The following is a 243,793-nucleotide window of genomic DNA, read 5'->3' on the forward strand; positions in this document are numbered from 1 at the left end:
ATGAGGTGGGACCTCTTTGGAGGTGTTACAACTTGAGTGAATGTGCCTAGTCATCCCTGTGCAATACCCAGTGTACAGTCTAGACTAATCAGTAGCTCTGTCAGCAGCATGTGTGGTGTTGACACAGAGGAACATTCTGTCACAATCCCACACTGTTCTTAGTTCCTGGAGGGCTGTGGTCAGTCTCCCCCATAGAACTACATACAATCCCTGGCCCGCAGTGACACATAAGCTTAATACAGTAAGATCTGCCAAAGATATTGCAGGAAAGTGCCATGTCTGCCACAGGGAGAAAGAGACATGCCATGCAAGACTCTCCAGACAACATCAGATCCAGCTCCAGTATCAGGGCCAGGGAATTGACCCTGGGCATTTAGCAGAGTTAGATTGGTCTAGGGAGTCGCTGACTCAAGAGGGATTCAGCTCATACACCTCCCCAGCTGGTAAGTTTGAGAGCACAGAACATTATAAGACTGGGCAAGTTTACTGTAGGAGTCAGGGAGGGAGTGGGCAGAGAAGGAAATTAAAGCAACCTAGTGGCATCCTAATGTCATTAGACGGCTGATTACGTTTGGATATTGCCTTTCAGCTCCCCATTCTTAAGTTAATGCCTTTAAATCAGCTCAGTTCAATTGCTGCCATCCACTTCCAGACTGGTGCTCTGCAGAGGGCATTCCAGCCAAGGGCTTTTATTTCCTAAGTCTGGCTCATGGAAATCTGGGTGTATTAGGTCTCTACATGTGCATCCCCTTCATTCTACACTGCCAAGAGTCCCTGTGCTTGCTGTTCTGGCAGTAAATTTTAGTCCAGGATTCTCCCCTTCACCCCAGACTTTCACTGATCCAAACCCTCCCTACGTACAGGCATGTGGCAGTCAAAAATAGAGCTGGCCAGGAAATGGTTTTCCAACCTCATGAGAATTTGAGATTTTGAACATTTTTCTCATCTCTAATCAGAACAAAGAGTCAAAATCTCAAAAAATTTTTGCAAACTAAAAATCCAAAAAACACAATTTGGATTGGGTCAGTTGAACCATTTAATTTCCATCATGTTTAGTTTAGATTTCAACTTTTTTATATTAACATAAAATTTCAAAACAATGTTATTTCAATCCAGAAAAAAAATGAACTTTTCATTTCAAAAATGGAACAATTTTAAAACTGGTTTTCCAAAATTTTTTCAAAACAGAAATTGGTTGAAACTGACCCTTTCCCGTGAAAAGGGTTAGTTTTGTTAAATCAACATTTTCTGACCAAAGAACATTTTGTCAAAACCTTCCTGATCAGCTCTCAAAAACCCAATTTTCTGCCTATAAATGGTTTCAACCGTTCTTGTCTACTAGCCATTGACTCAAGCCTTTGCTCTGCTTGCAAGCCCCTCCATGCTGTTTCCTACACCACCCCCAAAACATGGGGCAAACTCCCCATCAAAACTCTTGAAACTGCCACCTTATCTTCTTTAAACCCTTGCTTAAACCTACCTTTGCTGCAATGTCTATGAATCACTCCCATCTCTCATTGGTCAGGCAAGTGATGAGCTGCAACTTCTGCTTTTCCACTAAACTCTGTTCATTTAGTTGTAATCCAATCCTTCCAACCCACTCCTGCCCTTATTTGCGTGTCTGACATTTTGGTCGTAAGCTCTCTAGGACAGGGTCTGCCAACTTTGTTATGTGTCTGTACACCACCTCGCACCATGGAGCCCTGATCCTTCATTGCACTTCCTATGTGCAGCAATCTTAACAATAACAGATAGCCATCCAAAAATAAAGTCATTTTGTGCAACTGAATTTATTTTCCTTCAAGAAAAAGAGTGCCCAAAAAAAAAGCCCCAACAAAAAAAACCATAAATCAAATATATAGTCTGTGATGTTTGGGAAAGAAGCTCTTGAAGGAAATTGACTTTGACATTCTAATAAATGTCAATTTCAGACAGGGGCTAAGTTTGAAGATGAATCCTCAAACTTTAATTGGAGACATGATGCTCCCATTACCCAGGACAGAAATCCTGCCTCCCTGCTTCACATATTGCTATTGATAAAATTATTCTTTTATGCCTCTAATTGATTAGAATGTCGCCATGCCTGGTAGAATTTGTTCAAGGAGATTGAGATGAGGCTTCCGAGTTAACCTGAGACAACGACACAGTCAGGGGAACGTGCTGTGACTGAGGTTTGCTTGTGGAGGGGCACAGCTCTTGCAAAACTGAGGGCAGGCCGAGAAGAGTAGGGACTACAGATGGGGAGGCAGGGGAGAGATGGGGTGTGTAGAGGCTTAATTTCAAACCTCAATTTCTGCTGGCTAAGAGCTCCTGAGGTGGGCTAGCACAGATGATGTGTGAGAAAACCAGAAGTGTGGGTGTGTGTATTTGGGTGTGAGAGCATGTTGGGGGAGTGTGCATGGGAAGTGGGGTATGTTGTCCCACATTTACCAAGAGGCTCCAAGAAGCCCCACACCAATGTCTTTTCCCTCTGCCTCCCCTCTAACACAAGATATGCAAGCACCTCCACATCCACTCAGCTGACCCACCCTCACAAATATGGAGCCCCTGGCCTCCTCCAGGCTCCCCCTTTCCTAGCACCTCCCCATGCATATCTAACTTCCAATGGCACAACATATACTTACAGAACTCAAGGCCTGCATGTCCTCCATCCACTGTCCCTCAGGCAGCTGGGGCGGGGGGGGGGGGAGGTGCTGCACATTGGAGCCCGGGAGATGGGTCTGCGAGGCGGGACCACCAGCGCACCTCAAGAACCCTTTGAGCATCACAGCCAAACACCAGGCAGCCAGGGCTACTTGACAAGCACTAGCAGCTACTTTGGGGGGTTCTCTTACTCTCAGCCATTGAAATTTTAATTAGAGCCGTCTGTTTTCTTGGCCAGGGAGGCTGAGACTGCCAGGAAGATGCAGTGATGAGCAGGGGGAGGGAAAGGGGCATCACAAAATTAGCTGATAGGCATCTCCCTACCTGCTTTTAAATATCCCACTGGATTTAGCAGACAGATTTCAGAGCCTCTCACCGAGAGCTGACAAGACCTTGACAACACTGGCAAGCAGAGATTAGCTCCGCTAGGCTGGGGAAGGGGGCACTTTCTGGAGGTGCCTCCCCTGCATTTCAAGGTGCCCTCACAGTGGCCCTTTAGCATGCCTGCCATCTACCGTGCAACATAGCACAGTTTCCAGTTCCCCCCGGGTGCAATGGGTGGGGAGTTTCTATTTCCTTGGCTCAGCCCAGCCCCGGGATATCATAGGGGCTCCCTTCCTGCCTGCTCTGTTCCCCCAGGCCCAGCTCAGCCCTGCACCAGCTCTGCTTCCCCATCAGTGTAGCTCACCCTTGTTCTGCACCATGATGGGGGCTCTCCACTCCCCCAGCTCAGCCGTGCAGGGTTAATTCCCTCCTGATACACAGGGTGGGGAGCATGGACTTGCCCATCAGAGCTGCTTGGACAGCAGAATGCAGCCTCTGGGAGCTGAGTGGAGAGTGATCACTTGTCTGCTCTGATGGACTGTTTTAAGGTGTATGTTTACACCAAGAAACCTGCCCAGGTCCCTTGGGAGCCCTGAGGCCCTTTGAACTCATAACCTCAAACTCCAAGGTTATTTCCACATGGCCTCACTTCCTAAAGCATCTTGCTGATTTCAGGAAAGGGTTCCTATGGGGCTAACGAGCAGCATGACAGCTCTGGGTCCACACCAGCTCAGTCTCTAGAAGTGTCCAGATAGATTATTTCACTGGTGTTTTTATTCATGAACAAGCTGGTCTACAGAGCATCCGCTGGAAGGGGACTTGCCTCTCCACTCAGTGCTAGGACTCCCCTCTGCTTAGCATTACATCAGACATATGTACATCAGGCCAGCTCACAGAAGAACTCCAGCAGCAGCAGTTTACTGGAACGTATCACTTGCATTATCGTAACACCTTCAGACCCCAAATGAGATCAGGTCTCCACCATGCCAGGCGCAGTACAGACACACAATGAGAGATGGTCCCTGCCCCAGGAGCTCAGTCTTAGGCCCCAATTCTGCAAAAAAAAAAAAAAAAAAAAAAAACACATGCACCTGCTTCCTGTGAAGTCAAGGGGACCACTCATACAGTGCATAAGTCTTTGCCAGATCAGGGCATAAATAGACACGGATCAATTAATTGGCGATTAGAGGCTTGTTTACACACAAAAATATTATGGCTGTGACTAGACCAGGCTAGTTATACCAGTACATGGCCTGGAGAGCAGATGCAGTCATATTGTTAGAAGGGGGCCTTATACTGGTAGAGCTATTCCTGTACAGGAAGAGGAATAAGCCATACTGATGTAAGGCACCTTTACACTAGTAGAAGTAGGACTATACTGGGCTTATCCCAATAAAATATTACTAATTAAAAAAAAATCTCACTTCTCACCAAAATAGTTAGACCAAGATAAAAGCTTTTTGTGGCTCAGGCCTAAGATTAAGAGACTTGCCCAAGGCCACATAGGGAACATGTGGCAGAGCCAGGAACTGAATCCAGAGCACCCAAGTTCCAGTTCAGGGCCTTTGCCATGAGACAATCTCTGCCCCTTTGCCACAGGGCACTGAACACTTACTGCACTGCCCATCCGGCTAATCTCTAGGCATTTCTAGGACACCCTTGGGGATAACTGACATAGGTGGAGCTGTCCCAGCTTTGCTGCTACAGGTAAAATACCCAGGGCATTATGTGGCTGATCCACTGTAGTGCTGAGCTCCCACTAATCCCACAAGCGAGGGTGCTTGGCACCTTGCAGATTCAAGTGATAACTAGACAAAGGAGCAGAGAAGGGCTAAAAGTGCCAGCAGTTTATGTCTTACGTTAGGTTAGCCAGCCAGCAGGAAGTGCTGGTGCAGCCAATGCCCCTTCCCCTCCCTCACCGGCAGTGTCCTGACAACAAATAAGAACATGGGAATTGGTGCCAACTTTCATCCAGAGGGTCCTGGGTCCCAGTGCCCAGCACTACCATCGGGGAATCTCAGAACAAAAGGTTTTAACAAATACAATCCCTTTCTTCTTCTCCCGCTTTCCGAAAACAGGAAAGAAGAAACCCCAGCCAGACACAAGTCGGAGAGGCCACCCATCTTGCTAGTTGTGCTAGGCATTAGGAGGGGAAAATGGGCATTATTACTGCTGGCTAATGGTCCATATTTTGTTTACACTTCCCACTTTCTCCTCTAATAGCTGCTCCTGGGCTCCCTGTCATTTTTCTCCTTTCATTGCTATTGCTGGCAATTACTCCAGAGTATTTGCATTTAATGATAAAGCCAGGGCACTGCTTGCTGGGCGTTTTGAATAGATGTCACAAGACTGGAGCACTAATAGAAATGCTGCTCCCTGTATCGGGCAGAGAGAGTGAGGGAAGAGACAAGGGAAAAAAGGAGGGAGGGAGAGAAGACAATGCCACGGAACAGAGAGAGACAGAATCCCCTGCACCCTAGTTCACCCTTTGCAGCTGCTAATTTGCCCTGATCGGTTTTCTGGCTGCTTGGATGATCCCTCTCCTTCACTCCACTGCGTTCTGCCCCTCTAATTGTGCCTGTTGAGCAACTTCTTCCCTTCCCCTGCGAGAGGATGCTAAGTGAGTGTGGGGGGAACAGAGCAGCAGGGTGAGAAACCAGCCCTGAGAATCAGCTGTGCTGAGGATCAAGCCAGTCAAGTAACGGAAGGAGCGTTTGGACAAGCACGGCTGGCATTAGTTATGAGCGGGTCAGAGTGATCCCCAAAGATCCTGCGACACTGGGACCCTTGGTTTCCCCTCCTCTGACCCTTCCCAGAGTACCCAGGGCTGTGAGGCACCTCGCCACCACCTGCCCTTATTGGGAAGGCTCCTTGTCTGTGCCTGCTGGGGGTCAGCTCCCTAACCCCACCAGCTACTGGAAACACAAGTGCTCCCCTCTCAGCCCAACTAGGCTCTGCTGTCCCTCTGCAGGTCAGCAACAGGCACACTCCAACCATTGAGCCCCACCACGCATCCCCAGGAGTGTTCAGCCCCTGCTCTGCTGGACTCTCACAGCATTCACAGAATGCGGCTCCCCACAGCCTAGAGCACACCAGCTCACCACAGAGTAGAGCACACCAGCTCACCAGTTTCACCTCAGGATCACTGCTCCGCTTCACACAGTGCTCAAATGAGTCAGGTTATTTAACCAAGAACAGAGATCCGAGAAGGAGCAAGGAGAATTAATGGATATGAATAGTTACAGTGACAACAAAACACCACATTTTCTAGTGCCTAAACTTACTTAAGTTACAGTCATGTCACACAGAGAAAAGCTCACCCAAATTCCTTCCTTACAGACAGGCTCTTGGCTCACCCAAATTTCTTCCAGGGTATCACAGCCAGGATCAGCTATGATCTTCCATTCATGAGCCAAATCATGCGGTCCTTCTGCCTCCTATACGGAAGGATACCCCATGTCTCTCTGCAACCCCACATATATCAGCTCAGTCTGATCTTTATTCATAAATGCCTCTTCCCCCGTCTGATTGTTCATCCCTGGGGCCTCTCTCTTTTGTTGAGCCTGCAATCTTTTGTATTAGCATCTGGCTCTACATACAGATTGGCTTACCTGGTGTGAGACACCATGCACAATACACACTTGACCAGGCAAAGGAGATAACTGTCTCCTATCCCCTGTCTCAGACTGTCCAAGGCTAGTCAGCTCCCAGTGAGCTGCTTTGAACTTCTAGGCTTTAAGACGATCATTGACAGTATAAATACAATATTACCCGTACATACATTTCACAAGTGCCGAGTTGACCAGGGTGCAACAGTCTGTTGATAGAGACATTACATGGCACTCTGTCACACTATTGTGGACATCAGACCCAGTGGTCCCTGTAAATTCCTACTCACCCCCTTCAGCCCTCTACCAGTTGGCATTAAGGCGGCCCTGGGTCAAACCCAGCCCCCCTTACAACACACACTCGATTGCTCCCTTCCAGCAGCTTGGCCCTTTGCAGAGCACACGGCTGATTCCCTGTGTGGCTCAGATAGGGATACCCCAGCCAAACTGGACTCCCTCTTCCAATCCAACAGACTCTGGATTGAGGCTGATTTCTGGAGCTCTCTTCAGCCTCTTTGCCTGCTGCTATGGAATCGCTTTCCAGCTGCAGGGTGATAACATCTGCTGCCAATCCCACCCAGGATTGGCCCTATCAGGCATGGCCTGGAGGCTGTTTGCTGCAGGGTCACCCCTCTCAAGGAGAGCACAGCTTCTGGGGACAAAAGTGTGCTTGCATAACCTGCCCCTTGCCCAGTTTGGAGAGGATGCGTGGTTCAGTGAACAGGCCTTTCCCAGGACGCTTGGGTTCCATCCTCAGCTCTGCCACCATCTTGTTGAGTGCCTCAGTTCAACTCCCCCATGCCTCAGTTTCCCCCTCTGTAAAAGAGGGCTAATGATACATCCTCCCTTTGGGAATCTAAAGATAAACAATTCCTATGTAAGTGCTAGGTATCCTTAGCCTCTGTAGTTTGTCTTGCCAGAGAAAGGGCCCTGTGCCCTCTATGACAACTAGGAGACACTCTCCCCTGAAGGACTGCACAGCACTTTGTGCAAACAGCACCAAAAACAAGCAAAGCGAGATTTTGCTGCAAAGCGACGCACCAGAGAAGCAAAGATCCATCCATCTGCAACTGGAACCAGGTCCTCTGCTGTGTGGGGAGAGCCACCCCTCTTGCTTAACAGATGGTCGGCGCTTTTGAGTGCTGCCTTGATCTCCACTAGCTCACCTGGCTCTTTATCCGCAGCCGGCTCATTGCCTCCATGTGGGGAACTCAGGTGAAACTTCATTAACAAGTGCAGAAGGAAGGAGGCGGCCTGTCTCAGATCCCTCTGCCTACTCTGGGCCCAGAGGCTCAGACAAGACAGCGTGTGCAATTAGCCAGAGGCGGCTGACAGTGGGGCCCTTCACTCAGGGCTGCTGTGACCCCACATGGGCCCTCTGCATCCAGAAACCAGGCTCATTCAGACCATGAGATACATGTGCAGCGGGAGATGCATGGCCGGGCACCCGAACACAGACACACGTCACACATTTGCCATTCTCAGCCGCACTGTCTCCCTCTGTTCCAGTTCAGCTCCCAGAGCACTCAAGGCAAATAGACTCACTGGCCTGCTAGGCCATTCAGTTAATCTCCTGGGGGCCAACGCCAGCTTGTTCGGTCTCATCTAATCTGTCGCTCCAAAGCACCTGTCAGCACAGAGCATCTCGGTACCGCACTGCTATTGTTAGCAGTCCTACAGTAGCAAGTAGGGCCACAGCCAGGCTCAGGGCCCCTTTGTGCTCCAGGAATAGCCAGTGACAGTTCCTGCCCCCAAAGAGTTTACGCTCTAAATAGACAATGGAAGGATTATTTTGCCCTGTTTTACAGAAGGGGAACTGAGGCACAAGAGATTAAGTGACTTGCCCAAGGTCACACGGAGTCTGGGGTAGAGCCAGGAATTAAAACCAGGTCTCCTGAAAGCCAGCCCAGCACTTTAGGCACTACACCATCCTGCCTCCTCTTTTCTAGTCTGCATTTTCTAGCGTTTTGCCAAGTCTGTTTCGTCGTCAAGTGTCCTAAGTATAGAGGGCTCCCACTGCTTCCCTGGGGAGATGATTCACCGTCAGCTGCCCAGCAAACAAATGTTGGTTTGCTGAGCCATGTTCCGAGTTGCAACCATTCTCAAAGATACAAATCCAGTTCCCGGGGGCAAATCCTAATGCCAGTGTGGTCAGGGCAGAACTACCTGTAACCGCATTGCAGTCGGAATTCCCCCCATGCAAGTAACTGATAATTCACTACACGAAGGGATAGTGCAGTCCCCACCCATGCCTCTTCTCCTTACCAAGAGTGGGGACAGACAGATTAGGGAACTGGCAGCCAGGAGCTGCCTCATACCAGTCCTGTCACTGCTCATTGTGCTGCTTCAGGTACGTCACCTAAACACCCTGTGCCAGACCCCCAGCTGCAGTAAATGCAATGACACTGATGTCACACCAGAGAAGTAGGCTTTGTTGGGCTACTGGGTCATTGCCATTGGCAACTGTGGGAATAGGTCCACCTTTGGTGATGAAACACCATTGGATCACCTTGGCTCAGTGCCCCCAAAGCCACCTTTTCTTGGGCACAAAATCATGTGCCCTTACCCTGGTCAACTACTTTGGAGGGTCATGCCCAGAAGGCCTAGCAGCGATGGGGCCCCAGCTTCCTCTGCACTAGGACAGAGCCAAGCAGGAGACTCGCCAATAAGGTGAATGACTATTGGTGACATTTTCTGAAAGGAGAAGTGAAACTCCTGGGCAATGGAAAGGCAGAAGCTCGGGGAGTTGATCAGTAACTGATTTTTAGTGGGTGCTCACAGGCTTGAAAGCCAAAAGAGAGACTGGACTCTACTCACCCCAACTCAGGCAATTCACTGGAACAGCATCTGGAATTCACCCACTCAGCTCTGCCCCAGTCCTTGGAGACCACCACCTTTGTGTGCTACTGAAAACACACAAAGAGGCAGCAAATCCCACCACGTATGCTCAGATTATCTGGTACCTTGGGGGCTTGGGTGAGGTGTCCAAATTCAGGGGAGACGTACTGTCAATTTCATCTCCAGCATATCCAGCTCTTAATGCTGCTCTGCAAGCAGTTGCTCCAGGTGAGGAACCCAGGGCTCCCAGATGTCTTTCCAGCAGGGCAGTGCTCATTATTAATTATTTGTTATTAATTAATTAGTGTATGAGGTGCTCTGGCTTCATTGGCACCAGCTTGCCTGGGGAAAATGAGCACATTGCTCTAAACTGAAATAATCTAATACTTAGGTAGTGTTTGAAATAATTACATAGCAACTAGGTGAGCTCAGATTTCCTAAAGCTCTTTTGTTCACCCAAGTGCATAATCCCGAATGTACCAAGTAACAGATATGGCAAACGCGCACACACAGTCTCCTTGTCATCCAGATACATGCACAGACACGGCACTCAAATGCCCTCCAGAAAACACATACAAATGCCCTCACAGCAGCATACCCCCCCTACACGAACACCCTCGTGCATGTACACACCCCCAAGCGTAGGGAGATACTTCACATACGGATATAGGCTTGCTCATACTGCACCACAGACATTTTCACACACAGGTGAATACCCGCATGTGCGCACACCTGTGAATACTCACTTGCACACATATGTACACCCTTCCACACTCTGGCACATATGCACCGTGTCATGCAGATACCTCAGACACCTGCACAAACCTCCTTCCGCAGACACCGACACGTGCATGTGCACTCATCCACGTACACACAGACCACGCAAACACACCCTACCGCTTTTACACAACTCCTCACGCATACGCACAAATACACACAAACCCTTCACGCGTACACACCCCTCCTCACACACAAGCCTGTCAACATACATGTCCCCACATGCACACACAAATTCTTGTGCACACAAACACACCCCCTTCCATACCTGCCAGGAGAGCTCTGACCACCAGCCAAGCCATCTGTCTGTTAGTAAGTGAAGCCGTGCTCTCCTCACCTTCCCTTCCTGCTTCTTCTCCTCATGCTCCTTTTTCAGGCTCAGTTTCCCTTTCCCTCCCTTTAAAGGGCTAGGAGCCAGGCCCTTGCTGCCGGATACGCTGAGTGATGCGCCCTGACACCCTGTCCAGCGGTGACCTTGTCAAGGAGCTGGGCCTTATGTGAGCAAGCATTCCGCATGGTGCCCATAGTGTACACACTCGCGGTTGTTTGCAGGGAAGGAGGTGTTGGGGCGGGGGTGCACGCTCAACTGCTCTGGCTGCCTTTGGTTTCTGTCTCTCTTTCTGTCCCTCTTCTCTGCTCGCTCTGGAAACCCAGGTAGATCGGCTTCAAATCCCGAGGGCCCAAGAGTCAGCCAAGCTCCCCCCGCCCCCTACTCTTTAAGGGGAGAAAACCTCAGGGCAATGCTCAAGACACTCGCTTTGCATCACCCCTCACAGATGCAGAGACAGCCTGAACCAGGAGGCCAGCTTGGGGCAGGGAGAGGCTGACTTTCATCTGGAGACTGAAAAGACCTTGGGACCTTTGCCCTTGACATTCATGCAGTAGGAACATTCCCAGCCCAGCCTGTCAGGCTTTCGGCTAATGCATTAGCCTGGGATTTGGGAGCCCCGGAGTCAAGTCCCATGTTCTGCAACCTGTGTGAACTTGGGCAAGTTGCTTAGAAATCAGCGTAAGTTAGGAGCCTAAATGCCTTTGAGGGTCTATCCTCAGTTCCCACTGCCCTCCCTCTCTGGGGTATTGTGAGGAGAGATGCATTAAAAAGATTGTGAGGTGCCAAGATGCTATGGCAATGTGGGGCGGTGTGGGGGGGGCTATACCTATCACAGATGGGTTCCCTGACGCTCTTCCTCATGCAAAGTGGGGTTTCAGTGCTGACACTGGGGGAGATCAACGGCAGAGGGCCAGATCCTCAGCTGGTGTAAATCAGCATCGCTCCACTGTTGTTATATGGAAGTTTGCACTAGCTTAGCATCTAGCTCTAACTCCTTATCAGGGATCATTAGTTACACAGAGCTGCAGCTGTACACGAAGCTTGGCAGCAGATACATCAGGCAAAATCCTTGCCCTGAAGAGCTCAGGGTAAAGGCATCAGCAGGCACAATACAGGTTACCAAAAGTGACAGCTGGGCATCTGCGCTGCTGGGCCTTGGAGAAGGAAGGGTGGCGGAGGTCTCTGGAATATTCTGTGTTTCATACTTTGAACCTCTGAGCTACCCCCTTCAAAGGAAGGTGGGGGAAAGGAAAGGGAATTCTGTTCTGTCTCCACAGAGGCAGAAGTTTCTGAAAAGGGCCAGAATTAATTTCTGGCACCACCACCCTAGAGATGTTTTATTTCTATTCCAATATGAATCCAGCCAGTAGACTTGTCACATGGCCTTACACTAACCAAAGAGGAAGCATGGTCTAGTGGTTAGACAAGGGCTCTGGGAATCAGCACACTGGAGTTCTATATCCTGCTGTGGAAAGGTTTAAGGGTTAGAGCAGAGGGCTGGATGCCTGGATCCTACTCCCTTCTCAGGAAGGGACTATGAGCTAATGGTTAGAGGAGGAGACTGGGGGTCAGGATGCTTGGGGTGTATTCCCATTTAACTCACTGCTTGACTTCATGCAAGTTACTCCCTCAGTCAGTGCCTCAACTGCCCCAGCTAGAATCTGGGGCTAGTGATCCTCACCTCCCATTCATTCATGTTTATAAAGTGCTTTGAGATCCTGGGATGAAGAGGGCTAAACAAAAAACCAAGGATGATCGGTATTCATGTTTGGATCTTTCTGTGGTACTCATCAGCATCAAGGACTAAGAAGTCTAATGGGAGTACCACAATGTGACAAGCAATTCACCTGCTGGAATCTGGTGTGTGTGACATTGTCCTGGGATGGGATACCCTCTCCAACACGACTCCACCCCTTCCCTCCCACAGGTACCGCCTCTGCCCCAGCTTCCCAGTCAGAGGCCAGATCTCAGCCACCACCTGCTCCCACATGTAACTAGTTTTTCTCACAGCACCCTTGGAATCTTGAAGGCAGCTAGTGGCATGCTTGGTATTCCGAGAGCGGCGCTCACACAGAAGAAAAATTGATCCTGCTGGATCAGGGAGGGTGAAGTTCTCCACAGCCGCTGCCTTCTTAGGAAGAGATGGGAAATAATTCAGAAATCACTGGCTAGCCACTTACGCGCCCTTGAAGAGTCATCCCCAGCAGCTGTGGCATGGGAATCACACTGACCGGCTAGGATGCTGGGAGGAGGATTAACAAATCCCTGTCCGTTAAGGTTGATAACGCTGAGCTTGTTACTTGGAGGTAAAGAGCCCTTGCCAGGGGCACTGGAACAATGGGTACAGTGGGGGTGCTGAGACTGACCCAAACTGTAAACGCTGTATATGATGGGAACCACTTCAAGCCTGGGGGTACGGTAGCACCCCCAGCACTCCTAGTTCCAGCACCTATGGCCCTTGCTAGGCCCCAGCTCCAGAGAACCTCCGATACCTGAGCTGGGGAGAGCATGGCTGTGGGGGGCATCCGGAGAAGAAGGGAGGTGGGGAAAGACATGCCCAGCAAATAGAAATGCAGCTGGTTAGAGTCTAGGGAAACTAGACGGAACCACTGACTGATCAGCTGAGTTCTCTGGCTAGGTTAGTGAGCAGAACTTTTCTGCCTGCTTTTCAGGCCATGCACTGAGTAGGAAATAGCATCCTTGCAGCAAGCAGGCTTCGCTGCACTGGCATGGCCCATGGTTTGTTGCAATCTACCCTTACATTAACCCCTGCTCAGTATGTTAAGCTAAACCAACGGGGCTGTTTCCAAGTGCAGACCAGGCTCAGGGACAGAGAGCAGGGAGCTGGAAGGTGAGGGTTAGGTAAGTTCCCAGGGTGGAAATACTTCCCAGAGCTTTGTATAACTGTGAAGCATTAACGTGCTTTTGCCTCAGGCATCCTGGGCAACGTAGCCAAGGTCATCAACAGGTATGAGTTTGCTAGGGCTCAGTCCACTCCTTTACAAACTAGCTGGGATTTTCAAAGGAGCCTGAAAGTTCAATGCCCAGATCCCAGTGAACTTCAGTGTGATGTGAGCACCCGTGACGGGGTTGGGACTCACCACTGCAGCACCTTCCTCTGGCACATCTGGAAATTGCAGGGCACCCTCCATCGGTGGCATCCCATCTATCTCTCACCCTGCTGGCATCTGAACCCGCATTGCTCCTCGCTCAGCAGCATCCTCTTCAGGACACTGCCCTCCCGCAGTGCCCCCAAGTCCACACTCACCCCCTTCCGGTGGGGGGGGGTTAAGAGCAGTCTTTCCATTTCGCTCCTGCCACAGCGGCCAACCACAACCCCCAACCACAACCCCTCAAGTCTAGCCCCTCTGTTCAAGGGCCGGTTGCAGTCTGTCACGTCCACCCTTCCACAGCCAGGTGCTGTACAAGGAGGAAGTGGGGGTCCCAACCCAGGGACCCTCTAGTGGCAGCCTCCCTGCCCTCCTTCTCTCCCCTCATCTAACTGTCCCTGGGCCACTTCTCCTCCGGCCCTTCGCGCCCTCTAGGCCCTTTCTATCAGGGCCCACAGTCTGGCAGGTATTGAGCCAGAGCCCTTCTATGCTTCCCCCAAGCCTGCCCAGCACAACTCCATCCAACACCTGGGACAGACTGCCTCCTCCCTTCCTGGACAGCCTTTATATAGGGCCTAGCCTAGCCGTGATTGGCTGGCTGTAATACCAGCCCTGACTGGCTCTCTAACAGGCCCTCCCTGATTGGCTGCTGCCTTGCGCAGCCCCTCTGGCCTGCTGTAGCCCAATCTGGCATGGGGGTGGGGCAGTGCCCCACCACAGCACCTAAGTGCCTTTGAACATCCCAGTCTTTGGGCTCTGTCAGTTCCCGTTGCTAGTCAAGTTGTGTCATGGGGACCCAGGGCCGGAGTCGCAGGGGTTGCTGCAGGGCAGGACTGAGGTGCATCAGCACAGCTTGGGGTGGGGAGCCACTGCAGGAGTAGCAGAGGGTTCTGCAAGCCAGGATTGAGGTGCATGGGCAGAGCCGCAGCTGGGGGGTCCAGAAGTGAAATAGCCTTGGCAGCTGCAGGACAGCTTGGGGTGCTGCAGGCCACAATCGAGGTGCATCAGCAGAGACAGCTAGGGAACTCCAGGATTGGAATAGCAGGACAAGACCGGGGTGCATGGACAGAGCTTCTGGGAATAGCTTGCGCAGCGCTTGCCCGGGATGTGCCCAACTCTGATCAGCAGTATCCAATATTCATGAACACTAACACGAGGCAATTCCCATACATGAAAAACTTCGTTAGGTTGATTACACCTAACAGTAACTTAAGGGTAAAAATCCTTCTGAGAACACTGCTGTTAGGAGAATAATACCCACTATAAGGGGAGGAAATTCGGAGTTAAACTCACAATAAACTCAAACATTTGGAAGAAAGAAACAGCCTCTAGCTAAATCCAAGACTCCTCATTTTAATTGTCTGCCACTTTCCATTCTCTGGCTAGTGTCTGGCAAAAAGAATGTTAGACACATTTTCTAACTGATGAGCAATGCTTGTTTTAATTCACAAATAGCTTCTCTGACTAATTGCAACATAGATGGAAAATTTCTCCTTTCCCCATTGGCAAGACATGTAGAGAGTGCGGTCACATTGTGACCTCTATTTTTGCAAGGAAAAAGGCTAGAGATATAAGGCCAGATTTACAAAGGAATTTAGGTACCTAAGGATGCAGATAGCTGCTTAGTGGGATTGACGAAAGCACCTAAACTGGTTACATACCTAATTCCCGTTGAAGCCAACAAGAGTTAGACACCTAATTTGCTTAAACCTGTTTGTAAATGCCACTAAGTCCTTTCCACGGTCTTTAGCTTCCTAAATACATCAGGCACTAAACTGTAAGTAGGTCCTGGGTCCAGCCAGCTGAACAACTGCACCAACATGACCCTAGTGTGGACAGCAGAACTGGTCAAAAACTAGTTGATGAAAAATGGCTCTTTGACCAAAATGAAAATTGTTATGGAAAACTGTTCATTTTGGTTGAAATGTTTTAGCTTTCAGCAAAAACCCAAGAAACCAAAAATTGATTTTATTTGGGGGTGGGGGGAGGGATTAGGGTTTTCTGTACAAAAGTTTGGGGTTTGGTTTTCAAAACATGGTTACTTTTTTAACTGAACACCAAAAGTTTTTACCAAAGATCATTTGTAAACATTTTTTTAAAAAATTGGTATGGTTTGGTTTTGAATTGTTCTTGCTATTGTTGAAAAAAAAAAAGTCAAGGGAAAGCAAAATAAAATTAATTCCCCACCAAAAATTAGCTGGCATTTTTCGACTGGCTTTAGCGGACAGTCAAACCTGCTATAAGCCATAATTTGCTCTGGTTCAAGTTCCCTTGGCTTCAATCAGTGCAGCCTTAACTGTGGAGTTGCTACCATCACTCCATAGGGTCTGTTAATGCTTCCTGGAGTTTGGGAGGTGTATCTATGTACCTGCGATTGCTTTGAGTTTTGTTCACAATATATGAGGCGGATCTACTGCAGTTTGATGGCATATTATGCCTTCCATCAACAGTCCCCTTGAGCCAAAGAAGCTCTGCTTTCATTTTAGATGCTCCAATAGGTGACCCACTTTTCAAAAGAGCTCAGGACAATGGGTGGCTGTTGGGTTTCTGCTGAGCAGTTTGGAAAATTTGGCCCTGATTGTGAGTGCTGAGCCTTTGAAAATCTGGCCCTGGGCTCCTTTGGTATAGTCGGCCCATGAAGGAGAATGAGCACTTCCATGGTCTTTAATGGACTGGACAGAAGACTATTGTCACGACTAGCTAGCTCAGCACTAAAATAATCAGGCGAATCAGCCAAGCATCTATCCCACCTTCTTCAGATCCCACCATCCTGGGGCCAGCCAGCTCTGTAGTCATCAAATGCAGCACGACCTTGCGCTTGGCAAGCTGAAAGGAGATGTGAGTTCCTTCCAGGCCCAGCCCCCTCGCGGCACCCCCAAACAAAGGTCCCCATTTAGCAAGCTCGGACTGGAATGATAGGCACTGGGCTCATAGCAGCAGGACATGGACACTGAGCTTGGGGTGACACCCAGTGACGTGTTCAGAAGGAAAAGGTTAACCTCGGAGCTCCTTCTCAGAGCACTGACAACTCCAGCTGTCCAGAGAAATCAGGGCTGGCTCCTGGAAGACCTACATCAGATCTGAGCAGATCTTTTTGCTGGAGGACACGTTCATGCAGGAGTAACAAGAATCCCCATGCAAACGCCTGGGCATGGCGGACAAGGACCTTAAGGCAGCTTTTGACTTTGTAACTGGAAACACGGACTCCCTCCTCTCCAGGGGATGGGTGTCCCAAGCTGTCTCTTTAGATTGATTCGGGCTGTTCTTTCACCAGCACAACACAAGGGCCGGGTGAGCGCGAGGGTGAGTGAGTGTGTGGAGGTGGCGTATGTAGAGGAATGAGGGTGAAAGTACATTTGCATAAATCTGTGTGTTTCACTGAATATATGCACATGTTCATACATCAGTGGGTGTGCCCGTGAGTCTGGGTGTCTACGTTAGCATGTGTGTGTGTATGTATGTTAGAGTCAGTGTGGGCTGGGGGAATCCAGGAGTGCATGCATGTATGCAAACATGGGGGGTGTCTGGGTGTGCCAGGGGGAGTGCTGAGTGTGGGCATAGACAGGAGTGAGTGTGTACGGGAAAGCAAGCGAGGGGTGTAATGTTTGTGTGTAGGTGGGGGGACATGTGTGAAACTGAGTGCTAGGGGGTTCGTGTGTGAGTGTGTAAAAGCGTGACTGAGGGGCATGGCTTTGTGTGGGGCGTTGTGTGAGCGTGTGGACACGCATGGAGGCTTATGTCTGATGGGGGGGGTTGTGAGTGTGGGGAGACAGCTTGTGTGACGCTGGGGATACACACGCACACACCTGCGAGCTGAATTTGAATGAACAGGCTAAGCACTTTCCCAAACACACTGGTGGGGCAGGGGGAAAGAGAGCTGAAGACAGATAGGCTCCGTCAGAGAATGATGACTTGCAAACTCCAGCCCAGCTCCTTTAACTGACTAATACCAGCAGGACCCCAACAGGACCAGCTGATACGCAGAAGCAGAACTCCACTTATTTATATGTATTCAACGACGGAATCCAAAGGCAAGCGTGATGGCTGGGGGTGGCTGGCAGCAGGCAGGAGACCCCTTACCAGCTGTCGGAGCAAAGAGCCCTCTTGCGCATTACAAACAGTTACAGCTTGTCTGTACAACCACTGGCCCCGAGTTTGCCTCCCCAGCCCAACGCCTATGCCTCCTCGCCCCGCACCCACCACCGAGAGATGGGAACAGGCACTGCCATGGCACTGAGGGTAGAAGGCGGCGGCGGGGCTGAGGAGACACCTGCACCCTGGACATACTCCAGGCTGTAATAATCTTTCCATGTGACTCAGAGCAGCTGAGAGCAGGCAAGGCACATCGGGCAATCAGGCACCACATCGCACCAAGCCAGAGGGTCAGGGCAGGGCTGAGCTGAACAACACGGCGATGGAGAAATAATAAATCACATCAGGGAAAGGGAGAAAGGAGATGCTTGCTGAGCAGCAGTGGAGAACCAGTGAGGTGGAGGCTGCAGAGGAGAAGGCTCATGCCCCAACCAATTAGCAGCAACAGTGTCCTTGGGTTAAAACAGACTCTTCGCCCACACAGGGTCACTGGAGGCAGGGGAAGAGCCAGCACAATCTCAGGAAGCATTTTAACAGCTCAGAAGTGTTTTATTGCAATTGCCCTCAGATCAGCCAATATGTGTATCCTTGCATACATATACATGGGGGCTAGGTCATCAGTGGATGTCCATCGGTGTAGCTCCATTGACTTCAGTTCATACCAGCTGAGGATCTGGCCCATATAGCAAATTTGTGCATTTTACTAAACATGTTTCAGTGGTGGAAATCAGTGGCCTCTCGACTGCAAAAGTTTCCCAGGGTCACATCAGTTCGAATTAGAAGAGGAAGCTGGGCACAGGAAAAGAAGGAGGGTCCCTGTAGTTCAGGTATGGGGCTAGGATGCAGAAGAACTGGGGTCAGTTTCCAGCTCTGTCACTGACCCTTCATGTAATGTGGATACGTCTCTGTGCCTCAGTTTTCCTCTGTAAAATGAGGATAATAATCCTGCTTTTCTCCCACATTTTTGTCTCATCTATGTAGACTGTAAAATCTTCTGGGCAGGGACTGTCTCTTCCTATGTATGTACAACACCTCCTAACGCAACAGGGCCCCGATCTCAGCTGTGGCCTATAGGTGCTTGCAAAAAATAGTAGAGCCCCAAAAGTGTTCCCTCATTCCCCATCTAGTCTCCATGTCACCCCCTCTGCCATCCCTCTCTCTCATAAGAACGGCCACACTGGGCCAAACCAAAGGTCCATCCAGCCCAGTATCCTGTCTGCCAACAGTGGCCAATGCCAGGTGCCCCAGAGAGAGTGAACTGAACAGGTCATCATCAAGTGATCTCTCTCCTGCCATCCATCTCCACCCTCTGACAAACAGAGGCTCCTCCTGGCATGCAATTCTCCTCTCGCATTTGCCTGAACCACCCGCTCCCCTTGTCTCCCATCTTTAGGGTAGTTTTTGCAGGATCTGTCGGTTCCGCCTTAGCCCTGAGTTACACGAACCCCTTCCCAGTAATCCTGCAGCTGATTAAGGTTCATTCCTATGCCAGGCAGTTACCAAAAGCCCCGTGTTGCCCTCTGATCCCTTCTCTTCCACGTTTAGAAGAAAGAGCTGGGGCAACAGGTGGGTCGGGGTGTTACTTCTGCTCAGCTTTGGTAAAGGCCTGAGATTTGCACAAAGACTCTCAGAGTCAAGATCTCCCGTTTCCTCCTGGAAGGGAGCAACAGCACCACCAGTTGGTCACCTCTGGGGCCTTCCGGCCACGGCTCTCCGAGCCCGCCACTGAACTGAGCCCCGCCCCGAGAGCTGGGTGACAGTTTTCACGTGAAATGGGTTGTTTTTTTTTTCCTTCAGTGAAAAAATGCAGATTCAGCAACACTGAAATGTTTTGTGAATTCATGCCAGTGTCAGCAAACTGGGTCAGCCACAAAAGTAAAACAAAAAATTAACACACTTGGGGCAGCAGGGAAACGAAACATTGCCACTTCTTAGCTTGAAACAACTTTTTGTGTCAAAATTGCCTTTCACTGTATCAAAAATGTTCAGAATCTAAATGAAATGTTTCATTTTGCCCCAAATGAATTCTTTTTCCAACTGTTTGATTCACCAGAGATTTCAAATAATTTTGTTTTCATTTCAACCTGAAACAGGAAATGGGACTGAGGTTCTAGGTTACTGTCCTAATCTGGACGATCCTTCGTCTCTTTCTCCAGTCTACTGACCTATCCACTAAACCATCCTTTCTAATCCCCTTGGTAGCTAATCAACCTACCTGTCTATCATCTCTCCAGCTACTTATTTGCCAACTTACCCATTGGCCTACCTATTTCTAACACGCCTTTCGCCATAGCGACAGAATGCCAAGGAAATGCAAAGCAAAGGGAGAGTCAGCGCTCCTTGTGGCCGACACCATGTCCCTAGGGAAGGGAAGAGGAGATGAAGGAAGGTGGAGAGGAGTGAACAGGGAAGGAGAACTTTAAAAGTTCCTCAATAACCAGAGACAGAATGAGGCAAGAAAGCAAAAGGAGAGGACATGTTCAAGGGCAAACACATCCCAGCATCTGGAACAGATACTCTCAGAAACACAAATGCAGCAACAGTACATAAAAAGAGGGGGTGTGTGCCCATACACCTCTCTTTCTTTCATGTGGGTTGAAAGATATGCTTTGAGGGCAGGCAGCAGCTCCCAGGCGAAGTGGAAAGCCTGATGCTTCTCCTTGCAGCTCTGCCATTTGGCCACAAAGTGGGATGAAGGGACCTGAGTTCAGAGAGGCTGTGGAAGCCAGGCGGCACAGAAAGGCTGACTCCTTTCGCTCTCTCTCTCTCTGTCTCACATGCCGTCATGGAAAAGGCCTATAGAATGTCACAGAAAATGGTCTCCCTGCCATATGGGTTTGCAGGCATCCTATAGAACTTAATGAACCATCCTTTCCCTGCTTATCAAATTCTACAAGATGGTCCAAGCAATCTGTAGACAGGGGCTCACCTCTCGACTGAAATACATCTGGCCTGATTCTCAGAGATACTCAGGTCACTTTACACCACTCCAGCTGTGTAAAAAGGCCTTAAAATGAGCATAAAGTACATCAACAGTCACCTTCAGTCCCCCTTTACGCTGCCAGTGTGGGGTGAAGTGGCCTTAGCATCCATGAGACTATGCCCATAGGATTTCTAATGCACCCTCTTGGTTTCATCCCTGTTACATTTTACGGGGATTTCCCATATGGGGCTTGCTCTCTATTTCAGAAAGGCAGGGACTAGACAGAGTTAAAAGAGTTGTCAATGGCTAAGGCCAGAAGGAACTGGTGCCACCGTCTAGAAACACCTCCTGCATAGGGCAGGTTCTGGCATGCCATCCGCTTTGTGTGGGTAACTTAGGGAGCTGTAATTGCAGTTGGATCTACCACAGAGTCTGAAGGGATGTTCCTCAGGGGGACTAGCTCATTCTCCCCTTGGCAAGGACAACAACTGAGCCACAGAACAGGAAACGTGCACTCTCTGTTTAAAGCCAGAGGGGCTGGCAGGCTCAGGAAGTCGCTGGAAGAGGCAGTAGCAGAGTGGCCTGCCCCTTTAAGGGCCAGAGGCAGCGACAGAGGCCCAGGTGTTCCCTATAAAGAGTCAGGCTGTGATTAAGGAGAGGGAATCAGGAGCAGCAGGGATGTCCCTGAGAGGGGAGGTAGTTGGAGGTGCTGGACAGCTTGCAGAGGTGGGCCCAACATTTGTCCTTTTTTGCCATGCATCACCCAGCCTCCCTCCCCATTGTGGCCCCGTCCACGGTACTGAACGATGAAGCTGGGCCAAGTCCTGTTCCAGACCCAGGCTTTATTTCATGCAACTCTCTCCAGCCATAGGTTCTATTCCCATCTGTTTTCAAGACACCCAACAGTGCTGGGTCACCCAGTCCACGTCAGATATTCCACGGTTGTAACAATACACGGATTCAAGCCCCCACCTCTACCTGGGAGACTTGGGAGATCTTGGAAGAGCTGTTTTCCCCAGAACCATGCACTGTTAAGGCCACAGTTCTGATGGCTCAGCAGATGAAGAGCCCTTCTCCGCCAACACACTGGGGAACTAGCAGAGAGACCTGCTGCTGCAAATAAAATAGCATCCAAGCTCAGAATCAGGAGAGGAGGGGAGGGTGTAGTGATGCACAGGTGGACGGGTATGGCCGTGTGTACACTTGGGGAGGGGAGCTGAGGGAGACACATGGGTGGACAGGATAGGGGCAGGGGTATAGAGAGAGAGAGAGCAGGAGTGGAAGGCATGGCAGCCATCTATCTTCCCACGTTTAGCATGCACTAAGTTTCAGAGGGAAGAACAGCTCATGTTGGTGACAGGTTTATGCAAGATGAGTTATATAAGCCGCGCAGACAGCAGCAATGAGAGGCTTGTGAAATCTTGCACTGATCTGTGTCAGTGCCCTAATCACAGACGACACCTGGGCTCTGCGGCTGGTTTGAGATGATAATATTAATGTGAGCAAGCATCAAGCAGAGGACGTGCCTTTCAAAGGGGGGATTACACTCCTCCTGGCAAAAAGGAAACAGCTCTAATCTTTGCTTTGCCACTTTGTGGAGGATCCTGGGGGCTGTGCAGGGAAAGCCCTGCAGAAGTGGCTTCAGGTGGCTTGTTGTTTGTGCAGCAGTGGCCTGGAAGTAGTCAGCACCGTACATGCACCAGTGTGTGCATGAACAAGGCTATACACATACGTACCCAAGCAGGAACACATTTCCATACATCTGCACACGTGAGCCCATTTGTACATGCATGCACACATAAACAGACTTCTGTACCCACACACACACACACACGAATATGCATCTCCATATACACATGCACATACACTGATGAACACAAGCATACATTTACACACCCTCATACACATGTGCACACAGGCTCATGAACACATCCATATACGTACACGTGACTATATATTCTCACAGGCATGCATGAACACATCTATTCCCATACACAGCCTCTGACTCACATAGATGTTGATACACACACGTATGAATACATCTATATGGATACACAGCCACCCAGAAAGGCCCCTCCACACTCACTCAATCACATCTGTATGTACGCACCCATCCATGCACTTAGACACTCGTGGACATGAACCCATAAACCCCCACCTCAAACTACCCCTATACATTGATTCACAGCTACATCACATGGTGGTGAAGGCTGAGTGATAGATGCAAGCACAAACACACCCCTACACTCTCAGGCACACACACACACACACACACACACACACACACAAAAGCTGCTCTAAATTCCAGTCAAGCACCAATGGGGGTAGAGGGGGAAATCTGTCCTCAGAATAATTAAAGCAAACAGCTGACTTTGAGGGTCCCATTGCCTGCTGCTCTTTTATCCCGGTCCCTGATTTCTTTCATTTCACCTCCCCTAACCCACCCTCATTCTACTTCTCAGGCAATGCCCAAGAAAACCACAGTCCCCAGCACACTGGCCTTGGAACAGTGATGCAAAGCTGGCTCCCTCTGGGGTCAGACAGGTCAGGGCCTGGTGGAGACTTGGGCTGCAAAGAAAGACTGTGGGATTGAAACTTCCTTTATAATTCAGGCAGCTTGCTCCTTTCTCTGGGAGCATCTGCCAACCCAGAGTTTATTCGCGTGCAATCTGTTCTCACCTGGGACGCTGGGGAAGGGGGAAGCCAGCAGATACAAACAAACAAGCGTAAGGGCTGGGATGCTGCAGATCAGGAGGCAGGTTTGCATCGGCAGGAGGGGAGGGAGATAGCAGGGGCTGAGAGAGAGAAAAGAAAACACCACTTACTCGGATAAAAAACAGCTCTTTGAGGTCACATTTTTCTTATTTATTCCTCCCCGCATGGCTCACAGCCAATGCTCAACCACTGGCGCTTCTGGCCCAGGTGGATTCCATAGGAAAGTCACCCCCACCGCCGTGACAATTCTGGCCTTGACATGCTGCCCCACTCAAAAAAAGGAGGAAAAATCAGAGGAGAACCAGTTATTATTAACACATACATTCCAGTAGTGTCGAGAGGCCTTGGTCAGGCCAGGATCTCCTTGTGCTAGGCGCTTGTCACTGGGTGACTGGCCCTTTAAGGGGATGTATCAGCTGAGACTGATCAGCTAGGTATCATGTGATTCTAACAGCCAGCAAGTAGACCAGATAGGGAGAAAGATGCAGGGAATAGGAAGATGCGGGGGGCACTCCATGGGTAAATCTACACTGCAAGACCTACGGCATGGCCGGGGTTGGCCTGCGTCAGCTGACTCAGACTCGTGGGACTCAGGCTGTGGGGCTAAAAAATGGTAGGGTAGATGTTCGGGCTGGGGCTGGAGCCCCTGCCCAGACCCTGTAACCCCGCAAGGAGGGAGGGTTTCAGAGCCCAGTCTCCAGCCCAAGCCTGAATATTTACACCACAATTAAATAGCCCCTTAGTCCGAGCCCCTCAAGCTCCAGCCGCGGGCACCTAATTGCAGCCTAGGCATACCCTTTGAGCCTTGGGGAAGTTACTGGGGGTCTCCGGGTCAAGTCAGAGGGAGAAGATTTGCAGCCCTTCCTGGGCTGAGGTGACAGTGCTGTGCAAACATGTAGTAAATGACTGATCCTGCCCCCAAAAGCTCAGTCTATCTCCCCTTGTTCCAATCTATGCACTGCCCACTGCTCTTCAATTAACTGATTTCCCCTGGCTGGCACTTTGAGTCCCCATTCACACCTGTGAAGAGTGGCTGTGAAATGCTGCCATTCTGATCTGGCAGGGCTTGATGCACAAGTGCAAGTGAAAAGCAGGAGAGAAGCCGGTCCTTCCACTGCTTGGGCCAGCCAACAAAATGTGGGCATTGCTACAATACTCCAAGGCACCCTGCACCAACATGACACTGAACAGCTCAGCAGGGCCCACAGGAGCACTTCCAAATGTGCCTTTGTTAGCAAGCACATGTGCTGTTGAGTTACAACGTCCCCTGGAGAAACAGACACAGAGTGGTATCTGCCATGCACATCACACACCCCCGCCACTTCAGAGCAGTCTGCAGCCCGTAGGTTTCAGCCTTGCCCTCAGGAGGCATGAGATGCGGTCCCCGGGTGTTGGCATTTCTGTAAGCCATAGCGATGAAAGGCCCATGGAAGAAAAATCACATGGAGAGGTTCCTTGGCCACAAGTAGGGAGGATCTGCTGTGCAGAGGCCAGAGAGAGCACTGCAGACAGAAGAGGTTAGAAGAGACTAAGGAAAGTGCTTCCCTGCAGGGTGGGCATGCGGGCGTGTTTGGGATCAATAACCCAGGAGGTAGAGAGTGCATTGACTATGAAATTTGCTGATGACAATAAGCTGGGGGAAGCATTGAGGGAGCAGCCAGCACAAAGGAGAAAGGGTCATAAAATTCAGGCAGAGCCAGCACAGGAGATGGGTAAGAGGCAGTGGATAATGGGACTTTGGGGGACAGAAAATAGACGATGGCTGCAGTAATGCTCAGTAGGCTACAGCATGCTCTGAAGGGCTTGAGGGGAGAGCTGGGAGAAAGGCACTTAGTGGCTAGGACAGGCAATCAAATCCTTGGTAATGGATATGAAAATAGAGAGAAGGGACGCCAGCCCTTTATAAGAGGCCAGAGAATGCGACCCCGCTGGGGATGCTAGCCAGGGATCAGACGCACTACTGGTTTTCTGGGAAAGAGAAGTCACAGAGGGAGCTTATCATGGAAATGAGCATGTCCTTCTATAGCCCTTATATCCTGTAGGATCCCAAGGGGCTGTATGGATCAAGGGCCAATTCAAAGCTGGCCTAAGCCCACTGAATCCTACTGGTTGTATCTCTACAGGGATCACAGCACAAATCCCACAGTGAAAATAGCTGCCTCTGGGACTGGAGATGGCAACTGTTTAACAGCTGTCCCATATTTGGTTGAAACTGCAGGAGCAAGGGGGGTTAAGGAAGCAGAAAGTGTTGCCCAGTAGCAAATTCAGAGGGGACTAAAGAGGAGAATTATTTGAAATGTCAATCGAACACGACAGAAGGGTTAGGTTCTTAAGCCATAGAAGGCCTGTGTGTCTGTATGGGGATGGGATGGTATTCAGACAGTAGTATACAGCCAGCCGTGGACACTGACTCTATTTTCAAAGAGAGACATCAGATCAGATCTGATTCAAAACAGAACTGAGACCCATCAAAAACCCAGTGCCATAACAGACTCTAATCCTAAAGATTCAGAAAGGGACTGGATAGTTATGTGGGTATCAGGGGTATCCAGTTATCATAACTAGTGACACTGAACATGTTGGAAGGGATATTAAACCTTGGGCTTCAAGGCCAAGCTGATCTCCGACTATTAGAGATCAGGAGAATTATGTGGGGGCAGATTGTGCCTCATCGACTATTGCAGGGTTCTTACACCTTCCTCTGATACATCTGGTGCTGACAGAGACAAGATCCTAGGATAGGTGGTCACTGGGTCTCACCCAGTCTGGCAAGTCCTATGTTGCTAACTGCCCTCTCTTGTTGGCGATCAGAGACCCAGGACTGAATGGAGACCGACTGCCTCTCTCGCCCCTGTAGGTGTTCTCTCTAGGTCAGGGTGGGAGCAGCGTGTGTGGGGGAAGCTTGCCCTGGTGCTGCCTGGATAGAGGTCTGCAATCTGCAGGGCTGTCAAATACAGCCCTGCTCTCAGGCATAAAGTTCACACACACCAGCAGCAGCCTTTGTCAACAGCACAGTCTCCCCCAGGGGTAATCAGGAACCAGAGACAGGTGTGCAGCCCTTGAGTGGGTTTGGTGCCTCCCCCACGCTGCTAGAATCACAGCCATCCCGCTGATTAGGGGCATCATGCACTCGGAAGCCTCCTAATCTCCTGCACTGCATTCAAGCTCATTCTCCCGATCTGCGACGCGCGCTCAGGTTTATGCTAATCCCGCCCGCCAGCCGCTCTGTTGGTGTGTACAGAGGGATTGTGTGTCAGACGCACCGAGGATCATTCAAGCGACGGCAAGGAGAGCAGCCACCAGGTGTGAGCAACAGGCTTAGTGCCATCCGGCTCCGCTGATCCCCTGCGGAGGAGAAGGAGCACGCAGGAAACTCACCTCTGCTCTCACGGCACATGGCGAGATCTACAAACGTGGGTGGAGACCAAGGCTAGCACGAACCCCTCAGGGCCCAAACTCGCGGCAGCTGTGATGTTTCCGGAGAAAAACAAATGCAGCCAGAATCCCCCACCCCTCCAATGAGGCCACCCCCTGCCCAGGGCTGAGGGACTCAGCAAAAGATGGGCCGTGTTTCTGATGTCTCACAGGGTCCCTCTAGGGAAGCATCATTCTCTATTACCCAGAATCCCCTAGGCCTTGCCCAGCCCCAGCATTGCATTCTCTGTTAGCCAGAAGTCCTCAAGGTCCTACCCAGCCCAGAGCCACGTTCTCAGTTTGTACAGCACCTAGTACAGTAGGGTCCTGGTCAGTGACTAGAGCTCCTGGGTGCTATGGTAATACAAATAAATAATAATAATAAATAACAGCACCTAGAATCCAACTGGGCCCTTTTGGCACCAGCACCAGACTCTGTTACCCAGAATCCCCTTGGCCCTCACCCAGCTCCAGCCCTGTACCCTCTGTTACACACAAGAACTATTTGATGTCTCCTAGGCCCCGCTATATCCAGAGGGAGGAGATGGGATGCTGAAAGCAGAGAGAGCAAGAACTGCATTTATATCACCCCTGGCCTGCCCTGCAGGCTGCTGTATCTGCCGTGGTCCCCCGGGCACTTGGGATCTCCACCCGCAGCTCGGCCTCAGGAAACGCTGTGTAAATCCAGAAAGCAGCTTACAAACGACAGTGCCAGGACTCCAGATTCATCTCCCTGGGGTCAATGGCCGGGGGGAGGGAGACTGAGCAAAAGTCACTTGAACGATAATTGCACTTAGTGTTGGCAGAGGAGAGTTTGAAGTGGTCCCTGAATCTCGCCAGCAATCATTTAGCAAAAGCAACCCAGTTGGACACGATCCGGCAGGGCACAAGACAATGGTGTGTATGTGAGGGGTGGAAACATCATGTGGCGGGAGGGGAGGGAACTGCAGACCACGAGCCACTGCTGGTGTAAATTAGCCTTGCTCCACTGAAATCTCTGGGCCCTATCTGAGAGGAAAGGTGGGGCAGAGTCAGACGGGGCCTTAGGAAGGAGAGTTTCCATTTCCTATGTCAGGAACAGAAGGACCAAGGGAGGGATGTAGAGGGGACAGGGATGTGGTTTGAGCTATAGGCAGTTGCATTTTGAATGGACAGGAGGGAAGCAGGATGGAAGGTGTCAGGGCAGCAAGAACAGACGGTCCCCAGGGATGCTCCAGCTACAATGTTGCACACAGCACAGGCAGAAGGGGCCCCTGAGGGCTACAAGCGGTCAGAAGCCATCGATAGGTTAGTACTTAACCATGCTTAGATGCAACCCTAGAGCCCAAAAGGTCAAGCCAGCCCTGCTCCACTCCATAAATCCAGCAGAGTGCTTGCTAAGAGGACAGTTTTGCTTCACCTCCATTATTACTTCCTTACGCATAAATACACTGTATTGATAAAGCCATGAATCAAACTTCCCAACTGGGTCAGCAGGAAAAAGGAACTGCTGTCAGCTCTCACTCTGAGCAGGGGCCCAGGCATTAGCGCTCTGGCATGAGCTCTTAAAGGGACAGGCTGATGCCGCCCCACTCTGATTACAAGGGACTTTTTGTCCCTCTCTCAACCCATTCTCCCTCCCCCTCTTGCCTCAGGAGCCAATCCCCTTTCCATATCCCCAATTCCATCCCCCTCCTACTCCTTTTCCCTTCACCCCTTATTCCCGCTCTCCCTTTTCTCCATCTCAATCCTCTCACCCCACTCCATCTCCCCCTCCCCTTCCCACCCCATTACCGTCTCCCCCACATGTCCCTTCTTGCCTCATTTCCCCTCCTCGCCCTCCTTTCACCCATTGTCAGAGCAGTTCTCAGTGTCCGTCACCCTCCCCAGTGCAGAGACCTTCCCCTACCATCTCAGGCCTTCATCATTCAGGGGCTCATTCAAATGCGCGATCCTCTCCGGTCAGATTCCTGTGGGAGACAGCACATGGGTTAAAAAGGTCACTAGGGCTGCCACAGACTCAGCCTCCCCTCCCACCCGCAGCTCACTGTCCATTGCCTCCCGAATTAGCTTGGTACACTGACATTCTCCCTCTTTCAGTGCACTGCCCAGTGAACTAAAGGTAAAAAAATCACCGCACTGACACAGCGGGGGGAAACTCCAATGCACCGGGGGGGCGAGTTCTGGGAGTAGGGGGGAAAATGGAGGTGACATGAGTGATTACTCCATTAAACCTGGGAAAGGGGAGGGATTCTCAGCCAGTGGAGCCAGGCTCTGATTGGAATCTCCATGTTTTGCACATTCCCCTGCAGCCCTCAGGCTGCTCTGCAGGGAAGGATTTCACGCCTACATTGAATTTTCTGATTCCCTGCTTGCCCTGCTCTCTCCATCCCTCCCAATGCTCCCTGCCCAAGATGGTATCATCCTGCTCGGAAAGCCGTGTCTGGCACATGTCCCCTCCCTGACCTCTTGGATTCAATGGGTTTTATTAGCAGAAAAAGCAAATTATTGCCTGGTGAAACCAAGGGAATTTGAAACCTTCAGCCACAGCACTGAGGCAATGGATAAGCTCCCCCAGCACCGCTCCCATGGCACACCAGAGCAGAGCCTGGTCGGGATTCCAGGCCTGAAATAGCAGGAGTGGAGATTCAAAAGCTGTGCCAGAGGATCCCAGCACTGAGTACAACAGTTTGAAATTCAGGTGAATTGGTAGAGCTGGGGGTCCCAGGACTGGAATAGCAGGGATGGGGGGAATTGAGGGGGTGAGAACAGAGTTGTGCAAAGGGGAGCCCAGAACTGGAATAGCAGGGAGGGCTGCAGGCTGAGACGGAAGGACTTTTGCAGAGTTGTTTGAGCGGAGTCTCAGGGGCCCCGCAGGGTGAGACTGAGATGCGCTGCTAGAGCGAGTTGGGGGACCCAGGAGCAAAGGAGCAAGAGCGTTGCAGGTGAGGCTTCAGAGGCGCTGGCAAAGGCAGGGTACAAGCACTGAAGTAGCAGGCAGAGCGCTAGACCAGGACTGAAATGCATTAGTAGTATCAGGGGTCGGGGAAGCTTAAACAGTGCTTGCATAAAGTACTAAATTCACTGACAAATGTGTAGAGAAAGGAATATATTGATTGTTCCCTGTCTGCTGGGAAAGAAACAGGCATTTGGCCACCCCCCATAAGGCCAGGTAGAAACATATGAGCTAGCCCTTCCACTGCAGAGGCTGACCAGCACCATGTCACCAGGTGACCAGCTCTGTCCATCGGTTAGTCCACATGAACTCTCACTCACCTAATGTGATTCCAGCTTGACTGGGTTGTGAGAACTGGTCGCTGGAGGGACGTCTACACTGCATTAAAAGGCCAGCAGCACGGGCGCAGCTGGCCTGGGTCAGCTGACTCAGGCTCACGAGGCTCCTGCTGCAGGGCTATAAAACCGCAGCGTAAATATTTGGGCTGGGGCTAGAGCCTGGGCTCTGAGACCCCATGAGGGGGGTGGGTCTCAGAGCCTGGACTCCAGCCTGAGCCCGCACATCTACACTGCAGCTCTATAGCCCTTCAACCCGGCCCTGGGAGCCCAAGTCAGCTGACCCAAGCTCTGAGACTCAGTGCCACAGGTTTTTTATTGCAGTGTAGACATACCCTAGGGAGTCAGGAGACCTGGCTTCTAACCCATGACTCTGCCACTGATGCACCGCATAACCTTGGGCAACCCCCTTCCCAGGCTGCAGTTTCCCCATTTGTGCAAGGATTTGATACCGCCCCACTTTGTTAAAAGGTTTTTGGGATACTTGGTTGATAGTGGAATGTGCCAAGTGATACTAGCCCTGGACTCCCCACCACACCTGCTTCCCAGGGGATGTTGTTGAGTCCTGGGCTCCTGTCACTCTGCGTTCCACTGCTGTTTGGATGCCCCTTGCCTCCCTTCAGCTGCTGTTGATTAGGAATCAGGATGTGTTCACACTTTCTGCCAGCTGCTACCTCTACAGTATGGTGCATTACTTGCTCTGATTGATTATTCTTTGGCCTTTTTTTCCTCCCCCTTTTTTTGCCTCCATGATGGAGTGGCCAATTTCCCCCAGAACTCCACGCTGCACTCTATGGCTCCTGTTCTCCTTGGCGGGTCATGACCATTAATACTGAGGGATTCTCAGGCTGGAAACGATAGCGAGGGAGAGAGATGAGCAGCTAATGATGAGTGCAAATTCAAAACACAAACCAAGCGGCACTTCTACCCTCCCCCGCTTGACAATGACACGCTGTGTGTATGTCCAAAACCAGACAGCATGCAGACAGAGCAGAGCAGTGCTGGATTTATCTATTCCTGGAGCATTGTGGCTGCTGGGGCTGAGGGAAGTTATGAATTGTACTGTGGAGACAAGTTTCATTACAATTATTTGGATTACAGTAGCGCCCGGGGAACTCATCCAAGATCAGGGCCCCATTCTTCTAGGCACTGCACAGATATAGAGCAAAAGATGGTCCCTGCCCCAAAGAGCTTCTAAAGAGACAAAGGAAGGGAAATTGAGGCACGGAGCAGGACAGTGACTTGCCAAATTAATGAAAGACTGTTTGGATTGCTGTAACAATATCTATATATATGGATCTGTAATTGGATTGCCCATCAAACGAGATTGGAGCCTTGGAACTGTAACTGAAAAAGCATGCTAACTTCAAAAGCAGGGGTCATTGTGTTCAACAATGGGAAATCCACAGACCCAGTCTGCGTTTAGTCAACAGAGGAAAAACCCATGCTGTGATGGAGACACTAGCCAGGTTGGTTTCTGGGGAAGACAAGAAGCTACAAGAGTGGACCCAGGAAGCGATCCTGTATCTCTGAACTGTTTTGGATTCTACCAGGGTGGAATACTGAATAAATGGACAGAGATCCCCAGAATTACACTAGGTAACCTTGAGGAACTTTTGGAAATAAAGCAGATTACTACACCTCTCAACACTTTGCATTTACAAACTTGGACTTATTTGGAAATGTATTTTATCTGCTTTAACCTCTCAATAACTCTCATTTCTTTTTCTTAGCTAATAAATCTTTAGTTAGTTTACTAGAGAAATTGGCTTTGGCGTTCTCTTTGGTGAGGTCCAGAATATCAATTTGACCTGGGGTAAGTGACCAATCCTTTGGGACTAGAAGTAACCCAATGCAAGATGATTTTTTTGGCTTAATAACCTTTCATCACAAAATCCAGTTTGTCTGGGTGGCAAGATTGGCTGGAGAGCCTAAGGGGACTGTTTGTAAAACTAACAATGATCCAGGGGTGCACATGTGTTACTGGCATGGTGAGATCTAATTATAGAACATACCACCAGTTTGGGGTGCCTGCCCTATTTTCTGACAGTCTGCCCTGAGATTGGCCCTCTCAGTTGTGAGCTATTCTAGACAGTGCAACACACCCGAATTAGAAAACTCTTTTGCTGCTCTTCCTAAAATCTATTTACGTGCTTATCTGGCCCCCAACACTGTATTATCCGAGCACCTCACACTCTGTGAGGTATTTATCTCCCCCACACCCCGTGACGCCAGGCAGGGGTATTCTCCCCATTTTACATATGGAGAACTGAGGCCCAGATCCACAAAAGCACAGAGGCTCCTAACTTCCGTTGACTTACCTCAGTAACTCACCCAGGGTGGCAGAGCAGGGAATCGAACCAGGTTTGCTGTGTCCCAGGCAAGCACCAAACCACTGGGCCATCCTTCCTCACCTTGGCAGCTGAACCCCTAAGATCACCACAAGGGAGCCCAGGGACCTGGGAGAACACACACCTCTGCCCATAGCAGGTGCCTTTACACCTTACACACCACCTCACTCCAGAAGCAAGGCCCAAACCTGCCCCATAACTGGCTCCCTGACCTGCCATCTCCTACCAGCTTAGTCCATGGGTCTCCTCCCTTCTCCTGACCCTAGGAAATTGAGTGATGGTGGAAGATGCAGAAAGTGCCATCTATACAGGACCTCAGTGAACAAATGGTTAAAGAATTCCTCCCGAGGACAATGTAGCCCTGGGTAAGGACCGTTATGAAGCCAGACTGTGGACAGCCCCCTTATTGCTCTACCCCAAACCCACACCGCTCTCCCGGCTCTGAGCCATCCCCTCAATCATCTCTGAGGTTCACCTTCGTGAGGAGAGGAAGCGGGGAATTTATGGCAGGAGAGCCAGCTGCTGGGGGAAAGGGCTCCCCCACTGCAATCTTTTAAACAGTGGTAACCGCTTCTGCTATCTTTTAATGCACCACTATTTCTTCGAGATTACGCTCAGTTGCTGCTCACCCCATTATCACTCAAATGTACATTTTATGGGACTGCAACAAAGACAGGTCATTCCCATTACAGTGCGGTGGCAGCATGGGCCCTGCCCACAGCCCCTGGAATCCAGGGTCTGTCAAGGAGGTGTGAAGTCATGGGAGAGGAAGCAAGGGGACCAGGCAACAGAACAGCCTTTCAGCAAATATCCGCGAAGGGAAATCATGAGTTCTAGGGGGAGCCAAGCAATTCTGGGTCATTGCTGACCCAAAGCCTTCTGCTTTCCCCCACCCCCAACATCTGTTTAGGTTTGTCTGTGAGACCACCACCATGGTCTGCCTCCAACTTCTCTTTTTCCTCTCACATTCATTCCTCTTCTCTCTTTTTCCGGTCTTGTTCTTTCATCGTCACCTCTCTGCCTCTCCCTCATCTCCAGTGCCCCGTTCTCTCTCTTCTCATTCTGCCCTCGCAGTCGGAAGTTCTGCCTTTCCTTCTCTCACTCCTTCCTTCCCAACCCTCCTCTCTCTTTCTCTCTCATTCATGCTCCGTCTCTTCTCTTTCAGTTCCCCACTCTCTCTGACCCTTCTTCCCTCACTCTTTCATCCCCTCTCCCTCTCTCTGCCATTGGCCCTCTTGAGCACTTGCATAACTCCACCCAGGCGCCACCGGAGGGGACAGCAGGAGGCCCTATGCATGCTGGCCAGTGCCATCTTGTCTCTCTTCCCTTGTGACATGGGCTATGGTCCTCACAGCCAGCCACCTGCGCAGCTCCTTTCACTAGTGACGCAGTGGGGCCCGGTGCAAGCTTTCTCCGCTGACATGTTCCACCCCACTTCCCACCGCAGGCTGGAAGCAGACATGCTCTTGGTTGTTTCCATCCTTGCGGATGCTTGTCCCCGTCTTCGAAAGACAGAAGCAGACAGAGAAAAGCAGGGGGTGCTATGGGTCAAAACTAAGATGGGGGGCAGCCAGGACAGGACTGCAGGGAGTTAGGACAGAGGCGTGTTTGGCAGAGTCGTGCATCTGAGGGGCTGCAACTGGAATAACAAGGGGCGTGATATGGCAGGATGGAGGTGCATGTGGGAACCAAGGGGTGGAGCTACAGAGGGGGCATTTGCAGAGTTGCTTCCAAGGGGCCAGGACTGGAATAACAGGCTGGAACTGAGGGGCATGAGGAGAAGGGGTGTGGGAAGACGAAGACTGGGATAGCAGGGGGTGCCCCAGAGCAGGATTGCGGGGCACAAGCAGAGAAGTCAAGGGGAAGTTTGCACAGCACCAGCCTGGCTCTAGCCCACACTATCCATCCTTATATTCAGCTGGAAAGATAGGAGGGGCCCTGACAAGACAAAAATCACATCTGCCACTTACCTCTGTGACTTGGGCACGTTGATTCACCTGGCCCCTGCCCAGCTGGAGGGGAAGGAAAGAGGTGGATGGAAGGGGAGAATGGGTTATGATCATGGCCTGTGTCCCCTCCTGTGGATCATGGCAGAAGGGTTTGCTGGGGAAGAGGCCTGTGACAGGGGATTCCATTATCTCTGGAGACAGCTCCCCGTCCCTCTCTCCAGCCAGCATGATGGAGCTACAAGAAACACACCAGGGAAACAAAAGATAAAAAGCAGCCACAGCAGTAAGGGCTAAATAAAGACACGTGGCTCTGCAGATTTACCAGGCTGCTCGGGGAGCAATCGGCAGTCAGAAGTGCCTGGCTCAACGATGACAAAGGGAGAGGACTGCAGACAGGTACTGGCTGGGCGCTCATCTGCCTGTCACATAGGGAAGGAGTTGAGTCTATTAGTGCCGGGGTGCTTTGCACTGTGTCTCTGGCCACGTCAGCACGTGTGCGATGGCGGGGAGGGGAAGGAGAGCGTTGGGCGAGTTTATTCCCCACCGAGCATCAATCGAGCGCTTGTCTGAGGCATCTCCCAGCGCCAAAACAAGACAAGTGCCTTTGATCTGAAATCAATGGAGGGTGGCATGTCTGAGGTGACGGATCATCACTCAGGGACTCGCCTCGTCATGGGTCACAGGAGAGAAGCATCCTTCTCTCCCCTGCCCTGACAGTCGGCACTGGCAAATGGCTTCCCAGCCCCATCCCGGGGGAAAGCGACAGGGTTACAGAATCTGGTGCTTATCCGAGAGGGGCAGAGGTGGCTTTGAAAAGGGAATGCAGTGCCAGTGAGAAGTGCCCTGGAGAGGGAAGCCTTTGTTCAGTGAAGGGCAGCACCAGGGCCTGTTCTCCCTTCCCTGCTCCACCAACATGCCTCGCTCACCCTGGGGACCCCTGAGACCTGGGTTTCTGGTCCCTGCTCTGCCACAGCCTCCTGGCAGGACCTTTGTCAGCCCTGTACCTTACTCCTCATCCGGGGAAAACAACGGTGAGGGGCTCAGATACATGGGCTGAGAGAGAGGAGTTAGTTGAGTGCCCACGGCCCAGCCAGTCCGCAGTCTGCTGATGCTGCTGGCAACGTAGGCCAGTTAGTGCCAATTATGCTGGGGGGTTTGTGGCACGGGCTCTTGTCTGCGGGGAGCTAGACTGAGGCCTGCTTAACAGGATTAAAAACAAAGGACTGGGCAGTTATATGGATAACAAGAACAGCCAGGGTTACAGCAGTAAGGGTTTAAAAAACCTGCGAGACAGAACCTTCAGGGAGGCAGCTGGCCGATATTGGTGGAGTTGTGCTGAATTACTCCAGCTGAAGACCTGACTCTCAGTCTTGTGGGTGGGGTATAACCCTCATGCTTCAGGATAGGTGCCAGCCACTAAGGGGAGCTAGGAAGAAACTTCCCCAATGGGCAGGTTATCCCACCACTGCTTCTGCACCTTCCTCTGAAGCAGCTGGCACTGGCCCTGCTGGAGACATGACAAGAGGGACATCTACTCGGACCCAGTGTGGCAATCCCCTTGCCCAGCATTAGTGTCCATCAGACCAGGCCCCATTGTGCTGGGTGGCATACAGACAACCAACAAGGATATGGCTGAATAGCTTACAATCCACACACACAAGGCAGGCAGCAATCGGCAGACAAGGGTCCATCGGTCCACCCCGCACAGGCCAAGCAGTTACAGGATGGTGGATGGATCCCCTTGCAGGTTGCTCTCCTACCAGCACAGATCACAGCTGACATGGCTGCATCCTCATACAGATCCCCACCTTCCACAGATCTCAGCCGCCCACCAAGCAGGACTACAGGTGCTTTACTGCTCCGGCCAGCAGGCCAAGACCTTGCACAGCCCTGATAGCGACTACTCCTGCCCAGTACCAACCTGGATTGGATTCATGCAAGCAACCTAGAAGCTAGGGGTCCTACATTTCAATTGCACTCCCTGACACCCTCCCCCCCCCGAAGCTATCCCCTGCCCCCATGCTTTGAGCATTTATCAAGGAGAAGCCCCATCTCTTCAGACCTCGCTCACCCACTTGAGGCAAAACATGACATTTTTTGCACAGAAAATAGACAGTCATGGTCACAGATTTTAATTAAAAATTAACCGTTGCCAGCGACTCCTGGACAAAATTAAGTCACCAGGTATCAGCTCTGCTGACAGGGACTGTAATTAAGAGCTGGATATTCCTCCTCCTGCAGCCCCCACCTGGACCCTGGCAGAAAGCAAAAGTTCTCCGTGGAATGTTAATGCCCCCACCGGAGCAGCTGGGACCCACAGCCTGAGGGAATCAAATACTGGGCACAGGTTCACGTGCTAAACCCAAGTAGTTACCTGTGGAAGTTTACAAGATCCCAGCATCTCTCTGGGACACACACTGGGCAGCTGTTGCAGGAATACAGTACCTGGAGGATCTTTATGCTGTAAAGATAAAGTATCTTCACCTACTTCAGTCTTGCATTCGTGGTCATTTCAACTCAAGGGCATCACTAAGGGGGTTTGAATAGCTCAGATGAACATTCTCCCCCTATTCAGGCACCTTGAGGACTTATCAAACCAAGGGCATTCAAACCCATGTCACAGAGAAGGCAAGGGACTTGCCCAACAGCACAGCAGGAGATATCACTTATCACAGAATATCAGGGTTGGAAGGGACCTCAGGAGGTTATCTAGTCCCACCCCCTGCTCAAAGCAGGACCAATCCCCAACTAAATCATCCCAGCCAGGGCTTTGTCAAGCCTGACCTTAAAAACCTCAAAGGAAGGAGATTCCACCACCTCCCTAGGTAATCCATTCCAGTGTTTCACCACGCTCCTAGTGAAAAAGTTTTTCCTAATATCCAACCTAAACCTCCGCACTACAACTTGAGACCATTACTCCTCGTTCTGTCATCTGCCACCACGGAGAACAGTCTAGAGCCATCCTCTTTGGAACCCCCTTCCAGGTAGGTAAAGACAGCTATCAAATCCCCCCCCCCTTCATTCTTCTCTTATCAGACTAAATAATCCCAGTTCTCTCAGCCTCTTCTCATAAGTCATGTGCCCCAGCCTCCTGAATCACTTTTGTTGCCCTCCGCTGGACTCTTTTCAATTTTTCCACATCCTTCAAGGAGACTTAGGTCTCCTGACTCCTAATCCAATGCCTGAGCTCCTGGACCACACGGCAACCCACCTGCACTGTCTCACCCATGGCCAGAGCTGTGTTGGAGGGGCTCAGGAAATGGGGAGCCGAGGGCTAGAATGGCAGGGACAGCAGGTCAGGAGTTAGCACAGATGGCTTGTGGGGAGGGGGTTGTCCAGGACTGGAATAGTGGTCAAGGGCATGTTTGAAGACACCAGCAGCTTGAGAGGATTGTTTGAACCACACCTCCCACAGTAGAGTAGCCCTACGGGAGCTGGGATCGCAATTATGCCAGCCATCCCACCAACCACCTAATCCCAAGTCCTAGGGATTCACTAACTCAGCTGGGCCTGGAGGCCAGCTCTTCCCACTTGGCATGGTTTGGGGCAGCAGTGGATCATTGCTGCTGGACAGAGGACAGCCCATGTCCCCAATCCTATCCTATCGCCCACAGTACCACGAGTCAGCCTGGAAAGGTGCGGGCTTTGCTTCTTGGGGGAAGTTCCCCTCAGCCTGGAAATGTCGGAGCGCACAATCCCATGACTTACTGCCAGAGCCTGCCTCTCCGTATCTTCACCCTCATGCACGTGGGGCCCTGACACAGGGCTCAGTTAGCAACAGTTCCCTTCATTACACCAGCTAGAATGTCAAAGACCAACCAAGCCGCCTAAAGGGCAGCGCCTGCTGCTGCAACCCTGGCTTTTTGCTTCTCTGAAACCCCAGCACAACTGAGAGCTTGGACAACAGGAATCGCGGGTGAAATGAAGCTGAGGCTAAAAAGAGTTTGATGCATCTGCGCCGGGCCACTATCCCCGGGGAAAAGGTTAAATAGAGAGAGAAGGGGCAGATGGCATCCATGAGTGTTTAGCAGGGCCAGTGAGGGAGGGAGCAATGGCAAGTCTGTGAGAGACTCCGGAGCCTCGGCAGTGGCCACTTTATAGAAAAGCCTTACAGAATATAATAGAGACCCAGTCCCTCTCTAGAGGTCTTTGGATCATCCTAGACACCTGAATAAAGAATCCTACCACTGCTCTAGATTTCTATAGGCTGCTCCAACAGAACCCCTATGGACAGGATCTCATTCTCGTCTGAGTTCTCCAGGATTTGCGAGTTATTTCTGTAGCTTTTGACACAGGAGCTGCGTCTTCCCACATAGTTGTGCAATGCCTAGCAGAACGGGGCCCCAGCTGCCACCACAACACAGCCTAATAAATCTAGAACCCTATCACGTTTATGTAGGACTCCGTTGGTTCCCATCTTACTACACTCCCTGAGACATTCCCATAAGGGTCTAGCCTTGATGTACAAATAGCTCTTACACCTATGCTGGGAAACCTCATCATGAAACCACAATGCCCAGTGTCAGCTGAAACCCCTTATTAAGTAGCATGCCCCCACTACAGTAATTACTCCTATTTATAGCCAAGTATTTGCAGCTCACCCTCAATAAAACTACAGCCTACTCCACCTCCCTGTTACAGTCACTGAACGGAGAACAGCTGCTCGTTATACCCCCACAAAGATTCACTGGCCCTGATTTGAGCCACGTGGTTTAAACAGGCTCAAGAATTTCCTCTCCCCCTCCCCAGACTTTCCCCGACTTCATCGTAGGCTAAAACATGCGGCATTCTTGTGATGATGCTGCCAGGCCACGCAGCGTTGTGATCACAACCACTCCACATGCGAGGGGTTCGAAAGCAGGTCTTGGGGCCGGCCTGTGAAAGAGGCTGCCTTGTCTTGGGATTAAAGAACGAGGGAGCCTGGGTTCAGTTCCCAGCTCTGCCACTGACTCCCTGGGTGACCTTGGGCAAGTCACTTTGAGTGGGGATTTCGGAAAAGCTCAGGCGAAGCATAACTCCACTCCCAGGGGAAACCTCGAAAATTCCACCCTTAATCTCTGAGCTCCCATCTCTAAAACGGGGATAATGCGGCCTCCTCTATCTAGGCTGTAAATGTGAGTGCCGGGGACCGTCCCTTGTCACGTGTTCTTATAGCACCCAGGGGGGATGTCTGTGCCCAGATCTGAATTCCCCCAAAGCAGCCCATCCCTGCAAGCGTGAGAGTCAGCGACCGACATTACAAACAGTAGCAGTCTGGTATCTGCAATGACTCAGTGCATCAAGAAGGATGCTCTGTGGGTAGCTGGACCCATCACTCAAAGACATGGATACAGTTTTCAGCCTACACACCAGCCATTTGGGAAGCAATGGCAGTATTTCAAAGAGGAAGCAGCTTCTGACCATATTAACACCCATCCACGTCATTTGAATTGTTAAGGAAACAGAGAGGCACTTTGGGCTCCTGGCTTTTCCATAACTATGCATGCCAAAGTGCTTGCAAATGGCTCAGGCCCACACAACCCCCCTGGCCGCAGCCAGAGCAAGGAGGAAAATCCCTTGCATTCTCTTTGCACAATCAGCCCAGTCCTGAAATAAAAAGTAACAAAGACGGAATGATCTTGTTCCTGCTCATACACAACTTCACTGGGGAATAACAATGCCCTGGAGTCACCGGGAGCCTTGCCTGAGCGGTGACTGGCTGAGGAGCTCAAGCTTTTACCCTTAGGCTATAAACTTCTTGGATCAAGAAGATCTTCCTTTCTTATTTGTCTGTGAATTATGGTGCACCGCAACGGCGCCCTGCACATAATCCTGGAGCTTCAGTTAGTGGCATGTCCTTCATAGGAAGGGTGTCTTCAAAATACTGACAGACTTAATGTGTGGAAAGATTGAAAAAGGCAAAGGAATTGCCGAGAGCGAGAGAGAGGTTCATAGCTATCAGCACCGCCACCTCACTGACCTCTTCCAATTCCCTCCCTAAAACTCCTTTGCTGGGATGCCTGCAAGAACCCTGACAATGGTTACGCAGCTGGTGTGCTGGGACCATTGCCCATTATGCTGACCTGTACTGTGTCATTCTATCTAAAGGAACCTCACGGTAGTATCTGAGCCCCTCACCGGCTTTAAAGCATGTATCCTCACAACACCCCTGTGCGGTAAGGCTGTGCTACTGTCCCCTTTCAACAGGCACAGACAGACGAAATGACTTTCCCAAGCTCACACCGGAGGCCTCTAGTAAAGCCCAGCATTGAACCCAGGTTGCCCGAGTCCCATACAGCATCTGAACACTGGACCGCCCTTCCTTTGCATCATTTCCTTCCTGCTCCCCCATCTGTCTGTAGCCTTCTGTTGCTTCTTGGTCTTTGATCACCCGCTCTGTAGGGACCATCGGTTGTTCTCTTTGTACAGCTCTTAGGACAATGGGGGCCTGGTCCATGCTGCAGGCTCCGAGGCCCTACTGCAATACAAATAACAAACAACAACTGCAGATGCCAGAGCTTAGATCTGGATTTCAAAACCACCACCCCACCCCGCCCCCCCAGGAGACAGGGATGTTTGGATCAGGCTCATCTCTCATTCTCAGATGAGATTTGGAAAAAGTTTGAGGTGGAAGAGTGGGTTGGTTCAGTCAGCTGGAACAGTAGAGAAGGCTCTTGCACCAGCCATGGGAAGATCACATATGTGTAGCTGGCATGTGCAAAGGCAGCAAGTGGGTGGAACAAAGGGACAGCAGCCACCCCAGGAATAGCATTCATTGGAAGGGCAGGGACTATTCGTCTAGCTCTTTTGCACAAGCTCACGGAAGGCATAAACAAGATGCTCACAGATTGTGCAATCATGGGCTAATCAGGAGAGCCCCCACTCCACTAATCAGTCTCTGTGATTGCCCTTTCGCCTTGCCAGGAAGCGTGATGGGGAGAGACAGTTGCTGCTGCCACTCTACCTCCCTGCAGTTCTCACGCAGCCAGCCACCTGTGTGCAGCGGCAGTCAGATGCTGGTTTCTCCGTGGGATTTGAACCCAGGGCCGGGAAGAAGGAATCAAGCTGTTTAAGCAATTGCTGGTTCAAGGTCAGAGAGGTGATGCTGATTGTGAAAGCCCGCAAACTTCCCTCCACCCCAGACAGGCTCGAATCTCATTCCACCGCTCAGCTTGGGAACTGTGCACATTGCTGGGGATATTTATAGCTGGACGGGACACAGCAGTAGAATGTGTGCCTTGGGAGGCAGCCCTACATTGGCCCCAGAGAAAGGGACTGGATGTTCTTCTGGGTCCTTTCTATCTCATACGCCTCCAATTCTTAGAGGCACCCACATTCCAACACAGAGATCCACCCTAGCACAGACAGCCACAGAAAACAGAACGTCCTCCTACACAGCGGTCATCTGCTCCCTAAATTATGGGACAACTCAGGCCATGTGTGGGTCACAACATGGCTGAGCCATCAGGAACCAGGCAGAGACCAGACTCGCGTTGCCAGTCGCCCTACCAGGACTGGAAGAACCCAGAGGTGAGCAAATGTCCGGAGCAGTCACCATTTGCTATCCCAGTCCCATGCCCTCCCGGCTGCAGCTTGGATGCCTCCGCTGATGGGAGTCAATGCACTTTACCTGATTTCAGCAACTCTGACCTGCCTATCTCCCCAATCACTTGTTGATGCATGAGAAGAACATTAGTGCAAGTGCTTTTCTTTTTTAATATAAATATGTGATCATTGCCTATTATGCCAAGCGAGCTGAAAACCCTGCACAATAATTACAACTAATTGCTCCTCCTCTCTGGAAAGTGTCTCTCTCCCGTCTGATGGCTGGAGACAGTTTCTCTGATGATACCCAATTGCCAATCTATTCAGACTGACATTTTGACAGTGCCCGCAACATCAAAAATAGACAAGATAAAGACCAGAGACCTGCTCTCCCCTCCCCTCCCCTCCCCTCCCCTCCCCTCCCACTGAGATACATACTCCACATCTGATACTGCAGCGGCCATAGCCACTTCGGAGACATTCAAGAGGTTGCCGTTGGTGCTCCTGTACCTGCTGGTGCCGAGAGTCCCTGCCTCAGGCACACAGCCCACACCTCAGGATGGGGTCATCAGAGGTGAAGCCTTAGGGCAGGGACTCTCTCATTGTGCACAGTAGGGCCCCAGTGTCAGCAGGGGGGTCTAGATTCTACCATTGCTTCTTTTCCCCTGTTCCGTCCATACAGGGTGGAGACAGAGCGGCCAATAGCAAGACACAAGACTCCCCTGAGACCGCCCCCACACACTCCAGTCTGAGCTACAGGAGAGACTGGCAATAAGCTGAAGGCACGTGCTGGGCAGTGTTGTCCAGGAGGCAGCATCACCTAATCGTCTGAGAACAATGCAGGGCATCAGGGACTCCTGAGTTCTAGTCCTGCTGCTTAACACTGATGCCAAGTGGCTTTGCCTCAGTTTCCCTATCTAGAGTATGGAAATGATCTTTACCTACCTCATAGGGAGAATTAAATGGCTGAAATGCTAAGTGGCTACTGAAATGGGACTGGGATTCTGAAGGCCTGGTTTTTATTCCAGGCTCTGCCATATAACCTTGGGCAAGTCAATGCTCTGCGCCTCAGTTTCCCATCTGTAAAAGATAGGGAGTGTTGCCCACTAACCTCACTGTGGGAGGAGAGGAGTTGTGTGGTGAGACTGGAGTAATTAGTGTTTGTAAAACTCTGAGAACCCCAGTTAAAGGCACCACCGAAGTAGTAATGATTTAGGCAATAGCCATCATTTCCAAGAGCAGCTCCCACCTGGGTAGGTGAAGAGAAGCACATGCTTCTGAGCCCAAGGGGAGGTGCTCCTGTTAGCCCCCCAACAAGAAGCAAACCCCTTTATGAGAGCATCTCCTCAAAGAGGCACTTTGGGATACTCATGAAGCATCAGTTCTCGAACCTCCCCCAGCCCCAGTCGCTCCCTTGCTAAAAGCTAATAGGAAAAGGGAGATTAAAGATTTCTCATCATTTTTCCTGGAAGAAAAAACCCAAACACTTCAGAGAATTGCAGCATTTCCTGACCGTACCTAAAGCATTCTCCTGAGCCAGCTGGCTGGTAGCCTGCTTCTAGCTCAGAGCTTTCCCTCGGTGCACACAGAACCCTTTCCAGCGGGCACAGAAATCCAGTTCTGGTTCTTTTCTTTCCAGGATCCACACCCAAAGGCCTTGCCTTCGGGGTATGGAATTCAGTTCCAGTCCTTCTGCCCGGTCCTAAATTCAGGGCAGAAATCCACTGATGAAATGGCTGACCTGTTGCAGTTAAAATGCACACCCTTTTGCACACTCACGCACGTTCCCTTGCCCACTGATCACCAAGGCTTTCTTTTCCCTTGTATGTACTACTGACCAAGAAGAGGCAAATGCAGTGCACGTGCACCAGGGATGAAGTCTTTGGAGTAACACCTGTGACCAAACTGATGCTACGAGTTGCATGTCACTCCCAGCTCTGAGCCATCCCTTCATACTAGCTGCAGACCCCAGCACTTCCCCAAATTCTCCCTCCCCACCTCCAGCACACGGGTTCACTTAGCCAGTTTGCCTAGACTTCCTCCAAACCCTGGTCACATCCCCTCCGATGCTGACTGAAGCAACAAAAAAACAACCCTCAGTCTGATTTACTGGGTTATCCAAGTGGGATTAATGAAAGGTGGTGGCTGGTCCTATTTCCCTATCAAGAATCTTCCATGGCCTTTATCCATGTAATATCTGAGCACCCCACAATCTTTCTAGTGTACTTCTCTATTATCCCCATTGTACACATAGAGAACTGAGGCACAGAGAGGCTAAGGGATTTACCCAAGTTCACACAGGGAGTCAGTGACAGAGAGACAATACTCAAGCCCTGGTTTCCTGAGTCCCAGTCCACTTACTAGACCACCCCTTCAATCTGGAAGTAGGGGTTGGAGTGCGGGGGACACAGAGGGATGGATGAAAGGTAACAAAGACAAAGACACCTGCGTCTTGTAGCAATTCCTCTAGCACATGACAGTGGATTCCCACCTCCTTCAGGAGCAAGAAATGGTGGGTCTCTGTCAGGTACACAATACGGTGTCTTGTCTTTGTAAATAATACTTGGGAATCTCTCTAGTGACTTCTATCCAAGCATCTCAGAGAGATGTGTATGGTTAAGGCGCAAGACTGAGTCTGAAGGCCTGGATTCTATTCCCACAGTCCTGCCATGTGTCCTGGGAAAGCCCTTAAGGACCAGATTTTCCAAAGAGCTCCACACCCAGGACCTCGCAAACTGAAGCCAATGGGGTTTCATGGGGCATAAATAAATGCAGAATTGGCCCTGAGCCTCTCTGTGTCTCTACTTCCTCACCCGTACAACGGAGCCACTGAATTTAGTTATAAGCTAGGGACGCATCAACTAGAAGTAACGGAGGAGGAAAAGGACCTTGGAGTATTGGTTGATCATAGGTTGACTATGAGCTGCCAATGTGATATGGCTGTGAAAAAAGCTAATGTCGTCTTGGGATGCATCAGGAGAGGTATTTCCAGTAGGGATAAGGAGGTTTTAGTACTGTTATATAAGGCACTGGTGAGACCTCACCTGGAATACTGTGTGCAGTTCTGGTCTCCCATGTTTAAGAAGGATGAATTCAAACTGGAACAGGTACAGAGAAGGGCTACTAGGATGATCCGAGGAATGGAAAACTTGTCTTATGAAAGGAGACTCAGGGAGCTTGGCTTGTTTAGCCTAACTAAAAGAAGGTTGAGGGGAGATATGATTGCTCTCTATAAATATATCAGAGGGATAAATACCAGAGAGGGAGAGGAATTATTTAAACTCAATACCAATACGGACACAAGAACAAATGGATATAAACTGGCCACTAGGAAATTTAGATTAGAAATTAGACGAAGGTTTCTAACCATCAGAGGAGTGAAGTTTTGGAATAGCCTTCCGAGGGAAGTAGTGGGGGCAAAAGATCTATCTTGCTTTAAGATTAAACTCGATAAGTTTATGGAGGAGATGGTATGATGGGATAACATGGTTTTGGTAATTAAATATTCATGGTAAATAGGCCCAATGGCCTGTGATGGGTTTTTAGATGGGGTAAGATCCAAGTTACCCGGGAAAGAATTTTCTGTAGTATCTGGCTGATGAATCTTGCCCATATGCTCAGGGTTTAGCTGATCGCCATATTTGGGGTCGGGAAGGAATTTTCCTCCAGGGCAGATTGGAAGGCCCTGGAGGTTTTTCGCCTTCCTCTGTAGCATGGGGCACGGGTCACTTGCTGGAGGATTCTCTGCTCCTTGAGGTCTTCAAACTACAATTTGAGGACTTCAATAGCACAGATATAGGTGTGAGGTCTTTTTTAGGAGTGGTGGGTGAAATTCTGTGGCCTGCATTGTGCAGGAGGTCAGACTAGATGATCATAATGGTCCCTTCTGACCTAAATATCTATGAATCTATGAATCTATGAATTCAGCAGGACGTTCATGAAGCTCGATTCACTATTTGCAAAGTGCTTTGAGATCCTCAGATGGAAGGGGCTGGAGAAGAGCTGACCATCAGCACTTAGATTCTTGAGTGATGGGCCCTCTGGAAAAAACTTAAGATCAATAACGGGACTGGTTCAACCTCACAATACGCCTGTGACTTAAGTGTCCCTGTGGGGAAACTGAGGCACAAAGCACAGCAGTGCCTTGCCTCCAAGGTCCCACAGCAAGTCAGTGGCAGAGGCAGAACTGACCTCAGGAGTCACGCTGTGCTAACCACTAGAACCCACGGCTCACACTGCTACACCAGGGCCCATTCCCATCACTGCTGGGAGGTCCCTTGCTGCCATGGAAAAGACCCAGGTCTGATTTCTCACTCGCTGCCTGAGAGATCTGAGAGCACGTCTAAGGGGGGATTTACTAGGGGGAGGGATAGCTCAGTGGTTTGAGCATTGGCCTGCTAAACCCAGGGTTGTGAGTTCAATCCTTGAGGGAGCCATTTAGGGATCTGGGGCAAAAATTAGGGATTGGTCCTGCTTTGAGCAGGGGGTTGGACTAGATGACCTCCTGAGGTCCCTTCCAACCCTGATATTCTATGGCACAACCTTTCCCCTGGAAGATGGGGGAGCCATGCATTGCTCTACAGTGACCCCTGCCATCAGGATCCCCACACACTGCTGTTCAACAGGAGTCCATCCCAGCCCTGGGGATGTTGCCGGGGGAACTCATAGTGATCCCATAAAGCCAGCAAGAAACCCAGCCCGCTGCCTCCCTTGCCCTTAGCAAATTGCACCAGGAGAGGAACAGATTCTTACCAGGCAAGTTTGAGCAGCCCTTTGGCATAGCAGGGCCCTTCTACCACTCACCCGTCTCACTGCATCTCCGCTCCCCTCTTCCTCCTGTCCCTGCCCTCCAGTCCCCTGCAAGAGCTCCCTGATTAGGCTGCAGCGTGATGCATTAATCATTCCCATTGCATGTTGAGCCATCTGGCTGATATTGGCCCTCCTGCCACACCACAGAGGATTGTTAACACAAAGCATATGCTTTGTTAGAAATTAATAATAATTTTAGGCTCTCACCAGCTGCTGGTAATTGGCTCCCCTTTCACACAGATAACTGAGAGCAGCAGGGTGGAAACTCAGCCTCTTCCTGGCTCCCTTTCTAATGAGATGAGTGTGCAGCCCTGGGAAGGAGGCAGTTCTATAGAGGGAAGTATGATAGAGGCAGGGTAATAGGTTTTTAATAACTGTATACATGCATCCAGTGCGCCGACGGGCGAGAGGAGCAGGGTGACGGGAGAAGCTTGCAGGCCGGCAGTGTGCAGGGGAATTTTAATACTGAATTAATATATCTGCTTCCACCACCCCTAGCCCATGTTTATCTGCTCAGCTGCCACCTTTAGAGAGAGGAGAGTCCAGGGGAGCAGCAGCAGAAGGGATGGGGAAGATAAATGGCATGGACGCAGGTTTAAAATCCCCAATTATTTTTGAAAGGATACAGGGCAGATTTTGTGTCTGCTAGTTGTCAGGGACAACTTTCTCCCCACCTTTCTCCCAAACCTCTACGTGCAAAGCATTACTACCAGCAGCATTGCACAGGGGGCTATACACAGGGGCAGCTGGTGGTTCAGGAGACACGTGCATTGCTCTGCAACCTCTCTAGGAGTTCAGTGAAAGCCTGAATCGTGGCTGAGATCTCCCCCTCCGCACGTGGCAAACCCTGACATGAGCCTGTGCTTGCTGAATAGCCAGGTTTGGTCCTATTTGTGCTGGCTCAGAGGCTCCATTTCGCAAAGGGTGACCTGCAAAGTGCAAAGGTTACCTTTATTCCCATTGCGTGTGCAAGATCCGCCTTTGCTTAGCCCTGCCAGCACTCGTAAACGCAATTCCCCTTTTGTATGCACGGTTGTCTGTTTCACATGTGCGAAAAGGCCCACTCACCAGTACAAACACAGCCTTTCCAGGCACCATTCTGGCAGCATCTGAGAGCACTGATCCATCACAGTACGGTTAAAAACTGAATACAGGAAAAAATCAGCTCCTCCTTTTACTCCCTGCCCCTGTCAAGTCCTGAGCCCATGGATCCATGTTGCTACTGCAAGAATCAAAAAGCCTGATTCTCCCCTCACACCAGCGTAAATCTGGAGTAGCCCCATTGAAGAGAATAACAGTGGTGTAGAACCAGCGAGAAGAGGAGAATCACACAACAACCCCAGTGCCAACCTGCCACATCCCGCTCAGCTAAAGGGACAGCTCCCTTAGTTGTAATTGACTTTAAAGGGAAAGGCTTTAAGGAGTGAGGATTTTGCCACTCCTCTCACAATAAGGCACTCAAAGTCTCATTCGTACTGATTTGGAAATCACCCTGGTACCAACTGCCATTGCTTGACAGTCCTGCTGACATCACAGTGACGGATGCATTCGAAATAACTAGCTAGATAGCTAGACCCACACACAGCTGGGGCACACCCATCATTTCACTCCATTGCTTTGGTTACTTGCATTATCATTAAAGGAAACACAGAACCGTGATTGGGGTCGGAAATGGACCCGTTTTAGAAGACTCATTTACGATGTAATTACTGCTGTCAGCAGCAGATGAACACTGAGGATATATTTTTACTTTTTCTGGCTTACACATCATGGTCTAGGCAGGTGGGTGTAAATGGAGGCTGTTAGAGATATTTATATTCCATTGCTGACAAGTTCTGAACATGGGGGAACTATACGCTGTATTATTTTTGTAAAAACAGTGCACATTAAGCAAATGGAAACATACCCAGCGTATCTGCCGCAACAGAGCCACCCACGAGCCAGGTTTTCAAAAGAGCTCAGGTTGCCTTTTAGGCACCTCAAGGAGGGCCAGTTTTCCCAGTGGGTTCAGCACCCACCATTATGTCACAGCAGTGCTCTACCCCGGTATAGCTGTAAACAGTTACTGGGTAACAGTGCCAATAGATGGTGCTCAAAAATAGATAGCTTCGTTTCTGTGGTCTGCAGGACCAACCAAAAGCAGGTTGTAAATGGCTCTCTCTGGAGGCTCTTTACCTCAATTCTTAACTATGCGCAGAAGCCTTTTGAAAAGCTGGCCAGATGTTTCTGAGTGGCACGGAGAGATGCCTACATTTAGAAGGTTGGGGATTACCTCTTCAGGACACTGGGATTTTGCACAATAATCGCACTCGTTTAGCTCCTTGCTTCCACGACACTCTAGTGTACAAAATTTTCACAGCACCCTACGGAACCCCTTACGCTCCCATTTCACAGATGGAGAAACTGAGACACAGAGGAGCTGACTTGACCAAGGATCATGAACAGAACCCAGGGACCCTGACTCCTGAACTTCATCTCTAACAGATATGACACTGTTTCCCCGAGCCTGCTTAGCAGAGATTACAGAATAAGCCTCCCATGCCATGCAAGCAAGATAGCTCTGAGGGCAGCCTCTTTTAAAGTTGTACCACAAGGATCCATCCTGCACTGGCAGGGGTGGTGGGCTAGTGGGCCTCTTCCCTCTCTGACTTGTGTGTGTCTAGAGCCATCTGTGCTAGGCTGGGGTGCTGAGCTTACTGAAGAACCGTTCCGTCAAAGGAGCCTCCGGCGAAGGGTATCTTTGGTGGCACCAGCACCAGCTGAGAGAGTTTTGCTGCAGTTCACGCTCCCGGGGATAAGTCAACGTCAGCGGCTTGTGCTGGCTCTTCCTTTAGCATTGCACTCTGAGTTTGTCACTCAGCCGCCAACACTCACGCACACTGGGTGAAAACTTGATAGCGTTTCATCCTGGGAGCGGAACAGGAAGCAAAACCCCATCTGGGAGGACAGTGACCTTCAGAGACAGCCCAGGAGTAGGGGGCTCTGGGACCCCAGCGTCTTACCCACAGAGGCCACGAAGCCAATGGGAATCAGTGACGTCCATGGGAGACAAGGGGGCTAATGTCCTGGATAAGGATTTCAGGACTGGGCCTAGTGTTTCTTTGTCGCTTGCTCCAGGAGAAGCATGACATTGCCTTTGGCATCGCTAGTTTGCAAAGACATGGGTGAAGCCACAAGCAATGCCTGGACTTTTCCGTGTCTCCCAAGCCAACAGCATGAACAGGGTTGGGCGGGAGGCAGGACAGCTTCAGATGGTATAAAAATATCTTGGCCAAAACTGGGATCTTCTGCAAAGTAAGAGAATCACAGAAATCAAGAGAATGGAGAAGATCTTGGAGGGATCTAACCAATGCAGGATTGGTCTTCACAGTGTGTTCCCTACGGGTTCGTCCAGTCCAGAGTTGAACAGACCTCACAGCAAATCTTTCCTGTTATTCAAGCCTACATTTTCCTCCACTTAATTCCATCCCATTATGGTGGGTTATACCCAGGAGGCCAACCCTGTACAATCCCCTCCTTGTTGGTGTATACACCACTCTAAATGCTTGTAGGCAGTTATTGTATTTCCCCCCTTTGTCATCATTAGGGTCAGGCTTATACCTTTAATGGTATTTCCATAATGAAAGTGTAGGAGGTTTGTGCAATATCCAGAGAGCTGAAATACTCTCCCGGGCTCCTCCAGTGCTGCTTTAATACAGCTTATTGTTATTTGATCCTTCGTCAAATATTCAGCCCGAGAACAACAACTCAAAAGAAATTCCAGACTAACAGAGCGGTGAAATATGGAAACAATTAGCTGAGAACTCCCATTATCCCCAAATGATGTTAAATCAGGGCAAGACCACCGACACTGCAGTCAATAGCCATTCCTGCGCCATCTTATGCTTAAGATGTACTGGACCAGAACCGGGAAGAACGTGGTTTCTTGGAACGGGTGTAACATACTGCAGACCAAAATTCTGCTTTCCTTCCTCGGGCATGTATTCCCACTGACTGCAGTGAGAGTAAGGCAAGCAAGGTGCGCCTCTCATTCTGAGCATTTCGTTGAGGTCCCCCTACAGATTCTTGCATTCCTAGGGCAGACTGCGCTCTCGGTTATGCCTGGAGGAACCCCACTGAAGTCAGTAGAGCTATCTCAGATCTACAATAGTGCAACAGAGATCAGAATCTGGCCCCTGCCTTGCAGTGATGCTGTGCACTGTCAGGGAGCTGGGGTTCTGATCTCTTACATGGCTGCAAGTCAGGAATAGCTTTGGCAAAGCCCGGGGAGCCACAGCAGTGTAAGACAGGGTGTGCGTGAAGGCAGAAGCAAGCTCACAGTGTGTTCCACCCTCCAAGGTGGCTGCAATTCAGCAGTGAGTAAAGCAATCCCTTTATCTATTGCAGACTGTAAGCCTTGAAGAGTTTCGGTCTGTTCAGGTATGCTATTGCTTTTCATTATCCCCATTTCAGGCTTCTGAAGAAGAGGCGCTGAAGACACAAGCTCAGATTCTGCTTTTACACTGGCGCCAGCCTGGAGCGACTCCACTAGAAACATACGATAACAAATGACGGGTTCCCCCACTGGGTCACACTGGGAACATTTAGCAGATTCCCTGGGAAAAAAGAATAGCTGATTCCTAATATTTTTCCTTCCTTTCTCGTCTTGTTGAAAAATACAAATGTGTTTTTTCAGCTTGAGCTGCTCTGCCACTCCAAGCCAATAGAGAAAGCATGGGGGGAAACTTGCAGTAGACAGGGTCAGAGTCCAAATGGACAACAGTCTCTGCCCACAGGGCTGGAGGGTCTTTTCCTTGAAACAAACCTCAGGAAGAGGAGCAAAAGGACAGGCGTAAAGCAGCAGCTGCCGGTAGGACACCAGAGGATGGTTTGAAAATGGAAGAGTATGAAATCACTCAGGGATATTCACGAGCACACCAGCAGCCAGGGAAGCAGAGGCCTGTATCAGGCAGGGTTGCCAATTCTTGCAATTTTATCTCACCATACTTGGTACTTTTCTTAAAGTCACGTGATTGCATGAGACTATCCACCCCCAAAAGGAGGTTTATAGCCCTTTACGATCATGGGAGCAATATGTCTCCATGGCATCAGGGAGCGAGCCTCCCACCCCAGGTCCACAGACTCGTGCTAGCCGGCCTGCGAAAAATAGCTATGGAGACACGGTGGCTCAGGCTGGAGCTCAGGGGCTCAAGCCGAGACGGGGCATACGCTGGAGCGCGCAGCTCCATCCAGAGCCGCACCTTCTACACAGGTTTCAGAGTAGCAGCCGTGTTAGTCTGTATCCGCAAAAAGAACAGGAGGACTTGGGGCACCTTAGAGACTAACCCATTTATTTGAGCATAAGCTTTCGTGATGAAGTGAGCTGTAGCTCACAAAAGCTTATGCTCAAATAAATGGGTTAGTCTCTAAGTCCTCCTGTTCTTTTTACCTTCAACACAGCTATTTTTAGCAAGCTAGCGCAAGCCTTACCAGCACATGTCTGTCACTAAAACCCAGAAGCCCTCACAGATGTTTATTATTTTTAACGCATCCATTTTGAACACCCGAGGTTGGCGCTGCTACTGGCTGCCTGGCTGAAACACATGCAGTCTTCCTTGCCCTGGGGAAGAGAGAGAGGATTCTGAATCTGTGCTGGGATCTCCATGCCTCCCACCCCCACCCTGCTTAATTCCAGCTGAGCAGGTTATTTTGCAGCAGGAGAAGGCTTGGTTCCTAGGGGGATGATCTGCCAGGGATACTGTAGCAGTGGGCACAGCAGAAGTAGATGCGAAGGGATAGTTCTCATAGGTGAAGGGAGGAAAAGGCCAGTAGGTTACAGGGTTAGGCCAAACAAGGCAAAGAACTCCTATAGTTTGTGTTTCCCCCCTACCCCACCCAGACCCTGGTGACAGAGACCTACTTTATACCCAGAGCCCTAGAGACACTGACTTCCTTTCTAGGCACAGTTGTCACACAAGATGCATATGCAGGCTGAGATTTTCAAGGATGACTAGTGATTTTGCCTGCCCAATCTGAGCCACATTCTGGGGCCTGGTTTTCAGAGGGCAGGTGCTCAGCACTTACTGAATATCAAACCCCTTTACGGCGTCACCATTGGAGCAAATGCCCCAAGACACCCAAAATCATGAGTCCTTCTTGAAAATCTTGGCCTTAGCTCTGATAACTTGGGGGTTCAGGATGCAGCTAGTCATTCAGTCCTTGCAGGTTTTTGGGAGCTGAAGATTAGGCCACAGAGTCATCAGGAAGGTAATTTCCCCATCGACCGCAATGAATACTTTACACTTCTTGAGCGCCCTCCAAGGATCTCAGAGCAATTTGCAGGCTTTAACTAATTACATTTCACACATTCCCTGGGAGGATGGGAAGGGACCACATCGCCCACTGCTGAGGTGGAGCACAGCAGCTGTTTAACAGAGCACAGCAACACTGCAGGGGAAGAAGCAAAGAAGAATCCCATATCCCATTAAAACTGCAGGGGGAAAATTTGAGTCGCAGTATAACCCTCCTCAGTGGAACCTGGCCAGGACAAGAGCACTAATGCCACCTCTGGTTTATGTCTCTCATGAAACGGGAACAATTCCACCCCCCCAGAACACCATGCTGGGGAAACTAATTCGATACTGGCCCAGAGAACAGATCTTAAATAGGTTCCTAGTCACATCCTTGTTAAGTTCTAACCCTGCTTAGCTAATAGGAGCTGCTAGGACTCACAGCACATCTTCAGGGATCAGACACATCTGAACTAGATTGTAAGGGCTGAGCAGTATCATCCTTTGCACCCAGCCCAGCACCCGACAAGTAAGCTACAAATGAAAAACAAAACTTCCCTGCACATTTTTCGACTTATACATCAAAGCATGGGGGGTGGGGGAGGGACTGTAGTCTTCACACAGCGTGATTGGCCTGTGGGACTTGCTAACCACAAGATATCATTGAGGCTAAGAGCTTGGTAGGACTGAAGAAAGGATTAAATGCTTGTAAGGATAATAAGATCACCTGCAACTACATCATTGGTGATACACATTTATAAAGGACATAAACCTTCCTGCTTCAGGGCAAGAGGCAGCCACTGACTGGCAGAGGTCAGAAAGAAATTGCCCCTCTGGCCAGGTTATTCCAGAACTGTCTATTAGGTGAGGTTTCTTCATGATTCGTCTGAAGCAGCTGGGGCTGGCCACTCTCAGAGACAGGATTCTGGATTAGATGGAGTCCTGCTCTGATCCAGTCTGGTAGCTCCTATGTCTGGGTGCTTGTGTACCTCTAACCAGGGCTTGGGAGAGGAGCTCATTCCTGCATTTGGGTGCAACTCCTTGCTTTAGCTGACCTGCTTGTAGCAAGCGTGGAGGGATTTCCTAACTTCTTCCAGAATAAATGCATATGGCAAAAGGCATCTTAGTAACAGCAACCAGACTTGTTTCTTTAACCCCAATACCACTGGATGTCTCACACCACTAATTCCCTTTGCTTGTGCCCTTCATACAGAGGAATGTGGCACCGGATCCTCTGGTTATCCCCCGCCCTGCTGCAGCCTCGCTGATTAACAACCGTTCTATTTCCAGTGCTGACCTCACTCCCCTTAATTGATTCCCAAAGAGCTGATTGCATGGATTACCAGCTATCCACATATCAATCAGAGCACTACTTAATGTTCTCTCATCAGTCCTGGGTCCCGATCTTATCCGACTTCAGCTCCACTGATTGGTAACCGTGGGGCTCCGGCAATCAGGAGGTATAGATCTTCAGGAAAGGAGAGCTCCTTTCACATTGTCAGAGGAATGTCTGTCTCCCTTTCCAGGGGAGAGCAGGAGCTTATGAATTGGGGAGAGCATTCTAAGGGGTGCTGTAAAGCTTCCTTTACCCTTGCCAATCACTACGGTACAGTCTGCCTACATGGCTCAGAAACACCTGGTGGAAGGGAAGAAAGACGGGAGGGAAAGCGACACCAGGAAGAATCAATCTGGCCATCTAGCAGAGTCTGCCAAGGCCACCTGTCTCAGGAAGCCATCGCAAGTCATCCTGCTGGCAAGTTGCTGGGAAGAGGATGGGATTCTCAGGAGCCCACATGCTTCTTAAAGGGATACAGCCAGCCCAAGCTGGGACCTTCCCTTGTCTCCTGCTGTGAAAATACAGTGACCCAGAGGCAGGGCCCACCATCCCTATCTGAGCTGCAGCAGGGCTGGGGATAACTCCAGAGTGACCAGGACCATTCCTTTTAAATTACAGGTGGAAAGACAGCTGTTAGCTCCCATCTAATCTAGCCCAGGCCCCATCTCCTGGAGGGCCAGCGCAGGATTGTTAGCTCAGACCAGTTTCAAATGATCTAAAGGATGAGTCTTCCACCTCATTTCTTGTACAGTAACATCTAGCTACCCCAACCAAGGTCAGGATCCTGCTGTGATACATAGCAAGAGATGGTCCTGCCCCAAAGAGCTCACAGTGTAACTAGACAAGACAAAGGATTATTAGCCCCACTCTACAGATGGGAAACTGAGGAACAGAGATGAGAAGAGTCTTGCTTAAGGTCAAACAGGGAATAGCATTCAGGTCTGCTAAGTCCTTCCCCCGTGTCTTATCCACTCAGTTTTACCCTCTAGGAATGTCTGTAATGCAAACTATGCTACTCCTTGGAGAAACAATGCAGGTGAATTTCCAAGCCCAGCCAGCTCCTCACCTCAGGCCCCCATCTAAAGAGCGAGCAAAGACCCCTAATGAGCTATGGCAGCAGATGAGAGAGAGTGAAGAACTCTCCATCCGCAGGCTGAATAGCGGATACTGGGGAAGGTGCCTACATTACCCTACGTCCCCGAGTCTTTACAGCAGCTGCCCCCAGATCAATAGGTGTTTGTCAGGGACGGAATAATCACACCTCCCAGAGGCTGCTAAGTGACCGGAGGAGGCTGAGGGATCAATGAGGGATGAAGGAAATATGGCTGAGGACGCAGCCTCCTTTCCAAGGAAACACTTGTCCGTTTTTTTTATGGACCTTTGGTAATTGCCAATTAATTTAACCGAAGCTGCTGTAAAGCAGGGACAGGAAATCAGGAAGCACCTGCGCAGGAGGCTGAGCCCTGGATTAGCATGTTGTGGAAGCTTAGACTGGGCACTGCCAGTCTGGTTGGCAGAAGACTGGCTCTGCCCGGGAAGGAGAATTCACCCCATACAGAGGGACAGCATGAGGACCGTGCTCCATATCCTACCCCCAAGAGCTTCAGAGGGACATACAAGGTGCATGGGCCTGGTGCGAGGAGCATCTCACCAGGAGAGAGCTCTGCAGCCCCCTGGAACGTGGGGAAATGCCTGGTGGGCACGTCCAAAGTTTTGCTTTTGTGGTTAGTCTCAGAACTGGTGCCATCATTAACTCTCACCCCAAGCAGCACCTCGCTCCCACTCCAGTGGGAGAGGGAAACCCCTCAGAGAAAGAGTCGTAGGCCACACAAAGACGTCAGGTATACTGTTATTTAGACAGACTCCAGTCTGCCTCATCCCAGCACATCTTCCTCCATCCCATCACACCTCCTCCTTCCATTCCATCACCCCTCAGACCACCACATCAGTCCATCTCCACGCCGTCCTTTTCCTGTCTTCCCATCCTCTCCCATCCATCCTGTCACTTCTCCATATTTTACTGGGCTCAGAAGTGGCCTCCCTCAGGAGGCAGTCCTCTAGCAAACAGCACTTGGTGGCCCAGGGAGATACAGGGAGGTCAAGGCGCCAGCTTTTCGCTTCAGAGAGGCCCAGTGACAAACATGATCAGCTTCATGAATCTCTCCACATCAGGGGAGGCCCACTTCACAAAGCCTGGACCCAATGTGCCACAACGAGCAGTTCCTGGGTGATGCTCCAGTAGCACCCCGACATCCTGGTGATGGGTGGTATAGAAATACACAAGAAAAACAGACTGGATAGAAAGAGGAGCTGGGTGAGGGGGACTGCAGGCTGGGACAGAGGGGCCTCAGCAGAGCGGGAAGGGTGAGGACCGATTGCCCAGGATTTGCATGCACCAAAGGAGCTGTCTGGGAGGAGCCCAGTGTTAGAGAATTTATTCCTTCACTCTCCCACTTCCCTGGTCCTTCTCGCATGAACAGAGAGCAGCAATACCCGAAGTCCAAAGGTGCAAACAATTCAATGTTTATTGGGGTGAACTTCCAGCAAGCTTAAATCCAAGTTCCTTTTTCCTTATTTTCGAATCCCAACTTACTTCCTGTTTGCCCCTAATTTATATAGTAATATTCTTAGCTATACCTTAACCAATCATTCTACTGAAATTTAACTAACCAATCCTAACATAGTGTAACCTGATTAGCTAACCAATTATATCCCACCACCTTAATTAGTTTACACCCAGCAAAATTAATTATACAGCAGACAGAAACAATCACAGAACCAGACAGAGACCATGCCAATAAACAATAGCAAAGTGGGAACTATCATGACAAAACAATACAGAAGTGAGGATTTCACAACTACATCTATAAAGACATAAGGAAAGGATTCAGAGTAACAGCCGTGTTAGTCTGTATTCGCAAAAAGAAAAGGAGTACTTGTGGCACCTTAGAGACTAACCAATTTATTAGAGCATAAGCTTTCGTGAGCTACAGCTCACTTCCTCAGATGCAAGACATAAGGGTTTCCCAGCTGTGTCTATTGATAAGTGAGGTCTGCTGTAGCTCACGAAAGCTTATGCTCAAATAAATTGGTTAGTCTCTAAGGTGCCACAAGTCCTCCTTTTCTTTTTGCGAATACAGACCAACACGGCTGTTACTCTGAAACCTGTCTTACCCGACAGAAAACTATCAACCTAAATTTCCTTTACATCTTCTAGGCTCTTCCCTTTCTCTGGAGGCAATAGATGGGATCACCTTCCTAACAGCCCCAGATTGACTAGTTTGGAATGTCACTTCCCAGCTTATGGCTGCCTCTGCTGCTTAGCCAAAGGCCTTAGCCTAAGAACAGGGCCTCAGACTGTCACAGAGAGAGAAGGCCCATCCACAGATTCTCTCTCGTATACCTCTATTACTAGCTAAATGATAAACATTACACCTACATTCTTAGAGTCTAGGCCTTTACAGACAGGCCTGAATATCTATATCCTAACACCCAGAATTAAAGTAGCTGCAGGATTGAGGTTGATCAGCAGCTACACATGGGAGGCACTCGGCCAGATTGGCCGGAAGTGCCACAAATCCAGAAGGTGAGCCACGCTCCAAGCCCTATGGCAGGCCACGGCTTGGGCACCGAGCCTGGGCATTTGCTGAATGGCAGAACTCCCATGCAGGCCCCCCCGGAGCACCGGGAGCTGCTGTGCCTTCCCGAACAAGGCTGTGATTGAGCTGCTGCCCTCGCCTTCCCGAGCGCCATCATCAGCCCTGAATCCCAACAGGAACTCATTAAGACATATCTATTAAAGGGCGCAGCAAGCAGAAAATGCCTCCCCCAGGTTTCCCGGCCCCAAAGAGCCGCCTCTAATAGGTTTGTGTGTTGCTTTCAGACAGTTTGTCAGAGCACAGATGAGTTTGCTTGGGCTTCACAGGCTGCTGAGGGGGGGGGGGGGCAGGAGTTGCTGTATATCACAAGAGCTACTGCAGGGTAGCCTCATGAGCTCTTTGGTCCATCCCTGCTCTACTCCCACTCGTTCACTGTCTCTGCCACTCCCCTTCCTCCTGCCTTCTGTCTCTCTTCTCTCGTCTCTCATTCATTCCTTCTCCCCCCCAGATCTCTCTTCTTCCATCTGCCACCCTTGGTTGCCTGTTCCCCTGCTCAAGCTGACAGCATGGTCCCCTGGGAGAGGGAAGGGGCCGGCAAGATGGAAGCGCACACATGCGTGTTCCTCGGGGCCTGTTCCCACTGCAGGATGAAGCCAATGACTGGTTTTCTGCAGCAGAAGAGCCCAGACCCTGGATTTCATCATGGCTAGGAATCCTTCAGGAGAATTCAATACCAAGTCACTTGGATACAAATATAGGAGCTTCCCTAGAGTGCTGCGTCTTCTGATCGGCATCTAGGACTGGGTCCTTAGGAACAGGGAAGCTGTCTACTTCCCTCTTATATGGGATGCATGTTAGAAGTCAGGGAGAAGGCCCTACACTGAGATGAATGGGGCTACAGAAACTTGCTAAGGGGTAAGTTTAACATAGGGCTGCTCTGGCGGTTTGGGTGCTAGTCTGGGCTGTAGGAGCTCTGGGATAAAGTCCCTGTTCTACTGCAAACATCCTATGTGACTATCCTGAGGGGTGCCAGATGAGTGACGTAGGTAGATAGCTTATAGGGAGTAATATCTGAGAGGGGCTCTCTCTCTTCTTTCTTCGGTGGGGTTGCACTGGGGTGAATTTGGTGCTTAAGGGAGTCTAAGAAATGCTTGTGGCACCTTAGAGACTAACCAATTTATTAGAGCATAAGCTTTGCTCTAATAAATTGGTTAGTCTCTAAGGTGCCACAAGTCCTCCTTTTCTTTTTGCGAATACAGACTAACACGGCTGCTACTCTGAAACCTGTCATAAGAAATGCTTGTGCCACCATAACTTCTATCCAGATACTTTCTGAGCAAGTGCTATTAAAAGGCCCTTTCACTTACAAAACACAGGCCCTCTTCAACATTGCCCTGATTTCCCTTCACACTAGCTGACCTCGTGCAAAGGGACCAGGGGGCAGGCATTGCCCCACCCCACCCCCAGGGATACCCCTTCTGCAGCAGGGCGGCTATGCTCAGGTCCACAGCTGGCTCTGCAGCACCCCCAGGTCCAGGACATTCCCGGGTGGGCTCAGCGCTGTCCTCACCACCACAGACCTTGAGTAGGGGAAGCAAAGCTACCTCCCCTCTGAAGGTGGCCGTGGGGTTGAGCAGATGGGGTACCAGCCTGAGAGTCAAAAGACCTGGGTTCTATTGGTGGATCTGTTCTTGTTCTGTGTGACCCTGCACAAGGCATTTCCCGTCCATGTCCTTCGATGGACAATGGTAGAGATACGCAAATGATTGCCATTAGAACCACCAATGCTTTGGAGCTTTTCCATCCTTCCCTTCCCCCAGGAGAGCAGGAGGGATTCTTTCCAGGCCAGAGCCCTCTTGCAAGATTCCCAGCACTTCCCCAATTAGCAAAGTCTGGGCTGGGCTGGTGCTAGGAGCTGGGCTTGCCCCATGCAGACCTTACAGAGGGCAGAGAGGAGGAAGCCAAGCTGCAGAGCCCCGGGGTTTAGCAGGGAAGTGCACAGGTGGCATACATTTTTGTTGTCAGTTTCTCCTGTTCAACCCCACCCCCACCCCCACGCCAAACTGGTGGAAAGGACACGATCATGGGGCAGAATGCAAAGAGCCTACCTGCAGAGACTTCCCCTCGAGATCCCTCAGTTACACTTGGATAAGCTTCCCAGGAGCAAGCCTTGTTCCACAGAACTAGCTTTGCTCTCACTGGAGTCCCCGGGGTGAAGGGAGATGAGGGCAGGTCCCAAAAGCTGCGGACACCACTCGAAGTACAGGCCTCCTGGGTTCTACTCCAGACTGTGCTTCTAACGTCGAGCAGGCACACTGCTGCTTTATGCCTCGGTTTCCCCATCTTTAAAAGGAAAGGATCATGACACTTGCGCAGCCCCTGGGGATGGTGTGAAACTTGACTCGCATGTGAAGCACTTGACGATCCATTGAGGGAAGGGCACAGAGAAGGGGCGGCATTGGCATTTGTCACTTCCAGCCCCAGTGGAGAGCCCCTTCTCTGTGCCCTTTGCAGGTCAGCCATTGCAGGTCAGCACAGAGAAGCCCCTTCTCTCTGGAGAAGCCCCTTCTCTCTGGTGCTGACCTGCAATGGGCTCAGAGTGCATCTCTGGGAGGAGGTATCGTAGACACAGTTTAAGGCCAGAAGGGACGAGCTTGTCTGATCTCCTGTAGATCACAGACCATTCAATTTCATGCATTTACCCCTGTACCGAGACCAATAACGTGTGTTTGGTTACAGCAGCTCTCCACAAAAGCACCGAGTCTTGATATGAAGACAAGATCTGGATAATCCACCAGCTCCCTCGGTAGCTTGTCCCAATGGCTCATCATCCTCACTGTTAAAAATGTGTGCCTTGCTTCCAGTTGGAATGTGGCTGGCTTTAGCCTCCAGCCATTGATTTCTATTCTGCCTTACTCTGCTCCATTAAAGAGCCCTACGATAGCTGCTATTTTCTTCCCAGGAAGGTACTTGCGCACTGTAATCAAGTCACCAGTCAATCTTCCTTTGGATAGGCTATACAGATCAAGCTCTTTGAGTCTCTCGAGGGCTGGAGAAAATGCCATACAGTGAATTTTTCCATTCCATGGCTCTTTTCTGCACCCTCTCCAATTTTTCAACATCCCTTTAAAAACGTGGACACCACAATTCCAGTCTCGGTCTCACCAGTGCTGTATATGGATGCAAAATGACCTCTCTCCTGCTATCCACTCCTCCTCTCTTTATACATCCAAGACCTGCATCAGCCCTTTTTGCTGTAGCATCGCACTGGATGCTCATTTAGTTGCTAGTCCACTATGACCCCTGGATCCTTTCCAGACTCACTGCTTCCCAGTATAAAGTCCCCAGAGCTGTAGGTATGGCCTGTGTTTCTTGTTCCTAGATGTGCTGTTCTGCTTTGCATATGTTGCTATTAAAACACAGTTTGTGTGACAGCCCTGTCCTCATCATTACTTACCGCTTCACACGGTCTGCACATCTTATCAGCAGCGATTTTATGTTTACTTCCAGATCATTGAAGAAAATGTTGCATGACCTCTGGTCTGGTATCAATCCCTGAGGCAGCCCAGGGCTATCCAGATAACCTGGGCTGGATTTCTGTGCCCACCTGAAATGGGCTTAGGTTGCCAGAGGAGAACCTGGACTGGATGGGTGTAGGGGAAGCATGATATCTGGAAGGAAGCTACTGATCAGCAGATCCACCAACCAGTTCTCCCCTCCCAGTGGGTTAACGTGCACCAGAAGAGAACAATTAACCTCAGATGCTGCACCTGGAGGGGAGCCAGGGCTAGAGAGGGCCTAATAGCCAATAAAGCCCAGCTGTGGGATAGAACTGGGCTCTCATGAGAAAGCAAATGCAGGGAGAGCTCTGTAATGATTCTGTAGCTGCAAAGGGTGTTGGCTAGGGACAAGGAGGATATCCAGGGGGACAGTAAGCCCTGTGGAGTGGGCAAGAGACTAAGAAGGGTGAAGTAGCCATGGGGAACAGAGGAACTTCCAGCAGTAAACCAGAGACAGGCCAGGGGACAGAGAGGTGGGATGGGGGGAGCCCAGGGAAATAGCAACAGGGACTGGGAACGAGCACACCTAGGTTGCTAGTCCAAGGGTCCCGGGGCTGGAACCCAGAGCAACTCCTGGGAAAGTACGCCTAGAGATACGGAGTGGAAGGCTGCCTGAGACAGCACTGGACAGCTTGTCTGGTGTGGCTTTGTCACCCTGGAAGGTGGGGATTGCTATCTAGTGACCTGGGCAGAGGGCTGGGTCATGAAGAGGGAGTACCCTGAGCTCCAGAGAGAGGAGGAGGGGGACCTACAGCATGAGCCACCGCCGGAGAGGAGCGCTGGTGGGGTGAGAGCTTAGCCCCAAGGAGGCAACCTGCGGTGGGTGGACCCCTTCACACCCACTCTCAGTCTGGTGCATGTCTTGCCCTCTGTCCCTTCCACCTGGAAAGGGAGGGGGCTTCAGGGGCAGCCTGCAATGGGACCCGAAGAGAGAATCCAGGCCCTTCCACTTAGGTCACATTTCTGAATGGTGTGCTCCTCTTCCCCCGCCGACATAAATCATGTGGTATTTTAGGGGCTTGTCATTTAGCACCTATAACGCTTCCTGGGTAACAGCATTACGGCCTCCGTGGCAGGCCGCTAAGGCAGTTTGCAGCTGCACCATGGCGCCTAGGATTCGGCCGCCAGGCGGGGCGCACGCTGTAAAGGAGGAGATTCCTAATGCGAGGAGACAGTAATGAAAAGAGTGGCTGCCATGATGAGGTAGCTAGACTGCCAGAGGGGAAGGGGAATGTGCTAATACCTAGCCCCTCGTGCCTGGCAGGTGACAGGGAGACGACAGCTCCCACTGCTTTCTCAAAGCCTCCTGCCCAGGACATGTTGCCTGAGGAACCACTTCTCCCCCAAACCCCATTCTGAGGACTTGGCCCTCTTGCTGCCTCCTAGCACCATGCCCTGCTCCCCCAGCTCAGCCCTGGCCTGCAACATTACAGGAGACCCCCTGCTCCCACTGCCCTGTGCTTTCCGCGTTACAGGAGTGCTGTGCAGGGATGCTGCTGGCTGCACGGTGTCCTTGTCCTACCATACTGCACAACAGGAAGGAATAACATCAGCAGGGCCCCTGTGGATTCGTCCTCCGAAGGGACGTTCCTCCGTGTTTGTTTACTGCCCTCTGCCTTGAGGGCCCTTGCCAAAGGAAGTGACCCTTACAGCTTAGAACAAATCTCTATTTTGATTAGCTGAGCTCCTAAATGATTTATAATCAGTATAATACAATAACAGAGAACTCCCTAATCAGATTAAGCCTCTCTGCTCTGTCTGGGGCTTGGGTTTTAATCTCTTCTTCTTCTCTGCCATTGATTTTATATTCAGGCTCCCATTCCCTCCCAGCCCCTTGCTGAGGCCTCAATTAAACAGCTCTCTGGCCAGCAGGTACCCCCTACCTGGTTTTATCCCTTGCACTGCATGGGAGCGGGCCAGATGCTAACGTGGAGTTTAATTGAGTGGTGAAGGTGGCGCCGGTTGCTTCCTACCAGCTGAAGCAGCAATGCATTGAAATATAAACCTTCTTGCTTCAGATCATAAGGCAACCTCGAACTGAGGGGTTGGAAGGGAACTTCGCCTGATTTGCAGTCCCCCGCTATCCCCTCGTAGCCCCTGCCTCCCCGCACTCTGCCAGTGCATTGTAATCCTCGCCCACAGCCTCACTACTATCCAGACCTGGGTCCCCCACACCCACTACAGCATCCCTTGCCCTTCTTTCTATGTAATCCACGTAAAGTCACAGCAACAAGGGGTGAGGTTCTGCAGGGACTAAAACCTGGGTCGACAGGCTGGCCAACCCTTTCACACTGCTCCACGGCAGCCGCGATGGGGCCCTATGCATCATCACACGGATAAGCACCACCGGAAGTACTGCCTAGGAAGGTTGGACTGACAGCTTCCCTTGTGGCCCCTGATTGGTCCAGGCGCCCTATTTAAGCCCAGGAGGAGTTCCAGAAAATGTCTATGCAACAAGGTGGATTACCCTGCCAGCTGTAATGATGGGCCTGCCTCTTCACTCACTCTAAGACCTCTGACTGTTGGCTCTGACTCCTTGTTCCTGACTCTGGCTCTGACCTTCAGTGCTGTTCCCGGCTGCCACTGCTCTGACAATTAGGCATGACTTTTCCACGGCTCAGTTGTGGCACAAGGTCTCTTTTCAGGCATGTGCACATCTTGCTGGCCTGTTAGCATTATTATTATTATTTATTTATTTGCGCTATTGTAGTGTCCAGGGCCCCGTTGTGTTAAGCACTGAACACAGAACAAATATATGGTCTCTGCCCCAAAGAACTTGCAAGCTAAGATGAGATATTGGGTGGATACAGATAGACAGGGGAGTCCACGCAAACAAAGAGACAATATTAGTCAGCGTGATATGCAGCGGCATGTGTGCATCTGCACGTGTAGCTAATTTATTATTCAAAACATATGCAAATTTCTTCAGACACTTCCCACACCCTCTCCCTCTTGGAGAAATTTACCCCAAGACAAGGCAGTAGCACAAGACCCCTGTGCATGGCTGAAACCCTACTTATACACTCTTCCAGAATCTAAGCAGTTCATAGGTCCTGCCCTGGCTCCTCCACAAGGGCCAGGGGAGGTGGAGGAATCTCACCATCTGGGAATTTATCGCAATCAGCTTGCTGTGAATATTTAAAATGTGGACTGCCGTGTTGGTTAGTTGCATGTCACATGGCATCTTTTTTTCTGTCCTCCGACTGGAGGATTTAGGTAGCTAAGCAACAGCATGCAAATAGTGAATTTTGAATAGGACAATCGAATGAACAAATTTGCTCTGGGTGAATTCAAAATTTGCTTTGGGTGAATATCGAGGGCTTAAAATGTGCTGTTCAGGAGGATTCTACCCATGAATGCCCAAGGACTTGCACATTTGGTGACTTCTTGAGGTCCCTTCAACGCTTACATATGTATGATTCTATATAATTACTACCTGTTCTACAGGTTTTATCCTGCCGCCTATCACAGTGGTATCTGAGCACCTTCCATGTAAAATCAGGAGTAACAGCAATGTCCCTAGTCAAGTTTGTTGACCTTTTAGCACTTCCCCCTTTTGGGGGGTAGAAATACCTCTGCTTGGGGTATTTTTTGTGGTTTGGTTGAATGGTTTATTATAAACTTCAGTGGGTTTATTAAATGTATTTGTTTTTTGGGAGTGAGGGTGGGGGGTAGATGGTGAGGGTGTTTGGGAGTGAGGGTGGGGGGTGTCAGTGGGGTGAATTGCCACGGTGGGAAGCTTTTCCAAAGAGGAAGGTTTCAATTCAAACAAATAGCTGGAGAACTTGTTCTCCACCATTTATGCAGATGCTCTTGGGTGACATGGAAAATTTGCCCTTCCCTGAGGACCCTGATTCCTGCATCAGGACCTACACTTGCGCCTGACTTCCAGTCACACTAAGGCTCTCAGGTAGAAATGGTGCCTTGAGGGTCCCTCCGGCCATTGTAGAGCCCTGAAGTTGCTTCAGCTAGCACTGAGATCCCAGCAAACGGCAGAATGTGGAGACGGCAAAGGTAATTTACAGCTCTGCTCCCCACTCCCCACTCCTTTACCCTCCATCTCTGCCCCAAGCAGAAGCACAGAATCACTGGGACTCAGATCCTTCATTTCTTATTTATTCTAGGGCCACTCCCAAAGAGGAGATTAGAGTGACAGGGAGTATCAATGCAATCAGCTGTTGACAGATCCCACAGAGCAACTATAGAAACAGTGAGCTGGGCCCATCGCCCGGGGAACTAGCGCTGACAGCTATCTCTTTGTGGCATAAATATACGGCTTTCACTCTGGCTCAGTCATGCTCTTAAATAATTAAGCCAAGGAGTTGTGACTTAAGCATGAAATACTTTTTTATAACAAAGAAGCCGTGCAGCTGGTTTTAAGTTGGGACTTTGCTTGGGCGGATTACACAGGAGCTACGCTTGCAGACAATATTTTGCTCGCTTTCTTTGGGGGGAAGAGAACAACTTATGCATCAACCACACAGGTGGGGAGGAGGCTGGGGGAAATGGAATCACAGCACTGTTTAATCTATATTGTATACAGATATGCTATCCACATTTGCTCACTCATATGTTGCTTGTACAAGCATGGAGCTTAGAACCCCAATCTCCAGATTCCCACTTCTGAGCACTAGTCCCAGCTCTGCCACCGAGCTGCTGTGTGACCTTGGGCTTCTCTTTTCCCCTCAAACCCTTCTGTCTTGTCTACATAGATTGTAAGCTCTTTAGAGCAGGAGCTGCCCCTTACAGCACCCACCATAGCAGACCACTGACTTTACCTGGGCCCTCAAGGTATCACTGTAACATAAGAAGAAAGTTTGTAGCTGTGGCCCCAAGTTGGTAGAGCTCACTGCAGGATCAGGCCCCATGTGACAATTTGCATAGCTGGGTGCTAAACCTTTCCAGCCCTTCACCTGGACTCAGTCCACCAATCCATTTCCCTTTTTCTAACATTCCAAACCCAGTAGCAGCTTCAGACACCTGCCTTTTTTCCTTCTTTTTCCCACCCACCAGAGCAAACTTTTTCCTCCTCCTTCAAGTTGTGGAATTTTCCCAAAAGAACATTACCTTGACCTGAACCTTAGAGCAGGTAAGAAAAGGATTTTCCACCTTAGCATCCCCTCGCCTGGACCACCCACCCCATCTCCGTAAGCTTCAGTCCCAGACCGGTGACAGTTTTCCTCGGCACACAAATGCCCTGGCTTTGACGTCTTCGGGTCAAACCCTGAAGTCAGTTTGCACCACCAGAGGATCTGACCTTTGAGGTATCAGGGCTAAAGACAGGAGTTCTATCCCGATGGAAAAGAGAGATTCCCAGCTCCCAGTGGGATCCAGATTCTAGCCCTGGGGGGAACTCAAGATAAGACTATAAAACGGTGACATATTTAGGAACTGAAAAGCTAAGGAGATAACTGATGAGTCTAATTAGCAGCTTCTTCTCCAGCCCCTATTTCCACCTCAAAATTGTCAGCATCCTGTCTGTCTTGCCATAAGAGCACACATGGTCAGGAAAGTTCCATCTCTGCCTATCACTTTGCGAGAGGGGATTGGATCCAGGAGCAAAATCCAGGAGTGAGTCCAGGCTCCAGTTCCTATTTTGGGACAGCAGAGGCACTGGATATGGGAGTCACTGGGCTGCATTCCTGTAGGAAATCACAGGCCTTGGTAAAACGTCACCTGTGGTTGACCTAACGCAGCTGGACTCCTCCCACATCAGGTTCTGTACAAAGAGTTTAAATCGGGTTTTTTTTAAATTGCTGGTTTGTCCACTCAGCTTTTTTTCCCCCTGAACCTGGCCAAGTGGACACCCGACTTTGCTGGCATAGAGGGTGCTGGAGGACATGAGGTGACCATCTGGGGAGATGTGCACGGGGAAGATGACATGGCTCAGAGGCCTGGAGACTCCCTGCTTTCTCCTGCATGGCTAATGCTGCCGGCAGAGAACAATCAATGGGCCTTCTCTCTCTGAGGCACTCGGCCAATTCCTGCAAGGGCACCCTGACCTGCTCTGCTCTGCAGGGATGCTGTAGCCAGCACAGCTGACGAGACCACAACTGGCTGCCAGGCTGTAGTTTCTTTCCGACAGGCAGACTGGCAGCTGGACATGTAGGCTTGTCTCAGAACGTGCTTCAGGGTCTAACCCATTTCCCTGCTGCCGGGCCACCAGGGCACCCGCCGCTGTGTCCTCTAGCCACAGGAGATGGCGCCAAGCAACAGGAAAGATAAGAGCATTGTAGTTCTCCTGCTGCATGTCACAGTAAGCTCTCTGCACCAGGGGCTGTCTGTGTTCTGCGTGTGAGCAGTGTCTTGCACAACAGGGTCCCGATCCCAGTCAGGCGCTCCTAGGAGCTACCGCCAAGCAAATACATAATAATAATCATTTATTCCAAAGCAGGCAGCCTCTCCCATCACTCAGTGCCTAACTTGTAGCCTCTATTGTTATTGCTGTACTGGTCCCATCCAGACCATGGCCAGTGCCCCTCAATCCTGGTCCGCAGCCCACCCTGCCATTCCAACCCTTGGCCCCTACACAACTCTGATGATTAAATCAAACCTGGCTTGTTCCCCCCTCCCTCATATTCCACACCCAGCACTCACATATACACACACCGCCAGCTCTCCCTATGGATTTGTGACAAACAGCGGGGCGGGAGGGCATGCAAGCATGTCCATGTAAGTGGAACAAATGAGCATGTGAGTGTGAAAGGGTCTGTGTGTGGCAATTATGGGTATGTCAGGGTGTGGTGAGTGTGTGAGCACTTGAAGAAGGTGTGGGACTGAGTGTGCAAGGTGTGAGCAGATGTGCAAAATAGGCTAAGCAAGCAAAAGCCAAGATTCCATCCAGCTCCGTGTAGTTACCGCTGCTCTGTTTGATTAGTGGATTCCCACTGGCTCTGTTAATAGCCTAGCTGGCATTGTACAAATCTCATTAGGCCCACAGGATCTGTATGGCTTTGGACACAGCAAAGTCCGGAAGGTGTTTCCATTTCTTCTGTTAATGAAGAAAAACAACAGTGGAAACTCTCAGAGGAGAAGTGCAGTTTGTACATTACACCTGCCAGGAATACGCTGGGGAGAGACGACGAGCCCGTGAGATGGGCAAAGAGAGGGCTGTGCTAATAGCAATTAATAATAAATAGCCATCATAATTAATACAAAGTGATAATAGAATATGCTTGGGAGTTTAATTAATTACTGATTAATGGTTAATAGCACAACAGCATCACCATCCCTGCCGCCTAGTCTTACAAACTGAGGGTCATTCCTGTTGTTAATTTGTACTGCAGGGACCCCGGATGCTGCTGTGGTAGGTGCCATATCAACACAGAACAAAGATGGTCCCTGCCCCAAGGAGCTTACACTACAAGACGAGACAACCAATGGACTGGGGTGGCATTGTTCCACATGGAAAGCAGTGGCCACAGCACCCCAGTTGCCTAACCATTGTCTTCCTTTTCCAGTGAAGCTGCTCACAAGGAAGTTAGTTATGAGGGTGACAGCAGACGGACTTCACAATTGAGCTGTCTCTCTGTTAGCAAACAGACCGAGCCCAGCCACTCAGTCTACATGGGTCACCTGCTCTCAGTTTTCACTCCCAGCCTGCTGCTGGATTTGAACAGGTGACTGCCCTTCCCCAGACCCTCCACATCACCATGATGGTTTTCTCCTATGGCTTGCTGGAGCCAGGATCTCCCCTTGCTTCGCTTCCCACCACCTGCTATCCCTGGGTGAGAGAGCAGAGCTCTTGCTTTATAACCCAAATAATATGTCTTCTGGCCAGGACTCCACAGGCAGAACCAATGTGGTAATTAACAGAGATTATTCCTTGTCGCCATAGAAACAGGACCATGGCGGGGGAGAGTGCGTCAGAAGAAAGAGCATTTCCAAAATTCAGCCTGGCCCCACCTTAGCCTTGACACAAGCACCCCCGATGACTCTAAGCCGCCTTCCCAAAATGATGAGAGCCTGGTCGCCGTGTCTCCTGTTGCCGAGTGACTCACGGAACACGAAGGCTGTATTGAGCATCTGTGTTATTCTGCGGTGCTTAGACACCACATGACAGGGCATCTTGGAGATACCTTAGACGGCTAGATGGCCTAATTGATAGGTGCTAGATGGCAGGGAGATATATAATTTGCTTAGAGCTGGGGACTGCGAGGTAGGACCTCAGGGTTCTACTCTAGCACAGAGGCTGATTCCATGTGTAAACTTGGCTGAGATTTCTTTTACTTAGGTTGTAAGCTCTGGGTAAGGAACTGTCTTCTTGTTTGGTTTGCACAGCACCTAGCACAATGGTGTCCTGGTCCCAACTGGGGTGCCTAGGTGCTATTGCAATGCAAACAATAAATCATCCACTAATAGGCTGGTTTGAAAATGCTGGCTGCAGCCTCTTTGCCTCAGTTTCTCCATCTGTAAACTGGGGGCAGCTGTAGAGACCCAGTTCACAGCAAGGTTGAGAGGCTTCAGTGTCACAAAGTGCTTTGAGAGTCCTCAAGGCACACTACTAGAGAAGGACAAAGTATGATCACTCTCTGCCTCCACTAAGGCTCCCTGGTACATGTCAAGCATTTAACCTGCCCATGGGGGATCCTAGGTAGGAGAAATTAGAGATAGCATCTGTTTATTCTGTTGCCAATGTCTGAGTTAAGGAGCCTAATTGCCATTGTCTGTGAGTTTGTTAGTGCATTAATCCACAAGGTGAATTATTCCATCCAGCAGAAGCTGCATCACTTAAGTGAAGTCCACATCTGGGGTGAAATCCTGACCCCATTGAAATCAATGGGAGATTTGCCTTTGACTCCATGGGGCATAGAGTGGAACTAAAGTGACAGAGTCTAAGTCAGTTTTAAATTCCCTTCCCTGCGTTCTGATCGCTAACAACAGCTGACATACTACACCTGGCAGAAAGAGTTTGATTCTCCTCTTGCTTTCACCACATTTTCACCTTGCACCTCGCAGAGTCCTTTACACCGGTGCAAAATGACTGTCAAGTCCTGATCTATCAATGGTGGTGTTTCACATCTGCTGCACACTGGTGTAAATTACTGCCCTGTACGCAAGGCAGTGGAGAATTAGGCCCATTGATTTCAGTGGAGTTATGCTGGTGTAAACCAGGGTTAAGTGGGAGCAAAATCTGGCCCATACGTCTAAATTTACCCTTCGTCGGTGACTCTGCAGTTTGTTCCGAGGGGCCAATGCAGCTAGAAGTGTCAGTTTGATTTCCCATTTCTCTGACACCAGCCTGTTAGGATTGTTGGGGTTTCCCACACAGCAGGGGAAGGCCTCTAAAGCCTGTAAAAAAGTTCTGTTTTCATTGCCCCCTTTACAGCCCCCACCCAAACATTTCTCTGATTATTAGCCCGGATACAACTTTTCCTTTAAATAAAATAAAACTGGGGTCTAAACTAACCATACTCCTACAGCCCTGTACACATTCAGACATTAACCCAGTGAACCCTCACAACCCTTATAGCTCTGTCTAGGCTAGAAGTGTGACTGTGTTTTGATTGATTGCCGGTGAACTCTAGTTCCAAAGGACCTTTGTAAATGCGGAGCTAGACATTCCACAAGGTCACAGAGGCACGCACAAGGTCACAGAGCATCTAGACTAGCATTTACAATCACGCAGCTACCTCGAGTTAGCCACCAATTAACTGGAGTTACAGGAGGACCACAGAATCCAGTCTAGACAAACCTAGGTGCTGCAGTCAAGAGGATAGCAGATAATTGGCAGGTGGAGAAACAGAGGCACAATGGGGGTTCGGGGATGTGCCTAAGTTACCACAGCAAATGGGGGGCAGGGAGTAGTACTCGAGCTCCTGGGCATATTTCCCCAGACCAAGCTGCTTCTCGACCTGTGTGGCAGTATCATAATTAATGAACGGTGCCCCCATGCAGAGCGAGAGAGTGACACGTGCCTCTCGTGCTACTGCAGCTAAAACTCACGCTGAGTCCCTGGCAATCCATAGGCAGCTGCTCCACCAGCTGAGTCAAAAAGGCAAGGAGGAGCTGGTCTCAACTGGATGTCGTTCTCTGCACAACTCGCATGCACCACAAAGGGGGCAGGGGCTTGATCGCATTCTCTGGGCGCACCCGGATCAAAGGAAGCACGGACTAGCCTCCTTGTGGCTGGCACGCCTGGCACTTGCTGGCTCCGCCCTGCAGCTGGCAAGAGAACTTGAGGGGACGAAGTGCTAGGCACTGACCTGTTCTGGGGATGAGCTCGTGGGGGTACGCATATTGGATGGTGGATGGGGTGTAAGCTCCTGCCATGGGAATGTGCTGAGCTGCATGGAGAAGAAAAAGTGGAAGAATTATCACAGAGAAATGGGCATGCCTGTTGGACTGAACACGGTATCTTCTCCATGCTCTGTGCTGCTCCTGTCTGTGTGTGTGGTGGGGTCTTCTCTATCTGCTGGCTACAAGGGAAAGGCCTCATTCATACCAACCCCAGCCTGCTCTCTGCTCCTCCTATCTCTGTGGGGACCTTTTATGCCCCACGGGTCCCTCAGTGCCTGCTGCATGTATGGGAGGAAGCCCTGGCTGCTCTCCAGTCCCTTCCATAACCCATCGTTATTTTTGAGTATTTAGTCATATGAATATTCTCCATATCCCTATAAAAGACCAAGAAAGAGGGCACTCTTCTGCAGAAGGAAACCAGGCCAACCTGGAGGGGTTGGAGAGGACTTCCAGGCAACAAGATCCTGTTGCCTGCAGAGAAAGCCTGACCTCAGACAACTTATTACTCTTCCCCCGTTCCCCTGCATGCATCCTTGAGGCCAGATTTGCAAGAGCTCAGCTCCTACTTAGGCACCAAACCGGGTGGCCAGATTTTCACAAGAGTCCAGCACGTTGGGTGCAGGTTAAGCACTGACCTCTTTGAACATTTGATCCGAAGTGTCACATTGGAAGCTGCTGGGTGCAGGTTGGAAAAGCTGGCCTTTGTTTCGATACCTAAACAGGAGCCGGGCTCCTTTGAAACTCTGGCCCTTAATAAAAATCAAGAAGGTGCATTTCCCAGTTCTGATCTGGCCGGAGCCACCCAGGTTTCTGCTCCACAAGAGCATGATTGCTGGGGCTATATTTGTTTTCCAGCCCATTGGATCCAGCTTTGGATAGATTGATATGAAGCTTTAATCAGTGTAATACATAAAGCACTTAATTTGCCTTATTAAAACTCTGCACTTTGGATTCTCAGGATCTCAGAAATTAACTTGAGCACCTCAAAGTTTATTTGATTGAAAGAGATTATAAATAATTCATGCCTTTTTTAAAGTCCTGGCTACGGGATGGGGGAGGGTTCCCCCAAGGATATGCATTTCGGTTTCATTACTACCCACTGGCTAATATCGACTTTGGCGGATTCTTGTGATTCACTGGCTGGGCTCCCTTTAATTATTGTTGACTGAGCCCACTTGCTTATGAGGCAGCGTGGTCTAGCAGTTGGAATGGAATGATGGGCATCAAAAGCGATTGAAGGCTCTGACACCAACACACTGTGGGCACATCCCTTGTCCATCTCTGTGCCTTCGGTTACTCTTGTGGGCACCAGATCAGGATTCAGGAGACTGGGGTTCCATTTCCTGCTCTGCTACAGACTTCCTGCATCACCGGGGGCAAGTCACTGCATCTCTCTGGGCCTCCATTCCCCCATCTGTAGAGCAGGGGTGATAATCCATCCTTTGTTACCTTTACAGTGTGAGCTCTCGGGGGGCAGGGCTGTCTCTCTGTGTCTGTACCACACCTAACACAATGGGGCCCTGATCTTCCCTGAGACCTCTAAGTGCTAATGGAATACAAATAATTTTTTAAATTTTTCTCCTCTCTGTGCCTCAGCTTTCCCCCAAGTCAAATGGGGATAATGTTACTCAGCCTCCTTCGTGAATTATTTTGAGATCCACCACTGAGTGCCAAGCATGATTAATTACTCCCTCCCCTCTGGGACAAGGCACCAGCTGCTCAGAGGCTCAACTTCAGATCTTCTCTGCTCGGAAAATACCGGTTCCTACCATTCTCCAAACTCCATAGCTACTGTCCTTCCTCATCTCCTCTTTCCACTTTGGGTTTTTCAACCCAAGCGGCCACAACAGTAAAAGTGCTGCAACTCAGCCAGCCTGACTCACTGGGTCCCTGACACAGTGTAGGCCAAAGAGATTCTCTGATTCTATGATTCTAATGGACTCCGTAGGGCGGGACAAAGCATTGAGTGATCAGCATTCAGCACCACGGCCAGCTCACAGATGCTGCAGCCTCTACCTGAGGGTGATGATACTGAATTTCCTTGTGTGGTGGGGGTCAAGAAGAATCACTCATTAGTGTCTGGAAAGCCTTTGTGATCCTCAGCTGGAAGGAGCTATAGAAATGCAATGAATTATTACTCACCTACCAGGTCTTGGCTCCTCCATGTCCTGTCCTGATAGAGAATAGTCTTGGTTGATAGAAGCTGGTAGTTAAACTTCTCCAAGCCAGCCGAGCCTCTCACTCTTTCATCCAGTCGTATCACTGTACAGGAGCGATCCTGCTAGATAATGGGCCAAGAATCCCTTTAGAAAGCCAAGGTGGCCATCAGAGGCTGAAAGGGGGAGACTGCCCCCTAGAGTCCATTGGCGGGAACTTCAGGCCCTACACATGGGATCCTGCTGTTTCTATTATGTTCAGAAATTGAATCTGGAACTGGTGGGGAGAGATAAGAAAACATGTAACAAAGGTGCGGAGAGTGAATGTGAGCACTCGGAGCCCAAGGAACAGAATGGAAAGTTGGGGACCTGCTGATTTCTATAATTTCACCAAATAAACAAAAGAACCTTTGAGTGGGGATAAGTGGCAGTAAATGGGCATGCTGCTGTGAGGGGCAGCAGGCTGTGGGAAGAGCTGGGGCCAGGGTCTCGAGTGAAGAGGGAAGGGACTGAGGACACAGCTTCCCTAGTTCTTTGGAGACCTCAAAGGAGGAACATCAATGAAACCCACTGAATGCATCCGATGAAGTGAGCTGTAGCTCATGAAAGCTTATGCTCAAATAAATCTGTTAGTCTCTAAGGTGCCACAAGTCCTCCTTTTCTTTTGCTTTAACCTCTGAGGATCTGGGCCTGAGCTCCCCAGGAAGGGACTATCTCTTACCATCTTCATGTTCAGCCCTGGTACAATGGGACCCAAATCTTAGATGAGGCTTCCAGGTGCTGCTGCCACACAACCAATGACGAAGGCTGAATCCCCTTTGCCAGCTCCAGGACAATCCCAGTTCAGATCATTTTCCCTGAAATGAATGGCTTCTGGCTACCACTCTAGTCCGAGATGAGATTAGAGACAGACCATGAAGCAAACCCAAGCATGTTACTGCTCCTTTAATTGGTTAAAAACAAAAGCCCCCCCAAAAAAATTTTCAACTTGAATGTAAAGAAAAAAAATTGTTTTCCCCAAAGCCCCTTGAAGTTGTGGCACTTGGATGGAGGCAGGGTCTCCTGCTGCGCTGCTCATCCACCTGTGAAGCAAGCCACTACAATAACCATGACAATAAAGCAGAGGGTTTCATTTATAATTCAGAGGCAGGTGGAAAGTGGTTTTAAAAAAACTGGCTGAGACAGTAAAAATTGTGTCTCTTTATGCGAATGTGCTTGCAACAAGAGGTCTCCATGTAACGAGTGTGACCTTCAGCAGAACCAGGTATCCCCAGCCACCATCACGGGCCCCGCTAGAGGCATCTGCTCATGAGAACAGACCCATTTCCAACCAGCATGTTAAAAATACTCTGCTGTGATCTCTCGGGGCCTGACCTGAAAGCCCTTGAAGTCAAAGGGGAAAAAAAGACGAAGTCAATGAAGCAATGCTGATTTACACCAACTGAAGATGGGGCCTCTAATGCAGCGGTAGTGTGGCCCAATGGCTAGGGCTGGTAATTCAGAGAGCCTGATTCATATTCCTCACTTTGCCACTGACCTGCTGCATGACCTTGGGCCAGTCACTTGAACCAAGATCCTCAAAGGTATTTAAGCACTTAACTCCTGCTGATTTCAGTGGGAGTTAGCTGCCTAAATTCCAGTGTGGGTCTGGGCCATCCTGTCTCTTGGCTTTTATTTCCTCCTCCACTTTTTGTCTGTTTAGATTGCAAGCTCTTCATGGACTGGCTCTTGCTATGTATATGTACAGCATCTAGCACAATGGAGCCCTGATCCCAGCTGGTGCCTCTGGGCATGACTGGAATAGAAAGCATAACAGTGGGAGTCTTTCAATAGACTTTGGATCAAACAGGCCCGTAGTCAAAAGCTAATGTTGTTTGCAGTGGTGTTGTAGCCATGTTGGTCCCAGGAAATGAGAGAGACAAGGTAGGTGAGGTAATATCTTCTCCAGACCTGCAGAAGAGCTCTGTGTAAGCTCAAAAGTTTGTCCCTTCCACCAGCAGAAGTTGGTCCAATAAAAGATATTACTTCCCCCACCTTGTCTCTTTCATACAAGCTTTTGGTGTCCCTAGCCTCTATTTGCCAGAAGCTGGGAATGGGCGACAGGGGGTGGATCACTTGTTGATTCCCTGTTCTGTTCATTCCCTCTGAGGCACCTGACATTGGCCACTGTCAGAAGACAGGATCCTGGGCTAGATGGACCTTTGGTCTGACCCAGTCTGGCCATTCTTATGTTCTAAGTCTTTCTGGGCTGAGCTAAGCATTGACTATGGTAAGGAGATGAGAAAGAGTTGTAGGGTAGAAATACCCCAGAGGGAGAGGAGTTATTTAGGGCCGGGGGAAGGAAGGAGAATGTTATTAGGGGCCATGGGAGAGGGAAAAGTTAGACTGACTATCCGGGAAAACCTCTTGCCCATGAGATCAGCTGTGATAATTGAGCCTACAAATTTGCACTAATTGTGAGCTCAGTGGGTGAAAAGTGAGTGAAAGTTCATGGAATGTCACAACAACCTAGAGTGACAAATGTTGACGGGGAAAGTTGCAAAGCGAGACAGAGTGAATTAGTCCAAACAAAAAGGCCTCCTGCTATAATTCAAGGACAGTGCTGCTCAGATCATCCCTGGTAAACGAGAACCGTGTGAGACCGAAAATCAGTGTTTTGGAAGAAAGACCTATTGGTGGTAGACAAAATAATGAGACGATGGCTGTTCCACCCACTATTCCCTTCTGGGGTTCTTAAACTTTTTGGGTGGGGGGGGAATACAGAACAGCAGACGGAGGCTACTGCTACACTGGGGTGAAGGGGAAGGAGCGAGTTTCACCATCATGGCTGCTACCCCCACTGTCTCCTGGGACCCTGCACCTTCTTCATCCTAATCCTGAGAGATTTCCTGACCAGACCAGGCCAGAGAGAGGGAGCCAGATGACATCTCCACCTCCATTAGCTCCAGCTAAAACCTGAGCACCCCCCTGGGAGGACTGGACACTTATCGCCTTTGATACCATCTAAGAGATTGTCAAACAACGGGTAGGGGTGTTTCTTTCTAAAAACTCTCTCCAGCTACAGAGGAAGGGAATAAGGGCTGTTGTTAAAATGAAAGCCTGATTCATTTCAAATGCTCTCGCTTTGCAATGCATGCTTCATTCATTTCCAATGCTTTCACTCTTTTCCCTTCTTTTCTACCTCTTTAATAAAAGATTGATGTGATGCTTAATGGTGTGTTTGCCATTGTGCTAAGCAGGCCAAGGTCTCTCTATACAAAATGCTGAAACCTTTTTAAAAACTGTTTAATGTTGGGCAGCGAGTGGGTTATGTTAACACCTTTGGCTCTTTGAGCCCATATATTCCACCTAAATTAAGACAATAGATCTCTCAGGCTGTGGGGTCTTCTTCCCAAGGAAGGCACTTAAAGCTAGAACATACTGTAGGGGTCACAGGGAGATGGACTGGTGATCATTCTATCTAACCCAGGGGTTCTCAAAGCCGGTCCGCCGCTTGTTCAGGGAAAGCCCCTGGCAGGCCGGACTGGTTTGTTTACCTGCCGCGTCCGCAGGTTTGGCCAATCGCGGCTCCCAGTGGCCGCGGTTCGCAGCTCCAGGCTAATGGGGGTTGCGGGAAGGGTGGCCAGCATGTCCCTTGGCCCGCGCCACTTCCCACAGCCCCCATTGGCCAGGCACAGCAAACCGCAGCCAGTGGGAGCCGTGATCGGCCAAACCTGCGGACGCGGCAGGTAAACAAACCTGGTTCGGCCCGCCAAGGGCTTTCCCTGAACAAGCAGCAGGCCGGCTTTGAGAACCACTGATCTAACCTATGCTAGGTATTTGTAAAGGCCTCTAAATGCCGCTTGGATAGGCAGATCTTAATGGTCTTTCCCTTTGCTGACCTACCGTGAAACAATGAGTACTGCTGATGTCAATGGAGCTTAGAAGCTCCTGGCCGAGGTGGGTTGAAGACGGAGGGATCACAGCTGAGGATCTGGCCTCACTAATGTAATGGTTGGGTTTGTTCCCATAGAAAACTGGAGTTACACCAGTCCCACTTCAGCCCAAGAGAGAGAGTGACCCCGTGGACTGAGAGGTGGGAACTCCTGCCTTTGAAGGCTCTGCCCCGAGTCAGTGTCTGACCATGGGCAAGCCATGGCGTGTCTCTGTGCCTCAGTTTCCCCATCAGTATAATGGAGATAATAAAACTGACCTTGGTCCCAGATTGAGGGTGAGTTAGTTAAGGTATGTGCAGTGCAAAGTGCTACACACATGCCGAATACCATTTGTGCATTTTTCTAACAGTATCTGTAAACTGCACAAGAGCTGGACTCCCCAGATGCCTGTGCCCCCTGGCCTGCAGCCAGCCGGGCTGAAGCACATCACAAAACCTTGGAAAGGGAAGGTTTGGTTGAATAATGGATCAAAACAGACAAACAAACCAAAACTTTAGTAGGAAAAAACAAAAAGAAAATTGTAAAGGATCAGAAAACAAAGCTGAATTAAAAACACAAACAATGGAGTGTAAATAGGAAGGCAGGTGTCCCCCGGGAGCACACAATACAATCAGCTCTGAGCGCTGCTGACTTAAAAACCATTGTTTTGTCATTAATTTATTTGGGTGAGGGGGAGGCAGCAACTGTGCTTAGCTCAGAAGGGGTGCAGATGGGAGCTTAAGGTAATGGGCTGGAGAGGGGTCTGGGGGTCAGGACTCCTGGGTTCCATTTCGACTTTGGGAAGGAAAGATTGAGGTCTCGTGGTTAGAGCAGAGAGTGTCTGGGAGTTAGAACTCCTGGGTTCCAGCACCAGCTCTGAGAGCAGTGTGTTGTCTAGTGGTCAGAGCTTCCAGGTCAGTGATGAAACCTTACTCTTCTGCAATGTTTCGTTAACTCTTTGGTTGCTGGTACCCACCCAGCTCCCAATAAAAACGAGCATGTGTGTGCTATACAGAGAGACCACATGCTCCAGTGGGTGGAAGACTCTAATAAGGCTGGGGAGCTTTTCTGTTGACGCACCCTGTTAGCAGGTGTTAGAAACCTGCACAATCGTGCTGTGTCACGGCGCCAGGCGCACCTTGATACCTCCACCAGTATAGAGGAGAGTGGGTGTGACCTTCTGCTCAGAGCATACCAGGGTAAGATGCAGTGAGGTCCTGCAGGGACCTATAGGACTAGCTGGGCTTCAGGGGACATCTCTGTGCAAGGTTTATGTTTGGTTGCAATTTGAGATCGCCATAAAGCCAAACCCTGGAAGTGGGCACATCTGACCTTAGCCAGGGTGTGACGTCTCTCTCTGGCTGCTTGGCATTGGCAGGTCTCAGATGGAGCTTTTGGGGAAAATCAGCAGTGTCTGGGTACATTCCTGCTCCCTTTCTGTTTGTTTCCTGGCAAGCTCCCATTCCCTTGCTCTCTTCTGGTCCCCCTCACATAGGGCCCTGCACTAGACGAGGTTTTCACCCCTCGGTCCTACTTCTGTCTCTATCACAGTTTCCCCCTACTGATCAGCCTGTTATAGAGACGGGGTCAGACCCGGAGCTCCAGCCTGCAGCAGACCATCCCCACTGCCCCACATCCCAGGCCTTGGGTCACACCTGCACTGAGCTGCATTGGCTGCTGACCACTAATGCTCTTCTCACCCACAGACCCATCACCATTGACCTGTGCTGCCCCTTTAAACGGAACAGAAATATCCATTCCAATCAGGTTTCACGGATTCCCACCCCCCCCCTTTCTTTTCTCATGTATGATCTTTTTCAGAACCTCATGTTTAATCATGTTATCCGAAACCCTGCTGCAGAGGGAGTTTCAGCCTGGTTCCCCTTCCCAATAGCGCTAGAGCATCGTACCATGGGCCAACACTGCCCTCCAGCGGGAGAGAAGCAGGATGGCTGCCCACAGGCTGCCAGTTCAGAAATAAACCGACAGCTTAGAAGCTCCTGGCCGAGGTGGGTTGAAGACGGAGGGATCAGCACCAAAGCCGGTGCAGGTTCGCTTTGCCTGGCTCTCCCCTTTCAGAGGCAGTGAGGCAGTCGACTGTGGGGATGCACCCTCCAGGGAGTGGGGCAGTGGGAATGCACCCCCTGGGGCAGCTGGCTATTGGGTGCACAGTTGTAATGTCACAAGTGAATTATGCCTGGTACCACCTGGGCCGATGATCCGCCAGAGCAGCCCCACTGCTGCCACTGGATCTGCCCCCTCCCCAGCTGTCAGTGACCTGGCAGAGTGGGCCCAGCTGGCCCACTCCGCCTGAGTCAGTGTCCCAGCCCAGCTGCCCTGCCTGTGTCAATGGCACGTGTGAGGTGTGCTCTTGAAATTGTTCCACAGAGACCAATATCACACCTGCCCCTCTCCAGCTTGGCCAGTGTCACCCGTGGGCTATCCTGCCCGAACCACTGTCTCAGCTTGATGTCCCACTTCTTCGGCCAGTGTCACACCTGAATCTCCTGCTTGGCCCTAAGCTTTCATCTCCTCCCGTGAGCTCACTAGGACACAACACAGGTCACAGGAAGATGGGATCAGGTGTGCTGGAGGAGAGGAGGGAATGTTCATAGATTCACAAGGGCCCCTTAGATCATCTCTGAGCTCTGCAATATCACAGGCCATTACATTTCACCCAGTTATCCCTGTATTGATCCCCGTAACTCATGTTGGACTAAAGCATAGCTTCCAGAACGGCATCCAGTCTGGATCCGATGGCAGGAAGAAACAGAGGATCCACCCTGGTAATGCTGGGCCAGAGAAACTGATGTAATGGGGAAAGAAGCGGTATGCAACTCCAGAAACCGGTTTAAATGCCGTTTTTAATAGATGTGCCCAGGAATATCTTCTCAGGAGTGGAGAGAAACCCAGGCCCTTTGGGGCAGCATTATTAGTACTATATATATAAACTGCCATCACCGTACTGAGTGCCGTATGCAATATACAGCAATGCATGACCCTTGCCCTAAATCTATACAGTCTAGGCTAAGGGAGAGGGCACTTGGATTCTATCATGCCCCCCTTCTGGACAGCCAGGCCCAAACAGGCTTTCAGTCACTAGTGAGATGAGTTCGACAGACTCAGCTTTTACTCTAAGGGACAGCTGAAGAGAAAAGGCTCTTGGAAATGTCCACTCCGGCCATCTCCGGGGTTAGAGAGATGGCGCAACCTGGGGCCAAGTGGAATGGCAGCACAGAAAGTCCTTTCTCTTGTTCTCTCTCCTCTTCCCTCTCCTCCCTTTTACTGCACATTCTTCTTCTTGTTCATGAACCTCAGGGCCACATTGTCATATTCGGTTTCCCCAAGCCAGTCGCCCCCTTGCCCAGAGAGCAAGTTCAGGGTGGGCACGACCATCTTGGGCACAGAGTAGTCATCCCGCTGGGGGTTGTAGGGGTACTCGTGACCCACTGGGTCCTCTGCAGTGGCCTGCAGCTTCCAGGCCTCCCCTTTGACCTCCTCGGGCTCATCGTACACAGTGTGGGCAGACAGGCCCTCGGGCTCATCATAAATGTGCTCTGGCTTGGTCTGAGTGGGTGGCTGTCTCCGCTTCCTCACGCCCGCTTCATCGATGCTGTCATACAGCGGGTACGGGACCTCTGGCTCCACAAAGCCGCAGAGAAAGCTGCCAAACTCTGTGGCCATCAGGGACTTGGCGATGGTGTCGAAGGGCACAGCATATTCGGACTCAGGTGTCTCTTTTGCCTGAGCCACCACCTTCCTGGACGGCTGCAGGCTCTTGGCTCTGTCCTGCGGGTTCAGTCGGAGGGAGTCACGTGGCTCCGCGTAGGGCAACTCGCAGTCAGCAGGGGAGATGAAGCTGCTTGTGGGCTCCCCGGACAGGGGGAAGCTGGCGGTGGGCTTCACTGATTTGCCTTTGGCTGGCTTCCCCTCCAAGCTGGACTCCAGGGAGAGGCATTTGGTGCTGGCCCTGTGGTGCAGCAGGGACCCTCCAGTTGAGACCCTCCCCTCGCCATCCCTGGGTCGGCTCACGGTCCTAACAGGAACGGGAACCCTGACGGCATCGTCAGCAGGGCCGACCCACCGTGGCTCATCTGTCCCAAGGCCCCTCTGCACGTTGATGGCTGACTCAATGACCTGGAAGATCTCGTTGCCCTGCGTGGTCTCAAACTCAAAGTTGCCTTCTCCAGAGGCACATCTTCGACCGGCCTCGAAGGAGAAGGTCACCTGGCAGGGGTGCAAAGCCAAGCAGGGTCATATCCCCAGCACTGTGTGGGTACAGCAGCCCCCGCCACATTGAGGATAACAACATACTACAGCTGCCAACTAACTCTCCTTGCTCTCCCGTGCAAAATCCCTGTGCTAGGGATCAGAAGGCTCTAGGATCAAACCCAGCTGATGACTCATACCTAGGGCCATTATACCTACTCCCTACAGGGCAGTATTTGTGCCCCATGGATAATTTTCTCACCTGGCTATCTGAGGTGTTTGTTCCCAAGAAAACCCTCCTTGCCTGCCTTGACGCGACCTATGCAAGAGGGACAAGGGTGTCCTGACACCAAAGGGGGCTCAGTCTCCCTGCAGGAGCTCTGGCTTGTGCAAGGGGGATGTCACAGCTACTCCAGTCCCTGCCTCCCCACAGCAGGATAGTACACATGTTTTATCTTGGAGAAGCTCACAAACTACCGCAGTTTTAGCAGGGTGCTGGCTGTGGGGGGAGCTTCCAGCTCCCAGTAGGTGAGGTTCTAGTGAGCCGGGCAGGAGCACAGGCTGTAAGAAGCGCTCACCTCCCAGTTACTGGCAGAAGGGGCTACAACAAATGGCATGTGAGTGCCAGCTGACAGCTACTCCAGGCCCAGCCATTCTGACAGGAGGATGCTTGATTTTTAACAGACTTCCTGCTTAGCTTCCTGATCTGATAGCCCCCATCCACACCCTGCACCTCAAAGGAGCTGTTCCCTCCCTCCGGGTCTGCGATTACCTTATCCCGTCCAAATCTCCGCAGGAACTTATAAGGCCAGGTATAGCGCACGCTCCCCGTCTGCAGGTCCTGAAGCTCCAGGGCCTCGTCCTCAGCTCGGAGGATGAAGCTGCCCCAGAGGAGGCAGCGCTCAGAGGCCTCCGTGACCCTCACTGTCACTTGGAACTCCTTAGTGGCCGCGGCTGCAAAGGAACATGTGCTAGAGGTGATCCTGCTGGCCATGCTGCAGCTCTCGGCCCTTCCGCACGGCACCTTGTGAATTTTGCATGAATACACGAGCTCCCCAGGTCCCCCTCACACTGTCAGCCCTGCTGCTGGGAGCCTGCGGCTCAACAGCACGTACCCAGGCAGGCCTGTCGTCTGCTAATGTAGCAACGCAGAGGTGGGGGGAGTGCAGCTACCACCAGGCCTGGCTGTGTCCTACATAACCAGTGTGGAGTAGGACATGCCACAGACAGAGCTGCTGGGCTCTCAGCCTGATGAGAGGGAACCAGCATGGCCCACGTCCATATGGGCCAATGGCACCGTCATACAATGGTTAGACTGGGGATGATGTCATGTGGCATGGTAGGTGGCTTACCCCACAGGGGGTGGGGGGCAGGTGAGAGGCTAAAGACCAGGGAATCTCCAGCCTTCTTGAGAGCTGATAGGTATTAGTGAGGTGCTGCCAGGAGCTGCCCTCAGACTGAGGGAGGCTTTCGGACCAATTCCTCTGCCTCTGGCTCATTCCCGGGGCTCCTCAAAACACTCCTAAAAGGCAAATGCTTTTCCCTTGGGATGCACAGCAGAAATGTCCCAGAAACATCCTTCCCCGCCCCGCCGGGGGGGGGGGAGCCCAGAAAACCCCCAAAGCCCCTGGATTCCCTTGCAAGATCTTCACACGCAGAGTCACACGTGCACTCCCCGTTCCAGACGCAGGCTCACAGCCGCACACAGGCAGACATGCTAATGCAGACAGCCTCTCTCGCACATAAACCCACTTCCCCCATTTCAAGCCGCCCAAGCTGAATGCTATAGTGCACTCGCCTATCAGCTCCCCGCAGTTTGCTTGCCTGGCAGCACTGCTCTGCCCCATGGCTGTGGATTGGAAACAGGACTGGCATTTCAGTGGGAGATCAGCTGACTCGATTCCTCATTCCCTGTAGCACCCAGGACCCTGGGATGTTGGTAAGGGGCTTTCCAAGAGCCCTTTGTTAAGAGATCAACAGTGCATCAGTGAGGGGATGTGCCCCCAGTCGGAGAAGCAGGCCTGCTATCTCTGAACTCCCCCATGCAGCACGCCCACGGACGTAAATTCCCCTCTCTGCCCCCTGCTTCCCCCACTTCTCCCCAGCCCTGCAGTGTGACACAGCTGGCACAATGCAAGGTGAACTTTCCTCGAGATGAGCCCACCACATCCTTCCTGTTCCTGTCAGGGCTCCCTCAGCTCAGCAAGTGGGGCCGAGAGATGCAAATGCTCCTGCTGCCACGCCGCATCCCCCTCCTGCTCGGCTCACCGGGGCCCTCGTGTCCCCCAGCTCTGCTGGAGGCGGAACACGGAGCGTGTCACATCAGCCGCCTTAAAAGGCCACGGGGCTGGGATCTGCAAGGGCTGTACCCAGCCCTGCGCTCACCGAGAGCTTCCGGCAGCCACTGTGGGAGCCAAACTCTGATCCAAACGCACCTCAGATTCACACTGTGCTATCAGCCACGCAACGTAGGCACATGGATGGCAGACTTCCCAAAAGCCCACGGTGCTGTGATAAGGGGTGCGGGTAACTCAGGAAAGGACGCTCCCTCTGGGTCAGTGCCCTATGCCCTCGTGTGATGACAGGGGGTGCCATGTGGCAGAGAACAATGTAGGCGACAAAGCAGAGGGCACTCTCCCCTTGCAGTCAGCGGTGAGCTGGCCAATCTGTCTGGACCGCACTCATCACCTGAGCATGGGATCTGTTAGAGAGGAGGAGGGCGGATTCTCCCCTTCCCCTGGCGCTTTGTGCCATCATTCATAGCTGGGCACAGTGGGTGCCACCCTGGAATCCTCCACTCATGCCAGAGCTCGCATTTGGCACTCAATTTGCCCGAGTGTAAATGACTCCACCAGGTGAAAGGCAGAGGAGAAGCAGACCCATCCTCCATCTTTCAGAGGAACACAAACCCCAGGTCCTGAGCCCAGGGCACTTCCCCCAAGAACAGGGGTGTTCTAACCCAGTGTCCTGTCCAAATTCCAGCTTGGACAATTATATTCTCCATCTCCCTACATGCTCCCTACACTTTCAACTGGATCCTGCTTCTTCTCCCCTTCCTGTCCTAAGCTGCCGGGTCGGGTTCCTGGGCCTCTATTTACCAGCTGTCAGGTTCCACCCTGGAGACAGGAACATTTCAGAGGGGAGTCAAGCGGTTCTTAGGTTTGCGGTTTGCAAAGAGCTTTGTGAGGGAAAATCCTAGGCATGGTATTTATTCTTATTACCAGGCCAGCTCCACACTGAGAATGCAGGTCAGCCTCTCCCCAGAGCCATGTCAGATGCTGGCAGCCTTGGGACACGACTTGCGCCCCCACTCCATGTTAAACAGCCCTCTGTAGCCAGGGTACGGTCCTGACAGGTGCATTCAAAAGCAACCCAGCAGGCTGCAGATCTTCCCCCGGCCCTGCCAAACAAGCAAGACCATTCCTACTTCCCTAGCACCCCACTTGCCCCGAGTTCAGCTCAGGGCAGGCCTCTCTCCTGTAGTAGTTTGCCAAGTGCTATGTAGCCCAGCACAAACTCCCTGTGGCTTATCTGCTCCCTGCAACTGGCCCTTGGCCCTCTCTGAGAGAGGGAGGTGAGTGTGTTGCCTTCTCACAGGCTGATAGCATAGCAGAGGGACAGGCTATCCCATTCTCCTTTGGAGGGTGGATAAAAAGGAGTGACTCACCATCTGAAGAAAACTGAGACAGGCACAGGCTGGAGATGAGATCAAGGGAGAGGTGCAGGCTGGATCAAGACACTGAGCCAGACTCACCCCTGAATTTACATCAGTCATGGATTTGGCCCTTTGCTCTCAATTCTCTGCCAATGCTGCTGTTTAATCCAGCAGACAAAAGGCGTGTGTGTGTGAGAGAGAGAGAGAGAGAGAGTGACTGTGTCTGCTCACATGTGCGTGCATAAATGTGTGTGCCCATGCAAGTGAGTTTGTGTGTGCGTTTGCATGTGCGAATCCCCAGGTACATATTTCCAGGTGGGAAGGTGTACAAATGTGCAACTGTGTGCATACACACAAGCATGTGAGTTAGCAAGCGTGCTTGGCATGCCTCTTCTCATAGGTTCAGCCTGTAAGCCAAGACATGATCAGTGTCCTGGAGTGGGGGTGATTTTCTTTTGCTAGCCCACCCTATGGGTCCCTGTAAGGCAGAGACTGTGCTCTGGGAGGATTAGTCTCTGCTCCTTCCCCAGCAGCCCCTGGGGCCCTTCCACTTCCCTGAAAGGATCCCAGGTCCATTACTCAGGCTGCCTTTGACCTGGAGAGGTTGCTACATTGATGATTGAGCAGGATGTTTGCAACAGGCTGAAGTCTGTGGGTCGGTTGGTAAACTGAGCCCGAGCCAAGTGTGTGTGACACTCCTGCTGTGTTTGTGGGCACCAGATCTGTCAGGTCCCCACATGCCTTCCAGCAGCACTCAAGAGATGGAGGCAGAGGGAGACAGTGCCCCTTCTGGCCACTGCATTTCACCCCTTTCCCTATATAAACATTCCCATTCAGAACACTTTGCCCTCAGACAGGCCCTTTCCTCTGAGGATCCCCAAGCTCTGTGCAGTGCTGACTCAGTCACGTTACCCTCATTGCTCAGATGGGGAAAGTGGGGCACAGAGAAGTGACTGATCCAAGGTCACCCTGCAAGTCAGCGGCATAGCCAGAGCCTCAATTTCCCTTTTCATGTGGCTGCCAGCTGTCTCGTTCCCCCACCCCACGCTCCTCTCCCTTCACTTAAACCACCCAGCCCAGCTGCGCTACTTGGCACGCAGGGTTGACAGCCTGTTCCCATGGCCTTGTGGGAGTGGGCACATGGGCTCTGTGCCTTCAGTCACTCCTCAGACCAGGAGTGCAGGGCTGAGGGGCTCTCATGGGAAATGGTGCAAGATCGACAAGGGTTCTTAGCGCTCTGGACAGTTGCGAGCGGCCAGTTATCAGCGCAAGGCACAGTTCTACCAAACCACAAAGCAGGAAGCGCACAAGGGCTATTTATGAAGCTGATTTTCCATTACACTTTTTGCAAAGAGCAGGGCTGCGCTGTTGCGGCAGCCATGCTCCGATTCAAAATTAGCAGCATCGCTTAACTGGAGCGTGGGCTAAGGCTCCAGGTTTAATCTTTAACTTAGCGCTGTGGGGTCCTGGTGTGCGACTAGGGCTCCTAAGCACTAAGGCAACACAAATAATAAGAGCCAAGTGAATACTGACAAGGTCCTCCTCTGAGCTCACCATTAGACTCCCCTCCTTCCTACCTGGGTACAGTCTCTCTGGCCTGGGTAAATCCCGGGACTGTGTTCTGAGAACCATGCTACGGATTCTCTGAACATGGTTGTAATGTGGCTTCGAATGTGGACACAACCCTGATGTGCTGCAACTAGGTCTGCAACAGTTTCAGGTGCGTTCCCAGTTCGCTGAAGGGCACTTGGGCCCAGAGGCTGGCTGCAGGCTTCTGGTGTCTAATGAAGTTCCCCCAAGTGAAGAGTGTCACAAGCAAAAGCTTGATGCCCAAGGGAAGGGGGTGAAGAAGGAGGCAGAAACAGGTTAGGAGACCCCAGAGAACAAGGGTCTCCCAAGGGACCAAACACATCACAGGGAGTGAGACTTGGGAAGCATTGTTATATTAAGCCTCATCATTATGTCGATTTGCCGCTTTGTTACAAGCCAGTGGCATGTTGGCGGTAACGTGAATGAGGTGATCGCTGATGGTCCCTGAATCACTCGGCTGCTGGTTCTAGCCCCCGTTGGGTCAGCTACTCAAGTAGCAGGAAGTTGATACTCCCTGAGAGCTGGTCAGCAGTGGATTCTACTTAGAAATGGGACCTGGTGGGTTTGAAGGGCAAAATGCACCAAAGTGTGCACTGGGGGGCAAGTCTAGATGCCAATAGCCTGGGAACCGAGGGATTAATGTGGAGAGATGCAATTGAGTCTGGCAGTATGCCAGGGAAAGCAAGGAACAAAGATGCATATGGCTGCCAAGCTGGGGCTGGTGGCAAGAGATAATAGGCTTCAAGGGGCTGATCCAAAGCTCTTAGAAATCAATGAGAATCTTTCTATTGACTTCAGTGGGCTTTGGCTCAAGGCCCCAGGGCTCTGGGATATTAAGCTTCCGTCTGAGTGTCCCCCAAAGCAAGTACGGAGCTGGCAGGCGAAGGAGAGGGCATGTCTCTCTTTGCAAAGATGAAGCATGGTCGTACATTTCCCAGCAGCCCCAGCGAGAGATATCGAGAGGTCTGCTCTTCTGTAAGCGCCCAGCAGGGCTCTGGGATCACAGCTGAGTCACACTTGACAGTGGTTTCGGGTTCCGCCAGGGCAAGGTGTTATTACTCCATCCACCCTCCCACACACACACCCCCACCCCTTTCCTCACTTCCTCTCAGAAAGAAGAAAACAAACCACTTGAATCACTCTGCTGGGGGGTTCATCTCTGCTGTGCCCTGCCTCTGCCCCTTCTGTGCCCACTCCACTCATCCGGCTGGCTGGCTGGCTTTCGCCACACATTGCCTGTCTCTCTGCGGACATACATATTCATCCTTATACCCACACCATACACATTCAATGATCGGTCTATCCAATTTCTATCTCTCTCTCTCTCTCTCTCTCTCTCTCTCTCACACACACACACAGACACACACCCCCCAATGCTGCATCTATTTACCTGCATGTTCACAGTGGCTCTGTCCATGTCTCTAGGTATCTCATCTCCTAGCCTGTGGGTTCTATGGAATTGAACAGACAGGTCCAGTCTCCGGTGCCTGCTGACCCGGCACCTTCTGCCAGAACTAGTTGCACTTCCAACACACACACACACACGTACACACACACGCAGAGCCAGGGTCTCTCGTTCCCACCCTACCTTTGGCCCTGGAGCTGTACAGGGAGTTCTCCTCCATGGATAGCGAGATCGGGTGGCTGTCCGTCCCCACTGCTGCCTTCCGTTCATCCCTGCTCCTCTGGAACCCACAGGGAAGAGCAATGGGTGAGTTTGGGGCAGCCCAGGTCCAGCCACGCAGATTTGGGCCCATGTGGTGTCTCCTCCCCAGCACTGAGATCCAGATGCCAGAGCTGATGGAGAGGGCATCCCCCTTCTTGCAACCTCATCTCCCAGTGCCTGGGGCTCTTTGTTGAGTTGCCAAGGCTCCTCTTGCTCCCCAGACCAACAGGGGCTTGGAGACCCTGTGAAGGACACAGGGGACACCAGAGCTGGCCTGAGAGAGCACCCTGAGGACTCTGAGCAACACCTCAGCGAAGGCCAAAGCTCAGTACTAATGGGCAAAGCTGGGCCATCCATTCTCCCTGGCCCCCTCCAACACCCACCTCCATGGAAACCCCAGCTCTTGGAGCTCCTGATCTCCCCGGGGGCCCCTGTCCCCTAGATCCTTGGTGCTCTATCTTTCCAAGTCCCCCACCCACTGAATACCTCTCTCCAGATCCTTGGCATCCTCCTCACTCCTAAGGACCCCTCTACATGCCCCTATCGCTCCCCACCACCCCAGGAAGCATGCTGCCACTCTCACCACGAAGGCCAGATCGCAGAGGGTGAGGACCCAGTTGGCCACTTCGGTGCTTTCAGCTGCCAGCAGGTAGCGCTTGTCCGTGGTCTCCAGGATGAAAGGGACAGTCTCCTTGGGGCTGCTGGTGTCCCCATTAGCCTCAGCTACATGCACACAGTTACTCAATTTGATGAGCTTCTTGCCACTCTCAGCCTTCTTGGGCTTCTCGGAAGTGGGAGGCCCGGAGCCCTCGAAGAGCTCCAGGTGGGCACAGGAGCAGGAGCTCTCCTGGTACAGCGTTGCCCAGAACTTCCTCCATTTCTGACCGGGGGGAAGGAAGCCAAAGGAACAGAAACATGCGGGTGTTAGTCAACTCTGCCTTTGGGTTCCTAGGAAGTTTCACTTCCTGACTCTCATGCTCTAGCCCAAGGCTGCAATGTCTGGGCTGGAAATGGTCTCCTGGGGACAGCTGGTTTGTTTTACATGGAAAACTAAAGCTATTCCCACATCTTTATGGCAAAAAAACAGCTGTGTTTTTACATCAAGACAGACTTGAGCCATGGACTATTTTCACTTCAATAAGAGGTGTGTTTGCATTGATAGCTAGCTTGATGCAAACCCTAGGGGAGACAAGCCAACCGCAGTTTATGCCTTGGTGCGACTACTGGAGTTTAACCATGTATCCACATACCAGGGTTTAAGCTCACCTAGCCACTTCACAGTAAAAACCGCAGTGCCTTCTCTCCACTAGGGTTTACCAATGCAAACACACCTCTTACTGCAGGGATGACATGGTCCATGTCTCCACCCTGGAGTGTTGTTTTAAAAAGGGCCACGAGGGTAACAATTTCAAAAGCACCTGTGCCTTAGGAGTCCAAGCTCCACTGCAAGTCAACAGGATCTGGGCTCCTTTAGATCCAGATCCTCAAAAGCATTTAGACACTTAACTCCCACTCTGTGCCCTAGAAGGCTTCTGAAAATTTTCCCTTAAGTGTTTACTTTTAATTAGCTCCTGTAAACATCCCAGACAACCCACAAAGGCACTGAGGCTCAGGGTGCATCTACACTGCTCATGGCAGTGAGCCTCCCAGCCCTTGTTGACAGATTTGGGCTTGCACACTTCACACTATCACACTAAAAATACCTAGGTCGAGGCTGCAGAAGTCTGAAGCCTAGGGAGGGGGGTTGGCTGCAGAGCCCAAGCTCCAGCCCAAGCCACAACTTCAAAGTGCTGTCTCCTATCTACACAGCTATTTTTAGCACTGAACCACAAGCCCTGCGAGCCTGAGTCTGTTGACCTGGGTTTGGGGGCTCGCTTCGGTGGGTGGCTGCTGGCTGTGTAGATGTGCCTCAAGGGGCTGGTCTAAACACACACATGCTGGACAAGAAACACCAACACTGATTTTCATTCAGACCTTTCGTTATGTTGGTGCAGGTTACGTTCACTTGAACAGCCAGACGCTCCACAAAGTCTGCTAGAGACTTCACTAGTGCTCTTGATTTTATGTGGAAGGAGCTCAGATACTGTAGTGATAGGCAGCAGGATAAAAATGATAGATAGATAGATAGATAGATAGATAGATAGATAGATAGATAGATAGATAGATAGATACTCTTAACCTGGACTCAGAGCGGCTATACAGATATCTATGTATACATGCCCTGAAATGGCTCTGTCAGAAATACTGTTGCCAAGTTGACCAGCTGAGCTGCTGCCAAGACAGCAGTTTCACCTCGCAAATGATGTCTTTGTGGCAGCTTCTTCACTTAGGGGCCAATTGATGCCTAAGTGCACGATCTAAAGGTTCCTGAAGTGAAATGGACTCTTGCCATTGACTACTGTGGGCTTTGGATCAGGCCCTAGACTGTTTCCGATTCTGCAAAAGCAGGCAGACGTCACTGCATCAGGGACAGACTTGTGTCACATTTTTGAAGCTAGCTCGACAACCAGAACAGCTAGAGACTTCCTTTGTGTTACAGAAAGAAAGTTTAGATTCTGGAGAATAAGTAGGCAGAAGGAAATAGGGTCCAGTTTACCTCCCCACTGTGCACCAGCTGAATCAAAGCCCTCGCTTTAACTGAGGAGAACGTGACCTTTCCGTGTACATGGCTCGAGAGTGGTGCCAAGGACAATCTACAACCTGCATATGCCGTGCACCAAACAGCTTCCCCATCTGCCCGCACTGATCTCCGCAGTGTGGCCACAGGCTATTTGGTTGGGTTAAACTTTCATCGGGGAACAGCTGCCACAGGTCAAAGATGCTGGTTATCTGGTGTCCTGCCTGCTCTGCTCTAATGTGTTACAACCCCGCACCCATCTTCCTTGGGAGGGGAGGGGAGGCCAGGACGCCCTGTCTAGCCCAGCATTGGGAGTGGGAGGCGTTTCGCTGGGTGGGCAGTGAGCTACTGACAATGACCGAAATAGCCAGGGCTGCAAACATTCATTTGGTTATCTGCTAAGAGGATATGCTCCATCTGCGCTCAAGGCCTGTGAGCCAGGCTCTCGCACACAGATCACACATGCGGCACTGACATTTGCAGACGGGGGTGGAGGAGTGTTTACTATTCAATTTCACATGTACGTCTAGCACTGGTGAATGGAATCTGCTGCTCAGCCACGAAACTGAAGCCACAGCTAGGCAACCTTCCCCACCCTGGCCTAGAGCTGTTGCCAATTTTGACTGGACGTATTCCTGGAGGTTTCATTACATGACACAATCTTTAATTAAAGATTCATCTTTAATTCCTGGAGACAGTCCTGGAGGGCTGGCAACCCTAGGGAGCCACTTGGAAATAGCAGAGGAACTCCAGCCCCCTTTAGGCTGCCCACTGCCAGAGGGCTAGTCAGCACCATGCTTGTTTTTTGCGATGCAGACTCTTGAGGGCAGGGATCTGGACTGAGATCCTCCCTCCCTGGTGCCTGCAGGCAGCACACAGAAATGCCTTTTGGTTACCACCAGCACGGGCTACGTTGATCAGCTGACCAACAGGAGAAAGAGCCTGTTTCTGTAAACAACCCCTTGCGTCCTCCTGTCTCTGAATGTGGTACAGAGGCCTGACTCCCTTCTCCTTCACACTGGGGTAAATCAGGAGTAACTCCGTAGTTACACCAGTACAAGAGAAAGGGGAAGCTGATGTTTCTAACAGTGCTGCAAATGTGCGATTCCAAAGAAAAGGTCTGGGGGAAACAATCACCTCTCACTGTTCACCGTGGGCTAGACACTCAGCTGGTGTTAATCAGGGAGCTTAGGCCAATTGACATCCACTGATGATCTGGCCTATGTCTTTCTTTGGAAGCTAGACCTGGCCCCAGGAGCCAATGCCTGCACCCAGTTCTGAACTTCCCGGAGTCTAGGGGGATGTTGGACCCAGGAGTCCAGTTAGGGTCCATCTCTATTAACAGTGCACCTCCTGCATCCCAGGGCTCATGCCCAGGTATCTAAGGATACGTCTACCCTGCAGTAAAAGACTACGGCATGACTGCAGCTGGCTCAGGTCAGCAGACTCGGGCTTCAGAGCTACAAAATTGTAGTATTGAGTTTCCTGTGCGACCCTATGGCGGGTAGGGTCTCAGACCTTGAGCTCCAGCCCAAGCCCAGATGTGTACACTGCTTTTAGCCCCACAAGTCCAAGTCAGCTGACCGCAGCTCTGAGACTCAGTGCAGTGGGGGGTGGGGGGTGGCGGGGTTTACGGCAGTGTGGACATACCTTTGGGGGGTCTCCCCGGGGATGTGCACAGGGAAATCATTGTGAGTTTCCCCTGACAGCTTAGCTCCCGCAGGAGATGGCAGGCAGTGCTCTGGGGTTTGAACTCCCATTTTGGTCTGGCTGCAGGATTTCCAGAGGAACCTTTCCACAAACTAATATGCACTGCAAGCAGGTGAAAGCTAGCGGTGCAGACTTCTGCTTTCAGGGGAGTTCTTTGCAACCTGAGCCCAGCCGGGATCCTTGCAACTGGATCATCTTGAGACCTGCCCAGAAGTACGAAAGCTCCTAAAATGCTGCACAGAAGCAGGGGAACAGAGCCAGGGTCAGGGGAGATCTGAGAGGGGGGTGCCCCGGCAGCAGAGCAAGTGGGTGTGAGCAGAGATGCTGAGCACAGGGGAGGTCCTGTGACACTGTAGATCAGAAATGAGCTGAGGAAGCAGGGGTCTCCTGCAACGCAGGAGCAAGCAGGGAGCGCGGTGTTGGGGTGGGGGAGCTCCTGCTGCAGTTGCAAAACAGCGATGTTGTTTTTTTAAAGCCCAGTCCATGTTTATGCCAATCACTGTGAGGCCCCTGGCAAGTTGCCTATGTCAGTGCAATGAAGGCAAATCCCTGCTGCCCTCCCCTTCCCCATCCCCAGAGTAGATTGTCCCCGTCTCTGTACTGTGAGTCTCAGGCCCTATCTGCCTTGAGCCGTGGGACAACAAGTCAGAGACTTCAGCTTCTGCCTACGCTCTCCTCTGGAGGGATGTGACTCATTCCTGGGAGTCACCGGGCAAGATGAGGGCTTCCTACAAGAGGGAGGAAGTTCTGGTGAGCTGCAGCTTGTGCCCAGTTGAGTCACCAGGGCAGCAGCCGGGTAACAGAACGGGGGATGCTGGAGGGGGCACGTCACAGTAGGTTCAGTGGGGTGAAACTGGGCAAGAGACTGTTTAGGCAGAACATCCAGGGGGTTCTTAATGGGGCGGAGAGTGTGAAGCGGGGCCTCGTCTCCCCAGAGAGTCCCATGCGTGGGGCATTTAAACCCCTAGGAAACCAGTCTGGCTCTGTGACCCTACTGCCGTTCCCAGCCCGGGTACAGCACAGCGACAGGGCCCCACCAGGGATGAGGGGCCAGCCCTGCAAACTGTCCCACTTTGCAATAAGGCAAGATGGCGAACTAAGGGCACAGAGGCAGGCGCTGTCTGAGTCCAGGATGGAGGAAGCCCAGGGCCCAGGCAGCACATGGGAGTCCCCAGTCAAGAGCAGCTAGAAGCTTCAGTAACCAGCCTCCAGCCCCGGCAAAGATGCCCAGGTCGGTCCTTACCTTCCCGAAGGTTTGCTGCTGCTGGAGGTACAGTAACCCCTGTTTCACAACCACCTCATCCATCTTCTAGCAAGGAGCATCCTCTCGCTCTGCCCCGCTGTCACACGCACTTTCCTGTCCGGGCCCTCCCCTCTATCTCCCTCGATCTTTCACACCTCCCACCTCTCACCCATGCTTAACACCTCTCCCGCAACTGGCCCACTCCCCACTTCTAGGTCCGGCTCCCGGCCCTTCAGTTTAACTCTTTCCCGCCGCAGACGCCCGCCCGCTTCTGCCTTCAGGGTTGGGTTTGCTCCCTATCTCATTTCATGAGCATGTGACCTGTGGTCGGGGTTTGTTTGTTTTTTTTTCCTAAACATATACGTTTCGCACTTCAGCTTCCTGTATTTGCGATCTTACCAGAAAGGGCAGCTACAGGCGCTGTTGTTGAGTGCTGTTATGTCCACAGACAGACTGCATGCTAACACACTGCCGTACATTCAGACTGTACACGCAAACACAGAGATCCACACACTGACAAGGGAGACTGTACACACTGACACCAGAAGACACACACACACTGAGGCTGTACACACTCACACACCGAAGCACACACTGATACATCGTGGCTGTACATATTGACACACACACACACACTGCACGCAGAGACACACACACTCACGCACCGAGGCTGTATGCGTTGACACACAGAGATACACACCCTGACACCCAGAGACTGAAAACACGGACACACAGGGACACACACATTGTCACAGTGAAGCTGTACGCACTGACACACAGAGATGCTTACACACACACCGATTGTACCCCCTCATCCACAGGCTGTACATGCACACACATGCACAAATTGTACACACAGACACTCTTGAGTCTTTCGCTCTTTACACCACAACAACAATCTGAAGACACCCCGGGGGGCTTAGCTGGATCCCAGATAGCTGTATTTACTAACTATACACAAACACACCAGGCCTAGCAACACAGTATAGGTTACAACAGCACCACTACCCTGGTTGGTTTCTGGCAGCTTCGGAAATACAGAGCTCAGTGAGCATCGCTAGAGGGCTCACAAACTATTTAAAGGAATACTACCCAATTCCTACACACTCCACAAAGACACCAATTATACACTTTTGTTTTTACTTTATTATCACCCTCCTTCTAGTCAGAAAAGGCACAGGCAACGGTCAGAACCCGCTCCTCCCACCCAACTCCACTATTCTTGGACAGACTCTGGGCTCTTGTCGTACCACACGATACCCCAACGTGCCCTGGGATCTGCAGGCCCATCTGGATTAGAGAGGGGCTCATTTGAAGCCAGAAGGTTTGTTTAATCCCTTATGAAGTCAGGGTCCAGCTGCCCCAGGTACATTCAGTTTGTGAGGAGCCCCAAATCACAGAGGTGTGGGGCTCTTGGGGGATGGGTTTTCTGGGGATTTGTGCTCTCTCTCTCTTTCTCGCTCTCTCTGTTGCTTGCATTGGCTCTCTGCACCTGCTCCATGCTTTACTTATGAGCTTTAAAGAAACAGCCACCTTGCCCCTGATGCCAGCACCTCAGAGCAGGTAAATGAGGTGGCTCCAGGGAAATGGGGCAACAGGCAGTCATGCAAAGCAGGAGAAAGCAAATGTCCTGGTGCCGAGAGACACTGGCTTCACTTCCTGGAGGCTGGACGCCTGTCTTTAACCACAGAGCAGAGCCAGTCGAGCAGTGGCAGGCTAAGCTCCTGTGGCTGCTGGCAGTGTAAGCTGTCTTTGATACTGAGGGACAGTGGAAACAGGTCGCTTACATTTGATGCAATGGAACTTGATTTAACTTGGCGCTGTGTGCTACTGCTTTGGGCATCCCGGGCTCACACAGTGGGGGTGAGGGGATCCCACACCCTCAGACAATGGGGCTGGGACACACTAGTTACAAGAGAGAACCTAGGGGAGAAAGTGCACACATTAGCTCACTGCATGGGCTTCCCTGCCCCCTGCTGGCAAAGGGGGCTGGCTTGGCCCCTCTGGAGAAGTAAGGGAGGGTCTGAGCGGAAGCAGGTCTCACGTGCTTTGCATGAACTAGGCACCCTTGTGTGTAAGTCTACATCTGTTGGAGCACCCTCCAGTGGCCAATTCATCCCCCCTTGTTCTCTATGTGACTGGCAATAATAATAGTAATAATGGCAGTCTCTTGCATTTGAGTATGCCTGAGCCTGGACATCAGCTTCCACCTGTAGGGTTCAGGAAACGCGTCAAGGCAAGTCAGTGTCTATGTTCCCTCCTGCTGTCGGGCACGATGGAGCGATGACATTCTGTTGCACGTTCTGCTTGCTTCGTAGCAGAGTACCAAGCTCGCCTGCCATGGCCCCTATCCTCCTAGGTCATTAAGTCCAGCCTGACAGACTGTAGGATGCTCCTTGTAGCAGTGTTTTGGGTAGCCAGTCTTCTTACTGCCTTTTTCAAATGCACTGCATGGAACTTTCTTAGGCAGTCAATTGTTCCAACCCAAGTCATTTTCCTCGCGCTAGCATGGCTGCCAGCCATAGTCCTTCATTGCTGGTGATTTTGTCGGGCCATTTGATTCCCATTACGATGCAGAGGTGGTGTTGTGGCAGGCAGTTACGGTTTTGGATACGGCGACAATAAAGGGGACAGGTCTCTAACGAGACTGACAATAATGCTGCATTATGTTATATAGCATCTTTCACCCGTGAGTAACACATTGCAAACAAGATGTCCAAGAATCACTTGGCCCACCCCCCTCCCACTGAAACACAGCCACCTCTGGGGCAGGAGGCAGCAGCTGTGTAGCGGCAACATGGCATCATTACACAGCAGTTTAGGACAGCAAGTGAAGAAGAATCCCAAACCCAGTTGAACCGCCAGGGGGATTTAAGGAGGCAGAATAGAATAACAGATTTGGCCGGGACACCAGGGTTAATGCAAAAGGCCAGATTGTGATTTCTGTTACACCAATGTAAATCTTGAATGGCTCCATCAACTTCGGTGGAGCTATTCTGTATTTGCCCTGGTGTAACTGGGATCAAAGTCTGGCTCCGTGACTCTTAGGGAAAGTGCCATGGGATCTTTAACAGCCATGACTGCTCAGGACTTCCATCTGAAGATGCCCCAATGATTATTCCATGCAGCCCCCATGCACACAGCTTTGTTTCTGCAAACAAATTCCAGAGGTGCTATATTTTACAGGGACAAGAAAACTGACACTGAAATAGCTCCGCTTGGAGACAGCATGCCGAGGGCACTTTGGTGTATTTAGAGAGATGCTCAGAGATACTTTTTCTCTTTCCATTGTTTCATTGGTATGTCGAGCAGCCTATGAATAGGATCCATACTTCACCAGATGGTTCATCCAGACATATCAGAGCCATGACATTACAGGTGTCTGTGGACTATCCGACCTGCATCCCTTCCCTGGCATATTGAGAATCCTAGGAATATCCAAGCAGAATCTCCCCATGTTGGGCATCTGGGGGACTGAAGATTTGAAGATTAGCAGATTACACAGCCAGATGCTATCTGAGCTGTGTGCTTTTGCTGGCAGAGTGGGCAGCCGAGGTATACTCATCCCTTGTCATTGCATTGGCACATTAGGCATCTGGTAAATGTATCTGGTTCCGTGTTGCTTCAACCACACTGGGGGCATCTGTAATATTTCTGAACCACATTGATTCTCTGGGAGCCTCGGAAGCTGGAAAGTGGTCCACATTCCCTCAGCATCTGGATGGATACCCAGGGACTATCAGACCGGAACCACCTCATCAGTGTATTGATAAATCCCAAGAATATCTGATCTATACTCCCTTCAGTGGGACACAGGGCATTCTGATGGGATTAGTTCCTATTTGCAAGTGGATGCCAGGTTGCTGGGGTTCCTGCCTGGATGAATATCTCTTTAACTCCAGCAGCCTGTCCCAGTGCGAGCCAAGGGAAGGGGTGCTGGACGAGGAATGTTATTGCCATCTGGGCAGCTCCTTTGCATCACCCTTATTGTTACAGTATAAGGCATGTAGCCACTTTCAGCCAAGCGGGCAGCCTGAATACTGAACATTCCAATTTGCTATCTGCTGGGGTGGAGGGAAGAATTTGCACTGCAGACCTCATGTTTCTTTGGCGTATTTCATTTTAACTTGAAATCACAGATCGGGCTGCGGGATGAGAGACCACCACCATCAGGCCTGAATCCCCAAGCTCGGTTCCAGAACCAGATATGAATCTGAGCTTTCCCCAAATCTAGGGACGTGTGAATCCAGTGTCCCCATGGGGTCCATTGCAGCCTTCAGATCCAGATCCATACACAAACGTCTCTAACGTTTGGGCAGGTTTGGCTCGAGGGTAGCTGTTTGGGCCCATTTCTAGTTAAGATAAATGAAATTAAACAGATTGTATTTTATTATTTCAATCACTTTATTGCTAATAATAATTTTTGCATGATGGTAGAAACCACAATGTCCTCGGTGCTGTTCACACCTACAGAAAATAATAATCCCTGCTGAAATGGGGCACTGGCACTTGAAGGTCATGTGAAAGGCCAGTTACTCTGTTCCAGGTGTTTGGAATAACAGAAGTAGCCACTGGGTGAGAGGAAAAGGGTGGGATGGGGAAAGTAAGTGGCCATCCCAGACCACTGTCCCTTTAAGCCCAACTGTGGGTCACACACAACTGCTCCTGTCCTGCCTGAGAGGTCCTGAGTCGGGATGAAGGGCTGGGGAAAGAGGAGATGGCACCTGGGATGGGGAAGTGTTAGCCAGAGATTCCAATGAGTTCAGACCAGTGCAAGGGTCTTTGCAATGGACATTTCAGATCTGGGGCTCTTCGGGGGGTACCAAGCTGTAACTCACACTAACACACCCTCTTCCCCAAGAACGTGGAAGGGGCCATGATTGCCCAAGAAGTACCCGTGTGGGAGCATCTTGTGCTAATCCTAATATTATACAGGGGATTTACTGCAAAGACCTTTGGCAAGCGAGCATTCACATGCTCTCGCAGTTAGAGCAGAGAACTGGAACCCAGGACTCCTGGGTTCATAGAAGAGACCTACGCAGGATTCTTCCCTACTGCCTGTTTTCTAGAGTTTAGTCCTAAATGTCCCAAGTGATGGAGCTCCCAGACCACCTGACGGATCTCACCATCAGGAAGCCTGTCCTGATATTCCCTTTCCTAGTACCATTACTTGCATTCCAAGCTCTTTGTGGGAGGGGCTGTCTCTTTGCTATATATTTGTACAGCGCCTAGCACAAAGGGGCTGTGGGCTCTTAGGCTACTGCAATACAAATAATAACTGTGATCCCGTTCCTCCTAGTTAATCCCCTGCATCCCCGTAAATAACCCTCCTCCTTTCTGGGAGTTCACAGCCTTCCAATATTGTCAGGCTGTTACTACGTCCCCTTTCAGTGATTGCTTAGCTAAACCAGATGGATTTAGCTCTTTTAATCTTTCCTCACCTCCTTGATCATCCTTGTCATTCTTCTCTGAACTACTTCCAGTCTGTCGATGTGCGTCTGGGAACGTGGTGCCCAGAACTGAACACAATATTCCAGATGTGATTACCCTGGAGACATCAGACGCCAGAACTTTCAGTAAGTCTCAGCATCCCCAGCTGGGTCCAGGTTTTCAGAAGACCTTCAGCACCTGCTTAAGCACCTAATTAAAGGGCAAGCTTCTCTGACAATGAAACCTGGCCCTACAGAGAGGGACTATTGCCTCTCTGCTCATGACTGCATGACCTTGGGCAAGTCACTTTTTTGCACTCCCTATAACTCAGTTTCCCCATCTGTAAAATGAAGATAATGATGTGCTCCTGTGAGGCTGAATCAGCTGATGTTTGCAAAGATAGAAGGCAAAGTGTTATCGTTGCAAGAAACCACAGGAGATCACATTCCACCAGCAGCTGGACATAACTAGGAATGAAATTATTTGGAATCATTTAAAATATACATGAGACCCAGGCTCTTCTCTACCCAGAAACAGGCTGTTATTTATACCCTCGCTGCAGATAGGATATAAACTGTTACAGGTCTCATAGGAAGCATCTTTCACAGCTAATCATTTTCTTTCTTTGAGTGCTTGCAAACCAGATACAGCCTCCTTTCAACTAGGTGCTCCACTCTCCAGTCTCTAGTCTCCACTCTCCCTCGCTCCCACCCCCATCCCTTCCACCCTCTGCATCCTCTGGCAAGAGGAGTGCCCAGGATGCATTGGGATCCTGCATCTGCTGGGACAGGCTTGGGCACAGTCCTGCTTCTGATGCACTGCAGGGGCACGCAGAGAACCTGTGCACCTGCCTAAGGTTCCCCCGAAATGCATCCAGCTCCAGTCTTCTCCTCCTGGCTAGGTTAGAGGGAAATCATGCCAACTGTGCTCCCCAGCACTGCACACACATCATTTTTCTTTCCCCTACAACTCAGCCCTTACCACCCCTGGAGCACTGTAGGATCTTTACAACTGTAACCTCAGCAGCACCCCCCTGTTCCCCAGCGGAATGTGGAGCGTTAAAATGCAGGCCCTGAGTGACATTTACCTGGGTACTGAAGATGAGAGAAAGCCTGTGCTTCTCTTTAGCATAGCCCTCGTGCTGGCCTTTTGCACAGCAGGGACTAAGTGGGACTGAAGTGATGCCCAGGCTTTGTGCTGGCCCCATTACACATGATGGAATTTCACTCCTCTGTGGAAGGGTTATGAGTGTGAACGCCCGATCCTCCCTTCCTGCGAGAGCACCACATTGCGCAGTAGCGAGCCAGAGCTCTCCAGAGGACAGCTGTGTTACTGCAGCGTTCAGTAGCAGTGAGGCCATCTAGTCAACGTCCATTTGGCTCCTTCAGTAGAACGGCCCCTTTGACCCCTTGGAACACCACTGCCTGAATGAAGGGTATGGGGTTAGAGCATGCTAGGTAGGGGCACTTCCTAACCCTCAAGAGTCCATTCACCCATTCCCCAGGCAAGCCAGTGGCAGGAGAGTCAGCTTCAGAGCTTCTTGCCCATATCCTAATGTCCTTCATGAGAGACCTGGCCCATGGCTGTTGGGATCACAGGATCCAGGGCATCTTAGCACCAGCCAGAGGAAGCCGGAAAAGCCCTGCCCTTCAGGCTTATCTGCTTCCCCTCTCCTGTCGTTGCCCATTCTGATTTCTGCAGCAGGGTCGGTCAGCCGTGGGGAGGGATGGCACCACGTTAGTAATATTCATAGTAATCCTCCTCTTCCTTGCTGGCTGTGGGAGCCTCCTCTCCTGGGTTCACTGGGGAGCTAAACAGGGCAGGGGAAGCAGCTTCTGCAGCAGGACACAGAGGGCGGGAGGGCGGGATAAAGGAAAGGGAGAGGCAGGATCAGTGAGAGGGATAAGAGAAGCCCAGCTGGGCTCTGTAGCAATTGTTCCAGTTTCTGTCCCTGCCCATAGTTTAGCATCTTGGGAGGGTGTTTCTGACCCAGGCCTTTCCCCACTGAACGCCAGGCAGCAGACATGAGACTGGCCTCTGCCTCTGGCTCACAGGGGAACTCTGCAGACTGTCTGCACGTGGGCTGGCACACCCTGAATCTCTCTCTCCCTCCACCTCTCTTTCTCTGGAATGGGTGGGACAGGGACCCAGCCTCAGATCTTATCATTTCACCTCAGTTTCCCCTAAAAATGGGGACAGACCCAAGGATTTCATTGCAAAAGGCCTCCTTTCCTCCCTCCCAACCTCCCTTTCTCCCTCTTTCCGTCCCCCTTCCCTTCCTCCCCAATTGCCTTCATCTCCCTTTCCCCTCCTCCTTTCTCCCGGTGTCTACCCCTCTCCTCTCCAGCAACTCTGCCAGTGTAACACAGTGTTTTCCGGTGAATATGTCAAATCTCCAGACTGAATCCCGCCCGATGGTTACATGGATGCAACTCAGTCGAAGTCAGCAGGGCTGCACGGGTGTAACTGAGGGCAGCCTAAATCTGCCCTGGCATATGAAGCCGTGACAACCAACATTTCATTGCAGCCAGGGCTGCCTTTGATTCTTTGGGTCAAGAGTGGAGCTTGGGCCGTTCAGGAAGCCTCATAGTGAGAGCGCGAGACCGTTTCTTTCGTCTCGTTTCCTTGCACACACACAGAGAGGGTAGGGATACAGGGCACTTGCACTGGCGACAAGAAGAGCAGCTTTGGCAGTGGCTTGCCCAGCTTGTTGTGTGCAGTGCAGAGTAGGTGCCTCCATCCGCCTTCCTCATCCCTTCAATCTGCAGCCAGCTGGACAGCTCGTATTTCAAAGGGCCACCCCTGGACTGAGAGCAGGAAGAGAATTAGGGCAAATGAGTCCCACGGTCGATCACCAAGCTGGGCCATTCAGGAAAATGCACACACCCTAAGGAGTGCACCATGCAGGAGACTCACCGAGATGGAGATAAGTGTCTGATGCACCTGGGCAGAGGTGCATGTCAGGGTCACTCACCATGGCCGTGCTGATTTGAGATCATTCACCTGTATGGAGCTGCCTCCACCTGGGTGGAGCGAAGCTGGGGGACCCCTTGCCTAGGCGGAGCTGTGATGGTGTCACTCACTTGGATGGAGATGTGAGGATCATCTCCAGGTAGAGCGAATTCTTCACCCTTCCTCCGTTCCACGAGGGCCATGGGGTAGGCAAAGACCTCAACCATGAAGATCACATCATGGCCCGACACATTCACCTGGTCTTGGGGATGGTGCTTGATCTGGGGAACTGCACAGAATCCAGACAAAAGGCTGAGGATTTTAGAAGCTCAGGAGGTCAGAACCTAACCCTCTTCTATCACCAGACAGAAATGAACCTCCCCTAACCAGAATCATAAAGGCTGCTGCAGGGAGCATGGCAGAGATTTAAACAATGAAAGCATCTTATTAACCAGCAGTTATTCCTATCCTATCTAGCCACTCCCTCTGCCAGGTCAGTCTACATGGGTAGGAGATAACACAAGTCACCTTATATTGTAATGAGTGCAGCAATGAACCACGTCTGCTGCCTGATCCCAGCCCACCTTATCAGAGGAAACAGACAATGTGAGAAATACACTGAATTCATTTTTGATTTTAGGCGTCATTGATGGGTCTGAGCCACAGAGTTCAGATTTGGATCCACGTTGGAGTTTCCCGGAAATCTGGGAGCAATCAAATCTTCAGTTTGGCTTTTGGCCCATCTCTAGCCATTAATAATAATCACTACCATTAGCTTGCATTTCTCTAGAGCCTTTCGTCCCAAAGGATCCCTGTGCTACACACAACTCTTACACACAGAAGTAGCCTCAGGGAAGTCAGTGGGAAAATTTGCATGAGTAAGGGCTACAGTTCGTGTGAGTAAGGGTTGAGCGATTGGGCCTTCTGTCCCTAACCTCCACATATGATACACACAATACTTATAAAGAAAAGGCGTACTTGTGGCACCCTTTTCTTTTTGCGAATACAGACTAACACGGCTGCTACTCTGAAACCACACAATACGTATGGAGCAAATACACATGTGGCACATACATAACCACATTTTAAAGTGCCATATCCCCACCTGGGGTAAATCATTACCGCTCCATTGACTTATCTCAGCTGAGGATTTGACCTCATGTACTTATGTACAGTACATGTATATGTTCTCTACTTATGGTACATCCAGATATACACAGTACATACATTCACATATGGTACATACATATAGTACTAATACAATATACCTATGGTACATGCACATATACAATAACATGGTACATAAGACGCTGTGTACATATATCCATATGGTGCTTGCATACAATATATATATACAAACAATACATATGGGACATATATAGGGTACACAGACATGGTACATACATAAATCATAACTGCAGTGCAGCTATCTGTGGATGGGGTGGTGAATGGATGTGTTCGATGTACATGTACACAGGCACCTGAATATTTTCTCTGCCCAAACTCCTTTCATTATAAATCAGCACCGGAAGGAATCCGGCTCTGGCTTTTAAGGCACACCTGGGAGGGGGTTGGGGGGCTAGCTCACAGGGGAGCCCAGTGCACAAGGAAACCCAGTTTGCAGGACAGCTCTGAAAGCCCTTTAGGACACTCAAGTCCCCTGGCCTCTTGTGCGGATTGATCAAGGAAGGAGGTGCAAGGGTTTGCTGGCAGAAGGAGAGATTGAGAGGCTCCACCTACCCAATAACAGCCTTGCTGAGAGGCCCAGAATGCTAAAGACATCCCTGAAAGGCCCTTCCAGCCATCCAAGCTGTCCAATGATAGACGCCTGGCCGATGGAATCTGGCCATGGCTTGGAGGATTAGATACCTCCTGTGCCATTCTTCACCTCACCCCGGGTACGCTGGAAAAGTGGCTGCATCCCTCACCTATCCCTGGGCCACCTTCCTCTCCCGGTCTCTCCCCAAGCAGCAGAGGGCAAACAAGGAGGTGGACCGTTACCTGCTTGGCAGGGCCCATCACTTGTGATGCTGAGGTTCCACCCGTCTCTCTCATGCACGGCCTCCTGGAACTTGCAGATGTTCTGGTAGGTGATATGATTGGAGCCACACACGGCCCTCTGGGACCTGCACACGCATTGTGGCTCGGGGATCCCCCCATAGCCTAGCCCCTGGATGTCCAGCTGGCACTCCAGGTTCTCCCTGCACCGACCATAGAAGGTGTCACTGCCATCCAGGTCGCAGGGCTGCCCCTCGGCATTCCCACACTCCAGGCAGCCGCCGCAGTGGTCACACACCAAGCCGGCTGGGCAGGCTGTGGCTCGGGGGCACAGCTGTGGCACATACTGGCACTGCCCTTCCGCCTCCTCTTCTGCTCATGTGAATCCGATGGGATGTGGCAAGCAGGAGGCTCCATGGAAGGACCAAGCCAGACCCATCACCAGCAGCAGCAACATCCTCCAGACTGTCTCTGGGAGCCTCTTCTTCCCTGCAAGGAACAGGGCATCACATCTCCTCTGACCCACTTGGAAGCGTGAGGTGGGTGCAGATAGAGCCCCACGTCCAGATCCTCTGCTTTCCACTCAGAACCAAACACTAATAACTCCAGCAGCATGAGCTGCCCTCCTCTCCCCGCCCTCTTCTCACACCCCTGTGGCAGGCAGGCTCTGGTTTCAATCAACAGCCGGGACAGAGCAAGAAGAAAGAGGATGTCTTTGGAGGGATCCAATCCAGCCCTGGCTAGGCTCCTCCGGAGACCATCTGTGTCCCACAGATGCTTCCTATTAAGCGTTGTATTGCAAAGGGAGATAAATGCAAAAGAAGCTTGCCTTGTCTTTGTAGCTGGCTGGATGGGTTTGTGAGGAGGAAGCACGTGGAGAGGCCTGCTTTCTCCTCGGTCTCTCCTCCTCTCCCGTACTTTGCATTTATCTTTTTGCTCTTTCATCCTCACTTTTATCCTGTCATCCTCTTTATCGATATATGGCAATAAAAGCTATAGATAGATAAAGCTCCTTGTAGAGTTTGTCTGGGTTTTTTAGCCATCCTATAGATTTCTATAGCAGGGACAGAATTCGCTATTCAGTCCTAGCAGAGGGATTCACCTATAGAAAGGTGATCTATTCAGTTCTACAGGGCTTTTCCCTAAGGGTTCTCTGTAAGGGTACGCCTACCCTTGGAGCTGGGGGCAAAATTCCCAGCCTAAGGAGACATGCGCACGCTAGCTCTGATTAAGCTAGCACACTGAAAAGAGAGTGTAGCCAACGGGGGATGATTGGCAGGATGGGCTAGCTGCCCCAGTGCCTGTGGGCTGGGCTGGGGATGTACTTGGGGCAGCTAAGCCATCCTGCTGCCCATGCCGCCGTGGCTACACTGTGTTTTTAGCGTTCTAGCTGGATGAGAGCACACACAAGTGAATCGCACCCCCAGCACCAAGTGTAGCCAGGCCCTAAAAGGATTGCCGCATTCTCCTGTAAGCTCCCAAACCTGACAAGTCTGCTACCTGTCTCATTCTGGTATAAATCAGGAACGGTGCCATTGGGAGCAAGGGAGTTACACGGGTGTAAGGGAGATCAGACTAGGCCTCAGCTCTTGCTGAGGAGTGACAGAGGAGTGTGGTTGGTGAAATATTGGAGTATTTTAAAGGAGCAGTGGGGTTTTCTTTTTCTGTCTCCTCCCTTTATCTTTCCTCCTCTCACCCCGTTTCCCTTTCCTTCGGATCCCTTCCCTCTCCCTCACACTCCCTATAACCTGACGGTGATTCACTACCACACTGATTAGTACTTTACTCCATAAGCAGTGTCACTGGCTCCATAGGGGCTATTCCTGGCACAAGGTATTATTCTCTGTGCATAAGGGCAACCTGGTTCCTTTCTTTTCTCCAACCTCCCTTCCTCATTGATTCTTCCTTTCTCAGCTGCCCCTACTTTGCTGAGATCTCCCCCAGCCCCAGGAGACTCCACAGTCCATCTTGTCTTCGCAGATGCTAAGCCCAAGGTTGATCCATTGTATGCAGCTGCAGACCGATCCTGGGCCTTCCACCTCCAAACACAATCCCTGCAGGAAAGGGAGAAAAACCCTCCCTCCGCTTGTATTGATCTCTGCTGATCAGTTGTGCAGGTGGCACCCTCAGAGATAGCAAGTGTGACTGTGACCGCTTGCCTGACAGAGTCTAGCAAGCAGCTGTTCTTCCTTTCCCGGAGGCAGCACTGTGTGTTCAGCCCCTGGCCTCCATTCTAGCTTTTGTTTGGAATGGGACTTGATAATGGAGGCCAGACTCCTTCCTGCTGAGCTGCTCAGGTCAGAGGGGAAATTTACTTTCCCTTCACTTTGCTTTGACTTTCCCAGATCCCTTTTCAAGTTCCTGCTGGCCCCAGATCAAGGTCATTTGGGCAGTATGAGTGATCATAGAGCTCTTGCAAGAAGGAAAGACAGCTGGATGTGGGGATGCTCTGTTCTTTGGAGAATTTTCCAGGAAGAAAGTGTAGGGAAAGGAGATAAAAAATTGGTGGAAGGGAACTACTCTCTGTGTCAGTTGAGGTAAGGATTGTAGGCACAGGCAGGCTGGGAGGTACAGAATTTAAAAGTGCTGAGATCTTTCATCGCTGGCGGGCTATGTTCAGAGCTAGGAAGACTTCTGGGGCTGGCAAGAATGCAAACGGTCAGAGCTTCTTGTTGGGGATACCACAGAGCGCATGTCAGATCTACAAACTCTGATGATCAAAGTCTTCATTTCACCTTCGCCCACGTACACCATATACCTATGCTCACTGCTTCCAAGCTCCCATTCTGCCCACACATGCCCCTGTAAACCTGACATGAGACAGAAAAGAGATACCAAGAAGGAAATTAAAATAGAGACGCAACTACTGCTGTCTATCTGCAGAGTGCCTGCTGCAATGGGTCTATAAATGCCATGCAATGAAGAACAAATACAAAGCATTTCAAACCTAAAAAAAACAGCCAGGCACATGGCCACATATCAAAATCATGCCACAGCCCAGCAACAAAAGGACTGACGCTCAATTCATTAGAGGGAGGGTGAAACGGAAAAGGGAGGAGATGCACTTATGAAAGTGGCATAAAACAAAGAAGGGGTGAAAGACTGATCCTTTGCTGTACCTCTGAGTTGTGTATATGGCATCTGGATACTGTGTTGATGGGCTAGGAAGATAGATAGATCGATAGATAGACAGATAAATAGTTAGGTAGACAGATAGCTGAATAATCTGTTCCCAGGATAAGAGGCTAGGATTTGTTTTGTTTGCCTTTTGCTTTAAAAATCTGAGACTTAGCTAAAGCTGCATGCGGCTGAGTTGCGGGCTACAGGGCCATAGTATAGGGTAAAGCCAACATTTCCAGTAGTGGCCTCTGATCCGGAATGCCCAACCTGAGATACCTCCTGGACTTCCAGTCCTGGACTCCAGTTCTGATGAGTGCCAACAGCTCTGACTCAAATGATTGTGGGGTATAAATGCCCAGCTCCCCTACAGCTCAGACCCAAGATGTCTCGGATTAGGCACCCAAAATTAATCACCTAAAATTAGAGGCTCTGTGTGAAAATCTGGCTGCAAGCAGCCACTCTCCAACATCTTCCCTGAGCTCCTTTTCCCAGTGAGTCCTGTGCTGGGACCATGGGCTTCTGCACTCTTGAACATGGTCGCCTGGAAGTTCCCGATGTTAATTCATTTATCAGGAGCCACATAATTCTCTATCTATTGTTGCATCTTGGTCACTGCATGAGACAATGCATCTCTTCAAAAGTACAAAGGTTGGTTTAAAAGTAATACTATATATATATATATATAGCGATAACCCAAATACGATTAATAAATTTAACAATACAATTTAGATATTAGCAGCCAAGCATTCATCACTCATGAAAAGTTATACAGTGAGTTAGTTGTGGAAAGCAACGCGGAGGGTGAGAAAACCTGGATTTGTGCTGGAAATGGCCCAACTTGATGATCACTTTAGATAAGCTATTACCAGCAGGAGAGTGGGGTGGGAGGAGATATTGTTTCATGGTCTCTGTGTATATATAATGTCTTCTGCAGTTTCCACAGTATGCATCCGATGAAGTGAGCTGTAGCTCACGAAAGCTCATGCTCAAATAAATTGGTTAGTCTCTAAGGTGCCACAAGTACTCCTTTTCTTTATATGAATGAGTGAAGATTGTCCGGCAGTAATTGAGAAATTAGGATAGGTTGTCCGTTAGAAAATACAATCCATCTAGGAATTATTTCCATCCACCACTGTCATCTGTTCCTTCCCCAGGTGAGAATGTTGACTGAATAATACAAACATCTTGCATCATAGCCGATATTCAATCGGGAACCATGAGGGGGCACCAAAGTTTGCATCATCCCTGTCTGTGGAGTCATGATTTGGTTGAAACTAGCAAATGTGTGTGTGTCGGGGAAGGGGGAAATGGGGAGGAGAATAGGGCAAATTAAAAAGTAAAAATCCCCTTTCTTTCCATGCATGCAGTCTCTGGTGCTGACAAGGATCCTGAAACGCTTGGCATGGTAATGCCATGTGCTTAATTGAATAGACATAGAGATGGTGTCAGCCAGGCTAGGCTCACAACCAGCATGGCAGAGTCTCTTGGATTTATAATGACTTCATAAACAAAACAGCCAGCTGATCACAGCTGATTTTAGGTAGAGGAACGGTGCTAAGGGGTGTAGATGTATGGTACTATACAAATAAACAGCAACCAACAAAACGACAACAATAATAGAGATTTTTCCATATAAACCAATATGCAGTTTGGACTGGAAATTGCCAGTCACAATTAAGATGTCTCATCAGAGCTGTGTATGGCCCCAGGACAGAAAAAACAGCTGGGTCCTGCAAGTCAGGGTAGACGAGCAATGTCGTGATGGATAGCAAGGGGGAGAGGAGTTGTACTGTAGGGCTTGATAAAGTGCATTAAACAAACTGGGGTAGGAAGGACTGGAATGGTGGGAGTGGAGGTACAGATCAGGGCACAAATACCTCAGTGTTGCTGAGTGAAGGGCCAAGGGAAGAGGATAGTACATAGGTGAGGACTAAGGTACATTACAAGAGCTGTGTACGTGAGGAGGGTGTCTCAGCACTGGACTTGGGGGGGGAGGGAGTGCAGTGCATGGTCAGATACTGTGGCATGGCAGTGCCCCAGACACACACAACTGATGGGGAGTGCAGGACACAGCCAGATGCAGTACCAGGGCAGTGCCCCCAGCACGGGGCTAGCTGGGGATGCAGTGCACGGTCAGATGCAGTAGAAGGGCAGTGCCTGGCCACAAGGCAGGCAGGGGAAGGGGCATGACAGGGCCAGGTGCAGTAGCAGGGCAGTGCCCCCAGCACAGGGCTAGCTGGGGGTGCAGTGCACTGTCAGATGCAGTGGAAGGGCAGTGCCCCCAGCACGGGGCTAGCTGGGGGTGCAGTGCACAGTCAGATGCAATGATAGGACAGTGCCCCCAGCACGGGGCTAGCTGGGGATGCAGTGCACGGTCAGATGCAATGATAGGACAGTGCCCCCAGCACAGGGCTAGCTGGGGATGCAGTGCACGGTCAGATGCAGGGGTAGGCCAGTGCCTTGGCACAAGGCAGGCAGGGGAAAGGGCAGAACAGGGCCAGGTGCAATGGAAGGGCATTGCCCCCAGCACAGGGCTAGCTGAGGGTGCAGTGCACGGCCCGATGCAGTGGTAGGACAGTGCCCCCGGCCCGGGGCAAGCGGAGGATGCAGGGCAGCCTGCCCCTTTGGCTCACAGCCCGGTCCCGGCCTGTTGCTCGGGCGCTGCCTTTGCAGTGCGCGGCCCCTTTAAGAGCCATGTAAACAAAGCCTAGTCCCCCCCCCCCGCGCCGGCTCCGCTCCTCTCTGAGCCGCCGACGTTCCTGCGTCGCTTACGCCGCCGCAGCGGGCTGCGCCATTCTCTAAACCCCGCCGCCCCAGCGCTGGCGGCGGGGTCCTGTACGCAAAGTGCGGGAGCGGGAAGGTGCAGCGCGCAGGCGCGGCGGCCCGGGCGCGGGGGGGAGGAGAGAGGAGCATGAATGGAGCAAAATGGCGGATCCTGTGCAGGTGAGGGGAGAGCGCGCGCGGGGCGGGGGGCGCGCGAGGGGGCCGCCGGCGGGGCGGCCCTGGCGAGCTGCTGGGGCTGAGGGGCCCGGGGAGGGGCCCCGGGGAGGGGCGGGGGCTGCACGGCAGCGGGGACCTCCCGGGGGGTGGCTCGGATCTGGGGGCGCGGGGCCCCGCTGCGGGCGGAGGGCCCCCCCCCACCCCGAGGCGCGGCGCCCCCAGCCTGGCTTACGGGCTGCCCAGGAGTCTGAACACCTCCCCCCCCCACCTCCTCCCCCAGGCCCGGGCCGCCTCCTGCTAGGGCAGCTCCTCCCTCTGGAAAAGGGGAGGGGGGCCGCTTCCCCCCCCTGCCCCCGGGCTGGGGCACCTGGAAGTCAAGGGGGGCATGGACCCCCCCCGACACTGAGCGTTGCTCGAGCATTGATTGCCCCCCCCCACGCACACCCACCCACCCACCCACACGTGCCCTGTGCAGGCTGCTGGGAGCCAGGAGAGAGGCCTTGCGGACCAAGGGGCAGCTGGGTGCTGGGTCCTGCGGGAGCAAAGGGTGCACAGACTGCACCCCCAGGCAGCAGCTGGTGAGGGGCCCGGGCTGCATTATGTTCCCTGCATGCAGCCTCCGCTCGCTGTTTGGTTTCCCAGGTGCCAGCCATTAGCAGCAGCCCAAGGGCGGTGGGCAGCAGCCTCGGAGGGAGCCTGTCACCAGCAACACTGGTGGGCGAGAAGGGGAATTTGGGGCATGGTTGCGCAGGATTGGAGCCCTCGATCTGCCATCAGCTGCCGCAACTGGGCACTTTGCTCCAGGAAATAATGCCTGAAAGCACTCTAGATAGTCAGCGTTAGCTAGAGTAGCTGGTCACTCTTAGTGTCAGAGGGCTTTGAAGTTTTCCTGGGTTATTTTATAGGCAGAGAAGACTGGAAACTTTTGCCTGTACTCTGCTAAGCCCTTCTGGTGTTCACCCCCTTTCTGGTTAAAAGTAGTAAGGGGCTGCCAACCCCAAAGTGAGAAGAGCTGAGGGAGCTTCAAATTGGACATGGCAGAAGTCTTGGCTTTGGGTCTGACACGATGGCCTGGATTATTGGTCTCCCATAAAATGTCTGCTGATATGAAGTTCATATGGTTTGAAAATGAGGCGATAAATACATGTTAGTTGGATTTTGGGCCTTATTGCCAGGAACCATGGGGTGAAATTAAGAAAGGGAAAATGTAGCTTGAATATCGGAAAGAAACTTTCTGCCTTTGGTATGCACCATATGGTGGCATAGTCTCACAAGGGAAGCAGTGGAAATACCTTCATTTGTGTGTTGTACAGATTCTATGAGTCTCTGAGATGTGTCAGCCGTGGAGAACAATGGCCAGGGGTTGGAGGAGCTGACCTAATAGTTAACTTTCCATCTTGAACTTCAGTGATACTTTATTGAAGAGCATAGCCGTGACTGGTGGTGGTAGTGTTAACTAACAGATCAAGGTTTTTTTAACTAGATGGTATTGGTGATCTTTTTCTGAAGCCTTTCAAAGCAAGCTTTAAAGTGGCTATTAAACATTTTATTAAGAGATATTGTCAAATTAAAAATAATATGTAAACAGCTATTGCCTATGACTAATTACACCATAAGGTATTAAAAATGAAAGCTTCAAAATTCCATTTCACAAGATGTGTGTTCTTCAGTTTTGTAATTTCTCTTTGCTTGGACATCTTAAAATCAATGTTTTGTCAGTTTCACCTTTATGTAAGAGTCAGTTTCTTTTTCAGGGTCTTTCTTTTGCTTTGTTTATATTTCAAACAGTGAATGGGAACTGTTTTTTATTTAAAAACAACTGTTTGTTGGATTCAAAATAAAAGTTTGTAGAGATACATTTAGAGATCTTACAAAATTTAATCTCCACAAACTTTTATTTTGAATCCAACAAACAGTTGTTTTTAAATAAAAAACAGTTCCCATTCACTGTTTGAAATATAAACAAAGCAAAAGAAAGACCCTGAAAAAGAAACTGACTCTTGTCAGTTTTCAGGGTCTTTCTTTTGCTTTGTTTATATTTCAAACAGTGAATGGGAACTGTTTATTTAAAAACAACTGTTTGTTGGATTCAAAATAAGTTTGTGGAGATACATTTAGAGATCCTACAAAATTTAAACTCTGAGCCAAGTCTAAGCTGATAGTGCCCCTGTTATCAATTTACACAGCCACACTTTCATGAAGGTTTCAGAGTAGCAGCCGTGTTAGTCTGTATTCGCAAAAAGAAAAGGAGTACTTGTGGCACCTTAGAGACTAACCAATTTATTTGAGCATAAGCTTTCATGAGCTCCGATGAAGTGAGCTGTAGCTCACGAAAGCTCATGCTCAAATAAATTTGTTAGTCTCTCAGGTGCCACAAGTACTCCTTTACTTTCATGAAGCACATTGTAAAGGACTTGCCCTAGAATTAGAAATATTGTAGCACAAATGGTAGAATGGAGGAAATAATGTTTTCCCATAATAGTGATTGAATTTGTGATTATATGCATATTAGAGTTAAAAAAAAAGTTTAGATAGTTACTTATTCGTGTAACTTCTAAATAAATATATTCTACATCTGGTACCTCAGTGAACCACAAGGGTGAGTAGTTTATTAACTCAGAATGTAACCTGTGTAATTCTCAGGTTGACTAGTGGGGTTGAAATAATCTTATCAAATCCAGCCTAGATAATCTGTTGGGGATTGCTGTGTTACTAAACAATTTACATGCCATAACGATACTGGAGAAAGGCTGTATTCTTTGGTTTGTCATTAGTGAGATATCAGCTTCGCAGTTTAACCTGTGACTTTACGGATAGATCACAGAATCTGGTGACACAGTATCTCTTGCTGTTCTTGTCATTTTAAAACAGGCTTTTTCTTTTTTAAATATTGGGTCAAGCAAACGGAATTGGGGCCGTAAGAACGTAATTAATATTGCTAGCTTCAAATGCACTAGTTAAACTTTAACACAAGAAGCTTGAAGATGTTCCACTCCAATGGAGATTTATTTGCAAGTACTGTTAACCTGTCACCAAACTACAGGAGACTTATCAGAAGGCATAAGTGCAGCTCTTTATAACTAGTGCTAATGGACAAGTTACATATCTGTAACTGGATGATTTTTTTTTTCATTTTTTGTGTGTGTGTCTTTATTTTGCTTTGGCGCCAAAAAAGTATAGCTACCTCTGAAGAGGCTCTTCCTTCAAAGCTGCCTCAGGATTTCTAGATTTTTTTCTGGCTGGGGGAAAATCACTGATTAGATGAGTGGAGTCAATTCCTGTTTGTTATAGTGCTTTAAAAAAAAAAAAAAACCCAACACACTATTTCTAATGCTGATCCAGTTGTTTAGATATTTTGTGAGTAGGCTGTGTGGGCTCTATTATAAACTATGCTTGTTTAAAAGACTGGAACACCCTTGATACAGGAAGACATTGAATATAAGTTTGGATTAGTGAGACCATTTTCTTTGTAGCGTATAACTTGAGACTTGATTCTGTTTTGGATAATAGAGTGTTTCAGATAACTGATATCTGGATGATATAGTATAGAAGACTAGCAGCAGAGAGGCCATATTTTGTCAAACTTCCAGTCCAGTTGTTAAATATTGACTCTCCAGAGTTACTGTCATTAGAACTTGCATGTTAATACTTAACAAAGTGCAAAAGTGTAGATTTATTTATAATTATGAGTTATTGAGTTTACAATATGATGCAAGTTGATGAAAGTGGAAGCAGAGTTGAGTTCTTTGAGACCACAGCTGAAGGACTGTAGCATCATGTTCTGTAGGTTTTTTTAAAAATGGAACTCTGTGAATGTAGAAAATGCCACTTTTCTGTCTGCAATCCACATAGTCAAAGCCAGTTGGGATAGTTTTCTGCTGGACAGCTCTTCAGGATTACTGTGCAGGGTCTAGGAATGAAAAGGACTGTCGTAATGGTACAGTAGCAGAGAATTCTGTATCGTGTGTGGCTGTGGAAAGCTGTGCAGTCTTAGAGGACTGGTATAGATGCTCTTCCCTTCCTGCCTTGGATTGAGTTAATGTTTCTACCTCCTCTTTTCAGTCTGCAAGTGTCATTCCAACTCCAATATATGCGATGGAAACAGGAGATGAAGAGAGATCATTAGAAATAACTTTGTGGGGAAAGTAGTGATGAGTCTTTTTTCTTTTTCCTTGGAAACAGATTTGCTGTATTTCTCTTTTAGATCTGGGATCTGATGTCCTATTGTAATCTAAAAGGGATAAACTTATTGGGAGATACCTGATGAGTTAGAATATGCCTTTTGGGGAAATGTTGATGTAGGCAAGGGTAACAGCTGCTTCTCTGGCTTTGTGTACTGAGTTGTACCTGAAGAGTTCCCTGGACCTGAAGATAAGACCTAATTACATCAGTGAAAAATTGTTGCCTCACTTTATCAGTGATCATATTACCTTTACGTGCTCTGGGTAACCCGACCTGTAGGTTTATAGTGCAAGATCTTTTGCTCTTGAAATGTAACAGGTCAGGTTCTATAGGGGTAGCTTCATAGGCACAGTAAGTGGTCTGTCTCTTACTGTGATAGATAGAACGGAGAACTTAACTGACCGCTTGCATATGAAAAACCTGGGGTTAAGTGATATGGGCAAAAGTAAAGGGATGTTAGCCCTCTGATTGTAACTTCTAATTAAACTGGCAGCAGTTAATTCAAATCAGCAAACTTCCAGACTTGGAAGAAGCCTATATTTGTGCTGTAAGATGGATTCAGATGTGGAGCTAGGTCCTTGAAGTGCATTGTTGGGAAGCAAATGAAGAGGCAGGATGAAATACGTTCATTGTAAATTAATGCCCTCTCACCTCAGAACTGTTGTATTGGGAAAATGTGGTGGAGACCTTCTGATAACATCTGTTGTTTGGATAGATGGAGGCTCAGAGTTAAGAAGGGAAAAACTTGAGACTGAAATCAAGAAAAATGACTGTTTCCCATAAAAATATGGCATGTAGTGCGCACAACCTGAAGCATGAAATTGGAGTGAGTATTTAAAAAAAACACCTGTGTCCATGCATGCTAATAGCCTCTTATGTGTGATTCTTGAAGTACTGCCTATTGTATTTTTTAATGAATGTCTTGCAGGGCCAATCCCCTGGCACTCTCAAACCCTAATAGCTCCTGAATTTTGTTGGTGTATTTCTGTATTCCAAAAGGATGTTGTCTTGGATCAAACACAAAATCATTTGGCTCCGGGACACATTTTGCCCCAAAGGAAACTAGGAGACTAGATGTGTATTTCCTATTTGCTATCTGTATAACTTCATGTTTGCTTGGTAAAAGAATCGCAATTTAGCCCACCGCCCAACTATAATTTTGCTTAAATACTGGTGGTTTTTTTTCTGTCCGTGTTTATAGTCCATGTTTTTACCTTCAGCGTGTCATTGGGCTGTCTGACCGCTCTTGTGAAGGACTTATCCCAGAATAGTCTGAGATCTGCTCAAGAACCAGGGGAAAAATACACAAGCAACTTAAAATAGTGTTACCACCTTTTCTTTTGGAAATCAGATTTTTATTTTACTGTCCAGCCACTGAGCAACAGAATTACTGGATAACTTTGTGGCAAGTGGATCAGAGTGGTATTTTAAATGGAACCCAAGAATTCATGGATTTAGGTACATAACTTGTTGGTGCTGTGATTATCATTATTTCAATGTCAAAATTCTGAAAGTAAAACAAGGGGAAGCTTAAGCTCCAGCTCCTTTTGAGCTTGGGGGACCAAATCACTAGCAATTGGTTAGCTGTTTCCATTCTACCTCTTAGCCTGCTCGGGTGGCTTGTTTTATAGAATGTGCTACTCTCCTGGGAAGAAGGTAAAACACCTTTTGTAAGAGCCAGCTGATCTCAGAGGCACTATATATAAAGGCATGTACTCACTCTATCCTCTGTTCAGATGATTATGTCATGAAACAGTTATCTCGGAAAGGAGAGGGGAGGAAAATGTGTTGGCTGCTTCAAGTTTTTCGCACTCATTAGTAATGTGTTGAGAAGAGAGGAATTTGGTGAAATCCTCTCCCCACCAAAATCAGTGGGAGATTATACCATTGATTTCAATGGGTTCAGAATCTTGCCCGCAGTTCCTAGGTAGGAATACAGTCTATAATTCATCTAAAGATTTCAAAGCACTTTATAGAATTAAGTCTTGCCTCCTCCCTGTGACATTGAGACCCATATTACAGAGGGAAAAAAAGGCATAGTGGAGTGAAATGTAAAGGTCATGCAATGAGTGAGTGTCAGAGCTGAGACTAGGGCTGTGTCTAGTGCTGAAAGTGGCAGTGTAAAACTTTAGTCGTCCAGGGGTGTGAAAAAAGAGAGCTCTTCCCCGGCAATAAAGCGTGTCTACACTGCCCGTGTCACAGCACTACTGCAGCTGCGCTGTAATGTGAGCAGTGTAGACATATCCTAGAACTCAAGAGTCTGAACTCCTAGCCCCCTGTTCTAACAGACTGTGTTGCCTCCAATATCTAACACTAACACAATTAGGGAAGTATTAAAGAACACTGAACCCTCTGTAATACAGCAAATCACTTCCTTTACTGTTCTTGTTGTCCTGTTGCCCTTGGTTTTGGGCAGTGTGTCACTATGAACTGCAGTTGGTCTAATGCTCAGACCAATTATAGCAAAGGACAAAAAAGTCCTGTTTTTACTGGCAGATTTAAGAGGTAAAATGTAGCTTGTTTTGATTCAGCTGTGTGATTCAAGGAGACACTTATAAATCATCTGTGATGCTCTTTGAGATGGAATTGTTTGTGTGACTTAGTTGCCTGCATTTCCTTTTTCAGCTCAATAGAAGGGAATACTTAACCTTAGAGCTTTGAATTTGGCCATGTAAGTTGTGGGCAGGGGCTATTCAATCCTCCAAACGCAGCTTAGCCAGTACAAGTCTATTGCATCTATACAGTTCTCATTGTACCTCAAGCTTGACCTCCAACAGGCTCTCTGCGTTTTCCCCATGCCATCTAACTGTGGCACTGTTAGATTTTTCTATTTGTCTAAATTACATCATGGTTTTGTGCTATGAGGGAAATGATTCCTGAAGAATTGCATAATTGTGACCCAAATCAGACTTAAATAAGATCTTTAGAGGAGCTGCAGCCTAGCAGGGCCATTGCATAAAGTACTAAGTGAATCCAGCAAATGTGGCTGTACAGTGCAACCATAAATATGTGCTCCCTGTACTAGCATTCACTGAAACATGCAAAGTGAACCCATATACTATAATGGTGCCACATAAATGGTTATGGTAGTACCTACTGCATTCTGAGGTTTGGTTGTGTTGAATAGACATTTAGTGTGCAATTACAGGTGCTTGCTGGCTATGTTTTTGTTCGCTAATGCTCACCATGTTCTTATTGCCTACTGGGGTTAAGCGAGCTTGTTATGGAGAAAATATTACTTATAATATTTTGACATTAGGAGTTGGAGTATAGTACAAGGATAACAACTCCACCTGCTGTGTCTGTTGGCTTGCATTATTCTGAGTGCACGTGGTACTCATGGAGGAATTCTGCGTCACTGCACATGTGCAGAATTCATGGCCCCCCACAGACTTCTTTGCTTCCTCACAGAAAAATTACTTCTGGCGGGGAAGCAAAAGGAAGCCACAAGAGTGGTCATGCACCCTTCCCCAGCAGTGCAGGCAGGTCAGTTTGGGTGCCCAGAGCAGCCAGATGTAAATCACTGGCCGGGGGGGGGGGGGGCGGTGCTGAGCAGTTGTGAATGTGTGTGAGAGAGAGACTGTCCCTCTTGCTCTCTATTGTGGCATGTTTGGCGTGGAGGAGCAGGACTTCGGGGTGTTTCTGAGGAGGTAGGCATGGGGCAGGCTCTGTCCCCTCAGGCAGAGCAGAATGTAGCAGTCTGTCTGCTTAGTGAATTGTTCTCATTGTTCTTAGTGAATTCCCCCAGGAGTATAAAACAGGTGTAAAAATATTAAGGCTCCTTAACATTGCCAGAGTGGTGTAAAGGAGCCTTACTGTAAAGGGCAGTGTGGCCTTAAAAATACTTATGGTGCTTCAGTGATTAGAACTGGTCTACATTTTTTAACTGAAAAAAAATTCCTATCAAAATGTGTTCCATGAACTGTTTGCTACTCACCTTTCTGGAGATGGTCAGTACTCAATATAAATTGTGAGTTTGAGTCCCCAGCCTCACTTGCTTTTTGGTCGTGTATCATGTAACAAGGAGCGTATGGCTGCATATATTTGTTGACTAATAACTAGAAGTAAAGGATCAATACTAGCTACATTACTATTAGACAGAGGGGAGTTGGGGATTTCCTCCAATGCTCCCCAATCCCATTCTCAATCCATTGTAATGTATTTAAACTACAATACATAAATAATTGAAACCAGTGTGATTATATTGCTTTATTTTGACAAATAAAATATGCATAATTTTAAAATACTGTACACAGAATTTTTGGCGCAAAATTCCCCTAGGAGTGATATGGTGAGAGATCCTCAGATTTGCACGAAGGTAAGTGATAAATAAGAATTAAGTGTACACTAGTTCCTAGAACTTTTGGTGAAAGGTAGTTAGTAACCACCCACTTAGAAAGCATCTCTGCTAAGGTCAAGACTGCACCTTGATATGGAAGCAAACATAATATCTGAAGTCTGTTCTGTGCTCCCTATAACTAATATGGTAATTTTGTGAAATATTGTGGGGCAGTGTTTGTCCCTTCGTTATCAGAACCAGGGCATCAGCTTCACATTTAAATAATCTGTTTCAAAACATGAATCTTTCACATGAATTGACAGTGAACTTGATTTTGGGTGAAGTTGAATATCCTCAAGTCCCATTATCCCCAGTGGGAACTGAAGGTGCCCAGCACTTTGCTGGAGGCGTTCAGTACCTTTCAGGATTGGGCCCAACACAATCTTTTTTTCCTGTGGTAGATTTTGAAAGCCAAAAGCATTTTGGGAAGTAAAGGTAGGGTTCTGAATCTGCTCTTTAAGGCACTCAGACCCTTCACTGTGCTGTGATGGCGTATATAGAATGGGGATAGTGAATGTACCTGTTCAGTTACTTATCTTTTTTTCTAATCCGTTACTACATTCTAGAAAAATGAGTTGATGTCACAGTGTAAAAAGTGGGCTTGAGGACCATTCACATAACAGAACTCACAGATTCCAATCCATTAGCCAAGCACCGCAAAACAGAAAACATGCTTTAGCGGCTAATTGAAAGTTTCAGAATTTTGGAGTGCACTTGCCAGTGACAAGATTGGGGGTCTGTCTGCACTGCAATACAACACCCATGGCTGGCCCAGGTCAGCTGACTTGGACTTGGGGGCTATAAAGTGGCAGCATAGATGCTCGGGCTGGAGCCCAGGTGCTGAGACATCCACAAGGAGGGAAGGCCCCAGAGCTCTAATCCTTGAGAGCCAGAGCATCTACACTGCAGTTTTATGCCATGTAGCCTAAGCCCTTTGAGCCTGTGTCAGCTGATCTGGGCCAGCTGTGGGTTTTTCATTGCAGTGTAGGCATACCCTGTTAGACACAGTGGGTATCTTGTTGCCTGTCACTGGTCTGGGTTGCATCACATCAACTGCAAACCTGGCTAACTACAGCTGGGCATGGAATGAATTGCACTGCTTCACACCACTTTTTGTATCAGGAATGCAACACTTGTTTTACATCACAGCTTTCTGTTGACACTGTTCCATTTTAATGAGTGTTCTGTTGTGTGCCCGCATAATACTCTGGGTGCAGAGTTCCAGAGAAAAGAAAACTTACCCTGGGTGTGGCATACATCTAAACCCATAGCCACCTTGTAGTGATACAAGCCATAAACCCGTCTTTTCCAAAGCTCAGGGATGGGATGGTATTTACCAGAGGTGATTTTTGCCAGGTAAAATGTTGTTGTTTTTTACTGCCCCAGGATAATCTAGTTAGTCCCACGTTTTAAAAACTTCGTTAATGCACTCCACGTTACATTTAACTTTAGTTACCATATTCAAATTGTGGATGTTATACTAATATATGTAACTATAATACTTGGCATCGGAATGTCTGTTTTGGTTCAATATTTTCTCAAGTAAGTTATACATGTCATGACTCATTTCATTTTTCAATATTATATAAACCAGTGGTTCTTCAACTTTTGTACTGGTAACCCTTTCACATAGCAAGCCTCTGAGTATGACCTCCCCCCCCCCCCCATAAATTAAAAACAATTGTTTTATATATCTAACACCATTATAAATGCTGGATGCAAAGTGGGGTTTGGGGTGTAGGCTGACAGTTCGTGATCTCCTCCCCCACTCCACCGAGTAATAACCTTGTGACCCCCCCCCCCCCCCGAGGGTTCCTGACCCCCAGTTTGAGAACCTCTGATATAAAAGTCAGACAACATAATATGAAGTTGTAAGCTTTGAAGCACTAAGCAATCGGGATCATGCAGAGTTGCAGACTTCCAGTCCAGGTTCATTTGGCCATGCAGCATTCTGCAGCAGAAGACCAACTTTGATGTAGCAGATGGACCAAGCCTATTCCTCAGTTTTGAATGAAAGTATGTGAAGTTTGAAAAGATTCATTCTGTGCTTGCTGAACTTGCTAGACACTGATGTGATTATTTTTCCCAGTTTTCCTGTTTAAACAGGTACTTACCAGTGCCCTGTCCTAAACTAGTCTTTCCTGCGAAATTGCCAAACCTACCAAAGCCACCCACGTATGGGGTCGTAACTACACCAGTGCCCAACAAATCCATCGTATGAGTGGATAAATTCATAAAAATATCTTATTCAGGAACAAAAATGTATCCTTTTAATAATTTACTGTAGTTATCAGTGGACCACACGCTTTCACTTGTTAGTAAGATCACTATAAAAACAGCAGACACCATTTTCCTATTTGTGAAATGCTGCCACTTCAGAGCCGTCTCTTAATACCTCCATCCTTTTCATCTCTTGCCAGTAAAATGAGTTCTTCATCCGTATACCTTCTACACTGTGCTTTCAGACCTGTGAAGGATTTATTTTTCTCCTGCAGTGGAATTTTCTGCACTTAATGCATGGTTCTCAAATATACCTCTTTACTGGTCTATCCAGTAACCTGTCACTTTGAATTAATAGTTTTGTTTTCTGTGTTCACATTAGGTAGAAGTGAAGTGTTATTTCTGTATCCTCCAAGTGTTTGGCTTAATTTCTTATTTGAAGGCTCTGTGCTTTTGTATCATTAGCTGAGTGTGTTTATGAACTTGGTGACTGCAGGAGTTATAGTCCAAGGATGTTGTACTTGAGAACACTGCTAAAGCAATATCAGTAGAGGATAATGTTCTAAAGTGCCTCTAGTTAAATCAGTAAGTTAAAGATAGGTTTGCAAGCTTTGCTGAGCTTCTGCAGTTTTATGGATGAAGAGATACAGCAGCCTCATAGAGGCTTTACACTGAGGTACCTCCAGGGTGTTCACTAGTTATGGAACTCAGCACACATCTCGTGTGGATTTTTTTGTTTTGGTTTTTTTTTAAAATCGGGATGAGAGCAGCTCTGCATCCCTAAGGAATCCGCATAGTGCATGGCTCGGGCTTGTCAATGCAGAGTGCTTGATTTAATTTTTGGTTTCTTTGTAATGTGTTCCCATTTAGGTAAAATATTACATCTGTAGTGTATTGAATGTCTGGAACATACTGTCAATCACCAATATCAATGGCTGTGAAATGTATAGCAGGGGAAGACCCTGTGCACTTTTGATTGTTGCACCTGCAAGCTGGCTTTTGTTTGCACAGCTAAAGCCCCAAATGTTGAGTCCATAGCTCTTGTTAGTTGAGGGAGAAATATCCAGGAATTTGAAAGCCAGCTTGTTTCTTCGTGGCAGCAAGCGTTACTAGTACTGGTAGTTGACTCATCTTATTTTTCCGTTTCAAACACCAAAGCCCAATGAAATTCCTTATCTTCCACTCCTATCTGTGTCCCAAACACAGTGGGAGAGTTTACAAAACTGTTTCCCCCTCTTTATAACAAAATGCAAGTCTGTATGGGAAAATGGATCTGTGACTTTAGAAGCAGTTCACTATTATAAGACTTCTGGCGAGGTTTACAAAATACATCTTATTTAGTTAAAAACTAACTGAAGAGTAGGATTTTGGAACTGTGGTATTCTCAAATTAAGCACTCCAGGGATTATTTTGCCAGTTTACCAATCAGAATATTATCTTCCCTAGCTCTTGATTTGTTTGGGGCACTGTGTAAATGTGTAGTTTCAACCCATGTCAATCAAGATAACCCCTTATTTCACAGCTGCTCCTTGTCCTTGCAAGTGTATGGTGATGATTCTGTCCAAGCATATGATGTGTTAACGAATCTATGGTTAAGAGACCTCAAGAAGTGAAGAACTACAATGAGCGTTTGCCATATTTGCCCAATTTTGAGTTCTGAAAACAAAGGTTACACATCATCTTCCAGCCCTGCCACTCAAGGTGTCTAAAAACCAAACTTATTTTCTATAGTGCTTTTCACAGCTAGATGTCTCAGGAATAGATTTCTTTTTAATGGGAAAATCTAAAAAGCGTTTCCAACCCCTTTACAAATTTGTGTAGCTAAATATTGGTAGTACCGGTGTAGAAGTAGCCTCTGTGTTTAGGAATGTCTTGTGAGTAGGGCCCTACCAAATTCACAGCCATGAAAAACACATCACGAACCATGAAATCTGGTCTTTTGTGTGCTTTTACCCTGTACTATACAGATTTCACAGGGGAGACCAGCATTTCTCAAATTGGGGGTCCTGACCCAAAAGGGAGTTGCAGGGGGGGTCACCAGGTTATTTTAGGGGGGTCACGATATTGCCACCCTTACTTCTGCGCTGCCCTCAGAGCTGGGCGGCTGGAGAGCGGCAGCTGTTGGTCAGGCGCCCAGCTCTGAAGGCAGCGCCCCCAGCAGCAGCAGCAGCACAGAAGTAAGAGTGGCAATACCATGCCAGGCCATCCATCCTTCTGCGCTGCTGCTGGCTCTGTCTTCAGAGCTGGGCTCCCGGCCAGCAGCTGCCGCTCTCCAGCCACCCTCCAGCCGCCCAGCTCTGAGGGCAGCGCCACCACCAGCAGCACAACTCCCTTTGGGGTCAGGACCCCTAAAATTACAACACCTTGACATTTCACATTTAAATAGCTGAAATCATGAAATTTACTAATTTTAAAATCCTATGACCGTGAAATTGACCAAAATGGACAGTGAATTTGATAGGGCCCTAATCATGAGTAGCCTGGATCTTAGCACCTGATTTACTGAAATAGGGAACATTTACTTGGATTACATAGGATTATATTCCCTGTTTTCATAAAACACTATGGGGTTATTAACTTGTGGTTAAATAGACATCAGAGCCTTGCAAAAAGGAGTTTGATTTGTCCAGATGATGGCATCTTTCATCTGATCACCCTATACTGTTATATCCAGCAAAGCTGTTTCACTCCTGCATGAACAAGTGATGCTCACAATGGCTGCACTGCTTGCCTTGTGACAGTTCAGTTGGAAATGGTGGCTGACCTTCGTCAAATGTAGTGGGCAAGAATACGGAGGAAGTGCTAACTTCTACAGGAATTAATTGGTTAAAATCAATTTTATCGAATAAGGTAGTGTCTCACTTTCATGTAAAAGATTTCTTAAAGTGGAGAAAATAACAAGAGACCCTGGACAAACATCATTCTTGTGAAGGAGCTTACTACTGTCTGAACATCTGAGTGCCTTGCAATGAGGTATATTTTTAATATCAATTATTTGGATTGATAATCTAAATCTTAGTTAACTATCTGCAAGAGCCAAGACTTGCTTTATGTAAAACTTTTAGCCAGATTAAGCTCCTAGTCTATATAAGAGCAACTAAGAATTGTGCACATTATACATTGTTCTCTTGCTTCATAAGTTTCTGAAACAGAGGATAAGTTGCAAGGGCTTCTTTTCCTCTTATGCATAGAGCCTTGCACGGTTATAAAACTTGTACCCATATAGGGTCTGCAACCCGCAAACATGGTCTGCGGATGTGGATATAAAGCGGCTATCCGCAGATTTGCAGGGATCTACTTATGCAGTGGGTCAGGTTACTGCTCCATTAAAGCACTATGATTTGAGTCAAGCTTGCAGAGTCTTTTCTGTGTGTGTTTGGATCTTGCTATTTCTAAGTGTTTCACAAAACTGCAAACCCAGAACACAACAGGCTGAAATACATGTTGTTTCCAGCTGGTCAGACAGAACTGAAAGTCGGTTGATCTGCTCCTTCACAGGAGGGTTTATCTTTATCCATTTCATTCTGTGGGACTAAATGGGCCTTGCCCTGCCTCTTTTTCTTTTTTTCTAATTCATTGTTTGCACTTGCAGTTTGCTACATATGTAAGTGCCACTAGCATAACCATCACATACTCACCGAAGGCGTGCTTTTATATTACTAAACTAGGCACATTATTATCATTCCTCCTTTTAATACCCTGTAACAAACCATCATCCTTATTTGGGGGGGAGAAGAGCTGAGCCTCAGTGAAATTATGCTGCGTTATTTGTTTGCATCTGAGTAGTTTGACTAGTTTCTACTGTTGCATGTCAGCAGTTTCACCTCCTACTTAAACTCTCTCATTCTTGTTCTTTAAATTATAAACTCCCTGGGGCAGGGATTGCCTCTGTTTATGAACAATATAGAGTGTTGAGTACCTTTTTGGTCCTAAAGAAGTAATAAACTTTGGTAGCTCATTTATGGTAGGTGTGGGTGAGGAAGGACAGTTCTTGCAGCATGTCTAAAACTAGATATGTACCTTTTGTAGGTTTTTATGAGTGATCTGCCCTGGAAACACTACACATTTTACCACTTGTGTGCACAGCACAATCCCGTGCTAAATCAGAAATGATGCCACAAAGCATTGTTGGATTCCCAAGTCGGAATTTGCCGCTCTGGGTCAGCAAGTGCTGGGAATTTTGTAACAGGTGCTTCGAGTTGTTCTACAGTACCAGAGTAGGAGTGGCTGTCAAGGTTCCTTCCCGACTCTGAACTCTAGGGTACAGATGTGGACACCTGTATGAAAGACCCCCTAAGCTTATTCTTACCAGCTTAAGTTAAACGCTGCCACCACCAAAGTGTCTAACGATAATAACAGGGGAGGTGCCCACTTGGAAATGTTTTCCCCCCCCCCCGCCCCAAAATATGCCCCCAAGCACTACACCTTCTTTCCTGGGGAAGGCTTGATAAAAATCCTCACCAATTTGCGTAGGTGAACACAGACCTAAACCCTTGTATCTTAAGAACAATGAAAAAGCAATCAGGTTCTTAAAAGATAATTTTAATTAAAGAAAAGTAAAAGAATCACCTCTGTAAAATCAGGATGGTAAATACCTTATGGGGTAATCAGATTCAAAACAGAGAGAATCCCTCTAGGCAAAACCTTAAGTTACAAAAAGACACAAAAACAGGAATATACATTCCATTCAGCACAACTTATTTTATCAGCCATTTAAACAAAACAGAATCTAACGCATATCTAACTAGATTGCTTACTAACTTTTTACAGGAGTTCTGACCTGCATTCCTGCTCTGGTCCCGGCAAAAGCATCACACAGACAGAGAGAACCCTTGTTTCTCTCTTCTTCTCCCCCCCAGGCCCCAGCTTTGAAAGTATCTTGTCTCCTCATTGGTCATTTTGGTCAGGTGCCAGCAAGGTTATCTTAGCTTCTTAACCCTTTACAAGTGAAAGGGTTTTTCCTCTGGCCAGGAGGGATTTTAAAGGTATTTACCCTTCCCTTTATATTTATGACAGTGGCATTGCTAGACTCTAAAAGAAATCCCATCCAGCCTACCTTGGTTAGTAGAATGTTTGCTGTAGGGGAGAAAATGAGGAATTTTTATTGATTCCCTGAAAGACGCAAGGAGATCGCTATGGATACTATTGCAGTAAATAATTGTGATGTGCTAGAAGTTCATAAATAGTAGGGCTGTCAAGCAATTTAAAAAAATCACGATTAATTGTGCTCTTATTAATAGAATATCATTTATTTAAATATTTTTGGATGTTTTCTTCATTTTCAAATATATTGATTTCAATTGCAACACAATACAAAGTATATAGTGCTCACTTTATATTTTTTATTACAAATATTTTCACAGTAAACAAAAGAAATAGTATTTTTCAACTCATCTAATACAAGTACTGTAGTGCAATCTCTTTATCATGAAAGTTGAGCTTACAAATGTAGGCTCTAAAGTTTTACATTGTTTTATTTTTGAATGCAGTTTTTTTGGTACATAATTCTACAAGTCCATTCAATCCTTCAGCCAGTTGCTCAGACAAACAAATTTTGTTACAATTTGCAGGAGATAATGTTTCCCGCTTCTTGTTGACAATGTCACCTGACAGTGAGAACAGGAGTTCGCATGGCACTGTTGTATCCGGCCTCACAAGATATTTACGTGCCAGATGCGCTGAAGATTCATATGTCCCTTCATGCTTCAGCCACCATTCCAGAGGTGCCAAATGCAGCATACATTTCCTCAATTATCTGAAACAGGAACTATCAGCATGGCTAAGTCAGACTCCATTGAACTAAACTTGCTTAAAGCTTATTGCAGCCCTTGTATGCAAAGAGTGTTTCTTAAGCAACCATGTAATATAGGATCAATTCCACAGCCATTTCCTGAAGCCTCCTTTTTCAGTAGCTGTTTTCTTGGGGTTATTTATCATTTGAAGATCACGCACTCTTTGTTTATATTTGATGTGTGGAAAACACTGGTGACAATTTTGCTTTGTGCTTTCTGTCTTAACTTTTTTCAGTCTCCTGTTTATGCTTCATCACTCTGTGAGCTCCACAGATATTCATTCTCACTGGGAAGGCACTGAGGCCAAGACTTTAAACTGTGGGCGCCAGAGTTAGGCCTCCAAGTCAGTGGCTGGTATTTCAAAAGTGCTGAGAACCAGCGGCTCCCACTGAAGTCAACAGAGGCTGCTGGATACTCAGAATATTTGAAGATCAGACTTTGGTGCCTAACTTTAGACCCCTGAATAGTGTGGTGGGGGGTATTAATCTTGGCCTAAAACTTTTGGCTTTTCATCAGTACTGAGGCAATTCTCACTGAGCCTATGTCAGCAACTTCATTTAAATAAAAAAAAAAAGACGAATTTCCCCCCCCTCCACCTCCCATCATACTGTACAGAAATGGATGACCTGGGAGGGAAAAAAACCTGGAAACTGTATCGACGTAAAATTTGCTTAGGGCTAAAACTATGCAGTTGTAAGCAGATGCCTTTTCCTAACCGTTCTCAAGCAAAGTTCACACACTATACGATCAAAAGCTCATTCCCTTCCTTGGAGTTTGGCGTATTAACAAAGAAAGAAAGAAACCAATAACAAAGAGTCTGGTGGCACTTTAAAGACTACCATATTTATTTGGGCATAAGCTTTCATGGCTAAAAAACCCACTTGTTCAGATGCACACAAAGTTCATCAAAGGTTTGGTCTTCAAAGGTTTGGTGTTTCCTACCACAGGAATGTTCAGCCCACACTCTAGATCTCCTGTAGAACTCCTCCCTTAATCTTGTTAAGATAATGAGCCCCCTGCCTCAGTCAGTCAGCAGTATCCCCTTAGCTGTTTCCCAACAAGATCCCCACCTGCTAACAGGATGGGGTGTTTCAAAACTCTAAGGGCCTCACTACACTTACATTTTATAGCGTTCTAACTTGCTGGCTCAGGGGGGTGAAAAATCACCCCCCTGAGCACAGCAAGTCAGAGCGCTTTAAAGCGCTCATGTAAACAGTCTCTGAGCGCTGGGAGCCATGCTTGGAGCTAATCCCCTCGTGGAGGTGGATTACCAGGAGTGCTGGGAGAGTTCTCTTGCGACCACACTCGCACTTCCAAGCACTGCCGTGGGAGCACTCCCGTAACAGTGCTTTGAAGTTTCCAGTGTAGCCATGCCCTATGAGCATGTTACAGTGATCTTGGCCCAAGAGAAAACTTCCGTATCCATTTTCAGGGAGGGAAATGTATCTGCTCATTTGTTTCTCAAGTTTGTTGGTTTCATGTGTTTTTCTTCCTCAGTAAGAAGAGTTATACGACAGATGGCATGATGTCTTTGAATCAAGAAATTTGCTATTTCAGACAGTGCCATGGTGTGTTGCACTTGTGTAATACCTTTCATCAGAGGATCTCAAAGCATTTTGCGGCCCTGATGGGGGACCCTGGCAGTTAAAATTCAACACTTAAATTTTATTTAGCTTAATGGGAGCACAGGAGGGTAGAGGAAAAAATGTTCTTTTATCTTTGCATATTTTTAAGGTTTTTAGGTGTACAAACAGACTTGTTAAAATTGTATGACTTGTACAGAATCCCACCTGGCTTCTGTTTATATCAGGGTGATGAGCTAATAAGGAATAGATACCGTCAAATGGGGGATGGGGCTATAGTCAACTTTCTTTACAGCTGTTTCTGCTCTGAGTCTATTCTTCTTTAGATGTAGGTCAGGACTGAGGAGTGTGAATAGCTACTGACTCAACACAGTATTGTTAAATTTCACTTATGAGTCTTAGAATAATCAGTTTCACCCCACATTTAGAAAATACCATCCATGCAACATGGAAATTCTTCAGCATGCATCCAGTGTGTTCAATAAAATGTTTGTTTACAAATAAATTGTAATCCTGACCATTTGTATGCGGCAAATGTAATAGGAAGACTAGGGGAGAAAAACTTAAAAGATCATTTTCTAGAAAATGGAAATGCTTAAGAATTTAATCGGAGAAACTGAGCGTGCAGAATCGTTAGCATGTGATAGCGGTTTGCTTTTTCATCTAGTATCCTATGTTGTCATGAGGTGTGGTTCTATGAAAAATTCACTCCTAGATCAGAGATGTTTAAACATGAGGTTATAGCAAATACTCCATCTAAGAAATTACTGACGTTTCAGGCTGTCTTATGGCCTTACTTAACACAGTATGAAATACAAGAGAAATTTGACATTTTACCACTTTTACATAGGATACTTTAGGCATCTAAGTAGAGTGTTTACAACAGAGTATTTTACACTAATGTATTAGGATTTTAATATTAACATGCTGGGAGTGCTAAATAACTTTGGGAACAATCCTGCATTGGCAGGGGAGAGAGTTGATGACCTTCTCACTACTTTGAATGACTCAATTTCTCTCTTCTTTGTGTCCAAATTGGCAGCCTAAGTTGCTGTGACACTGTTGCAAAGTGGTGTGTTGCTGAGTAGAAGTGTCATCTAGTGGCAAGAACAGAACATCAGCAGCCAGGACTGCTGGATGCTCTTCCGTTTGACACTGTTAGTTAACTGTTCTGCTTCTGTTACCATACATGTTAAATGGATAGTTTCCGATCTCAAGTGTGTTTAGTGTTTATAAAGAGCATTTCTTGAATGAAAGGTGTCGTTTGTAACTTTTTGGCATCCTCTCTTTTGGGTCCCCTTCACTTTGGTGCCTTCCACTCATTTTAGTTCTGTTTGTGTTTAACTTTTAGAACTCAACTAGCATTTGAATACTTTGCTGTCTCACGCTTTCGCCCTTATCTAATATATACAGGGTTCCTGCTCTACATAATTGCTATACTACATGGTATTTTTATCTTGGTAAAAACAGTAGATCTTGCCTAGTCTCTGAAGTTTAAATAATCCCCACCTATTTTTTGCTCCTAACAGCAGATCATGTGACATCCAGAAAAGTAGTCACTGCTAGAGGAAAGCTAGTCTAATTTTTCTCTTAGTCTCTGCTGGAGGAGGGGAGAAGAAACTCCAGTATTCAGTCACTGCAATTTTGGAAGAGTATGCTGAAGGCTTAGCTTTGCAAACTTGGAATATAGCATCAGTACAGTTGAAGTGTTCTGCGTATTAATGGAATAGGTGATCTCGTTAAGGCATGCAACGAGAGAAATATCCATCAGTGAGGATCTCTCTAAAATAGCACCTAAAAGATTTTTATCAGAGAAAGTCATCTGATTGGATTACAGTTTGTACTGTAAATGTTTTCTGGCTGCTGAGCACATTCAATTAAAAACTATTGCCATTCATGGACTGAATCTGACACATACAAGGAAATCCCAAGTTCAGCCATCCACTCCATCCTTCAGTTGCCCTGTTGTGCTCCAGTGTTTCTATATATGTGCCTTAAAAGATTCCCTTACAAGATGTCCCTTCTGCACCTGGATACTTTGGGCAAGCTAAGGGAGTGTCGGGCTAATTTTAACGTGAGGCATGTCTACATGGGGACACTCAAAGTTAAGATGAATTAACTAAAGATGTGAAGCTAATGTGCACTAAACCTTTATGTGGAGGTTGTCATTTGGAAGTAGAGTGACCTTAGTCTGGTTTAGTTTAATACAATTTAACCGATGTGCATTAAATTGACAGTTAAATCACTTTGCACGGACACACTCAGGAAAGTTAGACAAGCCCTGCGACTTAATGGCAGTGTCTTCTAATGTCGTATACTGTATATGATAAACCTCGACAGTAACATTGTGACTCAAAATTAAAATAAAGCTCTCCAGAGGAATGGGCAGGAATTCTTTCAATGTTTGAATCTGGTGCTTGTGAAAGTAGTGAATTGATGATGCTCCTAAGATCATAGGCATAGGAAAGTCAAGCACATGCTTACATGCTTTTCTGAATGGGGGCCATTGGGAATAGAGGCTGTGCAAGCTTCCCATCCCCCACACAACTTTCTCATGCACCTCCTGTTTCTCCTGAGTAGATTGCTAATTCCTCTGCATTGTTCCAAATTGCACTCTGAATTTATAGATAATGCACCTATTGCCCTTCAGAGGCTAAAACAACTTCACATTGTGGCTTATGCTACAGTTCGAACCTAGGCTTCCAAAGTGGAAAGGAAGGTTTGTGTGTTTAAATGGCATGACAGTGTGTTAACTTTCATCCCCAAAGAGGACAGTTTTTTGCGGACTCTTTTGGGGTTGGATAGTGGTAATAATTCTGCCTGTTGATTGAGTTTTAAATTAATCAAATCTTCATCTTTCTTTGCTATGTTCACCTCTGCTTTACGTTTGTTATACATCACAACACATGCTCAGGAATTGTAGAGTGATTATGGGTGTGTCTCCACTAAAACTGGAAGGTGCAATTCCCAGTTCACTTAGACATAATCACACAAGCTCGATCTATGGCTAGTGTGCTAGCTCTGAAGTGTAGCTACCCTGAATATAGTCCTAGGGTCTCAGACGGGATCATACTCAGGCAGCTAGCCCCTTACACCATACAGCAACCGTTCTGTTTTTAGTGCACTACCTGGATCAGAGCAAAGGCAGGTGTGTCTGCTTGAGCTGGAACTCAGACCTTCCATCTCCATTGTAGACCTACCCAAAATCTTTTCCCTCTCGGCTCCAGCTGGCCTACATTTCTACCTGCTAAGCAGTGAACAATCACTAAAAACAGGAATTTCAGTACTGCTGCCTGCAAGGTTGGTGCTAGTAATAGCTAGTCAGGCTAAACAAAACAGCTTATTCTTTAATTAAAGGGACATCGGCAGCCCAACATGAAACTTTCCTCAAAAGTTCAAGATCATGAAGGTCCTGATTCCTTATCTTCTTTTTTGTTGCTGAGAAACTTTTTAAAGAATGAAAACAGATGGAATAACCATGATTTTTCTCAACCACTCATGTATGTTTGTTTCGGTTCTGAAGCAGTTAACTAACAAACTTTATTCTGAGTGCTAGGCTAACACTGACCGAGTTTTGTGTACAAACAAGGATGATTTGTCATAAGTGGAAAATGGTGTTAAACAAAAGGAGCCAAGTTTATTTCAACAAAGTTCAGAACGCTGGAGGAGAAGAATCAATATTTGCCAGAAGGCAGAGAGGCCATTTATTAGGAGGGAAATGTTATATCCAAGCCTCTAACAAAATATTAAAGAATGGACAGTAGTGTATACAGTTGGTTGTCAATCCTTTTTTTTTTAAGTGTATCCTTTTGTTTTTAATTTTGGAAATAGAATGTTAGGTCAATGTTTAATAGTTCATATACAGGATCATATTCAGATTGTGTACATTGTCATAGCTCTATTGAAGCCAATGGAGCTATGCTGACTTCAGTAGCTGGGAATTGGGTTCAATGTCGTTGTGTATTAAGATCTTGCAGAAAACCTAAGACACGAAAATGAGTTAAACCTCACTAGGGACATAAAAGGCAATAAGAAGATGTTCTTTAAATACATTAGGAGCCAGAGAAAGATGAAGTAAAGTGTAGGTCCTCTACTTAGCGGCAAAGGAGAGCTAATAACTGGTGACATCAAGAACGTTGAGGTGTTTAATGCCTATTTTGCTTCAGCCTTTGCTAAAAAGGTTAATGGTGATTAGATGCTCAACACAGTTAATATTAACAACTCGGGAAGGAACGCAAGCCAAAATAGGGAAAGAACCACTTAAAGAATACTTACATAAGTTAGGTGTATTCAAATCAGCAGGGCCTGATGAAATTCATCCTCAGGTATTTGAGAGCAGGCTGAATCTAATTCAGAACCATTAGCAATTATCATTGAGAACTCTTGGAGGTCGGTTGAGGTCCCAGAGACTGAAGAAGGGCAAACATACTACCTAACTTTAAAAAGGGGAACAAAGAGGACCTGGGAATTATAGACCAGTCAGCCTAACTTGGATACCTGGAAAAATACTGGAACAAATTTATTAAACAATCAATTTTGTAAGCACCTGGCGGATACTAGGGTTAAAAGGAATAGTTAGCATGGCTTTGTCAAGAACAAATCATGCCAAACCAACCTAATTTTCTTCTTTGACAGGGAAGTAGTAGATCTATCACATCTTGATTTTTAGTAAGGCTTTTGGCATAGTCCCACATGATGATGATATAAGCAAAGTAGGGAAATGTAGTCTAGATGAAATTATTATAAGATGGGTTCAGAACTGGTTGAAAGACCCTACTCAGAGTAGTTATCAATGGCTCGCTGTCAAACAGGGAGGATGTATCTAGAGGGACCTGCAGGGGTCAATCCTGGATCCAGCACTAGTTGATATTTTCATTAATGACTTGGGTCATGGAGTAGAGCATATAAAGTTTATAGAGCTTATAAAATTTGCAGATGATGCCAAGATGGGTGGCGTTGCAAGCACTTTGGAGGACAGGATTCAAATTCAAAACAACCTTGAGAAACTGGAGAATTGGTCTGAAATCACAAAGATGAAATTCAATAGACAAGTGCAAAGTACTTCATTTAGGAAGGAAAAATCAAATGCACAACTACAGAATGGGGAATAATTGGCTTACGTGGTAGTACTGCTGAATAAGATCTAAGGTTTATAGTGGATCACAAATTGAATGAGTAGGCAATATGATGCAGCTGCGAAAAAAGCAAATATCATCATTCTGGGATGTATTAACAGGAGAGTTGTATGTAAGACACAGCAATTGTCCCTCTCTACTTGGCACTGGAGAGGCCTCAGCTGGACTAATGTATCTAATTCTGGGCACTGCATTTCAGGAAAGATGTGGACAAATTGGAGAGTCTAGAGGAGAATAAGAAAAATGATAGAAGGTTTAGAAAACCTGACCTAGGAGGAAAGATTTGGGGGAAGGAGGGGGCATGTTTAATCTTGAGAAACTGCTACTTGGTCCCTTGTCAGTCTTAGTCTTCAAATATGTTAAGGACTGTTATAAAGAGGACTGAGATCAATTGTTCTCTGTCTTCTAAAGGTAGGACAAGAAGTAATGGGCTTAATCTGCAGCAAGGGGGAGATTTGAGGTTAGATATTAGGAAAAACTTCCTTAACTATAAGGATAGTTTAAGCTCTGGAATAGGCTTTCAAGGGAGGTTGTAGAATCCCCATCAGTTGAGGTTTTTCGAACACAGGTTGGACAAACACCTGTCAGGGATAGTCCCTTTAGAATGTCTTGTTGATGCCACTTTCTAACACTGTGGATTCAGAGAAGGATGCCTTGCATTTTAGGCCAAAGAGGAATCCATGGTTAAATGTCCTCTGACTTCCCTATTTTTAATTTAGTTACATCTTTAATCTGTTCTGCTTTCAGACTTCGTAAATAAGGGAGGAAAATGTGATATCAGCACAGAAATGTCTCAAATCTGAGGGATTAAAATTGTTTATGGAGCTGAAGAGTAAATACTAACTTTAAATTCTAACTTGAGCCTTGTTTGAGGAGCTCAAGCCTTGGGGTTTTCAGATTTTGTTTTATTTTTATGAATGTATCCCAGACTGATAAAGCAGTTTTCTGTATAAACTATTAGTTGGTAAAAAGTTTACAGATAGTTGTCTGTCTAAAACTCACTAGTGGCTAATATGCTACAGGCTCTAGTGTAAGAGGTCTCTGGCCAGAACTTCACAACCAACCCCAACATTGTGTGCTGCTTTTCCTGCTCTCCGGGCAGTTTGCCTGAATTATAGAGGGTTGTTACTGGTAGTGATTTCCTAATGGCTTATTAGTCGACCATTTCAACAAAAGAACATCAAAAATTTCTCTTATGACAGTTGTATGGCAGTGCTCTATTTGTGCAAGAGAACATGTCTACCTGTACCCTGTTGTGATGGCTATACTGTGATAGCTAATGGTGTCTCAGCAATCATTTGGCTAACATTTAATTTTGCATTGCAATCTATTCTCTCCAAAACATGTGAGGTGAGTGCTCATTTTCCAAATGAGTAAACTAAGGCACGAAGATTAAGGTTCACTTACGATTCACCACTGAAAACATAGAATGCAGCACAAGGGCTGTTGAGAGAGTCCATTTATTCATGTAATTACTTTACCAGTGTGAGGGCATAAATATCCATCCGTGAAACTCGTCTTAAATTAGTCAATAAGATTTTCATCGAAGAGAATGATCTCATTGGCGTACTGCCTTCTGTGGATATTTTCTTGGTGTTTAAGCGGATTAACAATAAAACTACTATTCAGGCATTGCTTCTAACTGACAAATGCAAGGAAATGCCAAATAAAAGCATCCCCTTCATCCTTCACTTTCCCTATTCTGCAGTGGTTATTTTGGTGCACATTAATGTATAATATCTAATCCAATACCTGGATATGTTGAAGTAAGTTACAGGTGATCTACGAAGCAGAAAAAAATTGGTTGCTTTATGATGTGTATATACAATAGGCTATCTCTTCAAAATCTGGGGGAAAGCAAGGTTTTGGGGCTGCCTAGACACGAGGCAAGCTGCGCTTTAGATCCCTTTTAGATCCTCTCCAGTGCACCCCTTTGACAGATTTCACTATCTTCACCTCTCTCTCTGGGTGGAACCCTGAAGTCCTCCCATTCCTAGACTGGGTCTCTGAGCTGCAGTCCCGTGTTTACCAACTTTACATCAGGTCCATCCAGCACCTGTTTGGCACTTGTAAGCCCTTTCCCTCTGGGAGCCTGGGACTAGCAACCGATTAAAGTGACTCTCACGGCTTCTTCAAAGACAAGTATTTATTTACCCAAGGATACACAGCAGAGAGATGGGTTAAAGCAAAGACTTATGCATGTATTTCCTCTTACCTAAACCTTAATCTTTCCTTCCAAGCTTTGGTAAGCTCTACTCACCCGTTACTTCCATCTCTAGCTGAGGATAGTCAGTTTGCTTGCTGCAGTTTCTCTGTCAGCACCCCACCCCCAGGCAGCTACTGACAATCAGTATCTGCATCCTTTTTTCAGGTTGTCTTTTTAACTGTAGTCTCTTTTTCCATCTTACACTTTCAGCATTGGTAACTAGTAACTCTGCCTGTCGTCTGGAAAATAGCATCTTCCCACTTACTGGCCCAGCCATTGTTGTCTTAACTCCCTTGTAGTTGTTTACCATTGGTGTCTTATTTCATTATTTAGGTTCCTGCTTTGTTCTGCCTAACTGCCTCCTTTGACTTAGATGAGTGTAGAGAGACAGGCAAAAATCAGCGGTAAACTGAAGTACGTAGGGGATTCTTAATAAATTACTGAGCCATCTCCCTCATTCTCCACAGGGTGTTTTTGTTTAGTGTTTTAGAAACTCTTATCCTGTCTTGGCTGGAAGACTATGATGTTTGCAGAGCTGATGCAAATGATGGCACAAAAGGCAAGACTGAAAATTGAACTGTTGAGGGAAATGATTTTTAATGAGGTTAAAACTCTTTGGTGGATTGTATATGGTAACACCTATTTTAACTTCATTGACTTAGTAACACACTGAATAAAGGAAGCCTGTGTTTAAAGACTGAACATCTGTTCCCCTAAAATTAAGATATTAATTCAAAAAATAAACCTCTTTTCTTACTCCCACTGGGCCTCCAACAAAACTAGGGAAGACCAGACTCTCTATTCCTGATGCTTCTAAATTTGAAAGAACATGTAACTTTCAAATCTGCCTCATTCATCATAAAAAAAACAAACACAAAAGCACTTACCAAGAGTGTAATTCTGTCTCCATGGAAGTCGCTGGCAAAACTCTTACTGATTTTAATGGGGCTAGAATTTCACCCCAGATTTTTACATCCTTGGCAAGAGTCCCATTTAAGGATAAGTGGCTGCCTAATGACTTTCATTCCATTTAAATGAGACCTTTCACTTAACAGTAATGTTTTCTAATGTATGCTTTCTGTGGTGATGGACCCCTAAACAACGTTACCATGACTTAGAAATAAATAAAACCACATTTGGAATTTGCCGTTGCAGGGACCTAAAGAATTGGTGCAGCTCCATCTCTTCTGTTCTCTGCCTATGGCACATGATAGTTTAGTCTTCTAAGGGCTGCAATACTTTGGTCTAATTTCAGTGGTTGGGTTTCGTGGGATGGGGAGGTGAGGGTGGCCTGTCCTCTAAAGGAGGTCAGACTAGGTATAGTGTACATGAACCCTGACTAACTTGGTGCTTGTGAAAGAGGCCTATTGAGAGTGCTCTCAAAGGCAAGGCATAGTATGAACAGGAGCTTTTCAAGCTCTCCCCATACAGCTCTAGTGAGGCACTGTAATGTTACCCTGCAGCACCTGCGGCTACTTCATTGCTAGATTTCTCGTGAGTCAAGATTTCTGATTCTTCTGCATTGTTCCAAAGTGCGCTGTGGATTTAGTGATATGAGACTAAAATGATCTAACTCATTACACTTGTAACTTTCACCACTACCTGAACCCAGGCTTCCAAAGTGGGAAGGAGGACGTGTGTGTTAATCCCCAGTGTAATATCCTTTAATGTTTGCCCCCAGAAAGGAGAGGTTATTACTGGCCTACTTTGGTTTGAACATCAGTGGTATGAGTGTCCTGCCTAAAGTCCTGCACCGCAGTAAGCTAGTTTAGCTATTATACTTCAGTGCTGTGGACATTATTTATTTATAAAGCAATTCTTGGAAATAAGTGAACATCTTCCAGAATGACACATTCCCAATGAGCCTTCGATTGCTTAATTGGTACATTATTTTTTCCATTGGGATATACCAGTTGGATTGTACTGTAATAAAGCTGACTTCATTGCCACTTACCTTATCTTTTATTGCAATGTGTTCTCACTTAGCTCAGCAGTCCTCATTTTAAACTCTGTGCCAATATATCCTTGGCTTCTCATTTGGTGAGATGCTAGGATTTGTGATTCTCTTGTTCAGTAGACCCTTGGGCAGAAAGAACTGTGTCTGGAGTTAAACCTCTTGAATTGATAGGTTTGGGTATGAGGTTAAAAAGAGCTACTTAAAACTTGAAAACAAAGTAGATTTCAAAATACTTCCTGGGATTTGATTAGTGGAAATTTTCCTCTTGATTATTTGAGACAATGTGAAACTGATCTCTGAGGCCGCATGAGAGTGTGCCTGTGAAGGGAGCCAGCGTTCTCCTACCAGATCAGAGCAGCCTCAAATCTTAATCTTGATCTGAGACATGGGAGTGAGGTAAGCAATTTTTACAGCAGACATAGCATTGCACATGCCCGTGTGTTTGAGAGCACAGTGGCAGCTTTTGTTTCAAGGAAACTAAACTTAGACCGTTAAATGAAACTACAACCTTTTGCTCAACAACAGGTAATGAACAGTGTTCTTGTTTTGTGTTTTTGTTTTTTAAACAAAAGGTCATCACTTACAAATACAAACTGAAATCAGTGTAGATAGGGCTAATGTATATTAGACAAGTTACACCAATAGAATTAAATGGATTTAAAATTAATTTTAACTCCACCAATGCAAACCTCTATAGATGCACTTAAATCAGTTTAAACCTTCCTTAAGGTAAATCATTATAAATTGGTAAATGTAGTGAATTAAGCTAAATCAATTTAAGTGAGGCTTAAACCAGTTTAAGTACTTGCATGTTAGGGGTATGCATTGATTTTTTTTTTTTAATTCATTTAGTCACACCAGTGCAACTTTTATAAAGTAGACCAGCTCATAGACTTAAATTCTCAAGAAAGAAGCTGATCTGAGACAAAATCCTCCAACAAACAAGTGTGTCCCCACCTTTGCATTACATTGCAGGGTAACCGCAATAAACGTAGGGGTGGAAGAGAAATTAGATTCTCCAGAAATTTGAAATAATAATATAAATAGTCAGGGACCACTTCACAGGGAAACTGTCTTGAAATATACATCCCATATGAGCTCTAGATAGCTTTTACTTCAATTAAAATAGTCTAAGAATTGATCAAAATAATCTCCTCTGGAACCAGAGATAAAATCAAACTCATAACACCCCATTTCACCCACAAATGTCAGCTGTTGTCATGTCTTTCGTTCCACAGAAACCTGAGTAAATGGATGGGACTTGCACAGATGTAATCCATTTTGGCTTATGGGATGGAGGGAGGAGGAATAAATTCTGAAATTTGAGTAATTGATGGCCTTTCATAGAGACTATCTTACTGGCAACTGTTTCTTAAATAGAGGAGGGGGTAGTCCAGTTGAAGTGAGCTGTAGCTCACAAAAGCTTATGCTCAAATAAATTTGTTAGTCTCTAAGGTGCCACAAGTACTCCTTTTCTTTCTGCTGACCTCAGTCTGTGTCAGTATTGAATGGGAAGGGAGGGTCTCTCCAGCAAGCAGGTCTCAAGCCACATAGGGCTGTCATAGGTCAAAACCAAGATCTTAAACGAACCATGCAGCTGAGAGATTCATTGCTTACCAGTAGCCATCTGGGTTGGGAGGGGGAGGAGTTAGGAGTTACGCTGCCAAAGGCTATATAAATATACTTGGAATAACACACTAGGTTTTCCTTCTCAAGTATTCAGCCTTTTTTACTGATCCCATCTCATCTCCTACCCCTCAAGAAGTTCTTTCTCTCTTCCCCTAGCCTATTCAGTTCCTCCCCTGATAAAACATCTCTGTAATGCAGTGTTCTGTGTTCCTGATCTTTCAGCCCCAGGCACAAATGCTTGAACTTAAGGGAGGAAAACAAGTTGAAAATTTAATATTAGAAATTCTTTGGTAGCAAATAAATTAACGTTTATGAAGCACAGAATGCTTCCAGTCTTATTCTGGAGGAGGAGGACATGTATGGTAGAGGGGAAGCTGTGCTAATAATCTGTCCTTTTAAATAACTTCAGCGTAATTCTAAGGACCTTCTTAGTAGAGAGGTTTTAGTGTGTGCAGGGAGTAGTTTATTCTGAGAGCAAAGACCAAAGCTTAGAGGCAAGAATGACAGTAAAGATTAGGGGGATAGGAGGGTACCTTCAGGAGTATGTTCAGTCTGGCAGGCTGTCGTGGCAGCAATACATGATGCTATTATACGGTAGCCACCTGTTCAACAAGACACCTAATTACTCCTGCTCCCTGGCCAGTAGTGAATTGGGTATAATGGAAAGCTGCTTGTGTGTAGTCTGAAAGCAGAAGAAGCAGCAAAAATGATTATGAATGTGCTCCTGGTATAGCTATTATTTGGAACTACTTTAGTGATTCTCCTGGAGGAAGCTCTGTAACTTGTTATATCTTGAAAGGCTGATGTGATGGGAGCATTGGTAACTGAAGGAATTGGTGACAGGTTTCAGAGTGGTAACCATGTTAGTCTGTGTCCACCAAAAAAACCCAAAAAACCACGAGGAGTACTTGTGGCACATTAGAGACTAACACATTTATTTGGCTATAAAGCTTTTGTGGGCTAAAACCCACTTCATCAGATGCATGCAGTGGAAAATACAGTGGGAAGATGTATAACACAGAGAACATAAAAAAATGGGTGTTGCCATACCAACTGTAATGAGACTAATCAATTAAGGTGGGCTATTATCTGCAGGAGGAAAAATAACTTTTTTAGTGATAATCTGGATGGCCCATTTCAAACAGTTGACAAGAAGGTGTGAGTAATAATAGGGGAAAAATTAGCATGGAGAAGTAGTTTTTACTTTGTGTAATGACCTGTCCATTCTCAGTCTTTATTCAAGCCTAATAACTGGTGTCCAGTTTGCAAATTAGTTCCAATTCTGCAGTTTCTCGTTGGAGTCTGTTTTTGCAGGTTTTTTTTGTTAGAGAATTGCGACTTTTAGGTCTGAAATTCAGTAACCAGGGAGGTTGAAGTGTTCTCAGACTGGTTTTTGAATGTTATAATTCTTGATGTCTGATTTGTGTCCATTTATTCTTTTGCATAGAGATTGTCCGGTTTGGCCAATGTACATGACAGAGGGGCATTGCTGGCACATGATGGCATATATCACTTTGGTAGATGTGCAGGTGAACGAGTCTTTTATGGTGTCCCATGGTGGTACAGGCTTCTTTACTTTTCAAGGAATATTGCAGAATTGGTTCAGATTGCCCCTCTTTCTCCGCCCCTCAAAAAATCCGTATCCTACTTTTATTATTATAATAGAGAAACATAGATGTGCATGGTGATTGCATAACTCCCTCTATAAAAAGATCTGACTTACAAGCTAATGGCTTTAGCCTCTTGGTAACCCTGCATCGTAGGTAAGTGTTATAGCCCCATTTTACAAGTGAGGAAACTAGGACTCTGATCCTGTCCTTGCTTGGTGGGCAGCCCCCGTTGAAGTCAGTGGGGTTCCATGCAGGCATATGACTCCATATGCACGGAGCTTACTGTGGGATTGGGACCAGAGATACAAAGATGTGACTTATTAAAGCTCACTCAAGAGGCATGTGGTAGAGTTGGGAATAGAACCCAGGCTCCTGACCATCCTCAGTACATGAAGAAAAAGGCCATGCTCTGGATAAAAGTTGAACTCATGGGAGTGAGTGGCAGAGCATTGGAATTCGCTCTCTTGCAAAATGCTAGGGAAGGGTAGGGAGATGGTGCAAGACATGTTCTTAGGCAGGGTGTCTAGCAGGATATCTGTGACTCTTGCGGGGGGGATTTCTCATGTGCCCATCAAGCAGCAATTGTTTTGTGCCTAATTCAGGTGAAGATGGCCATGAAACGTCTAAAAAAGTAGCATACGCTGAAAAGCCAGGTATGATTTCAACATACTCATTCCTTAAAACGGATGAGAGAGATTGCACAGCCGAGTCGCTCCCTAACAAACCTGTAAAAAGAAACATTATTGTTTTAACTGATTTTTTTTTTCTTCTCCCCCCCTGTGGTCATTCCATTACAGAGCCTAGCCCAGCTCGAGAACCTGTGCAAGCAGCTGTACGAAACTACAGATACTGCAACGCGGCTCCAGGCAGAAAAAGCCTTGGTCGAGTTCACCAACAGCCCGGACTGTCTGAGCAAGTGCCAGCTCCTCCTTGAAAGAGGAAGTGTACGTAGAAAATAATAATAATCAGATTCAAACGAACTGGCATTCAAATTTTGGCATTTTGGGTGAATGCTCTGAATGAAACAGGGAGCACATTAGTTTCTGCATACCCAGTAAGCTGGAACGTGTAATATTCACGAACGTCTTCTGCATACCAGACTTAAACCTTCCGTTGGTCCTGCATTTTCTATTGGTTTAGAAAAAATTGGAGTGTACCCACTAAGAGGTTTCCCTTTTGAGGAATCCTGCTTAGATCCTAAAGCACATCTAATCCACAAAGATAAGTATGCTTAAACAGAGTTATGAAATGTGGTCCAGACTTGATATAGCGTAGTTGTTAGTTGTTGGGTGGGTTGTGGGGAGATGAAGTGTGGAAAGGGTTATTGTGAGTGGGAACACAAAGTAGGACTCTATAACCATGCTAGGAAACAGTGTGTGAATTTGGGCTAAAGTGTCACTAACACTTCTAGCAGGAGAGCTACTGTTGCACGATCATTCCAGTTTTGTCCGTGCGTCTGTTTATAGTGTGAATCACATGAAAAGAACCTGTCTTTTAATAGATGGGTTCTTGATTAATCTTATGGGCCAACCCATTATGCAGCCTGATCTAAGAATACAACGTTAACTCTGAAAGGCAAATTTTCTTATTTCCACTGCTTTAGGAGTTCTAAAATAGCTTGGAAGATGTGATCAAAGATTAAAATCCCAGCATGAGATCTGAGACTCAGATGGGATTAAAACAGCCGTTTGCTTTGGGCCATTTTATCTTACTACTAAGAATCTCTTAAAGCAAAGGTTAGCCTCTCCAATAATGTCCTCAAAGCAATCTAGCAACAATTTCAACCACAGGAAATAACCATTTTTATCTTTACAGTACTTTTTTTCCCCTTCTAAGTGGTCACTTGATTCACTTTGTGGCAGGATAAATTATGCTTAAAATTGCTTGGTCACAGGACCTTTTGAGGCTTGATTTATGGCCCAATGTGCATTCAGCCCTTTGAGTCTATTAGATCAGTGCCTTACTCACAAAAAATCAGGAAACATTAGCCACCCTGTCTCAAAGGATCAAGGAACCAGAATGAGATGGGGCACTGTGCAGTGTAGTCCCAGCTGAACACAAGAGCTGAATTATTTATCTCTTTGTATTGTAAGTTTTTTGTGTGTGAACTTCTTAATTTCTTTGGAATAAAAAATAAATTAACCTCTGGGTTTCAAATTGCATTTGTGTTGACCATGGAGGAACCAGCAACTAGCACAGAGGAAAAAAGGAGGGGTCAATTTTTATGGGAAGTCTCTATATTACTTTGAATGTAACCCGTTTTGTATCTGTAGTCTGTGTCAGATTGCCATTTTGTAAAGCTGATGCACAAATTGGATGATCTGACTCACTTACATTAAACTCTCTTTGGGCATATTATTATAAATGGGTTTCTGGTCTCTTGGATTCTTGGAATAGGTTATAGAGGCAAATCCCTTTTGTAGTACTGGGTATTATTTAACACAACACTTTCAATTATACTGCCCGCAATTCATAGAATCTCATACAGCCTAGGATTTCTGATGGTTCACTCACATTATCTGTATCCTATTCCCTAGATTAAATTAGTAATGTCCATTGGTCCGAGTGCTATTCTTTATGATATATAAATAAAATATGAAGGGGGAGGGAAAACTAACCTGTTTTGTAGTCAAGTGGAAGAGTTTGAAGTGTTTGTGTAAAATCTAGGACTGAGTGTGCAGTAGCACTCGCCTGCAGCATATTGCTATTGGCACTTGTTCCTTCCTGCTTGCCATAATTCTCTCTACCCTTATGTGGGGGCACACAGGTGGGGTGGGGTATGTCATGCTGCTGCTGCTGTCACCTGGTTATCTTTTGCCTTCTAGATGTTCTTTTTAAAATATTTTGGATAAACTTGGTGTATACAGAAACAAGGAACTAAGACAGTCAAGAGCATTTAGACTTGTGAACTGAGCTAACATTGAAGCCCAAGTTTTCAGAGACCTGAAAGTTATTGGGTTAACGTAGTGCACAACTACCTTGTCTTCTGCTGTGGCCTCTTTTTGTACTGAAACTTACATTAAACTGCTGCTTGTTGTGTCGTTTCTTTACAGTCCTCCTACTCCCAATTATTGGCAGCTACATGCCTTACAAAACTTGTGTCACGAACAAACAATCCTCTGCCATTGGAACAGCGAATAGACATTCGTAAGTAGAAGTCTTTCTTTTCTCTAGCCAAGCCATTGGCATAGCAAGCAAATACTATGGATAATGACTAATTAACAGTACCACATTGTGACAGGAAGTCTTTCTGCGAGCTACTAAGATTTATGGACATTGGTAGCCTCAAACGTATAGTGAAAAGGCACCTTTGCTGTCAGATAATCTTTTCCTATCCCAGAGACTACTGGGTTTGAATGCCAGATAGATAGGAGTTATCCAGGTTCAAAGTAATCACAAATGTGTGGTCTTACAATTGAACAAATTTTAAGATAGTAACTCAATTCTCTATAAATTAGGCTATTCATCTCCTAATTCCTTCTCTTCCCTACTTGTTCCTTATAGCAAGGGGTATCTTAATGAATCCAGTTATTAGGAAAGGTGATTATTTTGTATTTGCCCTTTTTTGTTCTTCTGCTTCGCCCGGGGCGGGGGAGAAGAAGGGAGGGATTTCTTTCTGTTCATTGTCTCCCAAGACATTGGAGACAGATACTGGCTAAAGTCTGCTTTTTGCCTGTGACCCAGTACAGGGATAACTTTCCTGTTCTCTTGTCTGTACGAAATTGCATTGAACTGAGACTGGTGAGCTTCGCAGCTCTGCTGCTATCAAAGGAGCTCAGCCACAGCTCTGATCCTAGTCAGTGCTAAAGAGTGGGCCAAGGTGGAAAGCAACTTGGAAAACCTAGAATTCTAGTAATCCAAGGCTGAAAGTAAACCCTGATTGTGACCACAGATTACTGTATGTTCTGTCTTTCCAGACAGTGATCTGTGCTAAGAGCAGGTCTGATTGCACTGATGCACTCCTTTTAGGGAAGGAAGGGAGAATGAATAGGACACTTGGGCAGTCTCTTCCAAGGATATAGACTCATAAACATTAACGTCAGAAGGGACTATCGTGATCATGTAGTCTGACCTCTTGCATATTGCAGGCCACAGAACATCACCCACCTACTCCTGTAATAGACCATAACCTCTGGCTGAGTTACCGAAGTCCTCAGATCATGATTTAAAGACTTCCAATTGGAGAGAATTCACCATTTACGCTAGTTTAAACCTGCAAGTGATGCATGCCCCATGCAGGAGAGGAAGGCAAAAAACAAAGGGTGTCTGCCAATCTGTTTAGGGGGAAAATTCCCTCCCAATGCCAAATATAGCAATCAGACCCTGAACATGTGTGCAAGCCCCATCGGACAGAGAATGGCAGATATAGTTTCAGAATTGAGAATGCTTTGTGGGACTCCGCTTGTCACTTGCAGTAGTTCCTGTGAGAGAGTCATTCTGATGGGATAGGGTAGAAGCCTATCTCTGACTAGTGTCTTGTTGGGAGAGTAACTATGGTATCTCCTTTTCTTTGTGTGGTAGTGACCGTAGGGATCTTCTTTGCCCAACTGGCAAAAGGTTTACTGTTCTGTAACAACATCTCTTATCAGGCCTTACAAACTTTCTACTCCTAACGCACTGCTTTCATAGTATGTGTGAGGTGTAAAATGGAAGCTTATGTCATATGGATCCTCATAATAGTTATGTGATGTATGCCCGGGTGATATTTAAAAAGTTGTTTGTATATACATACTGAAAATGTTTTAGAATCTGTCTCCCAGCCACGGTTGGCAAGCGGGTTTTGCCAGACAAGGGAAGTGGAATCACCTACCTCGTTTGTTTATATGTAATTCAAACGTTGTAAAGTCCAGCACAAAAGATGCCCCATTTACACATGAGAATCAACAGGAAAAATAGATCAAGGGGGGGGATGCAAAATAAACTTGGGGGGGGGGCACTTTGGCGCCAGCACACAAGGAAGTAAACCACATGCAGTCTTTCTGACTCTGAGGTATAAGAGAGAGAGGCACAAGGATCCCTCTTTTATCTTGCACTTGAGCGAGTGACGCTGCAGTGCAGTTGTATCAAAGAAAACAGGATCTCAACCAACCTTGGTTGAAATGCTGCAAGAAAGACCATAGGTGAGAAATTGCTCTAGACAAGTTCAGCCTGTTAAAGTTTAGTCTTAGCCTAGTGCAAGCATTTCATACTTTTCTTTTACTTGTAACCCGTTGTTTTTCTTGTCTGTGCAAACTGTGCCTTAAATCTTTCCCTTTGTTAATAAACTTACATTTGTTTTTACTATACATAGATTACAGTGCTGTGTTATGTTAGAGCTGATACTCAGCTGAATCAAACAAGCTAGTGTGTATGTACTGCTCACCTGGGAGTAGCGAACCTTTTAATTACTGTGAGTGTCCGGTGAGAGGGATCTTTTCAGGGTGGTTCGTGGCCTGGGGTGCACCTATTGTTAACCTGCAAGGCTGAGTAAGGGCTTGCAGAGCCCTGAGAAGTGTGTGAGAATGGCTGAAGGACTGACACCCAGCTACCACGCACAAGACTCTGTCACGCTGGATGCAGGAGTGGGATAGCAAGGTGACTTGCCATCTGGGGTCCCTAAGAAAGCGTGTCATCGGTGCTTTACCAAGCCAGAGTTAGTCAGCTTCTCCTTTCTCCCTGGACAACGGAATGCCCTGATGTTGGGGGAGCCTGTCCTGAGGGAAAGGTCCTTCAACCTTTCAGCAGTTCTTGCCAGACATGTTCTTACAAAGGACTGAATTCCTCTTCTAATACAAAATAACACACTTTTGGGTGGGAAGAGTCTGTTTTACATGAATACCCACCCACAATTTCATATCTCTAGAACCTCCAGACCCTTGGTGTATTGTATTGTGACTAGTCTGTCAAAAAAGACCTGAATAAAAGGTCAGTTATGGTTGTCTGGATACCATAACTGCATTTACATGCTTTCAACATGGTGATTTGTTTCCTGTGTTTCGATGTAAGCTGTATAAAGATATTTTTCCTAATGCAGATTCACAACCTTATGTTCAGCTTAACAGTCTCTTTGTCTAGGAATTTCCTTATTTTTATTCTTCTTTTTTTGTCTTGCAGGGAACTATGTGCTCAACTACCTTGCCACCAGGCCAAAGTTGGCAACTTTTGTAACGCAAGCACTAATTCAGTTATATGCCAGGATCACAAAGTTGGGCTGGTTTGACTGTCAGAAGGATGAATATGTCTTCAGAAATGTGATCACAGATGTCACAAGGTTTTTACAGGTCAGGGACACCTTTAAAAATAAAGTGGGGCGGGGGGAGAACCAAAAACCTGGTGTGATCGGAGTGTTCTTGTTGTGCATGAGTTGCCATATAATGCTCTGAGAACCAGGGCAAGTGTGTAGCTATTTTTCCACTTCCACTGCATTAGCTGTTGCTACTCAAGAGCTCTAGTATGTATGGCCTGTCAAAGTTGATAAATCTAAAAATCAACCTGTCTTGATAACTGTCCCATATGAGATTGTAAACCCTTCAGGATAGGGACTGTCATTTTGATTTCTGTAAAGTGCCTGGCACTCATGGTGTGCTATGTGACAGGGTCGGGCCAGATGGCTACAGGAGAGTAAGAGAAGGCCGATATATTAGCCCCAGGTTAAGTAGGTCCCTTTTCCCTGGGTAAGGTAACAGGGAAGGTTCCAGAACAATCAGCAACCTTCTGGAGACAATTAAGGCTGATTAGAACACCTGCAGCCAATCAAAAAGCTGGTAGAATCAATTAAGGCAGGCTAATCAGGGCACCTGGGTTTAAAAAGGAGGTCACTTCAGTTTGTGGTGCGCATGTAAGGAGCTGAGAGTGGAAATGCGGACTGTTGGAGGACTGAGGCGTAGAAGCATCCTCAGACACCAGGAGGAAGGTCCTATGGTGAGGATAAAGAAGGTGTTGGGAGGAGGCCATGGGGAAGTAGCCCAGGGAGTTGCAGCTGTCGCACAGCTGTTCCAGGAGGCACTCTAAACAGCTGCATTCCACAGGGCCCTGGGCTGGAACCCAGAGTAGAGGGTGGGTCCAGGTTCCCCCCCACCCCCCCAAAACATCCCAACTCCTGGTCAGACGCAGGAGGGGTCGACCTGGACTGTGGGTTCATGAAAACGACCAAACTGAGGGCTGTTGTGAAGCTCCAAAGTGAGCAAATCCACCAATAAGCGCAAGACCCACCAAAGGTAGAGGAGGAACTTTGTCACAACTGTAAGTATTAAATAATGTGGCAGAACTTTAGGATTCCAAGTATGTAATTCCTCTGTCAAAGCCCCAAATCCAAATGATTCATCCAAAATGAAAAGCAGGATGACTACCCATTAAACTGGGGATATGTGCACCTCACCTCACTTGCAGCTGCGTTACTGCGAGTGTGACAAATTGCCTGGTTTGTTTAAATACCAATCTTTTATATTAAGCCAGGACCATCAGGGCCTTTAATTTTGAATTTGGACCCTTTAGTATGGGAAAACTATCAGTTAATCAGTTTGGGTGTATCTGGGTTTTTTTTTTAGGTCATTAATTTTGGCTGTACCAACCTTGAGATCCTTTAAAATCCAACAGGGAGGAGAGGGGGTTATTTTTCATGCTCTGCCTGGGATTTCCTGGCAGCCATCAGAGTAGTACCGCTAAGAAAAGAGACTAAGCGTGGGGGAACCTCTCATTGCTCTGGCTGGCCGACATAGCTTCAGTGAAGAAGTGGAGAAAGACTGGCTACAGCTCATTGGCTGCAGAGTGCGAGATCTGAGTTGGTGTGTGACAAAGGAAGGTTTTAAAAGTATGTGTGATGTGGGGCGGTGGGTTATAGAAGATCTTCACAGATATTATGTGGAACATCGTGGCTTGACATATCTGTAGAAACATCCCATCCCATGATTATTAGCAAATATTTACACTGGGGTCTCAGGGTGCTATTCCAATCGTATAAACATGGTCAAAAGACAGTCCCTGCCCACAAGAGCGTAGCTTTACAGGCAGAAGATTGAATTTTTTCAGCAGTCCCAAACTGTGGGACTCTCTTCCAGACGAGCCTAGCATGGCATAAAATCGCACTGTTCTCACAACGCTCTCAATGCTGACTTTTTTTCTCCAATTTAACATTTTTAACAATCCAACTTCCACAAGGAAGTAGTAGTAAATAATCCCAGAGTCCATGGCTGCAGTGGGAGAAGAGGAAAGGAACTAGAGTGGGACTCTTATATTGTGATGGTGGGATTTATTTATTTGGATAGACAGTAGAATAGTATGATGAGTGTGAGGATCGTAAAATTTAAAAAGTGATATCTAGAAAATATTACAATGCCGAAGTGTTACACCTTTCCATAAACGGCTCAAACGATTTCTAGCTTTTTGAGACAATCCTGTTGCTTTTCTCTCAACTCCATCTCCTAAGGCATGTTGAAGACTGTATTTGGTTATCGGTCATGAGTTCAGCAAAGATTCCTGGCTATACAGCCGCATAGTATCATGTTAATGCTTGAGATCATTGTTCAAAACAGAGGCCTATGATTGTAGTCTCTTCCCCACCAAGTCTGCAGTGTGTTTAGACTCCTGCAAAGGGGATGAACTTAGTCTCGGATGAGAGAAGAAATTGGGACAGTTAGTGCAGGCGGGTGCTAACCAAAGTGGAGCTGGGGAGCCCCATCCAGTTACAGGAAGGGAACTCCTTGTGGCAAAAGAAGAGACCAGGGTAGCTCTTGTATGTGAAGTTAGTTGGTATGTAAAGTCTCCTTCCCAGTGAGCAGGTGTTTTGTATCAAGACTGCCAAAGACTGTAAGGGCTGTGGAGAATGAACTCCCTTGACTGCTAGAGGTGGGGCCTCATTGTCAGGAGTGAGATATTGATTGGGTGGTGGTTGGGGAAATTTTAATTGCCACTTCTCATGCTGCAGGAGTTCTGTGGCTCTAAGACTTCAGTTTTCAGAGCTGTCAGCTGGCAGCTTTCATGATAGCTAAGGTCTCAGTCCTGCAAAGATTTATGCACTTACTTAACTTTACCATTGATTTCAGTGGAACTAAATACTTGAAAGTAAGCACATATGTAAATCTTTGAAGAATCAGGGGTAAGTAGGCACCAAAAATGTGATTTAGAATAGATAGATAGATGAGCCATTAAATAACATGTGTATTTTTGTTTGAGCACTCCATAGAAATTGTTAGCTGCTGAGAAGTCTGGCAAACATATCAAATTGTAAATAATATGAATTTTTTTTTAAATGCATCTAAATATAGAACTCCTGGGTTTTTAAACACATTGTGCTTGAACATTTTCCAGTCACTGTTCTACGAGGACATTGCATACCTAGCCAAATATATCTTATTTACAGTGTGCAAGTACTTCCTTCTGCATGGCAGAAGGACTTCAGAATTACAGTGAAAACTGGCGAGAACAACCTGACACTGCTAATTCCTCCTCTTCTTCCCTCCAATCTCTCTCATCAGGATAGCGTAGAACACTGCATCATAGGAGTGACAATTCTGTCTCAGCTAACGAATGAAATTAATCAAGTAAGTGCTACAGCCTTCTTCAATGAAGTAAGTGTCCAATTTTCTCATTTGTATTGTTCTGCTGTGTGTGTGTGTGTTTGTGTGCTGATTTTTATTTTTTTGCTATCATGCGCTTTTGCGGTAAGATATTGATATTTCTTCTGATCTAAGGATTTCTTTGCCATCTCCTGCTCTTAGCATCTTATCTTCTCCAGTACCTGGATGTAATGCTCTATGATAAAAATGAAGCAACACTAAAATAGCAAATGGGTTCCTGCCCAGTACAATCTTGCCTGTAAGGATAAAGCCCCATAGCATGAATTAGCAAAGCATCATTAGCATCTTTTGTCCTCCATTCCTATGCATTTTTTTAACTTTGTGCATTCTCATTTTTAAAAAAATTCACAACCCTTTTTGCATTGTCAATCATTCCAATAACTTCTTCATGGGGATATAAATATAGAGTATAAACATAACAAATCTGGTAAATATTTTGAGTTCCTTTGCGAATACATAGCATGTAGCATGTTCAGTGTGCCTTACAAATACCAAGTGATCCTATTTCATACACTTTTTTGGTTTTGTTTTGGGGTTGTTTTTTGGGCGGGGAGGAGGGAGGGACTGACAGGGCAAAAAGGGACACAGAGGATAAGTAACTTGACCAAGTCTACATTTGAATTAGTGGCATAAGCAGGACTAGGATTCTGGAGTTCTTGTCTTTCAGGCCCATGGTCCAATTTCTGCTAGATCTTGCTTCCTCTCTGGTATTTATTTGAAAAGCTGGGGACTAGAGACATTAATTGGTCAAATCTAAGCATGAAGGAAATAATCATACACTCCTAAAGCCCAATTTATTTTCTAGCTGTGACTCCTTCAGACAGATTTTACTAGTGCATGTCAGACTGCCACCAGTCACCCCAAGGAGCAGTTTTCCTTGGGGACCCTTCTAGTTTAGATGAGAGAGATTATCTAGACTTTTGCTGAGAGGACCAATACTAATTAGTTTTGTTTTAGCCTTTTAAATTCTCATTAATATGGACACTAACTTTGCTTTTGCTAATACATGTGCAAACACTTGAAAACAACCCAGGCTTTGAAACTGAGAAATTCTACCATGGCGTTGAATAACTTAATTAAAAATGATTGTTTGCAGTCTGTTAGGTACAGGCAATATAGGCCAGAAATTTCCCATTTTGATGTCTAAAGCTGTGCAAAGCACCCACCGCTCTCACTGAAGTCAGTGAAGTTCAGCTTCTCTAAAAATCAGGACACTTTTTTTGTTTAGGAGCCTGCAAGCTCCCACCCTGCTCTGAACAGAATCTATTCCCACCCATTGTGTTTAGTCCAAATTTACCTCACTTCTTGGGATTTGGCTTCATTGGTTACTCAGACAACAAAGTAACTGTAAACTTGTGGCAGGACTTTCTCCTCCGCCTTGGATGCTTCTACAGTTTCCCTGCAGGAGACCTCTCTGCCTCAGACCTTTGTTCCCTGTGCCCAGAGAACCACTCCCACCTCCCTAATAATAAGGGCAAAAATAACAAGCCTGCAAGACACAGTGAATCAGTATATATTGATCAGCATCTCCCTGCAGGGTTCTAACACCTAACAGGAGAGGGGATCAACAAAAAAGTTCTGTCACCAGTTGTTTCCTAAATCCATATTTAAATCCCTAGCTGTAGGCAACAAAGCTAGAAAATTTTGGCCATAATTCATGAATCTCGTGTTTAAATATGTAAGAGAATAATTCTACCACAAAATACTATCTAAATACACTTTGGGTTAAAGACATCTTCCTGAAATTGCCACCACTTGCATTGCTAAAAGCACGCTCACTTGCAAGCAGTCACTGTGTTGGTATGTGCCAAATACAGTGGATGGTGATTTATTTGGGGTTTCATAACTATATAAATTTCAGATTCATTACCATGTAACTTGTATGGGTCTTTTTCTTAAAGTGAATTTGTGGTAACTTTTTTGTATATAAAAATATCTACACTAATCTAGCATTTTCTTTGTCCCAAAGATCTGTACAAACAATACACGTACTGAAATATTGCCTTCTCGAGTATAGGGAGAGGGTGAGCCAACTGGCTTGTGGCACAACACTGGAGAGCTGGGAAACTTACCAGCAACAGTGAAGCAAATCCTGACTCTTACAAAAAGTGCATGAGATCAGCAATGGGCATGCAGAGAATACAGGATGCCTGTTTTCCAGACCTCCTCTAATAGATAACTGATAGGCGAGAGATGAGAGGAATATCCAATGAGAGGAATATCCCAAGGGTCGGTCCTGGGGCCGGTTTTGTTCAATATCTTCATAAATGATCTGGAGGATGGTGTGGACTGCACCCTCAGCAAATTTGCGGATGATACTAAACTGGGAGGAGTGGTAGATACGCTGGAGGGGAGGGATAGGATACAGAAGGACCTAGACAAATTGGAGGATTGGGCCAAAAGAAATCTGATGAGGTTCAATAAGGATAAGTGCAGGGTCCTGCACTTAGGACGGAAGAACCCAATGCACAGCTACAGACTAGGGACCGAATGGCTAGGCAGCAGTTCTGCGGAAAAGGACCTAGGGGTGACTGTGGACGAGAAGCTGGATATGAGTCAGCAGTGTGCCCTTGTTGCCAAGAAGGCCAATGGCATTTTGGGATGTATAAGTAGGGGCATAGCGAGCAGATCGAGGGACGTGATCGTTCCCCTCTATTCGACATTGGTGAGGCCTCATCTGGAGTACTGTGTCCAGTTTTGGGCCCCACACTTCAAGAAGGATGTGGATAAATTGGAGAGAGTCCAGCGAAGGGCAACAAAAATGATTAGGGGACTGGAACACATGAGTTATGAGGAGAGGCTGAGGGAGCTGGGATTGTTTAGCCTGCAGAAGAGAAGAATGAGGGGGGATTTGATAGCTGCTTTCAACTACCTGAAAGGGGGTTCCAAAGAGGATGGCTCTAGACTGTTCTCAATGGTAGCAGATGACAGAACGAGGAGTAATGGTCTCAAGTTGCAGTGGGGAAGGTTTAGATTGGATATTAGGAAAAACTTTTTCACGAAGAGGGTGGTGAAACACTGGAATGCGTTACCTAGGGAGGTGGTAGAATCTCCTTCCTTAGAGGTTTTTAAGGTCAGGCTTGACAAAGCCCTGGCTGGGATGATTTAACTGGGAATTGGTCCTGCTTTGAGCAGGGGGTTGGACTAGATGACCTTCTGGGGTCCCTTCCAACCCTGATATTCTATGATTCTATGATCCGTTTAGTGGTTAGGGTGCTACCCTGGGACAGGGGAGAGGTAGGTTCAATTCTCTCCTCTTCCACAAACTGTGCGCGCCCTTGGGCGGGTGACTGTCTCTCTGTGCCTCTATGCCCCATCTGCACAATGGGGATAATGGCACTGCCCTGCCTCATGAGGGTGTTGTGAGGATAAATACAATAAAGGTTGTGAGGTGCTTGTATCCTACACTAACGGGGGCTGTATAAGATGGAAGGTGATCAGGTAGTGTATATGAATGAGGGTAACAAGCAGTAGTCTGTTAATGAAACTCTGAATGGAGAGGAGGTTTCAGGTTAAGTATGTGTCTATGTAGGCATTTAAGCCTTCTTTTCCCATGTACCATGAGTGATTGTAAGGGTGGGGGAAGAACATTTTACTTGCAGACCAAAAAGTAATTCACCATGGGCCTCTGGGGGAATAGATCATTTATTTTAATGCAGCTTTGCAATATTAAGAATTTTTAAAAAATCTCTGGTGCGAATACTGTAGTTTACTGTATTATATTCAGTGTTTAGAGCACATTTCTCAAATTAATATGTGCTTGTGGTATCCTATATCGAGCAACATCCACTTACTACTTCTCCTAACACACATGGCATACTTAATTGTCGTACAGCTACAGGTCCTGTACATGGGTTTAAAAACAAACGTGGCCAGATCCAAAGTGGCACCAATGCAAAGGCCTTCTTGTAACTTTCTGTTCATCCATGTATCTTGTCATTTGGCTCTCACTGTGACTGTGATTGGCTGGTGACAGAGGACTCTGCATCTGGCCAGCATTTTCATAGATGGGAGTGGAAAGAGTAAGGGGCAATCAGGAATGATTTAGTGGATCTAGTTTAAGTAGGTCAAGAACTGTTCCCCAAACTAGATATTGGGGACTTCTGAAAAATTTTACCGACATTCCATTTTCAAAAATGACTTAGACATTAACAATTAAATTGTTTTTGAAAATGGACTTTAGCCTCCTAAATCACTTAGGTACTGTTGAAAATTTTACCCTTAATCCTGCTTTAAAACCAGCTCAAGTAAACTTGGTTTTTGCTTGAGATGAAACTGTGTGTTTAAGCATTTTCGGAACATTGTTCTCACTTAGTACCCTAGACAGGTAATATAGTTTTATTAGCAGTTCAATAAAAAGTTAATGGCAGTACAGGAACCATTATTTTATGTTAATAGACTGTAATACAATTGGAGAACGTCCCTTCAGTTTAATCAACTGATGCAATGCAATTATGGGGGAGGAATGCCCTAGTGTGCCACTAATGTTTTATTAATAACATTCCTGTGAATTCTACTTGCCTTCCTATAAACTAGTCCTAAAAGTCGCTTGTGTCTCTACCCAGGCGGACACCACCCATCCCCTGACCAAGCACAGGAAAATAGCCTCTTCGTTCCGAGACTCGTCTTTATTTGATATCTTCACGCTTTCGTGTAACTTACTGAAACAGGTAGGGAGACTGCAGTTCTGGTCAAATGCCTGTATCAAACTTAGCAGTAAACGTCTTCCTGCTGTAACTTCATTGAAACTAGTCCTTTCTTTCTAGATGTGGCAGTTTTCCACACATCTGCCTTTAGCGAGATTTTCAGATTAGATTCCTACCTTTCACTTCATAACATCTCTGTACTGCAGAAGTGCTTAGCTGTTCATTTACAGGCAAGGTCATAGAACAGCCTGATTTTCCTATTAGGTAAGTCAGGCTCTGATTAAGGTTTTGTGTATTCACTTCGTTCAATACAAACCAAAGATAGAAATGTCATGACCTTTTTAAAATTTTCAAATGAAAACCCCTCGGATGGCGTATTTTCCCCCATTCCATACCAGGATAGCTATTCCTGTATAAAGCACTGTTTTATAGTGATATAATTGCGTTCCCACAAGAGGAATCGTACCACTTTTACTACACCGGTATAATTAAAGCAGGAACAACATTCTAATATAGACATGGCCCTTGTCTGGATTGTTAGGTCTTGCAAAAATTCCTTTGTGCTGCTGAGCAGCTGTACAAAAGGAAGGTTAATGGCCCTGCCACCTTTCCCAGAGTATGCAGTCTGAAGGGAGCCTTGAATTCGTGGTTTCCCAGGTATAAAGTGAAGAAGGAAAAGGTATGTGTAGTTTGGTGTGAATTCTAGAGGCAGAGGTCCAAGGCAAGTGCTTTTTGGAATAGGGCATCAGTGGTTTACCAAAGGTTTTTCTGCAAGAGACAGTTGCCTTAGGCAGTTTGTTACCACCTCTATTCAAGAACATAGCAATTGTGTATGTTTTTGTAAGAAAAGAAATTACACTGATAAAATCCTGACTCCACACCTGGTTTCTCTTCCAAATAAGAAATGGATCTACAGGGTCCCAAGATCCATTCAAAGTGGCAACATCCCGTTGGACCGTGATCACAACTAGTGTTGTGCCAGTGTGTGAAAATTGGGAAATAACACTGCATAGAAATAGCGTGAAATTCACCAGTTTAGTTTTACCCTTCAAACTGAGTGCAGTATTAAAGTAAACAAACTGCATAAAGGGTGAAAAACAAGTTTCACTTGGAAAAACCTTTCAGACTGAATAATCTCTAGTCCTGCTAGTCATACAGGTAAAGAGTTTGGGTTTAACAAGATTTGTTTATCTTGCCTTTATCCCTTTTAATGTTACCATGGATTCATAACTAAAACTAAAATATTACCTAGAAAACTCTTGTATGTGACATATGCCTGCATGATTTATTTGTGATTTGTCCCTCAAGATGAAATGAAACTTGGAGGCTTGAATGACATGACTCATTGGGGATACAGCCTCCAGTTTTATGTATCTTTACCTCTCAGTCATCCCGCTTTTGTTTCCCTGGATGCCCCCATGCCCCAATTTTAAGGACAAATTGTGATGTTTTCTTTTATCCTATTTAATGTCCTCATTTTCCTGTGACTAATGCCCATTACCCCAGTTATTCCTTTATCTGTTTGGCAGCTTGCACAAGCTCCTGTGTATAAAACCAGATGTTTCCAGGGTGATCCTCCAATGACTCTAGTTGGTTTCCCTTGGAGGGAGCAAGGGATTGGGCTGCTAGGAGCTAATGATTATGTCTATATCACTGTCATAAAACAGTGCAATTAAGCAGTCATTGAAGAACAGTGCCATCTAGTAGACATTCTGGAGTGGCTGTGGCAGACAATTCCAACTATCAGTGAAACAGTATAGTGGGTCCCATTGCAACTGACCAGATCAGTTTGTGGCAGATTTAGGGTAGAAGAAGTTTAGTTTCTCTATGAAAAGCATAGAGCAAATGTGCAAAGCACAGGCCTTCTAGTTTGTCTCCAGACTCCAGACCTATGTGCTGCTATAAAACAGCTATGAGCTGATCTAGCATCATGAACCCACTAATCACCTTGTGTTGCTTCAGAATCGTTGTATCTAGTCCCAGAGCTTTGAATCTGGAGTAGGGTTTATCCAGATTGTTTGTGCAACATAGTGAATGCACTTGTTTCCCTACCGGAGAGTGTGATGGAGTAACAGGAGCCTCTGCTGATAAATGCATGTCAACCAGATAGTGTGTTTCCTGTGTTCTACCCAACTGAGAAATTTCCTAATCTGATGGATCTTCCAGAATAATTACTGGCTGGCAAGCATTGTTGCTGAGTGAAAAGGAAGCACTGTCCACCCTCTTTATGTAAGGACTAAAAAGCCAAATACAGATTCTTTGTTGTAAAAGTATGGGGCACCAGGGATATTTAGCGTGTTGTCTGAGGTGGTGTCTCAGCCTTGTCATGAAGGTGGCATGTGATACCTACGGATGTCCCCGCCTGTTGAAGTGCAATTGTGCTCCTGGCTCAGCCACCGCATTGTTCTTTTTATCCACTGTGTTCTGTAGGCTTCAGGGAAGAACCTGAACTTGAATGATGAAAGCCAGCACGGCCTGCTCATGCAGCTACTCAAGCTCACACACAATTGCCTGAACTTTGATTTCATTGGCACATCAACAGATGAGTCCTCAGATGATCTCTGTACAGTGCAGATTCCAACCAGTTGGAGATCAGGTAATGCTCCAGGGGGGAAGGGGAAGCAGGCGTACCTTCTTCAGTGTGCCAAATGGCTGGCCAAGGCTCTGTCTACCACAGTGCTACTCAAAGTGGTGGTCTGCGAGCCATCAGCTGCCAGTCTGCGCGCACACTGGGGGGAAAAATGCCGGTCCCCCACATCAGATAGCTTGAGAAGCACTGGTCTACAGTATATAAATAGACCTATGTGTCAGGAAACCAGGTGTACAGCCCTGTTGTCCACTAACCTGATTACAGATGTGATTCTTTTTGCTAGTAAAGGCTGGTCCGAAAGCACACAAGCACCCTTCCTCCTGGCCCTTCAATCCTATGCTATGTGAACTTCAGAAATCACAAATTTGGCTTGTGTGGACCGCTCAATTTTTTTTTCAGTACACTTCTCGTAGAAGGGAAGAAAAGAAGCCAGAAAGGAGCCCTGTCAGTTCTGAAATCCAGAGCTTCTCTCATGCCACTCGCTTTAAAAATGGGATTCCCTGACTAGACAATTGTCAAGACAATGTTGCACTACTTGGCAGTACTTCTGCACTTGTCACTTAAGGATATAACGGTTGTACTGCGTCACACCAATGGTCGGTCTAGCCTAGCATCCTGTCTCTGAGAGTGGCTAGTGCCAGATGCTTCAGAAGGAATTAAAACAACAGGGCTACTCTGAGTGATATGTGCCCTGTCATCCAGTCCCAGCTTCTGGCAGGGGCAGGGCTTAGGGACACCTGGAGCAGTGTCCATCCTTGACCTCCTCCTGGTCCTTAGCAGTCATTCTGCAGTCACAGATTGCTTCTTTTAAATGCCCTGCTCTATTTCTCTAGCTTAATATGTGTATTCTGGAAGAGGAGGCTCTGGAATATAGCACTATAAGTCTTTGAAAGCATTTCCGTAATGTAATCTCTTCTAGCATAAAGAATGTGCATGCTTTTGTAGTTTTGGGCAGACAAGCATAAAAGTGTCTTTGTAAGCAAAGTACTCCACAGAATGCAATAATGCAGATGTCCACAGTAAGGTGCTCCTTTCTGTCTGTTTCAGCATTCTTGGATTCCTCGACCCTACAGTTGTTTTTTGACCTGTATCATTCCATTCCTCCATCGTTTTCACCTCTGGTGAGTTCAGAGTTCATGGTTCTTATGACCCCTAATATCAGAAAGCATTTACAGCACAGGGAGAGCCATATCTAAGGACTTCATTGGTATATGAGCCTGAGATATTGGCCTTTTGATTAAAATGATGTAAAATATACGTTCAGAACAGTTGCTTATTTTGATAATATAGTATTATCCCATAAAGACCAAAGGGCAGCTGTGCCAAGCTCTTTAGTGTTGATAGTTTTGGTACCTCCAGGGGTTTTTGGAGTGGATTAAGAAGCAGTCCTCATTTGTATGAAATACTGCTACTCCTGCCCTTCTTTTGCCCCTTCCATTTGAGAATCTCAAAGTGCTGTAAGTGAATGAAGCCTCCCAACTGCCCGTGAGGGAGCTAGGTGATGGTATGACCATTTTGTAGGTGGGGAAAGCTACTCGGAGAGTTGAAATGACTTGCCTAAAATCACACAGCACGTCTGCGGCAAAGCTGGAGGTAGAAGCCAAGAGCCTGACCCCTAGTCCCATTCTCTTTCCACTGGACAAGACTGTTTCACCACATGGTGAAAGGGTCAATAGCATCAGCCCAAGTAACGGAGTCACGTGATTGGATGTTTTCTTTTAAAATACTGTCTGCCAACCAGCAACCAGGTGATCCAATAACAGAGTGAGCCAGTGCATGGAGTTGCTCACTCTGTGGCTGGACTCAATGTGCGTAAAGCATTCAAATCTAGGAAACCTCTCTTATGCTGGCCAGTCAGCAAGAATCACACCCAAAGATGTTTCTCAGTTGGAAGTTGCTCTGATCTGTGTGCGTCTGTGGTATGGTAGGAAGCAGAATCTGCAAATGCCCTTCAGGTGCTGTTCAGGGAGAAGCCCAGCAAAGCATTAAACATCTTTGCTCCAGAAATCTTAAAAATTGGCTATCACCAGTGCTGGTCATTACAGGCAAAGAAAGGAAGGAAGGAAGGGGAGAAACTTGCATAGTTTGCCTATTGGTAGATTGTTTCCCTTAAAAGCACTAAATATTTCAGCATGGGGTAAAACTGGACCAGTTGCTTATATAGGCACTTAAATACTGTGGGCTAAATATTTTTCCTAGTTAACGTAGACGCATGCTGCAATGGAAACACTTCTTAACTGGCTGGAAAAGGGAGGATCTTTCTTCAAAAGGATGTTTCTAGGAGAGGTAGGACAGAGCTGGTCACTTCATTATATAGTGCTAGCCAAGCCTGAGATTTAAGCCTCAAATAATTGAGAGAGTTAAAGAACAAGTGTCACTGTTAAGCAGAAATCTAAAACAATTAAGCCAGTAATTGCTCTGAGCTTTGATCATTAAAAGTGTGAGCAAGCAAGAACCAGAGGGGCTTTAACAGCAGAGCAGGTAGCTATTCGGCTGGTTGCAGGAATCAGGGCTTGCCTCAGTGCAAAGAGTCTATAATTAATTTGCTTCTAATGTTCCTGAAGTTCATAATACCATTGAGTAGTGTGGTAATGGATTCATTTGCATAACTGCATCCTTGAAATCTGCCTTCAGCTTAAATGTAATAGAGGCTGAGATGGAAGTGCTTTAACTTAAATGTGCATCTTGCCATTCTTCCTTCTCTCATATTTTCCCTAGACCATGTTAAACTCTTGTATGGAGAGGCTGGCAGGCTTTCCTCCCACTGCCAGTATTTTTCAAGTCAGCCTTTGTTTACACACAATAGCAGATGACACGAGTCAGATAAGAGGGCACAACCTGCATTTTTGCTTTCACCATTTGGGGAAATCCTTTTTCTCTGTCACCACATGACAACACAGTGGAGACTGTAACATAGTAATGGAGTTTAAGGCTTGAAGGGCCTTCCTAAAGCTGGGTGTTCATTGAGCCATGAAGCTGGAGAGATGATCCCTGTATAATGTAGTCTCTTAATCCCTCCTGCTTGTTTCCACTGGATGTCTCCTATTTTTCTCTTTTCATAGAGAGAATGTTTGGAGGTAGTTTCGTTTTAAAACCACCCTTTGAACTATAGCAGCTGAGTTTGATTGCTAAGGAGTATCGTGAACACTTGAATGAACTACTCTCTCTGGAAAGGGAAGCAACTCCTCAAACTATTCCCTTCAGTCTGAATAAAATCTTTCCACTTTATTCCTTTTGCTTCCTTTAGGTCTTGTCCTGCTTAGTCCAGATAGCTTCTGTCCGCAGATCCCTTTTTAACAATGCAGAGAGAGCAAAGTTCCTGTCTCATCTCGTTGATGGCGTTAAACGAATACTGGAAAACCCCCAGGTGAGCATATCAGAAGCCAGGTATTTCTTAGTGCTCTTTCTCTACTGCAATTGCCACATTTGTTTCCAAAAACTACTCTTCTGTCAGGGGACCCTCTTTCAACCTGGCACGCCAATATTCACCACTGTCATGTAATTAGGATATGTTTTGTACAAAGTATGCCTTGTGAGGTATCATTCTAAAAATCTTGATCTGAGAGACATTAATATCTCATTGGATTGCATGTACCCCAGTTCCACCCTGGGGGGAACCCGTCACACGCCCATTACAAAAAAAATGTAGAGGAAGATGATGGGAGATCAGAGAAGAGCAACTAAAATGTTTGTTGAACTAAATATGTATAGTTCATTTAAGTGGGAGACTAAAGGTAAAGGAGAGAATAATGGTCAGAGGTGAAGGTTTAAAAAGTGTAAACCCCAGGGATGGAAGAGAATTGTTTAGTGTAGTATGTAGGGCTAGAACCAGACAAAGCGGGATGAAATTTAGGCTAAATATATGGTAAACTTCACAGCACTGATATCAGTAAGGCTTGGGAGACTAATGGTGGGGTTTACTCCACTGCAGAACAGAGAAGTGAGACTTTCACTGGACAAAACTGCTGAAAATATGCTTATGGGAACAATCTTACACTGGCCAAGGAAGAAAGACTAGATGATTTTAATGTCTGTCGTCTTTAACTTCTTTCCTCTAGTCTCCTGCTCCCAATCACTTAAATATCACTTACCTGTGTTGGAAGAAGCTAAGCCTTCCTTTTATTGAGAATGATACTTGAGCCTTGTGGTTTAAACCTTGTGTAGTTTGCGAATGTGAATTAAGTGTGTTACAGGCTGGTGTTTTGGGTGCCAGACATTAGACATGTTCCAAGGCCTGCCATAAACGGTAGGGTTTCATTTTAGCCGGTGATCTGTACTATGTGGCTTTGAGAGATCATACTTTGCACTTGCATGTAAGGATTTCCAAGCAATTTAGAGGTGGGCAAGCCCTACCCCTTTTTTAGAAATGGGGGAGCTGAGGCACGGAGTGATAAAATAACTTGCCAAATCACGCAGTGAGTCAGTGGCAGAGTTGGGAATAAAAGCCAGGTCTCCAGACTCCCATTCCTATGCTCAAAAACACTAGACAGTGCTACCTGTCTCATGATTTGACATACTGTTTGTTCTCTTCCTCCCCAAGAGTTTGTCAGACCCAAACAATTACCATGAGTTCTGCAGGTTGCTGGCTCGATTAAAAAGCAACTATCAACTGGGAGAGCTGGTGAAGGTGGAAAACTACCCTGAGGTCATCCGACTTATTGCCAACTTCACCGTGACCAGCCTACAGGTGGGAACTCATTGCATTTGGCCTTGTTGGCACTTCTCAAAGTGGAGGAGTTCCCCTTCTTGCATTTACTTTGCAGTGGCTATGCCAATTTGTCAGGCCCAATGGCAACAAGACTGCAGCATCCACACAGGCTTTGTAACAGGAGAGTCTGGCTGTGCAATATTGACCATACCATGAACTCTGGCTGCAAAACCCATGAGGGGAGGGTTGTAGTTACAGCTCTGGAGTTTTTCCCATGTCCAATCAGTAGCAACTGCTGAGTCACGGTTATTTTAGTGTAATGTATCAACCCATTATTAAAATGTAGTGTAGAGGGTGGTTCTACTGCTAATACCATCAATATCACGCAAAGGTTCCCTCTGTGTTTTCTGCTGCTGTGCAGCATACAACTACATCGCTGTACAAAATAAAATGGTATTTTAAAAATTCTTCCATGGTAACTACTGCAAACTGGTAGGCTTGATCTGCAGACAATTGGGGGGGGGGGGGGGTGTAGTTTTTAGAAATATCAAATGTTGTTAAGATTTGTGAATTCAGGGGAATTTCAGTATTGCCTTTATGTAATGTAAATGTCAATAACTCTGCATATTACTGTGCAGCTGTGTAACTTCCCTTTAGGACAGAATTGGTTTTCTTATGTAGGAGTCCAGCAGCAGTGGCTGGACCAGGCCACCAAAATGACTTCAAGAAAAACCTGTTTTAACCCAGGTCTCCAGAATTGAAAGTCTAGTGCAGCGGTTTGACAGTCCTCCTCTTGGGGCTTTCCCTGAGCTGTGGAAGGTGTGTACCACTGAAGGGACTGAGCATAGGGAGCCACGATAGAGATGGAGTTCAGCAGATGATGACTCTTGTACTGCCATGTATGTTTTCCTCACTACACTCCAATGCTAAGATGAATGAGGCGAGAAAGCAACAAGACGGGTGCTAGGATTGAGGGAGGGCACCAAGGTTCCCTATCTAACCCTGCAAGCTTGTATTTACAGACCTGCACTGGGAGCTGAAGGCTTCAGCTCGGCTAAATCACATGAAAGTCATTTTGGAGTATCTCTGGCTTTTTTGCTGAACAGTTCTCTTCCTTAGGCACTCCTGGAATTTGGATGCTGACTTAAATTCAGTGCTATATAGGAAAATGAAGCATTAAAGCATCCTGTAAAGCCTCTGAATAGCTGCTCTCCCACTGGCAAGCCACTCAAGACAAATGTGACATTCTGCATGATCCTAAATTCACTGGCTTTCTTCCTTTCTCTATCTTGGTACCTGTAGCACTGGGAGTTTGCACCAAACAGCGTACATTATCTGCTAAGCCTTTGGCAGCGGCTGGCAGCATCAGTGCCATATGTTAAAGCCACAGAGCCTCATATGCTAGAAACATACACTCCAGAGGTCACGAAAGCTTACATCACGTCCAGGCTGGAGTCTGTGCACATCATACTGAGGTAAGGGAAGCCTAGAGATACATGAACAGTTCTACACAGTGCCTGAAGCACATAAGGGAAAATCTTGCAGGGGTCTTTGGCTTTAGATGTATAAGCAAATAGAGTATTGACGCTGGCCCCAGGATGTTTTGCTTTGGTTGTCAATGGAGTGTCTCAGGAGAGATGTCAAAATCAGATGTGCCATCCTTGTATATTGTAGTATATTTTAATTAAAGTTAATTTATTAGATGGAAGAAACTAAAGCACAAGGACAACCGGATGCCTCAATACTTGGCATTTTTTAAACAGGTAAAGTGCTGTGTTCTAAAGCCCTGGACAAATATTGTCTTAAGCCTGCAATAAGAACTTACTCATTGCAGGTTGTAATGGCCCTTCCAATTCTATTAGTTAGTTCTGTGCCCATAAAACAAGAGGACACTATTGATGATCACTTGGTTGTATTACGTCAGTCTGTGCAATGCTCCACCATGACAGCTACCAGAGGCAAAGGTTCAGAAGATGATCAGATTTTAAAAATAGCCATATGCCTAGGAGAGGGGTCTTCCATGATGGAAATAAGCTTGTGTTGTGGGTTAGGCTAGCACTGGTATTAAAGTTCCTTTATAATGCTGTTTTCTCCCCATGCAGAGATGGGTTGGAAGATCCACTAGACGACACTGGCCTTGTGCAACAGCAGTTAGATCAGCTGTCCACCATTGGTCGGTGTGAGTATGAAAAGACCTGTGCTCTCCTCGTACAGCTCTTTGACCAGGCGGCCCAGACTTTCCAGGAGCTGCTACAGAGCGCCACTGCCAGCCCCATGGACATCGCAGTGCAGGAAGGTGAGTGCACTCCCAAGAACAGTGGCCAGGGAGCCCTGATCAGTTTGCCCCTTCCCAAAAAAAACAAAAAACCTACAACTCCAAAAGCCCGTTTTCCTAATGGAATCATATCAGGAGAGATCCAGTCCTACAAGCAGTCCCTTGAGGATATGGGCATGTGGCTTGGGCATTCAGCCTGGTCTATGCACAGATTTTGTACAGGTATAATGATTTCAGTTAGAGGGGTGGGTTTTTTACCTATTATAGTTACACAGATATAACCCCACGTCCCGTTTGGGAAAAAGTTACTCCAATAAAAATGTATCCACACTGGGCGGGCCTTGGGCTGCTTTACTATACTGCTGTAATTAAATCATTACCACTTCAGATGATTAGGACTTGAGTATCTGTCATATCAGCCTTGTGAGCTTTCAGAGAATAAGTGCTCCTCTTTGAGCATACAGTAATGTTTCCAAAAGTCTACAGACTCTGGTCTTGTATTAAAGGAATTTCCTGGGGTGAGGGTGATCTTATGTTGTGAGCACACTGCCGCTAGAAATGATGCTCTGAAGCAATCAGACTGCAGTTCTGATCCTGCAAATTGTACATAATTTCCACTACATGGAAAAACAGGTAATACTGGCGTAACTTTAGCTTCTTGATCAGAGGCAATAGCTTAGCTGCGGGGGGAGTGGGGCAGCGGCCACTCCCCCGCCCAGCACAAGTGGAGCCTTTTTAAATTTTTGGCACCTTTTTAAATTTTACTCACCTGGCGGCGCTCCGGGTCTTCAGCGGCACTTCTGTGTCAGGTCCTTCACTCGCTCCGGTTTTCGGTGGCGGGGGAGGGGTCCTTCAGTGTTGCCGAAGACCAGAGCGAGTGAAGGACCCAATGCAGAAGTGCCGCTGAAGACCCAGAGCGCTGGCGGGTGAGCATAAGTGGGTGGTGCCTTTTTATCTCCGCTCCCCCTGTTTTCTCCACCTGGCTACGCCACTGATCAGAGGACTAAAATATGCTCTTTTAAGAAATCTTTCTTCATGAACCCTGGCTTTGCCAGAGAAAAACCCAAAGAATCCCTTTTTCTCTCTCTACCATGTGGCCTGTGAAGTGTTTGTTTCTGATGTCCTCTGTTGGCTTCAGGGCGCCTGACATGGCTCGTTTATATCATCGGGGCAGTGATTGGTGGCAGGGTTTCATTCGCCAGCACAGATGAGCAGGATGCGATGGACGGCGAATTGGTTTGTCGGTAGGAATGTTGAATGCTTTCTAGCTGCGCTATGTTCCATTCTTGTGGCTGCATGGTAGTAATTCTCCTTGTGGCTTTAAGTGTTCTCCCTTCCCTCTTCTCTTCTTACTAAAAATAACTGGATGGAATTGGCCCTCGAACAAAGACATTGATAGCACTGGCTAGACCCACTGAGCAAACTTCTGTTGGGATTTGTCTAAACCTGGATGTCTGCAGAGGTGTTTGGCAAGGGAGCCAAATAAACATGGGGGACAGTATGTAAGGGTGGAATTTTTCCTATTTTTTAAATGCCCACTGCAGAGTAGAACCCAGTGCATTTCAGAACTGTAAGCCTTCTGTTAGCACAGTTGCTGATTTATTTGGTATAGGTAATTAATATGCAGTTTATGGCTCTTAAACAACCCTAAGCTGAGCAAAATTCCGTGTGGAACATAAGCTAATTCTGCTTCTCTTGGATCAAGAGGACTGAATCTGAGAATTTATGGAAGTTGGCTGTGTGATAACTGTTGTTAATGAGGAACTGTAAATCGAGCACTAGCTTCTCCTGCGGTTGGTGCATTACTGGAGGGAAGATATGAGACCTCAACCATTTTGAGCTGCCCTCTGTTTATGTTATACACAAGAGACTTTCTCATATTAGTCTGTTTACTTTGATCTTTTCTCTCCCTATTAGTTTTGGGCCACCTTCCAAAAAAGAGTTGTCCTTTGCTTCCCCGCCCCCCCATGGGTTTATAACCTCAGTCAGTGAAAACCTTTCTTACCCCAGTAGATCATTCATGGGCATTATCCACAAGCCCTACATGGCTATAACAAAAATCAGTGGGGGATGGAGGTGCCCACTTAAATGCCTCTTCAGTCTTGTAGTGAGAGCTGGAGGCTTCTGCTCAGGGGGTATCTTGGAGAACATACTGAACTTCGGCATTTGATAAGCTCTGTAGGGGGTGAAAATTCCCCTCTGTGTGGAGGGCAGGCACCAAGGCCTGTGTCTCCTCTCCTTTTCCCCTCCCCACCCCCTGCCCGTATCTTAAGTGGGACTAAAGTGGTGCATAGGCCTTCTGCTGGCTCCTCCGCATAAGGGAGCGGGGGGCTTGACTCTTGGTCGTCTACTTTAGTTTAAGGTAATGTCATTCCTGTGTTTCGATCACTCTTGGCCCACCATGCCACCTCCTAGAGAGCAAAAAGGGGTTCTCAGCCATACGCAGATTCGAAATGATACCAGCTGCCTGAAATCACTTTTCTGCTCACCCTTGTCAGTCTTCAGGCAGGCTGGTATTTCTTGTCCTCCTAGAGTGGTTGGTAGATCTGTTGCTTCTTCTTTCCCTCCCTTCAGGGTATTGCAGTTGATGAACCTGACAGACTCTCGCCTGGCACAGGCTGGGAACGAGAAACTGGAGCTTGCCATGCTGAGCTTCTTTGAGCAGTTCCGAAAGATCTACATTGGAGACCAGGTGCAGAAATCCTCCAAGGTAATTCCCTCTACCATGCAGCCTTGAGGCATTGCTGGCTACCATAATGTCTTCACATCTTTTGGCATATGAGCTGCTAGACCTTAATCTGCTCTTGTCTTGAAAGAAAAAGCTTGTTAGAAGCCCCCATCCTTCCTGCCTTCTACATACCCAGTCTTACAATGATAGCTTCAGCAGTGCAGCTTTGGCGCTGCTTGTCAGTAAGATAATGTCTGATTAGGGCACTAACCTAGGACTTAGGAGACCTGGGGTTCATATCTCTGCTCCACCGCAGGCTTCCTTAGGCAAGTCACTTAGCTTCTCTGTACCTCAGTTCCCCATCTGTACAATGGGAGTTAATAGCCCTGCCCTACTTCACAGGGGTGACATGAGGGGGAAAATGCATTAGGATCTGAATGCCTCGAAGTGTTTAGGGTAATGGGGGGCCATATAAGTATCTGAGAGGTGTTAGGGCTGGGTAGGGTTCAGATACTTCGTTAAAACCTACTGGAATTTTTTCCAGACATTCTGAAAAACCCCTAGCCTTTGCACTGATTTGAAACATGGTACGTTGGCTGCCTAAAAGGGCAGTTTTTGCAGACAAGGAAGGGTTTATGGAAGTGGGCCTTTCTCACTTTTTCTGCTGTGTGTTCTCTCATAAGATACACTGGAAGTTAACATTGGTGTACTTGGAGCTTAAAGTAGCCCAGGAAAAGGGAGTTGAGAGAAACTATGCCATTTTTATTCCAAAAATTGACACTCAGCCATTCTGATGGCGATACTGAATTATGGGCTCAGGGGCACGGATTAAAGCACCAGGGTGACACTCTTGCTTCTGAAGGTGCAGAGGGCTTAGGAGTGTTTGAGAGTGGGGCTAGATCACAGGGATATGAGTGCGGAGTTCATTGCTTCTTTGTACTCGTTGCTGTCAGCAGAGAAACCGCGTTAGTATTGCAGCTATTGGAATCCCCCTTCTGAGAAAGAAAGTGAATGCCCAGATTTTGTATACAGCATCTGTAGCTGCTGTGAGCCTGGCTGGGGATAAACTTTGCTAGAATGAAAAGGAGGATTGAAAAATCTTACAGGTCAACAACGTTTTCTTCTCTTGTTTGACCTGTTACCCCACGTAGCATATCAGTCTGAGTAAGAATGTGAGTGCCTCAGGGCAGGAACCTTCTCTTGGTGGTCTTGAAAAGCATGAACTAGACAGATCCCTGTCAGTGCTGCATGGAGCGGGGAAGAAAATGAATAAGAGCTATCGTGTCTCTTCATAAATGTGGGTCGTGGATCAAATGCTCTCCATGCTTAACTGCTCGGAGGCCCTAGTTCTCAGGGAAATGAAATAGCTATTTTTAAACTCAGGCTGCATCCCCAGTAGAGTCCCAGCCTCTTACAGCGAAAGTATCACTAATTCCATTGGCTTCTTTTTAACTTGCGTTGCTCTGTTCCTTCCAGCTATACCGCCGTCTCTCTGAGGTCCTGGGATTGAATGACGAGACCATGGTCCTGAGTGTCTTCATAGGGAAAATGTAAGTATTTCTGCTTGCAGTCATCAGGGATCCCAGGGTTCACTTGAAAGTGTAACTGGGACAACTTCAATGTAAGACAGTGTTGTTCAGACTGAGAAAGTAACCTCTGGCTATTCGAGAGAATTATAGGCTGTGGCCAGGGGCTTAGGTCCTGTGCGGCATCCAGGATTATTTATCCGTCATGGAATCTAGCCTGGGCCATGGAGACACACAAATGTAATACCCTGCCAGCTACACCAGGATGATGGATTCTCATTCCAGTGCCCACTTAATCCGCTGTCTGACATCATTGTTCCACGGAGCAGTCTTAGCTTTCGTGTGCTGCCACACCATTATTGCCGATCACAAGCCAAGAAAGCCCTGTGGGGAAGGGGACTGCTCTCTCCAAGGTGTTCTTTTCAAATAGCAGAACTCCGTACAAAAGTAGTGCCAGTACCATTCTAAAAACTCTTCCACTTTAGCAGACTGCTCCCTCCTTGGCTAGTTGCTTGGAAGCTGCCTCCAGATTGAACATGTCAATTGGGTTTTGTCGTGTCTTTTTGGCAGTCACCATTAGAATTTTCACCACTTCAGTAGCTCCAAGGCTGAAGCCCAGTGCCGTGCGCCTGGATGCACATGGCCACCGGCTTTCCACACACCATTTTTGCCTTGGTGTGCATGGTGCCTGTCCACTCTTGCGCACCTGAGCTGCACATCCACAAGGGGTTAAATGGCTCTCCTGGAAGAAGCAAGGGCTACTAGAATTCTGCAGCTGACAGTGGATGGTGCAGGTGCAGAATTGCATACGTCTGCATGTTGTCACTGCCGCAGAATTCTCTTACCCTTGCTGCAGAAATCAGCCCTGGAGTGCCACAGAATTCCAAGGGCCTGGGTATGGGCCAGTGTAGCTTGGGACCCAAGTAGTGAAGATTATCTGAAGGATAATTTTCTAGTCAACCAAATGTAAGTACAGTAATTTTATACCAATATTTTGTGGCTTGTGATGTCTGTGACTTTTTGGAGGGTGGAGATGGTATTGGGTGACGTTTGGAACATTTCACCTTGCAACAAAAGAAATCCAAGCCGTCCCTCTGACCTGTTCTTATTCTCCTCTCCTGTAGCATCACCAACTTGAAGTATTGGGGTCGATGCGAACCTATCACCTCCAAGACGCTGCAGCTTCTCAATGACCTCTCCATTGGATATCCTTTTCTGTAGAAAGCCCTGGGTGTGTAGAACACACTTATATGGTGGAATTTGGGGAGCACTATACCAGTGTGTTATGATGAAATGGGAGCATTTTGCATAAGTCCATTAGTTATTGCCATCCACTGAGCTAATCTCAGTGCATCTTTAATGGATGCTCCGGTAGGTCTGTCAATTCACTAGGAATTTCCTAGAGCTGGAGAGAGACATCTCCAAACACAAATTCCAGCCACATAATATTGGGCATGACTTTATCATCATCCACTCTCCCAGTTGTTGGCTGTGTCTCCATGTGAATTTGGCTTATCTTTTTAAAAACAAACAAACCAACCCCCCCCCCCCCCGCTCCCCAATTTGCAGTCTCCCATATCCCCCAAACATCTGAGTAGCCAAGAGAGCATAGATACTTGGTACCCTTTTCACCCTGGTTGCAATGAATCCCAATAGATGGCTGAAGTATTGTAGGCTTTGTAACCATGGATCAGGGCTACTTCATAGCTTATTGCCCACAGCCTGCATTTGTGTGCTGCTGCTGCCATGTCGAAGAGCATAGTACAGGTTGGGGGTCACATCTTCCTTCCAAAATAAGATAAAAATGGAGTCTGCAGGAGGGTGAAATGTGCAGCTTCCCCTTTCAAAGCAGAGCCGATCCCGGAGCATTCCAGAACTTGTAGTGCACGATCGCAGGCTCCGCACAGACTCTTACTGCGTGGAAGGCTCGTGTGCTGCAGATTTACACCCCAGCTTGCTGCGTGCCAGCCGTTTGTACAGACGAGTCCTTGGTAACAGGGTTGGGTCAGGAAAAATTTGTGGTTGAGAAGAGAAACCATTCACAAGCCAGAAAGCCCGACATAGAACTTGTACGTCCTCTGGAAAGTGTTCCCTTGCATGTGCTGTGCAGGCACTTGGAACCGTCCAGTGACTGGCTGGTTCTGCTTGCTGTTTCCTTAACACCCTTTCCACATACAGTAGTGTTAGGAAATTGGTGAAACTGAGCGCAGTACAGTTCATGCTGAACAATCACACGGTAAGTCTTTCGTTCCCTTCCAGCCTCCCTCCGGTAACAAACCCTCACGTGCAAGGTGCGTGCATGCGGGCTAAAGCAAGAACCAGTCCTGTGTGTGTTCACACGCAGACATGCTTCTGAAGAGTAACTGTAAGTCTCCCAAATACTTGCTTCATAGGAGAAGGCTGTTTTTATGATCTCTCTTCTCTTTGCCTCTTTCCAAAGCCTGCACTTTAATTCTGATGTCCTGGATTTATATAGTCCCTCTCATCCAAATGATTCCTGCTTCTTTGCAAATGTAATACAGGACTGACTCTCTCTGTCACTCCCCCCACTGAAATGCAGCCAACTCTGGGGAGGAATGTATGGCATTGTGATGCACTGCTACAGCCTAAAGGCAGAAAGTGAAGAATGCTGTATCCAGTTGGAACTACTTTGGGAATTCAGGGAGATGACATGTAGTAGCATTCTAGTATTCTGGTCACATTCCTATCTAATAGACACTCCTACCTCTGGGGGAAAAGGGCTGTTCAGCTGCCACAGATGCCAGGACCTCGGACTTACAGGTCTGCCAATAGGTAGTCCTCCAGCAGTGCAGTATGTTCTCATGCTGTTCTGGGGTGTGACTCAAAGATCACTTTCAGAATCAACACCAGTTATAACAGCACTCAAGGGTTTTCCTTGGAGGTTTCCTGTACTTGTGCAGGCCCTGGATCTGGTCCTCTACTGGAAATTAATAAATAATATTGCATTAAATTGTTTTCCTGGCTTTTGTTGGGAGGAAATATCAACAACAGGTGCTTGGATATGGTGATGACTCCTAGAAGTACCTGTACGATAGACCGATCTAATGATTGGATCAATGGCCCGGAAATCCGGACTCCTGGGTCTGTCACCTACAGGACCTTGGGCAACTCTCCTAACCTCTTACCATCCCTGTCTTACACAGGGGGAAATTCATTTCCCTCATTGGAGGTGTAGCACGATTTAATTGTTTATATAGCACTTCAGAATCCTCAGACTAAAGGTAAAGGGCCAAGTATCCTTTCCAAAGAACATGTGTTAATGTTATCTCTGTAATACAAGCAGCACTAGAGAGAGTGGCCCTCTAGTGGCTTATTCTTTGAGGTTAGCCGCAGAAGTAAAGTGGTTAGCAAAGTAAGCAGAGTGGTTCAGTCCTGCCAAGGCCCTTGAAAGAACAGAGTATGAGTCAAAACAATCAGGGGCCCCTAAATGCCCATGAACCTGTAATATATAAGCCTTGTTGTAAACCTGCCACTCACTGTTAATTTTGCTTTTTCGTTGACAGAGTGAGCACTTTTCTTTCCTGGGTATTAACAATCAGTCCAACCTGACCGACATGAGATGTCGGACTACTTTCTACACTGCACTTGGGCGCCTCCTCATGGTGGACTTAGGTACTGCAACCCATTTTCATAGACCTGAGAGGAATGGGGAAATTGAGTTGCTATCTTGTACACAGAGCTCTTAAATGTTCTAATCCCCTTGACTGTGGAAGGTGATGGCTTAGCCAATAAAAGCTACTGGAAACAGCAGAAGCCCCACCAGGAAGGGGGAGAAGTCTTGAGAGGGGGAGGGATTGCTGTGATAGTCTGTACTAGCAGGCGAGAGATGCAGGCCACTAATATTTAGGGCCAAGTTTTCCTTCACAAGCTGACTCTTACAGACAAACCCACATGCAGTCTTAATTCCGCGAAGTTCTCTCTGCACCCCTCGTCTTTTCTCCCTGTTAAGGATTGATAAAGACACCATCTTTATCAAGAGGAACACAGGCTCCCTAAAATTAGCGCGCTCAATGCCTGTCTCTCACCTGCACGCACACTGCTGTGAGAAGTGGAGTCTAGGTGGAAGGTGTCAGTTTCCTCTTTGCTTCTCTTTCAGGGGAAGATGAGGATCAGTATGAACAGTTCATGCTGCCCCTCACCGCTGCATTCGAGGCTGTGGCACAGATGTTCAGCACAAACACTTTCAATGAACAAGAAGCAAAAGTAAGTCCAAATTAAGCAAGACAAACATTTTAGTTACTCAGTGCCTTGGGACTTTGCATCCATTCTTTTTCCAATGGGGGCCTTGTCATCCATGACTTAATCAAAACTTCCTTTTAGTGCTTTACTCCCAAACTTTGGGAGGTGGTAGACAAGGTCGGGGAGACGCAGATCTCTTAGAGACAGGGTAAATGATTGCAAGAAGGGATCCAGGCATTTGGGAAAGGGAGGTGTCTCATTCACCCAGGGTAGCTCAGACACCGTGCGTGGCTTTAACCAGTGACACCCCTTAGTACTCTCTCTGCCTTGGCTTAACTTGAGTGCATTCCTGTTGCTTAAGAAGGAGGAGTGTCCAATTTTTGAGACTGGAGGCCACCCAAGAAACACCCCATTGCTCTTGGTTGGAAGGGCGGTGGGCTAGTGGAGGCCGGGAGAGGGAAATGTCAGGAAGTATGTCACTCAACATGTAATGTCTCTCCCTTCCCAATTCAGAGGACCTTGGTCGGCCTTGTGAGAGACCTGAGGGGAATAGCTTTTGCCTTCAATGCCAAGACCAGCTTTATGATGCTCTTTGAGTGGATGTATCCTCACCCTAAAATCCCACTGGCCACAGCAGCACTAAAGACATTAGAATCGAGGGATCTGTGGTTCAGGGCTGTTGCTCCCAAAACCATAGGGCTAGATGGGACCATAAGGGTCATCTAGTCTAGTCCCTGCCAAGACAGGTAATTGTATATTCAGTTAACTCTTTGTTTGTAGTTCTCCTCTTTACAGTCAAGAGAATTTGCAGCTCCTAGTGCATCTCTCTCAAGCTTTAAGAAAAAACTCCTTTTGGGAGCCCTGCCTGTGGTTTCATATTACATCCTGCCACAAAGGAGACTAGAAATCAGTTCTAAGTCTTAGGGTTGAATTCCAAATGGGCCTAAAGGCTTTAGGCACCCAAATTCCCCTAGCTTTTAATGGGAGTTGGGCCTAAAGGCTTTAGGCACCCAAATTCCCCTGGCTTTTAATGGGAGTTGGGCCTAAAGGCTTTAGGCACCCAAATTCCCCTGGCTTTTAATGGGAGTTAGACACTCAGCTCCTTTAGGCTCCTCTGAAAATGCCATCCTACATCTCTTGCTCCTTAGGGCTGGCAGTAGTTGGGAAGTAGCCTGTTCACCTTGGTGAGCCCCAAATAAAGCTGATCAAGAAGCAACACCTGTGGACTCCAGGTGTTGTCTGGAGTCTTCTGCCTGGTGGAGGCCACATGCCCGTAACATGGGGCAGGCTGCTTGGAAAAGGTGAACATAAACTGATCGTGGTTGGCTTTGGCAGCAGTGGATGCAGGCACAGAGATACCCCATTATCTCCCTTTGCCCCAAGATATTTCAGTTATTGTACTGTGTAAATAAATATTACCAGCCAAACAGTGGTTCAAATGGAAACAAATGACTCTGTTCTCCAGGAGAGTAAGCCCCGGCCAGCACCATTGGCTATGTTGAGTGCCCAGAGAGAGGCCAGGAGCAAGAGAGCCTCTCTCCAAAGGCTGGAGCAGGGCAAGACCTTTGACCTGAGTTTAAACTGCTGACCTTTTCTTCATAATTGAAACAACAAAGTTCCTTAGCTTCTGAGTTGCAGCTATCCGTCCTACATGCCAATTCTACAGCGGGCGATTGAATTGTGGTACCACGACCCAGCCTGCACTACACCTGTGCTCAAACTGATGGCAGAATTGGTGCATAACAGGTACGAGACTCCAACATCTGAAAGCAAATGGGAATTCCTGTCTCTTCACTGTCACCCATTAGTTTGAGGCTTGACCATGTTCTCTGCTGCCCAGCCATGTCTCTTCCATTTCCCTCTGTTTGTGCTTTGCAGGTTGCCAGCCGAAAAAGCAGCTGCCCTCTCAGTAAGGAAGCAAATATAATAGTTGACCTATTAATCCTGCCTCATGACCCAGTTAAACCAAAGAGCTGTCTTTCTGTAAGCTCTTAACGGAAGAGAATGTGTGGAGAGACTAGATCAGAAACCAGTGTTTGTTCGTTTGTTGGAGTACCTGTTTCTGGGGCCCATCGCCATAACATCTGAGAAATTTACATTAATTTAAAAACATGCAGTTAAAATGAGTGGTGCTCCATCTGGTGGTCAGATGACCAGTGGTTCTTTTTGCTAGCAGATAGATATCTCTGCCACTGTTCAGATAATTTAGAAGCTGCCTAACGTGTGAGTGAAAGACTGCCAAACTTTTATCTCTGGAGTACTGCCAGGTGAACAGAACTCTGTACGCGAGAGCAATGCTAAGCGTTGTTATAGCCATGCAAGAAGGAAACTAGACGTGAACAGAGAAAGGGGCTTTATTGCTCTTGAGGATCCATATTGTGGTACTGTTGACCAAAGACAAAAGATATATTTGTGAAAGGACAAACCCTCATAGACTTTAAGACCAGAAGGGACCATCACGATCATCGAGTGACCTCCTGCACATTGCAGGCTACAGAACCCTGCCCACTGACTCGTATAGTAGGCCCATAACCTCTGGCTGAGTTACTGAAGTCCTCAAACTTATTGAATCTCCCCCTTATTTGTTGAGGTGTAAGCTAGGAAAAAGATTCCCGTGCTACACATCAAGTTGAAAACGTATTCACCTGTAGGGAAGCAAACTATCAAATTGCCAAGCGCGTACGTCACAGTATGGATAGGCAATAGTCCCTGCACTGCCAGACCTAGCTACCACGCCGTTCCTTGGGTTACGGTGTACAGTAACGTAGCAGTTATTGCTGAGGTAGGATTTCTGGCATGTGTGATCTTAATATTCTTAAACCATGTGACGCACTGGCCTTTTTTTGGAGACAGCAGCTCTCCTGTCTCCATCTCTGAGCTGTCTGGCTTAGATAGTGCCATTATTATTACCAGACTGGGGCAACTGCTTCTGACCTCCCACAAATGGCTCTAAGCTAGGGGTGGGCAAACCTTTTGGCCCGAGGGCCATATCGGGGTTGCGAAACAGTATGGAGGGCTGGGTAGGGAAGGCTGTGCCTCCCCAAACAGCCTGGCCCCTGCCCCCTATCCACCCCCTGACTGCCCCCCTTAGAACCCCCGACCCATCCAACCCCCCCACTCCTTGTCCTCTGACTGCCCCCTCCTGGGACCTCCTGCCCCCCGGGACATCCCACCCTGACCCCTATCCAACCCCCCTTGCTCCCTGTCCGTCCCCGCTCCGGGGACCCCACCCCCATCCAACTCCCCCTGTCTCCTGACTTCCCCCTGGGACCTCCTGCCCTTTATACAATCCCCCCCAACCCTTTACCATGCCGCTCAGATCAGCAGGACAAGCTTATTGGAAAGCCTGGGAGGTGGGTGGGTGCAAGTCGCATTGCCTGCACGGCGTGTGGCTCCAGGGGAGGGGCCGGGGGCTCAGCAGCCGTAGTTTGCCCACCTCTGGTGGTGCCCAGAACCCTCCTGCCCCCAGCAAACTCCACACACACACCTGCCTTTGGGTGGGGAAGGGGGGTCTGGGGTTCAGGCGATTAGGTTGCACGAGGGGGTGGGGATGCAGGCTCTGAAAGGGAGTTTGAGTGCAGAAGGGGTGAGAGGTCAGGCTCTGGGAGGGAGTTGGGTGGGGGACGGAGTCTGGGGGCAGGCTCTGGGGTGGAGTTTGCCCCAGCCCAGAGCCTGCACCCAGGGGAGTGGGGTGCAGGAGGGGTGCAGGCTCTGGGAGGGAGTTTGGGTGCAGGAGGGGTGCAGGCTCTGGGAGGGAGTTTGGGTGGGGGAGGGGGTCTGGAGTGCAGGCTCTGGGAATGCGTTTGGGTGCTGGGTGCAGGCTCTGGGCGGGGGTGCAGGAGGGGGTGACTGTGCAGGCTCTGGGAAGGAGTTTGGGGACAAAAGTAGGTGCAGGGGAGGGGTAGGAGTTCAAGAGGGAGTTGGGGAGGAGGTGCGGGATGCAGGATGGGGGTGCAGGCTCTGGGAGGGAGTTCGGGGGTGAGGGTGCAGGAGGAAATTTGGGGGCCGAAGGGTGTGTTTGCGGAGGGGGTGAGGGGTGCAGGCTCTGGAAGTGGATGGGGGGAGTTCGATGCTTACCTGGGGCACCCCCTATGGCAGAGGCGCCTAGGCAGGGCAGGCCTGGGGGTGTGTCCTCATGCTGCTGTCTCCAGGCACCGCCCCTGCAGCTTCCCATTGGCTGCAAGGGTGTTTGGGGCGGGGGCAGCGCGCAGCGGCACAACCCCCTCACATGGGCTGCAAAGACCTGCCAGCAGCTGCCTGGAATGAGCATGCAGGAAGCTGCTCAGCCATGCTGCGGCTGAGCCCATGCTGTTTTGAATGGCCCAGAGGCACCAGGTGGGGCTGGGGGAAGAGGTGGGAAACTTTGCTGGAGCCGGGCCCCGGGACAGGAATATTCCTGGTGCCTGGGTACCACAGGCTCATAGAACTCGCCGCCCATGCTCTGCTCTAAGCACAAGGATGCCACAATATAGATCAGCAGAGCAGATGGTCACTCCTTTCACCTTCGCACACCTGTGTGAGCAGCTGTGTATTTACTTCTGTTCTATTCTGCCTTCTAGGTCCCAAAGGTTGCAGTTCGATGTGTCCTCACCAAATGGCATCCTGCTTTTCCGGGAGACTAGTAAAATGATAACTACATATGGTGAGTCCCCAGCTTCTGCCCTGACTTAGCTCCTGATTGCTGGTCACTTGGTGAGCAGGGATTAGTGCCCTTGTCAGTGCTGCCTGGGGTTTTGAGGAGACTGGGGTAAGATGCAGGGTGAAGTAACTTGCCAAGTTCTTACTGGCCTTGCTTGTATAAAGGGGGAGGATTCTCTCCAGGGCCTGATGCAGACAGGCAGGGGTGAGAGCTTAGGGATTTTTGCATGGGATTGAGAAAAGGAGAGGGTAGCTCATGGCTCTTCTGGTGGAGTCCAAGCAGCAGCTGTGCTGCGCTCCACATGAGCAAATGCCTTTCTGTATGGAGTTGGTAGTTACTTGGGGACTGGATCCTACTACTAAGGGAAGCCATTAACACCACCCTGTTCCCATCAGCAAAGCCATACGCTTGCGTTCAGCCAGGCGGACCAATTCTCTCACGGTCTCCAACAGCGTGATGTGTAGGTAAAGAGCCATGCTACTAACCAGTTCCTGTTGGGACATGTCACCTCATAGGACAGGACAAGTGGTTGCTATAAGCCTTGTTCATGAAACTGGCCCAGAGTTTCAGCATCAACTGTCCATGTTCTCCATGGTCACTCAGACAGCTTTGCTGCTTTTTCCCCAGTCTTCTCGGGGGGAGCAACGCACTGAGATGAGGGCTGGAAGCGGTGCTGGGATACTGAGTCTCCTTCTGTGCTTGTGCAGGAAATCGTATCCTAACACTAGGGGAGGTCCCAAAGGATCAAGTCTATGCCTTGAAGCTCAAGGGGATTTCCATATGCTTCTCTATGCTGAAGGCTGCGCTAAGTGGCAGCTACGTCAACTTTGGTGTCTTCCGTCTGTATGGGGACGACGCACTCGACAATGCCTTGCAAACCTTTATTAAGCTCTTGCTCTCCATCCCGCACAGTGATCTTCTGGTAAGCCAACACACCTGTGATTAACCACTAGATCTCATCTAATCACAAGCTATGTGCCAACTGCAGAGCCCATTCCCTGTGTGCTGATTCCAGCTGACACCCATACCTGTGTCGCCGACTTAGCTAGGATGTTGATGCTACTTCTGCTGGAACATCTGCTTTTCTCTCTCCAAAGGGCAATTGTAGGTCATGTTCAGTGTTTCATGCCCAAAGGCCCACGCAATTAGATATACCAAACTGAGCAATGAAAACTCTGTGACTTCAATATAGCACCAGTGTGTGTGTGTTCCTGTGAAGTAATTCCTCAGTGTCTTGCTGCTTAGAGAGCTATGCCTCACTCTGACAAACAGGAGTTGTACTTGTCCTGTCCCCTTCCCGTATGCTGCTGCTTGCAGTAATGTATTTGGAGACCAGAGTTACAAACCTAGCTAGACTGTAGTAAGGGAGACGTTGGACCTTTGGTGTTCACCAAAGGGATTTCCTAATGCCAGTTAGCACTAATACTGAACCCCAGAGTTGCTGAGCTTGAAAGAGGGCAGCTACATCCATACAACAGGGCAGCTACATCCTTCTAGGCAATCTTCCCTTTTTCCAGATGTGTCTAGTTTCCCTCGCATCTTCCCCAGCTCCAGCCAATCCTGCCAGGTCCCAGTACACACCATGATCTCCCTCTGCTCCTGAAAAGCAGGCAGTGCAGCCTTGTATGAGCTGAGACAAGTGCAGGGGATTCTGAGGGGCTGGTATCCATTGCATATCCTCTGTGTGTTCTACAGCAGAGCCTCTCAGATTCCAAGTTGCAGTAAGATCTGCCTTGAAGCCCTATTAAAAGGGCGAAGAGTGCAGGATGGGCAATTAAACCATGGCTTTTGAAGGAATATTGGAACTGTACAGATGAGTGAGCTTGTGCCTTTCCCACGGGGCCCTGCCTACCTGGGATTCTGGGCGAGATGGAACAACTGCATATTCAGCACAGTCTGCTGCATGCCCAGAGTCCTGTCTGAAAACAGCCCCATTCCTCCTCACCCACCCCATTTCCCTAGGGCTTGTGCGTTACGCTGCAGCTTATCTCTTCCCTCCTCTCACCGGGGCATTGGCAAGTCTCTGTAGAGCAGTGACCTAAATAATCCCTCCCTTCTCTGAAAAACACTTCATGCAAATGGAGACTTTTCCTTACCTTCTGAGGCTGTTGGCAGAGCTCTCGGCACATCAGCAATCAGAACACAGTCTTGTTAGAGGCCAGCCCAACATCTGTCTTCTATACAAGCCTGGAGTACAGTATTCTCTGCCCACTGCCTGCCTGTGCTGACATGCTTGGCCAGAATCTCTGCAGGGTTGGTGAGAGTTTGCATGGTTATCCAAGCCTGTGTGCTCACTAGACTTCCTACCACAGCAGAACCTGACCCTAGTGCCCCAAGGGCTCACACAGGGTTCTTTGTCTGATAGGTTGCTACTGACACATCAAAGTAGAAGGCTGCATGTCCAGCACTGGAGTTAGCTGACTAAGCCACCAAGCCAAAAACTGGATGGAAAAGATATTCCAGTATTACACCAATGAAGGAAACGTGGCTGGATACTGTTGTGTGACACTAAGCACATAAACGGGATGAGCTAAAAAATGTAAATGTAGCACACACAAGTTGTCCGTGGGGAATGTTTTCATAAGTGCTTAGTCGAGTAGACTCTCTCAATGAGCAACTTCCAATTGGTTGAAAAGTGGGTTGAAAGGGATGTGATTAGACTTGCTCTGCAGGAAGTCCTGTGCTTGATTCTAAATTAACCATTAGACCCTAAAGTCTCTTTCCTCTTTCTCTCTCTCTTTCTCTCTCTGCAGGATTACCCCAAACTCAGCCAGTCATACTATTCCTTACTGGAAGTTCTTACCCAGGACCACATGAATTTTATAGCCAGTCTAGAGCCCCATGTAATCATGTATATTCTCTCTTCCATTTCAGAAGGTCTGACTGCACTAGGTAACCATCTATATTCTTTTGGGGGTACATACAACGGGCTCTTTTGGGAATGAGGAGAAGATTAAGGATTTTGGTTTAAATTAGCATAAATTTAAACCATTAACAGACTAGAGTGAAGAACTATTTATGATGCAGATTGGGAGAGAGTTTGTTCAATTTTCATGGCACGCCACCTTTGTATATGATAGTACCTAGGGGCCACCAGAGATGGCTGCTCCAGCCTTGCACTGTACTTACGTATATGTGTGTGTGACACACACACGACAGTCACTGCCCTAAGGAACTAACAATTTAAATAGACAAGAGATTAGAGAGTTTGTTTTGTCCCCATTTTAGAGCGGGGGAACTGAGGCACAGAGGTTGTGATTTACCTCGTAGAGCCAGGAATTGAACCCAGTGTCCTAGACCAATGTCATAACCAGAGAAGAAAAGAGAGACACGTGGTCTATAAAGATGGCTGAAATGAGTCCATGGAGGAGCAAACAAGGAGGACAACTTTGAACTCTACTGTGCATGGCAATCCTCCCTAAATTAATGCCCCATATGGAAGGGGAATTCTGTTTAATCTCTTAAATAGAGCAGTGGGTAACGTAATAGAAAAATCTAGCTGTGAAAAATGGAGATCTGCAGATGAACAGGCTGAGTGTTAGTTTAGCTCAGTGGGTATTCCTGGTGCTCTACACCCAATATAGTCCCAAATAACTTGTGACCTCAGGACCCTACCCAGCCAACCCCCTGACCCTGGGCAGGAATAGCGCTTCCTGCAGCGAGTTTCCCATTACCGGCCCTATGGTCAGACCTAACATGACACGTGGTGATGACGGACAGGGAGGGGTGCGGTAGGGGTAGGGAGGACATCAGTAAGATCATGTGGTTACTTCGGGAAGTCAGATGCATGTCTTGGTGTCTGGTTTTATATTGCTAATGGTGACTGTACCAAGTTATCTTCGTTACATCCTTTCGAAGTACTAAGTTGCGGGCCTAACAAAAATGACCCCTGCACCAATGGTGTCTGTTCCCTCCAAATGAGTCTGTTAAAGGGAAAGAGCCGCTTGTGTACAACAGCGGTAGTTTTAATGTGCTGCTTAGTTTGCCTAAAAAGGCACGGCAGTTCCCCCAACCCAGACTGTGACAGCAGGCAGCTGAGAGCATCACCTGCTAGACATCTGCTGGTTACATGACAAACTGGGGAGCTGTGCTGAGTTACCCTAGCTAGGTGCACACACGGGTGGACGCTTACGCCTTCCCGTGTCCTGCACACGTGAACAGGGCACAGTGAGCTAATGCAGGGTACCATATTGCTTCACCTCCAGTTACTGTAGGCTTGGACACTGGAGAATCATTAGTGTGTCAACTTGGCTGCTGCTGGCTGGCTTAGGATAAATTTGTGCTACTTGGGTAGGCCTCAGAGAGGAGAAGGACTGGCCAGGTGGTGATGGGCTTGTTAGTGATGGACCTGGGGTCTTTCCCAGCTGTGTCTCATGTAGGGAAATACTCCTCTTGTCCCACTCTCTTCCCTTTTTCTTATCCTCATAGACACCATGGTTTGCACAGGCTGCTGTTCCTGTTTGGACCACATTGTCACGTATCTCTTCAAGCAGCTGTCCCGCAGCACCAAGAAGAGGACCACTCCCCTGACCCAGGAGAGTGATCGGTTCCTGCACATCATGCAGCAGCACCCAGAAATGATTCAACAGGTAAAAAGGAAAGGGACCAGTAAAGGGGAGATGCTGCTTCTTGCAGTGTGCTGTCGCCATCTGGTGGCCACATAAGTGGTGATGCTGAACTCTCATCTGTGCTTTTCATCTTCTCTCACAGTTGCTAATCCTCAGTCCCCAGCACTGCTCCCCCCCAACTCTATAGCTGAAGTCCAGAGGGGCTAAGCGACTTGCCTGAAGCCAGCCGGGGTTGGTGTAATCTTAAGAATCAGCAGGTTGTGCCTTCCCACCATGCGTTGGATGCACTGTTTTTAAACTCAAATTTGAAAGAAATAGCCAAAACCTTCTAAACTTTTTAAATATAATTTTAAAAATACCCCAATAGGTATAGCCTGTGTTGTGGAACTTACTGATAGCTAGTAAAGCTGAAACCAGAAAAATATCTGCCAGCAGTGAGCATGTAATCTCCTTACACTATATTTTAACACAAGAGCCAATTCAAAAGAGGCTAGAAAGCTTCAGGAGGCTATATAAGTGTTCACAACAGAACAGAAACAGCACAATCCTGCTGCTTAATGAGGGAATGACCAGGTCCTCCCCGTAAGGATCAACACTCTGCCTTGAGCCTTTCGCTCTCTCTACTCAAGCTGTTTATTACCTTGTACAGCAAACACTACCTTGGTGTCATTATGCCTGGAGTTCATAATCACCTCTGCGGGATACATTTAATAATCTGGTTTTATTCCTGCAGTCTGTCATCTTCCTCTTACTGCTCTTCCCAGAACCCATGGTGAACACAGAACTGGCCAGTTTCCTTTCCTCTTTGCTGGTCGTGATTATAGATTGTAAGATCTGTAATATGAGTTATCAGTCCAATAGTCGTTTTCCTTGCCTGAATCAGTCCCAGCTCACTTGTAGGCTGACTTCAGCACTTGCTGTCAAACACTTTTTCCCTTCCTCTGTCATTCAGTTAAATCGAGGTGAATTGCTGCATATCTGTTGGGATGGTGGGTCTGCCCCTTTTCCACCAGTGATTCCATTACTGGAATCTCTTCATTCACCCCTTTTGGTGAAACACTTGTCCCTCGTGTGCCCCTTCCCCCCCCCGCCAACACATGCTTACTTCCATACTGCCACACCCAGTGATGGCACACTGCATTCCCATGTAGGCATCCAGCACCTCTCAAGTTAGACAAGAGCTCGACTTCAAGGAGGATCAGAAATCATTGTGCTGCTCTCATGCTGCCCCCTCCTGGCAGATCTGGTTGAAAAAAGAAGCGGGCTTTGTGTTTGATTAGAGCAGTGGTTCTCAGACTTTTGTACTGGGGACCCTTTTCACACAGCGAGCCTCTGAGTGTGACCCCCCCCCTTATAAATTAAAAACACTTTTTTATATATTTAACACCATTATAAATGCTGAAGGCAAAGCAGGGTTTAGGATGGAAGCTGACAGTTCACAGCCTCCCATGTAATAATCTTGTGACCCCCCTGAGGGGTCCCGACTCTCAAAGTTCGAAGAAGTTGCTACAACATGAACTGGAGCCTTAGTCTGCTACAGGAAGAGACTGGAAACTGCTTGTGTGAACCAACAATGTTAAGATCTTGTGCTTACCTTTGAGCTAGTTCTGACTTGGCCTGGCAGACCATGGAGGGGAAGACAGTGTGAAGTGGCTTTCCAATGGATTGAAGAGCATGCTCACCTGCATGCGCTCCATTTCAGTTCCTGTATGCATCTAGTTTGAGGTGGTTCCCAGACAGGGATCTCTTCTGCTTTGGGACAATACAGGGAGTTTCTGCCATGGAGCCCCAAAATGGCTTTCAGCTGCTGCACACATTCCTACATAGGAGTTCATTGTAATCTGTTGGGAGCATCCATGGGCTCTCATGATGCTAATGCCTACCACAGCATGATAGCATTGCAGGCTTAAGAGGCAACCCGCTGAGGCTCAAATAGGGGACATGTCACTAGTCCAGGAAACTCTGTGCAGAGTGGGGTTAATCTCTATAGCCTCAACATCTGGGGTCAGCTTCTGACCTCCATTTACAGTAATGAAAGAGAGACGACCCAGCACTAGTGGGGGACAGAGGCAAACCTGGGTTTCAAATAAGGGTCACCTGAGAAGCGAGTTTGTGATGGGATGGTAAATACTGACACATGCTCCCAGGGCAAGAGGTGGGTTTGAGGGAACAGCCTAACTCTGTGGACCTCCCTCTATCTTTCCAGATGTTGTCAACGGTATTGAATATCATCATCTTCGAGGACTGCAGGAATCAGTGGTCCATGTCTCGGCCTCTGCTGGGCTTGATATTGCTCAATGAAAAGGTAGGCAGGATTAAGCTGACTTTAATCAGGAGTGATCCAAGGGCTTGAGCCCATCCTGGTATCCTACAAATGAACACGGGGTACTCAGGCAGAGCTGGGGTGTGGGGAGCCAGGACTGGTGTGGCTGTGTGCACTGCAGAGCAGGAGTACAATGCTCTGGCAGGACTGTGGATTGACAAGCTTGCATGCACCATGCTTAATTCTAAGTCCTATGGGCTGCTCATTTTCTCAAGTCCTAGAATCCATCCAAAATACACAATGTGCTCTCTGCCTGTCCTTGCCCAGATGAGATGAGCTGAAGCCAGCACTGATGCTGCCGTTCAGCACTCTCCTCTGAAGGCTGATCTTCCTTCTTTTTTCTCCTCCCAGTATTTCTCTGATTTACGGAACAGTATAGTGAACAGCCAGCCCCCTGAGAAGCAACAGGCGATGCATCTCTGTTTTGAGAACCTCATGGAAGGCATTGAACGCAACCTGCTAACCAAGAATAGAGACAGGTCAGTATGGGAAAAATCCCTTGGCCAAAGAACCTGGTTGATGACCAAGCAGTGCGGCTGACAGCTCCCCACAAAGGGTGGCACTGCACAGTTAGTGAACCTGCTCCATGTGGCAAGGCCCCCAGAACACCCTGGGAAATGGCTAGGCTCCGTGGACACATCAGGCTTTTGTGCACAGACAGTGGGGTGATCGTGCCTTGGGCAGTTCTTGCCTCCTGGGGGCCAAGTGCTACATGGCTCATCTTGTGGGAGTAAACTCTTAAATTCCTTGGTGTAACACCAGCTCCCAGGTTCTAAAAACCTGAGCACCTGCCCAGGAGCTATATGGAGCTAAGGTGGGTCAGACACATTGCGTATCTGTTCGAATTGTTCCAAAAGTAGTAACTCAAAGGCAAACTGGCTTCCCAGTGTTGAGGTGAAGGAATAATGGAGCTGTCACTGGCTCCCCTCTCACTCCGGCATGACAGCCTCCTACATCTCACATGCAGAAAGCAGGGGTGCAGGATCTTAACCTGTGCATCTGCTCAGTGGGATGGGAGTAGGGGCTAAGGGCTGCTGGCCCTTCTTATCCCTGGTTCCAACTGGCAGGCAGAAAAGCAGGCCTCTCTGTGTGTGCGCTGCTGATTAGATACTCGTGCATCGTGCCCTGGTGTGGAGGGAATGGCTGGGTAGTTGCAGGTTACATTATCACACTGGCTGATGTGTTCACTGCTCCTCTGCTGCCTTCCCACTATTCACTGAAACCTGCAGGGCCAACACACCCTGACCAGATACCCCTCAGTGGCCAAAATGCAGTCATATAGCCCCAGGCCTTCTGCAGTAGCCTGTAGCTACACTCCTGCTTCATGCATGAGCAGACACTACAGATCCCAGCATGCACTGCTCCATCTTTGTCCCAAAATTAGCATTATAGGCTGGGAGTTGGAGCCTCCCTTTATGTTTTAAAGGGGAGATCAAGTGTCATCTAGTCATTGTAATTGCTGGCCCCCTGCTCTAACATGCTGGTCTGTGTTTTCTGTAGGTTCACTCAGAACCTGTCTGCGTTCCGACGAGAGGTAAATGACTCTATGAAGAACTCCACCTATGGCGTGAACAGCAATGACATGATGAGCTGACACCTTCCCCTGACTCCACCTGTACAGAGCAGCATCTCTTTGGCCTGGACCAGAGGGGTTAACGTTTCCGATGGAAAGATAAGAGGGCGTTTCTGATCCCTACTCTTCCCTAGGGTTGGACTGCAGCGCTGTTTGGCTGTACTCCATGTCCAAGGGAGGAGGGAACAGGAGCAGTGTTAAAGCTCACCAGGGCAGGGTGCTTCTGTTTCCTTGGGAGGGGGTGGAGGGGCATAGCCCAGGGGTGAGAATCCAGCATCTCCCTACCAGAATGTCTGGGTGGAACCCTAGCACTCTGCTGCAGCCTGCCTTGTATAAACATGTACATTTTTTCATAACATTTTGAACAAGGTTTATATTGACTCAGTTTAAAAAAAAGTATGATTGAAATTTTTACAGAGTCTAGTGCACCAATGCTGAAGTGAGGGTTGTGTATGTGAGTGAGGAAGGTGTGTCTCATGCTGGCCTGAAGCTTTCTTGGGCAAGGGGGTGTGAAAGTGCAGAGATATATTTAGTGACAAGTGTAGAGAGAAGCAAAAAAAAAGTAAAATTCCAAATGTATATTTTTTCTTATAAGCCCCTTTAAATCACAACTTCCTGTTACTGTTTCCCTCTTGTTATTAGGAACTCTAAGCCATGCTGTATGATCATCCAGCTGTGCTAGCCCATGGGTGTCTCCCCTCTACCCTGTGTAACAGATACTGTCCAGTTGTCATTCAGCTTCGGGCCCTTGCCACTCAATGTGTGAGTGCAGCAAGTTCTCCTTTTTTGGATTGGGATGCTTCTCCCCCTGCCTATTCCCACTACACTTTTTCCTTTTAATTGTAAATTGTCCTTTTGTTTCCCATTCTGTAAAGCTGGAAGTGCAGGTGGAATAAGAACGCTCTAAAGGTTGAGCTTGTCCATAGTACTTGTAAAAAATCACAGGCCCCCCAGAGCTGCCTTTTTGTTAAGACACAAGGAACGCTCCCCCTGAGCAAAAGAACTGCAATGTCTTCCCTTGAGGTAGTGCATGTGTATATTTATATATAGTGCACTCCTGAATGTATGACACAGCCAAGAACATAGGATTTGTGTTGAATCTACCACCATGGTGGTGGGTTCTTAATAACAAGGTCTGCATAGCATGAAGTACCTAACATCCCCCTTAAAACAAATCCATTTTTCTAAATCCCTATATTAAATGTTTTGGATATAAAATTTACTTACAGAAGAAAGTTAAGGGGGGGGATGGGAAAACCTGTTTGCCTTGTACTTTTCCACTATTGTTGCTGCTAGTTGTGTGCATCTCTAGCTCAGCTCTAACCCCTGGACACTGTCCTTAGGTTTTATTTCAATTTCTCTTCCCTGACACCACCCACTTTTTTTTTTGTTCTTTCCTCTGGCGATTGTGTGTTGGGTCCTTTTCTGTGTGAGCAGATTGCTGGTTGACTTGTAAGGGTGTTTGCTGCATACAGTGTAAGCATTGTGACTGCAAATAAACTTCAATGGTTTCTACTGAGCTGTGTCTTTTTAGATCACCACCTCCACTCTCCTGGAAGGGAGAGAATGACTGTCTCCCTGCTAGGGATGGAGGTATTTTAACAGCAAAACTAAATCAATAGATGGCAATCTGCTGATGGAGCAGGGACTTAAACCCCAGGCTGCCACAGCCAAGGTGAGACCAGTAGCCATTATACAATACACAACCTTCTGTTGCCAATCCCAGGAGGGGAGTGTTCACATCAAGTCAACAGTGGGCCTAGTACCTGCTCTTCAATCTGTGAAATCTACCCTTTGTGCCTGAAACTCATTCAGGCACTTGGCTGTCATTAGCTTTAACAACATCTACTAGAGATGAAGGTAAGAGCTCAGTAAAAATTTGTCAGTATTTTATCCTGTAAAATAGTTTGCATTTACGTAGTCTCTCCCCAGAGGGAGAGTGTCCAGGATCATTTGCTCTGCTAGATTCTAACACTGCTTTCATGAACTCAGGTCAAATTTAAGACCAGTTACAGCTCTAGCTTTCTACCACCTCCTGTAGCAGGAATTAAGCCATTACAGCACAGTAACATTTATTTACAGGGCGCTTAGTAGTTAACATAGCAGAAATGCTGCCATAAGAGCACCGCAGACAAATTCTCACATTAAAGCCCAAGTCTTGTTTGTTCTTTATCCCCTCCAGCATGAATTCACATGCCTTGAATTCCCTCCCCTGCGTAAGAGTCCACTTTATATGAATGCTCCTGGCACCAGGGAATCTTCCTCCTCACCTTTCCTATCCATCTCCATGCATGGCTAGTAAAGTATTTCCATCCCTGTCCTCATGCAGATAGTCCTCTCTCTACAGCAACAGACTTTCTGTGGCATGGCTGTAAACAACATTGTTATAGCCCTCTCTGTTACGAGCTGTTTCAATAGCAAAGAACTGGATCCTGGTGACTGAAACGAAGAAAAAAAATCTGTTTACAGCAGGTTAAGACCTATTTACCTGACAGACCCCAGCATCCACAAAGCACAGACTTACTCGAACGTAAGCGCAGGTTTCAGAGTAACAGCCATGTTAGTCTGTATTCGCAAAAAGAAAAGGAGTACTTGTGGCACCTTAGAGACTAACCAATTTATTTGAGCATGAGCTTTCGTGAGCTCATACAACTCCTTTTCTTTTTTCGAACATAAGCTTTATTCACACCACCCTGCACAGCATTGCCATGTAGGCTGCCCTGGGCAAGAGACACCAGGCGTCTGGAAGCCCTGGGAGCTAGGATTTCCCAGCTCTACAGCAGGGACTCTGGAAGCACCCAGAGATCCTGATCCAGCCAAATGCTCTGGAGGCTGGCAAGCTCCCTGGCACAGAGCAAGCCTTAATGTCTACACTGCCCAGGTCTGAGAAGAGGAGGGTGTACACAGGTACGTACTTACCAAATATTGTGTTCTCTTCCGTGTAGTCCTTAGTACAGTCCAGACGGAGCAGGGTGCCATAGTTGAAGTCTTCAACTACCCCATCAAACTGCATACAGAAGGGGCGCCATTTCTGGAGAGAGCAAAGATAACTTTCAGCCTTCTCCCTACAATGGCCTAGGGAGCTCCACTGTTGGGGCAAGACCATTGGATTCAGCTAGAGTGAGCAGAGGCCAGAATCACTGCAGGGTTTCCTAGACATCCTGCCCAAGGTTTCTCCAAGGAGCTGGTGCTCAGGAATAACTTCCACACTTCCTCAATAAGAAAAGGAGGACTTGTGACACCTTAGAGACTAACATTTATTTGAGCATACGCTTTCGTGAGCTACAGCTCACTTCAGATGCATTCAGTGGAAAATACAGTGGGGAGATTTATATACCCAAGAGAACATGAAACAATGAATAGCACTGGCTAGGGCTAGATTGTGGGGGGCTTCAGTTTGGGAAAGTCTCTCTGAACAGTGCAATGCCAGCAACCCCAGGTTGGAGCGAGAGATCTATAGGTACAAATCTAGTACACAACAGGGTACTAACAGAGGAGCCTCAGGGTAGCAGGGAGCACTTGTGCAAGAGAATAGCAAGCGTGTTGCTTGCACTACATAGCAGCCAGAGTTTTTCCTCTAATCTCCATTCCCCTTTCACAGCAGCCGGAAAGCACCTTAGCTTTTGTTTTACTCTTGAGTTGAATACCACTATCCAGTTCCCCTCTGGCTAGACAAATGCTCTCCTCTACAGAGAGAGGGACTTCGCCCTCACAACCACTCAGATCCAGAAGCTCACCAATACCATGGACAGTTTGAGTCCCAAGGGTGACGTTACACATACATATAAAGCACTGACCGCTTTGGCTGGTTCCGATTTGAGCTCCTCTGGGTCAAGCACATCGATTTTGAGGTCACCAAAGCTTTTCCTAAATCCAGCATAGATCTGGTCATCAACTTTTGTAAGTTTCAGGAACTTGGGGTCAACAGAGGAAATAAGCTGTAAGGGAAACAGATTAAATGAGACAAGACAAGCAGCAGGGGGGTGGGTCACTAGAGCATTTATGCTGAATGGGAGGAAAAATACATAGGGCTTTCAAACACAGTGACAACCAAGTTACCACTCCCTCCCTCTCTCAAAGCAGGTGCTACCTGCTCTTATAGAGCCAGATTTTAACAAAAGCCCTTCCTCTGACAATCTGGCCTCAGTACAGGGCGCTCTCCCAAAGTCTGGCCCAGAGTGTCTATCACTTACAGCTGACTGTACCCTTCAGGTCTCTGCCCCAGGTAGTCACATCTCTCGGTGGTTCACTTTCTCAGACTGGGCCCTGGGCTGCAGTCCCCCACGTGATTACCTCAGCGGGCCAGACCCTGCAATTCTGTTCCCTCCAGGAACAGTGATGTCCAGCAACCAAGCAGCTTTCTTCAAGCAAAGTATTTGTTCAGCACAGAAGCATTTCAGAGCAAACTGCTGGGAGCTAAAGCGGGAAGCGCTGCAAATGGTACAAGTGACTTTAAAACAATCAGCAGTCTATATGAATGTTCAGCCTGATGCTGAGACTTACCATCCCCCGAGGCTGAGGAAGGCGCAAGCTTCATTTGACCTGGACCTGTCCATGTTAGAGCTGACCGGCCACTTTCCCCTGCTTTAGGCCCTGGCACTGTGATCTGACCCAGTTCTTTGATCACTCCCTTTTTTAAAGAACCCATCACTTTAACCCTTCCCTCCGCAGTGCTCAGCACTACCCAACTTTGGTTTGGAATCTGCCCTGTCATTTCCCCAACCCAGTATTTGTTAGGTTGCTTTCCTCACAGCCCCCTTATTAGATCAATACATTCATAAGGCAAAATCTTACAAACCAATACATAATCACTTCCCCCTCACTGACCAAGTCACATTCACAAAATTACCACACCTCAGTCTTCATTTCCAGTGCCCACAGAAAAGAGAACTCATTGGCTAGAAGCAAAGTGGCTTCTGGTGTCTACAGCACTCCTTGCTATTCCAGCCCTGGGCTCCCCACACATAGCTGTGCCAAAGCCCCTCGATCCTGACCTTGAGCCCCCTTCTGCTATTTTAGTCCGAGGCCTCTCTCTGGAGAGACTGTGAAATACGCCAGTCAGGTAGTGGCTTATTACAAGGATAATATCCGTGGGTTATTTTTATTAAAAGAAAAGAAAAAGCCCAAGAAGCATGCTAGTCCCATCTCAGCCCCACTGTCATGTCTATTTATGCTAGAAGACCAGCAATTTCCTGTGGACTTACATTAAAATAGACTTCAGCGTGCTGATACGCTTTCATGGCCCAGATCATTTCAATGTTGGGCTGCAAAGAAAGAGAGAAAAAGCTGTGACATCACCTTACATGCTGACCTGGCTCTGTGTCCAGCACCTTCCCTTACCTAAGCATTTGCAGACAGTTTTTGTAACATAGATAGGGCTTAGGTTTCCCCTATGATTTCCTGTCTATGTTCTTTTCCACTTCCTGTCTCAAACAGGGGAAGGCTTGTTGAACATATGAAGAAAGCTGCAAGAGTAGCATCAGTCTGAGGAGATACAATTCGAGGGCTGCTTTTATGCTAAAGCGCCTTATCAATTTAAGATGCAATTCAAACTATACATCAATTACACTTTCTCACCACTGAAATGCAACCATGGAACTAGGGTGACCAGAGAGCAAATGTTAAAAATCGGGACAGGGGATGAGGGGTAATAGGAGCCTATATAAGAAAAAGACCCCAAAATCAGGACTGTCCCTATAAAATCGGGACATCTAGTCACCCCACATGGAAGTACGGTAGTTGTACAGGATTGCCAAACAGACAGGAAGTGGAAAAGAACACACACAAATGAAACCATAGGGGAAACCTAAGCCCTATCTACATGACAAAAATCGAATGTTTACATGTTTCAGCGCGCATCATGTCTGAACATGTTTTTCCCCCCTTGCCTACAGGGACCACGTTATAACTGGGTTAGAGAACAATCATAGAATCATAGAATATCAGGGTTGGAAGGGACCCCAGAAGGTCATCTAGTCCAACCCCCTGCTCAAAGCAGGACCAATTCCCAGTTAAATCATCCCAGCCAGGGCTTTGTCAAGCCTGACCTTAAAAACCTCTAAGGAAGGAGATTCTACCACCTCCCTAGGTAACGCATTCCAGTGTTTCACCACCCTCTTAGTGAAAAAGTTTTTCCTAATATCCAATCTAAACCTCCCCCACTGCAACTTGAGACCATTACTCCTCGTTCTGTCATCTGCTACCATTGAGAACAGTCTAGAGCCATCCTCTTTGGAACCCCCTTTCAGGTAGTTGAAAGCAGCTATCAAATCCCCCCTCATTCTTCTCTTCTGCAGGCTAAACAATCCCAGCTCCCTCAGCCTCTCCTCATAACTCATGTGTTCCAGTCCCCTAATCATTTTTGTTGCCCTTCGCTGGACTCTCTCCAATTTATCCACATCCTTCTTGAAGTGTGGGGCCCAAAACTGGACACAGTACTCCAGATGAGGCCTCACCAATGTCGAATAGAGGGGAACGATCACGTCCCTCGATCTGCTCGCTATGCCCCTACTTATACATCCCAAAATGCCATTGGCCTTCTTGGCAACAAGGGCACACTGCTGACTCATATCCAGCTTCTCGTCCACTGTCACCCCTAGGTCCTTTTCTGCAGAACTGCTGCCTAGCCATTCGGTCCCTAGTCTGTAGCTGTGCATTGGGTTCTTCCGTCCTAAGTGCAGGACCCTGCACTTATCCTTATTGAACCTCATCAGATTCCTTTTGGCCCAATCTTCCAATTGGTCTAGGTCCTTCTGTATCCTATCCCTCCCCTCCAGCGTATCTACCACTCCTCCCAGTTTAGTATCATCCGCAAATTTGCTGAGAGTGCAATCCACACCATCCTCCAGATCATTTATGAAGATATTGAATAAAACCGGCCCCAGGACCGACCCCTGGGGCACTCCACTTGATACCGGCTGCCAACTAGACATGGAGCCATTGATCACTACCCGTTGAGCCCGACAATTTAGCCAGCTTTCTACCCACCTTATGGTGCATTCATCCAGCCCATACTTCCTTAACTTGCTGACAAGAATACTATGGGAGACCGTGTCAAAAGCTTTGCTAAAGTCAAGAAACAATACATCCACTGCTTTCCCTTCATCCACAGAACCAGTAATCTCATCATAAAAGGCGATTAGATTAGTCAGGCATGACCTTCCCTTGGTGAATCCATGCTGGCTGTTCCTGATCACTTTCCTCTCATGCAAGTGCTTCAGGATTGATTCTTTGAGGACCTGCTCCATGATTTTTCCAGGGACTGAGGTGAGGCTGACTGGCCTGTAGTTCCCAGGATCTTCCTTCTTCCCTTTTTTAAAGATTGGCACTACATTAGCCTTTTTCCAGTCATCCGGGACTTCCCCGGTTCGCCACGAGTTTTCAAAGATAATGGCCAGTGGCTCTGCAATCACAGCCGCCAATTCCTTCAGCACTCTCGGATGCAACTCGTCCGGCCCCATGGACTTGTGCACGTCCAGCTTTTCTAAATAGTCCCTAACCGCCTCTATCTCCACAGAGGGCTGGCCATCTCTTCCGCATTTTGTGATGCCCAGCGCAGCAGTCTGGGAGCTGACCTTGTTAGTGAAAACAGAGGCAAAAAAAGCATTGAGTACATTAGCTTTTTCCACATCCTCTGTCACTAGGTTGCCTCCCTCATTCAGTAAGGGGCCCACACATTCCTTGGCTTTCTTCTTGTTGCCAACATACCTGAAGAAACCCTTCTTGTTACTCTTGACATCTCTGGCTAGCTGCAGCTCCAGGTGCGATTTGGCCCTCCTGATAACATTCCTACATGCCCGAGCAATATTTTTATACTCTTCCCTGGTCATATGTCCAACCTTCCACTTCTTGTAAGCTTCTTTTTTATGTTTAAGATCCGCTAGGATTTCACCATTAAGCCAAGTTGGTCGCCTGCCATATTTACTATTCTTTCGACTCATCGGGATGGTTTGTCCCTGTAACCTCAACAGGGATTCCTTGAAATACAGCCAGCTCTCCTGGACTCCTTTCCCCTTCAAGTTAGTCCCCCAGGGGATCCTGGCCATCCGTTCCCTGAGGGAGTCGAAGTCTGCTTTCCTGAAGTCCAGGGTCCGTATCCTGCTGCTTACCTTTGTTCCCTGCGTCAGGATCCTGAACTCAACCAACTCATGGTCACTGCCTCCCAGATTCCCATCCACTTTTGCTTCCCCCACTAATTCTACCCGGTTTGTGAGCAGCAGGTCAAGAAAAGCACCCCCCCTAGTTGGCTCCTCTAGCACTTGCGCCAGGAAATTGTCCCCTACGCTTTCCAAAAACTTCCTGGATTGTCTATGCACCGCTGTATTGCTCTCCCAGCAGATATCAGGAAAATTAAAGTCACCCATGAGAATCAGGGCATGCGATCTAGTAGCTTCCGTGAGCTGCCGGAAGAAAGCCTCATCCACCTCATCCCCCTGGTCCGGTGGTCTATAGCAGACTCCCACCACTACATCACTCTTGTTGCACACACTTCTAAACTTAATCCAGAGACACTCAGGTTTTTCTGCAGTTTCGTACCGGAGCTCTGAGCAGTCATACTGCTCCCTTACATACAGTGCTACTCCCCCACCTTTTCTGCCCTGCCTGTCCTTCCTGAACAGTTTATAACCATCCATGACAGTACTCCAGTCATACGAGTTATCCCACCAAGTCTCTGTTATTCCGATCACGTCATAGTTCCTTGACATCACCAGGACCTCCAGTTCTCCCTGCTTGTTTCCAAGGCTTTGTGCATTTGTATATAAGCACTTGAGATAACCTGTTGATCGCCCCTCATTGCCAGTATGAGGCAGGAGCCCTCCCCTCACAGACATTCCTGCCTGTGCTTCCTCCCGGTATCCCGCTTTCCCACTTACCTCAGGGCTTTGGTCTCCTTCCCCCGGTGAACCTAGTTTAAAGCAATGTTATAAGCAGACACACCTAGGCTAGAAAATATTTCCCTAACATGGGTAGCAGTTTTTTCTTGTCCACCCAGGCAAGAATAAGCTACTTTATACCAGGTTTTAGCCATCTCCATGTTTCACAACCATATTTCAACATGATTAAATTTGTAGTGGAGGCAGACTGTAGTTATTCATGTTAGAGTTTAGATGGGACAAATAAAACAGGGGGATGGGATCTGGTGGGAATACAGCACTGGTGAGAAGTGCCCATTTGACAGCTTTGGAGACTGAAATACTGTGCATATCCAAATGGGCACTGACAGGGCAAGCGTCCCCCTGTCTACCCACCAAACACACTGCCAAGCTATGGGATCTTTAGCAATCACAAGTGATTCTTTGTATTCATTTGAGATAGCATCAAACACAAGGACTGGGAAGTTTAAAAAACCCAGAGTACACACTTTCAGGCAACAGCTTGGAACAACTCGGAGCTCAAATATCCCTGAGGTCTCAGTTTCATGATGTAACTACTACACATCAATGAACGTAGAACTAAGTGCTGCTCCTATTCAACATCTTTCTTGGCCCTGCAGAAAGACGGCCCTATTGGCCCCTCACCAATGCTCTCTCTGGGGATACTCACATCATTGCCATAGGCTTCAGCTGGCGGGGACAGTGCATGGGCTGCTGCCACAGCTTCACCGGCTCCCTGCACGTGAAACAAAGAGAGATGGCTGCTGTTAGAGCCACAACTGGAACCACACAAAGAAATAAAGAGAACGTGGGGTGGGTTTAAGTTGTATTGAAACAAATAAGCACAACCAAATGGCAAATTTGTATCCCAAGGAGTCAAACAAGCATCATCAGGGTGCAGAAGACTGTACAGAATCCTTGCTCTGAAGAGTTTATAATTCACAAAGGAGGGGGAAAGGGTGTAACATAAAAGCAAAGGACAGTTGTACAGGGCATGCACTCCTTTTACTCCTCACTGCAAAGAGCAGACCCCGTCCCCCGAGACCCACACATACGTGCAAAGCTAGTCTATGCCTGGGTGACGTCCAGAGGGAGGGGGGCAGATAGAGGTACACATTTTGCTCTCCCTTCTAGTGCCTGAGGGGTTAATGGGCACTGTGGGGCTCAGCCCCAGTTAGACACAATGAAAATTCACCTACAGAGCAAATTTCTGCCTTTGGAAGGCAGCAAACAGGCATGTGACATAAGGACAGCGCCCGAGGAGACAACTCCCCCCTCGGTGCTCCTGTGAGGCATCAAACTCCCCGTTCTGCCCTTCAAAGGTTCTATCCCCCCATAAAGCCTTTGTTTCACCATGAACCCTACTTACAAGGGCTGTGCAGCCCCATGCACACCCACAACCAGGACTGTGTGCCCCCCCTTTCAAGGGCTTCATAATCACCAGGACTCTAAATCCATCCCCAGGGCTTCTCCCCAACTTGGCATCTGCAACCCGCCCCCTCCTCACACACACACTTTAAACTCCCCCCCCCCCCCCCGGAGCTCGACCCCCCGCATCATCGAACCAGACACCCCCCCCCCGGGAGCTCAACCCCCCATCAAACCTGCCCCGGGAGCTCGACTCCCCCCCCCATCAGCAAACGTTCCCCCTCCCCCCCCGGGAGCTCGACTCCCCCCCCCCATCAGCAAACCTTCCCCCTCCCCCCCCAGAGCTCGACTCTCCCCCCCCATCAGCAAACCTTCCCCCTCCCCCCCCGGAGCTCGACTCTCCCCCCCCATCAGCAAACCTTCCCCCTCCCCCCCCGGAGCTCGACTCTCCCCCCCCATCAGCAAACCTTCCCCCTCCCCCCCCGGAGCTCGACTCTCCCCCCCCCATCAGCAAACCTTCCCCCTCCCCCCCCGGAGCTCGACTCTCCCCCCCCCATCAGCAAACCTTCCCCCTCCCCCCCCGGAGCTCGACTCTCCCCCCCCCATCAGCAAACCTTCCCCCTCCCCCCCCGGAGCTCGACTCTCCCCCCCCATCAGCAAACCTTCCCCCTCCCCCCCCGGAGCTCGACTCTCCCCCCCCATCAGCAAACCTTCCCCCTCTCCCCCCGGAGCTCGACTCCCCCCCCCATCAGCAAACCTTCCCCCTCCCCCCCCGGAGCTCGACTCCCCCCCCCGCATCAGCAAACCTTCCCCCTCCGCCCCCGGAGCTCGACTCTCCCCCCCATCAGCAAACCTTCCCCCTCTCCCCCCGGAGCTCGACTCCCCCCCCATCAGCAAACCTTCCCCCTCCCCCCCCCGGAGCTCGACTCTCCCCCCCCATCAGCAAACCTTCCCCCTCCCCCCCCGGAGCTCGACTCCCCCCCCCGCATCAGCAAACCTTCCCCCTCCCCCCCCGGAGCTCGACTCTCCCCCCCATCAGCAAACCTTCCCCCTCTCCCCCCGGAGCTCGACTCCCCCCCCATCAGCAAACCTTCCCCCTCCCCCCCCCGGAGCTCGACTCTCCCCCCCCATCAGCAAACCTTCCCCCTCCCCCCCCCGGAGCTCGACCCCCCCCCCATCAGCAAACCTTCCCCCTCCCCCCCCCGGAGCTCGACCCCCCCCATCAGCAAACCTTCCCCCTCCCCCCCCCGGAGCTCGACTCCCCCCCCGGAGCTCGACTCCCCCCCCATCAGCAAACCTTCCCCCTCCCCCCCCCGGAGCTCGACTCCCCCCCCCATCAGCAAACCTTCCCCCTCCCCCCCCCGGAGCTCGACTCTCCCCCCCCATCAGCAAACCTTCCCCCTCCCCCCCCGGAGCTCGACTCCCCCCCCCCATCAGCAAACCTTCCCCCTCCCCCCCCGGAGCTCGACTCCCCCCCCCCCCCGGAGCTCGACTCCCCCCCATCAGCAAACCTTCCCCCTCCCCCCCCCGGAGCTCGACTCCCCCCCATCAGCAAACCTTCCCCCTCCCCCCCCGGAGCTCGACTCTCCCCCCCCGGCGCTCTCGCTTCTCCTCACCCGGGCTCCCAGGCGGGCCCCTGCAGCGGCCATGCTGCCTGTGACCTCTGACCCTCCATCGTCCCCCTTCCGCCCCCAGCGGAAGCTGCCCGGCCAGGGTGGTCACTGAGCATGCGCACAGCCGCTCTCGGAGGCGTGGAAGCGTGGCGGGAAGGGCGCATGCGCAGGAGGGGTGGTGCCTGACGCGCTTCTCGCCGGGCAGATGCCTGCGTGGTATTGCGGCGCCCCCTGGCTCCCCCTGGCGGCAGCTCCGGCGCATCACAGCCTGGGGCCCCCAGCCCTGTCCCGAGGACCACAAGGTCCCAGTCCTGCCCACATCCCAGGAACCTCCCCCCAGGACACCAGGGTCCCTCTCCCACCTTAATAAGAATAATAGCACCCAGCTGGTGGGGAGCATTTTCCGGCAGTCAGGCTCAGAGCACTTTACAAAGGAGGGCGGTCCCATTATCCCCACATAACAGATAGGGAAACTGAGGCAAAGAGCTGAGAAATGGACTGGCCCAAAGTTACCCAGCAGCAGAGGCTGGTTTAGAACTTGTCTCTCTTAAATCCTAAGCCAGTGCACTAGCCACAGCACCTCTTCAAACCTACCTTGCCCTCTATCCCCCTACTTCTGATCCCCAAACACTGGCCTGTACCAGGTGGGCTACACCTGACTCTCAGTACTTGCAGTTGTATTAATTGCAATTGCTTCCTTTGACTTGCAGAAGGCAATCACGCACCCGCGAGCAGGGTTCTCTCAGACACACATACCGGTAAATTACAAAGCCGGTATTTCTTCCCTAATGTGGCTGGGCCTTTTGCAAAGTACAGGGCCATGTGCTGTCAAAATTCAGGCCCAAATGCCACAGTCTTCTCCATTTTTATGGGAGAAGAATATTCCCTTGTGTTGAAATGTCTAACCCACCCACTCTGCTGCTGAGAACTAACCAAAAGGAAGCATAGCAAAGGATCCTCACAGCAGGGCTTAATTTGTGCCAGTCCATGCCAAGGCTGAGCCCCGGCACCTCTAAACCTTGGTAGTTCGTAGCCCTGGTACCTCGGCTTGCCGCATCAGTTATGAAAGAAAAAAAAATTGCTTAAGCTCCAGCATCTCTTTCATTACAAATTAGGCACTGCCCAACAGCCATTGTTTTTGTGAGACCTACAAAAATCAAGTATGTCATAATTCCCATGCAATCTCTGTAACCACACTATACAAAGCTATGCTGGTTCTGTACAATCAATTTCCATACCAAGCCCTATTCCTAGGCAGGGTGACCATATGTCCTGTTTTGGCTGGGACAGTCCCCTTTTTAAGCCCTGTTCTAGGCATCCCCCATAGGGGGGCGTGGAAGAACATTCAGGGGAGTCTTGGGAGAGCGGCACCATGGTGGGGTCCCCTGGGGCCAGCCCCGTGTGGAGGTGGAGGGAGAAGGGGATGGGGAGTCACTCAGGCCAGCCAGTCACATTTCACTTGGGGAAATATAGTCACCCTATTCCTAGGGCTTTGCTCAGTTCAACAGTGTAGCTCCCATAAGGTGCTGTTTTGACCAAACTCTTGGACACAATTATTATTATTACTATGTGCTGTTTGGTGCCATTCAATAAAAATAAAAACAGCCCCTGACTCAGTGAGTTTACAATCTCAGTATTATTGTTACCTGTTAGTGGTTTTACAGGGGGGCTTAGGGGCTCCAAACCCAGATCATTATACTTGCAGCTGTATACATACATTGTATGAACCAGCTCCTGCCCCGAAGAGCTCAAAGTCCAAATAAACACAACAGACAACTGGTAGGAGAGACAAAAAGTGACTTACCTAAACTCACACAGCACCACAGTCAGGATTAGAACTCAAGTCTTCTAGTCCAACATCATAACGAGTGAACTACAAAGGTTACACCGCTGCAAACAGCCTAGAGTCCCTCCGACTTCGGCATAGCTGATTCTGGGCTCATTTTCTAAATGAGGAAAGAAGTGACTTACTGGCCTGGATCTTGCAACCTTCTCCACACAAACAGACTCTTGCCCACATGAAGATCAGCGGACAGAACTGAGGCCTTGACTGATTTCTATACATTCCCTTCTTGTGGGAGACCTGGGATTTTGATCCGTGGGTTTCTTTCGCTCATTAGTATCTGTGACGTATTTGCAACATGAAAAGTGCTGTGGACATGCCAGATGCTAATGACCAAGATTTGATTTCCACAGTTGCATTCGGCCAGGGTAAGCTTGTGGAACTTTCTCTCTTTGGAGGGAAAGGGCTCTTCCTCCTTAAGGCCACGTTTCAGCTTCTAGCAACAAGACTGAGGCTGATTGGGTGAAGTATTGAGCCCACTCACCTGATCTGACTTTATAAGCGGCTTGAGGGGCAGGGTCTCTGTTTGCAGGGGGTGTTAGCGACAGTCCCTTTAGCAGACTATTTTATGTTGTGTGAGTGAGGTGGTGCTCGGTAAGTGAGTTATCAAATACAAATGTTAGCAAACACTTACTTTTCCTGTAAAGCTTCCTCTGGCAGTTAGCAAGGTCTATGTCCTTGGGAGAGATGTAACCTGAGGGTACTGTATTGTGTGTCCTAAATGTCTCCTGGAAGGCAGAGATTTGCTGTCCTCGTATGTGTGGCTAGTGCTCAGGATGTCATGGTAGGATTGCTGTAGGAACTCAAAGGGATTAGGCTCACAACACTGTGATGTTTGGAGAGGGTATCCCCTAGCAATAACCAGGGACACAACAGTGATGCTATGAAACTGTATTTTGCCAGTGCTGGGGGAAAGCAGGGCTCTGATTTCATTGGACCAGCAGAGTAACTCCCTCTTAGCAAGCAATGAAAGAGATGAGTATCTTGCTATATCTCAGTGGCTGTGATAAATGCGGGCCAGGGTGAGCAGTCTTGTTGAAGTCAATAGCAATGCTCTTGACGTTAAGGATCTGACTTCTCGGGCTGCTGAGGAGCACCCTCAACTCTGCTTGAAAGTCATCTGCTCTATAGTTGCTTGGCACCACTTACAATCAGTCCCTGCGTGTTTGGGATTGGACCCTTTGTTGCTCTTGTTTTACTCTGCTAATAAACAATGGCTACTACAGTTTGTTGTGATCCTGCCGCAAAGAATTGCTGGTGCCCTGGCTAAACGCCAATGTGTTTAAGTGTCCAGTTCTGGTGTTAAAAAGGTGCATACAGAGATTTTGCTCAATTGAATAAAATCACTAGAAATGACATGGGTGTAATGATACTCGCTCTGTAATATGGTAACACCCTGTTAAACAGAGATCTGGTGATTCTATCCTTGGATTATGTCTCTCTAAACAAAAGTTCACTTTTACAATGATTGTTTTTGTTTCTGATAGTTACCTGGCAAGGATTTGTAAACTTTTTTAAACTTCCAAAATAAATGGGGGGAGGGGTTGTTGGAAAAACTAGAAATGGTGCAGAAAAGAGCCATACTGATCTGAGGGCTGGAAAATGTCTCTTGTGCTCTTTGAGTCTCTCAATCTCTTTAGTTTATCAAAATGAAGATTGAGCGGTAACTTGATTAGTGTTTAAGTAATGTCATGGGGAGAAAATACGAGGTCCTCAGAGTCTATAATCCTGTGGAGAAAGGCATAACAAGACCCAATCACTGGAAGCTGAAGCCAGAAAAATTCTGGTTGGAAACAAGGCACAAATGAACAGTGAGGGTATTTACCATTGGGAAAAACTGTGATGGGAATGGTATATTCTTCAGATCCAGACAGAATTTAGTCAAACCCAAATTATTGAGTTCAGTACTGGGGTAACTGGGTAAAAACTGAATGGCCTGTATGATGCAGACTAAATGGTCAGACTAAAAGATCTAATGTTTCTTTCTGGCCTAAACTCTGTGGAAAACTTAAATCCTATATCAGTGGGGCTGTTGCAAAGTTTTCTAGCTTAGTAAAGACTACACTCTGAGTAATGTCTTCTTCCTTCCCAGCAAAGCAAATCCTAGGAACCATGGCTCTTAACAGTAGTGCCAACAGCAACAGTAAATCTGAGAAGCCAGTGTCTCTAATCTGGGGTAAGAACCTGTCTCTCATGACTGTTACTGAGAACATAATTGCTGTGTATACTGTGACTAAGAGCCATGAATGCAGCTGAAATACGTTTCCATTGACTTGTCCTGCCTCCCATCTGCTTGTTCGTGTGTCCACCTGTTGCATCTTGTTGCCTAGACTAGTGGTTCTCAACCAGGGGTATACGCGGAGGTCTTCCAGGTGGTACATCAACTCATCTAGATATTTGGCTGGTTTTACAACAGGCTTCGTAGAAAGCACTAGCAAAATCCATACAAACTAAAATATCATACAGACAATGACTTTATACTATTCTATATACTATACACTGCAATGTAAGTACAATATTTAATTCCAATCAATTTATGTTTAATTATATGGTAAAAATGAGAAAGTCAGCAATTTCTCAGTACTAGTGTGCTGGGATACTTTTGTATTGTTACGTTTGATTTTGTAAGCAAGTAGTTTTTAAGTGAGGTGAAACTTAGGGTAGGCAAAACAAAGCAAAGGCTTGAAAGGGGTACAGTAGTCTGGAAAGGTTGAGAACCACTGGTCTAGACTACAAACACAGGAGGGCAGGGAGGACCCTATGTCTTCCTGTACAGTGCCTAGCACAACAGGGCCTGACTACGGCCTCTGTGCTACTGCAATATAAGCTGTAATAACTAGATGGCTTTGGGCTATTTCAGGGAGTATCTTGCATGGCTCCCCTGACAATCACAGCCCTTGGCTGAAATGAAACCACGCTTCCAAGGGGCAGTGAGTCTCTGCCTCTCGGTGACCAACCAAGTAACTGGAACCCTTGAGAACCTGCCCCTCTGGAGGCATGCTCCAGTGGTAGGTATCTGGAGAGCATGCTCCTCTGGAGATGAGGATGTGCTTAGCTTGTTGTGGTCATCAGGACAGCCATCTGCCTGAAAATCATCTCCGTACCGTCTCCTCTTTAATCTGAGTTGAGCAGTCAAATTACTTCGTACCGCCTTAAACAGCCATCCAATTCTCCTTCTCCCACCATAATCTCTTAGGAAGTGAACTCTTCCCCTGCGTCGTACGCATCTCTTGGCTCCAGTTGGTCAATACCTGTGGCCGCTCCCTGGGACAGTGTTCTGGCTCTAATATCAACCTGCCTGACAGGAGCAAGAAGCAGAGGGATGCTTTGGGGAGCCAAACTCCTGCCTCTAGTTTGGGGCACTTACGTATTAGCGGCTTCTCTCCTGTCTCTTCTCCTACCCCTTACCAAAAAGGAGGTGTGGTGGAAGCACCGTCTCCGACACTTCCGCCTAGATGTGACTCAGCCCTATCTCCGCTGAGAATGGGGCGGGCGGTGGGCCGAGCGGACCTGATGGGGCCTCTGCCTTCACAGGATGTGAACTAAACCATGAGACGCAAACCTATACGTTCAAGATCCCAGACGAATGGAAGTATGAGCAGCAGCTGGCCCTGCGGACCGTGAGTACCTGGCCTGCCCTTGCCCGTAGAGGGTTATCGGGCAGGGTGTGGGTGCTGGTGTTTGAAGTGGGTAGCTGAGCACAGGCTCAGCAAGAGCAAGAAGCTGGCCTTGGAAGCTAATATAAGGACATGGAGCGGAACAGAAGATCCCTAATCTAGGTACCATGATGTTCAGATATGACCAGTCCCACTCCTGGAACCATCTGGCATGCAAACCTTGCAGGGACAGAAGAGAACAGCCTCATTATTCCCTTGCCTGGGGCAGTGCACTCATTCATGCTTGTGGACACTACTGGTCCGATAGCACCTGTACCATGGGTCTCTGCCTGGCAGTTCAAAGGGCACTGCCACCAGGCCAGCCTGCCCAAGTCCATTCAGTGCAACCAGCGCCTACAAGGCTGGCCTGCTCCAGTCATAGAAGGGAGGGGCATGTTTTGCAGAGGCGTATCTATGCTCTGTGTCCCACTGTCTGCTCCTGTGTTCATGTCCACAAGGGCTGCCGTGGAAGAGCAGCCTGTGCTGGGTGACTCCTCCCTGGGTTGAAGATAGGCCCGAATTCTCCCACCCCGATCTCTGCCAGGGTAAATGGCTGCCCTGATCAGTCAGTCGAGGAAGCCCACTCGCCCTTGGGCCTGGCAGAAAGTGTGCTGGAGCTCTAATGAGCAGCGGCAGCGTCTTCCTTATTGGCTTATAGGCTTTAGTAGGGTTGCCACCTCTGAGACCCAAAATACCAAGACACCACCTGAGCTCATAAAACTGGACAGCTGGCAGGGTGTAAGGAGCACCCTCCCAGATTTCCTGGGACAGCAACCCCAGAGGGATGGTCCTGAGAACCTGGATGAGGCCAACCCTAGGCTAGAGCCCTAGAGGCTTGTCTGGAACCCTCCTTCCCAGGTCTGGAGTTTGGCAGGGGGAGAAGTCTAGAGTTGGTGCCTTCAGGGATGTTGCTGGAATTCTGCCACTAAAGGGGTGCTGATGACTCATGCTTTCACCCAAAGATCTGCCTAGGAGAAAAAGCTAAAGATGAGTTCAATGTTGTGGAGATTGTACCAGCCGAGGACAGCCAGGACACCACGCCTGTGCCCCTAGCAACTCTGAAACCTTCAGTACTGCCAATGGTGAGTGCCCACTCATCAGTCTCCAAGGATTCTAGTGGAGGGACGACACTGAACTGGGGTTAGCTCTGATCAAACATAAAGCCCAACCAGAGATGGGCCTGAACAAAAACACAAGATCTGAATGGCTTGTGGACAGAACCCTACAGCTTGGCTCAGCCCACTAAAAAAGGCCAGACTTGGAGCAAACCCAAATGTTGCCCTGGGCAGTGGACAGGTTGCAATAGCAAAGGGAAGCTTGATGTGGCAACAGCCATTTCGAGAGGGGGGAAAAATGCATGAGCTGAAGGCTGAATGCACCCTCTCAGCCTTCGGCCCCTGGCAAAATAAGTGTGCCTTCAGTTCCCCTTCCTCCTGAAGACCTGCTCTCAGATCCTGTCGGGCCTCAAAGCACACCTGCTTTCCAGATATAGCTTCTAATTGAGTATGCAGCATAACCTGTTATCAGCCAGACACTGCTGCTTCCCCGCTGGCCAGTGAGTCAGCAATATGTGATGACTTTCCCAGCTAACAGCCCTTCTAGGCAGTTCAATCCTTGCCCTGAAGAGCTTACAAAGACCATCGCTGGGGAGATGGTAGCTTTCCCAACAGGCCAGGACACTGAAAATCCAGCACTGATAATGCTCAGCCGTGCATAAGTCCAAGTCCTGTGTTGTCTCTAAATTAACTAGCCCTAGTGTCTCCAAGGAGGGGAAAAGCATAGGGGAACCTACCGGCAGGCTATGGCACTTGTGTCTGTGTGCAGTGCAGGAGGATGAGGGGGAAAGCTGAAGGCCCATATAACCTGTGACATTAATCTCTTCCAGGCCACCATGGTGGGGGTTGAGCTGACTCCTCCTGTCACCTTCAGGCTGAGAGCTGGCTCTGGCCCAGTCTACATCACCGGACAACATGTTACATGTAAGCGAACGGCACGAGGTGGGAAGAGGGGATCTGAGCCTGGTGTAAACATAATGCAATGCCCATTGGCTCCAATGGGAGCTGCACTTGAGGGATCTACTCTGCCCCCTAGAGGATGTCCAAGGCCTACCCCAGGGCCTATTTTGGCTCCCTTGGGAATTCAGTGACTTTCCACCATCTCCAGACACGGGAAGGGCACAACGTCCCACTGTCGGAGCAGGGGCACTGCATGCCTCTTAACCACAGGTTCTCTTCCCTCTGCCCTACCCTTTCCTCTAGGCAGGATGGCTGGCAGGTGTGCTTTGGGGATAGTGGCTACTTCTAAAGACTCCCACTCCTACCAAGAAGCCACTAACCCTCAGCGACACATCTAGGTAACTTGAGTTGTGCAGCAACCTAAGTTCGCAATGGGGCCAAAATTGGCTCAAGTTAGCGTCAGGACTCCCTCCCCTTGGAATGGGGAGCACTTCTGCCACAACTGACTGCGGCTTCTCGGGCTCGCACTCATCGGGCCCCGAATAAAACCAAGTGTGTGAGTCCCCCAATACGGGCAGCAGCGTGTATAGCTGCTCTAAGGGTGTGTGAACTGCTCTGAGCCCAGGCTGCTCTGCTTTGCAGTGGTTCCAGATCTCTCGTGGGATGAGGAGGAGGAGGAAGAGGAGGAAGTGGCAGAGGAAGAAGAATCTCGGGAGGATTCTCCCCCCAAAGCCATCAAGCATCCAGCTTCCAACAAGCAGGGTAGCATTGCCAAGGTACTGCAGGAACGGTCAAGCTAGGAGCAACCACTGTCCGTCACATGGCCCAATTCCTCCCTGGTGGCACCACTAATTCCCTGGTGAACCTGTTGGTTCTGAATCTGTCCCTGGGTGTGGAGGGGACCAGGGAGAGAGTAGAGCGAACTCGTCTCCTGGGCCTAGCTGGAATCTTGCGGAATCTTACAGGAGACTCCTGAGTGCTTGTGGCCACTGAAGACTGTATTCCTGTCCCCAAGAGTCCTGGGGGTATTAGTGTAGCTAACTATATGTAATGTTCTGCTCCCTAACCTCTCCTTCCCGCACCCCCACCGTCAAAGGAACACCCCATCCTTCAATGCTAACCTGTTGCATAGTATTGCTGAGGGTTTAATAGCTCTACTGTAGCCCAGAGGTGGCTGCATTTCAGTGGTGGGCATATAGCTTCCAAGTCCCTGCTATCTCTGGAATGTATTATATGGTGCTTGGACCCCTCCCTTCACCTGGGAAAGTCCCACATAGATGGACAGTTTTCTTGCTGCTACAGCTAATCTATGCCTGTGCAATAAACCATTTTCCTGCTGTAGGGACAAGCTACACAATTTTTCCTACTCTAGAGAATTATGCTCGGGCAGTTCAAAAGAACATCCTCTCTCCACCTGTCATTTAGACCTTGTGCTAGCCTTGTCAAATTTAACTCAATCTTTCTTCTTCCCAGAAGAAGAAGATGGAGAAAGAGGAAGAGAAGTGAGTATAATCAATGGTGCGGGAGACAGTCAGATTCTGGATAGCACCCTCTAGACGAGATGGTGGGGATACCGCCTGACCGATCTCTGGCACAGGTAGAAGCTAAGGATCTCGTGGCAAGAGGGGACTAGAATTCCATAGGCCAGGAAACACAGTGACATTGACTAACCTCCAGGTCTATGGGAGATACCAGCCTTTTGGCTAGTCACGGCAGTGCTGCACTGGTACCTAACTCTGGTAAATAGCAAAGGGATAACTGTCCTGTGAACTGCTATGGGAAATCCCAGAGGAACGCTGGCATGCCCTTATCCCCGTCACACGTGCCCAAAGCCATTTGTTAGGGTTAAGTAGCTTCATACTAAAACCTAAACACTAGCAGCTGGATTGTCCCAGGGAGAGGCAGAAGCTCAGTACCTGTAGGTAGATCTGTGAACGTCTGGCATGAGTTTCCAGGAGTGAATCTAATCTCAACGCTTCTCTTCCCTTCTCTTCTGAACAGCAGTGTTCCTTCTGATGATGATGTCCTTCCCAGCAAGGTAAGAAGCCAAACAGTGATCTCTGTGCCCCTTGGGACAAACAGAGGGAGAAACATGAATAGTATTAATACTGGCTTGAGAAATGTTTCGCTGTGGAAGTCTCTTCTGAAGCAAAGGTGGCTTTTAAAGCTGTCCCTCTGCTCTGCATGGGGCTCGTGTTTCCATTTCATCTGTGGCTGCTTTATCTCTGATTCGCTGGTTGACTAGTATTAGTCAAAGGTTAAAAAGTCACTCTGCAAATGACTGTCTATCTAAATCACATGCTTAAAAAATGTGTATCAAATATTCTAGCAGCTGGTGGGTGCCTGTCACATGCCGCTATCTGCTTCTAATTAGCTGACAAACCCTGAAATAGGGCAGACAGTCAAACATGAAAACACGACCCTGGCAGGAAAAATAAGTAACAGGCGTATGGATAACTAAACCTGGGCTTAGATCTGCATGCTCGCGAATTAGGCTCTTGTGGTCTAGTTCTAATATTTAATCACTTGCCATGTGCTGTTGTGGGAGCAATGCGGAGTAGCTCTGCATTAACACCTTGGCCTAGTGAGTAGGTGCCATGGAATCTGGTGGTGCCTAGCCACTGGCCCGTGCTACTCTAAAGCCATAGCCTCGCTTCGTTCCCTTTGCAGGGAAGAGGAGCTGGCAGAGGGAGAAAGCCGGCAGTGAAGAAATAGACTGATCTGCAGCGAGGGGTCTACGAGGTAAGGCTGTTCTGCAAACCCCAGGCTGGCTGAGTCGAGCAAGCCACCAAAGATGGGGCTTTGCTACGGAGGTGAGAGCTGATGGCTGTACTGCCACGGGGAGACCAATATCGTGTCCCAAGTTCCCCGGGCATGCAGAGGCTAGAGGAACCATAACCGTCTGGATGCGCCATTGTCCTCTCTTGAGGCAAATGCTGGAGGCCCCTGCTACAGCTAGTGGGGCTGGTGGGAAAAGGGCTAATCAAATGCCACCTAGTTGGGGAAGGGTATTTAGGGAGAGGACTAAGGATTACAACACAACGGGATAATACACCAGGTAGAATCCTTCAGGCAGGAAGCTACTGGCATAGTATCTAGCTGCCAGCAAAATGGTCTAGCAGCCGAGGGATGGAGCTTAGAGGTAGGACTCCCAGGCTCTGACTTACTGTGTCGTTCACTGCTCTGAAGCTACCCAAATGTCCCTACTGTGCACTGGCTCTGAACCAACTGGAATCGATCTGTGGGTCAAGGTAACTTTGTGGGAGGCACAAACTATTGACTTGTCTCCAGAGAACTCATCTGGCACAGAAGTGCTCCAGGACTTTGCCCTTATACCATGCTATGATCTGACTTCTGTTTCCCCTTGCCTTCTAGGGCCTGATACGGAAGAGACCAGAGATTTTTTTGGTGCTGTTTTCTGTAAATGTCTTTAGGAAAAAAAATAAAGGGCCTTTTATTTTGCACCCTGGGTTTCACTTTCTTAAGCCTGGAAGAAGGTGGGGCACCTCTGGACAGAGCGAGAGCCTCCAAGGAGCCAAAGCCAGAATTTCAGGATGGACTCAGGCCCCACAACTAGAGTCAGTTTTTCCTCCTTCAGCAGCTTCAAATTCTAGCCATAGTCTAGTCTTGGCTGCACACCTGGGATCCGTCCATGTTCCAATATCTCCCCATAGCCTGGGATTTGCAGGCATAGTTGGTAAGAGGTTTTCAGACACAATGACAGCAAGGTGAGGCCTTAATGCTTCAGCTGCAGGTCATCTACCAAACCAGCAACAGCAGTGGGTGTTCTGCTGTCGGGACAATTGCCCAGCTTGTATTGGGTCACGTGATAAGAATACCTAAGATTTCCCCCTTCAAATCAAGTGGAGGGGCATGACCTGTGTGAACAATAGCAGGTCAGTGTAAGATACCTTAAACACCCCGTAGAAACTGCTGATTAGCCATTGACGGCTCTCCTGCTGCATGCTCCAAAAGCCAGAGCTAAATCTTCTAGACCCTTCCTCTTCAGGATGAGAAATAGCTTCCAGCCTCCTGGGCTGGAGTCCTGACCTGCAAAGCCGCTTGATCAGCTGTGGCAAAAGGCTGCTCTGCTGGAGTGAAAGCCCTGTAGCCCCAGAGGCCGCGCTCTCCCGCAGCGTAGTACTGCTCTAGTGCTGTAGAGGACAGCACTGCAAAAGGAAAGAGCTCAGCAGCAGAGGTTTGCGGGGGGCTCCCAGCTCTCTGCGGAGCGTGGAATGCAGTTTCATGGGCGAATGAACGTCTGCCAGCTCTTTCCGAGCCCAGTGAGACTGGGACAGCACCTCTGGCTGTGCAGGGATGCTGGCTAAGTGAGCGGCTATATATCTCTCTCGTTTTCCATGGAGACATCCCATCTGCTTTGGTAACAATGCGTAGCCTCAAACTCACTCCAGTTCTGATCCTGAACCAGCTCATGGCAGGGAGCCAGCCTTTTTCACAGGGGTGCTGAGAGCCATTGAATCAAGCTGCAAATCCTGCATATGATGGAAACCACTTCAAGCTAGGGGGGCAGCAGTACCCCCAGCACCCCTCGTTCCAGCACCTATGCTTGTTCAGAAATGTCACCCTACCCTGCCAGGCTAGAGCACCAGAGATGGCACTGGTCTCTGCTCAGGTGATGACTGGAGGCTGCTAGGGCAGACTCCCCTCTCTCCTAGTCTGCCAGCTTCCTTCTACCCCCGGGAGCCAGCTCAGACTATTAATAACCTAGATTTTCTCACCTGTATCTTTGTCAAGACCTGGGGCAGCATCTGCTACAGCCATAGACTGAGGTCAGTGTGGGGTATGCCAGCCTTTCCCATGGGCTGTCACTCTGTGCAGCTAGGAAGTACGACACCTAGAACAGGGAACAGGGCAGCCCCTGCTGCTTGGCAGGCACCAGAGGCCAGTCTGTGCCCAGGGCCGTGGGGCTACTGACAGCCAGCAGACATGACCTACCTGGGAGCGGTACAAAGGGAAGGGACTGCAGAGTGAGCAATGTGCACACAGGGCTATGCTGGCTGGGTGCCATCTGCCTAATGCAAGGGCTTCTCCTACCAGGGACGGGGACCCCCCACGAGAGGGCAGCCTGCCCCTCAGCCATCCCTGGCCTACTTCTGATCCCATGGGGCCGTGCACAAACCTCCCCGCTCAGCCTGACTGAGCCCCCTTGCTGTCCTGCATGGAATGTGCAGCAGAAGTGCTGTGGGGAAGGGGCTGTCTAAAAGGTGGTCTCTGCCTAGCTGCTTCTGCAGTAGTTGGTCTCCCCCCTCCCCCCCTGCACTGCATCTGCAGGAGGGGAGCTAAATAGGGGCCACTTAACATGTGAGCTGGGGTCTGACTGCCGAGAGCCTGATGGAGGTGGTGACAGGTTTAGTGCTGGGGGGTGGGGAGCAGGAACAGAGGCTTCAGATACTGAATCCAACTGCTGCTCTGCTGGCCAGGCTCCCAATTTGTCCAGGGCTATAAAAACTCTGCAGTCCTGGAGACGGATGGCCACGGATGCTGGGTGGTCTTCAGCTTGCAGTGCTGGGCCACCCCATCTCTGCTTGGAGCCGGGGCCTGGGGGTGCTGCTGTGTCACAGGGTGAGAGTAAGGGGCAAGGGCTCCCTGAGCTCTCCACTTCCCTTCAGAGGCCTTTGTTGGGGATGGCTACTCTCCACTAAGACCCCCTGGCACCCACTTCCAGAGGCGGAGTCAGCTGAGTGGGGCACGGCCTGGAGTCTGGGCTCTGACACCCAACTGCCTCACAGGGCCTCCAACCCAAGCCCAAACGTCTGCACGCCCATGTTCTAGTACCATATCCCAAGACTGAGCCGGGCTGTCTCTTAGCGGAGTGCAGACGGACCCGTAGTGTCCCCTCAGGCCTGACTTACAGCCACCACTGCTCTTCTGCTGCTGGCTCCTATGGCCCCAAGCCTGACCCCCACTCTCCGCGCCATCTCTGCCCCTCCCAGCAGGGGAGTGGAGCTATCTGACCATTGAAAATAGGCAGTGAAGAATCCACTGCCCCTGCCTAGAATCACCCGTGACTTTGGCTGGAACAGCTAGGTAACGCTCCAACTCTCGGCCAACGTGCCATGGGATCTTTCTTTAATAAGCAAGATTGGCCAGGGTCTTGTTTTGATAACCCCAGCTAGTATCTCCAGCAGCACCAGGCCCCCTGTGCCAGCTGGGGCATCATGTGCTCCCCTAATTACCAGGTCACCCACAGAGGTAAATCCATCTGCTTCATTTAAGGGACACAGTAAAGTGGGTTCCTGGCTCTAGAAGTGCAGGGCTGGTCACCCAGAATGGCCGCAGCATCTGCCTTTCTATTCTAAGCAGACCTGACAGCCCCTCCCTACCAACTCCAAAGCCATGCCAGGACAAACTTGCATGCTGCAGAGGCGGAAAGTGATGCGTAGCACAGTGAGGGTCTCCTGCAGGGTAACCAGAAGCAGGAGTCCTGCCTTCTGCTTTGGGTACAAGACCATCCAACCCAGATATTAAGCTCCCCTCCCAAGCTTTTCCAAACTTTTACCCTACCATCCTTGGCCAAAATGTCCCTTGCTGCCCCTTTCCTGTGTGTGGCTTAGCTGTGATGCTGCACCCCAGATGCAGTTGCATTTCAGTGAAGGAGCCTGTTATTGGTGCAGTTTGTGAAGTGCTTTGGGATAGCTGGCACCCCTTACACTGTAAAACATTCATCTTCATTGCCATTAGCAGGGGTGCCAGCACAGATCACCCCCATAATGCTCTGGAGTTTCTCCGTGAAGCAGTAGATGCCCCTCTCTTAAATGCTCATACCCTAGCAGACAGCTCAAAAATCCCTATAGGAGAACCCCCATCACCCTCTCCTCCCCCCAAAACACACACACACACAGTCTGTCCACAGAGTAACAAGTGTGGCTGTGAATAGGAGACAATAGAGGATTACCAAGCAGCAGGAGAGACAATTATAACCCATTGGCCTGGCCTTGGTCTGGAGTTAGCAGGTATTTGTGGCAGGTCTGCCACCCCTCGGAGCATAGTGGGAGACTGCTGTGCTGCGAGATTGGCTCCAAGAGGGGAGCAAAACCTTCTACAATGGCCAGCTTTAATTCTCCTCCAGGTGTGTGGCAGGGAGCCTGGACCTGGGGGAGGGGGGTAAGCCAAAAGGGATTGCTGCTATCCCTGGGGAGTGGAGGGGGGTGAGAGGTGGAGGGAGGGGGAGAGAGAGAAAATGAATGAGAGGGATAGGGGTGCAGAAGGGAACATCTGATCAGCTGTGTACCACACACACACACACAAAATGTACCCCCCTTTAACCGCAGGCATTGCAAAACACTGAGACTCAGCCCATCATTCTCCCTGGGGAGATGAAACTGAGGAAAGATGGAGTAGCAGAGAAAAGCATGCCAGCAACAAGATCTCCCAGGCTGCAGAGCCAGCCTCCTGGGAAAGGCTGGGATCCCCATCCCTGGGAACCCACAAAGCTATACTGTGTGGAGAATACACTGGAGAGGATGCATCTGCCCTGGCCTCTGGGAGAGAAAGAGACGAGATGGGGCTCTTCCCTCTCCACAGTCTGATCCCAGCAGATCTTGCTGTTTAATACTCATCCCTGGTCTCATCGTTCTCCCTGGCCTGAAGTGGGTGGCTACTTAAATCACTAAGACAGAGGGCACCTGCATCCCCTATTCAGGACATTCCTTACGGGAGAAACCGAGGCAGTGTTGTTTAGACTGGGCAATAGAAGCCAGGTCCCAGCATGGGCCGGGGAGAGGGGACAGTTTGAACTAAAGCATATTCTTCCCACCTCTGCTGAAGTGCTAAGGCTTTGGGCAACGGTCCATGAGCCAGAAGATGGGGAGCTAGACAGAGTGACAGGGCAGGGTGGTCATCTCTTGGGATGGCCCTCCACCCTGGACTGCAGGGACAATCATGAACTTGATGTGGCCCTCCTGCTCCCCGCTGGCCCCTGGCAGCAGCCCCAAAGTATCTGGGGGACTGGCGCAGCATAGGGATGCCACAGCAGGGCTGTTACCACATGGTCCTGGGGGATAAAGCCTACACAGTGGCAGCACCCTGTAAGGGTACCTCCTCCCCTGCACTGGGACCTCCTTTCAGCAGGGGAGCTGATGTGTCAGCAGGCCCCTGTTAAACCAGGAGATGTCCCAGCATGGCCCATCCAGGTATGAGCCCTGGGTGGCATGTTCTAGGGACCCAGCTCCCCGCTGGCATTGCCCTGCTGTTAATGATCTATTTTGGCCCCAGCATGCAAGCGGAAATCAAAGGCTGGAAGTGGAGGGGCTGTGTGAAGGGCTCGGCCCCTGTGAAGATGGAGCCCACCTGTCGGGGGCTGGAGTCACACATCCAGCAGCCGACAAATGGGGACGCCATAAACACTGGAAGCGTGAAGCCACCATTGGGTAGCTGCCGGCCAGACCGCGTTGCAGGGTGAATCACAGCAGCTGCCGACACAGGTCCAGTGCCCGGCTTCACTGCAGCGGGGGCCTCCTGGCTACTCAGGAAGGTGAAATCCTCATGGGGGACCCTACAGAGACTGAGCTATTCCCTGAAACCGCTCCTCAGAGCACAGAGCCTGGAGACTTTGCGAGAGGAGAGGCGGCTGGAGAAATGAGGGCTACAGCAGCAGCTCTGTCTCCAATAGGTCACGAGAGGAGCCCAGGAGCGGTAACCAGGCTGGAATGCTCCGGCTCCAGGCGTCACCATGGGATGCTGCTGGATGGTTGGCTTGGGCAGGGCAGGGCTGTAGGGAAGTTAACTCTGCCTGACAGCCTCCAGGTCCCTTCCTGTAGCAGGCAGCCTCTCCGGGCAGGCTGAAAAGCTGAAGGAAGCTGAGCCCCCCATTCCTGCAGGGCTGCCTGTGATCCAGTTCCTTGTGGCAGCTACAGGCACAGGTGGGGCTGTGATATGCCGAGAGATCCCCTCCCTCTCGCAGCTGGGCACGGTGGCTCTCTGCAGGCCATCACTGCAGAAGGTTTTGATAGGAGGCACGGCCCCCCCATAGGCCCTCATCTCCCTGCACAGCCCGCTTCCACAAACAGGCCCCTCCTCGCTGTGCTCTCCAGCAGGTCGATGGCTGCTGGCCATGTGTTGAGCCCACAGCACCTTGGACATGCCCCCACCACAGGGAGGGACCGCCCCTCCCTCCCTGCGCGATGAGAACAGAGAAGCCCACAGGATGAAGAAGGGAGACACAGGACCTGTCCATCAAGGTGTAGGAAGCCCTGCAGGCTGTGCCCAGTGCCAAAGGTCTGTGCAGAGAGCCCCGGGGCTCCCCAAAGGCTCAGCACTGGGGGTGCTGGAGCTGAAGAGTAATCCCAGAGACTGGCCTGTAGGGAACAAAGCCTTTATTAGAAAGGCTGCCCCACTCTATTGAGCTTAGTGCTGGCCTGGAGACCACAGGAGGAGATGGTGAGGGATCTCTTGTTTGATCTGTTTGACCTCAATTGTACGCAAGGCCTGAGAACAAAATTTTGAAAGAAAGCCCTGTTAAGGACATAGAGGTAAATGGTAATTGGGATAAAATACAACATGATTTTACAAAAGGTAGATCATGCCAGACCAACATGATCTCTTTCTTTGAGAAGACAGACAAAGGAAATGAAGTAGATCCAATCTACCTTGATTTCAGTAAGGTATGTAATAGACTTCCACATGGGATATTATTAGTTACATTGGAGAAGATAGGGATTAAGATGAGAACTGAAAGGTGGATAAGGAATTGGTTAAAGGGGAGACTATAAGAAGTCATACTGAAAGTTGAACTGTCAGGCTGGAGGAAGGTTACTAGTGGAGTTCCTCAGGGACTGGACTTGGAATCAGTCTTATTTAACATTTTCATTAATGACCTTGGCACGAAAAGTGGGAGTGTGCTAATAAAATTTGTGGATGACACAAAATTAGGAGGTATTGCCAATATGGAGGAGGACCAGGAGGTCATACAGGAAGATTTGGACAACCTTGAAAACTGTAGTAACAGAAATAGGATGAAATTTAATAGTGCAAAGTACAAGCTCATGCACTTCAGGACTAACAACAAGAATTTTGCTATAAAATGAGAACTTAACAGTTAGAAACAACAGAGGAGGAGAAAGACCTGGGTGTATTGGTCAATCACAGGGTGACTATGAGATGCCAACGTGATGTGGCTGAGGAAAAGCCTAATGCAGTCCTGGGATGCATGAGGCGAAGTAGTTCCAGTAGAGACAGGGAAGTGTTATAACCATTATACCGGCACTAGTGAGAGCCCTCATATGGAATACTGTGTGCAAATCTGGTCTTCTGTGTTTAAGAAAGATAAATTTAGACTGGAACATGTGCAGAGAAGGGATACTAGGATGATCAGAGGGATGGAGAACCTACCTTAGGAGAGGAGACTTAAGGAGCTTGGCTTCTTTAACCTAACAAAATGAAGGCTGAATGGAGATATGACTGCTCTCTATAAATACAGCACAGGGATAAACACCAGGATGGGAGAGGTAAAGGCCAATGTTGGCACAAGAACAAATGGATATAACTGGCCATCAGTAAGTTTAGGCTTGAAATTAGATCAGAGTGAAGTTCTGGAGCACCCTTCCCAGGGGAATAATGGGGGGAAACAGTCTAACTTGTTTCAAGATTGAACTTGATAAGTTTCTGGGGGGGCGGGGTTTATAATGAGGTGTCCTACAATGGCACATGGCCCGTCCATGACAGCTATCTCCAACAGCTGGAGATGGGACACTAGATGGGGAGGGCTCTGAGTTACTACAGGGAATTCTTGCCCAGGTGTCTGGCTGGTAGGCCTCACCCACAAGCTCAGGGTCTAACTGTTGTTTATGGCCAGGAAGGAATTTTTCCCAGATCAGGTTGGCAGAGACCCTGGGTTTTTTTGCCTTCCTCTCCTTAGCCTTCCTGACTCATGCAGCATGGGGCATGAGTCACTTGCAGGTTTAAACTAGTGTAAATGGTGGATTCTCTGTAACTTGACATCTTTAAATCAAAATTTGAGGATTTCAGTAATGCAGCCAGAGATTATGGGTGGGCGACGTTCTGTGGCCTGTGATGTGCAGGAGGTCAGTCTAGATGACCATGATGGTCCCTTCTGGCCTTGAAGTCTATGATTCCACTTTTGGTCGTATTGAGCAATTCAGTCCTTGGTTCACTCCTTTGATTGGTCGCATTGAGAATTTTGGCCCTGGGCTCTCCCCTTTGATTGGTTGCATTAAATAGCCCTTGGCTCGCTCCTCTGGTTGCGTTGAGAGGGTCCATGCTCTGCCCTTTAAATCCCTCTGGCCGTTGTTATCAGCCCAGCTGACTCGTGCATGCTGGCCTCCCCCTGCACTGCCCGGCAAGCAAGTCAGCCGCCGATAAGGGCCCCCACGTGCCCAGAGGATCCACACGAACGGCAGCCTTGAGCAGCAACTCCCCCAGCCCTGCCTATCTCTCTGAGGTTTCATCAGCAAGATGAGCGTCAGCCTGCAGGCACAATCTCACCCAGCTCTTTATTGCCCACCTCCAGTTTGCTTCTTGGCTGTACAGCTCTGGAGGATGGCTCTGAGCCAGTGTCTCCAGAGACTGACAGGGATAATGCTGCCTGCATGTGCAGCACCAGATCCAGCCCCCTGAGCCCTGCTTCATGGCAAGGAGCCCCCAGCTACTCTGGAGGGGCTCTGCTATGGGGACCCCAGAGAGACCTCTCTGAGCTACCATCAGCCCAGATGGAGACCCTGTGCAGCGAGCAGGCTAGAAGACAAACAGCAGAGGCAGAAACATCCATGCCTCTACATACATGCCACGGAGCACAGGGCTTCATGTCACTTCTGGCCTAACAGCAGAGGTGATGGCACAGACCACGAGGTGGTCATCGAATACCGGGTCAGGTGTCCTATGAACCGAGAGGGCATCACACGCCCACATGAAGCACCGTGTGATCACATAACAAGCACATGACTGGACCACTAGACCATCGTGGGACCATGGAGCATCAAGTAACAGGATGTGTCGGAAGACATACCACCGTGATCAGCATGCCCTGTCAGCCACTGAACCACATGACATATGATTGCACAGGCTCTGAGTGACCACTTGGGGATGTGTCACACATGCTACCAGTCCAGAGGACCACGTGTCCTGTCAGCCAAGGACCGAGCACGGGACATCATGGGACCATGCTACGCTGAACCATTTACCTGTGCAACCAACTGGACATGGGACTGCATATGGACCCTTGTGATCATGCAGCACCGTACCACTCACTCTGTCACACACCGGACTCGTGACATGTGATTACACATAGGAGATCATGTGATCACTGAGTACTCTGCCAACCAAGAGGACATGTGACCTCTCTGAAACCCCCTCTCCTTTAGGAAGTCATTCCAGGTAGTTTCCCCAGCTGGGGGGTTCCCTCCTCCAGACCGCGCTGGTGCTCCCCTGCCAGCCGTGGCTACATGGCAACCTTAGGCCCCCACAAGCATGTTCACATCAGTCGTGCTGGGTTACGTGGCAGCTGGTTATAATGGGCAGGGACACAGCAGCCCCTTTGATGGCTGCTCCTGACTGGGTGCAGATAAATTCATCCCCGCCTCTGTTGAGACACACTCAGCCCCTGCAGAGAATGCCAACTGCTTCTGGGAAAGGGGCCTCCCAAGTGAAGAGCAGGGGTCCGCTGCCTCTCATGTCCGACACAGTAAACAGAGCTGCCTCCTTATCTTATTGACCTTGGCATTCCAGCATCCCAGCCCACCTCAACCTCAGAGCAGGCCCTCTGCCCCTCCTATGGGTAAGTGCCATTCACTGCCCATTCGCCATGGATGCAGACAGACAAGGGGAAGAATGAGGGGTCAGGCAGGGCAGGGGAGGGGAACTGGAAGGGAGTGCAAAGGGGAGTACATTTCACTGCCTATGAGGACTCTGGCTGTCATGCTAAATGGTTTGGCCATCTCCAGCATCTCTTCCTGGCACGATGGGGAGTCCCACTGAGAGTGGGGACAGGGCAAGCCGTGAGCTCAGGGCAGCGGCAACACGGCTGGGGGACAATGTCCCTGTGGAGGCCGGCATGTCTGAGCATCATCTGAGCATCCTGCATCGTCCAGACAGATGGACACACAAGCCTCAAGGACACATCAGCAAACACTGGACTTGGAAACAAATGGTGAGGACAGAAGCTGATAGTACTCGTACGTTGGCCCTTCCTCCATCCCTTTGCTGTGTCCATCTGTCCCTCCTGCCCTGGGACTCTTTCTCTCTTTCTCACTCATTTCCTATTTTTCCTTGGTTTCTCTCTCTCTGTCTCCAGATCTCATGCATCAGCAATTGTTGTCTGAGAGGGGGGAGAGGATAAACAGGGACTCCTGCCACACCCCTCCCTGGATGAGCCCTCCTGCGATCCACCCTTGCTCCTTGGCTTGAAAGCTCCATCCACAGGCATGCGAAGGGCCCTTCTCATCAACATCCACAATCCTGCCGTCACCTCTGCTCCCCTCCTGGCTGGAGGGCTGGTTCCCCAGCTGGCTGCTTTCCCCTCTCTGCCCCATGCCTTCCCTGGAGGACCCCTGGAAGCCAGTAGTGATGATGACAGGACCACCTGATGGTGCCAGGGACTTTGTTTACAATCATCAGCTATACAAACACATTGTTTCTGTGCAAGAAGCTACCAGGCTAAGGTGTGGGGGGGCCGGGGATAGTGGACTGGGGAGAGCCCCTTCCCCCTCCCTGCTCATCAGCCAGGAGCTGTTGACATCTGTTTTCATTGGGGATGCTTTGATGCCGGCTGTTCTTGATTGAAGGCAAACAGAGCCCTGGAGGCGAGTGAGGACAGGTTTCCAATCCTCGGGGGCTCCGGTGTCGTCTCGGCACAGCCATCAATAATGGTCCGAGGGGCCTCAGCTTCATCCTGGCCCTTGCAGGGGGCTTCAGCTCCTACAGACAGCTATTTGTGCTGCGTTGGAAAGACCCAAGTACCCAGATGGGCTTGCTGACTGAACGGTAACGCTGCAGGGGCAGGCAAGGGGCACGTGTATGTGGGATCAGAGCAGTGGGCCCATCTAGGCCAGTGTAGCCCCCTTCCTGTCATGCCAAATCAGATTCCTGGCCCATCGAGCCCAGAATCTCCACTGACCAAGGGTCCATCTACTCCACCATCCCTTCTCTGACAGCGGCCAATGCTGGATACTACAAAGGAGAGCGTAACACCCCCATCCTACGCCAAACTGTGCTCCATGCATGGCACCCTGGGCAGGCATTTCTTACTGACCTCAGCTGGTGCCAGCTATCTGCTGAATGACGTTAAGTGCCCAGATACCATGGGGATGGGCTTTATGTAAGAATCTACATGGGCTTTTGATGTCTTGGGTTCCCCCCTCATAGAATGGGGAGGGGTATCACCCTTTCCTCCTTGATTGATGCTGCAATTCTCAGGTGGAAGAGCCCATTAGTATTGTCATGACAGTATTCAGCAATAATAATTATGGTTATGTGCTGAGCTTGGCATGTGGCGGGTGTCTGCATGGAGGCAGAGGCAGGCTAAGAGCCATTTCCAACTTAACCTTCAGAGTCTCTGGAGCTCCTGACCTTAAAGGCTCTTCGGCACCTGAATGCACCCGAGCCAGGTTCCCTGGGCTTCCAATCATCCCACTACAGCCTCTCACTGCTTCTTTTCCTCCAGAGAGACCCACTGCCCTCTCTGCAGTGCAACTGCTCAAGCTGGGAGCTCAGAGATGGGGGAAGCTGTGGGGACATTTAGCCCTGGACCCTGCCAGCAGCCCCTTTAAATCAATGCTGCATGAGGAGTACGTTGGTGGTCAAATGGGCCCCTCAGTTTGCCTCCAGGCTCTGCCATGCTCCCACATGTGCGACTCAGCCAGTGGGGATGTCTAGAGTTACTGGCCCCTTCTGCCCAGAAGGGACACTGGCTCTGGGGTTACTAGAAGGGAAACTGTGCAAAAAGGGTCAGACTTTTGAAGGAAGAGGCAGCAGGAAATCAAGTGCATTCCATCCTTTTGCAGGGAAAGGCACCGGTGTGCGTACAACTGTATTGCGTACATCCCGTCACGTGTGCAAACGTATGTTCAACAGGAGATCATGGATCTCATCCGCCATTCAAACCAGGATCCAAAGTGTCAGTTGTGGGAGGTCCTTGGGGAGATGTTCTGACCCGCTCATATGAATCCTGAAAGCCATGGTTCTGGGTAACAGTAGGTGGGAGGCAACTGCTTTGTGGCTGTTACTTGTGCCCCAGCACTGTCCAGCTGGAGGTTAAAGGTTCTGAAACTCTGAAGCGCATTCCAGTGATAAAAGTGATGATAAAATCCTTTGTGCCTTTATGGCTCCCTCCATCTGAGCATCTCAACGCACTTTGCAAATACTATTGAAATGACCCCTCGAGTGCTAGGTCAGGATCAGCATCCCCCATTTTACAGATGGGGAAACTGAGGCACAGAGCATGGAAGGGACTTGCCCAAGGGTCCACAGAGAGTCAGTGGCAGAGCCAGAAAGCCTGTGTACCAGTCCCCTGCTGTGAGCACTAGACAATACTCCCTCCTAAAGACATGAACAGAGTCCAGGCGTTCTGTCTCCCAGCCCCCTGCTCTTACCTCAGCATCCATTCCTCCTTCCCTGGATTTCCAGATGACGTTTTCCCCCGGGGAGCGAGGGAATAGACACAGCTATATCTACCACTTTGCCCTTTCCCCAGGGTCCCTATATGGGCCATTTTTTCCCTTCCTCTTCCTAGTCCATCCCATGCAACTGATGTGCACATCAGGGAGGGTTGGGGCGGGGGCGTGGAGAAGTTGATCCCCGATAAGCTGCTGCCAGCCAGTTCCCTAGGTGATATTAGCACCTCTTCCCAGTGTAATCATCGCATGAGACAAAGCATTCCCATAGGAGAAGCCTAGGGAAAGAGGAAGCCATGGGAGCTGGCGCTCCCCCATTACACACACAAACCAGAGGGAAGGTCAACACTTTTGTTTATTTGAAGCTGCATTTTGTGGTTTGGGGGAACTTCCTGTATGGGGGAAGTGAGAAAGCTTAATTTGCATCGTTAGCACCAAATCACATCTTCCCCCCAATACTAAAACTTCAAAAGGGGGAGGGGGTCTCCATGCTCCCAGCCCTGCTCCGCTGGGCTCCTCCATCATGGGAGGTGGGGAGGGGGGCAAAAAGAACCCAAGAAAATCCTATGCCCCTCACTAGCCCTTTCCACCCAGGGAACCATTATATGGCCTGTTCTGCACTGCAGGTTTCAGACACTGATGTTCAGATACCCACATGACTGCCCTAATATAAACCCCTAGGGGAGTAAGGGAAACCTGGGGAGGCAGTGTTACCTAGTGGATAGTGCACTGCATTAGCACTCGGGAGACCTGGGTGCTATACCCAGCTCAGTCACTAGTGAATGACCTTGAGCAGGTCACTTTCCCCCTCTTTGTGCCTCAGTTTCCCCACCTGTAAAATGAGGCTAATGATACTGACCTTCTTTGTAAAGTGCTTGAGGTCTACTAATGAAAAGAGCTAGGTATTATTATTTGCAACTGCGCTGTTTATCCCTGCTTGAAACCAGGAAAAGCTGTGTGGGTTCAGATCGGGGCTTAGGGCAGCGTTGCCTGTCTACACTAGGGGTTAGGAAGTGGGGCTGTGCTGTCGAGAAGGCCTACATTAGTATCTTCTATAGGGGTTCTTATAAGGAGCGAAGTATCATCACCTCCATTTTGCACATGGGGAAACTAAGATAGAGTGTGAAAGTGACTAATTATTACCTATATGACAGCAACGCCAAAAAGCCCTGATCAGGGCCCATTGTGCTCAGGGCTGTAGCAGCATACAGGAAGGAAAGGTCCATGGCCCAAAGACCTGAGACCCCATTAGAAGCAATACAAGTGATGAGCAATAGAGGCTTGTCTACACACAAAATGTCCTGGTGCTTAGGAAGAATGGAGTTAGGTGACATGAGACAACGTGATTTGTCCTGGACTGCGCTCAGCAAGCTCTTCTCAGTCCTGTTCAGACGTGATCTGATTCAGCAGAACGGACAAGCTGCGGGAGGCCAGAAAGGGAGCATGGGGAACAGTGAGAGTCACCCAAGTCGCACAGAACCCAATCTCCTTCTTTGGCCACCAGCCCCCCGCATCAGCGGCTGACTGCTTTGCATGAGCACCTATTTCTGGGATAGGGTAAGTCACCTTTGAAGTACACAATAATACAGTCGTTTCTGTAGCACCTTTCATGCCAAAGCACTTAGTAAACCGAGGGCAGGTCCACCAGTGAAACGGAGCCACCTCTGGGGCGAAAGGCAGCAGCCGTTTAACAGTGCACAGTAACACTATGCAGCACTTTGAGACGTAATAAGGGGCATTATCTAGATAACTGTCAAAGGTATTTATAAGGCACTTATCACCTTCGTAGCCAAGCGCTGAAGCAAATGGACCATGAAGAGATGCAAGCCCTTAGTCTTCTGATGTGAAGTCAGATACCAGATCCATTAGGCCACATGGTCACACAGCATCCTGGGGGGGATTTTATGCCTTCCTCTGAAGTATCTGTTATTGGTCACTGCGGGAAACTGAAAGGGAAGGTGTGGAGCTGTTAGTATGGGACTGGCTGTGCCCATGAGCGGGTGTCATGCCAGCATGGAAGTGACTATGCTAACGCATTGCGTTAAGCATCTGATGTTTCCAGAGGCCCAAGCAGACTCCAAATGAGCTGAGCGCTCATGCAATTGATGAAAAAGTGTTGCGGTTTCTTTCCTGACAAGGCTGACTGTGTGTGGAGTGCTTACCAAGCCTAGGCGGACCATTGCTCCGGTTCGGGGTGGCCTGTCGCTACCAGTGCTCCGGAAGGGGTATATTTGGTCATAAAGGACAAAAGTTAGGGTGCTAGGGAAGCCAATCACACTTTATAATCAGGACACTCCAACGGCAATATAATTATAGTGCAGTCACAGGGTGGTTATGCTTTTTGATACTTAATTCATGTAGCTAGAAAGTTCATTACATGACTGGGAATGACAACAGTGCATAATTAATGTACATGGATTCTGATAGTATATATGAATTAGAGGAGTAATAATAAGTAACTCAGCCATGAAGATTGCCTTTCAGTGTGCAATTATCATGAAGTCACATAACTGGAAGGTTAAGTTGCAGTGTAACCCTCCTGTAATTGTAATAATATTAGAAAGGGTGACTGAGATATCTGGCTCTAAAGCAACCCATAGTTAGAAAGGCCCAGGTTTGCTTTAGAGATACATTTCTCACACAGTGGCTACAATGAATACAGCGGCTTCTGACCAAGGATACAAAAGCAGTCACCAAATATTACCCAAGGAAGTCTCATAGTCCTCCTGCGTGGTAGGTCCATATCGTATCCCCATTTAAGAGTACCAAAGCACAGGGAGATGAAGGGCCTTGCCTGAGGTCTTGCAGGGAGTCAATTGCAGAGCAGCTAGGCATGGCCCTCAGAAGAGTTCTGACTTGCAACCCCCTGCTCTTACCACTACACACACTCCGTCCTGGAGCTAGCTATGAACCCAGGAGCCCTGGGTCCCAGTCTCGTGATCTGCTGTTAGAGACACTCCCTTCTGGAAATGGCCATAGAACCAAGGAGCCATGACTCCCAGAACTGAGTGCCAACCACTGGAAATAACCCTGCAGGCCAGTGCATGTGGTTGATGTGTAGCTGAACTGGGGGCACTGAGTGTGATTGGGGGTTCACTGTAGAGACCGAGTTCTGAGTTGAATGGGGTGCAGCTGCTCCTCCCTGAGACATTCAGAGCTGGAGGTGGCTTAGTCTAAAGGGGTGTTTCAGTTCCAGTCTCAGTCCTGGATTTGAGCTCCTTTTATGGGAGCTTTTGTAGCTCTGAGCTCCCTCCTGGGCCCCTTTCAGCACTGCCCCAGTGTGCAAAACCCCAGACCAGCACCTGGGCTCAGTAGCGAGGGCAGAGAGCATTTAGAGGGAGACAACCGAATTCCAGTGGCAGAGGGCCTGGGCAGGCGCTGGCTTGGTTTCCCAGATTGTCCCCCCTTCCGCTATGATCTCTGCTTCCACAATGCGCCACTTACACCAGCCACGCAATAACAGCTCAGTGCCTCCACCCCCCGCCTCCACTTTCCAGGGGAGCGGAGAGTGTCTGTGGCCGGGGGCTGAGCGGGGGCAGCAAGGACTCCCAGGGAGGGAGTGTGGAGAGAAGGGAGTACACCTTTCCCTTGCCAGGCAAACACAGTTGCTTGATTCTCAAAATAAATGGCAGGCGGCCACCGAGTTGGACTGGGGCAGTGATACCAAATGGACACACTGTATCAAACCCCATTGCCTCTGGAGAACGCTGCTCCGGACACAGATAAACAAAGTATTGGCTATTGGCCCACATCCGTCTGCTGTCAGCCTCCTCCCCGTGTAGGTTTTAGCCTGACTTCTACTGAGAGGTACCAGGGCTCTTCTTTGGGTGAGTTCCCAAGGTCACCGGTAGTTGGGAGCATGTTGGGCCACTAGCTAGAGCTGCAAGCTAGCCCATCACCCCCACCAGGGAAGCTGCGACCCCCTCTGCAGTGGGTTTCTAGCCATTCATCTGAGCAAGGGGAGGCCCAAACCTCCTGGGGCATCACTACATGCAGGCTGGGAGGGGAGTAACTGCGTTCTTTCCCCCACAAGACATAAGTCACCAGCCACCTGATGCTATTGTATGATGCTGGCCAAAAAGCCCCCCGTGCCCCCAGCTCTCACATGCCGCGCCCCAGCTGAGGTGCTGAACTCCAGCACTTGTGGCTTTCCTGCGCAGATGCCCCCACGCTGCAAGTTAAAAGCACAGGTAGCCCCTGCCACAGGCGCATACCCCTCCTATGCCAGGTGTGTGCAGCTGGGAGTGGGGGATTGGATGAGTCAATCACCCTCTCGCCACTTCTGTTAATTCAGGTTGGTTTCTCCAACTGGGGGACACAACAAGCCACTCTGCCAAGCTGCCTCCCCACCCCCTTTCTCCTCCCTCACAGGCTCCTGCTAGGTAAGGTTCCTCCTTCCTTCTCCAGCTGCTGAATGACTTGCAGGGAAGCCAGAAGGGAAGGTTCTGCCCCTGTCTGCAGAGACTCTTCCAAGCTTTCAGGGCTGACACTTGTGAAGGGGCTAGCAATAGCCTGCAAGCAAGTCCCTGCTCCCTCATGTAATCTCTCTGTTGGATCCAAGCTTGGAATTTACTGGAGCCTGAGCCTCTCAAGTGTCTTCTCCTCCCCAGATGGGAGCGCCTTGCCCTGAGCCACCTTCCCATGTAGGAGGAAGCAGCTACCAGGCTGCAGGAGGGATGCAACCCACTGATTAAACTGAGGAAAGCAGCAAGTTTCTATTTTGGGGAAGGGTGGGGTGGGGAGGAAAGGGGAAATGGATGAAACAAACTTGGATGCTGTGAAGGTTCTTCAAGCACAGCCAGGACCCTGGTAAAGATTAAAAAAGAAAGGAAAGAAGACGACGGATGCTTTGCTCCAGCCATCTCCATGCACTGTATCAATTTTTGTTCCGGGCACTTTATGATCGCATGTGGTCTTAAAGGTGCAAGAAGTGGGGGTGTTTTTTTCTGACACCTCCTTTCCTGCTGTTACTGGGGGGTTTAGACTAAAAAGGAGGGGACACCGCTCCTTAGCTTCACCCCCAGGAATGTGCCAGCTTTAAGAGATCTTTGCAGCTTTGGGAGATTTTGAGAGCGCTCAGCTCAGAGCTGATATAGTTCATTTTATGTATTTATCTCTTTTTTTCCCTTTTGGCAAGCGACATGCAGCAGTACGTCAGCCTCCAAAACCTTTCCATGTAAGCGCTTTTTTTCTTTCCTCCCAGCTAGTTTTGTTCCAATTATTTGCAACAAGGTTTAATCAATAGTGTATTAGTAGTAGACAGAATAACCCCCAAACAAAACCCTGTGTATTTTTTTCTCTCTCTCTTTTTTGTTTCCAAATACAGATGTTTCCAGCTCTTAATGCTCTCCTGTCAAACCCAGGTACGTATGCAACACACTGTCTGTTTTACTAACCAACCCCCCCTCAAAATGCAAAAAGTCAGGGTACGGTTTTTTAGATTTACTTGTGGAGTTCTTTCTTTGCAACAAAACCGAAGTGTTTAAAGACACAGGGCTGCAATAGCATTCAAACCCAAAGTGCCCAAAGCTCTTTTGGAAACTAGAGTAATTGCTTTTATTTCCCTGTGGTGCGTGGCTTTAATCCTAAAGGTGGCATGTATTGGTTTGTGTTTGGTGCTTGAAAATAAATTGGCTAATGTTGTACTCTTAACCAAAATCAAAATGTTACCTGTGCATTCTGTTTTGCTAATGCTGGCAATACTGGATTATTATTATTAAAGTTATTAAACATAGCACAGTTTTAAAACTTAAGGAGCTCTCTCCTGCAAATACCTATGCACATGGGTAACTTTACTCGTATGAGTAAACCTAGGGGTAGATTTTAATCTCAGACCAGCATCGCTCAGGAGTAACTCAGTATCTTACTCAATGGCACTACTCATGTGAGTAAAATTACTTCTGTATGTGCATGTTTGAAGGTTCAGGACCAATTGTAGGACTGGATAATCATGGAGGTAACACTAATTATTTTAATTGTTTCAAAAATGAAATTGTGTCTATCTAGGAGTAGGTGTAATAGACAATTAAGGTCAGCGGGACTGCTCCTGTGTGTAACTGCTCACAGGATTGGGCCTTCGCCCCTAGAGAACGGGAACATTGTGCTGTATAGCAACCCAGTATATTTTGTTAGACTACTGCTCATTGAGGGGAAATGCTCGATTCCAGAAATATACCAAGTTGAGATTTTGGGACCTGAGTCTCCTCTCACACCAGTTTTATACCAGTGTGACTCCATCAGGCCAGATCTGCAGCTGGTGTAAATCAGCACTGACTTCAGTGGAGCTATCCCAATTTACACCAGCTGGGGATCTGTCCCAATCACGTCAGTGGAGTTACTCCTGATTTACACCAGCATGAGTGAGAGCAGAATCAGGCCCGTTGGTTTGAAATCCAAAGTCAGAGCAGCTTGCTGTGGCTTGGGGTTTAACACCCCTCGACCCCCATTCCTTTTAAAGATGCAGCGTCCCTTTTTGTGATCTCAATAAAAGCCAGGGCTATTAAAATGCACTGTTCCATACCAGCACCCTCTCAGCTAGACTCAAAACCGTTTTAACAGGCCAGCCTTGGATTCCTTATAACATGCACTCCGGACCTTTTTAAGGTAAATGCCTTTGAAAACAAGAGGGGAACGGAGGTGCCTTTGATGGGGACAGAAACAACCCCAAAGCCTTGCCAGAAGCGAGACCCTAGACCCTTCCCCACCCCCCCAACACATGCACACACAGAAAGGCTCAGAGATGCAGCCTGTTACGGAACAGAAATTAGCACACTGGTGTTGGGCCTGGTTTTATTGCCCCCTTGGAGGCGGGGGACTCATTTGATGGTGCTGTGAAAGGTGGTGCGGAGCTTTCCCTTGAACTGCTTGCCTTGCTCCCACTGAGGGTGTACAGCAGGCGGGGGGGGGGGGGGCAAGCTGGCAAAGGCCAGAGCCATGCTTGAGCTCCTGCGTGATGAGCAGCTGTCTCTGGGACGGCTGATCAACAGTTCCTTTGGCAGCAGCAAGGGGTCGATCCCCCCCAGCGGCCACACTAAAGACCTGTGAAGATTCCACATAGATAATGTTTGCTGTGATCTTTGCTAGACCCTCTCTGTCCTCTTTTGTGAGGGAGGTGGGGGGGGGGGGAGAAGAGAGAGAGAGAGAGGTTTTGCCCTGTGATCTGAAATGAGCGGAGGCTGCTGAATGCTGAAGGAAAAGGTGGGAAAGATCACTCAAGGGGAGAATGAAGCAGAGCCAAAAAAAAAAAAAGGCAAGAGGCTTTTGGATGAACTAAAAGGAGCAGCTCCAGGAACTCATGGAAAGGGGATTTCTACCCGGCTTATCAGCTCCTCCTGCATTCATGCCTCCCCCAGAGGAACGCACAAGTCCCCCATTGTCAGGGTTCACAGGTCCAGCATGATGCTATGAGTCCTGATGGAGGGGACAGACAGCTGCAGGGCTAGGAAGGGTTCCCATTGAGCTCAGTTGAGTTGAGACCCAGCTGAATTGAGGCAGGGAGCAGGGGGTGGGGGGAGAGAGCCCTGCTCCAGAAGCCAGTCTGAGTCAAAAGGAGACAATTGCCCTCTTTGCCAGAGTGTCTGGTCCTGCGAGGTGCTGAGTGCCTGGGATCCCCATAGAAGCGTACAGTATCTGTGAGTGCTCAGAGCCTGGGCAGGACTAGACCATTCACCTGATCACCGACGTGCAACACCAAACTCTTCAGAAGTGACTCGAGGTGCCCTGCTTGGGAAACCTTAAAGGCTCCTGATTACCAGACAGTGCTGAGCACCCACCGTCTGAAAATCAGGGCCCTTTAAAGTGTCTCACATTGCGCACCGAAAAATGGAGGCACCCAAAATCACTAGTCACTTCTTAGACTCTCTTGCTCTCATCCTACATAGGGCTCGTCGGGCCACCCTCGTTTATGCTGGTGAGCACTCGCACAAGCACTCTTGATCATCGGGGGGCTGCGTGTCTAACAGTGCGCAAGTATGAGATAGCGTTGTACAATCAAGTCTATTGTGAATGTCCTGCCTTTAGTGCCTCACCATAAATATAAGTGTCACACTTTATAAACAATTTCTGAATTGACCCTTAAAGGATTAATACATGATTAATAGCTGTTACGAGCATGGTGCCAGGTATCAGTGCTGTAGGCTGCTCAGGTTTATAAGCACACCAGTAGAAGATGTTGTAGATGGTTATAACCATGGCTTACAAGCAACCCGTCATCCTGTTGGACTCTGAAAAAACCATTTATTAAAGCATCTATTAACCCTTTATTAACTATTTATAACTAGAACCTTGCTAGAAAGTGTGACCATAATATAAAATAATAGAGGATAGCTCCCACTTATGGCCAGATTTGCAAAACTGCTAAGCACGAGACATACTGAGTCCTCTGGAAAATCTAACCACCTATTTAGGTGCCTGAAGGGATGCTGAGCTTTTTGGAAAACCTGGGCCTGATGGTGCGTTCTGAGCCTGTCTGAAAAATCTGGTAATAATGTCACCAGTAGGTATATGAAACACCCTACTGTGCAGAAGCTATTAATACAGGGAGATCCAATCTGTGTTTAAGTTACCAGTTTTTATTATTATTTATTATGTGTAGTACTGTGGGAGACCTGGTCACAACCCAGAACCCCACTGCTGCCTTTCCTTTCACAGCAAGAAGTTCTGAGCCAATCCAGTGGCCCATGTTACTGCTCCGTGAAGGTTCAGATGAGCTGAAGTTGGTGCTGTAGATAATCTCTGACCAGCACTCAGATTCCCAGAGAAATATGGGGCAGATTAAAGTGGTCCATAGACAGGGCCTGATCCTGCTTCACCTGAAGTCAATGGCAAAATGCTCAGTGGGAACAGGGTAGCAATAGGCATTTAAGATCTCAGTTCTGCTATGGTAATAGCTGGGTGAAATCCTGGCCCCTCTGAAGTCAACTGGGGTAAATCACTGGTGTTCCCCTGAAGGCAATGGAGAAACTTTACACAGCTGAGGATGGATTTACCTATGTGTCATGCACAAGCTAAAGATCTACATTCTAGCTGAGATTTTTAAAGATGGCTAAGAGATTTGGACGACAGCTGTTTCAAAAATCCAAGTCTTTCAACATTTTTTTCCTAATTTTCTCAGAAATATTTTGGGTTTTCCAACAACAACAAAAGAATTTTTCCAGCTTTCGATGAGCAGCGTTGGTAAATTTTTTCTGCTGTTGGTAAGAAGTTCAGGTTTTGAAAACTCTATTTATGCTGCAACCAAAAACAAAAGAAAAAAAAAGATATTCTAAACATTTTTTTACCAAAAACTGAATATTTTTACAAAAGAATATTTTCCAGTTTCCATGTTTTAAAATGAAAAACTCAGTCATTTTGACCAAACTAACAAACATTTGTATTTTGGTCAAAAAGCTATTCCTTGTCTCCCCCACTCCATCTGTCCCCCCGGCCAAAAAAGTTTAAATTTAAAAAATTTGACCACCCGAATTGCATGTCCAAATCTCTTAAGGAGCTTTGAAAAATCTCAGTCTTAGCTCTTAAAAAACAGGGCTTCCTACTCCACTTGCATAGAGATTAAATGAAGCCTTCTCATACCAATAAAATGCATAGTTAAAGACATTGATTGAAGTTTAACTGCTCCGTGATAGCTCTGTATCGTCATAGGGATTGAGGATTATCAGCATTGTAGTCAACCAGCATGTCTGTAGTAATTAGCTGGTATTTACCATACAATAACTCTTCTGTTGAGGAGCGTGTGTTTCTGCTAGGGCATTAACATAAGTCACAAAGCCTGCTTGGGTACAATACACACTTTATTTAGCAGCCTTTCGCAGTGCGCTGAACCACTCCAGGCTGATTCTGCTGTCAGTTACACTGGTGTAAATCAGAAGTAATGCCACTGAAGTTAATGGAGTTATGCCAGTGTAAGTCTGAAAGGCTGAGCTCTAGATTCTGCTCTCACATCAGAATCTATAGTAGCTCCTGGCCAGTGGGGAGCAGAATGTGGCCCTCTCCTTTTAGTGTATCTTTGAGGAGGAGAGGGGGGAATTTGGTCAATGTGCTTTGACACACATGCATGTTAGGAGAATTGTAGCCAGAGCAGCACATAATGTTTGTACGTAGATCCACAAACACATCAGTCTTCTCTGGTTTCCTGCATTGATAGAAAAATTTAGTTTATTGTCATGTTTGCTAAAGTTTAGGAAACTTTCAAGGCAGTTCAGGCCTGGTTTGGAGCAAACTTGGGCCGGTGTATGGCATTGAGTTGATCCTGTTTGAAACTAGCAGCCAGCCTCCTGTTATTTTAACAGGAGACCAATGGTTTGGACCCAAGTTTCATGTCGAGCTTTGTGGTCCTGACGCTGAAAGCAAAATTTGGGGCAGGGAACTTCACCCAGATTGAAAGCAAAGGGAAACGTTCTCCCAAACCCCAGTGAAATGAAGTCTCAGAGCCCTACGTGGTTGTAGTCATGCCCTCTGTGTTATGGTTATAGAAGATGCACTGTGTTGCTGATTCAGTAACACAATGTCTAGTTGCTCCTCACACATACATGGAGCTTCCAGCTCTGAGCCCTCACTGCGGGTTCAACACTTGAGTTCATTTACATGAACCAGAGCAGGATTCGGCCCATCCTTAGCTGAGTCAAAGAGTAGAACGACCTTCCCAAGAGTAACCTCCCATTTGCTACTGGTGAGCCACTGTGTATTAGGAACCACATTCAGTTCTCAGTTCCGCTCAGCCTGTTTCATGGCTGGCAGCAAAGGGTGGAAGCCGAAGGGGGGCGTGGGGGAGAAAGGGGTTACTGTTTAGCTATTTTACCACACTGTGATTTGAAGGGGCTGGCCAAGAAAGAGCCCCCTCCCCCTACACATGAGGGAGGGCCTGGCTTGCTCAAGGTGGTGTATGTTTTGTTGTTCGCCTGGGTTTTGAAGCCTTGATGTTCTTTAGTATTTCTGTCCCTCCCAGCCGGTGGTTCTTGTGCACGATTGTATGACAGGATTGCTTACCATGGTGGGGGCAGGACTCAGGGACCTGGGGCTCACTTACGGTTTATGTCGTATGTCCTAAAAGCTCGTGCTTCAGGGTTTCAGCCAGCTGCCTCAGGGGTCAGGAAGGGATGCCCCCCCCAATGCTTTCTGGGGGGGGGGGGGGGTTGTTAATCTCCTTCCTCTGTAGCATCAGGGATGGCCACAGCTGGAGGTGGGACACTGGACAGGGAGGACTAGGGCTCTGAGGTGGCACCGAGCATTCTCTCTCCCAGGTGCTTGGCTGCCTGGTTCTTACTCACATGCTCACTGATCGCCAGATGTGGGGTTCGGAAGGAAGATTGGCAGTGACCTCGGGCAGGGGCATCTGCCTTCCTCCGCAGCATGTGGATGCGGGTCCCTTGTCAGGGTTATCTGGTCTCTCTCACTTAACCATTTCCCTGCCTCGGACACTGGTGCATCTCAGTCCCTCCTGTTCTCTGCCTGTGGCACATCACAGTCTAGTCTCCTGTGGGCTGTCATACTTGGGTTGCGTTTCAGTTGTTGGGTTTAGTGTGCAGGTGCTGGTGGCCTGTGATATACAGGACGTCAAACTAGATAATCTCGTGGTCTCTTCTGGCCTTAAACTCTAAGACCCTAGGTCATCAGTGGCTCAAACAATGGGCAGTAAGAGAACTGGTGCTTCGCTCTCTGAGACTCGGATATAACATCTGCTTGGGGATCCGGAGGGCGGCCGAGAGGCGCTGGGGATCCGGGGGGGGGGGCCGCCGAGAGGCGCTGGGTTGGGCTGGGCTGGGGATCCGGAGCCTAGGCCAGCAGTGAAGTTCTGGTTTGCCCTTCGCGTCTGGTGTGAGTGTTGGCACCTGTCAGCAACAGTGATGATGCCCGTGCATCAGCGGGCCCCTCTGATGCAGGTTTGGCCAGCGTGGATCGGAAGTGCTGGCCATAGACTCTGAGCGCTACCACTGACTTGCCACTCGCTGATTTGCAGCCCCGTTTTCTAGTATTTGTCAATGCTGAGGATGAGCCTGGCTCCCAGCAAGGGTCCTGAGGCACCCAGAGAAATGTGTGAGACATGCAGCAGCAGGCTGTGTGTGCTGATAGCACAGTGAGGTTGCGGAAGTAGCTGGCGTTCTCTGTGACATACGCCTGCAGTTTGCGTGGGCATAATCTTCCAGGAAGACCCTCGAATACACATTACTCCCGCGTCTTTGCTGTCAGGGCCCCTGGCAATACAGCAGGGACAGGACAACCCAATCCTTTATTTTATGATCACAGTCATGGGGGCGCAGGGCACTCATTCTTTGGGAAGAATTTGGCTTCTTTCCTATGGTCTGTATTTTGCTCTTGTTCTGTTGTTACTAACGACAATGAGAGGCGGGGGGAGGGAGACACCTGTACTACTTCATCTGTTCTACTTTCTCCCGAGCTGCGCTAACAAGTCCTGGGTTTGAAGAATCACATTCACAAGGTGGCCGGATGCCAGGACGATGGGCACGGAATAGATAGAGACTTAGATTGGAAGCTCTGTAGGGCAGGGATTGTCTTTTTGTTCAATGTTTGTACAGCACCTAGCACAATGGGGTCCTGCTCCAAGACTAGGGTTCCTATGTGCTCCAATAATACAAGTAAATAAATAAATAGAGTGTTATAGTGGACCTATGGATGATGGTTATTTATGGTAGATGGAAGGTTTATATAAGAGTATTATACTGGATAAATGGATGATGGTTATATATGGAAGATAGAAGGTTATATTTGATAAGCAATTTATATCTGATAGAGAGTAATATTACATATAACATATGGAGAGACTGCCAAACCAGTAGAGGGAGGGTTATAGTGGATGGATGGATATATTTCTATAGACACAGAGAGAGAACCATCTTCCCTTTAGCAATCAATTTCGCTGTCCCGGAGGAGTAGGACTTTGTGGGTGACAGGGCACAGGAGCCCATGACTCATAATGATCCCAAGTAACAAAGAAATAAGAGAAACAAGGGGAATTGTTTCTCAACAGGACGGGTCTCCGAGTTTCCAGGAGATGCGGGTGGGTCTTGGTTAGGGAGGTATGTTGCTAGAGAAAAGCACGAGATTAACTCTTCTTAAAAGGTAGCCACCTGTGTACCGCAGAAAAGCAGCAGTGCAAGCTTTTACACACACCCAGCCTCTCACCCCTTGATCCACCCGCCCATGCAGCCTCTCACCCCTTGATCTAGCACCTCTACTAGTCTGCGGGGAACTGGGTTTCCAAGCCCCATTCAGTCCTCTGTTTAGCCTGCCAGCTAGTTCCATCTGCGGTGGCCGGTGTTATGGGCACTGGACTCAGACTCCTCTCACGTAGGTCAGCTAACAGCCATTAGGCGGCAATGGCTTTGGGTCACTGTCTATTTGGAATGGAGCCAAACCAGAGGTGAAAGGCTCTGTATCCAATCTCTGCCCCTCAGGCTGTCCTGGAATCTAAAACGCATACACAAGTTTGCATGGAATGCTATGAAACTGCATGGGGACTCCGGCCTGGAGTGCCTTTAATTTCAAGCTAGGTTCCATCATGTATGTGACCTCCTCTCCAGAGTACCAAACTCCCATCCCCTGTCATCTATGTGGTCTCCTGACCAGGATGTCCCTTTGTTGGTTCCTGACTATATCCCAGCCACCTCCTTGGCATACTCCTCAGGGTCCCAGACCCCATCCCACCACCCTGCGTGAGCTCTCCTGCCCAGGATGGCCCAGTGATGGCTCCCGACTCCATATCCTCGCCATGTCTGTGGGGCTGTCCAAAACAAATTGATTTTATTTTTCCCTTTGTAAACAAAGGGGGAGAATCAACCGTCTCCTAATTTTAACCAGTACGTGAGGGACCAGGGCGCCATGACAGACCAGCTGAGCCGAAGGCAGATCAGGGAGTACCAGCTCTACAGCCGGACCAGTGGCAAGCATGTCCAGGTGAACGGCAAAAGGATCACCGCCACAGCAGAGGATGGCAACAAATTCGGTAAGAAGTTGGAGATGCCCCCATCCCACCAGAGCACATGGCCAGATCTCAGCCATCTGTGATGGAAAGAGGCTGGCTGGTAGGGAATGCACTTTAATTCTAAGCGATTATCATGTGGCTGTATCAGCCACATCTGGAAATGGTTGTCGGCCCTGCAGAGATTCTACATCTGGAACCTGGTCAGAGAGGCCAGTGCCAACGCAGGGATGAGTCACACTGCTTGGGTTAGATTGTGAGCTCCTTGGGGCAGGGACCATCTCTTTGTTCTGTCTCTGTGCGGCACCTAGGCAACGGGGCTGTGACCCAGATCTGGGGCTCCTAGGTGCGATCACAATGGGGTCTATACACCTGGGGTCTATTACCACCAGCTCAAGGAAGGGAGTGGGATTTAATGCTTAGAGCAGGTTGGGTTGGGCTGGGTATTAGGACTGTTCCCAGTTCGGGGAGGGAATGAGACCTCATGTCTAGAACAGGGATGCCTAAGTCATGACTCCCAGGTTTTGTTCCCACCATTGCCAGTGAATCACTGTGCCACAACCCTGCTCCATGCCTCAGCTTCTCTGTCTGTAAAACGGGGATAATGGTACTGCCTCCGTCCCTGTGGAGCGCTTTGAGACACTTGACTGAGACAGATAACTAGCATCCCTGGTATGGGCTAAGAAGGGTCACAAGGGTTGCTTTCGTATATGTCCCCAAGGAAGAGACAGAGACCAGGAGGCCTTCCAGTTTCATAGCCACAGCTTCACTTGCAATGCAACCAGCTGAACACTGGTATGTATTAGAAACCGAAAGACGACTTCCTGGCAATTGAGAATATCCAGGAACCTGTGGCCAGCATTTTAAAAGGTATTCTGGTCTAATACACAAAACAGGCTTGCTAAAGCCACTCCAGTCCATCCCTAGCATGTTTGGGACTGAATCTCTGGGTGAAATCTTGACCCCATTGTATTCAAAAGTCCCTTTGACTTGAGGATTCCATCCCTCATGTGAGAATCCAGCAAAATGTATGGATTGTTGAGATATTTCCACAAAGGGAAATGTAAACTTGTAAAGGCAAAGTCCTGACTATCACCAGAGACTGTGATGCTTCAAACGTACAATGACTTGTTATGGTAACAATCCAGCACTACTTTAGGGACAATAGTCCCAGATTCTCCTCGGGAGAAGTTACATGCAACTCTTGTTCAATTTATATTCTGATCAGGTTATTTGGGGGTTAAACCTAAATCTGATCTGAAAGTCATGGCTCTGAGATCTTGTTTAGACTTCAGTTATGCACATGCAGGCAACTGGAAGATTAATACATTGTCTTCAACTACCAGGTTAAATCAAAGAGAAAAGCTTTAACTGGATTTAAAATCCACCTAGGTCCTGCTCCCTTCCACTTCAGTGGGAGCAGGAATCTGACCATATTGATAGTCTGTTAGAATACAAAATAGGATGGTTACAGTTTGTTCTGGACATGAAATGAAGATTTAAAGTGTTACAAAAAGTACCGAGGAGGTCCATTTGTTTTGGGGTTTTTTAAATTATTTTAAGGATTGATAGAGATATTAATGGTTTTCAAAGGATGGTTTTTCAAAAGCCAACAGATAAAAAGAACATTCCAAAGCATAATGATTAAAACTTATCCCAGAGGGGGGAATTCTTCGGTTTATTGAAGAACTGTTCAAGATCAGTTAAGCACGACAATAAGGCTTGATCAAAAAGCTGGTGGCAGGACAGCTGCAGCCAAATCAAGGAGAGGTGCTAAAAACTTAATTGTTCCATTTGATTGAAATGGTCTCATAAACATCCTGAATGCAGCAGATAAGAGAATTTGCAAAGAAACCTTGGTGTGAGCTTCCGATGGATCTTACGCTCCATGTGCCAGTTTCTGCACTTGCTTAGGAATCAGTCCAACTCCCGTTAAAGCCAGTGGCCCATTAGCTCCCCTGGGAGCTGGATTGTGGTCTTTATACCTGGAGCCAACCCCACTTAAGTCAAGGGAGTTTCATCCATGTAACTGAGAGCATGATCCAGTTCATAACTCCCTATCATCCAAGCAAAACTATGGCTTTCCTAATTTGCTTGATTTACCAGCTGTAACAGACAGTCTAGTGGTCGGAGGCAGGCATAACGTTTTACTGCGTTAGAATTAGATTCTGTTACTCATCCAAGTGTGGATAGAGGCTTTTCCTTAGGGATTGTAACCAGAGACTGGCTAATGGCGCAAACATTTAGATTGGGATTTTGACCCCTCGTAAGGGCAGGGGTGTTCGGAGGGGGGATTTGAGTTAGGGGCCCATCAGTAATTGGAACAAATAGTGTATTGGTCATAGGGGCATAGGACAGGAAGGGACTTTGTGGGTCATCACATGCCATTCCATCGTATAATCCGATTCATAAATGTACCAAGCTCCATCCCAGTTAGGTTCCTGGCCCTGACTACTCCTGTTGGGGGGCTGGTCCAGAACCTCACTCCTCTGATTAGAAACCTGCTAATTTCCAGTCTGAATTTATTTGTGGACATGGGTTGTTCTGCCCATGTGGATTTTACCTGGGAAGGGGGATGAAAGCCAAGGAGCCTGAATATAAAACCAGCGGGTCCCAAAACCTGAGAGATCTAGTTGTTTTATCACTAACTGGGCCATGTGCACTGTACTGTGTCTCTCTAAGTGTACAGTTCACATCACTGTAACCCTGCCACAGATACCCAGAGAAAAAGGCACCTGCAAAGGCAAGCAGCACAACTGAGTTTTTATGGCTAGGGACAATAGTCTGAGGTTTTCTCAGGCTGAAATTCACTCCTCCGCAGAGGGCCTAACCCAGAAACTATGCACCACTCGAGTCCAACTTAAGCCCCTTTTCGAGGGCTTAAGTGCAGGGTGCCCACCCCTCAAGCATTTGTCAATAGTCACCCCCAAAGGGTTCAAAAATTAAAAAGCATTCCAAATTTTGGAGGGTGGTGTTTCTCGGGCCCTCTAAAAATCATGAGGTGGGGGGTGTTAATTACTATATTTGGGGTTCTTGTTATTTGCCACCTGGTTTCTGAGCCTTTAGGATACACACAGGTCATGTTTTCAAGCTTTTCCCTACAGCCAGGAGGGCTAGAATTCTTCTTTTTTTTTTTTTAAATGAAAGCTGAGAGTCTCACCTTGCTAGAGTTAGTCCTTGTACCGCGCCTGGCACAATGGGGTCCTGCTCCATGACTAGGGCTTCTAAGCACAACAGTGATACTGCTACTAAGTGGTACATAGGCATTATTCTGGTCCTCTGCACAGGGCTGAATTTCAGCCTAGAACAGCATTATATTTTGCAGAAGCCGAAGCCCTCCTGCAGTAAGTTACACTTGCTCACAGGCTATTTTGCTACTGGAATCTGCTGTTCCCCATTGCTCTGGCATTAGGCTTTAGGAATTGTCACGTGTGAAAGAATCCCAAAGATGCCCCTGAATTTTCTTAATAAAAATACTTAATTTCTATTAAAAACAGAAAGGCTATTCTAAACAGCTTAGACATTAAAATAGCTCAACTCACCAGCTGCCAGGTACTCCTGCCTTACACTTTCTAGATCTTTCTCCAGATTAATTAAACAAACACAGATGTAGGCTATAGTTAATTAAACACAGGTGCAGGCTAGATCCTTGGTTGCAACGATGTAGGTATTTCTGTCTGTTCACAGAGGGTTGGAGTCAATAGGAACACATCAGACCCCAGGTGTTCTAATTAAAGAATGTGGAATGGACGCTCAGACAATTAACCCTTGACTGACTGGTCAAAAGTCTAACACAGCAAAACACACACAGTATGCAATGGTATTAATACTGTGCCTAGTCCCATGCTTTGTGCAGTTTTAACCTTTTATTCCCTGTGTGTTTAGATGACACTGAATACTGGCAGTGGCCATTTTTCATCACCTGCCCACGTGAAGGGTTTGTTCATTGTTACCCCGGACAGAGGCAGAATTACTTAATTGTAATATAATTACTATTACTTCTGGCCTTGCCCCTAACAGCTTACACTGTCACACACAATGGGTGGGAGGGGAAACAGAGAAAGAAGTTAATCGCCTGCAGACACGCACTTGGGCCAGGAGTTGACCCTATGTCCCCAACTCCTAAGCCAATATCTTAGCTACAAGAAAAGGAGGACTTGTGGCACCTTAGAGACTAACCCATTTATTTGAGCATGAGCTTTCGTGAGCTACATGCAACCGATGAAGTGAGCTGTAGCTCAGGAAAGCTCATGCTCAAATAAATGGGTTAGTCTCTAAGGTGCCACAAGTCCTCCTGTTCTCTCTGCGGATACAGACTAACACGGCTGCTGCTCTGAAACCTATCTTAGCTACTAGACTGTGCTGCTGTTTGTAAATAGATGCCGCCTTTATTTCCTGATTTGATCAAAGCAGCAGCCCTGGCTTTCGCCCTGTCCTCATAGATCCTTGAGGTAAGTGGGCAAGTTATCTGTGCTAGGTATGTGCTTCCCTTTGCTTCTCAGATGAAAGGGGCAGTGGATTGCTAGAGACGTAAGAACAGAACTACAAACCAGAGGCTTGGACACTCCAGCCATCCCCTCTGGCAGCTTTCCTGCTGGGTTACTGTCTAACTCCGATTTCTGTATCATGGTCCTGTTACCTGCAGGGCGGAAAGCACCAGGTACTGGGACAATTCAATGAGATGTGTCCCCACAGCCCCCCTCTGAGGCTGGGCACTGCTGTTATCCCCCTGGTACAATGGGGACCTGAGGCACACAGAGAGTGAGGGTGTGCCTACACTTCAACACTAATCTCCAGCTCGAGGAGACCTATGCACACTAGCTCTGATGGAGCAGACGTGCTAAAAACAGAGCGTAACAGCAGAAGCATGAGCAGCTAGCCACCCCAGCCCACATGCCTGTTGTTTGGGAGGAGTGCATACTCAGGGCAGTTAGCAGCTACACTTTATTGTTAGCACACACGATTGGGTCCCTCTTCTTGAGCTGGGAATCCTACATCCAAGTGCAGATGTGCCCTGTGTATCTTGCCCAAGGTCACCTGGGGAGTTTGTGGTATAGCAGGGAAGTACTAGCCAGGTGTCCTAACCACTGGGTTGTCTGTCCCCTAGAGCCGAGATAATGTAACCGCTGGTAGCACGGTCTGTGTGTGCTGTTTGGGCATTTGTTTTTAATGCACTCCCTATGCTCTTCTGGATCTCTGCATGGGCCTGAGTGCGCACACTGACCCCCGGACACGCAGACTGGACGGCACTCACTCTAGCATCGGTGGAAGGAGTTTGGTTTGGTTTGGTTTTCTCCCTCTCTCTCTTTCTCTCATCCTTGCAGCAAAGCTGATTGTGGAGACGGACACCTTTGGGAGCCGTGTGCGCATCAAGGGAGCCGAGAGCGAGAAATACATCTGCATGAGCAAGAGAGGGAAGCTCATTGGAAAAGTGAGTCACAGCCAGGGAAGGTGGGACAAGAAGCAATGGGCTTAATCTGCAGCAGGGGAGATTTAGGTTAGATATTAGGAAAAACTTTCTAACCCAAGGGTAGTTAAGCTCTGGAACTACCAAGGGAGGTTGTGGAATCCCTGTCATTGGAGGCTTTTAACAGCAGGTCAGAGGGATGGTCTAGGTTTGCTTGGTCCTGCCTCAGAGAGGGGGCTGGACTGGATGACCTCTCAAGGTCCCTGCCAGCCCTATGATTCTATCAATCTGGCGAGTCTTGATCCAGTTCCCACCCCCCGATTAGCATTATACAGCCCCCTTGCTGGGAGCCCCAGAACAGCAGCCAAGGACTAAATGGGACAGAGAGACGGGACTCCCTTCCTACCCCTGAGTGGTGGGGTTCCCTGCCTGGCAAGAGCCTGGGAAGCCTGCCCAGCTTCCATGAGGTCTGGCAACCCGGCACCCTCCATTGGCACTAGATCCTCCCAGGCCTTGATTCTGCTCCCTCCGAAGTCCAATGGCAACACCAGTGGCCCAGGATGAGACCCATCCTAACAACACTTAACCCTTTCCCTGCTGGATTAACCCACTCTCTCCCCCTTCCTTCCCTCCAGCCCAATGGCAAGAGCAAAGACTGCATCTTCACTGAGATTGTTCTGGAGAACAACTACACAGCCTTCCAGAATGCCCGCCATGAGGGCTGGTACATGGCCTTCACGCGCAAGGGCCGCCCTCGGAAAGCCACCAAGAGCCGCCAGAACCAGCGGGAGGCTCACTTCATCAAGCGCCTCTACCGCGGCCAGCTGCCCTTCCCCAACAACGCCGAGCGGCAGAAGCAGTTTGAGTTTGTGGGGTCCTCCTCCCCGACGCGCCGGACGAAGCGCACCCGCACCCCGCGGCCCCACACGTAGGGCCCTGCGCTTTGTCTAGTGCTGCTGACCCCTGCTGTGCGGAGGGCCGGGCCGTCTGCCCTCCCCGCCCAGAGACCCAGGCTGCTGCCCCATGCTGTATGTAGGGCCGTGCCGTCTGCCTCCCCGCACACAGATCCACTCTGCTGCCCCATTCTGTACCTAGGACTGTGTGTCACTTGCACGCCCTGTGCCCACCACTGTCCCATGCTGCACGTTGCAGTGTGTCCTGCCCTCCAAACACACCCATTGCCCCAGGCTGTACATAGGACTGTGCCCTCCCAGCACCCTGCCACTCCCCATATTTTATTTTACAAAGATGCTCTATTTTTATACTTCGATTCTCTTAGGCACAAAGAAATATTAACTCGAGGAGCAAGCGTCAGGTGTGGGGGGGTTATTTTTTGTATATAGATGTAACCCCTGGCAGGATTTCCCTTTGTTCTAGAGCACCCCTGTGCCCACCTGCCCTGTAACGACCCCCAAGATTCAACACCCATTGCTTTGCCTGCTCTTCTGTGCAGCGATCCCTGCTGGGAGGGCAGCAGACAGCAACTGGTTTTGGAGACTTCTTCTGACCCTGTTCTCAGCATCAAAGGTGCTAACTCCACCGTGGCGGCCAAGTTCCTGTGGGACCAATCGTGGCAGCTGGTTGGGTTTTTTTATTCTGCTACACGGGCTAAGCTCAAAACTTCTGACTGGTGCGATCTTTTAGACTGTAGGACAGTCTCCCCATGTGAACAAGTGGAATAAGACTGCCGAATGGACTGTAGGGAAGAATCCTGCCTTGGGATAGGGATGAACTAACAGGACTTTTTTCTCCAGTGTGCATGGATGGATCTAGCAAACAGACAGCCGATATGCAGGAGACTGTATGCAAGAGTCCCAGGGCCAACAAATCCAAGTGACTTGGAAGCCTGTAGAGCAGCAGAAGGGTTGAGATCATCCTGCCTTCCCAGAGGGGAGGTAGATGTCTGTCTGTCTATGGTACTTAGCTGGCCCCATTACTGTAGCCCCTCACAGTCTGTAATATATTTATCCTTGCAACACTCCTGGAAGGCAGGGCAGTGCTATTATCTCCTTTGTACAGAGAGGGAACTGAGACACAGAGAGACTAAGACCTGGTCTATACTTAAAATGTAGATTGACCCATCTACGTCACTCAGGGGGATGAAAATATTTGCACCCCCTGAGCTCTGTAGTTAAGCCGATCTAGCCCCCAGCATAGACGTGGCTAAGTCGGTGAAAGAATTCTTCCCTCAATCTAGTTGCTGCCGTTTCAGGAGGTGGATTATCTAGATGGAGGGGGGAAATGCACCCTGTGACTGCTGTATAGGCATGCTCACAATGACTTGCCTAAGGGCACCCAATAAAGTCCGAGAAAGATCAGGGAATTGTGCCTAGGTCTTTAGAGTACTGACTTAGCACACTAACCACTGGGCCATCTTTCCCCTCCTGGGTGGTTATTTCCCAGAGGGAAGAAGGTTCTGGGACTGAGAGGTGGGCGTTCCAGCATGGAAAAGTTGAGCACCGCAGTTGCAGAGGCCAGGTCCCAGCACTTGTTTTCAGCTTGTCACAAGCCTCTTTCTTTTATTTATTTTATTGTAGGGTTTTGGCTTCCCTTCTTCCCTCAGTCAGGGGCTTTCCTTTTGCTTCAAGAGACCAAATTCCCAACCACACTCCCACTTTGGAGGAGAAATAAAATGAGGAACCCCCGTTTGACTAGCCAGAGAGTGACCTGGCCTAGTGTCTATGATTCCCTATCAGGTAAAGAGAAACCACTTTTAGGTTTTTATAATAGATTCCCATATTTCCTTAAAGAGTCGACTGCTGTCGGTTTAGGCCTAAACATTTAGACTTTGGGATTTTTAAAAAAAAAACTGAAATG

General features: G+C 48.4%; 5 protein-coding genes and 1 long non-coding RNA gene across 10 annotated transcripts; 3 read left to right on the forward strand and 3 right to left on the reverse strand.

Annotated features, from left to right (window-relative positions):
• Positions 1 to 71,664: 71,664 nt before the first annotated feature.
• Positions 71,665 to 77,333, reverse strand: LOC144929903 (uncharacterized). The gene is made up of 2 exons (XR_013635067.1): positions 73,824 to 77,333; positions 71,665 to 71,728 (listed from the first exon to the last, which is right to left on the reverse strand). It is a non-coding gene; the product is annotated as an uncharacterized LOC144929903 (long non-coding RNA).
• A 2,246-nt stretch (positions 77,334 to 79,579) lies between these two features.
• DOK2 (docking protein 2) lies at positions 79,580 to 94,762 on the reverse strand. The gene is made up of 5 exons (XM_073324769.2): positions 94,442 to 94,762; positions 89,455 to 89,751; positions 88,794 to 88,890; positions 82,733 to 82,914; positions 79,580 to 81,978 (listed from the first exon to the last, which is right to left on the reverse strand). The coding sequence occupies exons 1-5, from the start codon at positions 94,502 to 94,504 to the stop codon at positions 81,034 to 81,036; spliced, it is 1,584 nt and encodes a 527-aa protein (XP_073180870.1). The 5' UTR covers positions 94,505 to 94,762; the 3' UTR covers positions 79,580 to 81,033.
• Positions 94,763 to 110,700: 15,938 nt separating this feature from the next.
• On the forward strand, positions 110,701 to 188,259 carry XPO7 (exportin 7). Of its 5 annotated transcripts, none has more exons than XM_073325057.2 (29): positions 110,706 to 110,884; positions 115,779 to 115,889; positions 142,332 to 142,478; positions 144,588 to 144,681; positions 147,628 to 147,794; positions 150,987 to 151,079; positions 155,654 to 155,758; positions 158,165 to 158,330; positions 159,372 to 159,445; positions 161,572 to 161,691; positions 162,865 to 163,011; positions 164,275 to 164,447; positions 165,075 to 165,268; positions 166,386 to 166,491; positions 167,822 to 167,957; positions 169,392 to 169,465; positions 170,566 to 170,646; positions 171,614 to 171,677; positions 172,966 to 173,074; positions 173,559 to 173,665; positions 174,155 to 174,243; positions 175,280 to 175,387; positions 178,201 to 178,283; positions 178,988 to 179,202; positions 181,034 to 181,172; positions 182,709 to 182,869; positions 185,055 to 185,153; positions 185,523 to 185,650; positions 186,672 to 188,259. In XM_073325057.2, the coding sequence occupies exons 2-29, from the start codon at positions 115,830 to 115,832 to the stop codon at positions 186,763 to 186,765; spliced, it is 3,333 nt and encodes a 1,110-aa protein (XP_073181158.1). In that variant the 5' UTR covers positions 110,706 to 110,884; positions 115,779 to 115,829; the 3' UTR covers positions 186,766 to 188,259. The 5 variants fall into 5 exon arrangements, with proteins under 5 accessions (XP_073181162.1, XP_073181161.1, XP_073181160.1 ...); XM_073325058.1 differs by having other exon boundaries at positions 150,987 to 151,052; XM_073325060.2 differs by lacking the exons at positions 178,988 to 179,202; positions 185,523 to 185,650; positions 186,672 to 188,259 and having other exon boundaries at positions 110,702 to 110,884; positions 185,055 to 185,141.
• Positions 188,260 to 188,799: 540 nt separating this feature from the next.
• Positions 188,800 to 198,686, reverse strand: PBDC1 (polysaccharide biosynthesis domain containing 1). Its single transcript, XM_073325063.1, has 6 exons — positions 198,602 to 198,686; positions 196,288 to 196,353; positions 191,949 to 192,008; positions 190,542 to 190,682; positions 189,664 to 189,775; positions 188,800 to 189,183 (listed from the first exon to the last, which is right to left on the reverse strand). Exons 1-6 carry the CDS (start codon positions 198,632 to 198,634, stop codon positions 189,086 to 189,088), a joined length of 510 nt encoding a protein of 169 aa, XP_073181164.1. The 5' UTR covers positions 198,635 to 198,686; the 3' UTR covers positions 188,800 to 189,085.
• Positions 198,687 to 202,553: 3,867 nt separating this feature from the next.
• NPM2 (nucleophosmin/nucleoplasmin 2) lies at positions 202,554 to 208,785 on the forward strand. Its single transcript, XM_073325330.2, has 8 exons — positions 202,554 to 202,617; positions 203,976 to 204,061; positions 205,060 to 205,179; positions 205,983 to 206,076; positions 206,695 to 206,828; positions 207,526 to 207,554; positions 208,054 to 208,090; positions 208,723 to 208,785. Exons 1-8 carry the CDS (start codon positions 202,554 to 202,556, stop codon positions 208,765 to 208,767), a joined length of 609 nt encoding a protein of 202 aa, XP_073181431.1. The 3' UTR covers positions 208,768 to 208,785.
• Positions 208,786 to 226,777: 17,992 nt separating this feature from the next.
• FGF17 (fibroblast growth factor 17) lies at positions 226,778 to 241,908 on the forward strand. Its single transcript, XM_073324748.1, has 5 exons — positions 226,778 to 226,812; positions 226,963 to 226,999; positions 235,449 to 235,593; positions 240,894 to 241,000; positions 241,612 to 241,908. The coding sequence occupies exons 1-5, from the start codon at positions 226,778 to 226,780 to the stop codon at positions 241,906 to 241,908; spliced, it is 621 nt and encodes a 206-aa protein (XP_073180849.1).
• Positions 241,909 to 243,793: the final 1,885 nt, after the last annotated feature.

This window comes from Lepidochelys kempii, chromosome 26 (genome assembly GCF_965140285.1).
Source record: "Lepidochelys kempii isolate rLepKem1 chromosome 26, rLepKem1.hap1, whole genome shotgun sequence".
Classification (NCBI taxonomy): Eukaryota; Metazoa; Chordata; order Testudines; family Cheloniidae; genus Lepidochelys; species Lepidochelys kempii.

Coding starts and splice junctions, on each gene's coding strand:
- XPO7 (XM_073325057.2), top strand. CDS start 115,830: ATGACTGTTTCCCATAAAAATATGGCATGTAGTGCGCACAACCTGAAG. Junction 165,269..166,385: donor GGACATCGCAGTGCAGGAAG/GTGAGTGCACTC, acceptor TGTTGGCTTCAG/GGCGCCTGACATGGCTCGTT. Junction 185,651..186,671: donor CTAACCAAGAATAGAGACAG/GTCAGTATGGGA, acceptor TGTTTTCTGTAG/GTTCACTCAGAACCTGTCTG.
- NPM2 (XM_073325330.2), top strand. CDS start 202,554: ATGGCTCTTAACAGTAGTGCCAACAGCAACAGTAAATCTGAGAAGCCA. Junction 204,062..205,059: donor AGCAGCTGGCCCTGCGGACC/GTGAGTACCTGG, acceptor TTTCACCCAAAG/ATCTGCCTAGGAGAAAAAGC. Junction 207,555..208,053: donor ATGGAGAAAGAGGAAGAGAA/GTGAGTATAATC, acceptor TCTTCTGAACAG/CAGTGTTCCTTCTGATGATG.
- DOK2 (XM_073324769.2), bottom strand. CDS start 94,504: ATGGATGAGGTGGTTGTGAAACAGGGGTTACTGTACCTCCAGCAGCAG. Junction 88,891..89,454: donor TCTGCGATCTGGCCTTCGTG/GTGAGAGTGGCA, acceptor TGTGGGTTCCAG/AGGAGCAGGGATGAACGGAA. Junction 81,979..82,732: donor GGAGATTTGGACGGGATAAG/GTAATCGCAGAC, acceptor CACCCCTGCCAG/GTGACCTTCTCCTTCGAGGC.
- PBDC1 (XM_073325063.1), bottom strand. CDS start 198,634: ATGGCCGCTGCAGGGGCCCGCCTGGGAGCCCGG. Junction 192,009..196,287: donor CTGAAGCCTATGGCAATGAT/GTGAGTATCCCC, acceptor CTTTCTTTGCAG/CCCAACATTGAAATGATCTG. Junction 189,776..190,541: donor AATCGGAACCAGCCAAAGCG/GTCAGTGCTTTA, acceptor TGCTCTCTCCAG/AAATGGCGCCCCTTCTGTAT.
- FGF17 (XM_073324748.1), top strand. CDS start 226,778: ATGCAGCAGTACGTCAGCCTCCAAAACCTTTCCAT. Junction 226,813..226,962: donor AGCCTCCAAAACCTTTCCAT/GTAAGCGCTTTT, acceptor TTCCAAATACAG/ATGTTTCCAGCTCTTAATGC. Junction 235,594..240,893: donor AGAGGATGGCAACAAATTCG/GTAAGAAGTTGG, acceptor TCATCCTTGCAG/CAAAGCTGATTGTGGAGACG.